This window comes from Monodelphis domestica, chromosome 8 (genome assembly GCF_027887165.1).
Source record: "Monodelphis domestica isolate mMonDom1 chromosome 8, mMonDom1.pri, whole genome shotgun sequence".
In the NCBI taxonomy this organism is placed as follows: domain Eukaryota; kingdom Metazoa; phylum Chordata; class Mammalia; order Didelphimorphia; family Didelphidae; genus Monodelphis; species Monodelphis domestica.
This window is the reverse complement of record NC_077234.1, coordinates 18,406,817-18,695,174: the sequence shown is the minus strand read 5'-3', so window position 1 is coordinate 18,695,174 and position 288,358 is coordinate 18,406,817. Positions and strand designations below refer to the sequence as shown.

Here is a 288,358-nt window from a genome sequence, read left to right as displayed (position 1 = left end):
TAAAGGCAATTTGCTCTTAACAACCGTGACTGCACCATTCCCCCTCAGGAGAGAATGGAAGAACTGAGGCAGAGAGAAGAGTTTTGGCCAAAGTCATCCAGCTAGTAAATGGTAAAGCTGAGATTTTGCAGAATCTCTTAAAGTCAGAATTAGAAATGGTTTTCAAAGTCCTTGAGGCCAACCTCCTTCACAGGTATGGAAATACAAACAGGGATATAAAGTGAGCTGCTCTCAAAGTAGAAGTACTAATAATTCGAACACTGATTTTCTGACTAAATTGAGCAATCTTTTCACAATATAAGCAAAATACAAAGCCCAGATAGAAAGAGGGGAAATGATTTACAGGACCCAAATAGGTAGTATAATTTTTTAGGGAGCACAAGAGATGGGGAGAGTAAAAAATGTAGCAATAACCACACCATTTCTCTTTCTTCTTCTCCCTTAATTTATTTTTGCGGGGGGGGGGGGGGGTAGGGGGAGAGGTTATCTGGAATTTGACTAGGAACCAGCTTGTTTAAATATGAGACACCAAAATCTCATTATTTACTGATGGCCTAAGGAATTCTGGACACCTCAAAAAAACGACTCAAAGGACATCAATGCAGATAAAACAATCCCATCTGAAGAGATCTTTCCAATCCTGTCCGCATAGATATCTTTGGTTCCTGACAGCTTAAAACGGTGTTCTGAGCCATCCTTAGTGATGCCCAGGAAAAAAAAAACCAACCAAACAAAAACCTTTAATCAGAAAATAAGCTTGAAATGCTATTTTTGCATTTGTTGATTTGCCAGCTCCCTCCTGCCACTGCCTGGAGTTTGAAAGCAATCGAGCCCATGTTATGGCCAAACTAAATTGTCTTTGGGCTCTGCACTGACCCTATATGCAGCAACACTCAAAATTAAGCCCATGTGTCTGTCACAAGATATTGCAACTAAATTTAGCTCACTACGGGAGGGTGCAGGCTATGGTGAGGAATGCCATCATCTCCCAGAGCTGCCCAGGACAGACTCCAGGGAGGAAGGTCAAAGGCAGGAGCCTCTCATAGGGCTTTCGGCTCATTTTGCCCTACATATTTTCTTTGGGGGTTTGAGATTAGTGTCAGAAGGGCATCTCCAGTTAGGGATTCATCACCTATTTTCAATATACTCTGCAGCTATTAGGCAGTTGTCCATTCTTTAGATCTTGGTGCTATCTTCTTTGTAAAAAGCAGAAAATGTTATGCATTTGATATGTAGAATTTCCCTCCTTACTCTCTTAAATTTAATTAGTTGGATAAGCCACTTAACCTCAGTGTCCCTCAGTTTCCTTATCTGTAGGATAGGTTTAAAGTGTTGTTCTGAGGATCAGATGGGATTAATTTATTATGGAAAGAATTTTGTAAACTTATAAGTGCTATATAAATACTATCTGGGATTATTGTTACCCTATATTTATTTTATTATTTATATATATGTGATAAGCCAGGAGGTGGAATGAATAGAGAGCTGACCTCTTCTTTCTCTTTTTCTTTAAAGAAAGCATGATATAAGGATTGATTCTCTAGAAATGGAAGAGTGCAGATTACAGAGAGAAATCTAGGTGATATATAAAACAAAAGCAATCAGAAATCTTTTTAAATGATTTGTTGCATTGGATTGAATTGAATTGAACTGGCCTGGGTTAAATTGGGTCAGAATGGGGGACTGGTTTGGATTGGACCAAGTTGGATTTGATGGGGATGGATTGTGTGGGGGCTGTCTGTCACTGGACTAATCACCAATCTTTCCCTATTTTGGCAGTGTAAGTAAAAGAGCAGGTTGGCATAATTTGAATGTCCAAGTTCAACTCTTGCCCTTTTAATTTTCTCAAAAGTAAGTAAAAACAGCTGACTTTTCTTCATTACCTAATATCACTAGTTCATTTTATTAATAGTTACTTCAGGCACAAGGAGTTGAGGATTGCACCCAGGTGGGACTGAGTGGGACAGGTGTCCGTGTGACATCAATTGTCCTTCCTGTGAAAGTGTAGTAAGGTGGGACATGCTGAGAAAGATTCATTGCCACCTCCTGCTCTCAAACTCCCCTTGATCCTAGTTTGTGAATTGGTTTCGAGACTCTCTTGAGCTGAAGGCTGTCTTTTTGTGGAACTGGAGACAAAGAGGGGCTCATTTACTAGTATAACTACTACCAATAATTAATAATAATAGTTAACATTTAGAAGTGCTTTGAGGTTTGAAGAGTGCTTTATATCATTTGAACCTCACAATAACTTTGTGTATTATTATTATTATTCCATTTTAATAGACAAGGGTATTGAAACTTGGATAGGTTAAGTGACATTCACAGGGTCATATATTGTCTAAGGCAGACTTTGAATTTTGTCCTTCCTTAATCCAAGTCCAGCACTTGTTATCCACCATAACTCTTAGTTGTCTCAATAACCACTTGGCATCAAAGGAACCACTGTTTCTGGAGTAATGCTTTAGGTTGAATATGACACATCCATGAAATAAAATGAAACTCTCAAAGTTCCTAATTTCTAGTTTTTAGCTAAAATTATCATTTATATTCATTTTCTAGACTACTTGCATACCTTAACTAGCCATGACTTTATCAAGACAGTAGTCACTCCACAGATTGTAGCCTTCTTTCCTTACTGCTTTGGTTGATGAATATAATGAGTTGTGGAGAAGAAAAAAATCACTACCATATGACCACGCTTTTAGCAATGGATTACTCTACCCAGATTGAATGGTCTCTGGGCCATTGATACAGCCTATCCTGAGTAGAATGTAATCTTCTGGAAGGCAGGAGATGTTTTTTTTTTTTTTAATGGCTTTGTATCTCCAACCCTTGCACATAGTAGATCTTTAATAAAGACTTCTTCAATTAAATCAAAATGTTTGTTAGACTCAGTCAAAGTTTTTTTAGGTTGGCCAAACCAGTCAGTGTTTGCAGTACTCTCATAGACTTTAAGAACCCAGAGTCATCTCCAAACCATGATATTTTACAACTAGAGCTCTGTCACTGGTACATTCACTGGTTGACCACTGTTCAAGGCTAATGACACTGTATTTTAAATTTGGGAGGTGGAGTTTAGTTTTGGGTTTTTACTTTTCTTCTCCTGGGTTTTAAAAAAATAATGTAACGGGAGACCCACAGATGCAGATAGTGGTAGATACACTCAGGGATCCTCCTAAATACTCAACTGGGTATTCTAACCTCCAGTTAGTGAGAGTGAAACTGAACTGCCTTCTCTCACTTGGCCAGTTGTGCAAAATCCATGGAGACAATTGATATTAAAACAGTATCTCTTTTATTTTAAGAGGGAATCAAGACTTCCGGTCAAGATGGCGGCTTAGAGAAAGCTAAAGTTCAGATCTCCGGAAATCCTTCCCTACCGAACTCAAACTATATGCTCCTAGGCTACTGAAATTCAAAACGATCAACAGCATAGACCCCGGGAATCCTCCTCCTGGACCTGGACCAAAAGGTATGCCCCTCCCCCAAAAGCCAGAACCCGAGATCACTGGGACCTAAGGGGTAGGCAGAAGGAAGGTCCCAGGACCCATCCCCCCCAACCCAGAGCTCTGAGTCCGAGGCAGCAGTGGAAACCTCAGAGCCTGCAAAAGGACCTCAGGGCCGGCTATTCTGAAGGCCGCATCCTGAAAACAACCTGACTCAGTCTCGGGGGCACCCAACACAGACAGCAGAGAAAACAGAGAGAGACGGGGGTGGGGGGGCTGTAACCCCCTGGCTGGATCCCTCCATCCCAGTCTCATGGAAGGTCCCTGCCTAAGGGCATACTCCATACTCAGTTCAACCCAGAGAAAGTTAATCTTATCAGGAGCCAAGCCACGGCCCCTCCCCCCTCAGAGGGCTGGCTCTCCTGGCAGGCTAAGGCACAGAAACAAACACCCCGGGGAAAGGGCCAAGCCAGGCTCAGAGCGTGGAAGTAAGGCAACAGAGAAGCATCGGGAGGGAACCAAGGAGGGCAGTAACAGGGAAACACCAGCAATTCCTGGCTTCCAAGGAGGGAGGGAACACAAAAAAAGGGAGAGAAGAAGAGGAGGGAGGGGGAGGGAACAAAAAGGGAGGGACTAAAAAGGGAAACATCAAGGGAGGGGACAAGGGGCACTGATTCAAAGTAAATCACTGGACTAAAAGGTAGAGCCGAAGAAGAAAAGGTTAGAATTAGGGAAGGATATCAAAATGTCAGGGAGTCCACAAATGACAATCATAACTTTGAACGTGAATGGGATGAACTCACCCATAAAACGTAGACGAATAGCAGAATGGATTAGAATCCAAAACCCTACCATATGTTGTCTTCAAGAAACACACATGAGGCGGGTTGACACCCACAAGGTCAGAATTAAAGGATGGAGTAAGACCTTCTGGGCCTCAACTGACAGAAAGAAGGCAGGAGTGGTAATCATGATATCTGATAAAGCCAAAGCAAAAATAGACCTGATCAAAAGGGATAGGGAAGGTAATTATATTTTGTTAAAAGGGACTCTAGACAATGAGGAAATATCATTAATCAACATGTATGCACCAAATAATATAGCACCCAAATTTTTAATGGAGAAACTAGGAGAATTGAAGGAAGAAATAGACAGTAAAACCATATTAGTGGGAGACTTAAACCAACCACTATCAAATTTAGATAAATCAAATTAAAAAATAAATAAGAAAGAGGTAAAAGAAGTGAATGAAATCTTAGAAAAATTAGAATTAATAGACATATGGAGAAAAATAAATAGGGATAAAAAGGAATACACCTTCTTCTCAGCACCACATGGCACATTCACAAAGATTGACCATACATTAGGTCACAGAAACATGGCACACAAATGCAGAAAAGCAGAAATAATAAATGCAGCCTTTTCAGATCACAAGGCAATAAAAATAACGATCAGTATGGGTACATGGAGAACCAAATAAAAAACTAATTGGAAATTAAACAATATGATACTCCAAAATCTTTTAGTTAGAGAAGAAATCATAGAAACAATTAATAATTTCATCGAGGAAAATTACAATGGTGAGACATCCTTTCAAACCTTTTGGGATGCAGCCAAAGCGGTAATCAGAGGTAAATTCATATCTCTGAGTGCATATATTAACAAACTAGGGAGAGCAGAGATCAATCAATTGGAAATGCAATAAAAAACTCAAAAGCGATCAAATTAAAAAACGCCAGCAGAAAACCAAACTAGAAATCCTAAAAATTAAGGGAGAAATTAATAAAATTGAAAGTGATAGAACTATTGATTTAATAAATAAGACAAGAAGCTGGTACTTTGAAAAAACAAACAAAATAGACAAAGTACTGGTCAATCTAATTAAAAAAAGGAAGGAAGAAAAGCAAATTAACAGCATCAAAGATGAAAAGGGGGACATCACCTCCAATGAAGAAGAAATTAAGGCAATCATTAAAAATTACTTTGCCCAATTATGTGGCAATAAATACACCAATTTAGGTGATATGGATGAATATATACAAAAATACAAACTGCCTAGACTAACAGAAGGAGAAATAGAATTCTTAAATAATCCCGTATCAGAAAATGAAATCCAACAAGCCATCAAAGAACTTCCTAAGAAAAAATCCCCAGGGCCTGATGGATTCACCAGTGAATTCTATCAAACATTCAGAGAACAGTCAATCCCAATACTATACAAACTATTTGACATAATAAGCAAAGAGGGAGTTCTACCAAACTCCTTTTACGACACAAACATGGTACTGATTCCAAAACCAGGCAGGTCAAAAACAGAGAAAGAAAACTATAGACCAATCTCCCTAATGAATATAGATGCAAAAATCTTAAATAGGATACTAGCAAAAAGACTCCAGCAAGTGATCAGAAGGGTCATCCACCATGATCAAGTAGGATTTATACCAGGGATGCAGGGCTGGTTCAATATTAGGAAAACCATCCACATAATTGACCACATCAACAAGCAAACCAACAAGAACCACATGATTATCTCAATAGATGCAGAAAAAGCCTTTGATAAAATATAACACCCATTCCTATTAAAAACACTAGAAAGCATAGGAATAGAAGGGTCGTTCATAAAAATAATAAACAGTATATATCTAAAACCATCAGCTAATATCATCTGCAATGGGGATAAACTAGATGCATTCCCAATAAGATCAGGAGTGAAACAAGGATGCCCATTATCACCTCTACTATTTGTCATTGTACTAGAAACACTAGCAGTAGCAATTAGAGAAGAAAAAAAAATTGAAGGCATCAAAATAGGCAAGGAGGAGGCCAAGTTATCACTCTTTGCAGATGACATGATGGTCTACTTAAAGAATCCTAGAGATTCAACCAAAAAGCTAATTGAAATAATCAACAACTTTAGCAAAGTTGCAGGATACAAAATAAACCCACATAAATCATCAACTTTTCTATATATCTCCAACACAGCTCAGCAGCAAGAACTAGAAAGAGAAATCCCATTCAAAATCACCTTAGACAAAATAAAATACCTAGGAATCTACCTCCCAAGACAAACACAGGAACTATATGAACACAACTACAAAACACTCGCCACACAACTAAAACTAGACTTGAACAAATGGAAAAACATTAACTGCTCATGGGTAGGACGAGCCAATATAATAAAAATGACCATCCTACCCAAACTTATTTATCTATTTAGTTCCATACCCATGGAACTCCCAAAAAATTTCTTTACTGATTTAGAAAAAAAGCATAACAAAGTTCATTTGGAAGAACAAAAGATCAAGGATATCCAGGGAAATAATGAAAAAAAAAACACATATGATGGGGGCCTTGCAGTCCCAGACCTTAAACTATATTACAAAGAAGCAGTCATCAAAACAATTTGGTACTGGCTAAGAAACAGAAAGGAGGATCAGTGGAATAGACTGGGGGCAAGTGACCTCAGCCAGACAGTATACGATAAACCCAAAGATCCCAGCTTTTGGGAGAAAAATCCACTATTCGATAAAAACTGCTGGGAAAATTGGAAGACAGTGTGGGAGAGACTAGGAATAGATCAACACCTCACACCCTACACCAAGATAAATTCAAAATGGGTGAATGACTTAAACATAAAGAAGGAAACGATAAGTAAATTGGGTAAACACAGAATAGTATACATGTCAGACCTTTGGGAGGGGAAAGACTTTAAAAACAAACAAGACATAGAAAGAATCACAAAATGTAAAATAAATAATTTTGACTACATCAAATTAAAAAGCTTTTGTACAAACAAAACCAATGTAACTAAAATCAGAAGGGAAACAACAAATTTGGAAAAAATCTTCATAGAAACCTCTGACAAAGGTTTAATTACTCAAATTTATAAAGAGCTAAATCAATTGTACAAAAAATCAAGCCATTCACCAATTGATAAATGGGCAAGGGACATGAACAGGCAGTTTTCAGCCAAAGAAATCAAAACTATTAATAAGCACATGAAAAAGTGCTCTACATCTCTTATAATCAGAGAGATGCAAATCAAAACAACTCTGAGGTATCACCTCACACCTAGCAGATTGGCTAACATGACAGTTATGGAAAGTAATGAATGCTGGAGGGGATGTGGCAAAGTGGGGACACTAATTCATTGCTGGTGGAGTTGTGAACTGATCCAACCATTCTGGAGGGCAATTTGGAACTATGCCAAAAGGGCGACAAAAGGGCGACCCTTTGATCCAGCCATAGCACTGCTGGGTCTGTACCCCAAAGAGATAATGGAGAAAAAGACTTGTACAAGAATATTCATAGCTGCCCTCTTTGTGGTGGCCAAAAATTGGAAAACAAGGGGATGCCCATCAATTTGGGAATGGCTGAACAAATTGTGGTATATGTTGGTGATGGAATACTATTGTGCAAAAAGGAATAATAAAGTGGAGGAATTCCATGGAGACTGGAACGACCTCCAGGAAGTGATGCAGAGCGAGAGGAGCAGAACCAGGAGAACATTGTACACAGAGACTGACACACTGTGGTATAATCGAACGTAATGGACTTCTCCATTAGTGGCAGTGTAATGTCCCTGAACAATCTGCAGGGATCTAGGAGAAAAAACACTATTCATAAGCAGAGGATAAACTGTGGGAGTAGAAACACCAAGGAAAAGCAATTGCCTGACTACGGAGGTTGAGAGGACATGACAGAGGAGAGACTCTAAATGAACACTCAAAAATGCAAATATTAACAACATGGCAATGGGTTCGAATCAAGAACACATGTGATACCCAGTGGAATCATGCGTCGGCTATGGGGGGTGGGTGGAAGGAAAAGAAAATGATCTTTGTCTTTAATGAATAATGCTTGGAAATGATCAAATAAAATATTATAAAATTTAAAAAAAAAGAAAAAAAAGAGGGAATCAAACTGAGGATCAGAACAAGAAGTCCCCAACTCTAAGGGATCTAGCTAATTTACCACAATCCTCTACATCGCTTGCAAGAGGGAGCCTTCTGGTCTTCCGGCTAACTTAACAGCTCCCTGTTTCTATCTAAGTGTCCCCAAAACTGACTAAGCTATCTAAGACCCTCGATAGTTGGTTTGATTTATTCCCCAAAAGCTGCTTCTAAAAACCATTATGAATGAATTCCAATGGCTAAGTTCACCCCAAGGGGTCTAACCCCTGTGGTAAAACCTCAAAGCCAATCTGAGGGGATTTTTTAGATAATACCTTCCGAAAAGCACAGCCTAACTATTTATTGGCTCTTTTTAATGATTCTTCATGGAACCTGCTCATGTGTGATTGTGGAGGAAGTCTCTGGAAGAGATATTTTCCTAATTCTCAGATAATGTAAATTGAAAGCAATGATTTTTTAGAGGTACATTCTGAATGGGTGATATAAAAATTCATAATGATCTTCACATTAAATATCTTTCATAAGAGACCAATACCGTTTATACAAGCAACTAAACCAAAAGTATTACACCAAGAAACTATTCTCCAATGCACAATTGGTCAAAGCATATAAACAAATAATTCTTGAAAGACAATTTGCAGACTATTATTAGACATACAAAAGATTGCTCCAAATCACTCCTGCTAATAGAAATGCAAATAAAAACACCTCTCAGGTTTTACCTCTTCACTCCCAAATTGGCAAAATTGATGACAAAAGATGGAAATGGTCTTGGACGAGTTGTAGAAAAAAAACACTAAATACACTGATGTTGGAGCTGTGAATTGATGCGACAATTCTAGAATACAAATTAGAATTATACTAGGAAAATGACAAAATGTTCAAACTATTTAACCCAGAGATTCAGTTGCTAAGCATCTATCTCAAAGAAGGCAAGGACAAAAATAAAGTCCTCATTTATATCAAAACATTTATGACATAACTCTTTTTCGTGTCCAAAAACTGCAAATAAATTTGTTGCTCTGCAGTTGGATAATGGCTAAACAGTGTTGGAATATTACCATGCTATAAGGAATGTCAAATAGGATAAACTTAGAGAATCCCATAGAGACTTAAGATGAACTGATGCAAAAAGAACAAGGAAAATGATGTGCACAATGACTATGATCATAAAAATGGAAAGAATAACAATAACAAAACACTGAAAATTGAATTAATATGGCCAAGCTTCTCCCCAAAGAAGAGATCTGAGAATGTCCCTCCCTCATTTCTTTGTGGAGCAATTGATGTGGATTAGTGCATATATAATCAAATTTGACTAATGAGTTTATTAGTTTTTCTGAACTGTATTTTTCCTTTTATTAATTGGAAAAATAAATCATGGTTCTTTCTGTGGGAACATAGAAAGGGAAATAAGGATGCTATAAAAACCAAAGATAATTAAATTAAAATTTAGTTTAAAATTAAAATATAATAAAATTAAGAGGAAAGAGCATTCATAGTAGTAAATAAAACTTCAATGGTTAAAAATGATGATTATTTTTTGGACAAATTCTATTTTACTTAAACTTTACTGAAACACTGAATTTCAGACTCACAAGACATATGATTGCAAACCTATGACACACATGTCAGCACTATAGCCATTTTTGATGACATGCAGCCTCATGTAGGCTTAGCAAGCTTCGAGCCCACATGGGGAATCACACCTGTAGCCATGCCCCAGCCTGGGGGGAGGGCTGCTCCACATAGGGGTAGGGGGGTTAAGCGGTGGGTGGTGCAGGCTAGGCGGCTGGGGCATGTGGGGCTCCCGTGGGGCTTGGGGAGGAGAAGCATGAGTGCAGAAGGAGCACAAGTGGACAGTCAGGCTGATGGGCAGCAGCCACTGATGCCTGGGGGGGAAGGGGTAGAGAGGGACCAGGTTTGTGGAAAAGTAGGTGGGGCTCTGGCCCAAGTGCAATGTAGGACTGCCTGGAACTGATTACCAGACACTTTTAGCACCCTGAAAAATATAGCAATGGCTTTACTCACAATTTTTCCCTCTATGTACTTTTATGAGACCTTATTCTCAGTGCTAAATAATATCAAAACCAACAAAGAAACAGATTGACAGATGAAGTTAGTCGCACTTGCTTGGGCCTGAAGTATACAAAATACCAACCTTCAATTGAAGATTTAGCCAATGAAATTCAGCCATAAAAAAAGTCATTAATAGGCAGGTTAGTTAAAGAATTCCCCCTCCCCCTCACTTATTTTAGTTCATGGCATCCCACACAAGTTAAATAATATCAAGACTAACAAAAGAAACCAACTGACAGATGAACAAAGTCACTAAGCAGGTAAGTTAAATAATTAGGTTTTGTTTTATTAAATACGGTTATATATTAAAATTATACATTTTTGTTATTTAAACTATAATTTTTTATAGTTTATATTTAAACTATAATATTTAAACTATAAAAGCAAAATTATGTTTTTTTTCTCAAAGTGACACACCACCTGAGTTCTGCTTGTTTTTTTGGTGAATTTTGACACAACAAACTCCAAAGGTTGCTGATCACTGCACTAAGATCTTTCTAGACTTGTAAGATCTTGTCTTACTTATACCTGAAAAATAATTTTCTTTACATCATACTCATGGAAGTGGGCATTATTTCTAATCTAGATAGGCATATTGCCAGCCTTGCCAGATAGTTTATTCACCTTAATGGTATTTCTGATTATTTAGTTTTACTTGATATTATCTCCAAGTGTTTTAATGAGTTTTTGCCTCATTCTCTCCTTCATCTTCACTTCCTAGCTTTCCCATTTTCAAGTCTCAGTTAAAGTCCTACCTTCTGAAAGAGACCTTCCATTGTCTTCCTTAACCAGTTTGCCTTCTCTCTGTTTATTATTTTTCTAAGTTATCCTCTCAGTAGGTTGTTGATATATATGCATCATCTACCCCATTAGACCCTGAGTTCCTTGAAAACAGGGATTTTTTCTTTTTTACCTTTCATGTATTCTTAGCACTTAGGACAGTGCCTGGAACACAGAAGGCAATTAATAAAGGTTTGTGGACTTATTGGCTATATTTGCTTCTTTGCAACTTCCACTCATTGCTCCTGGCTTTGACCTCTGAAGCCAAACAGAACAAATATGATCTCTCATTCACATGACATCTCTTAAAATGCTTAAATACAGCTATCATATCCCCCTTGAATTTTCTTTTCTCCAGGATAGACACCTCTAGTTCCTTCAATAAATCTTGCCTTTCAATTTGGAACTATGCCCAAAGGGCGCTAAAATTTACCCTTTGATCCAACCATAGCACTGCTGGGTTTATACTCCAAAGAAATAATAAAGAAAAAGACATATACAAAAATATTCATAGCTGCGCTCTTTGTGGTGGCAAAAAAAATGGAAAATGAGGTGATGCCCTTTGATTGATGGATGGCTGCACAAATTGTGGTATATGTTGGTGATGGAATACTATTGTGCTCAAAGGAATGATGAACTGGAGGAATTCCATGTGAACTGAAAGAATCTCCCTGGATTGATGCAGAGTGAAAGGAGCAGAGTCAGGAGAACATTATACCCAGAGACTGATACACTGTGGTACAATCAAATGTAATGGACTTCTCTACTAGCAGCAATGCAATGATCCAGAACAATTCAGAGAGACTTAAGAGAAAGAATGTATCCACATCCAGAGTAAGAACTGTGGGAGTAGAAACACAAAAGGAATACAACTGCTTGATCATATGGGTTGATGGAGATAGGATTGGGAATGTAGACTCTAACAATCAACCTAGTGCAGATATCAATAATACGGAAATAGGTCTTGATCAATGACGTGTAAAACCCAGTGGAATCACGTGTCAGCTATGGGAGGGGTTGGGAGGAGAGGAGGGAAAGAATATAAATGATGTAAGAAAAATATTCTAAATTAACTAATTAAATAAAATTTTCCCCAAAAAAATAATTGTTTAATTAATCTTGCCTTTATCTTGTACTTATAACTTTATCTCTATGATCTCTCCTTCATTAGAATGTAACTTCTTTGATGGCAGGGGTTATGTACCTTCAGCACTTAGAATAGTGCCTGGCATACAGTAAATGCTTCTGATTGATTGATTGATTGATTGATTGATGTGACATGAACTCAAGGCCCTTCACCATTCGGATTGCCCTCCTCTGAATGCTCATCAGTGTCTTCTCTAACATGCCCACTATTCTGATATGATTTGACCAGGATGGCATAAGGTGGAGCTATCACCTTCTTAATATTGGAAGCTATTAGTTTAAAGAAATACCTCATCTAAATGCTAATGACTTTGAAATAGGAAGCAGAAATCAGTTAATGATCTTGTATTTTCCCCTCTGATTCTTTAGGGTTTTTTTTGCTAGACAAACTGGGAGAATATAATTATAAATATAATCATGCAGAAGATGACAGTTGAAATCTAGGGAGAGAGTTTTTAAAGAGTAACCATCCACAAACGGAAAATTGTAATTCATTTTCATCAGATACATATAATGATGTGACTTTTCGAAGTTATTCTAGTAGTAAAAACAATCACAAAAACTTATTTTAAAAGATAGAATAAATCCTGCTTGTATACTCCATTTCCATTTCCTAATAAGCATCAGGGAACATATCCACTGACTTAGGAATAAAAGGTTCTCAGAGCCAGCCTGCTCCATTGTGAAGAGGTCATCCCTGGATCGCTTATTCCTCTTTCCCAAACAAATGCCTTTCTGTCAACTTAAGGTAGCAACTGAGACATTTTCCTTTTGTCTTCTTTTATATTTCATCTGTAGGGTATCTCAGGAGGTCGGAGAGTTTGACACAATCCTAGGAGGTGCTGCTCACAATTGCTGTTAAGGAGTCCCATAGTTTAGCTGTCCTGGTTTCTCTTTTCTAAACAATTTTCGGTTATTGGCTTTCTGGAAGGGTTGATGTTTGGCTATAAGAGTGACCAAAGCTAAGTGGCACAATTGAGTAATGGATTTAGTGTCAGGCAAGAACTGAGTTCAAATTCTGCCTCAGCTACTTCCCTTTATACTGTCCAGCCCAGTCAAACTGTCCTTTTTGCTGTTGCTTATATACAGTATCCCATCTCCCATATCCTTGCCTTTTCATTGGCAGCTTCCATGACTACCATTATCCTCTCCCACCTTTGACTCCCAGAATCATTGGTTTTCTTTAGAACTCTGGGTTCAAATTCTAACTTCCTACATGAAGCGTTTCCTGAACCTCCCCCTCCCAGGTATGAGCATTCCTTTAAATTACCTTTCTTTTATTTTGTGTATGGTAGTATATGCACATGTCAAAGACTCTCTTATTTATGTGTTTCCTTCCCCAAAACCTAGCACAGTGCTTCATACTTTGTAAGCCCTTAATCAGTGTTAAGACTTGACTGGCTAATTGATTGAGATCTATAAACACATGTTTCTGTATCTGTAATCTCATTGATGGGGCAATCCCCTCATTCCCTAGCTATGCCTTGCCCATGTATTCCCATAAATGTGTCATAGTGGATCTACCCAACATGCCGTGGGGGTGGGGGTGGTTTCCATTCTTGGTCTCTGTGTGTCTCTCTCCATATCTCTCTCTTGGAAGAGGGAGAAAGATAATGGAAGAGACTCTGAACTTCTACCACATATAACATTTTAGGGTTTATTAAACACACACATACATTCACATGTATAACATGTATAACACCGATAGAATTTTGATCATGAAATGTTAAATTAAATGAACAAAACCATTGGATAAGCTTCTTACAGAAGCTTGTGCTTTCTCCACCATTCATTTACAAAAATATGCCACCCGGGCTTCCATGAAAACCATCAGTACATCCTGCAAGAATGATTTCATTTGCTTTAATCTTTCAAATACTACAAATTTGTCATGAAGCATTTTGTTATCAAATGGGACAAAGACTCAAATCCACTCCTTGACCCTCCTCTCCACTCTAGGGATGAATCAGGGGCTCAGAGGCTTTCCTTCTCCACCATGGAGAAGAACAATGGAAGGCTTAATGGGGGAAATTAACTGAAGCAGTTTTCTAAAAAGCATAAATTTATCTCTAGCAGGCAATACAGCCATGTCTGCTGCTGTTAGAACGCAATTTTAATATGCTAAGTAGCCAGATATATTTAGGTCACTGAGCACCGATTAATTTTTATTGACTTCTTACATTGGTATAATTAGTCAATGGGAGGAGCCCGAGTTCTGCAATATTGAAAATTAATATTGTGCCAAATGTAATATTTAGAAATTGGTTTGGAAATATAATATTAGTTTTTTAAAAGGATTGTTGTGGTTGCCATTTATAAAATAATTAACCCTTAAGTCACAAGGATGATAGTAGCTTTTAACAATTTAATATTAATATGTAGTCTAAGAAAGAAATAAGGAGGGAAGGAAATAGAAAAATATCTCCTGGCCTTCCACTCTAATTTTACCAGCCCATGAGAGTGTCTTCTGCCACAGCCACCAACACTGAATGGCAGGAAGACCCCCAGCCAAGGACCTCCAGAGAAGAACCTGATCTCCTCTATGGTCTCATTTTTTATAGTCCTCTTTCTCCACCTCACTTCCTTTCCCTGTGCTCTGGTCTATCACATCTCAGTAACCAATCAAAGTCTCTCTGATTCAGACCATAACCCTTAGTTCCGGCTCATGATCCTAGGGCTCTTAACCTGTGACCTCTGGACAGTTCCAGCCATGCTAATGGGCTGGCTCCGACAAGCAGAAAGTTCATGACCCTGGGAGAAAGGGGTTCCCTTTACAAAGTTCTCATTTTCATTGCTTTTGATTGTCCATTTAAATTACTTTTCAATTGAATTCAATAAATGTTTAAAGGACTATTTGAATCCTTCTAGAGGAAGGCACTCTCTCCACTAGCACAGATTGTAACCTAAGATTTAGTACATTTTAAAGGGCTTATTGCTGGTCAGTTTTCAGTTGTGCCAGACTCCTCATGACTCTAGTTGAGGTTTTCTTGGCAAAGATACTGGTATGGTTGGCCATTTCCTTCTCTGACTCATTTTATAGAACTGGGTTAAATGACTTGCCCAGGGTCACACATCTAATAAGTGTCTAAGGTCATATGTGAACTAAGGTTTTCCTGACTTCAGATCCTGTCGTCTATCCACTATACCACCTACTTGCTCTTTTTGTTTCTTTATTTCTTTATTTTTAGAATCTTTTTCCATGGTTACATGATTCATGTTCTCCCCCTCTTTTCTTCCCTCCCCCCTCTCAGAGCTGACAAGCAATTCCACTGGTTTATACATATCTTATTTCTCAAAACCTATTTCCATATTACTCATATTTGTAATACAGTAATCTTTTAAAAACCACATCCCCAAATCCTCTACTCATATATCTAAGTGACAAATCACATGTTTTCCTTCTGCATTTGTACTTCCATAGTTTTTCTTTAGATGTGGATAGCATTCTTTTTATAAGTTCCACAGGATTGCTCTTGATCATTGCATTGCTATTAGCAGTAGACTTTATTACATTTGATCGTCCCACAATGCTTCAATTTCTGTGTACCATGTTCTCCTGGTTCTGCTCATTTCACTCTGCATCAGTTCATGGAGGGCTTTCCAGTTCATATAGAAATCAGGAAGTTCATCATTCCTTACAGCACTATAGTATTCCATCACCATCAGATACCATAATTTGTTCAGCCATTCCCCAGTTGAGGGACACCTCCTCTTTTTTCAGTTTTTTTTCCACCACAAAAAGCGCAGCTATAGATGTTTTTGTACACATTTTTTTATTTTTTTGGGGTGTAAACTCAGTATTAGTATAACTGGAACAAAGGGCATATAATCCTTTAAAGCCCTTTGGTTATAATTCCAAATTGCCTTCCAGAATGGTTGGATCCATTCACAACTTCACCAGCAATGCATTAAGGTCCTACTCCTTTTAAGAGTTTTTAAGCTCCTTTTAAGAGCATCTTCATATTAAAAATAAGGTATTGCTGTGATAGCCTGGTGGTGAACCTCTCCAACCTTAAGAGAATGCTGGTCGTTAGACAACAAATATCTTTGAGTCTGTCCTTGGAGCTTTCCCAGCCTAGTAGGACCAGACAAAGCTCAAATTTCTTTGGCATAACCATTGATAACCTATGGCCCCTCTGCATGATGAAGGAGCATCAGAGCCAGACTTTATTGGAAAATTTAAAAGGATAGGGCTTACTATAATTTTGTTGGTTTAGGAATAACTAGGTGGCACTGGAGCTAAAGAAGATTAAAGCTGATCCTCAGGGGATTCAGTCACAGGTGAGAATTGAGTGACAGGTGGATACCGAAGGGGGATGAGCAACCCTGAAAAGGGCTCAGCTAGCCCTCCCATCAGAGAAGCTGGTCCTCCCTGGGCTGTTAGGTAGCACCACAGGGCACAGAACACTGGACCTCACAGCAGAGGTGCTACTCCTCCATGAATACCCCTTATACCAAAAGTCATTCCCCAATCAATAAATGGTCAATGAATACTGAACAAACAGTTCTCAAAAGAATGAAAAACAATTGAACCACTACATGAAAGATTTCTCCAAATCCCTAAGAACAAGAGAAATTTGAATCAAAACAATTGAGTTTTCTCCTTGCATTCTGCAAGTTAACAAAGATGACAAGAGATGGAAATGGTCAATGTAGAAGAGGCTATGGAAGATAGGCACATTAGGGCACAGCGAGTGGGGCTCTGAAGCAGCACAACCACTTTGGAAAGCAATTTGGAATTATGCAAATAAAATGACGAGAGGGCCACTTTAAATAAATAGTGATTCATGAAAGTAATGGAATATTACTCCACCGTTAAAACAATATACACAATGACTATAAAAATGTAAATGGAAAAATATCCATAAAAGGGTTTAGAGGGGGGCACAAAGGCAAAGGGGACCAAGCATTTATTAAGCACCTAAAGCACTTTCCATATATTAGCTCACTTGATCTTCCCCACAACTCGGGGAGGCAGGTATTATTATTATCACCATTTTATACATGAGGAAACCAAGGCAGACAAGTTAAGAGGCTTATCCAGTCATATTGCTAGCAAGTGTCTAAGATTGGATTCCAACTTGGGTCTTACTGATTCTAGTCCCCGCGTTCTATTTACTATACCGCCATGATGCCTCACAGAACAATCGAAAGTGAATGTTGCAAAATTACAAAGAACAAGTGTGGCCCCAAAGGAGAGACCTCTTCCAACACCCACACCCACCCACACACACATACCCACACACACACCCTGCCCCATTCCTTTGAAGAGATGGGAAGTCTACCCATGTGACATAAGTCCTTGAATTGGCATTTTCAGACTTTTCCAATGTTTTAATAGGTCTTGATTATTTCTTTTCTTTTACAAAGAGTATAGGCATCCCTGGCACGTCGTGACTTTCCCCAGAGTGGTTTCAATAATCACAGGCCAGCATAAGAAATTAAATGGGAATTTGGGGGACATTTTGTAAAAGCCACAGATGACTTGTGAAACCCAGAAGATGACACAGAAAAGGTTTAGAAACTCAGAAATGCATTAACTATATGCACAGAATTGTATAATAGCAAATATATTTTATCTTTTAATACTCCAAATATATACAATTTATTTTTTAAATTAAAACAAAAAATTAAAATTTCTAAAAAGAAGACAAAAGCCAGAAGACAACACACAAAGACTGGAAATATAGAGATATCTTACTTAATATTGACCTCCACATAGCCTAAGACCAAATATTTAACCCAGATTTTACCATAAGTTACTCTAAAGCATCCCATTAAAGAAAAACAATTCAGACTTCTCTGCTGCAAAGGAAGGGCTAAAAAATTGTACAGGGATTTTCCAGATCATGGAGTGCTGTCCCCTTCACCATTGGGATGTGGAAGAGATGCCTGTATGAGATGACTTTTTGGGATGGAGAAAAGGAAGGTATACTGGAGAAATTCTGGTAACATAAAAACAACTATATATATATATATATATATATATATATATATTTTTTTTTTTTTAAAGAAAGAGAGACAGAGAAATCATTACCAACTCTTAGAGTACCTCTCCAGCTGTGATCTGGTTGGAAGCCAGACTAGAGAGGGTTTTTAATGTTAAGAAAAGAGGAAAGAGATTCCAATATGGCCCAGTACTAACCAAGGTCTCCAGAACTGATTTATCTGTCCCTTTCCATAGGAACGTAAAAATCGGCATGATGTAATGGAGACCCCAGAATTCGAAACCGGAAGCCCTGGGTTCAAATTTCAGCTCTCTTTCTTTCTCTCTTAGTGAACTTGAGGAAATCATTTCACTTCTCTGGGTCTTCTTTTCCTGCTTCGAAAGTCCTTTCCAGCTCTAAACTCTTTGAACTCCAAATAGAATGATAATAGCCTGGCTATGTGGAGTTTAACCTGAATTCTGAATCATAGAATGGCATTTCCACAGCTAAGGGTGTCCTTTCTTCTCTATTTTGGCTTCAAATATAATTGTCTTCCCTTCTCCGGAAGAATAATTCACCATTTGCTTGTTCATTGGACAGTAATCCAAGGCATTAAAACACAAAGAAAGGCAAGGACCAGAAGGGCAAGACAATTTAGGAGATTACTTGGGAGTTGCATTAGGACATCAACAGGAAAGATAGAAGATGACAGAAAGGAAAGATGCCATCACTCTGAATGGTCACTTGGAAATGTGCCATCCCGAAACATCTTTCAGGATCGTTCCATTTGGTGGATGCTTCCCTAGACTGACTTCTTACATTTTATGCTAATCAGCCTAAGCCGACATTCCTTTTACCTTTGAAATTAATAGGCAGCCTAATAGATGGAAGGTTAATGGAAGATCTTTTCCACCTTCGGTTTGTGACTTGGCATTCCTCCTCCGATCCCACTTTCGTCGGCACAGAGACAATTGTGTTTCCGAAGTTTCCTGAAATGGGTGTGATGTCTATTCCAATCAGCCAGTTTGTAAAAGCTTCCAACTGGTCATAATTTCATTGTCATTGCAGAAACTGGGCATGTCTTTGTAAGTTCTCTGAAGCCATCAGGTTTACTTCCCTCTTCGACCGAGCAAGGGAAAGATGTCTATGAGAATGCATCAAGTACCCACCCGGCCACCCCCTTCCTAAGCTGTTCCATCGTACACACTTAAATGCACACACACACACACGCACACACACGAGTATTGTATCAATTGGAGGTAGAGATGAAGTGAAGTTATATCACTTTTTTGAGTGCCTAAATCCATCTTGTTTGTGGTTCCAACATGGCCAAAGATGGTGTTTTACTCTTTTTTCCTCCCCCCCCCCAATATCCTAATTCTTCTATTGTGGACACAGAGACAGGGACCGTGTATTTTCTTGTATCATGAAGGACTCCATTTTAGAAACTAGCCTCCTTTCCTTGTAAAGTGAGGCAACAGGTTTTTCTTCATTTGGGGTCCCTGAAGCTCTCCCCACTTTTGTCCTTGTTGCTAGGCTGCTGAGACAGGGTCCTCTTTCTGGTAAATACTGATTAAATCTGCATCAAGGCTGAAGTTCAAGGCAGGCCATCTATAAGACTCAAGCTAATAGAAGACAGCTCCTGACCCAGAGGGTCCACAAGACTCCTTCAAGCCCTCAAAGGGAGCTGTAAAGGATTCTTCCTATGGCACTCTCTCTCTGTCTCTGTCTCTGTCTCTCTCTCTCTCTCTCTCTCTCTCTCTCTCTCTCTCTCTCTCTCTCTCTTCTCTCTCCCTCTCTCTCTGTGTCTCTCTCTGTGTGTGTCTCTCTCCCTCCCTCCCTCCTCCTCTCTCTCTCTCTCTCTCTCTCTCTCTCTCTCTCTCTCTCTCTCTCTCTCTCTCTCTCTCTCTCTCTCTCTCTCTCTTTCTCTTTTTCTCTCTCTTTCTCTCTCTCCCTCTTTCTCTGTATCTCTCTCTGTGTGTGTCTCTCTCTCTCCCTCCCTCTCTCTCTCTCTCTTTCTCTTTCTCTCTCTCTCTCTCTCTCTTTCTGTGTGTATGTGTGTGTGTGTGTGTGTGTGTGTGTGTGTGTTCAGAGTTCCAAAAATAAAGCTTCTACTGTCTTAGCTTTAAATTGCCAGATGTGGTGCTTTTCTGCCAAGAAAACCCTTTGCCCCTTACTTCTCTCATTGTATATTAGGGGTGAAATTATAGGACATACAAAGTGAACATCTGGGAAGATGGTGGCAGGGAATGAGACTTTAATTATGGGACCGCAGCTGAAGATAAAGGGATGATGGACTTGTGGTCATGGGTGGAGTACATCGAACAAGGAGCTGAAGAATGGAGACTCAACGGGAGGGGCTTTAGTTCAAAAGGAGAAAGGGAACAGAAAAAACTGCCCATATATGCAGATCAAGACTATATATGTAGGAAGAAGACTATATATCAAAGGACAGACTCAGTAATTACAAGGAAACAAAAATAAGGAAAAAGAACAGACTCAAAACCTCTTAGCTGCCTCAATCCAAATACATGAGGTATTGGCAATGAACTAGAGATACATTCATTCCCAGAGGTATCACCAGCCACAACAAAGATGGTGCAACTGGGCTTTGTATCAGGATACCAGATTCAGAGCATACTTTTTGCCATGCATCAGCATCCCAGAAATAAGTTCTAACAAGTTTTTGAGCTGAATCACCACGTGTTAAGTATGTCATATATTAGGCATTGTACTGGGGACAAAGAGAAAGGCCAAAGCCAAAACCTTGATATTCAGATGAGTGCTAGATAGGATAAATGGGAGATAGTCAAGAGAGAGAAGGCACTAGGTGTAATTAATTGACTGATTGATTGATTAATTAATCAAGCACTCTTTTCACCACATGCACAGGTTCCATGTTTTTCAGACTCTTTGTGACCTCATTTTGAGTTTTCTTGGCAGAGATATTGGAGGGGTTTGCCATTTCATTTTCTAGATCATTTTACAAATAAGGAAACTGAGGTAATCAGAGTTGCTATGGATAACTCTTACAGTTAGTAAACGTGTGAGGTTGGATTTGAACTCAGGTCTTCCTGATGCCAGGCCTGGCATTTTGTTCCATACACCACCTAGCTGCCTGCATCCACAAGCCATGTATTCAAATGTTGTCTCTACTACTCATTCATCCAGTGGTTCTAACAAATCACATTAACCTCAAGAGTAATTGGTTAAAATAGAAAGTTGCCAATGGTAGTCTAGGAGCAGCAACTCTCTCACCTCCTCCATTCTCCCCATTCAAGCAAGGGTAGATTTGGGACATTTGCCCAAAGAGACGTTTCCATTAATTGCTTCCTAATTTCCTAGTTAGAGCTGTAGATGGCACCCATCTTTGGTTAGAAGGAGTCTGAACAGTACCCTGGGCTAGGACAGGGCTACTATGTCTTTTGAAAAAGAAACAAATTAGAGGATCATAGAATTATGAGCTGAAAGAGAACTTAGAAATCTAGACCAACAGCTTCATTTTACAGGGAAGGAAACGGAATCCCCCCAATACCCTGATTTCCTGAGATCCCAGAGAGGGTACGAAGCCAAACCAGGACTTGGAGCCTGGACCTCTGCCCTCACGTCAAACACTCTTTTCACTAGAACACTTTGATGAAAGAGAACTTTCTGTAACTTATGAAGGAATACTCAGACTGGAATGGGAAAACATGGTGAGGAGCATTTAGGTAAGGATGGAGGAATGGAAAAACAGAAACAATGTGTTCCATTAGCAATAAGAACTAGATCTGTAAGTTCACTGGTATGAAGAACTTTTCATGAGGGAACTCCCTCCATCACTACATGTCCCACAACTTAGAATTTTAATCACTTATCTGGAGCACTGAGAGAAAGTAATTTTCCCACGGTCACATAGGGGCAGACTCGCACCCAGATCTTTATACATTATACTGCAGCCTTTCTTGATTACTATAGAAATAATAAATTATAATGATAAATTAGATAGTATGCTATAAATATATAAAATGTAAATAAAGGTAAATGAGGATACTAAAGACCACTGAGCCAAAAGGAGAAAATGGATGATGAATTAAGGAATCAAATCACAAATATGATATTGAAGTACTTCAACTATCCTAATATTTGTGGATTCTTCTTTTCCTCTGCTAATAGATCAACTGAAAACATCTTCATTTATCTTAAGAGGAACCTAATTCTTCATGACTTTTGTTTGCTGTAGAGTATAAGATCCTCTTTTGGGAGAGCCCACAATTCTATATCTGCTACTAGAGAACATTCTTGGGCTTAGAGCTACCAACATATTGCCATCCTAGAAAAATAGCCTCTTAATTTCTCTAGAGCTGCTTCTATTTTCCCTTTTGTAAAATGAAGAGCTGGACCTTCTAAGGAGTCCCTTATGGTTCTAAAATCTCTAAAATCAGATTCACCAACTAGCCCAATTACAATTCAAGATACAACCTTTTAAGGCTCCCCTCTTACCTACCAATATAGGAAATATACTAATGAGGAAATTCAATTTAAGTCAAACTGATACAAAGATGAAAAGCAATATTGCCTTCACGCATCTAAAAATCTATTAGGGAACTATGACGTGCAATTAAAAAAGATGAACTTAGTGAACCCCAAATACAATGAACATTTTTCATTGCAAAGTCAAAGAGAAGCGTAGATCAAATTGTAAATCTCAGATATATAGAGTTTGCTCTCCCTTTTAAATGTGTAAGGAATTCAAGATGTAATTTTCCAAGCTTTCCAGTTTATCTTCATTTCAGTGTGATCTTTCTTTGCTTCTCTTCTGGGTATTTAAAAAAATGCTTCAATGACTCCTTTCCTTCTTTTTCCTTTAGTTAATAGGAATAGGGAAGACTTCACGGAAGAGGTGGTATCTGAGCTGAGACCTGGCAGAGAAGATTTCAACTGAAAGGGATGAAAATAAAATTCCAGCATTCAAAGCTCAGGGCTTACAGAAATCATTCTGGTCAATGGATTCTTTATTTAATGATTCCTCCTATTCCCAGATTTCCTCTGGAAAAATCTCAAAATATAGACTCAAAATAGACTATATTTGCATCTTCTAAATGGGAGTAGAGTTACCAAATCCTGGACAAGTATTATAGTGAGAGCCATCACAAGCCAGCCTGTTATTTTACCCCCTAAAAAATGAGGAAAACTCACAAAGAACTTACATAATTCATAAACAATTGATTCCATTCCCCTTCTCTTTTCTGGCGAATTTTAACATTCCCCTATAGAGTAACACAACTTTGAACACTACCCCGTGGTTTAGTCTGTCCTTGGAAGGGAAATCAATTTGTGGTTGCTGGAGAGACTCATTCCAAACATTCTGGTGAGTCTCACATTCAGGGCTCTGCTGAATACAAGCCTCCAAGCTATTCTAAGAGCTTAGGCTGGAAGGAAAGCAAACTGGAATAGCTGAAATCACCCCCTGTCCCACCCAGTTGGAACTGTCCAAAGAGGTCATTGTAGTAATGGAGGGCAAAGTCTTTTGATCATCCTATTTGGAGTCAATCCCTTCCGCTCTCCTCACAGGTGCCATAGGTCTGAGTTTCTTCTCCAGAGGTTAGAACTGCTGATACTTCTCTCACTAGAAGGCTCCTTTCCAGGACCTTCTCTCCAAGAGGATGGCCCGTAGGAGATGGCAGGATGAGTTGGGGGAACAACTAGTCATTTGGCTCATCTGGAATGCAAAATGGAGAAGAGTAATTGAAAACAAGATGTGAAAGATAGGTTGGAACTACGCTGTGGGGAACCATAAATGCTGAGCTAAGGAGTTTGTATTTTATTCTATAAGCAATAGGGAATTACTGAAAAGTATTGAATAGGGGAGTAATATGGTCTGACTTGTGCATTAGGAAGATGATTTTCGCAGCTATTTGAAGGATATCCCGAAGAAGGGAGACAGGGAGATCAGATAATAATAGATTCTTACAATTAATATGGGGCTTTAATATTTACAAAGTGTTTTATATATCTCATTTGATCCTCACGACAACCCCAGGAGGTAGAAGCTATTATTCTCCCCAGTTTACAGATAAGAAAACCAAGGCAGATAGAGATTAAATAAATTGCTTGTCACATACCTGTTTGAGGCAGGATATGAACTCAGGTCTCCCCAGCTGCTAGTCAAGCACTTTAATCACTGTTCCTCCTGAGAGCCTCTGATATCAAGAGACTTGGACAATATTCTAAGCACGAAGTGAGTTAAGATGTTGAGATATGAGTAAGACAGATGAAGAAACTCATGCAAGTCTAGATTTGTTAAGAGAATATTTTGTAAGAAAAGGATTCAACAGATAAAAGTAAATCATGTATATGGGAAATGACAATTCCAAAGATATTACACTAAATTTTTAGGAGTGTATTTGGGTTAATTAAGTGATGTAGTAGATAAAGCATTGGGTAGACTCAAGAAGATCTGAGATCAAATCCAGCCTCAGCCATTAGCTGTGTGGCCCTGGGGAAATCACCTAACCCTATTTGCCTCAGTTTACTCATCTGCAAAATAAGCTGGAGAAGAAAAAGGCAAACCATTCCATGCCAAGAAAACTCTCAAGGGGGTCATAAAGAGTCAGAGATGACTGAAAAAAAATGAATAAACAACAGTAACAAAAGTGTAAATATTTCCCCCAACATTGCAGGGACACACTCCCCCTTCCCTACTGTAGTCTCCAATGAGAGTAGGCTCACTGTTAGAATAATGTCTGTATATCATTGTTCCCCTCAAGTTAACCAAATATGATAGCTGCCAAATAGTTCTTCTCCTGCTATGGGTGTACTGGTTCAATTTTTAGTCCTCAGGATGTTGACACTGAGATGGCTACAAAAACTGGACTCTAGGACACTACTCTCTTGACTTTGTGAAACTTACAAGATTGGGGGCAGAGCCAAGATGACAGAGTAGAAACAGGGATTCACCTAAGCCTGTGCTGGCAAACCTATGGCACATGTGCTAGAGGGGGCTGCTCTTTTCCCCCTCTCTACTGTGACTGAGGACATTTTTCACATCACCCATACCTTTGCCCAGCAGCCCAATGGGAGTGCTTCCTCCCCACTCTATCTGGGAAAGGGTAGGGGTAAGGGGCTCACATGCAGTGTGAAGTTTGCCGTTTGGGCACTTGGTCTCTAAAAGTTTCTCCATCATTGACTAAGCTCTCCAAAATTCCCCTCCAAACAATTTTAGAATAACACCTCAAAATGAATTTTGGAGTGGCAGAACCAACCAAAGGATTGTATGAAACAATTTCTCAAACCCAGGACAACTTAGAAGTTTGACAGGAAAGGTCACTAGGGTAAGAGTCGAATAGAGTTTAGCACAGGTCCCCACCCAGCAAGCCTGCTGGGGGCAAGTGACTCAGTGGTGATGATTTCCTGAGCTTTCAGCACACAGTAAAAGGACTAGACAATTGATCAGAAGGAAATGAAATGTGATCAGTCTTTATTCTAAAAGCAAGAGTTCTTAATCTTTTGGGGATCATGGAATCCTCTGGCAACCTAGTGAAAGCTTTGTCCCTCTTCTCAGCATAATATTTTTAAATGCATAAAATAAAATACATAAGTTTACAAAGGAAAGTAATTCCATCAAAATATAGTTAATGATTTAAAAAACAAAAAAAAAGAAACAAGGAGGCAGCTGGATGGCTCAGTAGATTGAAAGCCAGGCCTAGAGACAGGAGGTCCTACATTAAATCTCACCTCAGACACTTCCTAGCTGTGTGACCCTGGGCAAGTCACTTAACCCCCATTGCCTATCCCTTACCACTCTCCTGCCTTGGAGCCAAGATACAGTATTGATTCTAAAATGGAAGGTGAGGGCTTAAAAATGAAAAAAAAAAAAGAAAGAAAGAAAGAAAGAAAGAAAGAAAGAAAGAAAGAAAGAAAGAAAGAAAGAAAGAAAGAAAGAAAGAAAGAAAGAAAGAAAGAAAGAAAGAAAGAAAGAAAGAAAGAAAGAAAGAAAGAAAGAAAGAAAGAAAGAAAGAAAGAAAGAAAGAAAGAAAGAAGGAAGGAAGGAAGGAAGGAAGGAAGGAAGGAAGGAAGAAGAAAGAAAGAAAGAAAGAAAGAAAGAAAGAAAGAAAGAAAGAAAGAAAGAAAGAAAGAAAGAAAGAAAGAAAGAAAGAAAGAAAGAAAGAAAGAAAGAAAGAAAGAAAGAAAGAAAGAAAGAAAAGAAAGAAAGAAGTTCATCTGAAGCTCTCCTGCTCTAAAGGGCTTGGTCTGGGGGCAGTTGGGTAGCTCAGTGGATTGAGAGCCAGGCCCAGAGATGGGAGGTCCTGGATTCAAATCTAACATCAGACATTTCCTAGCTGTGTGACCCTGTGTAAGTCACTTGACCTCCATTGCCTAGCCCTTACCATTCTTCTGCCTTAGAACTGATATACAGTATTTATTCTAAGATGGAAGGAAAGGTTGTTTTTTTTTTAAATAAATAAATAAAAAATAAAGGGCTTGGTCTGACTGTCTACAGGTAGAATCAAGTGGACAAAGAATGCCTATTATTTAGATAATTGCAGACCATTACATACAAATGATTGATCACTTATACGTGTGTGTATTATGTCATATTTACAGCAGGCTACATATTACACACATGTATGAATGCATACGTGTGCATGCATATGCATATGTGCCTGCGGCTACGTGGATTGCCTTTGGGAACTTTCAAGGTTCTTCTAGTGACCCAAGCTTCTTGCTGAAAGGAAGAACCATATTTTCCTTACTGATGTTCTTCCAGTGTTGTGGCATGACAGCGAGCCCTAAAAATGGACTCTCTGAAGAACTGAAAATCAAGCCTACCCGTTTGGCTACGAATTGTGGTGGGCATCAGCGGCCACTGCAGCGTGCTTGGGAGGAGCAGCGTGGAGGATGGCTTTAATGAAAGAGATCATCGAGAAAGCGTTAGACTCTGCAAGACGTTAGACGACCTCAAGGAAAATCTCTAGCAATTTGGCTGAATCTTCTCACAGAAAATACATGAGAGACCCCGGCCGGGCCGGGCCGGGATGGGCTGGTATGGAGAGCCTATGCCTGGCATCACTGGCAAGTCTACAGACCCTGGGGCTTGGGGGATTTACGTTCTGTCCTCCCCAAGAGGCTCTGGAGTCCGGATGATCAACAGTAAGGCGTGTTTCAGCCAGGTTTTCGGATTATTCTGTAGATAAAATAAAAATAGCTCCTGTTTCTTGAATAAGAGTGATGCTCTATTTCCACTGTGAGCTCCAATCTCCCCTTTAATTGGTTCCATACAGCACAGCGTGGAGATGTGCTGGGGATGAATTGTAGCTGCGCCACTCCACCAAAGTTACATGGTTTCCTTGGCCATTGTTTCTCCTCGCCCCACTTCATGAAATAACAATAAAGTCTCTTCCTCTAACAGGATGGATACATTAAGACTCACTCCCTGGGCAAGAGCCATAAAGACATTTTGGTCGTGCTCTGCCCCCTTGTGGAACATGTGTGTAAGGACAGAGGAACAGAGCTGGAGACGAGGCTACTAAGGCTCAGGAGAGAGAACCAGAGAGACCCAGCGTCCTTGGTGGTGGGCACCATGAGCGAACAGCTTCCCTAGAGACATATATAGAAGGTTTGCCCATTGGTTTGGGTGGGAAGGGACAGATTACCAAATAAAGAAATGAATCCAACCTGAGAGGTAGGAAAATTCTGGGATCCATCCCATTGGCATTTGAAGTCAGATACCATAGAAAGAAGACTGAATTTGCCCTCAGAGTAATAACCTCAATGACTTAATGTTTGCAAAGTTATTTCATTTGATGTTCACAACAACCCTGGGAAGTAGTTACTATTATCATCCCCATTTTACAGTTGAGGAAACTGAAGCAAATAGAGATTTTTTTTTTAAATCACCTGCCCAGGGGTCACACAGTTAGTCAGTATTTGAGGCTGGATTTGAACTCGGGTTATCCTTATCCCAGGCTTGGCAGACAATCCACTGAAACACCTAGAAGACCTATTTGGAGGTTTCATGCTAACTATTTCCTTGCTTGGGCATGTCATTAAACCTTTTGAACCTACGTTGACTTTCTATACTATATTAAATATATAATATAGATGTATATATAATATATAATATAAATAATATAATAAAATATAATCTAAATATGACAATAAATATAATATATTTCATTTGAGCTTTACAACCCTATGAGACAGATATTGTGGCAGGGGGAGGTGTGGAGGAAGGGGATATTATAGGGGAAGGGGATTGGAATCTAGACATAGGATTTAATTCGATGATAGGAACTTTCCCTGAGAAAACTCCCTCCACTAAGGGCAACTCATCTGTAATTTATGGTCTTATGAAGTTTCCTGTGTCTTTAAGTCATTGCCCATGGTCATAAAGCTAGAATATATTAGAGGTTAGGATTTGATTCAGGTCTGCCTGTCTCCAGGTCAGGGATGTCATGGGGAAGAAGAATCCCATATAAATCACAATAAATGCCCATCTCTATCCAGCAAAGCCCTGCTGCTTCTCTGAGTCCAGGTTTTTCCCTCCCCAGAAATATTTAAGGAAAAGTGGGATGAAAACCTGTCAAGAATGCTGTAGAAAGGGTGTCCTTGTTCAGATACATGCCAGAACCCATGGTCTCCCAGGTCCCTTCCACCTCTGACACTCTGGGTCCATCTTTGTGCATTCGGTGCCACAAAACAGTGAGGATGGAAGGAGACAATATGGAGGCTCTTGTAATCCAAGAGCTCAACATAACTAGGAATTCCAACTCTTCCTAAAAGACATGGATGACCAAGTAAAATGTTGCTTTCGTTGGTAGATCTAAAGATTACTGGGCCTCTCTGCAGGCTGAGAGTAACAGTTATTGTATAACCAATAATTGTGAGCTGATTAAAGAACGTGGCAAGGTGAAACCAGTCAGGAAGAAAGGTCCAAAAATAGTTGGCTGCATGCCCAAGGCAGAGATTTGCTAACGTGTCCAAATAGGTCACAGCACCAGGAATGGGTTGCTCTCTCACAGGGTGTCATTAAGAGAACTTGTTGATTAACAGCCACATTAATTCATTTATTCATTCACTCACTTATTCATTTGATCGTTATTTCATTCATTAATTCTTCAGTCTATCAGGAACTAAAACTGTAAATGAATATTTGAACAAGTAACTAAAATATTATTTAGAATGAAGAGATCCTCAAAAGGATTATGGATCTCAAGCTAGATCAGACCTCAGAGATCACCAAGTTTAACTCTAGTCTTTTACAGATGAGGAAACTGAGGGTCAAGGAACTTACCATGCTCCAAATTACTAATAATTAGAGAAATGAAAATTAATTAATACAATTTTGAAGTTCCACCTTACACCCAACAGATGGACAAAGATGACCAAAAAAAAAAAACAAAAACAAACCAAGATAGAAAATGATAAATGCTGGAGTGGCTGTGGGAAAACAGGCACATTGATGCAGTGCTAAAGGATCCAAATGTTCTGGAAAGCAATTCGGAATTATGCATAAAATATTATTAAACAGTTTGTGTCCTCTGAACTGGTGATGGCACTGTTAGGCCTACGCCTCTGAAATATCAAAGAAAGAGGAAAAGGCCCTATATATATCATGTATCTGTAAATATACACCTGTATGTGTAGGAAAATATTTATAATGGCTCTTTTTGTTGTGACAGAAAACTAAAACTAAAACCAACCCTGGAAACAAAGGGTATATCTATCAATTTGGAAATAGCCGAACTAATTGTGATATATGAATATTTTCTATTCAGTCATTTTTCAGTCATGTCCAACTCTTCATGACTCTGTTTAAGATTTTCTTGACAAAGACCCTGGAGTGATTGTCATTTCTTCTCCAGTTCATTTTACAGATGAGGAAACTGAGCAAAAAGGGTGAAGTGAGTTATCCAGAGTCACACAGCTGGTAAGTGTCTGAGGCTGAATTTGAATTTAGGAAGATGAGTCTTCCTGGCTCTAGATCTAGTGCTCTATCCACTGTGCAACCCAGCTATATATGAATATACTAGAACTCTTCTCTATAAGAAATGAGAGAAAAGACAGTTTTAAAGAAGGAGGGAAAGAACTTTATGAACTGATGCAGAATGGCATAAGTAGAATCAGAAGACCAATTTATACTCTAACATTAATATTATTAAAAAGAACAATTTTGAAAGACTTGAGGACTTTGATCAACTAAATGATTACTCACAATTCCAGAGGATTAAAGATTCTCTCTGCCTCATGATGAATAGATGATGAAATAATATACAGAATAGGAAATATATTTTTGGTATGACCAACATGGAAATATGCCTTGCTTACTTGTGTTTATATGATATAAGGGTTCTGTATTTTCTTCTTTCCTTCCTTTTTTCCTTCCTTCTTTTTGTCCTTCCATTTTTCCTTCCTTCTTTCCTTCCTTCCTTTATTCTCTCCTTCCTTTCTTTTCAGTAGGTTGAGAGAGGTGGGAGGGAGAAAAATGTAAATGCTTGGGAATTTTAAAATAATGAAAAAATTTTAAAGGAATAAATGTGTATAAAATTAAAAAATAAATCTTTCCTCCTTTGGTTTTTCTGACACTGTCTATGAACTTCAAAAGGTCCTGTAGCAAGAAGGGTGGGGTGTTATGACTCGAAGTTATTCAGTGTCATGACCTAAGATTATTCTGGGAAAGTCAGCCTAAGAGTGATGGGGCAGTCTCTAAAATCTAAAATGAAATTCTGAAAACAAAGACAAAGAGCTCCAATAAAGAGGGAAGGGGTGAGATGCCTAAAGAGATCTATATGGATGTCTAGGGAACTCATTAGCTATCTTTGATTTTTAAAAGATATGTATAGAAGATGGAAACAAAGACAGATAACAGAGGATGAATACAAAAGTATAGCAAGACTAGTGTCAGTAGTGATATAGCTCAGAATGAACTGATGCTGGTGCTGAAAGGGAAGTTGGGACTGTTTTTACTAATAAAGAGGATGATCTATGGACTAGAAAGGACAAAACCAAATTGGTTAATAGAGAGCTGAAGCTAAGATAAAGGGAGAACACAAAATATCACCTATCCAACCTTGATGAGAACAAGTCATAGTATCCTGGGACTAGAGCTGCAAGGGATCTTAGAGGAATATTGCCTAAGTCCTTCATCTTGCATAAGGGGAAACTGAGGTGCAGAAAGATTCAGTAATATCCTCAGGTTCACAAAGCACAGTTTGGGAGTTACAGAACTGTGACTAGGACTGGTGGCTTCTAATCCCAAACCCATGGACCTTTCCACTGTACACATGGCCTCTCAAGTCACCAAACCTCAATGAAATGCATACTAAGATATTAAAGGAAATATCAAGTGTGATCGTTGAGTCACTGCTACTGATACCTGAAAGGGTAGCCAAGTTGTGGCATGATTGCGATAGAATACTACTGCACTGTAAGAAATTTGAGCAGTTTCATTTGGAAAAACATGGAAAGACTTACCTAAATTATGAAGAATTGGAAGCACCAAGAGAACATTATAAAGAAATATTGTTTGAAGAAAGGTTTGTGTATGTCCACCTCCAGAGAAAGAACTGATAAATAGAAAGAAGAAAGACATCGTTTTATACATACATATATCTTTTTGTCAAATGATGCCTTTTCTAATAGGGGAAAGGGGAAATGTTAACCTTAATATAACAAACAAATTAATTAATTTTTTTAAATGTAAGGTCCTTGAGAGAAGGAATAGTTTTAATTTTTTTCTTTCTTTGTATCTTCATCACTTATTGTGATTCTTGACACAGTGTAACACTTAATAAATACATTTTCATTGAGTAATTGGTTTGAGAAGGACAAATATCCCAATTTTCGAGAATGGGAATAGAGCAGAGTCTGCAAAGGACAGGACAGGGAACTTGACTTTGATTCCTGGCAAAAATTCTAGAATATATTATTAAAAGGATGGTTAATGAATATTTAGAAAAGGAAATAAAATCCCAAAGGACAAACATGGTTCAATAAGACCAGGTCATGCAAGACTAACCTTATTTCCTTTTCTGATTGCAGAAAAAAAAATAGGCAGATGAAGAAATGCTACGGTTTACCTTAATTCTCCCAATTTAAAAAAATTATGTTTTGTTAGCGTCCTTTGTTTTTGTTTTTTTTTTTTAAACCCTTACCTTCCGTCTTGGAGTCAATACTGTGTATTGGCTCCAAGGCAGAAGAGTGGTAAGGGTAGGCAATGGGGGTCAAGTGACTTGCCCAGGGTCACACAGCTAGGAAGTGGCTGAGGCCGGATTCAAACCTAGGACCTCCCGTCTCTAGGCCTGGCTCTCAATCCACTGAGCTACCCAGCTGCCCCCTGCGTCCTTTGTTTTTAACCCCAGCAAATTCCAGCATTCGCCCATCCTTCACTGATCTTTCATATAACAGTAGGTGTCTAATATATATCTGTTGATTTCCATTTTTCAATGTCAGGGTTCTGCGTCCTGTCCTATTCTTCCTAACAGTAAGTAGACATGACATGAAAGATTGTATCTCAGAATAAACTCTTTGAGATGACTAGTCTGCTAAACAACATTCACAGATATGCCAATTATGTACCGGGCACTGTGCTAGGCACTGAAGATACAATTTTTAAAAGGAATAGATGTTAAGATATAGAGGAGTTAAATGATTTTTCCAAAATCATATTCCTGCTACCCTAAATTGGTTCTATAGGCCCTAAAACCATTGTATCTTCCTATACTTTTAACTGCTTCTTCTCTATATCATTTATTCTCCTTTTCCATATCCTTCCCATAAAAAATGTGAACTTTATCACCTTCTCTATTCATATATTCAGATCTTCATCTTTTCTCACTTGGAATATTGCCAAAGTCCCTTAATTAGACACTCAGCTCTCACAGTATCCCCCTTCCCAGATATATTTTTTTAATTTTTAATTTAAATTTAAATTTAAATTTTTAATTTAATTTAAATTTAAAATTTTAATTTAATTTAAATTTAAATTTAAATTTTTAATTTTCACAAAGTACAGGTTTGACTATTAGAGCTCACTATTCAAGGAACTTCATGGTCTTGCCCCTACAATAAAATAGAAATGCCTAAATTTCAAGGCCTTCATAAACTATCTCCAATTAACCTCTTTAGCTTTTTTGTACAATAATCTCCTTTATATACTCTATATTTTGGTTATATTAGCCAACTTACTGTTCTTTGAATTTGGCATTCTATCTCCCTCACCCATGTGCCTTTTGATTGGCGTTCCTCCCTCACTCTTAACTCTTACAATCCATGGATTCATTGAGAGCTCAGCTTAGCCTTCTCCATGCCTGCCCCGTGAGGCCTTTGATGACTGGTGTCTCCTTATACTATACTGAAGAGGCTAGGGGGAACCTCAGAAGGCTATATCTCAACGAGGACTCTGAACTGGCCATTCTGGGAAATGACACTGGTCTACATGTCTATTTTGGGCCAGGTATAGCTCAAGTGCTGCCTTCTACAGTCAGCCTGCTGTGACCTACTGGGTCCAGCGCACTCTCCTTCCATGGAGATATGAATCAGTTTAAATGCTAGAATTGCCCCAGGAGAATAGAACTTCCTTGAGAGACAGGACTACTTTTCATTCTGTGCTCACATGACAAGTGGGTAGCATAATACCTTACATGTAGCAAGATTCTTAACAGAGAACTTTTTGGATTAGATAACGCTGGGTAATGCCCAAATCTCAATCCTTAGCCTTTGACTCTCCTGTCCAGCTGCTAATTCCTCCCTGGTAAATTGTTATTGTTTTTCAGTCATTTCAGTCCTGTCCAACCCTTTGGGATCATATTTGGGTTTTCCTCAGTAAAAAATACAGGAATGGTCCGCAATTTCCTTCTCCAGCTCATTTTACATTTGAGGAAACTGAGGCAGAGTTAAGTGACTTGTCTAGGGCCACACAATTAGTAAGTTTCTGAAGCCAGATTTAAGATGAGTTTTTTTCCAATTCCAGGCCAAGAGCTCTAATCATAGCCCCTTTTATTTTGCATATATTTTGTGTGGACTTGTATGTAGATATGTTTTATATGTTTTCCCTAGGGAATGTAAGATCCTTGAGGACAGACAATGTTTTACTTTTTTCCATTGTACTCTCAAAGCCTAGCACGGTTTTTGGCACAGGGCATATGCTTAATAAATGCATCCTAATAGAAAAATTTTTAAGTTTATTTGAAGGTACTTCACATGCCAAAAAGTGGATGAAGTTTCCGACATGGAGAAAAAACAATTCTAAAAAAAAAAGACACCTTAGCCTTGAAATGAAGGAAAATGTCATCATTTCCCACATCATAAAATTTATAATAGTGTTTCTTTTATCACCAAAGTTTTTCAACAACTACAACAATTAAGATGTGGAACTTCAGATATCTCTTAATTTCTCTTCACTGCTGGCTGTCTCTGGATCCAATTCCTGTGGCTAGTGTCATCTCTGGTACCTTCGCACAAAGTGAGTTTGAAATTACAACCCTGTATATATGAGAATGATTCAAAAATCATTATACAGCTAGTCTGTGGCAAAACCAGGAACTGGGCACTGGTCTCCGGACTTTCTAACTCAGGAAATGTTCTACTTATACCCCATTACAAATCCATTAACAAATATTTATTGAAAGTCTACTTGATTTCACAGGGTTGAAAGTTAACTCTCACAGAGCCCAGAGTAAGAGGCACAATCCATCCATTGACGGCCACATATTGATTATAACTTTGTATCTGAAATTCCATATCTTAATTATTGTAGTTATTGAAAAGCTTTGGGTTAAAGAGATAATAAGGGAAAAGCCTTGTACAAGAATATTTATAGCTGTGCTCTTGTGGTGGCAAAAAAAAGGAAAATGAGGGGCTGCCCTTCAATTGGGGAACAACTGAACACAGTGTGGTATATGTTGGTGATGGAATACTATTGTGCTGTAAGGAATAATAAAGTGGAGGAGTTCCATGTGAACTGGAACGACCTCCAGGAAGTGATGCAGAGTGAGAGGAGAAGAACCAGAAGAATTTTATACACAGAGATTATACACATTGTAGCACAATCAAATGTAATGGACTTCTCTACACACAGCAATGCAATGATCCAGGACAATTCGGAGGGACTTATGAGAAAGAATACTATCCACATCCCGAGAAAGAACTGTGGGAGCAGAAACACAGAAGAAAAACATATAATTACATGTGGTTCAATGGGGATGTGATTGGGGATATAGACTCTAAATGATCACCCCAGTGCAATTATCAATAATATGGAAATAGCTCTTCATCAATGACACACGTAAAACCCAGTGGAATTGCTCATTGGCTATAGGGCAGGAGAGGAGGGGAGGGGAACGAATAAGCTTTGAGTTTCTCTTGGGAGGGAATATGCCACGGAGAAAATAGGGCTGGATTTTCAGGCAGTGACCATTGGTTTGAATAATAGCTTTTCTGCTGATTTGCTAAACTGCCTAGGCAAGTAATTTAACCTCTCTGGGCCTCATATTTCTCCAATATTTCTCTCATTTCTACATATATGCTCCTAAGTACAGCTATGACTTCATATATACATTTATTTGCCTTTATTTCCCCTTTTTTATGAATACCTGCAAAGAAATACTTTTCCCCAGCTAATTTGGCATAGTTATGGTGAAACATGTTTATCTTTGGCCCAATGTGGACATGTTTATTTCCCCAGTGAGCACATCTCTTGGTCTGATGTAGTAAAACTGACATATGGCACTATGACCATGAACAGTTATTGTTGTTGTCATTGCTATGGGTCTTGCCCTACTCTTCATGACCCCATTTGGGGTGTTCCTGGCAAAGATACTGGAAGTTTACCATTTTCTTCTCCTGCTTGGTAGAGGCAAATCTAACTATCTCTCCTCCTTTGTATGTGACTGGGGGAGGAAGTATAATCCTTAGAGTGTAATTACGTTTGTATTGAGGTCTCTGTTCTTTTTGTTTTGATTTCTGCTTTGGATTTCTTAAACATTGTAATTTATGAGGTGAAAAGAATCCTTGAGGAACATTGACAGACATTCTGCACACTGAACGGTAGTCCAGAAGTAAGAAGTCAATAATGTCAGTCACCAGTTAGAGGTGATTGGTTGTGCTCTCTCTCACAGCTGAAATGTGTCTATTATTTATGTCTTTGCTTCATTGTTTATTGTACCTGTAACTTTGATGTTTAATTTAAGCCTAGGAGACTATGGATTTTGAAATATATACAAATATATTTATATAAACAGAAATATATAAATATGCACAACTGCTTATAAGAAGAGACATTTCTCTGGTTCATTGAATGTTTAATAAACTGGGTGAAAGCTCAGTGAATTAATTAATTAATGAAACAGATGTTGCAATTTTAATAATTAATAATAAAAAGTCTAACATATTCCCAGATTATCCTAGAATTTAGAATAATGAGAATGAATATACTAATAAATCAAGTACAAACTGCAGGGTAGCCATTCCCTGTAGGCTCCAAATAAGCATGGTCAACCCCAAATTCTGCTACATACACTTAAAAATTAAATCAATCCCCCAAAAAGATATTATCTTGGACATGCAAGGGGGCTTGGGGACAGTGCTGTTATAGGGGACCTTTCTGAAGCAAATACCACCCACTCCTTTTCCAAAAATGCTAAGCTATAATAGCTGTCTTGATACCACTGGGAAAAGCCTGCCATGTAGTTTTGACACATCCTATATGCAGGTCAAAGTTCAGGATAACTGTCTGGAAAGGTTTCAAGTCACACTGAAAAACTTCGACTTGTCAAAAAAAGGCGAAAGTCCAGCAATCTCTCTCGAAAACAGCTGGATCATGGAAGCTACACAGAATGGCAAGATTCAATATGCCAGAGATACCTTGACAAGACAATAAAAGAGGAGTATGAATATGAATGTATTACAATGGATTGTCATGGAGAATTGTGTGTGAAGAGGCACTTCATAGGAGAGCAGATTCTGTTGTGACCTAGTTACACTAGGGAACAATGGCAGAAGAGGTACACAGCCAGATTTCTAATGTAGACATTCATGAGCTGATAATTTGGCCTAGAGAGAAACAAAGATTTGACTGGGGGCATGAATTCTGTTCTCTTCCCTTGATCTTTACTTTATCTTGGCCAGGCAGTTGGCATTAGAGTTTGAGATATTGTCTGGAGAGAGAAGAATTTTCCACAGCAAAAATGGAGCTCCCTCATTCCTCCTAGGTCTGGGCACCATGGACAGAGACAGACAGTCACCAGTAAATGACAAAGATTCATCAAAACAGAAATTCTCTGCACAAAAAAAAGAGGATGGTAGGTAGGGCAGCAGACCCTGAAACTAAAGTTGGCCAAGTATCATCCTTCATTGGAACTCATAGAGTAGTGATCTATCAAGAGATTTTAATTTCAGAGAGAGAAAGTGGGGAAGTAGAGGAAATGGGACAGACATAGCAGACTAAAAAGAAGAAAATTCCTTTAAAAAATTATAAAGAGAATCATATTGGCAGATTCTGCCCTTTAAAGGTTTCATGATATCCAGTCTTGGTAATATTAAACACTAAGCTGAAGAGCTAGTATTTTTTACCAAAATGAATATCAATAATATATATCATATATGCTTGACAAAGCTAGTCATAACATTCAGTTGGCTTGCAGAGATGATAAGTGAGGATAGAGGAAGGAAGGAGTCAGATGAGCATCATTAACATTGTTAGGTATCATGGATGTGGTGGTTTGATATCATAGTTAATATGAATGTAATGATTTGATATCAGGTGTGATAATTAAAATTGGGTGGCCAAATGTAATAGTTAAAAATTTGGTTTGACAAAAATAATACTTAAAAAAAGAATTTTTGTGGTTGCCATTTGTAAAATTAATTCTTAAGTCACAAGGCTGATTAGTACCTTTATTATAAAGTAGATAGTAAAGGGGGAAATGTAGGAAGGAGGTAGAAAATATTGCCTAGCTAAATATTCTATAATTGCCAATACAAAGAAATCCAGTTCAACTCCAACAAAGGCTCCCTCAGGTCCTGATCTCCAACCAGGAGTTGAGATAATCTCTTCAGCAAGAGCAACCAACACAGAATGAAATCCAATGCAGAGACACTAATGCAGAAGTCCTCCTTCAGCAAGAGCTACCAAGACAGCACAATGAATCAGACTACCCTTGGCTGGCTTTTTTATAAGCAGTTTTCTCCACATCATTTCTTGTCTCTCTGGTTTCTCCTTCCTTTCACTGTGGGCTGGTCTATCACATCTCAGGAACCCATCACAGTCTTTCAATTTGCTTAGCACTGCCCAAGGGGGTCAGTGCTTGTGGCCTTTTAGGGTGTGAACTTTCTATCTTAGAGACCTATTAAGTATTAAGTAGGGGTACTTTAAGTTCTTGATTGATTAACTTAAAATAGACAAAGGAAATAAAAATTCTCTTTCATCATCCCCCCTGCGATTTTATTGGGAAACAAGCTTGCTGAAATCTCCCAGATTTACATGTCTAGTCTTCCCAGTGAATCATTTCAAATATTCAGTTTATACCTCTAAAGATCTTCTAGTTAATGGTACATACACTACTGCACTTTTTAAGGGGAAATTACAATAGTTGGAGATCAAAGGGAAATAAAAGAGGAAGAGAGCAAAACCAATGATTGGTAGGCTCATTAACAAAAAGCCAATTAGCGGGTAGGGGGAAGTGTCTTTGGGTCATTACATTGTCACTAATGGAGAAGTCTATTACATTCGATTGTACCACAGTGTATCAGTCTCTGTGTACAATGTTTTCCTGGTTCTGCTCCTCTCACTCTGCATCACTTCCTGGAGGTTGTTCCAGTCTCCATGGAACTTCTCCACTTTATTATTCCTTTTAGCACAATAGTATTCCATCACCAACATATACCACAATTTGTTCAGCCATTCCCCAATTGAAGGGCATCCCTTCATTTTCCAATTTTTGGCCACCACAAAGAGCGCAGCTATGAATATTCTTGTACAAGTCTTTTTCTCCATTATCTCTTTGGGGTACAAACTCAGCAGTGCTATGGCTGGATCAAAGGGTAGACTTTCTTTTATCACCCTTTGAGCACAGTTCCAAATTGCCCTCCAGAATGGTTGGATCAATTCACAACTCCACCAGCAATGAATTAGTGCCCCCACTTTGCTGCATCCCCTCCAGCATTCATTACTTTCCTTTGCTGTCGTGTTAGCCAATCTGCAAGGTGTGAGGTGATACTTCAGAGTTGTTTTGATTTGTGTCTCTCTTATTATAAGAGATGTAGAACACTTTTTCATGTGCTTATTAATAGTCTTGATTTCTTTGGCTGAGAACTGCCTGTTCATGTCCCTTGCCCATTTACCAATTGGAGAACGGCTTGATTTTTTGTACAACTGGTTTAGCTCTTTATAAATTTGAGTAATTAGACCTTTGTCAGAGGTTTTTGTAATGAAGATTGTTTCCCAATTAGGGGACAATCTCTTTGGCATGAGTTTACATTCAAAATAAATATGTTCAACCCCCTCCATTTTGATTCACTACATCCCAAAATTCATTCTTTCTGAATCATCTGATGCAGTATATGGTTTCCTCAGGCTTCTTTTTGGTGCCTTCTTTAAAAAAATTCATTTTCTTGATTCAAGGATTTTTAAATCTTAGATTTTGTGAAAATTATACACAGGGTTAGGTATCATGGATGCAGTAGCATGACATCATGATTATGATGAAATGGAGAGCAGGGTAAAGACCACAATGGAGGTCTGATACATATCCAAAACCCATTTTCTTGTCCACCTGACCCAGTCTCTGAGCTGGAGAATGCTAAACAGATGACTTCTATGAGAATAACTATAGAAAGTGCCCAGGAGAGAGTGGAAGACATGTAGAATTTCTACAGCTTGTTCTGGTAGACTAAACATGTGACAGAGGACAGACTCTGCATCTGACTTTGGAAGCATTTAAAATGTTTGTTCCATTAGCTGCTGGATGATTACAGTGTTTCCTTTGCTATTGTTGTCCAGTGAAGGGGGTTAGGCCTTTGACCTGGGGAATTGCAGAAAGTTAGGGGAGTGAGCCATTAGAATCTAGGAGACAGTCTAGATTAAGTATTTCTGCCAGCCTAGTTTATATTCTCCAAAAAGATTTTTGGAAGGCCTTCTGGTCCCTCCACTGAACAGAAGTTGAGCAAAGGATTTTTGAATGTGTATTTGGTAGGACCATTGTTATATAGAAAATTAGATAAGTTAATAGCCTATTCACCCAGACCATAGGGTAGAGGAGAATATGCCCCCAAAATATGTGGGAGAATATTTCTCGTTTCTTTATCGCTACATCTTTGAAGTAATTATCCATTTTGTATAAAAGTACATGATACTCAAAGATGAGACTACAAAAATCACCTCTACAAAGTATTTTCAAATTTTTTCCAATAACAGAAATCCTCCTACTTTCTCTCCTTTGTGCCACCCACCCCATCATTGAGAAAGAAAAAAAAGAAGAAAATTCCTTCTACAAAAGCATCAACAATGAATTTTATAGCAATGAAAAGGGGATTGAACTGTCTATACCAAACAAACTGAGTTAAAAATGATTTTTTTCCAAATAATGACATGCAACTTAACAGACAACCCATCAACTTTTTCATTAATATAGATATCTTAGCCAGATCCTACATGAGGATAATGAACTGAATACTGAACTGAGTTATAGAAGGAGCTTAGAATAGTCACATTTAGGAAATTCCACAGTGTTCTGTGTGATTCCTGATTGCCAATCACAACATAAATCTACCTATTTAGCTTTCATTTCCTCCTCATGGTGTTATATAGTGGGGAATCTTGGGACATGATAGCCTAAAAAGAAATAATTATTAGTAATCCAGAAAGCAAATGGTCATTGTTTTATAGGTCATAAAACAAATTTCAATGTATTTATAATGCTAACTTGTACATGAGAAGTCAAATATGAATGGATAGAAGGACACATGGATGTATGTATGGATGGATAGATGGATGGAAAGATGGGTGGGTGGATGGATGGGCAGATAGAAGAATGAAAAAGCTTTTATTCTATGTGTCAAGCAATATTTTAAATTCTAGAAATATATATAGAAAAATAAGATAGTTTTTGCTCTGAAAGGAATCACATTACAATTAGAGAATACAACCTATATAGGAGGATTCAGCAGCAAGGCTGATGGCAAGATCTAGAGGATGAAAGGAAAAGGAAAAGAAAACATATTATCAAGTATATATTTAACACAAAAGAGAGATGGACAGGGGATGGAGCAATGATAAAAGATGTCATGTAAACAGATTGAGTGATGGCTGTATAATAATAATAAATAGCTAAAACTTAAATAGTACTTACTATGTGACAGATATTGTGCTAAGTGCTTTACAATGATCACATTATTTAATCCTCACAGCAAACTTGGGAATTGTGTGTTATTATTATTATTCCTATTTTATACATGAGAAAATTGAAGCAGGCAGAGGGTAAGTGACTTGCTCAGATTCACACATTTAGGAAGTTTCTGAATCCAGATTTTATTTTATTTTATTTTATTTTAAACTCTTACCTTCTATCTTAGATTCAATACTATGGATTGGTTCCAAAGGAGAAGAGTGTAAAGGATACGCAATGGAGGTTAAGTGCCTTGCTTAGGGTCACACAGTTAGTAAATTTCTGAGGCCAGATTTGAATCCAAGATCTCCTGTTTCTGGCTCTCAATCAGCTGAGCCACCTTGCTTCTCCTTGAGTCTAGATTTTAACTCAGGTCTTCCTGACTCCATGCCAAGTGCTCTATCCACATATCACCTAGATGCCCAGTATAGCATGTGAGTTACTAAAAAAAGGGTGGAGCCTTCAGTAATTTTGGGAGGTGCTTTATGGATTATTTAAGAGAAAACATGCATGATAATCATGGAAGAAGGGGAGGTACATATGGGACTCTGATTTGCCTTGCTAGAAGGAGCACTTACAACAATCAAATCCTTGTTCCATCCAACAGAGCAAAAGGAATGACCATTGGGCATCTAACCTTAACTAGATGGAGTTTTGCTTCTGCATCCAAAGACTATAAATACCTGCTCAGGCAGCTTCTGACATTCAGCATAAATAATATTACTTATATAATAAGAAAAATCCATCATAAAATAATACAGTACTTAATTTTTTGACAACCAAGTCTCAGTAGTCTAGTACAGCTGTCACTATAGCCATTAGTAAGATTAAAAGTCGATAGGCAGAGGTCTCCAAGTAGAAACAGTTCTCCTGCTGTTAGTTCTTTTTTAAGGTATGAGGATTTGATTTCATGAGTAGCTTTAACATTTCAATGGATTTATGGCTCAATTCATGTGGGCATTACCTCTCACAGTAGAGACTGTGACCCATCCACCCTTGCTAATCACATGTGACTTTTGCCCATGTTATCCAGTGAAACTTCTACAAGAAAGAAGTCTGCCCAATATTAGATATCTTGACATAATCTGAGTATGAATATAGCAAGCAGACTGTCCACCAGCCATACCAGGATCTCATTAAACAATGAACCCGCTTCCTTTGTCAGTCATATATCTTGCCAATGATATTGTTTACCCAACTTCTTGTGATTGCTGTAATACAGATCTGAAATGTGTCCTGAAAATCTTAACTGGATGAGTTAGGAAAAAACCTCACTTAGCGTCAAAACTACTGCTTTGGGCAATACATCTTCTCCTTTCTTAGCTGGCGTATAAAGATAGCAGACATTTAAGCTTTCTGTGCACCGTGTAAATGGTTGAGTCAAGGTTGTTGTCTTAGATTCTGAATATCTAGAGTGCAGGGATCATGTCTATTTAACCCAGTTGGCATAGTGTTTAGAACTCTGCTAACCACACATATTGGATGGCAAAATGATATTACTGTAAAATGAGGTTCATGATATTTCATGTGACCCAGGTCGAATGGCTATGTAGAGACAGGGCATCCTCACCGGATAAAAGCCAACTAAACAATTCTTTTACCTATGGTACTTTAAGGTTTATAACCTATTTACTTTTTCTTTTTTCAATTTAATTATTTAGAATATTTTTTCCATGGTTACATGATTCTTGTTCTTTCCCTCCCTTCTTCCTTCTCCATCCCAGAGCTGACAAGCAATTCCACTGGGCTATATATGTATCATTGTTCAAAACCTATTTCCATGTTATATTCATATTTGCATTAACATCAAAACATCAATCAATCTTATCCCCACTGAAGCACATGATTGATAATTTTTTTTCTTCATTTCTGCTCCCACAGTTTTTTTTTTCCTCTGGATGTGGCTAGTGTTCTTCCTCCTAAATTCCTCTGGATTGTCCTGGGTCATTGCATTGCTGCTAGTAGAAAAATCTATTGCATTCAATTGTGCCACAATGTTTTAGTCTCTTTATACAATGTTCTCCTGGTTCTGCTCCTTTCTGCTCCTTTCACTATGCATTAATTCTTGGAGGTTCTTCCAGTTCATCATTCCTTCCATCACTATCAGATACCACAATTTGTTCAGCCATTCCCCAATCAATGGACACCCCCTCATTTTCCAATTTTTTGCTACTACAAAGAGCCTGGCTATAAATATATTTTTGCACAAATATTTACCTCATTATCTATTTGGGGTACAAACCCACTTTTCAAACAGGATAAGTTTAAGAAAAAATGAAATTATTGATGTTATGGCTAGATCAACGAGCAAGCCTTCTTTTAAAGCCCTGTGAATATAATTCCAAATTGCCCTCCAGAATGGTTGGATTAATTCACAACTCTGCAAGCAGTGTGTTGGTGTCCCAATTTTGCCACATCCCCTCCAATATTTATAATTTTCTTTTGCTGCCATATTGGCCAATATGTTGATGTGAGGTGGTACCTCAGCATTTCTTTGATTTGCATTTATCTAAACAAGAGAGATTTAGAATAATTTTTCATATAAATAGGAATATAGCTTGGTTTTTAGGGTTAGTTAAAAGAAGGGAATTTTGAGATAAGTCCTGGGAGAGGATTCTGGGTAGAAAAGGAATTGTGGGAGTCTGAACTGAAAATAACCAAACTTCACTCCCTTCTTGGATTTTCCTCTGAGCTGGAAGTAGGTTTTTAACTCTCTGTCTGAATTTTTATCAAGCTGAAGGAGGGGTTTTGCTCTAAGAAATTCTCCCTAGATAGTTAAGATTTCATGGAGAAATCTTTGATTTCTAGGTAGAGAATTTATTTGGAGGAAACCATTTCCCTGAGTCCAAAGATCATCTGCCAGTGGTCCATCTACCAGAATTCCTCTTTTTTGGATAAGGTAATCCAAAGCTTTCCATCTATAACTTTGGGTTACTTAGTACAGTAGCTAAACCCAGGCTATTTCCCTTTATTAATTACTGAGGGGAAGATTAGGATAAGTCAGATAGTGGAGGAAAGGGTTTTAGGTGGCATAGGGAGCCACAGGTAGGCCCAGAGAAGAAACAGAAGGCTCCCCTTAAGCAGGGGACTTAGAAGTTGGGTGGAGGTAGTTAGAAGAGTGCTAGCGTCCTATCTGCCAGTTTCCCTTATTCCCTTTATTAAAACAAACTTTGTTTCCATAAACCAAGGGTTTTGTGCTTAACTTGCCTTGGGGAGTTCCTAAGTGGGTTGTAACATCTAACATCACTCAAGGATACTTCCCCATTACATATGCTTATTGATAGTCTTGATTTCTTCATGTTAAAACTGCCTATTTGTATCCCTTGACCATTTGTTGATTTTTTTATAAATTTTACTTAGTTCCTTATATATTTGTGAAATTACAACTGTCACAGAGTTTTATTATAAAATTTTCCCCAGTTTGTTGTATTAGTTTTGTTTGTACAAAATCTTCTTAATTTGATATACAAAATCATTCATTTTATATTTTTTAATATTCTCTATCTCTTGCTTCCTTTCCCACAGATTTGGCCATTTTACTATTCTATGTTTGCCTAATTTATTTATGATTTCACTCTTTATATTTAAGTCATTTACCCATTTTGAATTTTCCTTGGCATAGGGTGTGAGATATTGATTTAAACTTGATTTTCCCCATATTTTCCAATTTTCCCAGCAGTTTTTGTCAAATAGTGAGTTCTTGTCCCAAAAGTTGGAATCTTTGGGTTTATTGAACACTAGCTTACTGAGGTAATTTACTCCTAGTCTATTCCACTAACCCATCCTTCTCTTAGCCAGTACCATATTTTTGGTGACCACTGCTTTATAGTCCAATTTAAGATCTGGTACTGCTAGGTCACACTCCTTCACATTTTTTTTCATTATTTCCCTTGATATTTTTTATCTTTTGTTCTTCCAGATGAACTTTTGTAAAAAATTTTATCATCAATAATTAAAATATGATATTAAAAAGATTTATTAATGATCATTAGAAGTAAAGGAATAAAAAGGTAACAAAATAAAACCACATGCCCATGGCTAATCAGCCTGTTCAAAATCCCTGCTTACTAACACAGTCACCGACAGGAAGCAAAGAGGCTAGGACCAGCATTCCCACTGCCTAATATCCCCTGTCTACAGGAAGTATGTAATGAAAGGAAGTCAGTGGGCTCCTGGGAAATGTAGTTTTTAGTGTAACAGATTTCTAATTCTATAAATTCTAATTCTATAAAAAAAGTTTTTTGGTAGTTTATTAGGTATGGCACTGAATAAGTAGATTAATTTGGGTAGGATTGTCATTTTTATTATATTAGCTTGTCCTACCTATGAGCAATTAATGTTTTTCCAATTATTTAGATCCAGCTCTTATTCTTTGAAAAGTGTTTTGTAGTTGTCTTCATATAATTCCTGTGTTTGTCTTGGCAGATAGATTCCTAACTATTTTATATTACCTAGGGTTATTTTAAATGGAGTTTCTTTTTCTAGCTCTTGCTGCTGAGTTTTGTTGGAAATATGTAGAAATACTGAAGATTTATGTGGGTTTATTTTGTACCCTGAAACTTTGCTAAAGTTGTTAATTAGCCTTTAGCTATTAAAAAAGCCATTAGCCTTTTAGTTGATTTTCTTGGATTCTTTAAGTAGACCATCATATCATCTGGTAAGAGTGGTAGTTTAATTTCTTCATTGCCTACTTTAATCCCTTCAATTTATTTTTCTTCTCTAATTGCTACCATTAATGTTTCTAATACAATATTAAGTAATAGAAATGATAACGGGCATCCTTGCTTCACTCCTGATTTTATTGGAAAGGCTTCTAACTTGTCCCCATTGCAGATTATACTTACTGATGGTTTTAAATATATACTGTTCACATTATTTTGAGGAATGGCCCTTCTATACCTATACTTTCTGGTATTTTCAATAAGAATGGGTGTTGTATTTTGTCAAAGGTTTACTCTGCATCTTTTGAGGTAATCATATGGTTTCTGTTGGTTTGCTTGTTGATATGGTCAATTATGTGGATGACTTTCCTAATATTAAACCATCCTTGCATTCCTGGTATAAATCCCACTTGATCATAGTGAATAATCCTCCTGATCATTGCTAGAATGTTTTTGGTGGAATTCTATTTAGGATTTTTGCATCTATGTTGATTAAGGAGATTGGTCTGTAATTTCCTTTCTCTGTTTTTGACCTGCCTGGCTTTGGCATCGGTACCATATTTGCATCATAAAAAGAATTTGGTAAGACTACTTCTTTGCCTATTTTGTCAAATAGGTTGTATAATATTGAGATTAATTGTTCTTTAAATATTTCATAGAATTTACTTGTGAATCCATCTGGCCCTGGGGATTTTTTCTTAGGAAGTTCCTTGATGATTTGTTCGATTTTTTTTTCTGATATGGGATTATTAAAGTATTCTATTTCCTCTTTTATTAATCTATGCAATTTATATTTTTGCAAATATTCACCCATTTCACCTAGTCATATTTATTGCCCTATAATTGGGCAAAATAGTTCTTAATAATTACCTTAATTTCCTCTTCATTAGAGGTCAGATTACCCTTCCATCTTTGATACTGTTAATTTGATTCTCTCACACACGCATACACAGTCATGCCTTGATAAGAAGTAATGAATAAGTAAAATTACAGGAAACTTGGGAAAATTCCCAAGAAATATATAGATCAAAATAAGAATGAAAACAATGCATGTGATGACTACAGTAAAGAAGAGAACTACAGTCATCAAGAAATTTCCCAATCTGATCTATGCATTGACCAATCCTGACTTCAGAGGACTAACAACAAAGTCTGCCTCCTCGCTATGCCAGAGAGGTTGGGGAGTCTACAGATGGAAACAGTTATCATAACCCACGTGTTAGCTTTGCCTAATTGTATTTCTTCATTATAATGGAGGGTTCCACTGAGGTTGGAGAGGGTCAATAGGAAGCAAGAGTGATATTCCTTAAAAAGAACATTAAGAGGGGCAGCTCGGTGGCATAGTATATGGAATGCTAGACCTGGAGTCAGGAAGTCCTAGGTTCAAATCTTGCCTCAGACATTTCCTAGCTACATGAACCTGGGCAAGTCACTTAACCCCGATTGCCTAGCCTAGGATGCTCTTCTACTTTAAAATTGATACTAAGCCAGAAAGTAAGGTTGTTTGGGTTTTTTAAAGACTATCAAGAAAAAACATTTTTTGAAATCTATTTTAAAAGAATGTCTTCAAAAGTTCAGATCAAGTAACTTCCAGTATACCCTAGGGGAAAGCTCTGGAAAGCATCCTTGACCTTTCCTATCTTTTCTCCATTAGAAAATTGATTGACAAATGCAGGGAAATGGCAGTGGGCAGAGAAGAGATAAGACAATGCATTTGTCAAGGTCCAGAAGTCACCCAAGCTTAGCAGGTTTCTGAATTTATTACTACAAGCTTTTTGAACTCAAGGTCCATTTGCTTTAGGTGACATAGGAATTTATAATTCAAACTTTAAAAGTCTCATTTAAATAACTGTTAACATCAAATGCATGTTACAAAAGGGAAAAGGACATTTGATACAACAAAATATTAGCAAAATGAGACACATTCAATTTCTCTTAAACTCCATATGGGAACAAAATGGACTTGACAAAATGTACTTAGCTTTTTGCCAAATGCAAACCTCCAACAGAAATATTCCCAAATCCCAGCATGCTTCTGACTTTGTCTACTGCTGATTTCATATTATTTTAATTGGAATGCTCACTGTTTCACTCTTTTCTTTTTTGTCTCCAGCACCCAGCACAGTACTTGGCATATGTTCCTTAATAAATATAGGACGATTGATTGGTTACACCAGAGAGAGATGGACCCCTTCTTATTTTTGCTATTAGAAATTATAATTGCTATTGTTGTTCAGTCATTTTCAGTCACATATGACTCTTGGCAAAAATACTGGAGTGGTTTGCCATTTCCTTCTCCAGGTCATTTTACAAATGAGGAAACTGAGGCAAATAGGGTAAAGTGCCTTGCCCAGGGTCACACAGTTGGTAAGTGTTTGAGGCTAGATTTGAAGATCCTGGTCCAGCATTCTATCCACTGCACCATCTCGCTATCCTATCTTTATAATATAATAACAATAAAATGTTATTTCATTGGCATCATAAACTGCTTTGGAGGACACCAATAAAGATCAACAATTGTTCTGCAACATTTAATAGAAAAAGTACAATATCAACAAAGAGGTCTTTCTCTCTCTCCTTTTCTCCATTTGTCTCTATCTCTCTCATATATAATATATAGATATAATATTTATATGTTTTAAAGCAGTGTGTCTTCAGAAGTTCAGATCAAGCAACTTCTAGCATGCTCTGGAAACTTGACCTTCCTGATCTATTCTCCAGTGTGAAGATTAAATTAAATCTCTCCTCTGAATGTGAAAATGAAATTAAATCCCCTGTCCATTTTTTTAGATTTAATCACCAAAAGTGTAAGTAAACATCCCACTTAGTCATGAAGTGAGGGAGGTCTATGACCCACGTGTGCAATAGTGGGTGACAAACCAGAATCGACTGAATTCCCCCTGGACAGTCCTAAAAAAAGCTTTAGAGTCTAAAGTTTAGACTATGATTTGTCCATATAAAAAGTGGAGGAAGGCACAGGAAGTGATGCAAAAGAAACTGTCTTTAAAAGGGAGTTACAACTTCCTGTGGAGGAGATTCATTGGAGATTTGTCTGAGATCTTCATCTGAGATCTTCAGAGAATTTCTGATTTCTTCTGGAGTTCTGAGTTTGAGTTGGAGGCTGATGAAGAATCTGCTGACTGGACCTGAGACTCTGTATGTGTTGAGACTGTCTTTGAATCTCTCCCCTTTGCAATGACATGTGGTGAGTGAAAAAGGCTGACTCTTTTCCTGGATTTTCTGAAGAGACTAGCCTCAGGAGAGACCTACGTCTTGAGAGAGGCTCCCTGCATCCCCAGGTCCTCGGCTACAAGGCCTTTTTGGTTAAGGACTAAACTCCCCTGCCTGTTTTTGAGCCTATCCTCTCTCTGATTTTCTAACTTCACTCTTTCTATATTTTGTAAATAAATTGTAAATAGAACTCTTTGGAATTAATTAAATTCCTGGTGACCCTATTCTTAAATAATCCAGTCCAACCTTTTTATAATTAACCCCTTTTTTCTTCCTACACCATTAGGTAACTGATTGACAAATGCAGGGAAATAATAGTGAGCAGGGTAGAGATGAGACAATGCAATTGGCATTGAGTGCATTATATTTAGTTTTGTGTATATATATATATATATATATATATATATATATATATATATATATAGAGAGAGAGAGAGAGAGAGAGAGAGACAGAGACAGAGACAGAGACAGAGAGAAAGTTATGTATAGTACTTACTATGATCAAATTGAATTTTAAGTAGGAATGTAGAAATGAGTTCAGTTTTAAGAAAACTATAAACATAATTGACCAAATCAATAATGAAAATAATAAAAATCCCTCAGTTTACTGAAAGAGAAACCAAAGGTATTTGACAAGACATAGAATTCCCCTACATTAAAATACTATAAAATATAGAAATAAACATACCTTCCATTCATATGATAAAAATCCATTTAAAAATTAATGCTAGCTCTGTTCATAATGAAGAAACACTTAAAACTTTACCAAGAAAATCAGAGAAAAAGCAAGAATATCCTTTGTCAGAATTGGTATTAGATATAGTAAGAGTTCAAGAAATTCTAATTATAGCAATTAAACTAAAGTTAAAAAGTTGATAGAATGGGCACAGCTATAATTATCTCTATTTGTAATTTATATGATGATTTAGGGAATCCGAGATTTTTTTTTAATTTTTAAAAAAAACCTTACCTTCCATCTTGAAATCAATACTGTGTATTGGTTCCAAGGCAGAAGAGTGGTAAGGGTGAGGCAATGAGGATTAAGTGACTTGCCCAGGGTCACACAACTGGGAAGTGTCTGAGGCCAGATTAGAACTCAGGACTTCCTATCTCTAGACCTGGCTTTCAATCCACTGAACTACTCAGCTGCCCCCAAATCCCAGATATTAACGAAAAAATTATTCAGGATATAAAATTAACCCACAAAAAAAATTTTTTTTTTCTGTGTTCCACTAATGAAATTCAGCTCTACACAGAAATTATAGTCAAAATAATTTTTAAGTGCATAAAGTATTTGGGAGTTGATCTACTAAAGCTTACTGAATACACATATAAAAGGGGGTGTTCTAGAGCCAGCAATAACTAGTTTGTGAGAGCCAACTGTTAAATTTTCAGTGAGAGTATATATATCAGAAATCAGCAAATACTACAAATAAGGGCTTGATTTATTGTTTTGTTGGTTGCCTATTCTTAAGAAAGTGCTAATCATGCAAATTAAACTTAAAAGTGTGTATGCATCATTTCATCTCCTCTCCAGCCTGGTTGTTAAGCATTTACCAGCACATCCCTGTATATGGCTATAGTTACAAACTACTCCTCAAAAATGTAGTCTTTACTAATTGAAGAGATATTCATGGTTGGACTATTCTAATATAATTAAAAAAAAGATGATATTACCTAAATTAATTGGCAGAAAGTGCCATACCAAACTACCAAGGGGTCACAATATAGAACTAGTCAAATAATAAAGAGAATCCATTTGGATAAACAAAAGGCAACTATTGGTGGAAGAAATAGAAATGAAGGGACACCACCAAACTGTACAGTCATCAGGAAGATTGTCTGGTGCTTGTTAAAAAATTTAGAAGTTGATCAGTGGAATAGGTTAGATAAGCAAGATTACAAAGCAACTGAGTATATAGTCTCTTAGGACACCAACTACTGGGATAAGGAAGAACTCCCTATTTGAAAAGAATGGCTGGTAAACTATAAAGCAGTTTGGCAGAAATCAGGTTGAGACCAATGACATTTTACACCTTAAGTAGATATGTGACCTGAATATAAATTGTCATGCAATTAAAAAAATAGAATATGGAAAGTAGTGCCTTGCATAACTATGGCTAAAGGGGAAATTCTTAGTCAAATGGAGGTGAGCATGAAAGTTAAAATAGATGTTTCCTGTACATCAAGTTAAAACCTTTTTCACAAACAAGACCAATGCCATTAGAGTGAGAAAATAAATGTAAATATTTTTAAAATCCATCTTTACAGCAAATATTGAATATAGATCTTATATCAAAGAGAAATGAGGAGAGAGGAAGGGAGGAAGGAAGGAAGGAAGAAAGAAAGAAAGAAAGAAAGAAAGAAAGAAAGAAAGAAAGAAAGAAAGAAAGAAAGAAAGAAAGAAAGAAAGAAAGAAAGAAAGAAAGAAAGAAAGAAAGAAAGAAAGAAAGAAAGAAAGAAAGAAAGAAAGAAAGAAAGAAAGAAAGAAAGAAAGAAAGAAAGAAAGAAAGAAGGAAGGAAGGAAGGAAGGAAGGAAGGAAGGAGGGAGGGAGGGAGGGAGACTGAGACTTGCAAGAATACTTCATATTGTCATGTTTCAATGCCAAGGTACCATTTGAGTTTCTCCTCTGCAGCACCATGGTGCTGTGGACAGGGCACAAGACAGGAAATTCAAGGATCTGTGCATTAATCCTTCCAGTTTTGTCATTTCAGTGTCACTATCATCAACATCTCAGCACTCATTGAAGGCTGGCAGAGAGCTTTCCTTATATTGCCTCATTTGATCCTCACAATAACCCTGGGAAGGAGGTGCCACTGTTATCCAAATTTTACAGAAGAAATTCAAGGAGAGAGTCTTGCACAGGGTCACACAGCTAGTAAGTGTCTGATTCCAGGTCCTGTGACCTGAGGGGATGTGGATCTGACTCCAGGTCAGAAGTGTTTTACATAAATGATTTTATTTGGTCCTCACAATAACCAAGGGGTTAAGTGACTTACTCAAGGACACCAAGATGGTTAAGTTGGAGAAAGGGTTTACTTCCAGGACTTCTGCAACTGCACCCTCCCTACTACAGCCACCTGGATGCTTGCCACCCATGTAACTTTAGGTGAAAAAGTCACTTAACTGTCCGGAACCTCAGGATACAATGAAGGCTTTGGATTAGATTGAGGTCTGGGAACCTTTAAAAATAACTATCTTTCCATATAATTGGCCTAATTACAATCCTATATTTTTGTATTCAGAAACACTATTCTGAGAAGGGGTCCATAGGCTTCCATCAATAAAATTATATATATATATATATATACATATATATATATATATGTATATATATATATATATATATAGTCAGGAACAGTGCTAAGAATTGGGAATATATATGGGCAAAAGACAGTCCATGCCCTCAGGGAGTTTATAATCTCATGGGGAAGACAACATCCAAACAAATACACAAAGCAAGCTCTACATACAGGATTAATAAGAAATCATTTAAAGAGAGAAGGCTTGGGAAGGCTTCCTTTAGAAAGAAGGATTTTAGTTGAGACTTACAGAGAAATCATTGGTCAGAGCAGAGGAAGGAGACCATTTCAGTCATGGGGGACAGCCAGAGAAATTTTCCAGAACTGAAAGGTGGGACAACCAGGAAGCCAGGGTCCCCGGATGAAGAAGATATTTTGGAGAGCAAGGTGTAAGAAGACTTGAAAAGAAGGAGGGGGCTCTTCCCCAGACTGCCTTGCTAGAGGGGTTGATTCAAAAAAAGATTAAGAATTCTTGAACTAGATCATTTCTATGATGCCATGGAGTTCTGAATTGGTAATCTGGGCATCTTATCTGCTTGGGATTCCAGATTTAGCAAGGAATCTCTATATCGCCAGACCCTTTACCATAAGGTCTATGAAGAAGACTCAGTTTTCTCATCTGTAAAATAGGGATGGTAGCATTCACATCTCACAGGGATGTGTGAAGAAAGTGCTGCTAAATCTTAATGTTTTACTTGATATTGCCAGTAGTGGCCGCAGCTATACGGTCAGCAAATCCGCGTTTCAGAAAGGCTGGAGAGATGAGGGAAAGCATTGGATAGCAAAGTGAAGAAGAGGGTAGACCTCTCCAGAAATGATTATCTCCATATGAATGGCAGAAACGTTAGTGTCTCCATTCACATTCTGCTTCCCTGTCTCAAGGGCCTTACTTACCCCCAGGGGATATTACCAGGGTGGATTTCCAAATTCTTATGGCTACACTCAGTGTCCCTCCCCGTCCTATAGACATACTAGCTTTTGCTCTCTTTTTTCACTCTTACTGTCAAAGCTCTGCTCCCCCCTCCCTTTCCTTTCCCAGCCTCCTTCCTCTGCCCCCCCCCCCCCCCCTTTGGCTTTATCCTCTGCCCTGAACTCTCCTATTCTCCCTTATCCTCTCCAGCCTCTCTGCCCCTCACCACGAAAACAGCTCAGCCTTTCCACTGATTTCTGATAAGAGTCCCCAATCTGATATTCACTGAAAACTTCCTTGATTCCTTAAAGTAGGTTATTCATTAACCGGGCTTAAACCACGGGTCGTTGGACAAATCGGACCCATTCAGCCCCGGAATCTGCTCCGAGAACTTTCCAGCAGGCTGGCTGCGGAGCAGAGGTTGGCCCCCGCAGCCGCGTTCTGATCCGAGGCTGGGGAACGTGGAGCCGAGACTTTGCTTTACTTGATTCTACCTGACAAGTCCGCGGTGAGTGAGCGCAGTGCCCAGCCCGGTGATCTGACAGGCACTGAGAGCGAGTCGGCCAGCTGCCTTCGCGTACAGAGGCAGGGGCCGGACTCTTCACCCTTCTGACGGGCTAAGACCAAGCGCGCATTGATTGCACTTTTTCCTTTTTTCCGAGATTCCTTCCCCTGCCTGACGGGCTGAGTTCCTGTCCATAAAGTCTTCCCTCAGCAAATGATCGCCCGCTAAATGAAGGCATCTGGGGCTGGCAGATTATGCAAATAGCTCCTTGGCGGCATTGTGGGCAGCCTCTGAGGCATGCATTTCAAGTATGACTTTTGTGCGTGACCCAGTGGCGGTAGACATGCTTCCGTGCCTCAGAATGAATAAGCTCTCCTTCTAGAGACAGCGTGTGCATTTTCCTTCGGTCCTCTCCCTGCCCTACCCCCGACCAAAAAAAAAAAAAAAATCCCTGTAACAATGTCTGGGTTTCTCCAGGAAACTTGATGAGCTAGAGAAGGACTTGACCTTGCCCCAGGGTTCTGGAAGAAAAATTAAAGGGCATCTCTGTAGCCATTTGGGGTGCTCCAGACCACAAAGGCTGATTTTGAAATTGCAGACTTCACTTTCTTTCCGTGGGAGTTTTCTAAATTACTGCTCAGGAGATCTCTTCCCCCCCCCCCCATAACCCCCACCCCACCCCCTTTTTACTTGGCTTCTGTGCTTAACCCACTCCCATGATCAGTTACACAATTTCATCTTCCTTCAAGAATCCCCCATTTAAGGTGGCTTGTAGAACTGTTTCATTTACTGACATGAGCACCCAAAGAAAGGTCTACTAAACTTGGAATTTCCTTTACACTGAAAAAAAAAGAAGGTTGGGCATCATTTCTGCGGAAATGAAAGCAACAGTATGTCAAGTCTTTTTTTTTTTTTAAGCAAGGATTCTTTTTTCCTCTCCCAAGGCCAATTTAATGGCAAAATCAATAATGGCAAGTGAAAATGTATGCCTGGTAGGTAGGAGATAAGCAAACTATGAATTCTTGGTTTTTCAATATTTATTGGCAATAAAAAAATAGAATGTTGTAGATACTTAATTCTCTTGGAGGAAAATGTTTTCCATTTGTCTGTATTTCAGTAAAGTTGTGGATGTGACTGGTTATATGGTAGTGGGGGAGTCCCCGAAATGTTATGACTAATTTGTATGTGATTATGAAAATTAGCCTGTAAAATAGAAACTGTATGAGTTAAAAAAAAAAATCAGGAGCCAACTGCCTGGTCCTTTCTGTTCAATTGAAATAGTCCAAAGGCTTTTAGTAGAAGTTCAGGGCAGAAACATGCCATGACAGGAGAAATGGAGAGGCATGCAGGGAACAATAGATGTCTTGTGGGAGGCTTGAAATGTATGCAGCCGATTCCCATGGGAACTCCTGGAGTCCATTCATGCTGTGTGAAAAAGATGCTCTTTCAAAATAATCTTTAATCCTTCCTTTCAAGGGAAAAAAAAATCTGTGAACTTCAGCAAAAGATTCTGCCGCCCAAATTATTCAATGGGCCACTTTTCAAACAGGATAAGTTTAAGAAAAAAATAAAATTATTGATGTTGTATTTGGGAGTCTCTGGGGGTCTTTGTACCTCTGGTAAATATTTCTATCAAAGAATGATGTTATTTGGAGGAAGAAAACTGGGCCTTTCCTAGTACTGAGGTGAGCACTTTCTTCATGACCAGTTGGCTTGCTGGGTTTATTCTATTCCTTCCAAACTTGCAGGAGGTGAAAGAGAGCTAATTGCTGGAAGGATAGCCAAAAAAGCAAGAAGATCCAAGTTTAGCTCTTACCCCCAAATCCACTGGTGATCTGACCCTAGATAAGTCACTTAACTTCTTGGTGCTATAGGTTTCTCTCTAAGATCAGAACATGCCAAATGGTATTGGTGGAGAGAATTTTCTGGTCCAGGAGTCCCACATGCCAATTCAGTCACAGGTCTAGTTCCTTTTCCTTGGGATAAAGTGTCCGGAATGCTGAATTTGGATTCAGAAGACCTGTCAAGTCTGACTTTTGTTACTTATTGCTCATGTGACCTTGGACAAGTCATTTAACTTGCTTGGGACCCTAATTTCCTTATTATTAAGTTTAGATGAGGTGATGTCCCAGGGGCAATCTAGCTTTCTACATTCTTGATCACACTAAACATTGTCTTCAGAAGTTCTAGTGGCTTTCTAAATCTTTCTTAAGCAAAGCCAATAGTACATGAGCTGAGGAAACAGAAGTATTTGTACCTGGGAACTTTCTATTTGATCAAAACAGAGACAATGAGAATTATAGATAGAAAGATGGGGAAGGAACTTAGAAATTGTTTTGTCCAGGAGGTCTTAATCTGGAGATCCAGGAAGTTGCATTATTGAATATTTTGATTACTCTAAATCACTACAATTGAGTTCCTTTGCTATCCTCGGTATTTTATTAGATACATTTAGAAACTTGATTCTAAGGAGTTCCTAGGTTTCTCCAGAATAACTGCCAAAGAGGGGTCTTAAAAAATTAAGAGTCTCCTCTGTCCCAATGCTGCATTTTACAGATAAGGACAACCGAGGCACACAGGAGTTAAGTGACTCCCCTAAAGTCACACATGAGTAGCCAACTCTGGATGGAACCCAGTTGCTCTCCTTTACTCCCAAACCCACACTCGTCTAGGCATACTGCCTCCTGGTTACTCTCAACCATAGCTTGTTGGAGAATTATACAGGCTTTAATAGATATGGCCACTAACCCTAAGCTTCTGAAACACCAGTAAAAAATTAGGAAAAGAATAAAAAGTTGGCATTTATGTAGCATTTTGTGACCAAACCAGCTTTGGGGGGGGAAGATAATTGGTGGAGCCAGTTCTAAGGAAGTAAAATATCTTCTATAGACAGACAACCTGGTGCTGGAGAGATTCCCATTGTCACCCCATATTTAATGGGTTTAACTTTTGCCTTTCTGGAATTAACGGCATGACCACAGGCAAATTAGTCATCTAACCAGTCAGTTTCTTTATCTGTAAAATGGAAATTTTATTTATTTCTTAATCTCAGAATCTGGAAGAACTGCTTTATCTTGACTGTGTGACTCTGGCCAAGTCACTTTACCTCTGGGTGGGCCCTGATAACTCTCTTAAGACAGGAGTGATGAAGGTGTTGTGTCTGTCAGAGGAATGGATTTCTACCTAGAGTTCCCTACCCTGATGAATCCATAATTTTTTCCTACTGTTATCTGGAGAAAAATAGCTAACTTTTGGTGTTGGGAAGGTCAAATGACTCCAGAAAGGCCCTACAGAAATGCCAGCTCTGGTCACTATTTTTTTCTTGTATTGCAGACCTTTCATCTGGGAAGGTTTGCTCCACAGGTCTTGGGGAAGCTCAAGGGTCAGGCTATCTCTCCAGCTGCTGGAGCCAGCCCAGGGGCAGAGGTGGAGGAGGGAGATAACATTGTCACAGACCCAGAAGGGACAAATTCTAGAGAGCTGCAAAGAGGTCAGCCTTTAAGGGGGAGAAAGCCTGACCAGATACAAGCGTGGCAGAGTCCAGTACTGAATAGAATATTCCCATAAACTCCCTGAGGGAAGGACAAGTCCAATCTGGGATGGAGCATCTCCCTTGCCCAGGGCATGATAGTGGGAGCTATTCATTCATTGATCAAGCATTTAAAATACATCTTTTGGGTGCTGGAGACACAAAGACAAAATGAAAGGGTTCTGAAGTCCCTCATTTCCAGGAACCGCCTAGTATAGCCTGGATGAAGCCTGTGTTTAGTTTAGGATTGCATTTTTCAAAGGCTAGCAAGCGGATTGATTCTAGTAAGAAGTAACATTCGTACAATTAAGGCTTATGAAGCATTTTATATTTATATATATAATATATATTTATATTTTATATTGATTATCTCATTTGATCCTCACAAAAACCCTGGAAGGCAAGTGTTATTGTTATTTCCATTTTACAGAGAAGGAAACTGAGGCTCAGAGTATCAGAAGCAGGATTTGAGCTCAGTTCTTTCTAACTCTGACTTCTGCTCTCTACCCACCTCACTGGAATATTAAAGAATGAAAACTAGGGAGCAGCTGGGTAGCTCAGTGGATTAAGATCCAGGCCCAGAGACCAGAGGTCTTGGGTTTAAATCTGGCCTCAGACACTTCCCAGCTGTGTGACCCTGGGCAAGTCACTTAACCCCCATTGCCTAGCCCTTACTGCTCTTCTGCCTTGGAACCAATACACAGTATGGATTCTAAGACAAAAGGTAAGGGTTTAAAAAAAAAGGATGAAAAATAATGAGAAAGGATGAATAAAGTGCTATTTGTTTCAATGAGTGACTAAAGGGTGACCATTATTGCATTCAAATGAGAAAACTTTTCTGATGGCCTTCTTTGACTAATTTTCTTGGTTTTGACATTTTGACTACTTTTCCATCTTGTTTTGGACTCTTAATGACTATATAACCTTGAACAGATTATTGAGTATTTCTGGACCCCAGTTTCTTCATCTGTAAAATGGGAATTATAATATCTGGACATCCTATCCCCATGGCATATTGAGAGAAAAGTACTTTATAAATGGGAGTTGTTATAATTCATGCTGATGATGCAACTTATTCTGGTTTCTGCTACAGGTTTTGGATTCTCCATCCCTGTGGGTGGGGAAGGACTTGAAGGTCCTAAGATCCTTCTGGAATGGATCTCAGACCATCCAGTCTAACGCCTGTCCTTTGTAGTTGAGGAAACTGAGGCCAAGGGATGCAAAGTCACAAAGATAGTAGTTGTCAGAGGTGGCAGGTTAAACAAATCCTCTAAACTCTAGAGGCAGAGCTCTTGTGGTGTTAGATGGTCTGCAAAGCAAGATCACACCACTTGCCACAGCAGCAGATTCCTACCTCGCCATGCAGCCTAGAGCTGGCCACACAGAGAATTCACTTGTGAGCTGTGAAATAGATAGAATCATCAGTCAAAGCCTCTATATGTCTGCCCAGCCAGCCTTACCCAAGACCCTTGAATGAAGGTGCTGGGTATCAGGGAGACAGGAATGTTTTATAGTTCAGCACATCTGTAAAACATGAATCCTTAACAGTTTAAATGAGATGCTCCCTAGAAGTTGTTTTTCTTAAACCAAGTGGTCATGAATTAAAAGATTTAATCTCCTGCTTAGAGAATTACTGAAAAGTATTCAGAGGTTACATAGTCTAACCTCCTCATTTTTCTGTTGAAGAAACTGAGGCTTAAGGAGGTCAGTGACCTGATAGGGAGTAAGCAACTAAGTCTCAGGAAAGTGGAATCTTAGTTATTTATACTCTGAAGTTTTCTTCTTCTTCTTCTTCTTCTTCTTCTTCTTCTTCTTCTTCTTCTTCTTCTTCTTCTTCTTCTTCTTCTTCTTCTTCTTCTTCTTCTTCTTCTTCTTCTTCTTCTTCTTCTTCTTCTTCTTCTTCTTCTTCTTCTTCTTCTTCTTCTTCTTCTTCTTCTTCTTCTTCTTCTTCTTCTTCTTCTTCTCTCTTCCTCCTCCTTCTTCTTCTCCTCCTTCTCCTCCTCCTATTTAATTCATTTAGAATATTTTTCCATGGTTACAAGATTCATGTTCTTTCCCTGCCCTTCCCCAACCCCCCTCCCATAGTTGATGTGCAATTCCATGAAGTTACTTCAAATACCGGATCTATCCTCTTTTACATCCTCCTCAGTTTAGATGAGGAAACTGAGTCCCAAAGAGGTTAAAGTTAAATCCCTGGTATAGGAGACAGGAAATATGCCCCAAATGTCGCCTCACTCTTCCCCAAACCCTTTCTGATTCTTTAATGCTGCAAATCTGTCTCATAAGGTCTACATACTTAAATTTTCCTCAAATATGACCCACCCATTTGGCCAAGTTTCTGTCTGATTACCTGAGGTTCTTTCTAGGTCAATTCCCCAGAGTTCCAGGTGATTTGGGTAAGTCCACAGAGGAGAGGAAGTGCCAATTAGCTCCTGGCTCTCTTGTTCTCCCTGGATTGAAGAAATGGCACACATGACTCTTTCATTCACCTGCCACAGCTGCCTTTGAACACGCTCTCTGTTCTTGGGTGGTTTTTTTTCCCCTCCCCAATCTTCCTGGAGAAAGGGTAGTTTTCCCGAACACAGAGAGTTTTGTGTTCTCTGCTTAAAAAAACACTGTAGCTGGCTACAGCAGGCTTTGTATTTCATCCCAGGAAACATAGCATTTCCCTGGGAGATAAGGTTGCCCCTGGTGGAGGCTCAGCCTGGCCACCTGACCAAGGCAGGCTCCCAGTGAAGGCTGAATTAGGCTGCATTCCTGGCATTCCAAAACCTTGGCATTGCAATGAACAACTGGCGCTTCCCTGGGCTCCCTGACTTCAGCTAGCTGTGCCCTGGGAGGCTGCCTGCTGGACCCCCAAGGCAAAGCCAGAAATCGCCCCTAACCTCCAAAGATGCAACTGGGTGGCAGAAGCAGCATCAAGAGACACTTTGGAGAGGAGCACAGGTAAATAGAGAGCCAGGGGCACTCTGGGCTGCTCAGGAGGATGGGACCCTGGGCCGAGGCACTGGGCTTCATTTCCCCCTCCATGTTGTTTTCTTAGGAGAGTCTGGGACTCCAACTCAGCCAGTGGGAGGCCACAGGCATCAGACCGGGAGTAACGTGAGCACTTTAAGCCCCAAACCACAGGGATTATGGGGAGGGAGAGGGTGGAGGCAGACAGGAATTTTATCTGCCCTGTCAATTAGCTCAGACCCACCGGCCAAAACGAAATCTGGAGTTGCTTAAGATTTCACAGACCATTCATAAAGGAGGAGGGGGTGGGGCTGGAGTGGGGGGCCGAGATACCATCCCGGGAAAGAGCTTTTGTAAACTTTCTGAATTGAAAGATTCCTGCTGCCTTTGAAGGGTCTAACCGAGGAAAGGGGCCATCTGGAGAAAGGAAGAGGGAGAAACTGGGGGAGGGGAACCACTGGCCACATTTAGGGGAGAGTGTCCGATTTGGAAGGAGGAGGAGAGCAGGAGAGCCGGGTTGGACTGGGCTTGTGGTTTCACTGGTGCCCCCAGGAAAGAAATTCCTCCTATAGACTGGTCCCTACTCAGGCTTCTAGAGCTGCCTGGAGGCTCCGAGGGTCAGATGATTGCTTAGAGTCACAGTCTGAGGGGTTAGAGAAAGAGAAAGGAATTGGACTTGAACTCAGCTCTTCCTCACTCTGAGGCCAAGGAGAAGCTAGGACTCTGCCCCTGAGGGCCATGAACTCACTTTAAATATGTGTTATGTGTATGTGTGTGCTTCTGTATGTGTGTACCTGAGTGTTGAGTATGAAATGCTCTTCCTCTTTCTCTCTCTCCCTCCTTTTCTCTCTGTCTCCTCTCTCTTCTTTCCTCCCTCTCCCTCTCCCTCTGTCTCTGTCTCTTTCTGTCTCCTCTCTGTCTGTCTGTCTGTCTCTGTCTGTCTATCTCTTCTCCTCTCTGCATCTCTGTCTGTCTCCTTTCTGTCTCTGTCTCTCTCCTCTGTCTCTCTGTCTCTGTCTCTGTCTGTCTCTCTTTGGAGGCTGGGCATGAATTTCTAACTTTCCTCTGGTGGTTCAGGAGGCAGCAAGGTGGAATCAAGAAGAGTCCAGTAAACCCTCACACACATCATGGACGCCAGGTGTCAGAAGCCCTCCTGATTTAGGCTCTTCTTGTATACACACACAGCATATATACACATAAAGGTGTCTGTATTATCTACACGTGTATTTTACACACATGTGTATATATGCACATGTATGCATATCTGTGTGTGTGCATGCAGGACTAGCCCAACTCAGTGGTGGTTCTTACCCTGAAGATTGTGAACTTGACTTTCAATATGTGCACAGTGTTATACAAAGGGGTGTGTGTGTGTGGTTTCATATACACATGTGTGTAGATTCACACATGCCTTTATGTATGTATACATAGTCACATATAATAACTAATTCAATAGAACTGGTCTCCTTGGGAATCCTCTGGGTTTTATTTTAGGATTTAAACAGCTTCTCTTGGGAAGGGATTCAGGGGCTTCACCAGCCTGGCCGCAGGGCCCATGACACAAGAATGATGGCAAAGCTCTGACTTTGGAGAATGGGTCCCTATACTATGCGGAGAAGGGCAGTCTGTCTGTCTGCCTAGGCGGAGGGAGGAGGCAGACATCCAGTGTGAGTGTTCAGGAAATCCTGACCAGTCTACGTGGATTGGGAGCGATGTATGTTAGAAGTATTAGAGAAGGGGCCAGTTAGTTGCCTCAGTGAATTGAGAGTCAGGTCCAGAGATGAGAAGTCCTAGGTTCCAATCTGGCCTCAGACGCTTCCTAGCTGTGTGACCCTGGACAAGTCACTTAGCCCCCATTGCCTAGTCCTCATTGCTCTTCTGCCTTGCAGCCAATACATAGTACTGATTCTAAGACACAAAGTAAGCATTTTTTAAAAAGTATTGTTGGTTCTAAAGATGGAACAGTAGTTTGGGGTTGCTTTGAATTCCACACTGAGGATCATGGGATCAAGTCTGTGAGGTGCAAGAAACATCCAAAGGCACTTAGCCCAAACACCTCCTTTTATAGCTAAGGACTCTAGCTAAGGCTAAGGAAGGTGAGGGGGTGACAGAGGTGATAAATCCCAAAGCAGATATTCACACTCAGGTCCCCTGACTCCAACTAGAGTAGTACCTTTTCTACTATACCCCAATTCCTCCAGGCTAAATTTCAGATTCATTCAGTAGGTCATGGGGAGCCATTGAAGACTTTGGAACAAGGTAGTGATGTAATAGAAAAGATAGGTGGCAGGATAGTACACAGAGTACAAGGCTGGAGTCAGAATAACTCCCCACATTGACTTAGACAACCACAAATTAACAATATTTATGTTGTATTGTAATTTTATTTATTTTGTCAAACGTTTCCCAGCTACATTTTAGTCTGACTTGGGCTGCCCTTGAAGGTTTTGCGGGTGTCTTGATACCTTTGTACTAGATGGTACTTTTTGTTTGGTCCCCCAAAGTAGCAGCTCTTCATGTTGGGGTCTCTGCCTCATCACCCACTCTTCCTCTCTGTCTATCTTCCTATATGTCTTTCTGACTGCCTACCTTTGACTCTATTTCCCCTGTGACATCTGGGGAGAGCTAGTCTCAGATGCCTTGACTGGTACCTAATAGAACTGTAGAATTCTTGGGACTCTCTGAGGTCATCTAGGTCAAAAAGAATCCCTCATCTAATACATGTGAGCAGAGACTCCCAAGGTACGACAGTTTTCTCACCTCTCCTCATCTATGCTCTAGTTTGGGGCCATCTCTCAGTAGTGAGGGTCACTAGAATAGAAAAGTCATTTATCATTCCAAGAAGAATTCTAGAATCACAGACTGAGAGCTGGAAGGAACCACAAAGGCAGAGATTTTAGAGGTCATAGAATCATCCATCTCATTTTACAGATAAGGAAACTGAGGCTGAAAGGGGCTCTCAGCTATATGTAGGATTAGATGATTTTCTAAGGTTGAACAAGACTAAGAAACAACTAAATGATGCCAGAAAGAAAGAAAGAAAGAAAGAAAGAAAGAAAGAAAGAAAGAAAGAAAGAAAGAAAGAAAGAAAGAAAGAAAGAAAGAAAGAAAGAAAGAAAGAAAGAAAGAAAGAAAGAAAGAAAGAAAGAAAGAAAGAAAGAAAGAAAGAAAGAAAGAAAGAAAGAAAGAAAGAAAGAAAGAAAGAGAGAGAGAGAGAGAGAACCCTTCTAGATTGAAAGGCTTGGATCCTATGATTTCTTCCATCTAATTGGTGGCTTTGGAACTAATTGAATAGCCATAGACATTAATGGCTAAAGAACAACTAAGGAGGTAGTCTCTAGATGTATGACACAGAGATCTGTGCTGGTTGACATTGTTGCCAATGGCTTGACTAATGAGAGAACTAGCACGTTTATCAGATTTTCACACAACACAAAGCTGGAAGGGAGAGTTGGGATAGACACCAGATGCTAGCCAGGACAAGTAAACATCTGGACCAGCTAGAATGTTGCCAAGTCTAATAAGATAATGTTTACTAGAGAGAAGGGTAAAGTCTTACACTTTGGTTCTAAATATACACTTTGCAATATAAAGTAGAGAAGGTGTGGCTGGCCAACAATTTGCCTGGACAAGGTCAGAGGGACCAAGAAGGGCTGTGAGCTCAATGGGAGCCAATATTTTGTTATGGTAGAAAAGTGTCCAGGATAAGATGGGTTAACTCTGGCCAAGCCAAGTGACATCTGCTATTGTCATGTCCAGTTCTAGGGCCACATTAATAATCTGGAGTATGTCCAAAAGGGGTAAAGGGGAGCAATGGAATGATGACTGGCTGAAGGACCTGGAGGGTTTAGCATGGATAAGATAAGACTTGTTGAGGGAATTATTAATACTTATTTTTTAAAATTTTATTTAATTAGATGATTTAGAATATTTTTCCATGGTTACAAGACTCATGTTATTTCCTTCCCCTCCCCCCACCCCTTTCCTGTATCTGATGCACTATTCCACTGGGGAATTACTATTATTTAGCATTTATAGAGCAGGGCAGCTAGTTAGTGCCATAGTATACAGAATGCCAGTCCTGGAGTCAGGAAGATTCATCTTCTTGAGTTCAAATCTGGTCTCAGATACTATATGGGTGACCCTGAATAAGTCACTTAAGTGTGTTTGCCTCAGTTTCCTCATCTGCAAAATGAGCTGGAGAAGAAAATGGCAAACTATTCCAGCATCTTTGCCAAGAAAACCCCAAATGGGGCCATGAAGTATTGGACATAAACAAATTATAGAGCTCTTTAAAACTTGTAAAATACATTACATATATTAACTCATCTGATCCTTACAATGTTGTGCTATTATTATTTTCATTTTAGAGGAAATTGAGGTAAGCAAATTAAATGACTTGCCCAAAGTCACACATCTAGTAAGAGACTGAGGCAGGATTTAAACTCAGGTCTTCCTGCCTCCAAGTCCATAGCTCTGTGTACTATGGTGCCATCTAGCTGTCTGAATTATTTTTAAACTATTAACTATTTTTTATATATTGTTATATTTAATAACTATTTTCAAATATTTGAAAAGGAATAAGACTTCTTGTTCCCCAAAGATCTAAAGAGGTTGAATGGGTGGAAATCACAAAGAGGTCCAAGCTGAGGAAAATATCCCCAACAAAGTCATCCAAAAAGTGAAATGGGCAGTAAACGGTCCCCTTCTCAAGGAGGGACAAACGCTGAATGATCACTCGTTGGGTTTGCTGTATATGGGATTCTTTTAGACTTAAATGATCTCAGAGACTCCCAATAATTCTTCAGTTTTATGATTCTGTCTGTCATTTAATAGTTGAGGAAACAGGGGCTTTGAGAATTAAAGTACGTTGACTATGATCATACAGCTAGTAAGCATGGGAGATCCAAGAGAGAAAGATAAGACAATTTGGCTATTTCAAATTCAAAAGCCAATATAGAGATAAAATTAATGAAAACAGAATTAGAATAGAAACTGCAGAATGGGAAAATGATTTTTATCACATAAAATGAGCTAATAATCTAATAATACTCATATAAAAAATATACAGCAAATTGGCACAAATAAGTTACAGAGAACCCCTCTCCAATACTTAAATTGTCAGAGGATATGATCTTCTTTTTGTTGTTGTTTGACTTACATTTTTTTCAGTGAACAAAAAATGGATATTCTCTCCTTCCCAGCCCATTTCCACCATTGCAAAAGAGAACTTTTGAGATAAATATGTAGTCAACCAAAAGAAATTCTTACATTGCTGTGTCATATATTATATGTGATATGTACTATATATACTACATATTACATAATATAAATTTATGTAAAAATTATGTTGTATTTTTGTTTATAGAATATAAACATTCTGTAATCTGACTCTACCACCCCTCTGTCAAGAGGAGAATAAATAGTCTGTTATCATAGATTTTCCTGGAATTATATTTAGTCATTGCTTTAGTCATAGTTCTTATAACTTTTAAAGTTGTTTGTCATTACAGTGTTCTGGTGATTATATAAACGTCCTCCTGGTTCTGCTCACATCACTCTGTATTAGATCAAACAAGTCTTCAAAGGTTTCACTGAAACGATCCTTTTCATCATTTCTTATAGCATAATAGTATTTCAACACATTTATATACCATAAATTGAAATGAACACTTTTCAATAACAAAACTACAAAGTATAAGTTACCAAATTGAAACTAATAATAAGAGAAAGGTAAATCAGAAAAACTTAGACTTTACACTATTCAAATTGTAAACCATGGTAAAAATATATATATATATATATATATATATATATATATAAATAGTTCATGCTCAAATATCTGGGAGAATGCAGGAACACTAATGTACTGTTGATGGAGCTTGTGAAGTGGATCAATCATTGAGGATATCAATTCAAAATTGCTTGAGAAGAGTGACTGAACCATCTATACATGCTCTTTGACTTCCTATTGGGCATATGTCTGATGGAAACAAAGGGTCAATATTTACTACTTTATTCATAGCAAAAGTTGTTTCCTGTATCCTAAAAAAGCCCAAACATCCTATTACTTGAGGTAAATCAGTGTATAGTATAAAAATTTGACCTCAAATACTTTCCAGCTGAGTGATCATGGGCAAGTCACTTAATCACAGTTGCCTTACCATTTTTTGGTTTTGGAACCAATACACAGTATTGATTCTAAAACAGATGGTAAAGGTGTTTTTTTTTTTTTTTGAGTACTATTAGATCTCTGAGAGCTGTCATCTTCTATTTCTTCCACCCTTGGTGGCTAACTCCATGAAAAGACTGTCTAAACAGAGGTACATTGGGTACCTCTTCTTCCCTCTTCTTAACCTCCTACAATTCAGCTTCTGACTTTTTTTCATGCCATTTAAACTATTCTCTCCAAATTAATTGGTTTCTTTATCACCAAATTCAATCATTTTTCTCAATCTTCCTTTTTTAAAATCTCTATGTTTAAGACTATAGTCTTAGAGACTATAGTCTTAAATATAGTCTTAAACACTGTCATTCACCCTTTTCTCCCTGCTATTTTCTTCTTTATGGGTTTTTGAGTCACTAATCTCTCCAGTTTCTTCTCCTACCTAACTAGCCTTTCCTCAGTCTTCTTTGCTAGATCCTCATGCAATATCCTGCTTTCTAATCATAGGCGTCTCATAGGGCTCTCTCTTGGATGTTCTTCTTTTCTCTTTCTGTACTATTTCACTCAATGATTTCATCAGTTCCCATGAATTTAATTCTCTGTGCTGATTCTCAAGTCTACCTACTCTGCCGCAACCTCTCTGCTGACATCCATTCTCACATCTTCAAACTACCTTTCAAATATCTCAATTGGATTTCATCAGACATTTTAAAACTCAAGATGTTAAAAAATGAACTTTTTTTCACCCCAAATTTTCTTCCCTTTCAAACTTCTCCATTACTGTTGAGGGTAAGTAACACCATCCTCCTAATCCCTCAGACTCATAAACTAAGATTCATCCTAGATTCCTCATTATCCCTCACCTCCCATATCCAAGATACTGCCAAGACCTCTGTTGATTTCACTTTTCCATCATCTCTTGTTGGTTTCACTTCTATAACATCTCTAGTTAATTTCACTTCTTCACCATCTCTTGTCAGTTTCATCTCTATACTACTTCTTGTGACTTTCACCTCTTCCATATTTCTTGTTGGTTTCACCTCTGGATCATCTCTTGTTGGTTTCACTTCTGTGCCATCTCTAGTCAACTTCATTTCTTCAGTATCTCTTGTCAGTTTCACCTCCTCAATATCTCTTGTTGATTTCACTTCTGCAACATCTGTCAATTTCACCTTTGAAACATCTTGATTTCCCATCTACACCATCTCTCCAATACAGCCCCCTTCTCTACCACATTAGATGGTGAGCTCCTTGAGGGCAGAGACTATCTTTTGCCACTTTTTGTATCCTCAGCATTTGTCAAAGTATCTGGCACACAGTAGGCTATTAATAAATATTTATTTACTGACTGACAAAGAACTGGAAACAAAATGGGTGCCCATTGATTGGGCAATATAAAAAAAAAAACAACCAGTGTTATCTGGTTGTATTATTCTGCATAAGAAAATGGCAAATGTGAAAGAATGAGAGAAACATAGGAAGGTTTATATGAACTGATGCAAAGTAAAATAAAAAATATCAAGAGAACAATATCCATAATGATTACAGCAATATAAAGGAACAGATCACTAAACTGGAAACTGAAATTTGAATGACTGAAAAATTAATCAGAGTCCTGGAGAACAGATAATAGTTCTTTCTGCAACACAACAGAAATTCAGGGGGCTTCTAGGGCAGACTATGGTATATGCTGTTAATTGTCAGCCCTCTATCAAATTATTTTATTTAAATACTTTCCTCATATGAAAGGGCTCAATATGGTATTATGGTAAAAATGTCTGTTATAAAGACAAAAAAAATGTCTTGGCTTTACATATATAAGAAGGAATCCAAATATAGATCTCTAACTTCAAGTTCACTGACTTTCTATTTAAATATTTACCTCTCATAGACCAGATTTTGTTTTAAATTGAAGACTTTCAATATTTTTTACCTAAACTATTTGTATAAAGGTAATGAAAATTTCAAATATTTGGCTCCTGGGTAGAAATGTATTGGCCATCTAATATAGCTGAAGCCTTCATAAGAAACTATGTTATGGGGTCCAGAAGTGGAATTAATTTTTTAGTAGTATTAATTTTTTATTGGAAAATGCTTTAAAATATAAGATTATTGATTAATCAAAGAAAAATGAATTGGTGTTAAAGTAAGTGTAAGTGACATCAAATAGGATTTTTCAGGAACCTCATGGTTTAGAGTAATTGTTGTTGAGGCTCAAATAATTAAAAGATAATGGATCCAGGACTTTGGCTATAAATGATATCATTCAGTGGTGTGATATGGCAGCCAGAAAACTGTAGCAATCCTTGAGGCTCCATTAAGAGGGTCATAGTGTCCAAAACTAGGGGAGTGAGAGTACTGATGTGTATACTCTGTCTTGGTCAGAACATGTGTTCATTTCTGGGTAGTACCTTTTAAGAGGCTATTGATAAGCAAGGGAGTATCCAGAGGACAACCAATATGTGGAAGGGTCACAAATTCAGATTATTGAAGATCAGTTGAAGCAACTGGGAATTTTTAATCTGCAGAAGAGATTGGGTGGGGAAGGAAGAGCTATCAAGTGGGAGATGGATGAGATTTATTCTTGAATCCAGAGGGTAGAACCAGAAGCAATATTTAGGAGCTGCTGAGAGGCAGAGTTTGACTCTATAGAAAGAAAACAATCAATAACAATCAGAGCAGTCCCTCATTGGAAATGGCTGGGGTGGGGGGAGTGTGGAGACAAGAAGAGGAGTGGGAAGGAGGAAGATGGGGGGCAAGGAGGAGAACAAGAAGAGAAACAGAGAGAGGGGGAGAGAAGAAGGAAGGGAGAAGAAGAGAGAAGAACGTCTGGCATTGTGTTAGGTATTGAGGATAAAATAAAAGGTTAAAACCCAACCCCTGCCTTCAAGGAGCTCACAGTCTAATGGAGGAGACAACATTCAAATAATTACACTCAAAGAAGATATATACCAGATAAAATGGAGATAATCTCACAGAAAAGGCACTAGCTTTAAGGAGGATTAAGAAATGGTTCTCATAGAATGTGAGACTTTAGCTGAGACTTGACAGAAGCCAGAGAAACCAGGAGATGAAGATAAGGTGGTAGAAAATGTTGAATGTGGGGAATGATCAGTAAAAATGCCAAGTCAGGAGATGATATTAATATAAGATATTAAAAATGCACTAGACAGATAGACAGACACAAACACAATTCCTAAGCATTTACTTTATCAGGCACTCTGCTAAGCAACTGGGGATACAAGACCACCACTGTTCTCAAGGAGTTTACAGGGGCTCCACCTCACTTCAGGTTTTCAAGTACAATCTAGAGGATTGGTCTAGGGACCAACTGGTCAGGGCAATTCTTATTCAGGAATGAGTTGAGTTCATTGGCCTCTGAGATCCCTTTTAACGCTGAAATTCTGAGACTCATTAAAAAAAAAACAACACTTTTTAAAAAGCATCTTTTTTCTATTGAGACTGCAAGTCCCCCTCTAAGCCTCCTGCTATTTTGCCAATTTCCATAATAAATCATGTGTTTCCCCTTTTCAGAGTGGATCAGAAGAAACCTTCAAGCCCAAAGAAAAAACTAGCTTTCTAGGAAAACGTCGCGCCTCCCTTGCTATGTCCTTCAATGCTAATAATCCTTTCAAAAGGAAGCCCGTGTATTTAGAAGTAGAGTTGATTCACACTGGGCACCGCCATGCATCATCTGTTCCGACTGGTTTTGGGACAAAAGGATCTTTCCCGTGCTGGGGACCTCTTCTCCTTGAATGACTCAGAGATTGAAGAAAGCCTGTCAGAAGCTTTGGAACAAATTAAAATAATTAGCTCATCTTCAGTAAGTAACACCGTTTCTTGGATGGGGTTCCTGATATTTTCTGTCATGTAGCCAAATCGTGAGGAAAATAAAATATAAGGAAGGTGAATGACACAGATCAAAGCTAGGAACCTTGGGGAAAGAACCTTCACTCTGTTCTGCTCAAGACATCTGCAGGGGATGGGGAAAAAGGACAGAGAGGAGTTTTAGATCTTGACTCCACTGGGCTGTTTTAGTCTGATTCTGTAGAAAGAATTAACAAGGTAGCCAGTGACTGATGTCTTGGTGCTCGACTGTGATTGCCAGACAGCCTTCTGTTCACTCTTGGAGAACAGGGCTTTGGGGATTACAGAACATATTTCAGATTTCCTGAGCCTTCTTGGCAAAGAGCTATTTCTGTTAAATGGAGAGAGAGAGAGAGCACAGAAATTCAGGATTTTTGTCCTTTGAAGACTAGCCTGCTCAAGTGGCCCAGTGAAATCAGCTCAACAAGAATGGATTTGGGCTGAGGTCTAAATATCGAATGGAGATAAAGGGACAAGAACAAAAGTCATATTAAAAAGAGAACAAAAGTAACTAGCATTTATCAGATCCCTGCTATGTGCCAGGCACTGTGCTAAGAGATGAGAATACCATGAAAGGGAAAAATCAAATCTCTGCTCTCAGGGGACTCACAGTCTACCAATTATGGTGTATGAACAAGATTCCATATATATATATGTAGATATCCTAAAGGAATCTTGTTCATAAATATATGAAATATATAATTGTATCAAATATGAAATATGTGAAATACTACATATATATAATTTTGTAGGTAATCTCAAAGAGAAAGGCATTAAGATTCAACAGGCCTTGGAAAGGCTAAAACTTTAGCTGGGACTTGAAGGAAATCAGGGAAGTCAGAAGGTGGAGGTGAGAAGGAAGAGGAATCCAGGCCTGGGAGTCAGTAGTGAAAATGCATGGGGTTGGGCAATGGCGTATTATGTTCTATGAACAGCAAGAAGGCCAATATTATTGGATCAAAGAGTTAGTCCAAGGAGGAGGGGAGGAAGGGATAAGAGGACTAAAATGGTATGGAGGGACCAGGTTATAAAAGACTTAAAGCTAAACAGAGAATGTTAATCCTGGATTTATGAGGGAGATACTGGACTTCATTGAATTAGGAAGAAGAGGTGGAATGTTGATATGGTTGTGTTTTAGGGAAATTATTTGACAGCTGAATGGAGGATGAATTGGAGTGTGGAGAGACTTGAGGCATGCAGACCTACCAGTAAACTTGCAGTTGTCTAGGCAAGAAGTAGGGGGGAAGAAAGAGTGAAGAGTTAAATAAAGGTAACCCCTAGGTTACAAGCTTGAGTGATTGGAAGAATGGAAGCAATAGTCAAGGTAGAAAGAGGGGAGGGGTTGGGAGGAAAGATATTGAAGTCTGTTTTGGACCTGAGTTTAAGATATGTATGGCACATCTAATAATCTTCCCATCAGCCAAAGTGGCAGCTACACACTGTGTTTAGGGACAGAGATTCTCTCCTTCACATTTTCTTCTGCCTTTCTGCTCAATCAATCAACAAAATTTTCTTGAACTCCTACTCTGCGCCAAACACTTTGTTGAGGCTATACAAAAAAAAGGGAAATTCCTTCAGGAAGCTTATAGTCTATCTGTCTTGTCTTATTGTCCTGATGCCTTCATTACTTTGTATAATTAGTCTTACATAGTAAGACAAGCCAATTTCTAAATATACTGAAATATATATCTAAATATACTGAAAATAATTACAAAAAGAATACATGGTCATTTGGGGCAAGAGGGCAAGAGGCAAGAGGCCACCAGTGGCTGGTTCATCCTTCCTTCCTTGTGCCCTTTTAATCTTGTTGAGTTCTCTCCTTCTCAGTACGACATTTCATTTACATATATATAAAATGATCTAAATTTATTCATCATCCTTCTTCCTCCTCTCCCCGTATGAACAAAATACATTTCAAAAGCACTTTCTAAAGAAAATGACTGACAATGTAAAGAGAAACACGATTTAAAGACAGCAGAATGCTGATTAATATAGTGACAAATTAGGACTTCAAAGGACAAATGGAGATGTCTACCTCCCTCCTCTTGACAGGGAAGTAGTGGACTCTAGTTGCTGGATGAGGCATGCATTATCAGGCATGTATTAGTTTGCTTTGCTGAATTTAATTTTACTTCAAAGATTTAGAGATCAAAGGAACTGAAATAAGTTATCTAGTTATGGAATCATAGAATTTAAACTTGGTTAGAATCATAAGAGATCAGCTGGTCCAGTGCTCTCATTTTGTGTGAGGGAACCAAGGCCAAGAGAAATGAAATGGGCCTTACCAATATCCCACAGGAAACGAGTGGCTGAGTGCGGTTTCAGCTCAGGTCCTCAGTCTTAAAATCCATTGTTCTTTTCATTGTTGAATGGTGCTTCCCAGTTTAATCCCCTTGTTTTCCAGATGAGGAAACAGAGACCCAAAGAGGTATAGAAAACTCACTCAGGAACAGGTAGGGAGATCCAAGATTTGAACCCAGCTCCCTGACTCCAAATCTAGCACTCTTTCCACTTGGTATAAGTGGATGGGAAAATGGGGAAGAAAGTATTGGAAAAGTAACAATGAGTATTTAAGGACATGGGAGAAATTTTTATTTAAAGAAAAGAAAAATGAAGTTGTTGCTGAGCTCCCATGATTGACATTGGCTTTTTAGTCATTCCTGCATCATCCCATCATTGTGCTTCAAAAGCTAGAATGCTCAAACCATCTAGTATCCAATTAGCTCAATGTTGTTTGCCCACAGTTGGCAGAAGTGCCAAATAGGCAAAGGACAGAAGGCAAAAGCAAACCATGATGCCCAGAATTAGCAAATGTGTATATTTTTCCAAGATAAGAGCTCTTGCTTAGGTTACAGTTAAGAGACCTTTCAAAGGGCTGTTGGCAGCCAACAATCCAAGCTCTCCATGTGCTCTCACTGGCTGCCATGAATACTCTGAATCACCAATTAAGGAATGGTCCAAATGCTCCCCTTTCCCAGGTAATGTCTTGACAGCAATTATTTTTCCACATTTCTTCCCACAACATTAATCAAGTTAATTTGTCTTGAGATGCCAGTTGTTTCTACTTTCTGAATATTGCTAGTTTTCTAGCCATTGCTTCCTTCCTGTTCCACTGGGAACAAGTTGGCTGAAGGAGCCCTTGATTTTCAGCTCTGTAAAGGATTAAGCTTTAAATCATGACATATCAACAAAATGGCGACTGAACATGGTGGAAGAAGGGAAGGTGGTTTGTTCGTTTTTCACATTGGAATTCCCTAGAGCCCAGTAGACTCACTAGAGGTCATTCATTTTCAGGACCTACTTACTATTCCTGAGCTGCTGGGTACATTTCAGAAGTGGGTGAGATCTTGATGGGGATAGGGAGAAAGCTGCTTTGTCATCTCCCTAAGGACCTGACCTGGACAGAAACAATGGCACCTCTTCATCCCCAGTGCTGACACCTTCTGTCATCACCCAGTGAGGTGAGCCCTGGAACAGAGCTTGGCATTTTCAACATAATTGAGCTCATTCTGTGCCATGTCTACATTCTACTTTCACCACAGTCCTAGAGACCTACTCTGTGTGGCCCCCTAAAAACTATTCCCAGTTCAAGATCCTCTCTGGGTCAGCATTTATGCAAATCCATAGCCCCCAAATGAATGTTCCCTAAAGCCAAGTTAGATGATTCATGAGTTCAGTGTGAAAAGTATATGATTAAACAGAATGACAAAGTAGTAATAAAGAAATAAAACAGGAAACCAAATCCTGGCACCCACATATGGGCAGCTACTTTCCACCCTGTCAAAGGACACTGTGAGTCAACTCCCATGAACATCCAAAAAGAGTCAGCAAAATCCTAGACATTAAAAGCAGGCATGGTTCAAGCACTGATCGATCCACTCTTAGGTCAGATACTGTTTTCATTTTTGTCTGTAATTCTCAGGCCAGCCATGGTGTTTGAGTACCTTTGTTGTCATTCCTTTGTGTCACTCTTTATCACTCCATTTGGGGTTTTGTTGGCAGAGATTTTGCAGTGGTTTGCCATTTCCTTCTCCAACTAATTTTATAGATTAGATAAGAAAACGAATGCCATCAAGGTGAAGTGACTTGCCCAGGGTCATCCAACTAGTAAGTGTATGAGCTCAGATTTGAACTCCACAAGACTCTTTCTTTCTTTTTTTTTTTTAAACCCTTACCTTCCGTCTTGGAGTCAATACTGTGTATTGGCTCCAAGGCAGAAGAGTGGTAAGGGCTAGGCAATGGGGGTCAAGTGACTTGCCCAGGGTCACACAGCTGGGAAGTGTCTGAGGCCAGATTTGAACCTAGGACCTCCCGTCTCTAGGGCTGGCTCTCAATCCACTGAGCTACCCAGCTGCCCCCCACAAGACTCTTTCTAACTCCAGGCCGAGCATGCCATGCAATATGGTACTACCTAGTTGCCCCAACTAGGTACATACCAGGTGCTTACTCTTATAAGTGCTTGTTGGATGCCATCTGGGCCTGGGTTTCTTGACTTCCCCCATTTTGGATCAACCACCACTCCCCTCAAAAAAGGGGTGAGGTGGACTAGAGACGTTTTCAGATCCTCCCTAATTTAAACCCTGGATTAAAAATAAAAGCATTTTTGGTCAAAAAAAAAAAGTGCTTGTTGGAGTCAGTTGTCTTGTTGAATCTAGCAACTAGTCCAACAATCCAAATCAGGAATCCCCAAGATTCCAGAGAGAAAGCTTACCTCTTGAGAGCATGTGTTTCCAGCAGCTAGGGAAGCCCTAGAAAGATCCCTGCCATGTGTCCTCTCAAACAGAGACTTCCATCCAACTAGACCAGTCCCCTTCATGCAAAATGGTTTAGACTGACCCTAGAGAGCCCATAGCTCTCATGTAGGCAGTTGTTTGAAGGTTCTTTGGTTAGTCATTGGCCAATTTCATTTTTCAGCAACGTCCAACTCTTCATGGTCCTATTTGTGGTTTTCTAGGCTAAGATACCAGGGTATTTTGACATTTCCTTCTCCAGCTCATCTTACAGATGAGAAAACAAAGGCATTTAAATAGGAGTTAAGTGATTTGCTCGAGGTTACTCAGTTAGCAAGAGACTGAGGTCAGACTTGAACTCAGGAGGCTGCGGCTTCTTGACTCCAGGACCAGCTCTCTATCCACTGTGCCACAAAACTAACTGCTTGGCACCCTGAGAGTTGCCAATCAGAGAGTTCTGCTGCCTGGGTGCTGACAGTCCCCTTTACTTGGCCGAGATTGGCCGGTAGGTCTACAGGGAGCTCCTCTGACCAGGTCCAGATAGCGGTCACTACTATAACTGGAAGCAACAGAGAGACCCTTTGTTCAGCCTGTCTTTCCAGATAGTGTTCTCAAAATCCCTGGCCTCCTGGGACTTGCAATTTCATTGATATAAGGAAGTTCCAATGAAGAAACTGCTATCAGTGGAGATAAGCAGCTGCTCTGTAACATATAATCTCAGAGAATTCCCAAGGGATGCTGAGAAGTTCACTGCCTTGCCCAGGGACTCACAGCCAGTGTGTGTCAAAGGTGGCATTTGTTCCTGGCTCTTGCAGAATACAAAGGCCAATTGTCTATCTGCTGTATCATATGGCCTCACCGTGTTGTATAGATCTCTTTCTTTATCTCTATTCATTAGGAGAGAGAGAGGGAGAGAGGGAGACAGATGATTTGTCTGCTCAAGTGCCCCCCCACCATTGCTTCATCTGGACTTGGAGACAACACTGGCTCTCCAAAGACTTTGAGAATGAAGCAGAAACTCTGGGTGGTCCTATTCTAGCAATATGGAAATGCCTGATAATGGATTCCATGTTTGTTTTCTGAAAAACAAATCTCTAGCCATGTGACATTCATCAGCAGAGGGCTGGCCATCAGAGGATGAATTATTTTTTCCCCAAACAGGTCATGAAGACCCTCTAAGATGCAGAGGTGGTCCAACCTGTATAATTGGAAAAACCCTACACACCTATGAAGTCATAGACCCTTGACGGATTGAATGAGGTTGATATGTGTATGGGATGTGCCAAATTACAATGCAAGCCACTCATGGGCATGTGTGTGTGTGTGAGCTATATAATAGTCTGTGTCTTACAAGTCCCACATGAAAGGTAAACAATAGCAGCCATACTGAGATCCTTTTCAAACTGAATTCATATTCCCTACCACAAAGGATTCTTGTTTGCTTCCTTGACCATCTCAAAGAAGGTTTTGAGGGCATCATAGCGCTTTGATTCTCAGGACTCATCCCTGCACACTACTTTGTTCTGCCTCAGATCATAACTATCCCCTCTGCCAGTGAACCCCTGGTAGTGACCCCTCTGCTCTCCAGGTAGCTGAGAAGATTAATTAAGGCTAAGGTAAGAAGTAGGGTCTCTGAGATGTGATGTCAGGGAATCCATGATCTCCCTCTACCCTTGAACACTACTTACCAGTGACTGGGGTTTATTCTTGATCCTATTTGACCATACCAACACCCATACTCTCATCTTGAAAAAAGAATTGCTCTCAACTTCATAGGTCACTGTAAACATGAAAATCTCTAACAATATTTAGTGAGTTTGACATTTCCCCAACTTAAAATGGCTATTGATTCTAATCTCCATGGATGCTGATCCAATGTTCATCTTTATTCATTAAAATCCCAACATCCAGATTCTTAATCTTGTGTGTGTGTGTATGTGTGTGTGTGTGTGTGTGTGTGTGTGTGTGAAAAACATGGATCCCTTTGGCAGCAGTCTGATGAAGCCTGTAGACCCCTTCTCAGAATCTTGTTTCTTGCCTCCATTTATAATTGAAAAGAATGTTAAATTGCACTTAGAGTGAAAATTTAAAAAATGTCATTTTTTTTCCTTCGTCCAAGTTCACAGTCTCTTTGAAATCTATCCATAGACTTAGGAGTCCACAAATCCCAGAAAAACCCCAAGAGTTGATTCTGTCTCTCGTTATCATTATATCATCTATATCTATATTGGTTTCTATGTCTCTGAAAGGCAGTCTGGCATATTTGATAGAAGTTGGTCTCAGAGGTTGGAAGACTTAATCCCTCTTGGCCTCAGTTTCCTTTCCTGTAAAATGAAGGGATAGGACTAAATATCCTCCACCATTTCCTCTACCCCTAGAATTATGATCATATGATCTCTCTCCTTCTTCTTTCTCTAGTTAGGGAGCGAGAACAGGGTGTGTCCTGGAATGTGAAATCTGGAAAGCCCTCATTGCAAGGTCAAGTGTTTGGCCAGTTTGGTCAACTCACTCCTAAGCCTTAACCTCCCCCCTGAGACTGTTAAACAGGGTTTCCCTTTCTCTTGTGTGATGAAGAGAGCAGCCACCCATTTGAAGTAGCACACATACATTTCCCTTTTTAACAAGCATCTCTGTTCACTGTGTTACATGGGGAACATTGTGTTGTCACTGAACAGAAATTCTCATAAAATTTGTGTTATTTGATTTAATGAGAATCCAAGTCAGAGCCAGGTTAGAATCTACATGATGTGATTTTGGAAGAAGCACCTCTTCATGTCAAGTGACTTACACAGGGAACAGTGATTATTTGTGGAAGGACAGCATTCCCTTCTCGGGGCTAGGGAAGGCTTCTTGGTGGAGGTAGCCCAGGAGCTGAAACTTTGAACGAAGCCAAGGGATGATAAAAGGAGGGGATGGGAATGGAGTAAACTCCAGGAGAGGCACGTTGGCAGGAGATGCAGAGCCAGCTCACATTTTGGTAGCATAAGTAGAATGGGCTGATGGTGATGTAAAGTGTAGGAAGGTCAGACTGGAGGCAGACTGAGGGGGGCTTTAAATATTGAGGTGGGGAATATGTATTTTATCCTAAAGTCAGTAGGGAATCCTGAAAGTTACCTGACCAGGAGAGGGACATAGTGAAACTTGCACCTTAGAAAAAAAGTGTAGTGACTTTGTGAGCGATGGATCGGAGAGTGGAGAGACTGGAAGTAATGAATCCTTCCAACTGGGTGTGAACCAGCATAATAGCCAAAGATGCCACACACACACACACACAGGCAGATCTATCAGACTATGGGATATTGTATCATTTGCCTATTAACTCAGTATTCCTGCCCCAGGGATCTTGAGAAAGAAGTTGAGGCAGTCCCTCCTATATACTGGGGATTCCCAAGCTACTATGGATGATTCACTTAAAACAGACAAGCCCTCATTGGAATGTCCCTTTCTTTATCCTGCTTTTGTCACTGAGAACTTTGGTTGTTGTTTGGTCCTTTCAGTTCCATCTGACTCTACATGAGCTCAGTTGGGGTTTTTCTGGTAAAGATACTGGAGTGGCTTTTCCTTTCCCAACTCATTTTACAGATGAGAAAACTGAGGCAAGTATGATTAAGTGCCTTGTCCAGAAAGACACAGCTAGTTAGTGTCTAAGTCTAGATTTGAACTCATAAAAGTGAGTCTTCCTAATTCCAGGCCTGACATTCCATCCACTGCAACACCTAGCTGCCCCGGGCAGCATTTGCCACAATGCTGTGTAACTATAACAACCAAGGTTGGCCTGCTGGAGGAGCTGACATAAATGCATCTCCTTCCCCTCTTTGCAGACCTAGGATTCGAGGAGGGTGGGTAGCCCATGTCCTGCTAAGACATCACTGATGCAATGGTTGCTTTGCCCCAGCTTTTTCCACCTTTGCTACTAGGGCTTTGCTGGGCAAGGTGAAGCTGGGTATACTTTTTAAACTCTTACCTTTTGTCTTAGAATCAACACTGTGTGTTGCTTCCAAGGCAGAAGAGCGCTAAGGGTTATGCTAAGTGATTTTTTCAGGATCACACAGCTAGGAAGTATCTGAAGCTAGATTTGAATCCAGGACCTCCCTTCTCTAGGCCTGGATATCAATCCACTGAGCCACCCAGCTGCCCCCTGAAGGGAGATGTATTACATGTCTACTCTTCTTATCATAGAAAGTAGGACTTTAACCAAGACTCCAAGGAAACATGGGAAGACACAAGAGACCTCAATGAGAAGGAAGAGAGTTCCATGGATAGGAAATAGAGAAAATGGCCAAAGTCAAGATATGGATTATAGTATATTCCCACGTAGGAGTTTTTAATTCTAAATCAAAAGCAATATCATCAACCTTACTCCAACACCATTGTATAGTTAGAGTCTAATGTTAGCCATTGGATAATTTTGTTTTGAATCACTGAGAAACTTGATATAAGGTAGACCCAAAGCCCAATGGTTTTGCTGGATATCTCTATGTAATAATAAAGGCATGCTTCTAGGAAACAGAAGAAAAAGACCTCCCCCAGCTTTGGTTTTGTCTCTGCTTCTCTACCTTTGGCCACTCACTGGAGAAGAGATAAAAACAGGATTGGAGCTAGGAATCTCAGGGAAGCCAAGAGAGTTTCTTTGGGAAGACAGTTGTTAGGGTGAAGGTTGCCCAGAATTTGTTAAAATCTAGCTGTGATCTCCATGACACTAAATCATGCTCACATCTCTGAAGTATTCTTGAGGAATTTGGGGAGGCATTCAATCAGGGCCCATTTTCCTGTTCTCCCCAGTGCTCTTGACTTGGATCTCAATCATTTCATCAGAGAGCACATACTTTGCAGAGCTAGGTGACCCCACACTGACAATGTGGCTAGAAATTCCAGGTGGTAAGCCCCAAGGGGCTCACAAAGCCCTTGAGTGTTCGGTAATGAGGGGGAAAATACGTTTGCTAGAAATAGTCCAAAGGCATGGTCTCCCTGTGGCTGGCAGCCAGTGGGATTAAGAGAACGATTTGCTCAATCCCTGCTCTCCTTCTAAATAGGACTATCAATCCAATGGCGATGACCAAGCCGTGGTTGAGATTTGTATCAGTCGCATTACAACAGCCATCAGGGAGACTGAGTCCATCGAGAAGCATGGCGAGGCCCTCGTGGCTCTCTGGGAGTCCTGCCTGGAGCACAACCTCAGACCATCAGGAAAAGATGAGGACACACCCCATGCGAAAATTGCTTCTGATATCATGAGCTGTATTTTGCAGGTACGTCGCTGCTTTCTCCCCTAGACATAGTTCTATCAAGGAATATCAAATGAAAAGCTTTCATGAAGCACCTCCTGTGTGCCAAGCACTGGGGGGGACAAAATGAGGCACAAGACAGTCCCTGTGTTCAGAGATCTTATGAGAGTTTGCCTTCATGACCTTTACTCCTTAGAAAAACTGGTCCTCTCTTGGTTCTTCACATGCAGCTCAGATCGCCATCTTCCCTCTTCCCTTTTCCTTCCCTCTGGCCATGGCCATAATGCATTCCTGCTTTACCATTGACTCATGGAGAGCTGCATTTCCTTCAAGCACGTTTCCCACAGGAAACCTTTCCTGATCTTCCCAAGTCCCTGTGCCCAGCCTCCATCACTATCTGAAATTTAAACATGGTGTAGAGATGGTGTCCCAAAAATCTTTGGGCACTTTTTTAGCTTTAATAAATCATTTTTTAAATAAATCAATTTTTAAATTTTTATTTTTAAAAATCATTTAAAATTTTTTTAATTTCAATTTTAAAAAATTTTTAATTATTTTTTTTTCATTTCAATTAAAAAAATCATTTTTGACAATATCAGAGGCATAACCGAGTTTTAATAGCTTAAAACTGCCCTAAATGTCCTTTTGGGATACCCTGTATACCTTCCCTTCATCCTATATATGGTGCTATGCATCTTCTCTGATCAGTTATAAGCCCACTAAAAGCAAGGGCTGTTTGATCTTTTGGGTTTTGAATCTCCACTGCTTGCCACAGTCCCTGACACATAGAAGGTGCTGTAAAAGTTCTTGTTGGCTCATGAAGACAAGCATGAGATTTTTTTTTTTTTTGTAAAACCCTTACCTTCCGTCTTGGAGTCAATACTGTATATTGGCTCCAAGGCAGAAGAGTGGTAAGGGCTAGGCAATGGGGGTCAAGTGACTTGCCCAGGGTCACACAGCTAGGAAGTGAAGCATGAGATTTTTAATTCAGCTTGCTTGTCAGAAGATTCAATTTTGGTTTGGATATTGCAAGAAAGTGCCTTCATGCCTTCAACAGCTGAGCAAAACAGTAATGAATATTTGGCCTGGATACCTTCAAAGACTCCAATTTCATTTCTTAGGGCGATCTCTCCGCTAACGCTGATCTCAGCCCCTCCTTTTCCTCCCACCCTGCAAGGGTATCAACGGCATTTTACTGTATGCCCTTCTCATCCCATTGGAGTCTTGAACGACTCCTCATAGATCATGGGATCAAATAATTCAAAACTTAATTGACTTTTGGGACTGCCTTGTCCAAACTGCTCATTTTAATAGAGGAGGAAACAGATCCACAGTTGGGCAAATGACTTGCCCAAGATCACACAGATGATGGGCAAGATTTGAACTTGGATTCCCTGACTTAAAATCGAGGACACTTCATTGATTTGCTGGATATAGATCTCAGAGATGCAATCAATACATGTGACTGATCAGGGAATAGACTGTGGTCTAATGGATGGGGGCCGGGGTGATTGGACAACAAAAACCCTGGACTTTTATTGAGTCCTTGAATTCTATTTGTGATTCTGTTAATTATTCCTTGTTTAAAACATTCATCTGAAAATGAAAAGATGAGACTGAATAACCTTTGGGGCCATCCTTTCTAGTTGTGAATTCTATCATAAAGCACGAGGCCAGGCACCATGGGATACTGTAAAGAAGCGTAATCAATGGTCCCTGCCTACAGTCTCATTGAGGTGAAGATGATTCGTGCCTGAAAATCTACCAATATAAGGCAACGTTTGTTGATAGAATAAGTACCAAATGAGTGACTCTGCAATATATACATGTAAAATGAATGCAGATTGAAACATTGCATTTTTCACTTGATTTCTTCCATGAATTTTTCTCTAGTATAAACAGTATATTTTATCTCATAATATGACAAACAAGGAGTTACGTATTATACGATTATATTTGTACAACCTATATAATATTACCTCTCTTCTTGGAGAGGGTGGGAAGGAGAGGAGAAAAGGATGAGAAAGATTTTGGGATATAGCTAATGTGATTTTTTTGTTTCTTTCGGATGAGCACATTTATTATGATTTATTACATAATGATAAACTACATGGGGACTGCCCCCTAATTGGTTTTTGTCAATGCGCCCAGCAAAACATTGGTTTGCTGTCTTTCTCTCCCTTCTATTTCCCCATATTTACAACTATTATAATTCTCCTCTTAGTGGGAAAAAATTTTTGTATACACTTACAGTTAGAAATTTTGGGGGTGCAGTATGCTTATGTTTAGTGATCAATTGGGGAGACTAGTCTCCCAGTCATCATCAGGGAGGATTGTGAATTTTAAAAGTCTCCATCTTGGTCTAGCACCCAAAAATTGTGCACACCCACACTACACAGGCATGCGCTAGTCAATGACAAATCAGAAATAACTAACTGCCCACCTGGGCTGTCCTAAGCCAAGCTAGAGCCAACCATTGGATTTTGTGAGACACAGGAAGTGAGGTAGGGAACAGCCTCTGAGATTCGCTCACTTCCTGTGGAGAGAGCTAGAGGCCAGTTGGTGTTAGGAGCTTGAACAGAGAGGACCCCCGCAGACAGCTTTCCTTCAGATCACTCACGTGAGTTAAGGACTGATTCTTTCCACCTGGGCCTTTGGGCCTAAAACTCCCTCTGCCTTGGTCAGAGGTTGAGTAGCCCCTTTCCCTTTTCTCTTCTCTCCTTCTCTCCCTATCCTTTTCCCTACTCCCAGTGTGATTAAACCTCCATAAACTTCATTCTGATGTGAGTGTTTAATTTTAGGAATTTCATAAGTAAATTCCTTGGCGGCCATTGTTCAATATTACATAAATCCTGTAGCCACATTTTTAACCATTACAGTGCTCATAACCTCTCCCAGAAGCCTAAAATTTCTACCATTACAATATTACATTATTGTTATGTTATATGTTATGCTATAGTGTGAAATTAGAATCTGTTACCCTAAAAAACTATGATTCCAGCAAGACTACAATCCCCAGAAAAACTACAATTCCCAGAACCCCACTCACTTCTTGTCATTACTATGTGTTGACAGAGACAGGATAAATTGGGAGGAGTTCTGTGTCTAGCTCTCTTTCCTTCCTGTTGGCGGTTTCAGTGGAGCAGGGATTTTTGAGCAGGTAGATTAACTTAGTCACGTGGCTCTATTTTATCAGATAATAAACTTTTATAAAAATAACACTTGAAGTATTGGACATTAATTTAACTAATTGGACATTAATTAATTAAATTAATTGGGCATTAATTTAATAGATGAATAAAAATAAGTAGTAACTCAAAAAAAAAAGGTTAATATGAGTAGAAAAGTCAAGGAAGGTTTCAGGGAGGAGGTGGAATTTGAGTTGATTTTGAGAGATGAACAGGATTCTGCCAGATGGGAAGGTATTTTGACTCCACAAGATATGACTGAATGTGATGCTCTTACATATGAATGACACCTACCTCTCTCTCTGTCTCTGTCTCTCTCTGTCTCTCTCTGTCTCTCTCTGTCTCTCTCTGTCTCTCTCTCTTTCTCTCTCTCTTTTTCTCTCTCTCTCTCCCTCCCTCCCTCCCTCGTGCTTTCTTGGTCTATGTGAAATCCATACCTGCTTCCATGTCAGCTGGTTCAACCTTTTCAGTTGTTGACCCACTTGTGCTAAATTCTTAGTGGTAAGCCAACCTCCGGCTTCCTGAGTGTTTACCTAGCCAGTTCTTAAGCTCTTCCTAGGAACACTTCAACAATGACTCACCTATCTTCTAGCACACCTGTTCCTCCTTCAAGAATGGGCAGACAAACAAAACCCAGGGTCCCTCACTTTAAATTAGTGAAGAGAAGGCTGCTGCTTTTGTTGAGATCCTAGTGAGTGGATAACTACTTTTTATTAACTATTTAATAACTAACATTGGTTAGACAGCTGGCCTCAAAACACAGAAAATGGCTTCAAATCTCACCTCTAATATGTACAGACTGTGAGACCCTGGGCAGGTCACTTAATTTCTCAGTGACTCTTAAAGACCATAAGTTGCAAAGAAATTGCATTTGTAGAGGCAATTTCCTTCTCTGAGATTTCCCAGGACCAATAAAATCACAGTGCAGTCCCTCTTCCCTTTTAATTCTTACCCTATGCTTTGCTTGATTTAACTCCATGATCATCATGCTCCCCCTGCCGACATCCCTACTCTCTAGCTGTAATGTCTTTCCTTTTTGGATTGTAAGCTTCTTGAGGCCAAGGATTGTCTCTATATTTCTTATTTGTATCCTCAACAGTTAGCATGGTGCCTGGCATATAGTAAACACTTAATAAATGTTTATTGTCTAAAAATAATAAGTATAGAGCTCCCATTAAAAACATTAAGACAAGGCATAAAACCAAGCAAGATAAATGATCTAGATGATCCTTACAAGTCACCAGAGTTTCCCAGACCCACCTTGGTGGCCACTGTCTTGATCTGATCCTTCAAGAAGAGCCTGAGGTTGTCTCTCTACCTAGATGCTAAGAGGAGGCAAGACGTAGAGGAGCCAACTTGAAAATGTGCATAGGATAATGGATTGCCTCTGAGGTGTGGTTTGAGATTTGCCTCAATCAAATCCCAATCATTTTTTCAGTGCATACTATGTGCCAGGCACTGTGCTAAGTGTTAAGGATGTAAAGACAAAGATGAAACAGGACCCACCCTCTAAGAGCTAATATTCCTTTCAAGATCATCTTACCCACTGACTTTTCAGAATGGTTGTACTCACTCTGGCGTATCACACCTAAGGATCACAGTTAGTAGCGTATGGTGGAAAAGACACAGTTCTGAGAGTCAGTCGGGTTAGGTTTGATTCTCAATCCTGCCATTTCCTAATTGTGTGACTTTGCCAAAGTCACTTGATATTTCTTGTGCTCTCTTGCCACACTGTAAATTGGGGGTAGTATTACCACAAACCATATAGAATTATGTAAGAGATATGCTGTGTGAGCTAGAATTTGGAGTGGATTGTGGTTTCATCTACGTGGACAAACCCACTCAAGCCATCCATTGGCCACTGTGGGCATCTCATCTATGTTGTGCCATAACTCCTCTACAGAGAAATTGCCCAACATCATAGAAGCTTTCTTCTAGGTCTTTTAGCATTGTGTGGATGCCATGTCCTGTGGGGAGACTGCTGGCAATCACCCTAACCTCAGGAATTTGTTTAGTATGAATGTCTGACCCAGCACAAGCATGGGGGTTTGAAAAGAAGAGATTTAGAGAAATGTAGAGTTGTCACATAAGAGGCAAGAGTCCTTGTTGATGGTTCTGACTTGGTGCTGATTCAGTTGAGCTGAGTTCCAAGGTCTTCCCTGGTCTTCCTTTTCCTCTTGAGTCATGATCCTCAGGGGGTGACAAATGGAGAAGCCACCAGTTCTGAAAAGGTGGCAGTCTGCCTTCATGTGGGTTTTTTGCAGGGTCAAGGGGGAACTAGATACCACATATCCAACGTAAAGCTTTCCATTAATACACAAAACAAAGAAATGATTGTTTTGGCTTCCTCTACTGAAAGACCTACTATCCACCAGTATTCTCCAATACCCAGTGCCCTGTATTCCTATCTGCCCTATAGCCTCGGCACTTCCTCTTTCAATACTGTCTACTCACCCATGTCTACTCTTTCCACTGAAAAGTGTGTCAGTCTGACCCTAGGTCCACATCAGGGCCACATTGGGCTGTCCATATACCATCTCTCATTTGTTGCAGTGAAGTAAATAGTCTTCATCATGAAATCAAAGACTCATTCCCCTACTTTTCTGATTATAGTCATCTTAACAGGGTTCTTTTTCTTGAACATAAGCCATTCTTGATTTCAAGAGGCTCTCTGCTCACTCCATGGCCCATTGAGTCACCCACCATTTTGATTCTTCTGAGATTTTGGTGTTCTGGTAGTGGTTGAAATTCCCCAAATGTAATTCAGATTGCTCTTGTCCTCCTAGTTAAAATCTACTGAATAGAGTGTTCCTCCAGAAAAGCAGAGCTGAAATTATTCCTATATCAAAAGGTAAATGTTCCTGGGAAAAAATAGGGTACATTAAGCTTTTAGTCATTAACAGCTAAGTATAAATTAGTTTTTGATCAGCATTTGACCTGAGCCTCAAAGACTAGCACATAGGATGGGAAAATGTGGATGGGGGAGAAGGGTGATAGAGATGACTGGGAGATGAGAGTTCTACTGGAGAAGGAAGGACCAGATGATCCCCTTCAAAGTGGGACTGCAGGTGGAAAAGGGACAGGGTAAGGGCACTGTCTTCCTAGAGGGGAGAAAGTAGGACCCCTCAGAAAAGTGGATAGGGGACTAGAAACAAGCCTTGCTGACTTTGCAGATTATTCTAGGGCCAGCCCAGAGCTTGTGGTCATGGTGAACTGGTGGAAATGACAGAAAGGTTCTTTGTAAGGGCAGCATTTATATTTAGTTCAACCTAAATTCCGATGGAGATTTATTGTCATTATTATTATTTTGCTGTGCCCTAAATACCAAGAAAGTGACTCTGTCCCACTTCTAATTTAAGTTGTGGGAAAGGAGGTTGGAAATACTACAAGACTCACCAAATGATTCATTCCTTTCAATTTTTCAATAAAACAAACCAACGAGTCAATTTTCAAGTGATACACTCAGCATTTTCTGTTTGTTTCAACAGGGGTGAGGGAAGGGAAATGACTTTCTTCCATAAACCATTCCCATGTATAAAATGTCTAAGTAGGCAAAGGTCAGAGTCTTCTTCCCCTGCCTTTGACCATTCTTCTGGGTTTGTTTCCTTTCCCATTTGGGAAAAAGGATGATAAGAAACAACATCTATGACAAAAGCAATTCCTTTTGATAGTGTTATCACCTTCAATAATAATAATAATTGGGCAATGGCTTCGACAGGCCAGCTAAACCTTGTGAGGGTAGCCATCGGGTCGTCGACCCCTGGTGAACCAGGGCTTTGCTCACCCAGCATGTGAAGACTGCTTTGGCTGAACAGACAGAAGAAACCAATAAGAAGTTTCAACGGCTGAGAGGGCAACGCAACAAAGCACTGTGGAGTGCTCAGGGAGTGATGGAGCACAAAAGACAACACGGCCATCCAATGCAGCTGAGGAAGTCTCCAGGTATAACGATTTTTCGTGCCACTGGACCCAGGCTTCCAATGCCGAGAGAGTGGGACTGTCTCTGTGCATCGACTCTTCCACTTAAATCTCCCTCATGCACAAGTGTCTTTGTGCACACTCATCTATACACCATAGATGAAAACGCACAAAGACAATCATCATCCTCGGTTACCAAGAGACTACTACTACTACTAATAATAATAATAACTATCATTTATATAGTGCTTACTATATACCAAGTGCTTTATAATTATTATCTCATTTGATCCTAACAACAACAATCCTGGAAGGTGCATGCTATTGTTATCCCTGTTTTCACAAATGAGGAAACTGATGTAAACAGAAGTTCAATGACTTGCCCAGGGTCATACAACTATTAAATGTCTGAGACCAGCTTTGAATTCAGGTCATCCTGACTCCAGACCCAATACTGTCTCCATTGGGTCACTTTGTTATTCCTTTCCTTCCCTTTGGAAACATCTGCATCAGTCACTTTGTCAATAAGCAATTATTAAGCTCTTACTATTTTCTAGGCATAGTGCTAACTTCTGAGACAGAAGGAAAGGCAAGCACAATCACTTTGGGAAACAGAGGAAATTCCTAAAATGTCAGTAGATTTCTAGACTAAGTCCTTCTTAAGGTCTCTAGGAAAATGGAAAAATAAGACTGTGCCCCTACAGGTCCCTAGTTGACTTCATATGTTAAGCCCAAACTTAGAGAGAACTAAGAACATAAATATATGAATGATCGCTTGTAAGTTTGCACCTATGGGTGACAGGAATTCTAGAATGAAATTCTAGAAAGACCATGACAAGCATTTCACGAAAACCAAGATCAAGAAAATTATTTAAACTCATCTGACATCTGAGCCATCAGCTTCAACCTCTCCCACCAAGGTTCTCCCCATGTTGGGAGTCAGATTATTTCTTCTTCCTAGTCCTTTGTCTATCTCTCCTGGTCTCTTTCTCCCTCATCTCTACATCTTTGCAGCCTTAAAAGGTTGAAGTGTTAAACCTTTTCCTAGAGCTGGAGCAACTGCATTGTAAGATGGTGAATTCCTAGTCACTGATCGTATTCAAGCAGAAGGTATAGGAGATGGTCCAGGAAAGTGGGAAGAGCGCTGAGCTTGGATTTAGGAGACACGATGCTCTTTGTGACATCAAGTAAATGACTTGACCTCTCTCTGAATTTCAAAACTTGTAGTGCCTGTATCATTGAGGGGTATGGTGAATGGAGCCCTGCCAACTGGAGCACTCACCTGTGAAATGTCCTGTTGTAGAGTTGGTCTCAACATGGAAGGAGAGCTTTGGCGAGATGACCTCCAAAGATCCTTTGGTAGCTAGTGTGTTACATAGGATTCTCTGGGACCATAAAGAGTAGGGGTGAGTGTCAATGGCCTGGGCCAGCAAGTCTCTTAATATGAAAACAAAGAGGAATATGTTCACAGAACTCTTAATACTCCCAACCAAATCCAGCAAACTGGCAGAACTCATTTTCTCAGAAGTGGCGATGAGTCAAAGCACCATCCAGTTCAAGATACGTTTCTGGATAATAGGAGAGAAGGAAGAGTTTGGGATGAAAGGCCCTGGGTTCAAAGCCTGCCTTTATTACCCGTGTGGCCTTGGGAAAGACACTTAGCACAGTACATGGCACAGAGTAGGAATTTTATGAATGTTTATTGATTTGACTTGATTGGATTTAGCCTCTTTGAACTTTAGTTTTCCTCACCTATAAAAATGGAAGAAGTCATTGACCTAGATTAGGTGGCACACAAAATAGAGCTCCGGGCCTAGAGTCAAAAGACCTGAGTTCAAATTCAGCCTCAGACATGGCTGACCCTGGGCAGGTTCACTTAACCCTGTTTGCCTCAGTTTCCTCATCTGCAAAATGATTTGGAAAAGGAAATGGTGAACCACTCTAGTAACTTTATTAAGAAAACCCCAAAAGGAGGTCACAAAGAGTCAAGTATGACTAAAAAACCTGAATAACAGCAACAGTTATTAGGGGTCCTCTCTACTTGTAAAACTTCAACAATCCTACAATTAGCTTAATGACTTGCTACGTATGATGTGGAGCAGCAATCACTTAATCCCTCTGGATCTCAGTTTCCTTGTCGATGAAATTAAAAGACTAGACTAGATAGAGTGTAAGGTCCATTCCAGCTCTGAGTGTGTCAGCTGTGTATATTTCCTCATCTCCTTTTCTACCTTTATTCTTTTGGGAAAAGTGGGAAGTAAGGAAGGCCCCAGCCACAAATTTGAAAAGCAGACCCTAAAGACTCCCAAATTATCTTTGGGTAACAAGGAAAAGGAAGCCATTATTCCCCTTACTCCCATCCACCATTTACCCCCCTTTTGTCTCTAATGAAAGCCACATGAGGCTTCCCATTCCATGTTCCTGGGGCTTCAGAGCCTTCTCACTGGCGGATCCTGGGGCCATATTGTGGACAGAACTGATCTGGGTTTTATGGGCTTATCTTCTTACAAGAAATCCTAGGGGCAGAAGGCCCCTAGTGGAGGTGTTGTAAGCCTGTGGTTTAATGGGCTATTAACTGAGCAGCAAGTCCATACAACTGTGTGTCACAGTCTCTTTATAATGGGCTCTAAATGTAGCAGGACAAATATACCCACCGTAAAAGTGAATGTGAAACACACTTATCTCTGCACGAGTCTTTGGGGTCCGAGTGGTTTCTGGGCTATAAACCAAACCAAAGGCTCCATCCAATGTCTTTAATTGGACTGGGGGAGCAAAAGCCCTCATGTTTGGAGCTGTGCTGTCTGCTTATCCTCCCAGGGTTCATTCAGGGAAACATGCCTTCTTGATGTAAGAAGTCATTTTGTAAAAGACTTTTCCCTTGATTTGAAGGAGACTCTTATTTTATTTGTGTTTCCTATGTCTTCTTGCTCTCCCTGGAGGCAGTGTGGCCAACCAGGAAGGGCGCTGGATTTAGAGTAGGCTGATGGAGCTTCAACACCTGCCTATTTCTTAACTACCTGGCTAGCAAGGCTTCAGTTTTTTCACCTGGAAAAGGAGAGGGTTGCATTCTGGAACACTTCAAGGCCCCAAAGGTCTCGAAATATTCTCTTGTTATTCTCTGCTAACTGCTGAATGTCTACTTCATTAGGACAGAGAGCAGCCCAGAGAATGAAGCCACTGAGAAAGCAGAATTCTTTGGCTTTGAGTGGGGAAGATGAAGAGGGGACTTGGGGGTCAAGAAGTCCTAAGTTCCAACCCAAGCCTCAGACACTTACTAGCTGTGTAACTCCAGGCAAGTCACTCAACCCTGTTTGCCTCAGTTTTCTCATTTGTCAAATGAGCTGGAAAAGGAAAGTATATTGGCCAAGAAAATCCCAAATCAGGGTCCTGTAGAATCAAAAATGACTGAAACAAATGACAACAATAAGAAGGACTTGAAAGCCTAGTTTCATACTAATTCCCCAGGTATATTTTGGTGGCTGCTAACTGGCCCTCCCCCAGCTCATCTTATTCCTTTTCTTGGTTCTGAACTTTTATCACCACCTTGTGTTGGCTCTTCCTGACCTGTTGCCTACCTCCATCCTGTCAACCATCAGCCAAACATGGAAAATCCTTTAGAAAGGCCTTTCTTGATGACTGTGACTTTGATGTATGTAGCTATGATCTTGCCATCATGGGTGCTCCTGCCCCTGTGAGGCTCATAGCCCCTCCAAACCTTCACATCTGTGTCTTGTCCATTTCTTACCAGAAATAATACTTAGAGGGTCTAGCCAATGTATGGAGACCAACACGTCAAAGCAAGGCAACCAACATTGATTGGGCATCTACTGTGCATAGGTATTGTCTGAGGCTCTGGGATTCAAAGAAAAGAGGAAGACAGAATTTTATTTAAAAATAAAAACAGCCTCTACTCTTAATGAGTTTACAGTCTGATGGAAAGCTCACATGCAAAGAACTATAGCTAAACAAGATATGGACAGGATAAATTGTAGATAATTACAGAGGGAAGGCACCACTAGCATTAAAAGAGATCTTTTGGGGGCAGCTGGGTAGCTCAGTGGATTGAGAGTCAGGCCTAGAGATGGGAGGTCCTAGGTTCAAATCTGGCCTCAGACACTTCCCAGCTGTGTGACCCTGGGCAAGTCACTTAACCCCCATTGCCTAGCCCTTACCACTCTTCTGCCCAAGAGTCAGTACACAGTATTGACTCCAAGATGGAAGGTAAGGGTTTAAAAAAAAAAGAACTCTTAAATAATAGATCAATTTTGTTCTGACAACACAATAGACACTTTCCAACAAATATCCAAATAAGAGGGAGAAGCACTATGATGTGGGGATGAGGTCCTGAACCTGGAATCAAGAGAATCCGGGTTTAGAACCTGTCTCAGACATTTCTCCCTCCTCCTGTCAGCAGCTGTGTCAAATCCCACTCATGGGGAGAGTGGGGAATAAAAGGAAGAAATGCCTAAAGGACCAAAGCTGGAATTCATTCCCAGGCAAGAGGCTCCCCTTCCCCTCAAACTTCTTGCCAATTCCCTCTTCTTTACCTTTCTTGGCCAGATACTCAACTCTCATCCATCCTTGTGCCAGAAAGAGCCCAGAATCCCTTTCACCTCAAGACCAACAGTCCCCTTCTCAAAGGGTATGGGCTGCTTCTGTGGGCCAGACACCCAGATGTGTCCTAGTCTTTACCTATAGGCTCATAGTTGTGCCCTTACTAACCTGTAGCTGAATTTTTCTACAGGTGTTATGTTCCCTAATTAGATGGTGAATACCTTGAGAACAGGGTTCTGCCTTATTTTTTATTTGTAGCCTTGTACATGTTAAGTGATTAAGAATTTAAGATTTATAGTTGTATGATCTTGGGCAAGTCTTTTAACTTCTCAGTTAACTTCCTCATTTGCAAAATGGCAGTGGGGTTGGAAGTGATGATCTCTAAGATTCCTTAAGGCTTTAAATGTATGGTCCTGTGATCCTAATCCCCATCCCAAGAACATATCCTGAAAGCAACACAACCTAAGAGAATGGTTATCACTGAAAGTTCGAATCCTGCTCTAGTCATGTAACTTACCACTTGTTGACAGAAAAAGTCATACGGTTTAACTCTAATAATTTGATGCCAATATTCTCCATTGAGCTTCACTGGAGTTTTGAATTTTGTTTATAAAGGCATTTTGGTCCAATAGTTAGAATACCTCAAATGCCTTGCTACAATCTAGATGGGCTCTCCACAATCTGTGCCATCACAGGATCACACATCCAGACTTGAAAGGGATCTAACAGGCAACTTAATACAAGTCTTTCATTTTAGAGATAAGGTGGCTTGCCCAAGATCATACAACTCACATGAAACAGAGTCAAGATTTGAACTTGAGCCCTCAGATTCTAAAGTCAACTTTCCTTCCCCTTTACCAATCTCTATTTATTCTTTTGGTCTACCAGCCTAATAAGCCACCTCATAAAAGGCACAAGATTAGCTGGGTATGTGCTATTCCTTGCTTTTATTTTTGTGTCTTTCATGTTCATTCTCTGGAGGTGGGCATTCACAGGTTATTCTTCAAATGTTAATTCTACAGTTGCATAAAATGTTCTTTTGCTTCTACTCATTTCACTCTTCAGGCACCAAGTTAATGATGCAAGTAGAAATTAGTGTGAACATTTATTCAGAAGCTGTCTTAAGAAATTTATCTAAATAATATTTTGAGGGGCAGTGAGATAATTCAGTGGATTGAAAGCTAGGCTTAGAGACAGGACATCCTGGGTTCAAATCTGACTTAAGATACTTTGTAGCTATGTGACCCTGGACAAGTCACTTAACCTTCATTGCCTAGTCATTGCCACTCTTCTACCTGGGAACAAATATGCAGTATTCATTCTAAGATGGAAGGTAAGGATAAAAAGTAATAAATAAGCAATATTTTTATTTGTCATAGCATGATAAGATATATATTAATTCTTTTTTTATAAATTATAAATTAGATAGAAAATTATCTATAAGATAAAAGTATACATTAGCCACCAAAAGAGAAAGTAGTTGCTTAAAAAATGTTTGTTGAGTTGAATTAACCAAAATGGTTGCTCAGAAGGGAGCAACAATAAAAGGGAAGACAGGTCTATTTTCAGTTGATTAATAAGCATCGCTAACATTTTAGAAAAGGGGAAAAATAAAATCTAAAGTATTCATGAAAGTTAGCCTTACTTCATATTTTTCTTCTTATTATTCTTGTGGCTATTGTAATAAATTCAACTTTTGCAATTAATACTAATGGACAAGTAAATCTACAAAGAAGTGCTAGATTAAAATTCTTTACATTTGGATGCTACAAGAATCAATATGACATATTAGCCTGAGAACAAGGCTTAGGATCAGGATAATGGCCATAAATCCACTTCCTATAACATAGAGCCATGGAATATGTGCAGGAAGGAGCTGCTCCCCTCCCCCTCTCCATGGGTGCCTGAGGACACTTTTCATTTCACCCACCCCTCTGCTCAGCATTCCAGTGGGAACGTTTCCTCCCCTGTCTGGGATAAGGTGGGGGGCTCACATGAAGCATGAGGGTTGCAGTTTGGGCACTTGGTCTCTAAAAGGTTTGCCATCACTGACATAGAGTAACCTAGGGTGGTTACTTAATTTCTTTACCCACAAATCTTTTTTAAACCCTTCCCTTTCATCTTGGAGTCAATACTGTGTATCAGTTCCAAGGCAGAAGAGTGGTAAGGACTAGGTGATGGGGGTGAAGTGACTTACCCAAAGTCACACCGCTGGGAAGTGTCTGAGGCCAGATTTGAACCTAGGACCTCCCATCTCTAGGCATGGCTCTCAATCCACTGAGCTACCCAGCTGCCCCTGTACCCACGAATTTCTTGAAGATTCTAAGGTAAGCAAGTTCCCAATATGAATTGTGGGAGCAATGCCCATGCTAGGAGTTCATCCACATATATGAATAAAGTCACAATTCTATAGCAAAAAACAAAACTATTATGATGAAAAAGAAAAAATCCAGTAACCTTTCCACATATTGAGAATTAATTTGCTGAGGGACTATGAAAGAACTCAGACTCCCTATTTATTAAGAACCAGTTTTGTTTTTGTTTCTTTCTCTAACACTCTTTTGCCATTTTATTTTCTGAAGTGGGTTAGATAACTGCCCTAAAAGATTAGACTTTGCAAATAATATGCCAAGGGAATGTTGATGGATGACTGCCCCTTCTTTTTATGGCCTTGTTCCTCAAGCTTATTCTGGATCTGAGATTTGGGGAAAATCTCTAGCTTAACTGGTCTTACTTGAAATTTTTCTTAAAGTGGAATAACAGTGGTCCATGCACATAGACTTCAAAGGAGGGGAATTCTCACTACTCCATTCAACTTCTCAGATAAGTTCCATCACCCAAAGCCATAGTACAGACTTGATACCTAAGGGCATCAAGTTAAGAGAGCCTTTGACCTCCTCCAGAAATGACTGATCTTGGAATCTCATTAGCAAGAATAAAAAAGATTTAAAGCAGGAAGTTACCAGAGGTCTTGTGTTGTTAATAACATCTGTCTGTGAGCAGTTATGGTAACCAATTCATGCATACATACAGCTGAAATGATCTCAATGACTTTTATTCTATTTCTACATCATGGATTACAAAGTTGATTTGAGGACTTTGGGCTCCTCGATGAATTGGGCAGTCCCAGCTCTGTCTCATCATTCCTGTCCTGTGCCTTTCTGACAGTACTTTTCATAGGACTAGTATCCTGTTTATCAGCCATTTTATGGCTACTTAAATGGGCAAAGAGCTTTAAGCTTTAAGCTGACTAATTGGAGTGATTCTGACCTGGAATGAGGAAATCTCCTTCTGAGGAGGAAATGGCCATTCTGGCCAAATCTGAGAAACAAAAAGTCTGAGATGTGGATTCAGTGACATCAGAAGACCTCTGTTCCAGTCCCATTCTGCCACTTGACATTTTATGAACTTGGACAAATCGCTTCCCATGCTGGGTCTCATTGACTTCTATGGACAATGAAGTGATTGGGCTTTAGGGTAAAATGGAGAATCCCAAGCTGGGTCCTGCTGGTCCCCTCAGTTGTCTCACCTTCATGTTTTTTCATCTATTTCCCTTTAGTTCCCATTACTTTTTTTTTTAACCCTTGCCTCCCATCTTAGATTAAATATTTATACTGGTTTCACGGCAGAGGAGCAGTAAGGACTTTGCAATGGGGGTGAAGTGACTTGCCCAGGGTCACACAGCTAGAAAGTATCTAAGACCACATTTGAACCCAGGACCTCTTATCTCTCAGCCTGGCTTTCTATGTACTGAATCACCTAGCCACTCCTACTACCATTACTTCTAATTATCATACTTATAGTATTGTCAAAGAACAACTTCTTGAATGGTCCTTTGCTTGCTCATCTGTCACATGCTTGTATTTCCTCAGAATTACAATCGACTTCCTGTGATGGCATTAGCAGTCCCTGTGGCAGTAAAATTCCTCCAGAGAGGGAACAAAGAGCTCTGCAGAAATATGTCCAGTTACTTGTCTCTGGCAGCAATCGCCAATGCGGACCTCCTGGCTGAGCACACGGATGCAATAATGAAGAGCATCCTTCAAGGTACCGTGGGAATCCTGAACCCCAGATCATCTTCTTTGGCCATTTTTCAGTAATTGAGTTCTCTTGTTTGATGTAATCTGGTTTTGATGGGCAAGTATTTCATAAAGAGAAGCTTTTTATGTAGATTAAATTTTGTCTGAATAGCAACAGAAGGTAGTAGAGAAAAGGCCAATTTGGCAGTCAGGAACTGCTAGGTTTGCATCGTGACATGGACACAGAGCAGTTGTGTTTGAGCAGCTATAGAGGGCACAATGGAGATAGCTTTAAACCTAGAGTCAGGAAGAGCTGAGTTCAAATCTATCCTCAGATACTTACTATCTGTGTGACCCTGGGCAAGTCACCTAAACTATACCTGCCTCAGTTTCTTCATCTGTAAAATGGGTATAATAATAATACTTGAAAATTTTTAGAAAAAAAAGAAAAAATAATAACACCTGCCTCTCAGAATTGTTGTGAAGATCAAACAAAATGGCATTTCTAAAGTGCTTTGCAAACTTTAAAGTACTCTGTAAATTCTAATTAATAATAATGATGATGATGATGTTTATAAGGATGGGGGGAATTTACCTTTTAGTTCTCTTATACAACTCTCTAAGGCTGTAAGTTACTAACATATGTTAGCAAAGGGCTCCTTTTCCTCCTAAAGATATTTTAGCAATACCAAGAAGTGTTCAGAACTGATAAAATCAGATTTAGACCCCTCCACACAACATGTCAATTGTTCTATGTATTCTTGAAGTTTTATTGAGTGAACATTTAATGTCCAAAGAAAGGGAAGAATCTGTTAGACTTGTAGAATCCAAATATGCTACGGAGAAGTTACTCACTCATCTTCAATTTTAGCATGTTTTCTGATTTGACCCTTTCCTAAAATCCTGATTCACACTTTCCTAAATACTTAATGCTAGTAATTTCCCCTGAGGTTATCTCCACTTTATTCTGCATCTATCCTATATGAAAATAGCTATTTGCATGTTTTCTGCCCCATTAGATAGTGAGCTCCTCTAGAGTAGCAAATGGTTTTTGCCTTTCTCTGTGCCTTAAGTCATCACATTGTCAGACACATAGTAGGTGCTTTATAAATGATTGTCGACTGACTGACTTCCATTTGAATTTAATTAATCATATTTCTGTTCACTGGCTTTGTCATTAAAATGTGAGGCAGCATGTACAGGGTCAAGAGGGCTTGGATTTGAATCCTGCCTGTCTATGACCATGAGAAAGTCACTTTACCTTTCCAGTCTCTAATTTCTTCAGGTATAAAGTGGGGAAACTGAAATTCCCATCTCACAGAACTGTTACATAGATCCCAGTGAGATAATATGTGTTAGGTACTTTGTAAGCTAAGGCAGTGATCCAATTGAAAATTCTTGGAGTCCAAGGTCTTGGATTTCAATCCTGGCTCTGAGACTTGTTATCCAGGTAAACTGGAGCAAATCCCTTCTCCTCTCTAGGTCTCAGTTTCCCCTGTAATCCTCATCTGTAAGATGAGATTGTAAACTCAATGATCTCTAGGATATGTAGCTCTAAGCACCTTAGAGTGCCAGTTAATTGTCACTCCTTATTAAAGTCTCCCGGCTGAATGAGAAATCAGAAGATAAAAAAGTTGTCTGTCTTTGTCAGTAAGCCAAGCTTCTAGATGTGGTCCAGTGGCAAGAAGACTTGACAGAGAGCTGACTCAAGGAGACATCACCGGACCTAAATTAAAATCTTTCCTCTGCAATTTTTGGGCAAACAACTTCACATGTTGATGTCATGTATCACATGTTCTTTCATATTATACTTATGTCTCTTTTCCTTAGCTATCTTCTCATCTTTTTATCTCCCCTGGTTTCTAGCACACCGTTCTGCGCACAGTAGGAACTTAATAAATGCTTTTTAAAAAATGGAGTATCAGAAACATGAGACCACTCAAATGCCACCCTTTGATGCCAACAGATATGCCTTAGACTTCTTTTGAATTCCCTGCAATGTCTAGCACAGTTTAAGATCACATAGTAGGTATTTCCAATATAGATTCTTGTTGAATGAATGAAGTAAATTTAGTTGAACTTAAGGAGCGTTTTTTAAATACTAAGACTGGTCATGTGGAAAGGGCAAAAGATAACATCCTAGGTACCCCACCAATACACCCTCAGTGTCAGGAGAAAGCAAGGAAGGATCTAGAATCTTGATTACTACCCAAGAGTTGAAGAGAGAACTGGGAAAAGAATCACACAGGATTCATAGGTATGATTGGGATGCATTCTGAGTTGTGGGAAGGAACATTCTAAATTTATGAGTTCAGAGATCCATTTGGAGTGTGGAATGTTACTGTAAGCCAGGATGTGGGTACATAAAGACAAAAATGTCACCACCTCTGCCCTCAAGGAATTTACTTCCACATCAAAATAAATAAAATGGAAAGAATAATCGGTTCAATAAAAGGCAGTTTTTAGGAGAGTGGGTTCTGAGGAGTTTTCTGTATTCCCTATCTATGTTCTTTCCAATATGGACTGTGATCTTCTTGTATTTTCCATGAGAAAGGTAATATGGGATAGTGGAAAGAGAGCTGGTCTTGGAGTATGGATAGTCTGATTTAAAGTCCCACCTCTGACAGGTAAAGAGATTTCCTGATAATGCTTGTTGTTCATCCTTTGTTTTCTAAGAGGACCAATGATAATGCATATTGACTGGTTGACTGCCTAAATGTGAAAAGGAAATCAGACCACTGGAATTCCTCAAAGTAATAAATCATAGAGTGGAACCCCCCCTTAGAAAGTATTTTAGTTTTAGTTATTGCTAATGATGTTTTTTAAGAGTATCAGACCCTTTAGAATTTGTATTGATGCTAAAAATGGTTTGTTTCCCCAAACCTTGCCACAGCCCACCTAACCAGGTAATGATCAATACATCTGTTGGTAAAAGGAATAATTTTCTGAATATGAACTGCCCTAATAGTTTGTTATTCTAAGTGCTTGACTGATATGCCATACCATGAAATAACTGGTCTATATAGGAACTAAGAGCCCATAATCTAATGATAGAAAATATCTCTATATATAAGGCAAGGCAAATGGGGCAGTGGATAAAGCGCTGGGCCTGGAATCAGGAAGACTCATCTTCCTGAAGACACTTCAACCTTAGACTCTTACTAGCTGTATGACCTTAGGCAAGTCATTTAACCCTGTTTGCCCCTGTTTTGCTGTAAAATGAGCTGGAGAAGGAAATTACAAATCACCCTAGTATCTTTGTGAAGAAAACCCCAAATGGGGTCATGAAAGAGTTTGAAACAACTCAACAAGAGTAAATGTCTGGGTCAGGCATGGGGAATCCTTTGGTGAAATTATTTTTAGGGACTTGAGACAAAAAGGCATGTAACAGCCAAGTACCTCAAGAATATCCCTATGATGCCCTCTTTCAGGTGACCAGGGAAAAACTGTACTCTCTGAAGCTCTAAGTATCCAAAATCTTTTCTGACTGTTCAACAGTGACAGTCAAATGTATATACGTAGTTCTGTGTGATAAATTTAGCTCCTTTCTTTTGCTATATAAGACAAAACTCTAAACCATTGAGGGAATCTCACCAGTTTTGGTATAGAGAAATATTTCTCTATTAAAGTAGTCCATTAATTCATTATCCAAAGAAGAATCAAAAGCTTAAGTCATCTTAGAGAAAAGGTGCTGCTAAAGAATGAAACAGGAAGTTAAGTCAATTATTTCAGTTCTTAAAATATTCAGCCAAAAGTGAAATTAGAGAAGGCAGAATGGGAGAGTGGAAAAAGCAATAATTTGGAGTCAATGGATCTGGGTTCAAACCTCAGCTTTACCCATTTTTACCGTCATAGACTCTAGCAAGTTGTTCACTCTCCTTGGGACTCAGTCACATCATCTGCAAAATGAAGATGTATTGGAAGGCTTCTAGGGTCCCTCCTCACTTTAAAGCTATGATTGTGTGTTATTATTCCAATGTACAAAAGTAAAAAATGACTCAAAACTTCATCCTGACAAACAGAAACTAGTTTTGAGACAGCCATGCTCCACCAAGAACTGGACAGTTCCCAAAGCTGGCTAAGAGCTGCACCATCTTCATTAGACCAGCAGATGTTGCTATAAAGTAGAACAAGGAGCTGGAAGCTTTGGAGAGAATTCATTCAGCCTTCCCCTGCATGCTTGTCAAAGGGACTGGCTCTTTTCCCCATTTGAGCTAATAAATGTCTGTGGAATTGATCTATTCATTTGTATTAGACTGGTTATTAGCTAGACACACTTTATTCATGACAGGCTTTTGCTCTGTATCTTTGTTTTTGTCCATGAAGAAAGATGCTTTAATGTGCAGCTAACAGCCGTGGTGGGAAATCTCTGTTATAAAAGTGGAGCCATTGAGTTCATTGCATTTGATTGGTTTGGGATTGACATGGCCAATTAGATGGACAGTTTTCCTAATAGTAAAATTCATCCCAAAGAACAGAAGACTAAGAATATGAGGGGAATTAATGGAAGGGAGGAAGGGTGGTGTAGTTATACTGCGTCTCAAGCAGTATTATAAAGGGGCAACCATCAGAATAATCTGATCCTGCCTAAGAAATAGATCAGTGAATCAATGGAATAGATGAAGCACCAACACACAGTAATAAATGACTATAGTAACCTATTGGTGGATAAACTCAAAGAGCCAAACTTTGGAGAGAATGACTCTTCAACAAAAAAACTACTGGAAAAACTGGAAAACAGTATGGCAGAAATTAGACCCAGAACATTTCCTGCCATATACCAAGACAAAGAGTTCACTGCATTCAGGCATACACGAGTGAATGAAGATATAAGGCTGTTATTTTAATCAACCAAATCCTGACTCCAAAAACTGTCGAAAATGAGTAAAAGAGAACAATGGAAGTATCTAGTCATCAGACCTTCCAGTCATTTTTTCAAATAGCATTTAATGGCAAATGAATGGAAATAAGATATACTTATCCTGTTAGTTTTAAAGCCTACTGCTAACATCAAGATCCTTAAGAAAGCAGCTTAGTTTAGTAAGGAAAAAATGGTATCATATGTCATGAAATTATTGAGCCTTAAGCAATATTGAAGAGGATAGTCTCAAAGACTTACTTATATGAACTGATGCAGAAGGAAGTGAGCAGAAGCACGAGAACACTGTATATGATGACAGCAACATTATAAAGACAAAACAACTCTGAAAAGCTTAAGAACTTTCATGTGATAGTGACCAGCCATGATTTGAGTGGATTGATGATGAAGCCCACCTTCCTATTAGATGAGGATTGATTCAGGATAGAGTCTAAGTCATATAATCTGGACATAGACAATATGGAAATATTTTTCTTTATGCTTGATTATGTATGCAGTTTGTTTCAAAGGTTTGGGATTTTTTTTTAATTTGTTGGGAGGAAGAGAAAATAAACGATTACTAATTGAAAATATTTTTATTTTCTAAAATAGCGTTCCTGGAATTTAAATACCAGGATTCAAGTCTCTGTTCTCACAGTTATCACTTGGTCAGTTGGGTTTTCTGAGCCTCGATTTCTTCATCTGTAATATGAGGCAAATAATACTTCTACTACTCCCTTTATAGCTTTTTTTTTTTTAACCAGACTTGTGATTTCACAAATGTGGAAAGCTTCATCTACTTAATCAGGCTAATGTGTTCTTTCCAACTTAGAAATTAGAGAATTATCTGGGGGCAATAAGAGGTGAAGCAACTTATACAGGATCATATAGACAGTATGGGACAAAGGTGATATAGAACTGAGATCTTCCAAATGTCAAGGCTAGTTTCTCCATCTACTGTGTCTTGCTGTATTTTACTCACTTGAGTATTAAATAAGATTTTAACGTCTAACTACAACTGTGTATACATATGATACAAGTATATATCGATTTCACAATCCATCTGAATTTTAATTTCTTTAATATCACTTAAGACCTCTCCATACATTCAATCATTACATGATATCTAGGCTTTATAGAGTAATGCACAATATCTTGGTGTTGAGAAGACTTGGGTTCATATCCCATCGCTGATACTTTCTAACTAGCTCAACTTGAACAAGTCTCTTAATGTCTATGCACCCCAGGCAACTCTCAAGATGGGGTTGAAATCTGCTCTGCCATTGATGGGGACAGTTCTCACACACAGCACTCTGGGCATTGATTAAATAAAATATTCTCCTTCTCTGCATCATAGTTGCACATGGAGTTAGGAAGACCTGAGTTCAAGTCCAGCCTCGAACATTAGCTTAATGATCCTGTCCAAGTCATTTCAATCCCTATTTATTTCAGTTTCCTCATCTGTAAAATAGGGATAATAGCAACACACCTATTCACAGGGTTGTGAAGATCAGAGATATTTGTAAAGCACTTAGCACTAGTGATTTATAAATGCTTATACCCTTTCCTCCCTCTTTCTCCATTTAATCTCAAGTAAATTATATTTATCTATAACATTTTATTTACAAATCACTTTACTTTTAACTTGACTTATATAAATGCAAATGTATATGTGGCAATGTTTACCCAGAGTCCCTTGAATAAGTCCAATTCATCCTAAGATGGATTCAAGCCCTTTTGCTAGAAATAGAACGTATTTTCCCTTATGTCCAGTGGCCATAGCCATTATTCCTGGCTCCATGCAATCATTATTCAAACAGAAATCTGAGCTCCATTTTACAGTTGGGAGTGACTTCAACACAGAAATATAGTATGGATGCAAGATTTTCCTGCAGACCTGACCAAGTGTCCATTGCTCTAACTCTATGTGTCTCCCAAGTAAAACGATCGCTTATCTGAGTCATGTCGTAATGTTCTAAGTGTCTCTGTGTCCTGACAACTGCTTAGAAGCACTGTGCCCATGTGTTCCCTAAGGCTCATGGGATAAAGATGGAGAGTAATCCAGGATATGTCAAAATGTGGCCACGTCCCAGCTGGGATTCCACCATTACTCTGGATTGCTCTGCAGAACATGCCACCTAATGGCTCCTTGGACCGCCTTGTTGGACAGCAGCTTCCTAGAATCCACAAAGAGTCTGAAGAACAGCCAGGAAGGAAACCTGCTGTCCCCAGTGTTAAGGGAGGGCGGCTCTCCCATTCGTGGGCTACAAGGTCAACAGGAGTCAGTGGGGTAAAATAGCAGCCAAGCTTGTTTGTCTGTAATGATAAAGCCATAGTGTCTGGGACAGGAAGACTATTAGAACCATCAGGCTCTGTTCTGGGCATATGATATCTGCACTGTTGAGTTTGATGTTGGTTATCAGCTAGAGACATGCAGAGGAGGGAGACCAGGAGGGAGAAGGACCTCACAGTCATGCCACGTAACAATGATTGAAGGAATTCAGGTCATTGAATGTGAGGAAGACTTCAGGGAATAGGAGAAATCGTCTTCCAGCATTTGGAAGGCTTTAGGGATGCCCACTGATTTTGTTTGCTCTCAGAGGGCAGGGATAGAAGCACTGGGCAGAAATTACATTGGCAGGTTCAGTTTGATTGAAGGGAAATGGCTTACTAGAGTTATCCGTACACAGAAGGGGCTTCCTCGGATTGCTGGATCCTGGTTCACGGTTCCAAAGCTGCAAAGCTGCAGAAAGAGGGGGAAAGAAAGAAAGGGGAAGCCACGCGCGTACTTTGTCTCTCTCATTGGAATGCAAGTTCCTTTTGAGCAGGAAGGATTGCATTGATTGAGCGTAAGGGCCACCTTTGCTTTTGGACTTGTTTTCTCTGAGCTTAGCACAGCAAGCACTTCATAAATCCTTTTCTATTAAGTTTTCCTTTATCTATTTTAGTGATGGGAATGCTTAGGATTGCGTTTTTGGGTTCCTGATTCCTCCATTGACAACTCTAAGTTAATACCTGATGGTTGTGCATTTTGTGATACTTTGCCCTGTGATCACAGAAAGAAGAAATGTACAATTATGTCCACATCATACAGCACAGCAAGTGTAGAAATGGAGCATTTAGAACCAGACTGGGATTTAGAGGCTATGGAGTGCACGGGTGTCAAATATGTGACTGACAAGCTGTATGCCCATAAGTACAGTCAGAACCAGATTAATGTAATGTAACTGGAAAGGGGGTAGTGCGGTGACTCAGTGGGAAGAGAACCAGGCCTAGAGATAGGAGGTTCTGGGTTCAGATCTGGCCTCAGACACTTTCTAATTACATGACCCTAGGCAAGTCACTTAACTCCAATTGCTTAATCCTTATCACTCTTCTGTCTTGTATTCAATACTTAGTATTGGTTTTAAGGGAGAAGATAAGGGGTTTTTTATTTAAAAATTGAAATAAAAAATTAAAAAATTTTAATAATTAAGACATATTTAACAAAATCAATTAAAAAAATACAGATTTCTGAGTCAGTATGCATCTAGAGATTCTTTTTTTTTTTTTAAACCCTCACCTTCCATCTTGGAATCAATACTGTGTATTGGCTCCAAAGCAGAAGAGTGGTAAGGGCTAGACTAGGCAATGGGGGTTAAGTGACTTGCCCAGGGTCACACAGCTGGGAAGTGTCTGAGGCCAGATTTGAACCCAGGACCTCCCATCTCTAGGCCTGCCTCTCAATCCACTGAGTCACCCAGCTGCCCCCCAGAGACTCTTATAGACAGAGTAGTGGTACCTATTTCTTTCGGACTTGGACAATACCGATCTGGTCCATTCTCCACACATTACCGACAAGGAAAAAGTGACGTGCCCAGGACTGTGACATACACAATTTGACCATAAATTTACAACTGCCAAGGTACCTAGAGATAATCTGGTATACTCCCTCTAAAAGTTGTAGGGAATCAAAGTGACTTATCCAGTGTCTCACAGTAAGTGAATGGCACAGCCAGAGTTCTGTCCCTGTCTTCTGACTTCAAACCTAGCACTTCTACTCTTGCCTCTTATTTCTTACTTAATGGAAAATTGGATATTAAAACAAATATATTACATCATTTGGCAAATAGCAAATGTGAATATTAAAGGGTAAGTTACAATCTAAAAATCCTTTACTTTTGCTGAAAGGCAAAAGTTTGAGTTGGCTTCCATAAATAATCTAAAATCTCACATTTAAAAATGACAAGTTAGGGAGTAGATGGGTAGCTCAGTGGACTAAGAGCCAGACCTAGAGATGGAAGGTCCTGGGTTCAAATCTAACCTCAGACACTTCCCAGCTGTGTGACCCCGGACAAGTCACTTAACCCCCATTGCCTAGCCCTTACCACTCTTCTGCCTTGGAACCAATATACAGTATTGATTCTAAGATGGAAGATAAGAGTTTTTAAAAAAAGAAATGACAAATTAGATTCCTTTTTTAAAATTTACATTAGAAATTTACAAAAATAGTTTTAATAAAATTATTACAAAATCAATTTACAATATAACTTATACAGCCTTCTCCTCAAAACACAACATTGGATTATAACAATTAAACTACATTTGTTTTTGTTAAGTCACATCATAGTATAAATAATGCTTCATCATATTTTTACGAGTGTACATACCAATAATGATGAATAATAAACAACACATGTTATTTTTATGACTCTTTCAATAAAAAAAAATCCATATCTGGCCAAAAGAAAGCCACTCATAGGAAAACAGAGAACATAGTTTTGTTTGCTTTTTTTCTGTTGAGTAAGAACCAGTCCCATTTAATTATGCTTGAGTTTACAGTATTCCATTTGAAAGCACCAAGTAAACACACACACACACACACACACACACACACATATGCTTCTCCATCTTCTTATTCCCTATTTTGCCAAGATAGTAGCTTAATCAAGGGCAAACTCCACCCCCCCCCCCCCCCCAGTCTCAGCTTTCCCCTATATTGGTCTCAGGCTTCTATCATGCTCTGAGATTGAATGTGAGAGCATCCTTCTTTGGCTTCCAATGGGGATATTTTGAAACTTAGATATACTGAGCTCCTCCATGTGGCTGAATCTCTGTAACTCCCCACCCAACAACATTGCCCCTGATATGACAGGAATCTTCTCCTCTTGTTTGTCTGATCTCATCACTGCTGAGAACTCTGTCCCAGAGGTTAAAGCCAGTGAGTCTTCCAGAGAAAGCCAATGTTTCATCGAAGCCCCCACCCACACAGCAGCCGTTCTTTTCTTGGCCAATTTGCAGAATCCCACCTTCTGGAATGATGTGACCAGTGGCCATCCCAGACCCAGTGGTTGCCAGTTCTCCATTGACCCACAGGGATGTGACCCCTTCCTCTGAGTTCCACGTGCTGCATAGATAGGTCCACGTTCTTGGGGGAACCACGGAGTTAGCAATAAGCTTGTTCTGGTCTCCACCAACCACAAGCACAGTGGACCAAGAATTGAGGTAGAGCTGGATTTCATAGGGATTCCTCTTTGTGCCATAGGAAAACAAAACAGTTTTATTTAACACATCAGTTGCTCTGACCCAGACGCAGGCAGTGAAGGAATGAAGCTTCATTTCAGCCATTGGGTGAACGCTGCCAAAGATCTTCTTGGAACGCATGGGGAATAAAAGTGCTGTTTCACAACCTGTAACAGAAGTGGGATAAAAGACAGACCCATGAGCAGCCATTTCAATTCATTCAGATTGTATCCTGGAAGTGGAGAAGGGTAACGATCAGAAACTAATTATCACATGTGAATAAGTTGTGTCAAGGCTCAGATTCTGTCCCTGCTCTGCTTGAGAACTTTTGGTTTTATACTCAAAGAAAAACATTTAAAACCATTCCTAATCCACCTCTAGTCAGCTTTTCTAGTTTCCCTTCCCATTACTGCTTTTCACACACTCTAGCTTTCAGACAAATTGGGGTGCCTGCTCTTCCAAACTTGGCATGGCATCTACCATCCCTAGAACCTTGTAAGGTTGTTCCCTTTGCCTACATGACTCTGGAGACCTCTAAGACTCCTTTGAGACTCAGCTCATATGTCACTTCCGATAAGAAGTTTTTCTGTGATCTTCCTTGATTTTTAGTGTCCTCTTCTCAGATGATTGTGGGTATATTTATGGCTCCAGTTCAACAAAGGTCCCTGAAATGTAGAGGTTGCCAACAAAGGAGGGATTCCCCACTGCCCCAGTGCAGGTCCTCATTTGGACAATTGTCTTAGCTTCACTCGTCATGTCTCCACTCCAGTCTATCCACTCATTTGTCAACATAATTTTCTTAATCCCCCCAAATCAAATTTTAGTGGTCCCCTATTACCTCCAAGATCAAATATAAAATGCTGAGTTGTAGCATTTAACGTTCTTCTCAACCTGGCCCCTTCCTACCTCCCCAGACTTCTACTTCAGTTCCTTCGATTTATTCTTCTGATCCAGCTACACTGTCCTTCTTGTTGTTTTTGACCACACTCCATCTTTAGATTCCTGGGGTTTTTTTTAATTAAATTAAAAAAATATTTTTCCATGTTTACATGATTCATTTTATTTCCAGCCTCTCTTCCCTCCCCCTCCTACAGCCAATAAGCAACTCCACTGGGTTGTACAAATGTAGATTCTGGGCTTTTTCAGTGGCTGACCTTTTTGCCTGGGATGCTCTCCCTCCTTGCCTCTGCCTTCTGGCTTCCTTCAAGTCTAAGTTCAAATATCATCTTCTTCAGGAGATCTTTCCTGGTCAGCTCCACTGCTAGTACCTTTCCTCTTTAAACTCCTTCCATTTCCTCTGTATGCATCTTTTAAAAAAATACTTGCCTTCCATCTTAGAATGAATACTATGTATTGGTTCTAAGGCAGATGAACAGTAAGGACTGAACAATGAGAGGTTAAGTGACTTGCTCAGGGTCACATAACTAGGAAATGTCTGAGGAAAGATTTGAACCCAGGACCTCCCATCTCCAGACATGTCTCTCTATCCACTGAGCTGCCTCACTGCCTCCTCCTCTGTCTACATTTTGAATGTACTGCCTCCTCTTTGACTGAAAAGATAATTCCATTTGCCTTTCTTTATAACACCAGCATTTAGCACAATGCCTGACACAACCAAAATTTGTTGACTTGACTTAACCTAAGACTCAAATTACTCCCCATGCATTTAAAGTAGGATTCAATCTGTACTCAATTTTCTAGGAGCACCTGTGCCATGTAAAGCGATATGTTCTTCCTAATGGGTCTCCCACTGGGAGAACAGAGTGACCTAGAAAGTGATTCTAAAGGTCATCATAATATGATGGGTTGAGAGTTGAAAGGGATGACGGAGGTCAGCCCATCAGCCCTTTTTCTATTATAAATCAGAATCAGAGACAGAGTTTAGTGAATTGACTCATCAATGGTCACTGAAGTAGTAAGAATCAAAGCCAGAATTTGAACCCAGGATCCTCTGTCTCTAGATTTGGCTCTCAATCCACTGAGCCACTAGCTTCCCTCTCAATCCATTTTTTAAAAATCCTTAGAAGAGTGGTAAGGGCTAGAAAATTAGGATTAAATGGTTTTCCCAGGGTAATATAGCTAGGAAGTGTCTGAATCCAAATTTGAACCCAAGACCTTTTGTCTCAAGGCCTGGTCCTCCATCTACTGTGTTCCTCTCAATCCATTTTTGATGAGACACTGATTTTTTAAAAAATTTGCTTTATCGCACGAACTTCTCCAAAGGATCACACTCAATTCAGTTCACTGAAGATTAAGGGAAAAAAAATCTTTGGACATGATACACATACTTTAGGTAAGTCACAGAATCTCAGTGAGTGAGAACTAAGTGGTACAGAGGGAATTGGAGTCAGGAAGACCTCAGTTCAAACCCTTCCAGAGACATTTACTAAATGTGTCACCCTAAGCAAGTCACTTAAATGCTTCCATGTTCAGTTTCCTCCTCTGTAAAATAGGACTGATTAATAATATCACCTCCTGCATGGAGCTATGGTGAGGCTGAAGTGAGATTGTCTATGTAAAATGTTTTGCCGGTCTTAAAATGTGACAGAAATGTTAGCTCTTGTTCTTGTCAATGTTGGAAGAAACCATCTATTTCATCCAAGCCAGGCTAGAAGAAGAATCTTCTTTATGACCCATCTAATTACTCATTATCCAACCTTTGCTTACCTGCAAGGGTAGCTGATGATCTCCTGAGCCAACTCAGTCTACTTCAAGATGACTAATTACTAGGGAAAGTGTTTTCCCCCTTTTAAATGAAGCTTATGTTAAGGCCATCGTGAAACCTATCAAATCTAGCAGCATTCTTATTAAATGGCTACTTAATTAATACATTTTTCTGGTTCTTTTATCCAAAGCCAGAGTAAATGAAAACCAGCTCTTCAGAAGTCTAATAACAGAATGATTAGGAAGTCCAGTAAGAGCTGGGCTGGCTATGGACCAAGATGTAAGAAATCAAAACCACTCGCTAAAAATGTTATTGTGAGCAGTGAGGAGAAGATTTTTAAAGCACTATCAAGCAGGACACTGAGGCACTTCTGAAACCAAAAGCAAACCTGCCCTCATTTTTCTAATTACACTTATTTATTTTAAAGATCAGAAGTGCATGTGTTTAGGCAATGGTCTCCAGGACACATAGAATCACAAGACCTAGAAAAGGAAGGGGCCCTGAAGATCATCTTGTTCTAGCTTCTCATTTTACAAATGAGGTAACTGAGACCTAAAGAGATTAAGAGCTTTTGATTCAAAGCCACATAACTAGTTAGGACAGTGCCTTGACTAGAAACCAGACCTCCTTACTACCAGTCTAGTGCCTTCTTCAATCAATATATGAACATCAAAATCCAAAATGATAGGTAGTTCTCCAAATACTATATAGAGTATTTTCTAACACTAAAACTAAAAATATAGAGTATTTTCTGATACTAAAACTAAGATAATTTCATTAAGTCTATAATATATTGGTTAGAAATATTATTCCATTAAGAAATCTGTCTTCATATAATTCTCCAGATATTATATAAAGTATTTTCTAATGCTAAAACTAAGATCATTTTTTTCTGTCTATAATATCCTGGTTCGAAATATTATTCCATTAAGGAATCTGTCTTCATACCCATTTGCCATTAATTTCTCTTTAATTTCACATCACTTGAAGGAAAGAGCATGATGTATTGGACAGAGTCCTGACCTTTGTAATGGGAAGATTTGGGTTCAAATATCATCTCTTAGCACTAGCTATGTGATCATTGGCAAGTCACCAAACTTCTATAAGCCTTGGTTTCCTTATCTGTAATATGTGAATAATACTATCTCTATGAATAGTATCTATCCACAGGGTTTGGGGAAGTTCAAATGGGATGATATATATAAAGCATTTTGGAAACTAAAATTCTAAAAATATCCCAGGGAAATTTTCATCTTATTAATTTTGGCAATTATTATTACTGATGTCCTGTTTCCTTCCCCTGTGGTACTATTAAACATTTCTCATTGTATGGCTCAAGGGAATATTTTGCCATTATAGGATATCTTTTTTATATACTACCCAAGCAGATTGAAGAAAGACTGGAAGGAATCTTCAAGGTGTGATGGAGATTCATGTTTCCGTGTTAACAATTTAATTATAAAATAAAGTCTCAATCTTGCTTGTATTTTCCTTCCTTCACTGGTTAAATGAATATCTATCTGATAGGGAAAGATTTCACTAAGTAAGAGGGATGGCCAAAGGAATCTACTTGGATCAGTAGAACCCTTAAAAATTAGGCAGATACAGAGTTTCTACTGATTTTCTGCTCAACAGGATAAAACAGGAGCATAGATTTAAAGCTAGTCTAACCCCTTTCTTTTACAAGCAAGTAAACTCAGGTTGGCAAGAGATTAAGTGACATGCCCAAGGTGAAAAAAAATGTAGTAAGCAGAATATAAACTCCTTGAGGGTAGGGACCATGTCATTTCTTTGTATACCCTATTATTAGTTCAATGTCAGAGTGGATCCAGATTTTGAACGTAAATCCCCTGCCTGCAAAGCCAGTACTATTTTCCTATTTGTGATGTCCTATTTAGTCTTTTAGAATGTGAGGCAATGTTGCATATTTGGCACCTAAAATAGCAGGGGAAGAACTGGAAAAGTTACATTTTCCTTAAAGTCTCCTGTTACATAGATACAAGAGTGCCCTGGAGCATGGCAAACTGACCCACAAGAGCTGATTGTTGAATTTTCAGTGTGAGCATTTATTTCTCAGAAATTGGCAACCACTACAGATTAAGACATCAATTAGAATTTTATTGATTATCTAAACTTAAGATAATGATGGAGAAAATGTCTATAATACAGATTCAACATAAAAGTGTGCAGTAGGTATATATTCCCCTGTCCTGATCTGGTGATTAAACAGATCTGGTTTTATCCTGTTTGCCCAAGTATAGGGTTTTGGCAAATTGTGACCCACATAAAGAATGATTTTATACACCAAATCAAAATATTTCCCACTGGTTTTCTTTTAAAAATTGGATTTAGAGACAGCTAGATGGCTCAGTGGATAGAGAAGTAGGTCTAGAGATGGGAGGTTCTGGTTTCAAATCTGGCCTTAGGTGCTTTTCTCTATCTTTATGTTTCTGTCTGTCTTCTGTCTCTCACCTCTCTCTCTCTCTCTCTCTCTCTCTCTCTCTCTCTCTCTCTCTCTCTCTCTCTCTCTCTCTCTCTCTCTCTCTCTCTCTTTCTGTGTGTGTGTGTGTGTGTGTGTGTGTGTGTGTGTGTGTGTGTGTGTGTTTCAATTCTGGTCAGCAAGTTTCTTTGAGAGGCAGTTTAATATACAGCAGAAACCTGGATTTGGAGTTGAAGGACCCAAGTTTAAATCTTATATCTACTATTTAGTAATATCTGTATCTACTTGGGCAAGTTAACTAACTTCTCCAGGTGCCAATATCTCTCAATCCCCCAGCCCTAAAAGGCGGGGCAGGATAGTCTCTAAACTCCCAGTCAGTAGAATCTATCTACATCTTTGATATTATGTTGAAATCCGTTATCCCATTTGACCCTCCCAAACCATCCCTGGGAAGTTATTATTTACCCATTGGATGGCTAAATGTTCTAAAGCTCACTGGACCTTAGTTCTCGGACCCGTATATCCAGGGGCTCATGAAGAAAAGTAGGCGGCCCCCTGAGGTCCCTTCCAGCCTTACGTCTATGATCCGGGGGTTCTAGAACCAATATCAAGACTCAAAGAGAGCTTTCTTCAAGAAAAACAAAATGATGGCTTGTGTGCCTGGGCTGGGGCACAGACCATGCTCCAAGCCTCTCTCTGCTATGGATTTACCCAGCCACCAAGCGGAAGCTCAGGGCCTCTGCAATCAGCTGATTGGGTGGAGGGAGGGAAGGGGAGGGGGGACTTTCTCTCTTTTACCTGCAGGCAGTGAGCGCTGTCCAGTCCACCTCCTCAGGGCTCGCAGCTCCTCTAGCACAGGCAGCAGCAGTGTGCTTGCTGTTGCTTCGGGCGCCCTCTGCCAGGCGCTCTCCAGCTTGGCCAGCCGGTGTGTCAGGCCCCGGCTGGCCAGCAGCAGTTCGTCCAGCATCTTGGCCAGCCGGATGGGCTCTGGGGCCGAGGCGCATGTGCGGGCCACGTCCGAGCGCAGGCCCTGAAGCTCTGCGGCCAACTGGCCCTCGGTCGCCTGCAGCAGCCTGTTCTCTCGCATCTGGGAGTTCTCCAGCATAATGAAGAGCTGGTCCCATGCAGTGCGCTCCCGGCGACAGTCACATGCTGAGCCTGAGTGAAGTGTAAGAGACTGGGGTCAAGGAATCAGGGAGAAGCCCCCGCCAGCTCTCCTCAGCAGTCCACTCTGCTTGGCGCAGAGTCTGCCGCCCTCCCGAGAGATGCTGGGAAAGTCTAGCAGAATGTTTCTGCTAGTCACACTTCCCAAGTCCCTTGCAAACCCGAAGAGTGCATGCAAGCCCCACAGGCTCTTCCTGGAATGCAAGAACTTTGTTATTTCTATAGTAAATCCCTTTTTCTTGGGGGAGGGAGGGAGGGAAGAATATAGACCCATCTGCAATTTACTCAGTCCAAGGAATGGGCCCACCCATGTGGAAAGCCCACAACTTTTCTGAATCCTCGGGTCTTGGACAGTTGATAACCTGTTGGGACTTACCCAGTTTCAGATTGTGAGTTTCAGAGGGCAGAATTCAAACCCTGGTTTTGGGGTCATGGGACCACAGATTTTGAATTAGAAGGTTCCTTAGGGGCACCTAGTACAATCTCCTCATTTTACAGATAGAACAGAGGCCCATGAAAGTTAAAGGACTTGCCCACAGTCTCACAGGGAAGTGCCAAAGATGCAATTTGAACCGTCTTCCTGACTCCCAACCCCATTGCCTCTCCGACCACTTCAACTCCCCCCTCCCTTTTTTGTACCTATATTAAGTTACTTTTTAAAGCTCTCTGCTCTAAGGAGCTCCCCCCCCCCCCCCCCCAAGGAAAGTCCTTAAACTATCTTATCCTTGCTCAGATACATACAGAGCAGGCTTTGAATAGTTGAGGATAGCAGATAAACAGTTAACAGGCACTTACTTTCGTCAGTGGGATGCATTCCATTCTCTATTTCATTATTCAAATTCAAGTACATGAGCTCATAGTCATCGCTGTCCTCTGCTGACAGAAAAGAGCAGAGGATGCAGAACAGAATTACTTGGAGATGTTGCATTTCTTCCCAGGAGAAGGAGAGAGAAGAGAAAGTACTTTTGCCGGATTTCTGCAGGAGTCTGCTAGGAGGGAGCTGACCTGGGATGGAAAAGAGAATGAGAGTGGGAGGCTGGGGAACCTCTTAATAAATGTTTGAGGTTGCCTGAAAGTGAATGAATGAGGAATGCTGGTGGCACGGGGGCTGGGGGCTGGAATAAGAATGCCTCTGATTATTGGAGGAAGGGAGGAGAAGGAGGGGGCATGGGCTAGCAGAGGCGGGGAAGTTAGGCAACACCAAACCCCCAAGGTTTGCTCTGTGGTCAGGTTAATTGAGGGAGGGGAAAGAAGGGGGGGAGGCGCTGAGGGCCTGGGTAAGTCTGTTCTTGCGAGACTTGCCCCTGGAGATTTAGATGTTGTAATGTGAATTGGTAACCCTGATGGAAGAAAGCTGCTGGTGGGGTAGGAGTAGAAATACATCAGAATGAGAAGGAAAAGAAGAAAAGAGAGATATTGGGCTGGGCAGGAGTGAAGATGGAGGAGAGGGGGATGTGGAAGTCGTGTTTTCACAGTTCTTTCAGTCCTCAAACTTTTTAGTTTTGATTTTTTTTACTCTTCATTCCCTATACCCTGATTTTACAAGCCTCAGTTGCCCAGAATTTTAGATGAATTCCAATATAAAAAAGGTAAAATCCAGTGTATAGAAATGCCTGATCTATTAGGAACTTATCCTGTTTTCATTCCAGCTATAGTTTAATCATATTTCCCAATACTCTTGCTAGGATATGTTTCAAAAGTTTTAAACAAAGTTTTGAGAGCTGGGAATGGGGAGGGCAAGGACAGGGGAGACCTGGAAAAGAATAATATACAAATCATAGAGATGTTTGTTTACTTCTCTCAATAATAAATCTCTGGCGGGGGGAGCTCTAAGGAAACTAGCTTACTCTATCGGGCTTGGAGATCAGGATCATATTTCAAGAGTGAATTTAGGTTGTGACTATTTGTGATTTCTGTGCTGAAGTATGTTTATGAATTTGTAGCTCAATTTGGTTCCCACTTTTATTGTTTCTTTTCTTACCTTTGTGGTCTCCAGTTCAACTGAAAAGTGAACAAATGCCCTCCCTCCATATACACATTAAATTTCTAACATTGGATAAGTCTTTTTATAATTACATATCAGTTTTATGCCTCCCTAAAAATTGGCACTTTGAGCAGCTGGATAGTATGACTCTGACTGACACTCTGACTGACAGAGTGACTCTTTTATTATAGTTTTTATTTCTGGAAGAGGTCGTGGAATTCAAAACAAGTGTTTATTCTCTCTGGACTGGCGACCAGTCGCCGGAATGTAAACTGTTGCCTGGCACTCACCATTGGGCCATTTACTTTCGAGATCTCTGGACAATTTCTCTAAGCTGTGAGAGATCAAGCTGTGCATTTGAACCAGCCGATTCTGAGATGCTTCTGCCTTACTGTAGTGTGCAGGTGCCTAACTTGAATCTGAAGGAGACTCTCAAGGAGATGAGTGCTGTGTGTTGGAAGGGAGGATGCAGAGTTGAAGCCCAGATTTTATCTGGAGAGATCAATAATCTCCCTGGGGAAAGTGATGGCCACATGTCTACTCAAGCTCTACCAAATCCGAGCTCCAAGTGAACAAACCAGGATCAGGAATGGATCTTCTTTGATAATTAGGAATCCAGTCTGAAGGTAGAGATAGATATAGGACCTTGATGCATCTCCCCAGACTCCTTGTTTTCTGAAACTTCATGAGCTCTGCCTTTAATAGCTAAAGCCCAAGATCCAAAAAACAGATTCAAGGCCTGTTACTTACTCCTGCTAGAATGGTTTTTGGCTGGCTTGCCTAGGAAGGTGTCAGACATGAGGAAAATATCCTGGGTGTGGTACTTAGTAGAAGGCAATAATCCATTAGACTGAGTTCCTTGAGAGCAGAGACTGTATTTTGCCTTTCTCTGACCTCCCTCATGCTTAGCAAGGTGCTTAATAATGCTAGTTGATTTGATTCCATTGACCCAAATAGAAGGAGTGTTACTTTCTGAGGAATCTGTACTGGCCCCAAAGGAAAGCATTGAGGTGGGAATCTCACCTATGTTTGAGTCTAGCACTTAGTTCTGTGAACTTTTACCTAGGAGAGATGGACAAACTTGGACTGTGCTCATGGGAATTTCTACAGATAGGGTAGTAGAGAACTAGAGGAATGCAACTTCCCAGGACTTCCAGGGAACAAACTAGAGATTATCCCTCTCATTTAGAATGGGGAAAGCACCATAAATCCTGAAGAAGGGAGACATTCCTATGGGAGAATCATTTGAAGAAAGATTCACAAGGGATGGTCCCCAGATAGTTGAGAAATATGGTGACAGATTTCACCCACAATACAATGATCCAGTTATAAAATGAGTTAAAGCAACTTATGTTTACTCACAAGAAAACCCACAATAAGGTCAGTTTAGGGTCCATCTCCTCCCCAAAGCCTTCCCTGAGCACCCTACTCAGTTCTTAGTGCTTTCTTGTCTTCTCAAATTACTTTGTATCATCTATGAAATTTCTATTCCAGGACTGCTAACACTACCATCACTCCCATGCTCTGCCCCAGAATAATATATTCTTCTTGAGATCCAGAATTGTTTCCAGATTCTCTGACCTGGTTCTCAAACATACTAGTGCCCAGAGTTCAGCATTGTTGATCTATTAAAGTGAAATTCTTATTGTAAAGACAATAGTAATGATGTCTCAATGTTTCCCAAGAGATTTTGATATTCTTAAGAAAGTATTGAGTTCTTCCAATGCCCTGTGTGTAGTGGGCACACAAAGAGGTTTATTGGTGTGAAGTCCAGAGACTTGTATCAGCCCTCTACTACTGAGAGATAGATAGTATGGTGCAGTAGAAAAGCTCTATGGCTTAGAGTAAGATCTGTGTTCAAATCCTAACTGTGTTTCTTAATATCTCTGTGACCTTAGATAAGTTTTTTAACTTCTGTGAGGTTAAATTTTTCTTTCTGAAAAATGAGTGGCCTGGGACTACTGATTTTAAAGTTCTCTTTGAGCTCTGACATCCCATGGTTCTGGGTGGTATAAGTAGAAAGTAGTAACTCATTTCCATTTTGGGAAAAGTCTTGCTTTTCAGTCTCACCTCATATGTTGCTGCTGCTGCTGAAAGGCACCATCAAGGATTTCTGGTTTCCTCTAGAGCCAAACTTTGATCATTCTGAGTTTTAGAACTTTCTGGACTTTACCAATGTTTTCTTAGCTCAGCTCTTAAAAATACTCTGCGTGGGAGTGAATACTCAAACACATGAATGCATGTGTACTTATGTTCAAGCCCTGATTTTTGGTTCATGAATGTATTTCTTCTATACACAAAACTCCATTTTAAAGTAGATAGGAGCATAATGGTCCCTGTTCAAGGCATCCCTGGAAATCAGCTGCTCTGAGGCTTATAAGTACTTGAGAGTATTCTGAGAGGAAAGATGGTTTCTATAGTGATAAACAGATCCTTCCCATGTGTTCTTTTCATGATGAATGGCTATAGTTTATGTAACATGCCTTCTTGATGCTCTGCAGTTTCAAAACTGCTTGTCCATGCGTGTCTTTGTGGTAAGTCATGAGTGACACATAAGTTATACCTTGGTGTCCCCTAAAAGGCTCTTAGAATTTCAAATTCTAATCATCTTTGTTCCTCCTTTATCATGAAAAGTAAAGCATTCGCTGCAATAGAGATGGAGAGATTCTCTGCCCAGTTTGTTGTCACACGAGTAGCGAAGAGATTCTGCTTAATGAACTCACTTCCTCAAAAGGAAATCATTGAAACTCAGAAGATTGGATAAAATTAGTTCTAAGTAAATTTCTTCGGATCCATTTCTGAATGTGAAAAAAAAAGTAATGCATGATTTCCATGTCGATTGTCTTCATCTGCAAAGGAGGACAGAAATGCATTCTGTTGCTTCCTTTTCTTTGTTTCATTTCCCCTCCTATTTATGATAGATTATGATTAAAGAGGACCCAGCACTTGTTTATCTGTCATCCTCTCTCTGCACTGATTCCTTCTTAAAGTATTGGTTCTGTTTCTGCCAAATTCTTCTGCTTGGCCCACATTGTTTCACTCAATCCAAACCATCATTAGGCAATCATGTTTCTCATCAATAGATACCCCACTCATGGAATAAGCTCTGATAGCAGTGTAGGACCAGGGATTTGAGGGAACTGGGATCACTGTTTGTTACTGCTAGGCTCAGGAAAGGAAAGGGTGATTTATCTGTATCCTTCAGTAAGTGCCCAAGTCCCATCGATCCTCGTTAGTTCAGTCCTAACATCATTAATGTCTCTCATGAGCTGAGAAAGTTGGGAAACTCAAGTGAATGAACTGACTTTATTATCCTTTTAACAGGCAACTCCATGTTGTTGCGTGTTTTGCCTTCAGTGTATGAAGCGCAACCCCAGCCAATTAATAGCCATGTGATGGAGCTGGTGGCCCTGATGTGTCAACTAGAGCCAACAGAACAATACCATCTTCTAAGGCTGTTGCAGATAATGGCAAGAAGAAAAGAGTCCATGGTAAAGACATATTTCATATGGTTGTGTGTGTTTATAAAAGTAATAAGAATACCAGATTCTTTATATAGTCTTTTTTTAAAAAGTCTTTTGTATATGAATATATTTTAAAAGTATTTTCTATGTGTGTGTATCCATGTATATACACATATATGCATGCACGCATGCATACATATATGTTGGGTGTGTTTCTATAAATCTCAGGTGAGCTGTACAACAAAGCTATGAGGTAAGTACTATAGACATCATCATCCCTGTTTTATGGATGAGGATACCAAGGCTTGGGGGATTAAGTGGCTTGCCCATAGTCACACAACTAGCACGTGCCTGAGATGAGAGGTGAGGACAAGATTTTCTGGCTCCAAGACCAGGACACTGTATACTATGCCACCCTGCCTCTCAAGGGCAGATGCCCTTGTGTGTGTGTGTGTGTGTGTGAGGCTACACTATGGACTTGGGAGAGAGGGAGTAAGCTGTATTTAGCACAAACTCACCTATCTTGAAATGAAATGAATCAGTCAATTACAGAGCATTCACTAAGGACCTCCTTGCTTGCTTCATGCCAGTCATCAGGCTAAATCCTAAGAATCCAGAGATGAAACTGAACCTTTCTCTTGCCCTCAAGGAGCTTACACTGTATTAGAAGATGTGCATCTATACTACAGAGTAAAACCAAACCACTCATCTGTTTTTCCTGGAACCAAGTAAATGAGGAGATAATAGGCAGAGGCTGGGACCAATAATTGGGAAGAATGAGTGAGTGACCCACAAATCTTTGGCCATTCTGTATGGAACTGTCTGAATGTCAATGGCAGTGCTTGAAGTGGCCCCCCAGAAGCTACAATTTCCCACATAGGTAGCTGAAGCAGTGAGAAAGAACCAGCACAAATGGCCTGAGTCAATGGAAAATCTACTTGTATTGTTATGGTTGTTGTCATTTTTCAGTCATGTGCAGTTCTTCATGACCTCATTTGGCGTTTTCCTGGCCGAGATCCTGGAGTGGTTTTCCATTTCCTTCTCCAGTTCATTCTGTAGATGAGGAAACTAAGGCAAACAAAATTAAGTGACTTGACCAAGGTCACACACAGCTAATAAGTGTCTGAGGCCAAATTTGAACTCAGATTTTCTTAACTCGGGGGCTAGCACTCTATCCACTGAACAGGGACCTATTTTCATGGTTTTGGTTTTTTTTTTGTCCTTTGGTCTAAGACATATGACTTCTTTCCATTACAGTTCTTGAAATGACAAATACTTGGCCACCATCTATTTGTCTGCTGAGTTTCCATACAACAATAAGAGCACACCTGGGCTCAGAAGCTTGCCTGGGTGCATCTGTGGTTAAATGACTGTCATCAGTGTGTCTCTGGCTTCCACTGAGCTAATTCCAGCTGCTTTCTGATTCTAGTGCCCTATTTATTGCCATACGTACATGTTAGTTCATGTTGAATGTCCTTGAAGCAAGTCCCAGCCATGCTTCATGCATGATTGCCCTCATGCAGTCATACAATGTTGTTGGACCCAATCCAATTGTAACTAATTGCTGAGTGTCAGAGACCTGGTTGCCCAGTTGCTGAGTGATTTCTATGCCTCCACCTTCTTTTACATAATGGCTTCTTCCCCATTAGTAAGTTAATTATAGTAGAGGGGAGGACAAGAAAAGAAAGTGAAATTCATCTCTCTCCATAAATCCATATTCTGTCTGATTGTATATAAAGCTAGTTAAAGGATTTCTTGAGAGAGGAAGTTGAAATAGGTTCTTATATAGTAACTTTTTTGAAGTGGCAAAGAACCAGGAACAATAATAATACCCATTGCCCAGGGAATGACTGAACAAAAGGGGCATAGGCATAGAATCAAAGGGAATGAACCTAGAGAGCTCCCATTATTCCTTTCTGGTTTTAGAACCAATGATTCCCATGATCTTTATATGTTAACTTCCCCTCTCTGATCCTCCTTCTTCCTTCAAATCAAACACTTTGAGTTGTTTGCTTGTTTGTTTTGTTTTGTTTTTCCAATAGGCTTCCATGCTCTCTTGCCTGGCATCTCCTTTTGATCAGTCTCATGCAAAGTTGAAGTAATTCTTTGGAGTTATCAATTCTCTTTGTAGTAACAGAGCAAATTTTCTGGATTCAAAGTAACTGACCTGGGCTCAAATACTCAAATTAATCTGAAGCTTTACTGATATAGGATCTTCTTTCAGTGATACTGATTGAAACCTAGCCATGCCTACTGATTTTGTATTATACTTTTCCATGTCTTTCCACATGTTCAACACACAGGGTCCCTCCAATATGGTGGTACTTTGCTTGCTTTTTCTTGACAGTATGGGAACTAATGAGACATACGTGTTGTTCATTAATTATTCATTGTTCTCATCCCATGTCCAGCTACTATTCCTTTTTGCTTAACTATTTCTTCAATTCAATTTCCACACCTAGTTCTCCTTTCTAATTTCTTATTTGTAATGTCTCACAATCTACTCACATTTCCCCATACATTTATTTGTTGACTTCTGTATGAAATCAATTTTCAATTCCTTGAAGTCATCCATGATGCAGAATTATGCCACAGCTGATGTAAATGAGAATCAAAGCTATATTCTTAGCTTTGATATAGTCCCACTCTAAACAATTGAGTTAACAGGACCATATAACTCATGTGAGTGTGAATGCTGTGTGATTACCCTCTCCCTAGGGCTTATGTTCTTAACATTTGACATCAAAAGAGATTCTGAGATATAGAAGAAAGGAAAAAGTACTATTTTCTTCTGGTAGGTATTTAGGCACAGGAAGCATTCTTTTTGTAATGTGAATGCTAATTTCTCAGACTCATTCTCCATCACTACAGCAAGGAACATCACTGGTACCATGGAAACTACTGGCTCAAGAATGATATTTTCTTGAATCCAATCCTGGTTCTTCCATTTATTCTCTGTATGCTCTTGAGTCAGTTACTTAAATTCTTTGGAATCTGGTTTCTCTTTTATAAAAAAGAGAGGTATGGTCTAGAAGAGATGATTTCTTCCACCTCAGAATCTGTAATTTATATCTAAACAGAAGGTAATAGTAGAGAATAGAAAGAAACATTACATTCAGAAGACCTGGGCTCTGATCTTGAGTGCATAACTTAGTAACTGTTTCACCATGACCATGGCACTCAACCTTATAGTTGTTATATATTTAGAGCTAATGGGGACATTAGAGGCCATCAAAACCAGCCCCTCCATTCTACAGATGAGGGAACTGAACCAGGAGAGGGTAAGTGACTTGCTCACACAATTAGTAACGATCTGAGACATGATTTGAACCCACTTCCTATCCATTGTACCATACAGTCTTCTAGACTTCAATTTCCTTCTCTCTAAAGAGGGAAATACAAACTATTTGAAGTACAAAATAAAAGGGTTCTTATCATTGATTAGCTTGGAGAAAAGTAATGTTCTATTGCTAATAATAATAACAGAAATGATTGTTCCACAGTGAGATATGTAAAATCCAGTGGAATTATTCTTTGGCTCTGGGAGGGGAGAGAGGGGAGGGAGGAGAGGAGAGAAAGAACATGAATCATGTAACCATGGAAAAATATTCTAAATTAGTTAATTGAATGAATTAATTAAAAAAAAAGAAATGACTGTTCCAGCTCTTATTTTGAGAAGAATTTACAGTTGGCATACCCTATTTGCACAGAGTCCTCATATCTATGAGAAATGCAGAAATGGTTATCTTTATTTTACAGATGAGAAAGCTGATGTTCAAAGGTGTTGATTGACCTGCCCAAGATCACAAAGCCAATAAGTAGTAGACCTAAAGCCCAGACCCAAATCTTCTGACATGTTGGCTTGTGCTTTTTTCATTAGCCAGAGACATACCATGACATGGTCTTAAATTGTGGTTTCCATTTTGCTTATATTAGTGATTACTCTTCTTCTTGCTCTTATCCCAGATTTACTTATCCTATCACAGGTTTCTCTTTTTTCCCTGGTAGACTATAAACTCTCTGAGGACAAGGGCTATTTCTTTTTTTGACTTTATATCACCATTGCCTGGCACAGTTAGTACCTGATGCATAGCAGTTGTATGAGAAATTATTTTTAACTGATTGATTACATTAGATGAATTGTTATGGGCAATTGTGACAAAGCTCATATATGTTTACTTAGGATCTATTCACCAATTTAAATAAGGAGAAGGAGCCACAAAAATTTAGAAGCACATGACAGAGGGAGTCTGGTGTTTACATGGATCACAGAAATAAAGAGCAAGGTCTATAAAATGGAATATTGAGGAAAGGGCCAGGAAATGTGCAAGCAGTTTCCCCTTTTGACAGCCTGGGGTTAAGTATGTTCACTTGACCTAAGCATCTGGCTGATATTTCCGCTATATGTTGCCAGGGACCTCTTTTGGCCTCCTGCTAGGACACAAAATCACTGTCCAACTCAAAGAGGCAGTATTTATAGTCCTGCTCATTCATATATTCCATTTTCCCAAACCCAACATTGAAAGGATCTTCCAGCAATCATACATGGCTACACATTTCAAGGGTTGTTGGTACAATGGTCTTAGCTATCGCAAACCTTCCTCTATCTAACTAAGCATGTCTGTGGTTATATAAATAGTCAATCATTATAAGGGTGATCAGTCAAACACTAATGCAATTAAATCATTTGCTTCACCATTACTATTTGCCTTCACTTAGGATGCACCAACATAAGTCCAGAAGGGTAGTGAGAGACAGAGTGGTATAGTAGCTAGAGAGCCAGGCTTGGAATGAGTAAGACTTGGTATGAACATTTGGTTCTGACAGATGTGTGGCTTAAGCAAGTCACTCAACCTGCAAATTCCCTGGCTTAAGCAACTAGCCAGGATTATAAGTCACAGAGAAGTGGCTCATTTACATTGGAAGAAGGGACTTTCCACACTAGGAGCTCCCTATGCTGATGCAATTATAGCAGAGGTTCAGATACCCCCCACATATAATCCCAAATTCAAAGTCAAAAAGGATTTTATTGAGTTACATAAACGACTTCTAAGTCACAAAGTGTTATGTTGGACAGCGCCCTAAATGAGGAAGTAGAAGATGTTTCCCAACTTTTCTAGCCTCTTTTGCTTTGTCTTTAAAACAAGTAGGAAAAGTTGTTGAACTAGGTGCCTTCAAAGCTCCCTTCCAGCTCTGATAAGAGAAGTCTCCCTGGAGAGTTACAGTCAGAAATAGAGATTGAGAGCTAGAAGAGAATTTGGAGATCATTTGCCCCAGCCTCATCACTTTCTAGAGAAGATGCCCCAAGAAGTGAAGTGACCTGCTAAGGTTAAACTAGTAAGTAAGCATGTAGGATCAGGGTCAGAAATAGAGTAGCATTTCTATAAACACATACACAGGCAGCTAAGTGGCACAGCAGATAGAGTGCCTAGTCTGGTGTCTGGGAAACCTGAGTTCAGATCCGGACTCAGATACTTACTGGCTGTGTGACCCTGGGCATGGCACTTAATGCTGTTTGCCTCAGTTTTCTCATCTGTAAAATGAAATGGATTAGGAAATGGCAAATCCCTCTAGCATCTTTGCCAAGAAAATCCCAAATGGCATCAGGAAAAGTCAGAAAGAACTGAAAAATGACTGAACAACAACACTGCATATACATATACTTATTGCATATATGTATACACATACACATTAAACATACATATATGCAACATACTTGTGCATGTACATATACATATACATGAGATCTTTGGGGATTTCAGCTCAGGTCATCCAACTCTGAACAGAGCAATAGGACCATTGTATTCTCGTGCCTCCCTACTCTGTTTCAAGAAGGATGGATGATTCTGCCATCTATGCTGCTCTGTTCTGTGATGAGGAGATGCCCCACTCCTTAGCTCTCTTGCTTTAGAGAGGAATAGATTTTGGTAACTAAGGAACTTGACAGAGACAAAATGAGTCAGTATTTCCTATCCAATGAATCGTACCTTTTTGTTCTCATATTTGGGGAATGCGAGGATAGTGTTGAATTAGATTGTTACTGAGGTTCCTTCCACCTCTAGATCTCTGGTTTGATTATCCTTATAGGCAGCTATCAAAATACACAGGGCATTGGGAAACCTCCTTGGCTTTTTTGAGTGGTCCATCATTTCCATGTCACATTTTCCCAATTTGAGGATTTTGGTTAAAGTACTCAAGAATCCAGCATTTTTAATATCTTCTATTTTCCTTTAAATTTTAATACTCTCCCCATTTTGGCTTAAAGGAATGCCAGTATTCCAGAGGAGCCTATAACTCATCAGAATTTTATTTACAAAGGATTAGTGGTAGCAGAGGCCTTTGTAAACATTCTTCTTTCTCTCTTTATGAGGAGAGTCCAGTCTTTTCAAAATCAAGTAAACTGGAGCCATCAACAATTTTATTTTGATTTGAAATTCCAAACTTGTGAGGTTTGAATGGGTTCCAGATATGGCAATGTGTATTTTCCTCATCTCTATCTACTAAGTGTGTTTCTTAGCTCTCATCATTAGCAGGGACTTGTAGGGGGATTAATTAAAAAAAATAGATCAGTTTCAGAAAAATGATAAAGTAATTACTTGCCTCCAGCACTGTTGGCTTCATGAGAGCGCCTCAATATGGGCCCGCTTGTGTGATTAATTTTACTTTTTCAAAAGGCAGCTGGATTGTATTGGAAGGGCCGGTCATATTCTCTCTGTTAGCTATAGATTCTTCTTCTATAAACTAAGTTCAATAATGATTGTCTTGCCCAAGGATTTGTTGGGGGAAAGGGCTTTGAAAAGTGATAAGGGCCACAGAAATATAAGTAATTCCAATGATTCCTTTCTTTCTCCCACTTAATTTCTAGGTACTTCAGGATTGCATTCCTTTCTTAATTGGCCATTTAAAGGATCCTACTCACAGTGATATTGTTCTAAATATACTCACAGAAATATCCAGCTATGAACCAGCAGCTTTGAGTAATTTTCTCCCAACACTGAAGGAGATTGGTACAAGTTTTCCAAGCCTGATGGGACAAATGGCAAGAATCTATGGAGCTGTTGGGCGTCTGAATGAAGTAAGTATTTGCATTTTTAACCCATAAGTTCTGTTGTTGATTACATCATTCTCTAAACCACTCTCATCTAAGAAACCAGAAAATGAGGCTTTGCAAAGCTATGGCAGATGTTGATTCTGATAGAAAAGAGAAATAATAGGGAAATAACTTATACTAAGGGGAATGGTAGTTTGGCTGGGTAAAGGAGAGGACTTTGTAAATACAATTACCTTGATCAGAATGGAAGGACAGTTGATTTGTGGAAAAGGAAGGTAGCTTTGAAGGAATAACTCTCTCCTTCCTTTCCTCCTTGCCCTTATTCTCCTTCTTCCTCTCCTATCTACCTCTATATTTCTTCCTCTCCCATTCCTCTAACTTTCCCTCTCCCCCCTCTTCCTCTCTTCTCTTTCCCTCTCCATCTCTCTCTTTCTCTTTAACTATCTCTTGCTGCCTCTGTTTCTATGTTTATTCCTCTCTCTGTTTCTTCCTTTCCTCTCTCTCCCCTCCCTTATTTATTTATCTTCCTCTCTTTCACCCTCTTTCTTCCCCCTCCGCCAGCATGCTTGGTGCCAAACTATAAAAGCAGAGCTGTCACTTCTAGGCTTGTTGTTCCAAGCCAGACCTTATGCTATGGAGCTGAACTCTTTTTTCAAGAAGGAAAATAATCAGTTTTGTGTGAAGGAATCATTGGAGATTCAAAGGAAGGTAAAATAGCTCCTGTCCTCAAGGAGGCTGTAGTTGAATGAGGGAGTCCATGTGTACATTAGTAGGCATATATAAGATAGTCAGAACAGAAGAAAGGTCACCTTAGAAGGAAGGTAAGGCACCAGCAGCTATTGGAAGAATGGAGGGGTTAGTGGGAATGGAGCAATAAAGACCTCCAAAGGAAGGTTGGATTTGAAATGTACTCTGTAAAAAGCCCAAGAATCTAAGAAACAGGGAGGAGGAAGAACACTCCTGCCATGGGGAAGAGCCAGGAGAAAGCCATGGTGAAAAGGTGGGAGATGAATTACTTATTTGACCAGTGAGCCAGCAGAACAATATGGCCAGCCTGAAGAGCACATGAAGGCTCAACCTTTTCACTGCCTCTCATGCTCACTTCCTTGGCTTCCATCAAGGCTTAGCTCAAATCCTACCATCAGTAGAGTTATTTCTTGTCCATCCTCCATCCCTGACTGCCCCTTGGGGGATCATCTTTCGTATACACACACATATATATACCTGTGTGCATATACATATAGATATATTTATGTACACATATCTATATGTTACACATATGGTTATTACATATCATCTCCCTATTACAATTTGAACTCCTTGGGCAGATAACACATTGTTCTTTCTCTTCATCCCCAGTGGATGGTACAGTGGCTGGCACATAGTAGGTGCTTATTAAATGATTATTTGAATAAAACGAAGTATAAAACTAGAAAGGTGCCAAGTTGTGAAGGACTTTGAATGCCAAATAATTTTATATTTGACCATTGGGATACCAGGAGCTACTAGAGTTGGTTATGTAAAAGATTAGCATGGGCAGATCTGCCCTCAGGAAAATCTCTTTGGAAGCTATGTGGAGGTTGGTTTGGGATGCAGAGAGCCTTGTGCCAGAGATCAAACAGAAGGACTATTGCCATCCAGCAGGTTAAAAGGGAAAGAATGAGAGTGAGACAGAGCACAGGAGGGGAGGTACTTGTGGCCATCCTGAGTATATTCTTTGTTTGCTCCGCCATTCTCATTTTGTGTGTGTTCTTTGGGCTGCTCTATTCCCCAGTGGAGGTCAGAAAGAGCAACAGGAAGCCCCAGCAACAATGACATCCTTGTGTTCGTTTTCTAAGCCCATCCTTATTCTCTCAGGTGTCAATGTACCCGATGTTAAGGGATCGTAACAGTTCATCTGTCCCAGGCTCAGGAAAACTCAGACATAGCCATGAAAGAAAATATTTTATCTCACTTTTCCCTCAGTTCAGGCTAAGCCAAAGGGGCTTCAGATAGCTGAGACTTGGCCCAATAGTGCCCATTAACATTGTCATCAGTCCACTAAAAGTCTTCAGAGTTTTATTTATACTTTGCAAAAATTGTTTTCCCTCCAGAGGATGTTACTTTCAGAATGAAGTAAATAATCACTAGTATTTAAAGATACTAAACTGAATATTTGTCCTGTCTTACATAATGGAACTTTTTGACAATGACAGCAACATCCCCAAGAATACATGGGCAGATAAATGGCTCTGTGGACTGAGAGCCAGGAGGTCCCGAGTTCAAATATGGCCCCAGACCTTTCCTAGCTGTATGACCCTGAGCAGCCCTCAACCCCAACTGCCTAGTTCTTATCTCTTTTCAGCCTTGGAACGGATACTTAGTATTGATTCCAAGACAGGAGGTAAGGGTCTAATAAAAGAGAGAATACGTAGGAGAAGAGGGGAATATCACAGCTTAGCTATTTAAATAACAGGAGAACTCATTTTTGAGTTGAGGCATCTGAGCCAGAGAGAGGTTTCATAATTTGATGAAGAGCCCCCAGCTCGCTAAGTGGCCAGGTAGCACTGAACAACTGAGGATCCAGCCAGGTACCCTCAGCTTTGACTTAAAGTTTGTATTATATTATGAAAACTTGGAACTTGTTTTTTATGTGAGGTGGGAGAAGACAAGGAATCTCTTTTCTGTAGCTTTCTAGAAACTTACATTTCTGAGTATGCCTTCATTTAGAGAACCAAGGCATAAAGTAGCAGTAGGCTCTTTTTTTCTTTCCCAATAGAAGGTGTTTAGTAGGGCATAATTCTCAATCCCATCTCCCCAGACTTACCAGAAAGGATAAGACAAGGGGAAGGCTTAAGGGATGGACATATATGTGGGCACGTGAAATCATGGTGAAGCTCTCTCTGGACTTCAAGGTGAAATCATCAGCTTGGGAAATTTTGCCTAGTTGCTGAGAAGTTCCAACTGTCTGAAGATATATCCTCTCAGAAGCCTATTTACTGTTGCCTGGTACCCCAACAACAAAGATGAATTTTTTCCTTCCTTTGAGTTAAGGAATAAGAAGATGCAAATATCATTGAATTAATAATTGTTTAGAGATTAACTCAACCAAGTTTATGAAATCGATTCTTTGACATTGTTTGTTCTCTTGGTCTCTTGTTAGTGTTACCATCAGTGCTTTGCTTCTTTTCTTTCCCATCATTCTGTGTAGAGGCCAGCACTCTTATCGGCTCTTGTATAGTTCCAAAGACCAATGATCTCACCAATTAGAACAGCAGTTCCCAACTTTTTTGTTCTTCCAATACCTTTCAACAACACCCAAAATAATAATAATATTCAATCATTTAAATTTAACATGCTATGCCTTAAATTTCATTCATTAAGTGATTATAATAACTAAAATTATAATCTTTTACCAAAAGTTCCAAATTAAAATTTACATTGTATAAGCCAATTTTAAAATATAAAAATTTGTTGTACCTCTAATTATGAAAACTCAAATTAAAAATAATTACAAATATTTTGTGGAACCTTTGGTAAGAAATAAAAGAAGCAATCCAGCAAGATATCATATATTTAATATTATCTGCAAGATTTCATATTAAAATTATTTTAAAATTTTTTGTTGAATGCAAACAATATTTTTAGTGAAATAAGTTTCAACTTGTACATTTAACATGCTCAAATAAAAATGTCAGACTTCTATTTAAGCAAAAATTTGCATTATTTGACGCAAAGCTAACCAAATATAGTCCTAAATCTGATACTGAATTGAGTTTCTGTATTTCATTTTAAAACAAGAATAAAACTAAAGTAACTTGCTTACACAAACAAGGTAGAAAATGGTAGGAAAAATTTACCAGCTCTCCTGCTGAGATAGAGAAATAGTTTTTATTTTAGTGACCTAACCAATCATGAAAAGTGAATCATTAATTGTAATATAAAATGTTGATTTCTCTATTGGTTAATAAGTACTATTTTAAATGACAAACATACTTAAGGTTTAATTGCATGTAATACTTCATATTTAAACAATGTTTATATACAGGATGTTCTTGTATATAGAGTCTTAGTTTAATTTTAATCAATTAAAGCTTTAAACTGTACTAAAACTTTGGAGTATCCTTTCAGATTTGCATTTTTCATGTTGTGTATATCCTTTTGGAGAGTCCTTTGGGCTGGTTTGTTTGCTGTTGGAGTAGAACATTCAACAGGAAGCTAAGGTCTCAGATATCAATGACTTAACTAATCTTTGTAAGGAAAGAATCTTTTCAGATATGACTTTCTTCCCTTCTCTCCTTGGCATACTGTCTATACTTTCAGAAAATTGACTGAACAACTTACCAATGTTGCTAAACAGTTCATTAGGAAATCTGTAAAACTGAAGACTAGCAAGAAAAGCAAATACATTTTAATTGGAGAATAGTCTTAATAGTTTAATGAGTAGTATAAAGCTCGTTTCTGTAGAGCATTTGTAATTGTCAGTGATGATTTCAAGGTGACTTATAATGTGTGTGATTGAAATTTGCACTGAAAGAATGCAAACATTTGTAACATTTTGATCATGCAGTTGATAAATTAAGATTAGAGGGTAATAGAATGAGGGAGTTACTCTATTGCAGTATATAGGAAGCAAATAAAATTATGCACATGAGTCTGACCATCATTTGGGAATCAGGTTGTGTTCCAGTGTTGATCCCTGAGGGGGAGATGTTTGGAAACAATTTGATGACCAGTTGAGAAACTGCAAGAACACATTATGCTTAAATAGGAGTGGTCAGAATTTGAGTAATCTCTTCACAAACACTAAAATCATTGTTGCCATGATTTTAAGTTGCTGCAGAAATAAATCAATAATACTTTATACAGATCCATACCTTTTATTACAGAAGGAAAAGTAGATTTGTAATATAATTGGGGAAACATTTATAACAATTAATGCTTAAAGTGTCATTTAAAATTGTTGGTGTGAACTCCTTGAACCATTGTCATTCGTGGATTACTAAATTGGAACCACTGAATTCATGTTTTGCATTCAAAGATGCCCATCACAATGCTCCCTTTCTTGCCTATCCTGTGTAAGTTACATCCATGTTCTACCACACCCATGGCTAGATTAATGCGAAGTCAAGTAGTATTTATTAAGTATTTACTCTATGCCATGTTTTACTATGTTCAGTCCTTTAATCTCAAGGAACTCGCAGTTGAATAAGGAAACAACGTGCAAACAACTATGAACAAACCAAATATATATAATATAAATGGAAGCAATCTCAGAAGGAAGGCAGTAGGGAGAAGATTAGGGAGGTGTTAGTAAGGAATTCTTGGAGAAGGGAAATTTGACTTGAACTTTGAAAGAACTGAGGAAGCCAGGAGACAGACTTGAGAAAGCATTCTCGGTGTGGAAGTTGGCCAGTAAAAAGATATACAATCAGGAAATAGAGTGTTTTTCAGAAGCAATAGCAAAAAAAGGCTAGTGTCATTGTATCATAGACTATAGTAAGAGGCAGGGGAAGAAATAAAGTTTAAGAAATGTGGAAAGGAGTCACGTTATGGAGGATTTCAAAAGCCAAATATGATTTTACATTGAATCCTGGAAGTAATAGGAAGCCACTGGAATTTACTAAGTAGGGGAGTTATAAAGCCAGATCTAGGTTTTAGGAACCTCACTTTGGGAGCTGAATGGAAGTTAAACTGTAATGGGGAAAGATTTGTGGCAGGTATACCCAACAGAAGGCTATTTTGCAGCAATCCAGGAATGAGGTAATGAGAGCCTATTCTAAGGGTTTTACAACTTCCTGTCTTTTATTTTCAACAGATTGGATAGAAAACTAGGTTTGGAATGAAGAAGATCTTGGTGACTCTGGGCAAGTCATTTAACCTCTACTTGTCTCTATTTTTTCAACTATAGAATGGGCATAGTAACAGCACCTATTTCTCCAGGTTGTGGTGAGGATAAAATGAAATAATATTTGTAAAACACTTAGCATACAGTGTCTGGCATATAGCAGGCAATACATAAATGCTCATTCTCTTCTCCCTTTCTTCTGCTTCTCTGCTCTCATCACTGCAGAGCCAGAAGGGATCCCTCACGAATTTTGTAAATTTATTTATTTTATGGGTTGCCATGAACAAAGATTTCATTATAAATGGACCAGGATATCGGCAATGAGCCTCTCTATGGGGAAATAAACCAGTCCTTGGATATTTGACATCTTGGTGGTTGGGACCATACTGGAAACCTTTCTAATGCTATGGCACCTGCCAGAAGTTATGTTCCATTGGCTGAGCTTTGTGGAGGGCCAACTCCAGGTCAGATGAGATAGAGCGGAGCTTTGTCAAGGTGCTGTGCACTCAAGTATAAATAATTCATCTTTGGTGAAGGTCAATGCAGGGATCTGCCAACCTTGCTGATCTCTAGCACCAAGAAATACAAGTCCCAATGGGACAGAAACCAGAAACTAACTGAGCAGAAACAATTTGGTCCCCCCCTCTCTACCCCTTAAGGACCTTTCTAAAGTGAGCACATTAATGATCCATTCATTTGCATAATAACTGGTCTGTGCTGCATTGAATAAATGCTTTTCAGTTCATTCATGATTTGTGGTCATGAAGGTTTTATTTTTTTTTAAGCTGAATATATTCTACTTTGGGAAAAATGTTAATATATAAAAATACCTCTACATAAAAGTATTTTAGGATATAACTATCAGAGGCAGAAACAAGCAAAGAGAAAAAACCCATTGTGTGTTAAAAAAAAAAAAGGTTTGTCTTCCACATTCTTCCCCTCTCTTTAGGGACCTTTCTTTTCCTAAACCCAGTCCCCTGGGGCTTGATCTTCTGGACACCATGCTGAGCACACACACAGCTGCCTCATTGACATAGACTTGTCCTGTATTTCATCCTGGACAGTCTGGCAAGCAGCCAGATGAGGCAGCTGCCTACATGGTTTGATCTAGAGGATCCCATAAAGGTCCCCTGACTCAAGATACTGCCTCCTCCAGCCTGTGGGGTAAGGTCTAAGTTTCTACTATTAGACATACATTCCTTTGGATTAAGGAATGCAACAATTCCCAGAATAAAAAGCTATTAACATTTTAATGAATTTTAAGTGACTCAAATCCATTCCAAGAAAAACTCTCTGAAGGATGAAAGTGAGCAGTTCTGGGGGGTTGGGGGGCTTTGCTGAACCAAAGCAGGACTGAGCAAAGGGGTGGCCTAGGATCAGCTATCAGGCAGCATGAGGTCACTGGACATCTATAGAAAGTATCGTTTTTTTTTTCCTTCTTGGATTTCAACATTGGCATGGCTACAGTCTCAGGACCTATGAGAGATATGTGAAGCCAGCCTCATGTGAGGTCAGTTCAGCCAATATTTATTAAACATCCCACTGTCTGGAAGGTAAGAGGGAGTTGGACATAGTTGATAGAGGGTCAGCTTCAAAGGTGGAATGACATGGGTTCAAATCCTGTCTTTTACACATACTGGCTGTGTGGCCCCAAGCAAGTTACCCAAATTCTCAATATTCAAGGTAGCTCTCTAAGAGGATAAATTGCAAAATGCCTGCCAATTTTTTGATGAAGAAATCAAGCTAGTTCTGCTGGGTCTCAGAGGAGAGAACTAGGACAGAAGATAAATGGGATCAGATTTGGATCTGGTGCTAATAAAATCTTTCTAAATATGAACAAATTGTGTCAATATGAACACATTTTATTAATATGAACAAAATGTGAAAGGAACTTCATTGAGAATTGAATTGCTCATTATTTGTGGTATCCAAGAGAAAACTGGGTAGCCCCTTGTTACTGATGTTGTAGAGGGGATTATTGATCAGGTAACAGCTTGAAATAGATAGCCTTGTAGGTCCCTTCCAACATGACACCATTACTCTCTTGGTTCTCCGCCTACATCTCTGACTGTTCCTTCTTATTTTACTTTGCTAGACCTTCCCCTATCTCCTGGGTCTCCTAAATGGGTTTTTCTCTGACCATTGCTCTTTTCTTTCCTATCACTATTCTTTCCTTTGGTTAGTTCATCTGTCCCCAAGTGTTCAGGTATCACCTCTCTGCAGATGATGCCTGAAGCTTCTTCTGTTGAGCTTCAGCTCTAACTCATTGAAGCTGGATATCCTGCTGACCCTACAGCCTCAACATGCCCAAGACTGAACTCACCATTTTCCTCCCCCAAAACTTGCCATTTGCCCAACTTCTCTTTGTGTGGAGGGCTCCATCATTTTCCAGAGTGACTTTTCACTCTGACTTTGTCGTTTCCCCTTATATCCAATTAGTTCCTAAGGCCAATTTTTGAACCTGCTTCCTTCACAATAACCATTAAGGGGAGGCTCCCCCAATTTCAGGGGAAATTATATTTTTTATCGATTAATAATTGTGGTCTCATTTGTTCAACTTCCCCCACCTGCTTCAGACTACTTGGATCTACTGTAGCAGACTCTTAATTTCTCCTTCTGCCTCTAGATTTCCAATAATCTGGTCTCAAGACACTTACTAACTGCATGATGCTGGGCAAGTCACTTGACCTTGATTGCCTCAGTTCTTCATTTTTTAATGAGTTGGAGAAGGATATGGAAAACTACTCTAGTATTTTTGCCAAGAAAACCCCAAATGGCTTCATGAAAATTCAGATATAACTGAAAACAACTGAATGACAACAACAAATTCTATTTGCTATTTAAAAAATCTTCAATGGACCTTTAGTGTCACTAGAATAAAACACAAACTCTTTATCCTAGCATTCAAGGCCCTTCATACTGAGGTACCAATTTATCTTTTCCACATCATTTACATTCATCTCCGTCATGCTCTGTAAACTATATTAGGACCTGGGGATCTCAAGACAGAAATGAAATTGTCCCTGGCCTCAAGCAACTTGCATTCCAATTGTGGTGGGTAATATATCTTTATATCCCAAGTGTTGGCCAATATTACTTTTCAATTTTGTCCAGACATACAATTTCATCCATGTGGTGAATCCCATTATAGAATCCCCTCCACTGATGAACATTGGCAACTCACGTGAAAGATATAGTCTAAGGAATTAACTAATTGTTCTGAGAAGTTAAGCAACTTGACTATATTCACACAATCAATGTGTATTAGTGTCAGAATGTGAACCCAGACCTTCCTTGACTCCAAGGACAGCCCTTTAAATCCCCCTCAATCTCAAATGCCGGGACCAAAAGCTACATTTAAAATTTTTATTACAAGATTGAAATAAGGAAGTCCCAGACAAAGAGGGAGAAGAAGTCCACAGAATACATGGATAGTCATTTTCTTGAGTCTACTAGAGCACTGAGTCTGTCAAGTGGACAAATCAGGGAAAAGGAGAAGCCAAGGGGGTTGACTCACCTTGTCCCTGAGCTATCTCATTGCAGAGCTCAGCTGTTCAAGCAAAGCAGAGCTGGACGGATCCATGAAACAGGAAGAATTGATGTTGTTTTGTTCAGAGTGCTGTGTAGAAGATCTTTTTTTACTATCATAGCCACTGAGGCACCAAGCAAGCTGACCCTCAGGTCCACCTATGGCAGAATTTCCTAAGTTTAAGTATAATGGTCCAGCTTTCTTTACATGTGAGAAATGGCAATGACAGAAGGCTAATAAAGAGTTCTCCAAACTCTAAAAACAGCTCAAATCACTTCACTCTCTCCTTTTTTTTAATACTTATTTGCTGAGTGTATAATGGTTTAAATTAAACCAAAGCAGGATTGATTTTGTTGTCCTTGGAGGACTCTAATGAGATTCTCAAAGATTTATTTTTGGTGATGATTGTTTTCATTCAAGAGAATCTTCCAGACCTCCCTACAGCACACAGGATAAGGCTGGATTTTGCCATCTGTGGCATCTTTTCTAGGTGTGCTGGGACCATTAAACATGTCTTCCTTGTATCCATGCTTAACATCGATTAGAGACAAAAGGGAGCATTTCTCACGAATTCTTTGGCCTTCCTCTGAGAAGTTGACTTGAATTGATTTGTCTTTTTACCTCCACATTAAAGGAGACCAAAGCCATTGCATTTTAACAGTCTTAATTCCCATCAGGATATGGTCTCATTTGTAGTGTCATCAGGGCAGCTCTGGAAGAGGTTTTGTTTTGTTTTTTTCCCATTTAGTAGATTTTCTGGGCAGCCATTCTAGAGTGAACTAAGAAAAAAAAACAAAAAATGGAATTGTTCTGTGCTAACCCTTAGTACTTTCTCGAGACGGTCACTGCCATGAGGGTCTATGTGACCCCTAACAAATGTCCATATTGTACCTATAAGGATTAGGGCAGCCCTTCTTGTCACTAATCATCACATGTGACAGGTTTCTGCCCTTGAAACTTCACAAGGCATTTTGTCAACATGATCTCATTTGGCTCTTTGGCATCTAATCATTTGGCATTTCTTACTAGTATTTCTGCTGTCAGGGAGGAAATGGGTGTTAGATCCTGTGCTCTTGGTCTTGTTTTCCTAACTGGCCAGAATATGCCAGCTAAGCAGCCAGAGGATTTCTGTCCTCACTGCTCTCAGGGGCATGGATACTCCTCATTCAGAGAAATGGCCAGCATTTGGCCAGGTTTGGTTTCAGGGATGTCCGGAAGACCTTTCACTAACTCAGGAGGAAGAGGAAAATCAGAGCAAAAGCAGCTGAGGACCGTACCTATTATGCTCAGCTGACTTTTGGGAATCTTCCTGAGCAATGGAGAAACAAAGCAAGAGACTGTGGAATGGGATGGTACAGGAAACACCAATTTGGGTTGAGTTGGCTACTCCTTTCACTTATTAAACCATGATGAACTGGGATCATTGAATTAGAATTCCCATTTTCACAAGGATTATGACTGTAGGCAAAACTGAGAGAGAGAGACAGAGACAGAGAGAGAGAGAGACAGAGAGAAAGGGAGGGGGAGAGAGAGAGACAGAGAGGGAGAAGAGGGAGAGGGAGAAGAGAAGGGAGGGGAAGAGAGAGAGGGGGGGAGAAGAGGGAGAGGGAGGGAGAGAGAGGAGAGAGAGAGAGGGAGGGAGGGGAAAGGAGGGAGGAGGAGGAGAGACAGAGAGAGATAGAGACAGAGAGAGACAGAAACAGAGAGAGAGAGACAGAGAGAAAGGGAGGGGGAGAGAGAGACAGAGGGAGAAGAGGGAGAGGGAGAAGAGAAGGGAGGGGGAGAGAGAGACAGAGACAGAGAGGGAGAAGAGGGAGAGGGAGGGAGAGGGAGAGACAGAGGGAGAAGAGAAGGGAGGGGGAGAGAGAGACAGAGACAGAGAGGGAGAAGAGGGAAAGAGAGGGAGGGGGGGGAAGGGAGAGAGAGAGAGACAGAGACAGAGAGACAGAGAGAGAGAGAGGTATACACAGTATACTCCTATTTATATGTACTGAATGTCAATATATGACAGCATTCCTCTTTCCTCCACCCTTCCCTCCTACTCTGAAGCTGGTGGAACTGATATATTCACTTCCTGTTTTCTTTCTGTCCTTCTCCCATTCAACCAGCTGCCAATGCCTACCTGATGGCAGGACAGGATTTCCTCTTGGGGAGAATACATCATTCATCCCCTTCTTTCAATGATCCGTAGGAATGTTCCCCTGGAGGGACAGACACACAAGTGGGGTACTCTGCTCCTGAGAATTCCCTGAGAGACTTTAAAAGTGTACATTTGAGAAAAAGAAGTCCATGAAAAAAATGATTCACATAAAGCAACTCTTCACAAGAGTACAAAATCTATCAACAAATGTTCAATGTTCTGCCATTTCTTAACAAACATATTTAAGTCAATCATTTTAGTCCAGGAATCTCAACTAAGCAATGCAATTCACATAGTTCCACCTTTTCCTATACAGGAACTTCCTGATTTCCAGATTTCACTCAGAGACTTCTAGTTGGGGGCAACCTAATACCTCCAAGGCAGTCCGTTTCACTTTGGTTGAACTCGAATTGTTAAAACATTTTCCCTTACATCAAACTCAACTGGTTTCTTTGCAACTCCTACCTTTGGCTTCTAATTCTTTCCTGTAGGATAACAGCAATGCCAAGAACAACTCGCATTTTCATGGTGCTTTAATATTTGTAAAGTACTTTAAAAATGTTATTTTATCCTCACAACCACAGCCAATTAGGTGCTATTATCCTCATTTTATAGATGAGGAAACTGAGGCATTAATGGACTTGCCCAGAGTGACATGGCTAGTCAGTGTCTGAGACGAGTCTGGAACTTGGATCTTAAATATTCTATACACTGCACCATGTACCTAGTTATCTTTCTTTTCCATAAAAGCCCTTCAAATTCTTGAGAACAGCTAGGATGTCTTGCCTAAGTCTTATTTTTCCAAGTTAAAGGTCCCTCATTTCTTCATCCAATATTCATATGAAATGGCCTCCATTCTAGTCACCCTTCTCTGTCATTTCTCCAGCTGCCATAGTCTGCTGAAATGGAAAGCCCAGGCTGCCCACAATATAGTCCATATGGAATCTAGATAAGACAAGGCACAGTGGAAGCATTATCTCCCCCATCTGTTAATGCAGTCTAAGACCAGTGCCTGGGACATTTCACTCTATACCTCTCTCCAAGGAGATTTTACATTTCACTGCTCTTTGGATTAGGTCATGAAGCTACTTCCAAATACTCTCAAATGCTCTTCTTTCTAGCCCTTTCTTAGCTCTGTCTTGTACACAAGAATAAAAGGAAATTGTCCTTTGTTTTTTTGAAATCCACATATGTGCAGGCTTCCATAGACCTCAGAGTCTAATAAGCTGGCATGACTTGCTCCTGATGAAATTAGGCAAGCTCCAAGTGATCAACTCTTTCTTTTCTAAATACTTAGCTCTCTCTAATAATATTTTAGATGGAGAACAGCTAGGTGGCTCAATAGATTGAGAGCCAAGTCTAGAGCCAAGAGGTCATGGATTCAAATGTGGCTGCAGACACTTCCTAGCTGTGTGACCCTGGGCAAGTCACTTAACCCTCATGGCCTAGCCCTTACCACTTTTCTGCCTTGGAACCAATACAGTATTGATTCTAAGTTAGAAGGCAAGAGTTGTTTTTTTTTTTAATAATAAAAATTTTATATTCTCATCCTCCACCCCAGGAATCAAAGTGAGATTCACTGGCTTATAGTTCTAACTCTTCTTATTATTTGAAAATCATTGTTCTTATTTTCCCTTCTCCTGTCCTGCTGTCTCTATCTCATTCTCTGTGATTCCCCAGGGGTCCCTGATGAAGGCTCAGCAACCATATGGGCCATCTCTTTCTCAGTGCCCCAGAAGGTGGTTCATATAAGCCTGATGGATTACATCCAGGGAAGACAGCTCAGCATCTTCTTCTTCTCTCCTTACTGAAACTGGGATCCAATTTCCTGTCAAACATTTTTGGTCTATCCTTTCTAGTCCAAAGATACTCTTCTTAGAAGAAAAAAAGAATCAAGGGAAAAAGTGAGGCTTCTTTCCATTGTTCAGGAGCATCAGTGCACCAACTCTGAGGAATTATCCATATTCAAGCCATTGTATTTTAGGATGAGCATTCAGAGATGAGAGTGATGGTTATTGTCTTCAAGGACTTTCAGTTCTACTTGTGTAAATCTAAGAGAGTGAGCAACATATCAGAGGGAAGAGAGTGATGGGACAAGGAAGAGAGCTCAAGAATGAGCTCAAGGAATTATTTTCAGAGGGAAGGAAGCTTCCATCTAGGTGTTTCAAGAAAGGAAGTGCTTCTAGATTCCAATTATTTTTTGTCATCCTGTCATATCCAATTCTTTGTGACCCATTTGCCATTTTCTTCACAAGGATGCTGAAGCAGTTTGTCATTTCCTTCTCTAGTGTATTAAATGAAACAGAGGTTAAATGATTTCCCCAGGGTTACACAGTGAGTATCTGAGGCTAGATTTGAACTCAGGTTTTCTTGACTCCAGACCCAGAACTCTATCCACCTTGCTGCTTCTTCTAAACTCCAAAGCAATGCATAAATGTTATAAAATAAAATAAAAGTTATTTCTGTTTCTCCAGTTGTGCCCAGCAAAGAGATTCTTAGAGTAACCATATATTCTTATATATGTATATAAATAACATATTCATATATAATGTATATCTGTATATTGTGTGACTGTATGTGTTTTTCTGGGCTTCACCAGACTGCCAAAGGGTCTGGAACAAAAACTCTGGAGCCTGAGTCTGGGCTGAGCATCTAGAGTATGATAAAGTGTGTAAACCATGTAGCATTTGTTGTCGCCATCAAATCCCACCCAATAGTCCAGGACTGTATGTGGGGCAGAGTTAAAGCTCCAAGGCAGGTTTTCTGGTGCCCGTGTTTTCCCGTGTCTCCTCCGAACAACATGGTTTGGAGGCAGGACTGACATTCATGAAGCAATTAGAGAACTACACAATTACTTTTCTCTGGTGTAAGCACTATGTGTCTTCTTTCACAACATGATGAGCATGACAATAGATATTGTAGGAAAACACAAGCACACCTCATAGCGTATTGCCTGCCCTCTTGGGGAGGGAGAGAGAGAGAACATGGATCACAAAATGTCAGAAAACGATTACTAGAAATCACACCAATATGGAATCTGGACAAAAATATGTTTTTTAAAAGCAGAACTTGATAAATTGTGCAGTGTAGAGCCTAAGTTCTATGGCAGCTCAGTGAGGGGAAGGAGCTCTCTGGCTGGACCAGGGATTGGAGGAAGAGGAAGACAGAGAGAGATTATGAGATTCAGTCAACAAAACCTTGCTGGTGGTATATTTTGGCTTGAAACCCTCCTTGTGCCTGCCTGGGCTTGACGGGAACATAGTTATCTCTCCAAGGTACCCCCCAGGTGAGACTCTCATCACTTTTCCTTGGGATTGCACAAACCCCACAAATGACTCTGTTGCTTCCAGTCTCTCTTGGCTGATCCGTTCTCCACAAGGCTGGGAAAGTCATCTCTCTATGGGTACAGATTGGACAGCAGGACTTCTCTACTCAACAGCCTTTGGCGGTTCCTTAGTATCTTCATTGGGGGAAACAGAAACATCCGAGATAGTCATTCAAGCTCTCCATGATCTGAATTCAATCACCTTTTCACTCATTTCTCATTAGAACTCTTCATGTTCTCAATGGTCCAACCAAACTGGACTTACAATGAGCCATTCTTCGACACAGCTATGTGATCACCCACATTCAAGGAGGTCCAATTCTATCTCTTGGAAACTCTTTCCTCATCACTGAGCTTTAGAATCATTTTCTTCAAATCTTGCCTCAGATACTTAATAGCTGTGTGACCCTGGGCAAGTCATTTCCTCAACTATAAAATGGGAATAATAATAGCACCTACCTTTCAGGGGGGTCATGAGGATCAAATGACATAATGTTTGTAAATTTCTTTCCAAATTTCAAAGCACTCTATAGATGTTATTGATTATTTTTGTCCTCCTTCTTTGGGGAAGTGAAGGGGGTGCAGTGGACAGATCACCAGGTCCGGTATCAGGAAGTCTCCTCTTTCTGAATTCAAATCCAGCCTCAGACATTTACTAACTGTGTGACTTTGGGTAACTTACTTAGCTGTTTTTACCTCAGTTTCCTCCTCTAGAAAAAGAAATGGTGTCTAATTGTCATAGGGATGGTATAATTGCCATCAAACTAAAAAAAATCTTTTGAGAAAGAAACATTTCAGGAAAGAGGGCTCCATAACTCTTGGACTCTAGAAAATAGATTGTTTCTGGATAGACAAACAGAGTAGAGAATTCTCTTTCACAATGGCAAACCATGCCAATATCTTTACCAAGAAAACCCCAAGTGGGAAAACAAAGTCACACACAATTGAACAACAAATTCTCTTCCTTCAAGGCTCAGTTTAGGGAGCACCTATAAGAAAAAGAGTTCAGTGGAATAAATCTGGAAAGGTAGACTTGAACTCAACTCTGAGAGGCTTTGAATGTCACAGAAATGAGTGTGTGTTATTCTAAAAAGCAACTGGGAACCACTGATGTGTTGAGCTCATTATTTAATGTCAGAATATAACCATCTGGTTTTATGTTATTCCTTAAAAAGCAACAACCTCCACACTCTGCTTCGTTTTCAATGATATGTTCGAGTTATTAAGCTTAATTAAATTGCCAGGTCCCTGAGGTGAAACCCTGTTAGAGGAGTGCTTTGCTCCCATCAGATACTTTCTCAATGTTTAATTATTGAATGAATGAACAAACAAAAGCCACTTAGTCTAGGTAGCTTTGATGTTTGTTCGCTTGTGGTTTTAGGATCGGCTATATTCCATTTTGTTTATAAAGATATGAAAAGCAAGCCCTTCGCAGTTGGTTCTTGGTCAGGCATCTGACACAGAAGTGACTTGAGAAATGACTCTAAAAAGCTTTGTTCCCATCTCATTATTGGAAAGACAAAAAAGGGAAGAGAGAAGATGATGTGAGCAGTATGAGCATTTCATTTTATTTTATTTTATTTATTTTAAACCCTCACCTTCTGTCTTGGAATCAATACCATGTATTGGTTCCAAGGCAGAAGAGGGGTAAGGGCTAGGCAATGGGGGTCAAGTGACTTGCCCAGGGTCATACAGCTACAAGTGTCTGAGGCTAGATTTGAACCTAGGACCTCCCACCTCTAGGTCTGGTTTCTCAATCCACTGAGCCACCCAGTTGCCCCCTCTATGAACATTTTAGCAGCAGCTCTGTGACCTGTGAGTATTATGTTTTCTTGTTCTGAACCAACATTTAGGGTTCAATCTTTTCTCCTTGTGTATGGATGAAATTAAAGAGAGATTAGCATTTTCAGGATCCAAATCAGGGGCTTGGGTCCTGGTTAATTTAGAGCAAATGAAAAACCCAAAGAGAATGATGCTATTTAGTCCGTTAGCTTAACTTCTCACAATAATTTCACTTTATTCCACTAACCAGTATGACTGCTAGTATTTATGTAGGTAAACCATCAGTGGTCAGAAATTCCAGTGATCCATAATGCTTTCAACATCAGTTAATTTCCTGCTAAGTAATACATGAAAGGAAAATAAATAGAGAAACATCTGGTGTTCCTCAAATAGATTTGAAGCGATTAGAGAAAAAGAATTCGTAGGCTTTGGAACCCATGTTGATGGCCATGCTGGCAATGAGTTCTGAGACATTTGAGCAGTAGGTACGTATGTATGCCTCGGTTTTTCATTTTCTAATTGCCAAGGACTTTTACTAGTGGGGACAAGCAGCCACTGGCTCTCCTTATAGGGAGAGTGGCCCCGCTTAGAAGAGATTTGTCCTTGCCAAGCTCTTGTAGAAGCAGATAATAGCAATAAACAGGGAGCTAGAGAGTAAGAACCAGGAGGGAGCTCTCAGATGAGGCGGTGAGTCCTGGAGAGGAGACATGACTGCAACACCTGCCTTGCATATATGCTGATCCCCAACATGGCATTTGTGTGTGGATGTGGGGTGGGAGCTGAGCTAGAAGCAGAATGAAGGGTCTGAGCATCTTGGCTCTTCCTGAGGCTCCTGGGTTGAACTGCCGTCAGTAGCAGTGGGTGGTGATGGTGGCAGGAATAGGGGCTTCCCATCCATTCCCTTCCATAATGTCTGTGGGGATGGGCTGGCAGCAGGGTCAGTATCTGATGGGCTCTTGGGCTCAGGATCCTAAACTGCCTTGACTGAGGCTGAGTGAATGGGAGGCAGTGGTTTGACTCTCCTGCCACGTATCCCCCTTGTCTCCATTTCGCTCTCCTTCATATTTCATCCAGAGTGCTTTGCCTATATCATCTGTGGCAGCGAGAGTTGATGGTGGCAGGAATGTCAAGTCCTATCCCCATAGGGCTGGCTCCCCTCTAGGATGGCTTCCAGGGCTGGGGAACATGGTCTAAACCCTCTCTGGAAGTCCCTATGCCTGTACCAGCTCGTATTAAATCCCCTCTTTGCAGTCTATCTTCTCTAAGAAGCGTAAGTCCATTCTGCTGGAAGGAATGATCCCTCCTTCATCCATGAGCATCATCCCTGACCCACATCAATAACAAGACAAATACAGCTTTAAAAGCCCAGTTAAGTTGTACAAAGATTCTATGGAAAGAGAACATTCCATTCCAGGTTCTCCATATTTAGGAAGCCTACTGCAGATGTTTAGAAGCCAAGGCTCTTCTCTGTGTTCCTGTGGAGTATAAGGTCCCTGAGGTCAGTGGCTGTTTCACTGATGTCTTTGTGTTGTTGGGGCCGGTATCACCAGGGTGACTAGGTGCTACCATGGTGTATAGAGCAATGGACATGGAATCAGGAAGACTCATCTTCCCAGGTTCAAATCCAGCCTCAATCACTTACTACACTAGGGGACCCTGGGCAATACCTTAGCCCTATTGCCCCAAGTTTCCTCATCTGTAAAATAGTTGGAGAAGGAAATGGCAAACCATTCTAGTATCTTTGTCAAGAAAACCCCAAATGGGGTCTGACAAAGAGTCAGGCAGGACTGAAAATAACTGAACAACAACAACATTAGAGGGTGATTAATAAATACTTTTTGATTAAGTGATCAATGACTTCTCCTTCAACTGTTTACCACAAGAATGAACTCAGATGGATGGGAGGGAAAACACTTTTGGGAAAGAGAAAGTTGCATCTTACATGAGGCCTATGCTCAGTAATATGTATACAACTTTACTCCTTCACACAAAATGGCAGAAGGGAGATCCAAGAGAACATTCTATTGCCTCATGATTGGCCTGAAACTCATAAAAATGCATTTTTCTTCTTCATCCTCCCCTGTAAACAACAAAATGATGCCTACTGAGAACAGGACATCCTATTTAGCATGTTGGAGATGATGTCATTGTAGTGAATAATAACAGATTCTTTATTTTTTTAATTGTCTTTTTGTAGCAAAAAAACAAAAAACAAAAAACCCTCACCTCCTGTCTTGGAATCAATACCATGTATTGGTTCCAAGGCAGAAGAGGGGTAAGGGCTAGGCAATGGGGGTCAAGTGACTTGCCCAGGGTCACACAGCTGAGAAGTGTCTGAGACCAGATTTGAACCTAGGACCTCCCATCTCTAGGCCTGGATCTCAATCCATTGAGCTACCCAGCTTCCCACAGGCAGTTGTTTTTCTTCTGTGTCTCTGCTCCCACAGTTCTTCCTCTGAATGTATATAGCGTTCTTTCTCATAAGTCCCTCAAAATTGCAGACATTTTTTTTTAAAAGTAGAGTCAGCCCTAGTTCAGCTATTCCTCGGAGCAGGTCTTATCCCTACATACACCCCACTCCCAGTAATAAACAGCTACTTCATCAGTGACTCCAGAAGAGTCTTGATAACAGGTTCCAGAACTCCTCCAATTTTCTAACATTTTCACTCTGTGATCACTCCACATTCCACAGAGATATTCCATATCATGACTGAATTCTTCAAGTTATTGAGATTTTTTTCAACCCTAAAGTCCCTTCTGGGTTGAACTGAATCAATCAATCAATGAACATTTATTAGACACCTACTGTATCTTTCATTCACGGAGGCTTAAAAGCTAAAGTTAGGACAGTCCCAAGAAACACACATTCTTTGACATCTAGTTAATGTTCATTGTCAAGAAAACCCCAAATGGGGTCACAAAGAATCAGACAAGACAAAAACTGCTGAACAACAACAACATTGTGCAACTACCATTGTTGATTATTGTGTACAATGAGAGGGGCTATATATGTGGGATGGGAACTAGAGTTTGGCTCAATACAATAAACTCAGAGTACTGAAAGGAAACATAAGGTTTCCCTTGCCCATACAAAAGATCTTTCTCTTTTGAAACCAAAGTGCCCAGTTGTTCTAGTCAATTGGTAGCTTTTAACATTTTGGGATGCCTAAAACATTGTAGAAGTATTTAAATATTTAAATTGAAATTAAAAATATTTTCCTATTAAATATTTAAATTGGAGTCAATATTCCAAAATCTAGATTGACACTTCATGAAGTAAAAGCCAGAAAAAATGAGCTTGGAGCACTGATGGAGGAAAGGAATTTGGGTTTCCTCTTTTCAATCCCCAAAGTACTAGTGATACCCATTTAGAAGAAGAATAGGTTTTGAGTTTTAGAAAGTTTTAAAATAATCATGAGCTTTCTATTGCTTGAAATGTTAAAAAAGACAAAATATTTTTTAGATGTGGTCATTCTGGTATTATCAAAGTGTGGTGAATGGGAAATTTCCCTCTGAAATCTCGGGAATTTCATTTCTCATCCTACATCTATTCTTGAACCTTCCCATCTTCCTAAATTGGCTGTGTTGAGCCCATCATTGAAAAGAACTCGTGCCACATGTCTGAACACAAACGTCTCCCCTCCCTTCTGCATAAGGGTGGATTTTAATGACATCATTCTTGGCTGAGTCTCTAGAGCTGACCAGAATCCCATGTAGCCTTAATATCTGCCATGTTCTCCAATTTGGACTTGAATCAAAGCAAAGGATACATCTGCTTTCATCAGCTGGTGTGCTTTTAAAACTTCTATTGCTATCCAAATATATGGGATGCAAATAATAAGAAAAGAGTGAAAGTTGTTCTTTTCTTCTAATTAGTTATTTGGGGATGATTGAATCTTCCATTTGATTTTAACCGAGTTCTCTATTCACCAAGTGGGAAACTGTCTTCACCTAGCCTTTTGCACCTATACCAACAAACCGAGGCTTCATCAAAGAGAGAGGAGAATAAGGAATGTAATTTTGGAGCCCAATGCCATTCTAAAAACTATTTTGTATTCAAAAACAAAAAACAATATGATCTTCAAAATTGATCCTTTCCATGGCACAGTGAAGAAGATCTGATTAAGTTCATCTGATCTATCTAAGATGAGGGACAGCATAGAACAGTGACTAGAAAGCTGCCCCCAGAATCAAGGAGAACTGGGTTCAAATCCCACTTCAGATACAGAGTGGTTAGATGAGCCTGGGCAGTCACTGAATCTCTCAGAGTCCTCAGCCAACTCTCTAAAACTGTGAATTACTGATCAGTAACAGCCAAGGGAGTTCTCAAACAATGAAATTTTGGGTGTAATTTTTTTTTTTAAACTGAGAAAAAGACCATAGACACGGCATGTCCCAAAAGTCCTAATGCAATGTTAAACTAAAAGGTTTAAAGTTTATTAAATCTGTTAAAGATGAAAAGCACATGAAGATTTTGGATAATTCAGTATTTTGAGGAAGGGAATTTTCATGTGGGGAGTGACCTTCCATGATGAAATGACAAGTCTAGACACTCCCATATACATGCATATGCACTCGAGAAATATAAGATCACGAACAGAACAGAAGGCATGTAATTCAGTGCCTTATTTTTGTAAATGAGGAGATTGAAGCACAGTGTGACTTTTTTTAAAGTCTATTTTGTTTGGAAACTCTGTCTCATTTTGCAGAAGGGCATAGACAATTTTTAAAAGTTAATTAAATACTAATGAAAATAATTTAAATTACTCATTAAATTATTTTCATAAATTAAATATTTATGAATATATTAATTAAATTAACTAAATTAATATTAAACATTTATTTATGATTATGTTAATATGTTCTCTATATTCTCTAACATTATTACATACTATAATTATAGGAAGTATATATGTATATATATATAATTATATAAAGTATAAAAATAAATAAGGGGTTATCCCAGAGCAAGATAAGTGTCACTTAATTCTGAGTAGCCTCCTTGCCCACTTCAGTAAGGTCTGTAGGTTTTACTTGATAAATGGCATATACTTGAGGTTGCTATAAATTCTATAGGTATCTGTACATATAAATATATAATACTTACTTCAATCAATGTCAAAGTCCAAAAGAAACTAAAAAATATTTAGACGTAGGGGAGTGACAGAAAAATGGAAGGAAAAATCAAAAGGGAATAGTAGATGACAAACTAAATTTCAGTACTTAAAGGGTCACAGACCATAGCTAAAAGGGGTTGTGTCTGGAAATTCTATCATAACATGTTAACAATGATAATCGTCATAACAATAACAATTTCCTTGGTCACTATGATGACTCACATTTTCTATAGCACTTAAAGATTTTCAGAGTTTTCTTCACAGCACTCTTATGAAGTCAATAGTGTAAGTAGTATACCCATTTTGTAGATGAGGAAACTGAAACTGTGACAGGTTCAGTGAATTGAATAGAACTACACAATTAGTAAATATTGGAGATCTCCAACCTGATTTCCTGACTCCAAGGCTATGATGACTCTCATGTCATCATAAAGAAATGGTTTACCAGCTAAGCCTTTATCATAATAAATGGAGTCATGGGTAAGTTTGACATTCTATTCTTCTATAGTTTCTTGTCCATAATTATGTTCTCAGAGTCCTTTGTAACTCACATATGTACCCCACATCAAATGACTGCTGCTTTTTTAAAAAATGCCACAGACGTTGCTTGACATGGGAGATACAGAAGCAGCCTTGGAGTTAGGAAGACATCGGTTGAAGTCTGACACTTCCTGACTCTGGACAAGTCAACTTTTGGTAACTTTGGCAACTTTCTAAGACTTTATATTGCAGAATGGTGTAATCAGCATTGGGAAATTCTCTACTCAAGTGAAATCACAGGTTCAGATCCTCCCCCACCCCAAAATATTCAATTATATGTTTTCAAAGAAAGTTGATGCTATTTTCCTCAAAAGGTTTGCTCTTGTACCTCCTCATGGCATGGGATGATTCTGAGTCCTGGAGATAGAAGCCAGGAAGTTCTATTAAAGCTGCCAATGCACCACTGATGGGCAGACTATCTCTGCTGGTGGAAGACCAGCCTGCCTGGGTCCAGAGGCTCATCATCTTTGCATCAGTTGGTGAAATTGGGGCCATTGCAAGCATGAAGCAAACAAAGTACCAAATGACTCTGTCCTCACCTCCTTCCTTCCCTTGGGGAATGTCTGGAGACAGAGGTACAAAAAAGGGTGGGGACAGAGGAGCTCAGAATGACTCCACTTTTAAAATCATCTGTAGTCATTAATTTAACTGTTGGCATTCAGAATATGAGTTTCCTGTCCAATAACTGATGAAATAATATATTATTGGAGGAACTGCCTCATATCCTACTTGACAGACTTGCTACAAATGAAATCAGAAGATCAAAAGAAATTGCAGAGACACTATGGTGTAGTGGTTCCACTGGATTTGGAATCAAGAAGCCCTGGGCTTGAATCCTAACTCATACATAACCAGCTGCATGACTCAAGTCAAAGGACTCATTGTCCTTCACTTTCTTCATCTGAGGAATGAGGAGAGTGGACCTTTCCAGTCTCTTTCTGAGTTAAAGCAGTGATCCTTTGAAGTTGTGAGAAAATATTTGTAAAGTATTTGACTAATAATAACTACCATTTATATAGCAGCTACTAGGTGCCAAGCACTGTGCTAAGGGTTTTACAATTACTATTTCAATTAATAATCACAACACCCTTGTATCTTGGTAGATCCTATCATTATCCTCATTTTATGAATAAGAAAACTGAGGCAGACAGAGGTTAAGTGACTTGCCCAGGATCACACAGCTAGTAAGTGTCTGGGGACAAATTTAAACTCAGGTCTTTCTGACTCCAGGTCAAGCACTCCATCCACAGCACAGTGCTTGGCACATGGTAAGTACTTACTAAATGTACATTCATTTCCCCCATCTCCCAACTACAACAATGGCCCATACATTCTTCTTCTATTCTAAATTCTATTCTATTCTAAAAAAATTCTATCCTTAAAAAAATAAATATTCTATTAAATTCTATTCAAAGAATTTAGTAAAAAAATTGGTTGAGTTGTTTTCATTTTGTGCCCAAAGATAACTGAAATTAGCAGTTCATGGGATAATTGGTCATCTCTTCTTGCAATATTCATAATGAATGTAACTGCCTTTCCCTTTATCCCTTCCCCCAAACAAAAAAGTTAATAGCTGTGTATTCACTAATATTAATCAGGGAGGATAAGAATATTAAAAGAGAAGTTCTAGGAGACTTCTGGGTACACATGGCAGCATTGTAGATCCAGGACTCTTCCTCTCCTCACCACCTACTGATATAGACTACTTCAAAAGACCAAAAAAAAACAAAACAAATTCATATGACTGAAGGGACTCAATAGTAGGGCACAGCATTGAAGGTATGTGGGATTTGGGCATTTCCACACTATAAGGACGTGAAATAGCTTCCACCAAAACTCAGGCAGATCAACCCTCCCCACCCCACCTTTGGAGCTAGAGTCAGAGCCAGTGTACTAGAACCAGTAAGTGAGGGGCACCTATAGAGGGAGTGAGGAGTGCCTCCAGGTCCTTGGCAGCTGAATAAGACCACCAAAGACCTACCCCTGAGAGCAGCTAGACTTGAGACCCCTATAGGCTGAAGAGTGCATACCTTGGGTGCCTGCACAGAGATAGTGAAGAGAAGGGCAATAAATAGTAGATGCTGCAGAGACTCAAGAGGTGACCTCAGGCAAAAACCTCACTCCTTAGCTCCATCCACAGAGAGCCTGCCCTTAAAACTCAGACTTCTGACTGGAAAGGGAAGGAAAAACCACCATAGTGATGGCAAACAACACCCAGGAAAAACAACTTCCCAACACCAAGAAAAACAAGAAGAAGGCATTGGCCCTTGATAATTTTTATGGAGGAAAAATCCAGACTACAGAGGAAATAGCAGATGAGGACATACGAATACCAAGAAACTTTACTTATTTAGTGCCATACCCATCAAACTACAAAGAATCTTTTTTACTGAATTAGAAAAAACCATAACAAAGTTCATTTGGAAGAACAAAAAATCAAGGATATCCAGGGAAATCATGGGGGGAGGAGGGGAATAAAGGAAGGAAGCCTAGCAATACCAGATCTCAAACTACTGTAAAGCAGTGGTCATAAATGGGCAAGGGACATGAATAGGCAATTTTAATATGAAGAAATTAAAACCATTAATAAGCACATGAAAAAGTGTCCTAAATCTCCTATAATCAGCGAAATGTGAATCAAAATAACTCTGATGTACCACCTCACACCCAGCAGATTGGCTGACATGACAGCAAAAGAAAGTAATGAATGCTGGAGGGGATGTGGCAAAGTTGGGACATTAATGCACTGCTGGTGGAGCTGTGAATTGATCCAACCATTCTGGAGGGCAATTTGGAACTATGCCCAAAGGGCGCTAAAAGTCTGTCTGCCCTTTGATCCAGCCATAGCACTGCTGGCCATAGTCTGAAACACTTAGATTACATGAGGATATCATCTCTCCTTTCTCATTTTTTTGTAGACATTTATTTATACCTTCCTTCTTCAATGATCATTTTCTGATGTGGTAATTGTTTGTGGGGTAATATTGTTTTCCTAGCTATATTGTAAGCACACTAAAGGTACCAGGTCTCATTTATCTTGACTCTGAACCCTCCCTTGCCACAATGATTTTCAAGCAACAAAATCGCTTTATAAAGTACTATAGAAATTTAACTTTTATTACTACTACTAAGGTTATTTGTGAAATTAAGATATCCTGACAGCTGCATTGTAGGTATAATGTGGTATCAAGAACAGGGAAGCATGGCCATTAACCATTCAATTATTACCAATTAAGGATATAAGGAATGGGGGTGGGAAAGTCAGTGTCTCTATGGATCAATGCCAGCTTTGGCTATGGGACATCCTGGGTTCAAGTCTAGCTTCAGACATTTCCTACCTGTGTGACCCTGGGAAAGTCTCTTAACCCTCCATTTCCTAGCCCTATACTTGTATCCATTCTTAGGCAGAAGTTAAGGGTTTAAAATAAACAAATTTATGAAAGGATAGATAGATAGACAGGCAGATTGATAGATGGATGGATAGATGAACAAATAAACAAAGAAATGGGAGGAAAGACAAAATCCTATCTGCTTGCACCATTGAGTTGCATAGTTATGATCCAATGTCTCCAAACAGCTGATGTGAAATTTGTTTGACTTCCTATTCCAGAGTAACTGTATTCTTTCTTCTTCCTTTTCTCTGGTTAATATTGCTTAATGGGTGCTTTAAACTGGTTAAGTTGGGTTGCCAAAGATGCTTCCTGAATTTGGTGGTTTTTAGTGACTCCCTTTTGTTCAATGCCTGCAAATAATTTCCATTTTTAATAAAAGCATTTTACAAACTAAACTTTGATAATTAGCAGAATAGTCCACAAAATCATGGAAACTATGTACCTAAGTAATCCTACTTCATAAGAAACATTTGTAGAATTGGTGGCAATAGAACTGACCTAATGAGTTATTGATTCAGATGGGGAAATTATTCTACAATCTGATGTTCACCTTGACTTATAAGGCAGAACACATATAAACTTGTTTCTACTAATGTTAATACTTAAAACCCAACTGAGATGTCTCATCCCTCACTTTTATTCCCTTGTACAGGCTGTTCTTTATTCCTGGAATATTCTGTCTCTTTACTTCTACCTCTGGGAATCTCTCACTCCTTTCAAGCCTCACTTCCTACATAAAGCCTTTCCTGATGCTCCCAATTGGTCATGGGGTGGTTTCCTCCACCCCAAATGACTTTGTGCTTACCAACATAGTTTTATTTACTTCTATACATTTGTGGTGTTTCACCTCAGTAAAATGTAATCTCATTAAAAGCAAGAATTGTTTACTTTGTATATCCAGTGCCTAAGGAGGCAAGGGCAAATATTGGTGCTTAAATGTTTGTTTGAATTGAATTGAACAATAGTAAATAATAATACCAATAATAATAGCTGAAATTTGCATCAAACTTTAAGATTTCCAAAGTTTGCTAGGTTAATTATCTCATTTTTAATCTCTGTGAAATAGGCAATTCCAGTATTGACTAAAGGGATGTTTCAGTAAAGTCATTAATATAATTTTTCATAAATCAAATCATGTTTCAGGTGTGTTAGGGAAGTTCTCTAGGGAAGTTCGGGTGTCCTAGAGTAAATCACCATTTAAAGATTCCCTTTGTGACTGACTGCCCTCGAATTTTCCCATTTTGTACCTTTAGATTTTTATATGATGGATTCTCTTCAGTGAATGAATCAGTTAGAGATGTTTGTTGAATACCTATCAGTGTCTGGCATTGTTATATGTATTTTTAAAGTATAAAATAAGAAAAACAATTTCTCTTGTCTCTAACTGCTAAGACCTTCCCATCAAGTTAGAAAAGCAAACTTCAAACTGTCAGTTGGAAGGCCAGGGTGCGTAATCAAGTCCTCAGTTGTGTGAAATCTCATAAATATGCCATGCAAAAATAAAGAGTTGGAACTGGGGCTATTTATTCAAAAAAAGGGAAGACTCAAAGGGAATATATAGTAACTGCCTTCAAACGTTTGAAGGGCATCATGTCATAGAGAGATTAGACTTGCTTTGCTTGGACTCCAAGAGTAGAAGGAGCAATCGGTCCAAAAACATATATGCATTCATTCATTCCATAAGAAGTCATTTTGATCACGGCTTAAAGAAAAACATCACAGTATGGCTATCTTAAAGTGGAATGTCCTGCCTCAAGAGGTGGTCAGTTCTCTCCCATACCTGAATCTTAAAGCAATGAGGAAATGACCACTTATTCATCTGATTGTGGAAGGAACTCTTATTTAGGATAGTTTGTACCTGACAGTCTCCAAAATTTTTTCCAAATCTTAGCTTCTGTGATTCTATAATGGGCATTCAGAAAAAAGATGGCTAACTGGGGAAGGTTTCCTTTACTTTACTTGGGCTATGGAAAAAGAATTGCATTTAAAGAGGGGGAAAGAGGGGAGAAGAAATGGAATTGGGGGTCAATATGGGCAAAGATATGAAGGTGGGAGTTAATTTGATGGTTAGACACTGAGGGTATGCATGTATGTGAGAGGGAAGTGCCATTTTAACAGAAAAGATTAAATGTTTGTATACATATGCATACATATGTATATAGTATATAATATATTGTGTGTGTATATATATATATATATATATATATATATATATATATGTAGTTGGGGAGAATCAGATCCAAAATGTCTAAAAATCTAGACAAGAAGGATTTTGATTTTATATGAAATAGAAAATGGAGAACTTATTTATGGAGGTAGACATGACCCATCAATGAATCAATAAGCATTTATTAAATTCTCACTATGTCCTTAGTTCAGAACTGGTTTTAAAGAAAATTTTAAAAATATATGATGAAAGTATTGTTTTATTTGAATAAAATTGTATTGATATATTTTATTTTTCCATCACCTTATTCTCCTTACATACCTCTCCCTTCTCTTCCTGCCCACCAGAGAGCTATTCCTTATTTCAAATAATTTAAAATGTTGCTTTACAAAAATGTCTGACTGTGGTGTACAGGATAGTTTGGAGAGAGGTGGAGGGAGAAATTGGAGACAGAAAGGTCAGGGAACAAACAATATGAGATGACCTTATTTTAAAATGATGACGTAGCCACCTCTTTTGACCTCATTGCTAAGTTCATGTTGACCTAATACCTACAAGGACTGTGTTCTATGTTGACTCTGGGACTCTGAATGAACAAAATATGGATTTCTCTCTGTTGTCCTTGGCAGGAGAGTGCGAGGACCTGCCTGACTTACCTGGTGGACCAACTAGCCAACATGGAACATGCCTTCCACCATCTTCTTCTGCTGGAGATAAAGAATCTCACTGATACCTTCCCTACCATCCTGGGTACTCAAAGTAGAGACATCTACCGGATGAGTAACAGTTTCACAGCCATTGCTAAGCTTCTCATTCGACACCTGGACAAGGACAATACCCAAAGAAGGAGGTAAATGGATGTTGTGTGCCATTCTTGGTTCTAGACCATGGCCACATTTGCCTTTGAATGGGGGATGAGCCCAACATAAATGCCTCATTTATGCAGCCATACTTTGCAATAAAACTTCTTCCAGAAAATGTAGTACAATATGCCTTGTGTCACAAAATGGCAACTTCTGTCCAGGATTACATAGGCTAAAATAAAGTCTTGCAGTGTCCACTTCCATATTGCCTTGTGAGGTAGATAATATGAGCATCTCTTCCCCCTCCCAAACTTTATCTTTGATGGGAGGATGATGGCAGCTGCTCCTTTTCTTTGTTCACTATTGTCTCAGTGGAGCATGTGAAGATTTAGAAAATTATTGTATTCTTCCTGTAAGTGTGTAGGAAGAAAATTTAGGTCATTCATTCTAAAATCTTCATGATCTGGCTAGGGATATCTTCAGGGGGATGACCTCCCAGGGATGCAAGATTAACTTTGGGGTGGGGGGATCGATCCTTCGAGCACGTGCTCTTGGGAAGTCAAGTATACTCCCTAAGCTTTACACAGTTTCCAAGATGCTGCTTTCAGAGGGCTGGTTCAGAACTCACAATGCAGCCTCCCTTGGGATTGTGAGAGGGCCCATTATTGGGAAGGTCATTTGGCATTCTGAGCACAGCCTATAGGCTGATTGCACCCTCCTGGTGACTGGCATGTGCACCAGAGAAGAAAGATTAGGCTTCATTCATGCTTAGGTCCAATTCTCTCAGCTTCCTCTGCTTAAGCCTTACAGTCAGGAGGCTAAAGGACAGGGTTTATTTTGACCAAGTTTGTGAGATATTGCATGGGAAAATGCTTTGAAAAAGTATTCAGGGTTATACAAACTTGCCCTATTACTGTTAGCTGAGAAAAGTGCCACTAAATCTTTACATCCCCCAATTGTATCAGGGGTATTTTGATAGCAGATGAACTTCTTCCCACTAAAGAGATCCCTGGGTCAATGATTTTAACTGAAATATTACACAGGCAAATTCTGAGGGAAAGAAATAATAAATGACTTAATAGAACACTTTATATTAATTATCTCGTTTGGGTTTCACAAACATCTTTGCTTTAAGCCACAGGAGCCTTTCCTGAGCCTTCAACTTTACCTCCTTTTCCCCCACCCAAATTAACCATTTGAAGCAGATGCTTCTAATATTTCCACATTGAGGCTCAGAGAGATTAAGTGACTTGTCCATAGTTAGGCACTAGTAAGTGGTATTTGAGTTAGCCACTAATAATTGGTCTATGTGCCTGCCCAATCAAAGTGAAGGAAGGAAGGAAGGAAGGAAGGAAGGAAGGAAGGAAGGAAGGAAGGAAGGAAGGAAGGAAGGAAGGAAGGAAGGAAGGAAGGAAGGAAGGAAGGAAGGAAGGAAGGAAGGAAGGAAAAAGAAAAGAAAATTTCACCAATAAGACTACACAGATGAGAAAAGGTCTGAGTTTTTGTTCCCATTGCCAAACTGCCATTCATGTAATGTAAAGAAAGGCAAGCAAAAGGAAGAGGAAAAATACTGAGAACACAGATGCCTGAGCCCTCTTTCCCTCTCCATAAGTGATTTTAGTTAGCTCAGTCTTTTCTCCTTCCTCTTATTGTTCTTCTGAACCATTGAGACTGTGGTGGGAACTCCCAGATATTGGTGCAGGCAGACAGGCAGCAGTGAGTTTCTCTTATTAACAGCTCATCATTATCTGTATTCGTTGCTATGGTTCCCACAGCAGCATCTTCTCTCTGAATGGCCATCATTGTTAACTTTTGGCTTCTCTAATTTCTCTGTCCCCCAAACTAAGAATTCTCTAGGTTATTGTCTGAAACATGCAGCAAGAGGTCAGAGCTTCACAATTAAAGTGGAAATTAATAAGTGAAGAGGGCATGAGAGAAAATGAAAGATGATCAAACTCGAAACAGATGTCACCCAATTTACAGATCGAACACACAGCTCAGCAGGCAAGATTTTAGACTAGAGGCCAAAACTCCAAGTGTATTGAAAGAAAAAATAATTAGCATCTGAGAGAGAATGAAAAACTAAAGCAGACAGGAGCCCCAGTGTGCCAAATCATTATGAGTAATTTGGACAGTTTTTATTAAATGCATCCAAAGAACGATCTTGTATTTTGTTCTCTTCAATTTTGGAATCATTTAAAAAATTCAGACAATAAATGAGCAAAGACTAAATATTAGCAAAGTCTAACAAAGTGTATTAGATTTTGACATCTATTTGGGAGGAGCTAAAGGGCCATAACTGCCATTATAGATTAAAACAAGTGAACATGCCAGGGATTGAGAAAAACCATCCATATAGTATGGTACTCTGGTCATGAATACTCTTCTATTCATCCACTAATAATTGGTCTATTTGTCTGTCCAATCAAAGCTGGGGAAAGAACAGGCTAAAACTCTGGCAACCACTCAGGTTGGCTGAGCAGACAAAGGGAGGATATCAAAAGCATCTTTGCCAAGTCCATCATGGTGTCAAGAAGGTTGACATGAATGCGTCCATATGGAACAGTTAATCATGAAGCAGTATTTGTGGTAAGATGTACCAGGTCCTTATCAGAATATTGGCCAATGAACTCACAAAGAAAAACAAGCAAGAAGGAAGTAAATAGAAGAAAGAAGAAAGAAAAAAGGCAGAGGAGGAGCATAGCTTATGTATTTAGGTCTCTTGTCTCTAAGCCATAAGTACCCTCCCTGAGCCTTCACGTTTGCATCCTACTCTTCACCCCACCAAGAAAAAATGGAATCCATTCCTTTTAGTTATAGCCCCAAAGTCTTGAACAGAAGCTTTCAAATGGTAAAAAAGAGAGTTCATTAGGGATGAGGATGAATAAATATTTAATAGTCAACTTAAAAGCAAATAAAATGAGTGAGGGGAGACTATTTAAACCCTCGTCTGGCTTGAATTGTTTTTAAGATCCAACCCTGAAAGAATAGAAAGTCAAATCAGAGTTGTAGGTTTAAAAAGTAAGAAGTTCATTTGAAGCGAAATGAATGGAGACAGTATAGTTATTGATGTTAATTGATTCATTTGTGTCCGACCCTTAGTTACCCCATGGACCATAGCATCCTCGGCCATTCTATCTTCCACTATACCCGAAAGTCTGTTCAAACTCATATTTATTGCTTTCATGACATTATCCATCTATCTCAACCCCTACCATCCCCCCTTTTTTGCCTTCAATCCTTCCCAACCTCTGAGTCTTTTCTAATGAGTAGAGTCCTGTCTTCTCATTACGTGTCCCACATTTTCAAGTTTCAGTTTCATTGTTTGTCTTTCCAATGACCTATATAATACTGTCTAGAGAGACAACATAATTATATGAGGTATTAGTAAAGTATGGGCAGGGCAGGGATGGAAATAACAGAATATGAATCTTTTTTTCTTAAACCCTTACCTTCTATCTTAGAGTTGATACTAAGTATTAGTTCCAAGGCAGAAAAGTGGTAAGGACTGGGTAGTTGGAGTGGACACAGCTAGAAAGGTCTGAAGCAAGATTTGAACCAAGAATCTCCCATCTCTAGGTGTGGCTCTCAATCTGCTGAACTATCTATCTGTCCAATAATGTGAATCTTGAAATTTTGGGGATCTACTTTCTCTAAAGTCTGTGAACTCAAGGGATCTCCTGAATTTGGAGGAGTCTCCCTGCCCCAATAGCTTTGGAGTGACCTTAGACATTTAACCAAAAGATCCAAGGGTATTGGGTCACTTCTGGGTCTAATCTACATATGGATCCATCTTAGAATAGAGACAGGGAGCAGATTTCATCTACAACTTTTGAGTGTCCCTTTGAAGCAGTTATGCAATTCTTCAAACTCATGATTTGTCCTTTCCCTTCCTTTACATATACTTGAATCTTCTTCTTCAAAGCCTTGATAGTACTTCTTTGCAATAACTATTCAGTGCTTATCTACCATGGCATAGAAATGATATATGAAAAGTGTTGTGGAGTGATCACTCGTTCTTCTGGGAACAGTGTGTTTATACAAAGAAAATCAACTCTTTTAGAATAACTGTTGGTGTAAGAAACTTTACATGAGCTTACTCAGAATTATAATGGAAAACATGTGTTTTCCCCCTCCTTTGGCAGACTACTCTCCTACCAAGGTGATGCTTAAGAATAAAACCAAAGTTTTAAGGAGAAAGAAGTAATCTTTATTTTTAATCTGGATGGGTCTAATATGGTCACTTTTATAAGAAGGCAGTTAGGAAGCTGAATTGTTACTCCTTTTTGTGGTTGGAGCTATGGGCATTGTTCATCATCCATGCACAGGGTCAGAATGGAATCATGGTGCTTTGTTTCTTTCTCTCCTGAAGAGGTTGTCTGACATGTGGCACCATTTATGTTCCATCTGTTTTTCATTTACTCAACTATTTTTTTTCTCCTTTTAAGCAATGTTTATGATGATCTGAAGAGCTATAAAGGTATCTCAGGAATTCATTTAGCAGCAAGGGATGGAAGAGTGAGACACTATGACCAGTCAGGAAAACAACCAGATCCCACCATGATCAATGACCCAAATGTGCCATTTTTCCTCCATATTGAACCACAGCAAAATTGGAACACCAACATGAAGTATGAGCAAAGTAATTATCGCATTGTCAGGGTCTTTGGGTGGTGATTTGTCCTATGACATAAAAAAGCATTCTGATCATTCAAAGCTATGTTACATAAGAAAAATAACATTTACTTTAGTGTCTTCAGTTTTGATCTAAATTATAGGGCAAGACCAATGGTTGCACAGTATTCCAGCATCTTGGTGGCCATTATGTCTAAGCAGTAGCTGACCAAGGTTCCATTCTACTGTTTGCCTAATAGGTGGTCATTCAGTCTTTGCTCCAGTGGGGAAAAGCCTACTACCTCTTAACTTAGCTCATTCAACTTGGAAACCCTCCCATTGTTTAGAAGTTCTTTCCTTATAACAAGATGAAATTTGCCTTTTTGCTTCTTTTATTTCTTGCTTCTAATTTTGCCCTCTGAAATGAAGCAGACCCAAGTCTAACTGACACCCTTTCAAATACTTGAAGAAAGCTATGGTGTCTTAATAATAGTTATAAAGCACTTAGTATATATAGTGCCTGGCTCATAGTATGTGCTATATCAATGTTTATTCCTTTCGCTTCCCACCAACACCAGTCTTCTTCTTTCTTAGCTAAATATCTCCGGTTCTTTCTTTCAATATTCATACTTTGTGGCATATACTCAAGTCCCTTTGCAATTCTAGTTTCCCTCTGCTGAGCTCTGCAAATTATTAATATCCTTCTTGACTTTTGATGCCCAGAAATGAACACAATAAATGCAATGTAATCAGGGGATCATAGAGAGCCATGATGCTATCTGAGAAGGTAAGACTTTATGGCCTCCAAGGTCCTTTGCAGTGCTAGTAATCTATAATTCCATGAATATGTTTTCAAAATCCATAGAGTATGTTACATAAATTGCTAATTAGTCATGAATCAACAAGCATTTTTATGTATCTACTATGTGCCAGAAATTGTGCTAATGACTGGGGATACAAAGAAAGACCAAAAAAAAAAAAGTTCCTGCCCTCAAGGAGCTTATATGCTAATGGGGGTTCTAACATGTACATAAGGAGGCACATATATGATATAAAGAAAATTGGAAATAACCTTCAAGAAGAAACTTTCAGTGATTAGAAGAGAAATCTAGTGATTAGAAAAGACTCCCTAAATAAGGCAGCATGTGAACTGAGTCTTAAAGGGAACCAGGAATTCTAAAAAACTAAACAAAACAGAGCTTAATAAGTAAATAAACTATGAAGCCCTGAGCTAAGTGGCAAGGATAACAGACAAGTAAAGCCAGTCCCTCTTTTTTTTTTTAGGCACATTATCTTAACCTTTTCTTTTTTAAAAAACTTTATTTAATTGATTAATTTAGAGTATTTTTTCAGGATTACAAAAATCATGTTCTTTTCCTCTCCTCCTCCCAACCCCCTCCCTTAGCCAACGCACAATTCCACTGGGTTTTACATGTGTCATTAAGCCAGTCCCTCTTAAGAATTCCCATTTTAAAGGGGGAAGGGAGGGAGCAACACATGGGAAGACTTCAAATGGAAGTCATGTGGTCCTTAGGGTACAGGGGCAAATGAGATGGTAATGCTACTGCTGCTGCTTCTAAATCCTTTCCATTATAAAATCATAGCTGTTTCTGATATTGAACCATTTGACAATGTCAGACTTTGATAGGGGGAACTTTCATTAGTAGCTATGCTTATAGGAAATGGAAGGAAGGAAGGGAGGAGAGGGAAGAAAGGGAGAGGGGAGAGAAGGAAGGCAGGAAGGAAGGCAGGAAGGAAGGCAGGAAGGAAGGAAGGAAGGAAGGAAGGAAGGAAGGAAGGAAGGAAGGAAGGAAGGAAGGAAGGAAGGAAGGAAGGAAGGAAGGAAGGATGGATTTATTAAATACCTACTATATACCACCTAGACTGTGCTATACTTCACAAGTATCTCTTTTAATACAACAATCCCAAGAAGCAAATGCTATTATTCCCATTTTATAGATGAGGCAACTGAATTAGAACTTAAGTGATTTGCCCAGGATTATATAGATAGTAAATAACTTGGGCTGGATTTGAACTAATGTCTTCCTGATATAGGTTGTGGTGCTCTATCTACTTCTCCACTTCACTGCATTTTGTAGCAATTATCAAGCTTAATATCAAGCTCCATAGGGGTGGCTTACCAAAATGATGGCTGAAGAACTTGGACTGGAAACATTGCTGTTCCCAAAGATCTTGAATTGTCTCCATCAGAATCTAAGGAGCAATGTTGGTCAAGGTAGTTGCTGTATTTGCCCTGTCTAGCCCACACTGCCTTCTGTCTCTCCCACAAAGTCAACTAAGCTGACTTTCCTTCCCTGCAAGAAGCAATTGGTTGGCAGTTGGTGAGGACGGCCAGCACCTTCTCCATTGGAGAATGCCTCCTCAGATGATTACTATGAGGACTGGAAGCAGGATGACCACTGATCTGGGGGCATTACTCTTTCCAAGTCTCTTGGGTTCAGGGTCCAGAACTGTCTTCGGGAAGAGAACATTCCTGAAAGATGGACCACAATTGAAAAGGCATGGACAGATGATTGAATGTCAGGTGCAAGGAATAGTAGATATGGGCAAGTATGGCTATTACATAAAGTGCATGAAGGGAAGCATCAGTTTGTGAAGGGTTTTAAATGCCAAATGGCTTTATTTTTGAAGCCAGGATGACAGAAAAGAAGGAGTAAAATTAATGTAAATTATGTTTTGATCTTTTACTTCATTTGTAGTATTTGCTTATTTGTCTCATTAAATGTTCTGAAAGACAGAGATAAAGATAGGGAGAGGCAGAAATAGAGATAGAGAAGAGAGAAGAGCAGAGGAGAGGAGAGGAGAAAAGAAGGGATAAATGGAGGGAGGGAGAGGGAGTTTATAATGTGTCAAGTACTGTGCACAACATTGGGAATACAAATACAAGCAAGCATTACATCCGTTGCCTTCAAGGAGATTACAGGGTTTGAGGCATAATAAATTTCATAGAATGCTAAATTCCTGGAAGTTGGGTTGTAAGAGACCTCAAGATTAATCTAATCTATCCCCTACCTATATTATGAATTCTACTTATGTCATTTCCAATAAATTGTCATCCATCTATGGAACTCATTTGTAGCCATCCCATCCTAGGCTTGGGCACATCTAATGGTTATAAAGATTATATTAATATTAAACTCAAATCTACCTCTCTGTGACCTCTATTGGTGGAAATCCAAGTACAACCTATCCCCTCTTCTATATGACAACTCTTCAAATATCTGAACATGGTTCTCATCTTTCCTGAATCTTCTCTTTGGAAAATGAAATGCCTATAATTCCTTCAATGGATACTCAGAAGGCTCAGTTTGTGGTCCCCCTACCATTTTGATCACCTAGCCCTGAAATACTCCAATAATCAATGTCCCTTCTCAAATATGGAATCCTCTAAAGTAGCCAGTGCTCCAGAAGCAGTCAGCCTAGGAGTGAATCTAATAATAGTTTAATCTTCCATTCTCTAGACAACATATTTTTTATCAGACACAATGTCTTCATCAGCCTAAGAGAAAAGTGGCATTTTTTGACCCACATAACCCTCCTAACCCCTGTGGAGCTCATAATCTACTAAAGATCCCCTTCTCTTCCATATAAATCACATTCCCACCATACCTCTCATATTTTCTTCCAATACAGTTGATTTTTGGAGCATAAGGGCAGAATTTGACCTTTGCTCCCATTCAATTTAATATTTTGGTTTCAATTTCCTCTCCTCAATCCCTGCTCCAGTGCTTCATCATACTGTGGCAGTGACCCTGAGTCCTCAAAAATTTTGCCAGTACAGTCAAGCTCTGGTGGGTCCTGGAAGCCTGGAAACATTGTTGAAGATGGACCCACAAGTGGACAAAAAGTCCATGTCGGAGAAAGAAATGGATCACAATATATTTGAGGCTTGTCAGCAAATTAGCCTCAGGGGGCTTAAATTTTTAGCCATGGTGTCTGTTAAAAATTTTCCACTCAACCAGAGATGCTGGGATCTGTATCTTAGGAGACAGTACCCACAGTGATAAAATCACAGGTTCTTTTTTATTATTTTATTTAATTGATTAATTTAGAGCATTTTTTCCAGGATTACAAAAACCATGTTCTTTCCCTCCTCTTCCCCAACTCCCTCCCATATCTGATGCACAATTCCACTGGGTTTTACATGTGTCTTTGTTCAAGACCTGTTTTCATATTATTTATATTTGCACTAGGGTGATTATTTAGGGTTTATAGCCCCAATCATATCCCCAGTGACCCATGTAAAATCACAGATTCTTGAAATATCAATGTAAGCTGCAGCCCATTGCCCTAGTCTGTTGACCTTCATTTCTTTTGCTCTCATTTATCAGAGCAAAGCTATTAATTATCCTTTCCAGCTTCATAGCATGCACAACTATGGTGAGCATTTATTTATGCACTTCCCTGTAAATTTTGAAAAGACTCATGGCATTCTACTAGATACCATCTTCTGGGCTTATCTACAATAGTAGATCAATACCCTATAGTCAATCAGTCAGATCTTTAAAACAATAAAAAAGTCATCTACTATCATCTAGTCTGGAAGTTCTAAAACCTTTTGATTTCAAACCTCCTTTATAAAATTATTGAGAATCCTGCAAAGATCTTTTGTTTATGTGGATTAAATCTATCAATATTGACCATAGCAGATATTCAAATTGCTTATTCTTGTGAAATTGTTTTAATCTTGTGAGTCCCTAAAGAATCTGCTGTGAGTCCCAGCAGTCCTGAGACCACATTTTGGGAATTGTTGATCTAGTCCATAGTTCCTCATTTTGAGTCCGAGAATACTGCAAGACTTTCTTAAATGCCTTGATAAATTTTAGATCTTCAGTATCTATGGAATTCCAGTACCTACTAGTCTAGCAACCCGATAAAAAGGTATGAATGAGATTTACTTTCCATGATTTGCCCTTAAAGAATTCAATCCAATTTTCCCTTTTTAAGGTGCACAATAATTGGTCTTGCTTTTTGTCTCCTGGTTCTGAGCACTTTAGAGCTTTGTCTTTGGTCATATTCTGTCCAACATTCATTCATCCATTCAACATTAAATTCCTACTATTTTCATAGAAGATTTGTATCAGTCCTTCAATTATTTGAGTTAAGAGGTGGTAGCTTATAAGATCTGCAGATTATACAAATTTGGGAGCCATTCACCAAGGGTAGTTAAAGCTAAGGGAATGCATTAGATTGAGTATTGAGCAGCAGTATATATGAACACCCTTTGTGAATTGGAAAGGACTTCCCAAATATAAGACATTATGTTTTTCTAAAAGTTTACCCGTGTAAGAAAACACGTTCTGGATAGTACCTTGAGCCAGTTTCCGAACGCTAACTAATGTTGTTTTTCTTTGACTTGAGGATCCTTTAAGATAGTCTGCCAATTTTCTGACCCCCTACAAGGTTTACAGTCTCATCTTCCTTACATAGTGAAATTTGCTTCTTGCCAATAGGACAATTTGTTATTAAGGGGAGCTTAGGCTTACCCAAGTGGGAGGTAATGAAGCCTCCCCCTGGGCATCCCAAGAGATGTTTTTAAAAACTTGCCTTTGGCAGCTGAGACCAAAAAACATCCAGCCTGGAAATCATATGAGCCTCCCCTAATGTGGCTTGCTGAGTTGGGGCCAAGTTAATATTTAGGGGATTACGGAATACTGGCAAACAACTCTATAAAGTTACCTCTGGACTTAAATCTGACAAATGGAAAAGAAGTAACAACACCCAACATCCTTCAACTTCATCTCCTTCCTTTCCATGCTTCCCCCAAATGCTTCATTTTAAGAAATATTTCCTTTTGGTAGGAGGGGGAAATAGGGTTGTCTTTACTCTTGGAGAAGCTTATTTCAAAAGATGCTGCCATTTCCCAGACCCACATTTTTATTTTCAAAGAGAACAAAGAAGCCAAGAGGAAATAGAGTGATGGTTATAATTAGGACCAGCCTACATTTTCCTCTTATCCTTTCCAGTTCCCCAGACTGAATGGCAGTTTCTCCCTATCTTCCATCCAGAGATGGAACCTCTGTTCTCCTACAAGACCAGGTGGAAGGAAGCAGAGTTGGAGAGGTGGTGACAAACAAAGCCACATCTGTGCATTTCTCTTGGGCTAGCCTCAGATCCCAGGCTTTATATTTTGCTTGTTCCAGGGACTGATCCCCAATCACTGAGTGCTTCCATGTTTTACCTGTCACTGAGCCTTTGGGACAAGAGTAAGAGTGTCAGTGATATAATGCAAACCAGCAACATTAAAATAACTCCAGTAGTACTTCTTCTGGTGAGAAAGCTTATGTAGGAAATAACACTTATTTGCATTACCGTTAAGTGTAAAAGTTAACTGAGAAGAGTGTCTATTTTTAAATGGGAAGAATCTTATCTTTCTATACTATTTCTAGCAGCTTTATTTTCAAATGTTTTAGTGATTACAGGATGCTCATAACCCTGGGTTCTTGGAGGCTATGCACTTGATTCTATGGGTCTTAGAAGGTCCTTGCTTGGTTTTGTTCTAATTGATATTCATTCATTCATTATAAAATAAATATTTATTATATTTCTGCTATTTGACAAGAACTACATACAGAGAAAATGTTATCAGATAATCAGTGACTTAAATAAGTTTGTAGATGGTAGCTGCCAACCTGTTGGAAAGTCTTAACAACAGATTGAACCTATTTTCCAAGGAACAACCTCTTTCAAGGTATGGAATGTCTCATCACCACCACATTGGTGACTTAGCAATTACTTCTTATAACATGATGGTTCATGAAACAAAGAAAAATATTAAATGGTCTTCTCTGTGGACTCTGTGGAACCTCAGTTCTTGGTGGCTCCCTTTGCCTTTGATCGTGATAGCAGCAGAGAGGTGTAAAAGGGAATAGAGAGTGCTACAAATCACAATTTTCAGATCATCTCTAAAACTGAACTTGGAAGTCAGCACTTTTAAGTGTGAAATCCAAGAGTGGACTACTTATAAGGAGAGGGACTGGTATTCATATCCATGTTAACATTTTGTTTTAAAGAAAGGGGAAAGAAGACAGGGTGCAGCTAAATGGAAATGTGGCTCACAGTTTTCTTTGGTTTGTTTGTTTGTTTGAAACCCTTATCTTCTGTCTTAGAACTGATATCAGTTCCAAGGAAGAAGACCCTTAAGGGCTCAACAACTGGAGTTAAGTGACATGCCTAAGATCACATAGCTAGGAATTGTCTAAGGCCAGACATGAACCTAGGATCTTTCATCTCCAGACCTGGCTTTTTAGCCACTGAGTCACAAAGCTGCTCCTACAGGCTCTCTTTGGAAAAGCAAAGAAAGAAATCAACAGTTAGTTTTATCATATGTCCAGAGTCAACAAAATACATGATTCATGGGACATTTTATCATCTTGTACTGTAAAAGTATTAAAAATATTTGCAAAAAGACTATTATGAAAGTATTTACAACATTGATGTCAGAAGAAGTGGAAATGAAATTTTTATGATGACTTTGATGAGAGCCCCAAATTAAATCAAAATGTTCCTTGATGCTTATTAAAATTAAATGTAAAAGGGGAAAGAAGTGAAGATAGTAAGAAATAAATTATTACGAAGCTTGTTAGTACTTTAAGGAATAAGAATTCAAACACTTATAAATTACACCAAGCTTCATTTGTTCATACCATGAATACTTTCTTCAAGAAAGGGTTAGTAGGTACTAATGGCATGATGGGCACCAAACACTATCATAAAAAATTAAATTGATCATATTTTTTAACAAATAGAAAAAAATCATTGATACATATTCCCTGAATCAATCTGTGGATAATCAGATCATGAACTTGATAGAATAAAAACTAGAACTACCTTAAGGCTAGAAAGAGAAATAATGATAGACTATAGGGCATGCAATTGAAATTACTCAGTCTGACCTATTTAAACAAGTTGTTGATAATGAAAAATAAAGAGTGATAGACAATAGAAATGACTACTAATTTTATAAACAGAAGTTTAAAAAATGTGAAGTCTTTATATATGGAGCAAGGAAACCAAAAGAGCTTAATAATAACCTTAGCCAGCAAAGACTTGGTTTACTTGGCAAGCAGAGAGGAAGAAATTTGACCACTATCAACATAAATTTATAATATAAACTTATTTGTAAAATCTTGGGGAGGAGGAATGATGAATTGATTACAAGAAGTATTACTTTATAATGCTGAAAGGAGCAATGGAAATTGAAACCAAGTAAGTTTGGCAAAAGACCTGCTTGGGGAATTATTCTGATAACAGATGAAAAATGGAATATGAAAAGATTTTTATAGTAATTTTTTTTCACCATCAAGAGCAAGACAGCCACCATACTTGGTCTCTAAACATCAGAATTCCTGTTGTGCTGATAGAGGAGATAGAAATAGACCTAAAGAGAATAAAAAATGGGAATAATCAGGTTATATTACAGGTACATGGAGGAGATTCATTTCATGATGGAAGTGAGATAATTTGTTGAGGAATTAGTATCTGATGGAGGGGAAGATCCCAAAGACATGAAAAAAAACAACTTTTAAAAGTTATAAACACAAGGTAAATGACCTTAGCAATATAGTGTTTGGTAAACCCAAAGACCTCAAAGAACTTGCTATTTGACAGAAACTACTGGGAATACTGGAAAACAGCATAGCAGAAACTAGGTTTAGACCAATATCTCACACCCTATTCCAAGATAAGATCAAAATGGGCATATGATTTAAATATAAAGGATGATACCATATATAAATGAGGAGAACATAGAACAGTTTACCTGTCAGATCTATGGAGAAGGGAAGGATTTATGACTGACCAAGAGATAGAGAACATAACAAGATATAAAATGAATAATTTTGATTATATTAAATTTAAAAGGCTTTGTTCAAACAAAACCACTGTAACCAAGATCAGAGAGGAACAACAAGCTGGAGAAAAACATTTATAGCAAATTAGAGAACTAAGACAATTTTATAAGACTATAAATAATTCCCCAATTGATAAATGATCAAAGAATATGAGCAAGCAATTTTCAGATGAATAAATCAAAACTATCAATAATCACAAGAAAAAAATGTTCTAAATCACTCTTGGTAAGAGAAATGCAAGTTAAACCAACTCTGAGGTATCACCTCACACCTATCAGATTGGCCAATATGAGAGTAAAGGAAAATGATAAATGTCAGAGGAAATGGGGCAAAATTGGAATGCTAATGCATTGTTGGTGGAGTTGTGGACTGATCCAACTATTCTGGAGAACAATTTGGAAATATGCCCAAAGGGCTACAAAACTGCATACCCTTTGATCCTATAATATTGCTACTAGTTCTGTATCCCAAAGATATCATAAAGAAGGAGAAAGGATCCACTAGTACAAATATATTTATAGCAGTTCTTTTTTCAGTGGCAAAAAATGGAAAATGAGGGAATGGCCATCATTTGGGGAATGACAGAACAAATTGTGTTATGTTATGTAAATGGAATACTATTGTGCTATCTTTTAAAAGTTATAAATAAAAAAATTATTACAAATACCTAAAAATGTTACTGGGACCATCAACAAATAATTATCTTTATGCCAACTTTTATTAAGGTAAAGTACATATGTATTCAAGACACTTATGATGAGATTAGAAGGAAACAGTCCAAACTTCTTGTCATGGCAACTAAATGACATGATAAAATGTTCTCCATCTCTGATTCTAAGTCTTTGTCTCTATTATCTCCCTATCTGTCCATCTACCTACTGTCTATCTATTTTTCTAGCCTATCATCCAGCTAGCACATCTACTGTCAACCTACCTATTATTTGCTGGCTAGTTAGCTATTATCTTTTTTTTTAATTTTTCCAAATTACGTGTCTAATTTTTCATTATTCTTTTCTGGCATTTTGTAATCCATGTTCTCTCCCTCTCTCCTACTCCTTCACCTCCCAAGACTACAGGTATTATGATATAGGGCATACTGGAGTCATCATATAATACATATTTCCATGTTCATTGTGTTGTGAAAGAAGACACATACCATTTACATTAAAGAAAAACTCGGAGGAAATAAAATTAAGAATGACATACTTCAATCTTTATTAAGGTTGCATCAGTTTTTTGACATATTGGGCAGATCAGAGTTGTTTTAATTTGCATTTTTCTAATAGTGATTTGGAACATATTTCCATATGGCTAAAAATAGTTTTTAATTACATCAACTGAGAATTGCCTTTCATATCCTTTGATGACTTGTCAATTGGGGAATGCTTTGTATTTTGACTATGTTCTCTTTATAACTGAGAAATGAAGCTTTTGTCTCCCAGTTTGTTGTTTGTCTTCTATTCTTGGTTGCATTGGTTCTGTTGTGCAAAATCTTTTTAATTTAATGTAGTCAGTTATAATGTTTTCTCTGTCATTTTTTATCACAAATGTTTTTATTTGTCCATAGGAAGGTATTTTATGCTCCCCTAATTTGTTTATGGTATCCCCCTTTATGTCTAAATCATGAACCCATATTGACTTTACTTTGGCATATGATGTGAGGTATTGATTTGTGCCTCATTTTTGTCATACTATTTCCCAGTTCTCCCAGTAGTTTTCACTGAATAGTGAATTCTTGCAAAAGCATTGTTCTTTGGGTTTGTCATTTACTACTGTGTATTGAATGCCTGATCTCTTCTATGATCCATTACTCTTTTTCTTAGTCAGTACCAAAATGTTTTGATAGTTGGCACTTTATAATACAATTTGAGGTCTGGTATAGCTAAGCTACTTTTTTCATATTTTTTTCCCATGAATTTCCTGATTTTCTTGGCTTTTCATTCTTCGGGATGAATTTTATTATGTTTATAGCTCTACAAATGACCTTAGCAATATAGTGTGGTGGAGTGGCCTCTGAAGTTGGCACCCACTCCAGCAAGTGACTTGTGAACTCTCATACTTAGTGGCTGGTAAGGTACTAAGTAGGGGTACTTAAGTTTTTGATTGATTAACTTAAAAGTTGCTGATTGATAGATAAAGAGAATTTGATTCACACTTTATATAACTTATTGCATCTTCTACCCAAATAGGACTCTCTTTTGCACCAGTGGAATCCACCACCTCCCAAGACTCCTAAGTCACTTTTCATAATAACTGAATAAGAAGTGTAGCAATGAATGAAGTTCTAGACATCTCTCTTGTCTTCTCTTGCTGGAACTGCATCAATGTTGGCTGTGCTGGTCTCCTTTTCACTAGTGTGAGCTATTTCCTGGTGAAACCAGGGTGTCCCAAGAAAGGGGATTGGAAAGATTTTCTTTTGCTCAAGATATGCTTCATTTTGCATTCTCATGGAGGAGTGAGGGAGCTTGGGAAGCTTGAGTCTGTGTCTCTCTGCAGTTTCTTCTCAATTCCCACAATATATAGGATAGGTGAAGCTTTTTAAAACCAATCTTTGAGACATGATAAATGTAAATATTATGAATGAGAAATAGTCGAGACTAAGCATCATCTAAAACATGGATTAACAATTGTATGCTAGAAATGAATTTAGTAGCTTGAAATTTTGTGGAAGAAAAATGTTTTCTTCAGCTTGAACATTTCTATCATAATTATTATAGCCTGGAGCTTGAGGAAAAAAATCAATAAATTTAAAGTACCAATTACAAGAAGAACTTCTTGTTCTGACTTACACCTCATATATTGGAAGAATTAAAACTTCCCATAATACATAACATCTGACATGTAGGCAGGGGAGAGGGGTGAGGTTGTACATTATTTTTTTTTTTACATTTTTAAAGTTGAAACATTCTAGCTGTAGTAATTTAATGAACAGCTTTTAATAACAAGGTTGTCATTGACTGTTGAGTTGTCCCAAGATTTAATTAAGGCCATAAATGAAAGCCTGTGATCACTTCTGAGTGCCAGATTTTAAGAGAGAGCCAGCATAGTGTAATGGAAGGAAAGCCAGCTTTGGAGCCAGAAAGAGTGTCCTCTCTCTGGAACATATTGACTGTGGGACTGACCCTTACTTCCTGAGCACTTCAGGCAGCTCTCAAACTATAAATCACAAAGAAAGTATTTATCTACACTCTTACAGGGAGTTTTATCATTGGGAGCTCTCCTTATTTAATGAGATCAAAGTTCTAATCCTATCCCATGAATCAATTAGGATATATCTAAGGTAGCATCCCATGAGGAACCATTGAAAGGATGTGGTGTTTGCTCTGGAGAAGAGAAGATTTCATGAAAGTCCTCAAAATAAAGATGGTGGGTAAAATTTAAAAACATCCCCTGGAGTAGTGAGGAAGCAGCTAAGTAGCTCAGTCCATAGAACACTGGACCTGGAGTCAAGAACTGAATTCAAATTTGACCTCAGACACTTCCTAGCTGTGTGACCCTAAGCAAGTCACTTAATTTCTGACTCTCTCCCAAAAAGAAGGTACTGGAAAAGAATTTCACTAGTGTGGAAAACCAGTCCATTCTCCTTGCCAAGGAAGCCTCATGGACAGCTATAGCCCTTGGGGTCACAAAGAGTTGGCCATGACTCAATGATTGAACAACAACAGACTAGAGAGACTACAAGAAAACATGGAGGCCGTATATTTATTACTACTGCTGCTACTGCTGTATCCAGACCATCAGGATTACCCATGAGATTCATCACAAGTGGGAGTTCAGTTCTTTCTGGGCTGTTCCCTCTAGAGGAGGAGGATACTTTTCATTACTACTGTAGTTTGGATATATTTAATTCTCTCTTTGTTGTGCCCGTCCAGCTGATCATGAGCTCCTTGAGGGCAGGTCCTGCTTTGAATTTTGTCTTTGAAGGTCTGTATTGCTTATCCTAAAGCCTAGCCCACAATGCTCAGCCATGCAAAATCCCATGAAGTAGCCCAAAGGAAAATGTTTATTTCATCACTGAGCTATTCACCATCCTCTGTTTCCAAACCCTCCCAAAGCTCATGGTTTCAAGAAAGTGCCTGCTAGCCTCCAGAGAGAGGATCGACTCTCCACTCTGGGAGGACATTCTGCCCGAAGGTGGCCTTTAGCCCGCTTACTGCTGGCCATGAACATTTATGTTTTTGTCACTTTTGCAGGAAAATATATCAGCACTGCAGGCAGCCTGGCCAAACAGGAAACAGCTTTCAGAATGTTGGGCTGGCGGGAGAAAGTGCTTTGCTAGACAATCCATGCTCTGTGGAGGCTACAGGTGTCTTGTGAAACTTTAAAGACCTCTTGACACCTAGCCCAGAGCCTTGCATTGGCAGACACAAAATCAATAATGGAGAAATAAATTGATGAACCGATAATCAAATGGTCCAATCCACACTTGGAATTGACTTGCTTTGACCCTAATGATATTTAATACAGCAACAGTTAAGTCAGGCAGTGGATAAATTCTAAGGCATAGTCAAGAACTTTCTGTGTGACCCTGGACAAGTCATTCAAGTTCTCTGTATATCAGATTTCTTCTTGGTAAAAAGGGGATTGCAATAGCGCCTGCGTTATGGGGCTATTGTGAGCTTCGAACAAGTTAATGTACGTGCTTTGTAAACCCTCAGGCACTATAGAAATGCCCAGTGACTAGTTTTTCATTTGATAATATTTCAGAAAGCTAGCTTGCTTTTACCATATCATCTCTCATTTCATCTCTCATCTCCACCTCACTGAATCCCCATCTGCTTTTTCCAAACAGAGATGCTTTCATTCTTTGTCCCTGTCTCCCTGGCGCCCTTGATGGTGTCCAGGGTGAATAGATGCTTCATAAATACTTGCTGATTGATTTCTTCAAAGCCCGATTTAGCTGGATCTCTTCCTTGAATTCCATTTTATTACCTTGTAAATAATTTCTTAGAGTCACTTTTATACATGCTTTGTCCTACTCCTAGAGGGCAGTGATAGGTTTGTTTTTGTCTTTGTATCACTGGCGTTTTGCACAATATCTGACACCGAGATGGCACTTAATAAATGTTTTTTTAAATTGAATTATCTTTTAAAAATTATTTCACTAGGCAAAGTTTATCATTCCAATTGAAAGGCAGTTAAAGAGACAATGACAGTACTCCCAAAGGATAGAATGGCAGCTTTTAACTCAATCATTTGTGTTCCTATAGGAGGGAAAGTGAGCCTGAAAAGGAACCTTCAGAACCATTAGAAGACCTCAAATCTGCTGCAGTTAATGGAAATGAAGAGGATGAAAAGCTTCAAGTTAAGATTCAGGCTTTTGAAGAAAAAATAAATGGAGAAAACAGCCCTCCTGGTTCTGTTCGAAGACATAGCCTCAGTCAAGTCCCAAAGGAAGAAAGAAAAGATATGAGATTTAACAGGTAGGAAGCCTGTGAATTTCAGGTTCGCCATCAGTTTTGTTATGAAGATTTATTTCAGTGCTACGGGGATGATTTAAGTATCTAATATGTGTAGCTCTCAGGAATTTAATTCTTGAATTATTTGGCGTCTTTTTTGATGATGATGGTAATAGGTAACTGTTGTGGTTTAGTCATTTTGAGTCATGTCCCACTATTTGTGACCCCATTTGGAATTTTCTTGGCAAGGATAGTGGAATGGTCGGCCATTTCCTTCTCCAGCTCATTTTACAGATGAGAAAACTTGAAGCACGCAGGGTGAAGTGATTTGCCCAGGGTCACACAGCTACCAAGTATCTGAGGCCAGGTTTGAACTCACGAAGATGAATCTTCCTAACTCCAGACCTAGCACTCTCCACCAAGCTACCTAGCTGCCATAACTACTACTGGCGTCTAGGGTTTGCAAAGAGTACTCAGAATTCATTGTTTCTTTGGAAGGAAAAGAAGAAAAGACAAATTCAATTTGCTATTCATCTTTAAAATGAGGAGGTTGAACTAGATGGTCTCTGGGGTCTCTTTTTGCTCTAGGTCTTTGACCCTGCGATCAATAAACATTTATTAAGATCTTTCTGTGCTCTGTGAGGAAGGCACTTTCTAAATCTTTTTAAAATATGAAGAATGGAGATGCCCATTCTTTTTCAGGGGTGAAAGAATGGGAATGAACTTGGGGATCTGTTGATTCCTTTTGTTTAAGAATTATTGTTTTCTTCTCATTTTTCTTCTTTATTTTTAAGAGATTACTCTGTGGAAGAGGAAGACTCATAGTGTGCTGAAATTTCAATCAAAATTATTATTTTAAATCGATTAGCAGTATTGGCAGTCAAAGTTCAAATGTCTCAGTAGATTATCTTTGAAATGAAAACCCCAAGTTATACATGCATGTATATATATATATGTGTGTGTGTGTGTGTGTGTGTGTGTGTGTGTGTGTGTGTGTTTATTTATGTGTATAGCCAGCTAGAAGTCTCAGTGGATAAAGTGCCAGGCTTGGAGTCAGGAAGATTCCTCTCTCTGAGTTCAAATTTAGCCTGAGACACCTACTAGCTATGTGATCCTAGACAAATAGCTTAACCTTCTTTGCCTCAGTTTCCTCATCTGTAAAATGAACTGGAGAAGGAAATAATAAATCACTCCAGCATCTTTGCCAAGAAAATTCCAAATGAATTCAAAGAGTCAGACACAACTGAAAAATGACTATATATACATACATACATATAATATCTATATAATGTTCTTTGTTCCTCCTCCATTATTTTATTATAGTGTAAAGGTGATCCCATGTTAGTGAAAGCTACACCATCAGAAAATGAGCTCCCAGAGGGCTCACCAAAGTAGATAGCTTAGAGAATGGAGCCAGTAATGGGCTTTTGCCTGCTGACCAGCCTTAGCTAAGTTAAGGGCGTCTCATCACCAGCCTGGTTGTTAAGGGAATGAATTTCATGGCTCCAGCAAATCTTGAAGCTCAAATGAGTTACCAAAAGGCTATGAGCCAGAGCTGAGGAGGGAGCACTCACACTGATAAAATTACACATCCTGGAAATGTGGAAATATTTTAGGGTTCTTCTTGCCAATGCAAGTTCATTTTAACTCTGAATTCTTGGATCCTTGACTTAGAATATACTCCGATGCTGTTAATGACCTGAATCTTCACAAATCAGTTCATCTCGTTGGGTTCTTTTCTTATGCTTCACTTGGAGACATCATTGAGATGGTCAGTAAATCCTTTGAAGGCAGCCTTTCGGCCAGTCTGGGAATCAGGGCTGACTCTGGAAGCTGCCTTCTTGTTACCTTTCTCTCGTTTGAAATCCACTCATCTTTTTTTTTTTAATCATGTTAATTTTTCTTTTGTTTCCATTGTAGGTCAAAAAGTTTAGCTTTGCATGCAGCCCACCTAAGCCATACAAATTCAGATGATGAGCAAGGTGTTGAGAATGGAGATGTAATGACCAGCATCTCTTTTTCAGAAATAGATGTGCTTAGCCAAGAAAATTACAATTCAGCCTTTAAGACAGATGCTGAAGAATCACAGCTGGAAGTGTCTTCAATTTCACACCCAAGTAGTAAATGGGCAGAATCTGAGAACTTGCCAGAAACAATTAAAGAGAATGGCCATGAAGAAACACCAGAGGCTCCACACAGTCATGTGGAATACCAGGATAAGCTCTATTTGCACTTAAAGGAAAATCTCAGCAAAGTGAAAGCATATGTCATGGAAATTGGGAAGAGCATTCCAGTCCCAGATCAGTGCACCATTGAAGGTAAGTCCTTGGAACTTTTCAAATTGGCAGAATTTTACAGAACATTGGGATCAAAATACTGCCATCATCAAATAAATGCTCATCTTGTCTCTTTTCAAGTATTTCGATATGGTATGTTGAAAGTATTCCTTTATCATTTTGGTAACCTTTGCTGAGGCTTATTCTCTCTGATTCGTCTTCCATTATCCTCGATTAATGGTGATAAGACCACAATGATCTGATTTTTACCCAACTTCACAGTTATGCTTTTATTGTTCACTCAGCAAATGCCATAGTCATGTTCTGCTCATCAGGCAGGAATGCTAATTATATGCTATTGAATATATAGAAGAATAACTCCCCAACATAATCAGAATAATAAGAGGTGATTGGGGGATCTTAAGTAGATTATATAAAAGATATCTTTAAATGAACTTTTTAAAAGAGAAAGTCAGTCCAAGGATTAGAGATCTCATGACCCTATCCCTTGGGTGTGAGATAGGGACTCTGGAACCCTAGATCCCAAGCTATAGCTGGGCAGACTCTAGAAGAACTCACTCAAGCTAGTCTACCAAGGAAAAGAAATGCTTCCACCAAGTAGCTTCTTATTTTGATTAGTAGTTTGTACTAACTAATTCCTAACCTCAGCTATTTCAGTGCTGCTGAAAATGGTACCCTTTAAATTTTGGTACTGTGGGTCAGAGCTCATGATTCTAGCTAGAAGAATGGATGTCCTTAACTCTATATATTCTTGAGATCTGTCCTTTTCCATAGTCTATTACCCTGTCGTCATCCTATGTTAACAAGGTTTTTCCTAGTCAGAGCTCCACAAGGTCATAGCTGTCACACAGCTGAAATCTTGCATTCTAGGGTCATGTTGGTGTACCTAAGGCATGTATGCCGAAGGGGGCTGCTCCTCTCCTCCTCTCCACTGTGCCTGAGGACCTTTCTCACTTTACCTCCCCTTCTGACTAGCTTCCCAATGAGAGTGCTTCCTCCATTCCCTATCTGGGGTAAGTGGGTGGCTCACAAGCAGCATGAGGGTGGAGTTTGGGCACTCAGACACTAAAAGGTTCACCATCACTGCTCTAGGGTGATAGATCACGGTCCCTTTTCCTCATCTCTGACCATGATCTCTTTCCAAGATTAGCACCCAGCCCTCCTGTTTTATCATTTATCTATGGCCAGTTAGAACAAGAAAGAATACATCTGTACGCTGGCTTGTTCCTGAACTCATGATGAGAACCAAAGATGTTCTTGAGAATTCTACAATAATATACATTATTGTTTAGCTTGCCTTAGTAGAACATTATATTTCCTAATATTTCTATGCCAAATTATTATAACTATTAAGGTTGGGGGGAACAAAAGCAGCATTGCTTACTTTTTTAAGGGACTTTTGAAATCATTTAGCCTATCAGCTTTAGGAAATAGCTGACATAACCAACTTTGATATAAAGCATACTTTTTAGTGACTCCTTATTTTCTCAACAACCCATATGTTTCATGCATAGATAAAGATACAAAGCTAAAGATGTTAAGTGAATTACTTAGCACTACACCAAGTGAGAAAACCATTATGGGACACAGATCCAGCTAAATCAGGACTTCTTAACCTTTTGGGGACCAGAGACTTCTTTGGTAGTCACTCTAAGGAAATTTGTGGACCTCTCCTCAGTATTGTTTTTAAATATATAAAACAAGATAACTCTTAGATTGTAAAATAAAATAAATAGGATTATGGAGGAAATTGAATATTTCAAATATACAGATGCATATACATCTTGTGTGGAGGGGGGGGAGAGAGAATTCATGAACCATAGATGAAGAAATCCTCCTTGAAATAAGTGTAAATTCACAAAAGATCTGTAAGATCATTAGCATGATGAATTTCCCATATGGGAACTCCTTCTACCAATGGAAATAGTAACTCATCTATGATATGTCTTAAGAAGTTTCCCGAGTTTCAGAAGACTGAAATGACTTCCCCAAGGATACATGGCTAAAGTAGGATTTGAATTCAGTTCTTCCTGAATCATTGATCTATGCACCACACCACATGGCTTCTGATTTTTAAAAATATTTTACCTTAAGCCTGTTATTTCATTCCTGATGAGGAAACTCCCTCTACCAACACAGACCAGCCTACTTTTCTATTTGTTGTCTTAAAGAGTCACCCAGGGTACCGAAAAATCAAATGATATGTGTAAGGTCATAAAACCAGAATATCTATGTACCACTGGCAGACTTTAAGGTCAAGTCTTCTTGACTTTAAACTAGATTTTCTATCCACTGTGGCCCTATATGTGTATGTAAATATGTAAATATTTATAGATATGTTGATTTTTTCATTTAAAAAATTTAGGTCCAAAGAATCAAAAACATGTCTGCTGAGCAGTAAGAGTTCCTTCTTCTGGGAATTTGAGAAAAGTCCTGAAAAGCTGTTTCTAACACCTAGTTGTCAAAACAGATGATATTTCTTTCCATTTCTGTGAATTATGTTGGGAGTTAGAGAGTAAACTGGATGTCTGGGGGGATGGCCTGAAATATTGAATGAATCCATCATCTTTTTTCCTTTACCAAAAAAAAAAAACATAGCATTTTCTTTTGATACAAAATATTTCCTGTCAAACAAAAACTGAAAACTTAGCAAGTATTTTTTAGCTATCACTTCAGAATTCATTCATACTATTGTAATTTCCTGGAAATTTCTTTTCTTAAATAAGTCATTGGGAAATTCCTTGAGCAGGGACTTATGCAGGGGAAAGGAGATTGATGTGACTCGTAAATCTATCTACAGAAAGAGAACTCGTGCTGACTGCACAAGGGACAAGCTGTTAATATTTTATATATTACACAAACTCCTCTATCCAAAAGCCAGTGAGTGGTCTTTTGACAGCTACAGTTCTTTGTATGATTATGTGATTACTCAAAAGTTTCACTTCATTCCTTCACAAGGAATTGAGACTCAAAAGAATTTTAAAAATGATTAAGAAAAGATAACAATTGAGAAATTCAGTCTTGTTTAATTTGATGCTAGTCAAGTGGAAACTGAGTTTATTTGTTTTCTATGACCGATCACACAAAGCCATCCAGAAACAGAGGTTACAACCACAAGGATGATGATTGGTCCAAATCACCAGTAACAAGAGAAATGCAAATTACATTTAATAAAATCAAATAAATTAGAAAATGGAAAGTGGAAAAAGATGTTGCCAACAAAAAGGCATATCACAAATAAGCCACCACATGTATGAATTTATTTAAATAAAAACATCTTTATGGTTTCACCTCACACTATGAAACTTGTCAAAGGGAATAGTTGATGTTGGAGTGGTTGTGCAAAGAATGACAGACAAATACACTGTTGGTGGAGCTGTAAATTGGTCCTACCATTCTGTAAGCAATTTAGAATCTTGAAGAAAATTGAGGGAGATCTACTGGGAGGATTAGTACATATATTAGCACTTTCATGGTAGCAAAAAACTGGAAATGAGTGAATATCCATTGATTGAACACAAAGGCAAAGGAATTGTGGTACAATTGGATAATGGAATATCACTGCTCAGTAAGAAATTGGGACAAAGATGACTCAAAACAACAGAGGAAGATATATACATTTAAATAAGAACCAAGATGTATGCACAATAACTACAACAATGTAAGCAGAATAATAAATTAAAACTTGAAGTTGTACAATGATTATCACATACACCAAAATAGCAAAAACAAAAATAAACCCAAAGGGGATATGTCTAAAGCACAACTAAAGCATTAGGAAGAAATAGCCTATAGAAGTTGTCCCAAAAATCTTGATACAGATTTAGGTTCCTAAATAGCTTTACACCTCATGGAAAATTTTAGGATACTTCATATTAAAAAGTATTGGAACAGAAGCCAGGTAGCTCAGTATGTGGAGAGCCAGACCTGGAGAGAAGAGGTCCTGGATTCAAATCTGGCCTGAGACACTTCCTAGCTATGTGACCCTGGGCAAGTCACTTAACTCCCACTGCCCAGCATTGCCACTTTTCTGCCTTGAAACCAAAATACAGCATTGATTCTAAGATGGAAGGAAAGGGTTCTTTAAAAATAGTATTAGGTTGTTGCTTTTTTTTTAATGTTACAGATTTACTAGAACCTTGCTTTGATAGTGGCTTCATTATCTACATGGGAAGTTTATTATTTTTTACAGAGTAATTTCACATAAGACATGATCTTCTCATCTCCCAGCAAAGGGAGTTTTAATTGGAAACATTTCCAAATGAGCTTGGTAGCCTTGGCCAAATCAATTAATGGCATTGTTTTCTCTTCTCTCATAAATTAATCTTTCCATGAAATTGGAATGAGCTACTGGATCTATTTAGCTAATGTTTCTATCTCTGGTTTCACCCAGAGGGTGTTTTTATAACATGGATCTCAGAACTCTTTTGATTGAGGTGAGTCCTTGAGCTTGAGGTTGAAGTTAAGTTTGCCACTGTTCTGTTTGGGCAGATCTGTGCTCAGTTCTATGCATTAGATGTACCTGGGTTCCTCGATCTCAGAAACCATCCTTTCCAACCCCTTCATTTAACAGGTGGGGAGGATCAGAGAACTTGGTTGATGTGTCTGTGGTCACATAATTAGTAGAGGCCAAGGTGGGTTCAAAGAAGATGCTGATAAATGTCATATCAACTGATGAAACAGTTCTCCCTCCTCTACATATATGGTGGGAGTAGGTTATGGTTGCCAGATGTTTCATACACTAAAAGATGCAGTGTCTTTCCTTTGGTTTTATTTAACTATTTTTCTTTGTAGGAGGGAGGATGTTGGATGAGGGAATATTACAGGAAGTTATTGGCAAAAAAAGTAAATAAAAGGCATAAATTTTTTAAAAAAGGTTGACAAAAGCAAATTGTAGCACTATTAGATTCAAAGAATAACAAGCAAGGTGGCTTGGGAACCATGACACAGTGCCTGGAATATGGGTTGGCCAAGCAATGCCAGAGGAAGACTTCTGATGCAGTGTTGCTTAGCTCCTCACCACAACAGATGGGTATATCTTTTATGCAGATACTTTTGGGATATCTGAGCCCATACACACAAGGCCAACATTATCACAGCAGTGCTCTCTCTGCTGTATTTGCAGCAATGTTTTGGTAACATCTTTTTCTACTTGACATTTTCAACTTTCTCCTGTAAATGTTATGGGGACACTTTAGACCCAGGATCCTAGGACAGGCTCATAATGCTTAGATCTTCCAACCCCAATCATTTTACAGATAAATAAGAGATGCAGAAAGGACAGAGACCTTGGGATAATAATACCCTAGAGTTAGAGCCACAGGTGTAATAATTAGAATAGTTGTCTGCCATAAACTGTGGCAGTTAAAAGAGCTGGAATGGTTGAGGGTCATAAACTGTAGTGAGTAAAATAGTGGAAGATATAAATTATAGTAGATATAAGAGTGGGTGAGTAAATTGTGACCGCAGAAAATATGTTTCACTACAGTGTCTTGGTTTTAAATCAAGTATAAGGTGGTTGCCAGGGAAATATTCCCAATTATGAATATACCCAAGTCAACTGGGTTTTATAGAGAATTTAATTAATAATACAATGAGGAATTGAAGAAAAGAGAGAAAGAGAGAAAAAGGAAATAAGTATGAAGGGCCTTAAGCCAACATGGCCTAGACCTGAGTCTTAAGAGAGAAAGATCAGTCAGTCAGTCTTTTATCACTCACCACAAAGTCTGTCTAAGCAAGGATTCTAGTGACAGTCTCCTCAGAGAGAGTTCCAGCCAGAGTCCTCCTCAAAGAGCCTTCCAGCCAGAGACTGTCCCAAAGGGCCTCTCTCCAGAGCCTCCAGAGGGACAGAGTCCCCTCAGAGGAGCTCCAGCGAGACCTCCTTAGAGATTGTCCTCCAAGAGCTTCCCTTCTCCAGAGAATCTTCAAAAGGATCTCCAAAAGGATTTTTTTCAAGCAATCTTCATAAGAGCTTCTTCCTCAAAAGGATTGATTTTCAATTTTTTTCAATTTTCAAATTTCAAATTTCAATTAAAAATTTTTCAATTGATTTCTGCTTTTTCTTATATAGGGGGTTTTCTCCTATGTCACCTCCCCAAGTTCTTCCATCTACCAATCACAGTAGACGTTTTCCAAGGGACAGCCCATTCTGAATTCACTGCTGGGTCAACTAATCCCTTTAGTAAGTTTGAACCAGAAAAACTTCTGAATAAGTTTTCACCTCTTTTCTCCTAGCAAGTTTACAAGTTGCCTAACCTTTAATAGGTACTTAGCATCCTTCTGTATTACTTCTAAAAATAGGCATGGCTTAAAGAACTTTTTGCCTCACTATAAGTATGGGTCTAAGTACTTTCATTGTTTAGCAAGGAGTTCTCTCCCCCAAAGCAGTCCCAAGTACGGGTGGAGCAGAGGTCCTCCCATTTCTGATCCAAGTAGAGTTCTCACTGTCAAAATGTGGAATGTTCCCAGTAGGGAATTGTTCCAATTGAGAATTCCCCAAAGTGAAAATTTTTAACATTCACAAGTCTGAGAAATTTCAAGATTTACACAGGGAAATTTTAGGTCACCTCATCCCACACCTCACTAGTTCATGGAAGAGGAAACTGAGACCCAGAGACATCCAATGACTTTCCAAGAGGTACACAACTCGGTCAATGAGTTAAATAGCATTTATTAATCACCTATAATGTGCCAGGCACTGTGCTAAGTGCTGAGAATACAAAGAAAGAAAGCGCAGTCCCTACTTTCAGGAATTTATCCTCTAGTGGGGGAAACAGCAGGCAAACAACTATGGGGAAAGAGAGTGATAATAAATTGGAGATAATAAAGAAAAGGCTTATTGTAAAAGGTGGGACTTGACTTGGACTTGAAAGTAATCAGGGAAGCCAAGAAGCAGGGATGAGGAGGGAGAAACTTCCAGGCATGGGAACAGGGAATAAAAATGTCCAGCAAGAGAGAGTCATGTATGAACAATAGCAAGGAGGTCAGTGTTAGAAAATCTCAGAGTACATGGAAGGGAGTAAGTTGTACAAAGACTGGAAAGGTAGAGAGGGATTAGGTTACAAAGGCCTATAATTGATGAACAGAGAATTTTATATTTGGTCCTAGAGGCAATGGGAGCCAATAGAGTTTCCTAAGTAGTAGAATAACATAGCTAGACTCGCACTTTAGGGAGATAAGCTCTGGCAGGTGAGTGGAGGATGGATTAGAATGAGAAGAGATTTGAGGCAAGGCTACCCAGTAGAATATTGCAATCATCTATGCTTACACCATGGTGGTCACAGTTTCAGAGGAGAAAAGGGATGTTATGTGATAGAAACAACAAAACTTGATAACTGGTTGTATGTGTGTGTGAGAGAGAGAAAGAGAGAGACAGAGGGATCGCTCTGGCTTCCTCTGAGCCAGGTAGGAATTTAAATGCCCCAGCCAGGAGAAAGGAGTCACAAGACAATGAGCCTTTACTCCAGAAAGGTCAAGGAAAGGAAGTCAGCCTTTATACTCACCACATGTCAGTTCAATTAGCAGATGCTTTATCAGCCTCAACTCCAGTAGAACTGCTTCTTATTGGAGGTTCCACTCCACGTGTGTCTTCACTCCAAGTGTGTCTCTATTTCTACTTTTTTTTTACTTTAAACATTATTTTATTTGGTCATTTCCAAACATTATTCATTGGAAACAAAGATCATTTTCTTTTCCTCCCTCCCAACCCTCTTCCCACCACCTCTCCCATAGCCGACGCACGATTCCACTGGGTATCACATATGTTCTTGGTTCGAACCCATTTCCATGTTGTTGGTATTTGCATTAGAGTGTTCTCTATTTCTACTTTTAAAGACCTTTTTCTCTTGTGTCACCTCCCCTAAATTTTTATGCTACCAATAACAGCCGATGATCCACTCCAGGACTGCCCACTCTTTCACATGTGGGTCACAGACCTCCCACTCAATGTATGAAATGGGTGTTCACACCTTTTTGTTGTTAAAATCTCAAATGGGTAGATCTCCATACTCAACTTTAAGTACCATGCTTACATTGGGGGGCTTAAAATCTAAAAACAGACAGGGGATTACAATTTAATCTTCACAATCAAAGAAGAGCTAAGTACCATCATTGTTACAATCAGGAGAGAGCCAAATCCAATCTTCACAAGGTCTTCTGATCATGGTCCATGGACCAAGATCCATACTAGGTATTGCCCTTACTGCTCTTATAGCTTAAAACCAGTACATGGTATTGGTTCTAAAATGGAAGGTAAGGATTTTAAGAATAAAGATGAAAATTTTAGATCAAGATTCTTTACATGTTCTGAAAGAAAAGTTTCTGCCTTCAGTAAAATGTGATAAGTCCCTGAAATGGTGTTCCGCTCATGACTTTCCTCTACTCCTTTCCAGAAAAAACTCAGAGAGGCAGAGTCACTTAATTGGACATTTCTTGGGAACTTTGTCATCATTAAATTGAGAGAAGTGGAGCCCCTAGCTCTATGCACTCTGCCCAGAATAGATCTGGCAGGAGTTTTTCATAATACCAAGGTTTTCCTAACTGTCATGTGATTTTTCTACATCACCCCTCTCATAGTTGGGTGTTTTGGTTTTTTTACCTCCTCCAAAGGACTAGCCCATAATAGTTTTTTTTAAACTTTTGTCCCATTTTCCATATATAGGAACTTTCTCCTAATTTCTTCAGGGAAATAAGAAATAGAAGAGCTCTAGACTGATCTAGAAAGGAGCTAGAAATTCTCTAGTTTAACCCTCTTGTTTTAGAAGTGACAAAATGGAGAGAGAGAGAGAGGTTAAATCCTTACCCAAAGTTACCCAGATAGTAAATGTCAGAAGTGATTCAGGATTCTATGTTCCAGTCACCTACTCCAGTTACCACATCATCATGTGGGGACACAAATACCAACAAGGTGAATTAAAATCTTAATTCAGGGAAGGAAATTTGACTTTATAGGTGACACAGAGAATAGGCAGGATCTCATTCATGATTGAAATATGACTCTGGAAAGGCTACACATAATTCAAAAAGACAAGACTCGATAAGAGGAGCAGTAATTATACTGATATGTATTTATATATTAAGAAAATATATTCATGTCAAGAATTGAAGAACTTGAAATAGAAAGTCTGATGAAGGCAGTTAGTGGAAGAATCAGTGAAGGGAGAAAGAGAAGCAATATTACCATCAGGCCATGTGGAAAGAAGTTGGGGGAGGAAAAGAAAAAAACATTTGGCCACTAGATCACAAACCTGGAACAGAGGGATGATATTTTAGAAATAGGAGACTTCAAATAACCAAGCATCTTTGGAGTTACCTCTTTGCCAAAAGCAGAACAGCTAGTAAATGCTTGACTTACCTTAATGTTCGTTTGTGTTAAAGTAAGACATTGCCAAGCTAGAGTTTATCCAAAGAAAAGTGTCTAGAATGGCGGTGAGAGAACTGAAGACCATGCCAGGAAGGGTCCACTCATAGGAACTAGGGAGGTTTTTGACTCAAGAACAGAAGGTTCATTAAGGGAAGACAGGATTGCTTCTGCAAATAGTTAATAATGGCTTGTACTTGAAAGGCAATCATATGGAAAAGAGACTAAATTTGCTCTACCCAGGCCCCAGAATGCAGACCAAAGAGCAGGAATTGCAAGGTACAAACAAGCTCATCTTAATTTGATGCGGGAAAAACTTGCTAACAATCTGAGCCATGCACATGCGGAATGAATTCCTTCAAGAAGCAGAGGGTCCCTGTTTGTTAGAGTTATTAAAGCAGAGAGCGGATGAATAGACAGTTAGATGGCATCACATGAGAGAGAGAGCTGGACCTGAAGTGAGGAACTCCTGAGTTCAAACTTAGCCTCAGACATTTACTGTGTGACCTTGAATAGATCACTTCACCAAGGCTTGCCTCAATTTTCTCATCTGTAAAATGAGTTGGAAAAGGTTATGAAAATCTATTCAAGTAACTTTGCCAAGAAAACCCCCAACCAATCACAAAGAGTTGAACATGACTGAAAACAACTGAAAAATGAGACTAATAAGGTCACCTACCTCTCTGAATTGTTTTGAGAATGAAATAATGTTAAGTATTTTATAAACCTTAAAGCGTTATATAAATATGAACTATGGTTATTGTTATTATTAGTTGTTAGGGATATCAAAAAGGTAATTCTTGTTTGAGTTGGTCTAGAAACTCTTGGAAATTCCTATGAGCTCTGATATTTTGTTGCTGCAAATATTATTGGTTGTGAAATGTGATAAGTGGTTTATATGATGCTACACAAACTCTGCAACCCTACAAGAGGGGGATAAATGAATAAAACCCTATTTATTAAGTGTTTACTATGTGTGGGGCACTGTGCTGACTCCTAGAGATAGTAGTACAAAAGAAAGACATTCCTTTCATAAAGACAGTCCTTTCTCAAAGAGCTTATATGCTAATGGGGGAAAGAGCACATATGAAGAAAGGTTTGCAGGGAGACAGAGAAGGGCAAAGTCCCAGGAGTGGTCATTTTCCAAGGACATTGGGTTGATTTGATATGTGTTTCCAGGAAGGAGAGGAAAGGGGGCCATTGCAAGGGTAGACAGGCAGTAGTAACATGGTGGGAAGCTGGTTTGTTCAGGTGTCTAGGAGTGAGCTCCCTCCTAGTAGCAAGACCTCAGGACTGAATATAGAGTATCAATGGGGAGGCTGCTTCAGGGGTGGCATGGCAAGAAGATGGATGCAAAAAGAAAGACCTGGATATAAACATTGGGTCACTGAGGAACCCTGCCAGGCAATGGTACAATCATGTCCTGCCAAAGTTTGGGTCCTAAAAGAGTACAGAGGACCCTGCCAGGCTCAGTTCCCCCCTCTATGCTCCATGATCTCTACCTAGAAATGATTGGAATGGATTGTCAATGAGAGATTAGGGAAATGACGTGGATCTTGTTCCCTTCCTCTCTTACAAGCTCTCTTCTTTCTCCAAGTTTCTAGAAAATCACCATGTGATCAAGTAGCTCTGAAGAGGATGTTAATGAAACCAATGCATTTTAAGAGGAAAACCAAAAGTTTCCCTTTATTGATGCATATTTTACCATATCTGGGCTTAGTAGCTGAGGTCTAGGGAGGTGTCTAAAGCCAACAAGAGGCTAAGTAATGAACTACAGTCGGAGAGCCAGGTGATGTCCAGTGTAGTTCCCCTCCTATTGGGCCAATACTATATATCCTTTCAAGGTTAAGGTAATTGTCATTTCTTTGGCATAAACTCAACCCTCATAAGGGGAGGTTTGGGGGTTTGTCTATATTTCTCTGGCAGCCACTGGCTAATATAGGACCAAAACATTGCCAGACCACATGCAAAATTCCAATACAATTACCAGAACATCTTTGGTTTTGTTAATCAAAGAAACACTGGCTACTTAGTATTTCCAGAATACTTACAAAGACGCAGTTGCATTTCTTGGGTAGATTCATACACGTCAAAGAATCAGAGCAAATTCTTCATGGAAGCTCGTGAAGAAAGGTCAACATGGCCACGTTGAAAATGAGCTTGACTGCAACTCCGGCTAACTGACATTATCTACACATGGGACAAATTTTCACCCAATCAGGAAATACTTCCAAGAAAGGCAAAGTAACATAGACAGGTATTTGGAAGTGTTTGCATTATCCTTTGTAGAGCTCTACTTATGCATCCTAAATCCCTGAGCTGACTTCTACTTAGTTTTTCCTTTCCTTATCTTAAACATGGCTTTGGTCTACATTCATGAAAATAAGGTATGAATCTGAACAGTTAGAAATGAAAGAAACCCGATAATCCAGTTACTTTTTTTTTTCAGTTTAACCCTCCCCCCCCCCAGTATTTGACAGTGTTTTTCTCTTAGTCTAACAATCTAATTACTTTTCTTATTATGTATAAGTACAATTAGGTGGTATTATTAAGCCATCATTCACATTTGCCAATAAATTGCTTTCATCAGTTTAGAAGTGTTACAAAGCCAACAAATCTGTCTCTTGATCTCTCTCTGTCCATCTCTCTCTGTCTCTGTCTCTCACTTTGTCTCTCTGTCTGGGTCTGTCTCTTTATGTCTGTCTGTCTGTCTGTCTTTCTCACACACACACAAACACACTATTTAACTGCCCCCAGAGAAAAAGTCATCTGTAAGATCACAGATCCTGGGTTAGATGGTCCCTGGAGACTGTCCAGTCCATCCCCCTTGCTTTGTTCACAAGAATTAGGCACAGGGGAGAAAACAGACCCAGAGATTTTAGGTGATTGCCAAGGTTCCACAGCTGGGAAGAGTTGTACCTGAATTATGATCCCAGGTCCTCTGATTCCAGAGCCTGGGCTCTTCCCATCTGACCACACTTCCTCCTCCGGGGTTAGAGGAAGCCACTAATCCATAGGTTGAGAATGTCCTATTCCTCTCTTTTCTACTTAGCAATGATACCACTTATCTACACTCAACAGTGTATCCCCACCCTGTCAGTCAACAAACATTTATTAAGCACCTACTAGGTGTCTATTTGTGTGACCTTGGGCCAATCTTTTAACTTCTCCAGGTCTTAGTCTTATCTCTAAAATAAAAGGATGATGGTGGTAGCAGTGATGGTGCTAATGGTGTGATGGTGATGATATTAATAGTAATAACAATAATAATAACTAGCATGTATATAATGCTTTAAGGCTTTATGTATTCTCAGTTAACACTCACAACAACTCTGAGAGGTAAATGCTATAATTATCCATATTCTACTCAATAGTTGAGTGCCAAAGAGGGTAAGTGACTTGCCCAGGGTCACTCAGGTGATGATATTAATAGTAATAACAATAATAATAACTAGCATGTATATAATGCTTTAAGGCTTTATGTATTCTCAGTTAACACTCACAACAACTCTGAGAGGTAAATGTTATAATTATCCATATTCTACTCAATAGTTGAGTGCCAAAGAGGGTAAGTGACTTACTTGCCCAGGGTCATTCAGCTAGAAAATACTTAAGGTGATATTTGTGCTCAAATCTTCCTTACTTCAAGTCCAGCTCTCTTAGATAACTTCTATAGTTTCTTTAAAAAAAAAAAACCCTTACCTTCTGTCTTGGAGTCAATACTGGGTATTGATTCTAAGGCAGAAGAGTGGCCAGGGCTAGGCAATGGGGGTTAGTTGGTTTGCCCAGGGTCACACAGCTAGTATGTGTTTGAGACCAGATTTGAACTCTGGTTCTGAATGAATCTTCCAGACCCTAGACCTGGCACTCCTTTCACTGCACCTGGCCTGTTTTGGGATATTTATGTCTATTAAAAAATCCATTTTTGGTCTGTATTTTGACTCTATTAAAATAGAAATTGTGCTTTTGTTGTGTGTTAGTATTTTATTATTATTATTAATTTAAGCCCTTACTTTCTGTCTTAGAATCAATACTGTGTATTGGTTCCAAGGCAGAAGAGTGGTAAGGGCTAGGAAATGGGGGTCAAGTGACTTGCCCAGGGTCACACAGCTGGGAAGTGTCTGAGGCTAGACTTGAACCTAGGACTTCCCATCTTTTGACCTAGCTCTCAATCCACTGAGCCACTTCCATAGTTTCTTCCAGCTCTAAATCTATAGTTTCATGATCCTTTGTACTTTACAGTTCCAATGAGACCCTGTATCCCCAAGACAGAAGACTGGGTTTTCTCATCCTCATACTAAGAGAAATCTTTCTCAGTTTTGGGGTCCCAAGATAATTGCCCATAAACCACAGATACATTGTATTTCTATTCCAGGCCCTGGTTCTGAGTTCCAGGGATGACATCTTATTACTTTCTCTAATCTGGTGTTCCCTTAAGTGGATATCTAACAGTAGAAACAAAGGAGCCCTTTTGATGTTTCTATAAGTATTTTCTGCATGTTTAACTTTGTACTGGAAAAATTCATCATCATTATTTCATAGAATCCTAGAATCTGAGCTGGATGGAATCTCTAAGACATCCTCTCCAATTCCTGCCATGAGCAAAAATTCCTTCTTACAATATCACTGGAGAGTGGTCAATCATCCTCTCACTAAAGAGCTCTAGTGACAAGGAATTCACTAATTCTCAAGGTGGGCCATTCCATAGCCTACCATGATGGGATCCAAACTGTCAAAAAGTGTGACAAGTTGTCCGATAGAAAGTAATTTCGAAAGCAAGAACTGCCTTCATTTTTGTCTTTGTGTCTTCAGTGTCTAATGCACTCTGTGGTATAGAGTAGACACGTAGTAAGGGCATTTAACTTAGCAACTTCTATCTTTTTTTTTTAATTTTTACATTTTTCCCATGGTTCCATGATTCATGTTTTCTCCCTCCTCTTATCCCTCCCCCTTCCTGGAACTGACAAGCACTTCCACTGGATTATACATGTAAATATTATCACTCGAACACATTTCCATATTATTCATTTTTATAAAAGAGCAATCCTGTAAGACCAAAGCCCCAAATCACATACGCATATAAGCAAGTGATAAATCATTTTTTCCTCTGGATTTCTGCTCCCACAGTTCTTCCTCAGGATGTGGACAGCGTTCTTTCTCATAAGACCCACAGAATTATCCTAGACCATTGCATTGCTATTTGTAGTTTGAAATTTAAAATGGTTGAGGTCTTAAACTGTAGTGATTAAAATAGTGGAAGATATAAATTGTGATAGATATAAGAGAGGGTGAGTAAATTTGACCGCAGAAATATGTTTCACTACAGTGTCTTGGGTTTTAAAATCAAATATAAGGTGGTCGCCAGGGAAATATTCCCAATTATTCAAATACCCAAGTCAATTGGGTTTTATAGAGATTTTAATTAACAATACAATGAGTAATCAAAGAAAGAGAGAGTAAGAAAGGAATAAGTATGAAGGGCCTCAAGCCAATATGGCCTAGACCTGAGTCTTAAAAGAGAAATCAGTCAGTTTTTTAACACTCACCACAAGGTCTGATTAAACAAAGATTCTAGTAACACCAGGCCAGCGTCCTTCCTCAAAGAGTCTTCCAGCCAGAGATTGTTTCAAAGGGCCTCTCTCAAGAGCCTCCAGAGCTCCTACCCCAGAGGAACAGAGCCCCTCAGAGGAGCTCCTCAAGGAGCTCTCCTTCAGAATGAGAGTCAGAAATCGAGATCCTCAGAATGAGTCTTCTCAAAATGAGCTCCCTCAGAATCAGATCCAGCTCTTCTCTGAGCTCTTATTTTTAAGGGCAAAATCTCCTATGTCACCTCCCCTAAGTCCTTACATCTACCAATCACTGTAGATGTTTCTAAAGGACCGCCCATTTTGAATTCACAGCTGAGTAGTTTTAATCTCTTTAGTAAGAGAGAAAAAAATGCTGCTGTGTTGACTAATTTCATTAAGAGAAAACCTCTGAGTAAGTTTTCACCTTTTAGGTCTAAGTAGTTTACAAGTTGCCCCACCTTTATAGGTACTTAGTATCCCATTGTATCAATTATAAAACAGTCATGACTCAAAGAACTTCCTGTCCCTTCCATAAGCATGGATCAAAGTACTTTTCATTGTTCTCAAGGAGCTCTCTGTCCTAAAGCAGTCCTAAGTAGGGTGGAGTAGGGATATTCCCAAGGCAAGGAGCCCTCACATTCAAATAGAATTCTCACTATCTGCTAGGGAATTTTTTTAAGTAGAAGATTCCCCAATGGGGGAAACCCCTAACATTCATAAGTCTGAGAAATTTTGAGGTTTACAGTAGCAAATTCCATTACATTTGATTGCTCCACAATGTTACAGTCTCTGTATATAATTTGGCAACATCTATCTTAACAGAAGGTATATTGAGCAGATAAAAATGCTATTCAGGATTTTTTCTTAAATCCTTACCTTCTGGCTTAGAATCAATAATATTATGTATTGATTCCAAGGCAGAATTGCAGTAAGGGCTAAGTATTGAGGGTTAAATGACTTGTCCAGGGTCACAGAGCAAGAAAGCATCTGGGGTCAGATTTGGACCAGGACCTCTCATCTCCAGACTTGGCTCTCAATTCTGATCTACCTAGCTGCCCAATGGTGATTTCTTGGGGACTTGCCGATCTAATCTTATTCTGTTTAGCTCATATCTGCTCCATTTCTGATGTGAGTCACTTTGACCTTTAGGCAATTGCTATCCCCTCCCTCCCAGTGCTGAATTTAGAGCAGACATCCCACAGCTCAGCCCCCTGAGCTCAAGATCCACCCATCTCAGTTTCCCAGGTAGTGGAACTTCCACATGAACAAGGCCATGACTGTCCTTCCAGGGATGTTTTTAAGAGCGAGCTTTGGGAGAGAGATTCTTGTGTTGGCTTTTGCAGGAGAAATCATTCCCTTGAATTTATAATGATGATTGTTTATTGCTATTTAGAAACTACACGGAGTCATCTAGGCACAGTTTAAATCAAAGGTTGGGCTTAAACTTCCTAGAGAGCCCATCATTTACATTATCTATGCCATTCTGCCCTGATAATACTTTCCTTCCCAGAATAAAGTTAGAGTTGGACCAGGTAGCTCCAGAGATTCCTCCCATCTCTGGGATTCTGTGATGATACATTCCAACAAACTTCCCTTACGTGAGTTATTTTTGCCATGGACTTCTGTTATTCTGGCTGAATGCCTTATGGTCATGATAAAATAACAATCGAGAACACTAAAAAGCTAAACTGCTGGCTAGCAGAGGGGATAGAGCAGCAAACTTAGAGTCTGAACAACCTGAGTTCTAATCCAGTCTCAGAACCTTACTAGTTGAGTGACCCTGGGCAAGTCACTTCATCTTAGTTTCCTTATAATAGCTAATGTTAATATAGTGCTACTTCTGTGAGAGGCACTGTGCCAAGTGCTTTTTAATCCTCACTATAACCATGGGACATAGGTGTTATTGTCATTTCCAAATCATAAATGGAGAAAATGAGGCAAACAGATTGTGGCCAATATAAAAAATGGCTCTGAGTTCAACAGAGCCCAGGGTCCCCAATCAGTCGTCTTTTGATAGACTTCTGGGCAAAGGATGGTTGTGAACCAACTGAGCATGAACTTCAAGAAGCTTAAGGCAAGCTAAGTGGCTCAGTGGATAAAGAGACAGGTCTGGAGACAAGGAGGTCCTAGGGTCAAATATGGCCTCAGTCACTTCCTAAATGTGTGACCCTGGGCAAGTCACTTATCCCCCACTGCCTAGTCCTTACCCCTTTTCTGCCTTAGAATCATCTAAGTTGGAAGGTAAGTGCTTTAAAAAATGTGCAAGTTTTAAGGAGACTTAGAATATAGTAGAGACTAATAGAGTCTGCTCCTTGAAGGAAATTTAGAACATTCCATGTGTGATCTTTTGACCTTCATGAAACATGACTTTGAATTTTTCTTGGAAAAAAAAAATTTAAAGGCTCAAAATGCCTCTTGGACATCAAATGTGTCTTCAATAATCCTTTCCTGAGTGGTGTAAATGAATTAGAAACATATGGATTACATTTCTCTTCAAGTATGTGGAGAGTTAGAAATTAGGTGAAATTCTGTCCAAGGCAAAGTGCTTTGCTGAATCTCAGCCATTGGAAATGTGGTTTGAGACAATTAAGGAAACTCAGACCTGTATATTAATTTAGCTATCACCGATTCATCGAACTTAATCCAATTTGACCCTTCTTTCCTTTTGGTCGAGTCAACTGATATCACTGTCCTCCTGGGCTTTCTTTCCTCCACTAAAGCTAAATACTGAATTCTAGCCTTTGTAAAAGTTACCTGCATTTATAAAGAAATAATCAAGGATTCTAAAGTCTTTCACTTTGGAAGCTATAATTGAATCAATATTTAAGTAGAAACATTTGATTATGTTTGGATTGGACACTTTAGGTAGTCCCAGATTCCTCAACATCTTTCCACTGCTTTCTTTTTTCATATTCATACGAGTTCCTAAATTCAAGACTCATGCCTATGTTTTTATAGGCTTCCCTTGGATGCCCCCATGGTGGATGGATGCCTGCAGTGGGGTTCATGCTAATGGAAGTGCAGACAACCATAAACATATTTCATTTTTCTTGTAACTTGGAAGCAGAGAATTTTATCATCATGCTCTTTCTGCCATCCAAACCCCCAAATGTCCATTGGTATATTTCCAAAGCTATATGTTGCACAGTGTGACTCAGTGAAGAAGCACTGAATTGAGAAAGCAATGGTCACTTCATTTCTGTGAGCCTCAGTTCCTTCATTTGTAAAAATGAGGGTATTGATTTGAGTAGCCATTATGGTACCTTCTATTGTCAAATCTATGATCCTATAATTTCAATAAATTTTTCCAGTCACTTCTAAGTTTATATTCAGCAATCTGATCTCAAAAAATCATAGATTTTGAGTTGGAATGGACCTCGGAGTTCACTTAGTCGAACCCACTCCTTTGTTTTCTTCTTTTGTTTGCTTTTATAGTCATTTTTCTTAACATTTGATAATAGTGAAATCTCCATATTTAACCTTGAACACTTATATACCCACAGTATCATAAGAGGAAGAATGCATGGTACTTTAAAAGATACATAATCAGGGAAAACATCTAGATCTGACCAAGAAGAAAACAAGACATAGAAGAAGTCTGCGTTGGAGGTGACATAGTTTCAAAGATGCTCAGAGGATTCATGTTATTTTTTTCTATTTTTCTTTGATTCTTCTTTTGAAAATGTTTATTTTTACAAGCATGTATTATCTTTCCCTCCCAGCAATCCCCTAATTGAACATTTTTGAAAAAGAGAAAGCTCATCATAATTATGCATGGTCCATAAACTAATTCCCACCCTGGTCGTGTCCAAAAATGTACCTAAATGCCTCATCCTTGTAAATAAGGAATCTAAAGTCCAGAGAGTTTTAGTGGCTTGTCCACTGTGGCCCAGATCACAAATAGGGCTGGGTGGCTCCTCTAACTCCAAATTCAGTGCCTTTTCCACTATACTGCAATACCTCCCACATCACAGTATTTTGACTTTATGCTTCACAGTGGAGACTCATTTGACTTCAGCCTTCAGCGCAACAGCTCCACTAAGGTCATGCATTAAGTCAAGAATGGAGTAACATAAGCATTAGGGAGTTTCCCAGGCTGCCTCATACCACCTGCCTTGTGTGTATAAAAATCCTCTAATTAGTATGTCTGAAGTAAATCACCACATCATAATGTTGAGAGAGGGAGAACCCATTTTGAATTCTGCTAGCAAACTGCCTTTCAAACATTCATGGCTAAAGAAATTCCCAAGTGCTATAAGGCAAACATTGCTTCCTTTCCCTTTTGAACCTAAACACGCTTTAAGATCCACTTAATCCATATGTTTCCAATCCATTTCTACTTAATTCATCGAAATCGGTCTTTGGAAGATCGGGAGCAGCTCAGATATGATGTATTTTGAAGTGACTATTTGAAAGGGTCCTTCATTAATATCTTCCCTTGATGCTTCACTACGGGATGGAGGGTTACCCTGAGTTGATGATGGCCATGTGGAATATCCACTCTGGCATATCATTCTAAAAGATCATTTCAAGTCTTTTGCTTCTTGTCTGGGGATGGACTAGGAGCCCAGAACCAGTCCAGCTAAATACTGAGAGACCCATCACAAGTACTGGATCATCCATTTTTTGTGAGACAGTAAAGTACTTGCTATCAACTCAGGTGCCCAGGAGTCACCATCTTTGGGACTAAAAGAAACTCATATTCTGATGAAAACTTGAATCACTGAAGGACTGCTCGGGGTCCTTGGAAGGTTCTCATCAAGAAAATGCTCTCTTGGGGGCAGCTGGGTGGCTCAGTGGATTGAGAGTCAGGCCTTGAGACAGGAGGTCCTAGGTTCAAATCTGGCCTCATACACTTCCTAGTTGCGTGACCCTGGGCAAGTCACTTAACCCCCATTGCCTAGCCCTTACCACTCTTCTGCCTTAGAGCCAATACATAGTATTTTCTCCAAGACAGAAGGTAAGGGTTTTTATTTTTTAAAAAAAGGAAAGAAAAGAAAATGCTCTCTTAAAATAGAAAACAAAATCCAAACATTGACTTCCATGTCACTCTGGAAGGTAGGGGTTTTGAACCTTTTCTGTGTCATAAACAGTTTGATGAAGCCTATGGACTCCTTCCCAGAATTATGTTTTTTAATACATAAAATGCAGAAAACCAAAACCAGTGCCTTCCCTCAAGGAACTTCCATTCTAACGGGGAAGGCAAGATATAAATACAAAATGCATACTAAGTAGAAAGAACATAGTCTTAGAGAGAAAGATGTGACTACAACTCTGCACAAGATCAGTGAAACTCTGGAGTTATATTTGTGCTCAGTAGAAATGACCAAGCGCCAGTTAGGTGGCATCATAATAATGTAGTGTTCCAGACCTAGGGTCAAGAAGACTCAGTTTCCACAGCTCAAATCTGACCTCAGACACTTACTAGCTGTGTGACCTTTGGACAAGTCACTGTTTGCCTCAATTTCCTCATCTATAAAAAGAACTGGAGAAGGAATGGCAAACTAGTCCAGTGTCTTTGCCAGGAAAACCCCATGAAGAGTTGGACATGGTGGAAAACAACTAAGGAACAATAAGAGGTCACTTGTGTATATGTTAGTTATTCACTTCACAAACATCTGCAAACAAGACTGGACTTGGCCTGTCTGAAAAGGCAGTAGAGCAAGTAGTTAGGATGAAGCATCACTTAAGATCCAGCGAAGGATTATTTGAAATCTCTCAAATCTTCCCCCTGCTCAGCCTCTTACTAAAACTTGAGATTCTTTTAGCCAGTGTTCCTTTATGCTAATCTTTGCCTTTCTCCCCATCACCCTCTTAAAAAGGAAAACTTTCCTGGGTGGAGGCAACCCCTAGAGTCACCAGTTCTTCAGTGAGGAGTGGAATATTTCTATTCCTTTTCTCTTGGCAGGATACAATTAAGCAGAAGAAAACACCTGGGGGGTGGGAGGTGCTAAGAAGGAAAAAAAGGACATAAAATAGGGATTTAGGATGTGATAGATTCCTCCTTTCTTTTCTATAAAAATACTCTTTTCTATATTTTGTCATATTTGGGACTTTTCTTCATGTTCCCAATTTTCTTCCTTCTAACCCCCAACTCAAGAAAGAGATACTCAATTTATATCAGTCCGCAGAATTCAACTGGTATTCCCATGACTAAGATAGTGGATATGATGCTGGAAAAGAAGGAGTCTGGGTTTTCTTCCCCAATTTATCTCTTCCTACTTTTCTTCTCTGTGCTGTCACAAAAAGCTCAATGATAAAAGCAAGATAGCTTAGGTGGGAATTCTCAGCGACGCCTAGAACCGCATTGGTGTTCTTGGTGCCCTGGTCTTTTGGAGCTGAGGGAGAAGAAATGGAAAGATTCAGGTTCAAAAGCTGGTGTTCCATTGAGGGTGTCTCTTTACCTTCTTCCCTCAGCCTCTTAACAAGGCCCAAGAGAAGCAGTAGTCCATCCATGTTGGAGGAGTCCTGGGAATAAGTCAATCAATCAATAAGCACTAAGTGCCTACTGTGTGCCAAGCACTGGGCATTCAAAGACAAAAGTGAAGCCATATCTCAGGATCTCAAGGAGCTCACATTGTGTTGAGTGGAGGTTCTTTTCACTTTCCCAAGTTTATAACAACAGCATTATTAATATATGATCATTATAATTTTAATATATTGGGTTAATTATTAATGTATCAATAGTAATGTGTTACTATCTATACTAGTAACAGTGAAGTGTTACTAATATATAATATATATCATATATTAGCTTCAACTCCTCTGTCTCCTCATTCTACTTATCCAACTTGCCATTTCTACCTCCATAACTTCTCTCACATTCACTCACACACAGATACTACTTAAGCTCAGATTCTCATCACCTTTTGTCCAGATGGTTGGACAGAATGGTAACCCCTTTTCGTTAGCCCAGCCTCACTATCCCCAATATGATCCTTCCTCCACATAGCTGCCAAAGGGGTTTTCCTTATGCACAGCTCTGACTATGTTAGTCTTCTACTCAAACAATTCTAGTCATTCTCTATTCCCATTAGATCAAGTCTTTAACAATATGGCCCCAGTCTAGCTTTCCAATTCCAATATGCACTTTTCTCCTCCCATTTTATAGGCCAGTCAAAACTACCCTTCATTCTGTTTTGTTGTTGTTGTTGTTATTTTGTTGTTGCTCAGTCCTTAAAGTCATTTCTGATTATTTATGACCCCATTTGGGGTTTCTTGACAAAGAAAATGAAGCAGCTTGACAATTCCTTCTCCAGCTCATCTTACAGAAGGGGAAACTGAGATGAACAGGGTGAACTGACTTGTTCAGAGTCACACAGCTCATGTCTGAGGCCAGATTTGAACTCAAGAAGACAAGTCTCTGTTCTTTGTACAAAGCACCATATCTCCCATCTGTGCCCCTTTGTGCTGCCTATCTTCCATGCCTTGAATATGCTCCCTACTCACACCCACCTCATAGAATTCATATCTTCCAAGAAGATGAAGTTCAAGCATCACTTTCTTCCTCATGGAACCTTTCCTGAACCCTGTATCAACTGCTAGTACCCTCCCTCCCAATCTTGTATTTTGTCCCTTTGTAGTTTTCACATTTATTCTCTATGGAGTAGTATATGTATTTCTGATCCTTTCCGTTCAATTGCAAGCTCTCTTTGAAGATGTTTCATTTTTTCTACTTGTATACCCAACACTTTTCACAGCACCTGGCACAAAGTAGGTGCTCAACAAATCTTTGATTGATCAGTTTATTGATAGATACTTTCATAAAAGTATAAGGCATATACAAAAACAATCTTGGTGAGGAAGGCATTGAGCTGGAATGGGGAGAGAGGTACAGTGGTATGGCGAGGCTACAGACCATAGAAAATAGAATACACAGTCACATTTTCTAGAATATGCATTTTGCATTTCTATCACAATATCACATCCTGAGAGATTTATGTCTCATACACCAGAAGTATCAAACTCTTTGCCAGCAAAACTCTTAGTGTTTCAGTGCCCGATTCAAATGTAATTAAGAAAATGCTGAACAAAATAAGTAAAAATACAATATGACATAGGTGATGTGAATCTGTGGTGTTCTGAGTTGATTTGAAGCCCTTTAGGGCACCTGTTGCTATTTGCGATGGCCACCACTGGGGTTGATTCTGCCCATGCCCCAACATTCCACAACATTCATCAGAGCAGAGAGGGTAGAGTGCTGGAATGTGCAAATTTTATGGAGCGTGCTCATCTGTGACAGATGTGAGCCTCAAGGGGTCAGAAGAGTTATATATAAAAGGCTTCCCAGACTCTGAGCCAATTATACTGGTCTCTTTCATTCCCTGGTGCCATATTTGTTGGATTCCTGAGATGCAGAAAATGTATAAAGCAGACATAAATTTATGGAGGAGAGCAATATAGAAGACCACTTGCTCTCAATCAGGGCAGGAATTGAGTTCCTTGAGTTCTTAGGATTCTTATTATAAAATTTATTATTCATCTGCATTTCCCCTGCCTTCTCTTATCTTTCTATTCATTCATTCATTCATTCATTCAGAAGAAAAATAAGAAACAGTAGTATCTTATGTCTCTCATTCAGGTAACTTTTAACCTGTAATAGAACCCTTTTTATGTATTTTAGCCTTTTCTTATTAGATTTGGGGACAAAGAGACTGTCTTCTTTGATTTTATAAGCAAAGCACCTGAGGGATAGCTAGTTGGCTCAGTGGAACTGAGAGGGCAGGAGGTCCTAGATTCAAATCTGGCCTCAGACACTTCCTAGCTGTGTGACTGGACAAGTTACTTATCCCCCTTTGCCTATCCCTTACCTCTCTTCTGCCTTGGAACCAATACTTCATATCGATTCCAAGACCAGAAGATAAGGAGTTTGTTGTTGGGGTTTTTTAAGTAAACACTGAATGAATGTAATCTAGCCATCATTTACCTATTTGTCCTTTTTTATGTGCCAGATAGTGTCTGAGGTGCTAGAAATTCCAAGACAAAAAGCAAATAGCCTATGCCCTCAAGGATATTACATTCAATGTGGAAGGACATATAACCTGAATTTATACAAATTCAAGTCATAGTCATGACTAGGGTGCCTCCTGCTATGCTTTGAAGGACATCTTCCTATTCTCCTAGCCTCTTCAGAGTTTGCTCTCTTAGTTTATTGTGCTTCCATGTTCATAGACCACTCAAACTCTTTGTGGCCTTTGGTTTGGTCTTCTCCCTGGGACACACGTTTAAATGTGCTCTCTCTCTCTCTCACACACTCATACAGACACGGAGGTATGGCTTCAGTTATTCTGGACTTACCCTCAGCTGTAAATCTATAAAGGTGGTGAGGGAGTTACTGACTGGTGGTCTTGTGGGAAAGATTAAAATTAAAATTAAATTAAACTTATGGATTGCAACCCCACAATGCACTGAATTAAGCCAGGAGTAAAATTTTAGGAACCTAACCCCCCCTAAGGCCTAAATCAACTCCACCCTGACCATAAAGAATCACTACTGCTGGAATTCAGCTGAGAAGTATGCTGGTTCTTGGTTACATCTGGTTTTCTGACCCAGTGGATTTTGGGTAATTTAGATACGGAAACCTCCTGGATATGCAGGTCAGTGTGGAAGGCCACCTGCAAACAATGCACAATTTCTTCCTCTAGGCTCCCTTCCTTATGGAACTGTACTGTGTTTACAGAAATGCTCATTCTGTGGGAGTAGAAGAAGGACAGAGCATGGAGATTCAGGACACTATCCCTGAGTCAGGAAATCTTCCCTAGAGTTGTAGACCAGAATTTGTTCACCTGAAACTTCAAACAATTAGAGGGAGAGTAGATACATCACAGAAAATGGTTCACACAGAAAATGGTTCAGTTTATGGGTATAAGGGGCAGCCTATCTCCCAGAGACTCCACTTAAGAAAGGGGTAACAAGACAGGCTTAGACAAAGAGGGACACATGGGGATTAGGGGGCCTGAGTAAAAGCAAACCACTGGTTTAAAAGGATAAAGTGAAAGAAGAAAGGGCAGAAGTAGGAGAGGATATCAAAATGTTGGGGATACACAAGTGGCAATCATAACTTTGAATATGAATGGAATGAACTCATATATAAAATGAAAGTAAATAGCACAGTGGATTGAAAACGAAAATCCTACCAAAAATTGTCTACAAGAAACATACATGAGGCAGGTAGATACCCACAGGGTAAAAATTAAAGACTGGACCAAAATCTATTGGGCCTCAACTGAGAAAAAGAAGGCAGTAGTTTTAGTCATGATATCAGACAAAGCCAAAATAAAAATAGATATAGTTAAAAGAGATAGGGAAGGTAATTACATCCTGAGAAAAGGCAGTGTAGACAATGAGGAAATATCAGTACTCAATATGTATGTACCAAATGGTATAGCATCCAAATTTCTAAAGGAGAAACTAGTGTAGTTGAAGGAGGAAATAGATAGTAAAACTATACTAATAGGAGAACTAAAACCTTCTCTATCAAATCTAGATAAATCAAACCAAAAAATAAATTAGAAAGAGGTAAATGAAGTGATTGAAATATTAGAAAAATTAGAATTAATAGATATGTGGAGAAAAATAAATAAAAAGAAAAAGGAATACACCTTCTTTTCAGTAGCAAATAGTACATTCACAAAGATTGACAATGTACCAGGGCATAAAAACATGGCAAACAAGTGCAAAAGAGCAGAAATAATAAATGCAACCTTTTCAGATCATAATGCAATAAAAACAATAATTATTAAGGTTACATGGAGAGTCAAAACAAAAATTAATTCGAAATTGAATAATATGATTCTCCAAAATCAGTTAAAGAACAAATCATAGAAACAATTAATAATTTCATTGAAGAAAATGAAAATGATGAGACATTCTTTCAAAATCTATGGGATGCAGCCAAAGCAGTACTCAAGGGGAAATGTACATCCTTGAGTTCATATATTAAAAATTAGGGAGGGCAGAGGTCAACGAATTGGACAGGCAAATCAAAAAACTTGAAAGTGAACAAATTTAAAATCCACGGATGAAAACTAAATTAGAGATCCTAAAAAATAAAGGAGAAATTAATAAAAATCAAAAGTGAAAGAACTATTGAATTAATAAATAGGCCTAGAAGCTGGTATTTTGGAAAAAAAAACAAATAAAATAGACAAAGTACTGGTCAGTCTAATAAAAAAAAGGAAAGAAGGAAACCAAATTAACGATATCGAAGATGAAAAGGGAGACCTCATCTCTAATGAAGAGGAAATTAAGGCAATAATTAAAAACTATTTTGCCCAATTATATGGCAACAAATATGGAAATCTAGATGATATGGATGAATATTTACAAAAATATAAATTGCCTAGATTAACAGAAGAAGAAATAGAATACTTCAATAACCCCATATCAGAAAAAGAAATTGAACAAGCCATCAAAAAACTCCCTAAGAAAAAATCCCCATGACCAGATGGATTCACAAATGAATTCTATCAAACATTCAAAGAATAACTAATCCCCATACTATACAAACTATTTGAATGAATAAGCAAAGAAGGAGTTCTACCAAATTCCTTTTATGACATAAATATGGTACTGATTCCAAAGCCAGGCAGGTCAAAATCAGAGAAAGAAAACTATAGACCAATCTCCTTAATGAACATAGATGCAAAAATTCTAAATAGAATATTTACAAAAAGACTCCAGCAAGTGATCATGAGGATTATTCCATATCATCAGGTGGGATTTATACCAGGAATGCAAGAATGGTTCAATATTAGGAAAACCAGCCACATGATTGACCATATCAACAAGCAAACCAACAAAAATCACATGATTTTTACAATAGATGCAGAAAAAGCATTTGACAAAATACAATACTCATTCCTATTGAAAACACTAGAAAGTATAGGAATAGAAGAGCCTTTCCTAAAAATAGTAAACAGTATTTATCTAAAACCATTAGCAAATATCATCTGCAATGGGGATAAATTAGAAGCATTCCCAATAAGATCAAGAGTTAAACAAGGATGCTCATTATCACCTCTCTTATTTAACATTGTACTAGAAACACTAGCTGTAGCAATCAGAGAAGAAAAAGAAATTGAAGGTATTAAAATTGGCAATGAGGAGACCAAGCTATCACTCTTTGCAGATGATATGATCTAAATAAAGAATCCTAGAGAATCAACTAAAAAGCTAGTGGAAATAATCAACACCTTTAGCAGAGTTGTAGGATATGAAATAAACCCACATGAATCATCAACATTTCTATATATTTCCAGCACAGCTCAGCAGCAAGAATTAGAAAGAGAAATTCCATTTAAAATCACCCTAGACAATATGAAATACTTAGGAATCTATCTGCCGAGACAAACACAAGAACTATATGAACACAACTACAAAACACTCTCCACAGAAATAAAACTAGATCTAAATAATTGGAAAAACATTAATTGCTCATGGGTAGGAAATGACCATCCTACCCAACCTTATTTACTTGTTTAGTGTCATACTCATCAAACTACCAAAAATCTTTTTTATTGAATTAGAAAAAAAAAACATAACAAAGTTCATTTGGAAAAACAAAAGATCAAAGATATCCAGGGAAATAATGAAAAAAAAATGTTAAGGAAGGTGGCCTAACAGTCCCAGATCTCAAACTCTATTATAAAGCAGTGGTCATCAAAACAATATGGTACTGGCTAAGAGACAGAAGGGAGGATCAGTAGAATACACTTGGGGCAAGTGACCTCAGCAAGACAGTCTATTATAAACCCAAAGATCCCAGCTTTGGGGACAAAAATCCACTATTTGATAAAACCTGCTGGGAAAATTGTAAGACAGTGTGGAAGAGACTACGTTTGGATCAACACCTCACACCCTACACCAAGATAAACTCAGAATGGGTGAATGACTTGAATATAAAGAAGAAAACTATAAGTAAATTAGGTGAATACAGAATGGTATACTTGTCAGATCTTTGGGAAAAGAAAGATTTTAAAACCAAGCAAGAGTTAGAAAAAATTACAAAATGTAAAATAAATAATTTTGATTACATTAAGTTAAAAAAAAAATTTGTACAACTAAAACCAGTGCAACCAAAATAAGGAGGGAAGCAAAAAATTGGGCGAAAAATCTTCATAATAAAAACGTCTGACAAAGGTCTAATTACTCAAATTTACAAAGAGCTAAATCAATTGTACAAAAAATCAAGCCATTCTCCAATTGATAAATGGGCAAGGGACATGAACAGGCAATTCTCAGCCAAAGAAATCAAAACTATTAATAAGCACACGAAAAAGTGTTCTAAATCTCTTATAATCAGAGAGATGCAAATCAAAACAACTCTGAGGTATCACCTCACACCAAGCAGATTGGCTAACATGACAGCAAAGGAAAGTAATGAATGCTGGAGGGGATGTGGCAAAGTCGGGACATTAATGCATTACTGGTGGAGTTGTGAATTGATCCAACCATTCTGGAGGGCAATTTGGAACTGTGCTCAAAGGGCGCTAAAAGACTGTCTGCCCTTTGATCCAGCTATAGCACTGCTGGGTTTGTACCCCAAAGAGATGATAAGGAAAAAGACATGTACAAGAATATTCATAGCTGTGCAGTTTGTGGTGGCAGAAAATTAGAAAATGAGGGGATGCCCTTCAATTGGGGAATGGCTGAACAAATTGTGGTATATGTTGGTGATGGAATACTATTGTGCTAAAAGGAATAATAAAGGGGAGGAGTTCCATGGAGACTGGAACAACCTCCAGGAAGTGATGCAGAGCGAGAGGAGCAGAACCAGGAGAACATTGTACACAGAGACTGATACACTGTGGTACAATCGAATGTAATGGACTTCTCCATTAGTGGCAATGCAGTGATCCAGGACAATTTGGCAAGATTTATGAGAAAGAACACTATCCACATTCAGAGGAAAAACTCTGGGAGCAGAAACACAGAAGAAAAACAACTGCTTGACCACATGGATTGAGGGGACATGTCTTGGGATGTAGACTCTAAATGATCACCCTAGAGCAAATGTTAAGAATATGGAAACAGGTTTCGATCAAGGGCACATGTAAAACCCAGTGGAATTGTGTGCTGGCTACAGAAGGGGGGGAGGGGAGGGAAAAAACATGACCAGGGAAAAATATTCTACGTTGACTAATTAATTAAAATTTTCAAAAGAAGAAGAAGAAGAGGGCCACAGCTATGGGGTTTGGGGGTAACAGATTTAGAGAGTTGCATTGTACATTGGTGGGAACCAGCAGATACAATGTGAACACCAGTGGCTGTGAGGAGGAAGCATGTTCCCATTGGAAGGAAGGGGAGCACACTTCCTCCCCAGGGCAACAGGCGTCTCATGCTAGTTTTAGCTCACATTTATACCTATGGCTATCATTACTGTCCCTCTTAACAACCCATGCCTTGTGCCTAGGTAACCATAGGCTCCCTTTCATCCCCACTCATCATTCTCCAATGGATTAGCAATATCTCCGCTTCTACCTGATTCCAATAAGTCGTCCTGGAAGACTAGCTCACCTAAACACTCAATACAAGTGCTAGTTTTCTATCCATTCTGTTTCCTTCCCATTTCCATCTTCCAAAATGGTCTGTACCAACCCACCCTGAAGCTACTTCTCAATGCTCTTCAAGAGGACCACAAATGTAGGACGCTGTGAGTCCCCAGCATACAACTCCTTTGCCTCTCCTTCCCCAACTGGTTCCATCTTGCCCTTAACACTTAACCTAAATAATAGAGTGTCCAGACATGGGATTGAAATGCACTAGTTAGTGCTGTGAAACTTAAACAAATGAAATTGTCCCTATTCCTTCTAGTCAATTCAATAGCCACTCGCTCTGTTGCATTAATATTATCATGAAATTTCCTAGGAATTCATGGCTGTAATTTCATTTTCCTTTTTGGGAGGCTGATCCCTTTAAAGGTACATGTAGGGGGCAGCTAGGTGGCTCAGTGGATAGAAATCCAGGCCTAGAGATGGGAAGTCTTGGATTCAAATGTGACCTCAGACACTTTATAGCTGTGTGACCCTGGACATGTCATTTAAACCCCATTGCCTAGCCCTTGCCTCTCCACTGCCTTAGAACAATACTTCATTTTGCTTCTAAGATGAAGGGAAGGTGGTTTTGTTTTTTTTTTTAAGAAGGTACATATAGTTTGTGGGCCTTTTATAAATCATTTTTATAGTTATCTGGGCAAGTCCCTTCAAATTAGAAACAGATTTAGATGTTCCATTGATACACACAGAGTATTTCAGGATTGAAAAGGACTTTCATGGTTAGATAATCATAGATTCAGACTCATCAAGTACAATCTCCCATTTTAAAAATGAGGACATCAAGAATGAGAGAAGCGAACTGACTGGCTCAGGGCTACCTGGCTGGTCAATGAGGTCTTCCTGCCTCCAAACCTAGCATGCTAGCTGCCAGAGCTGCCCAGAGCTACCCAGAGCTGCCCCTGTTCTTGGATTTTAAGTGCTGAAGTCAGTGCTGGGGCAAGTCCCATTACACTCTAAGGACAGCAAAATGGAAAGTGGGCAATTTCCATTCATCAGTTGGTCAAAACCTTGGTGAGTGTCAGATCTATGCAACTAACTCCTTTGGATCATTGTTTATCTATTGTAAAGAAAAGTCAGCACATCTTCTGGGTGCTCAGAGCCCATGAGAGTGACTGAGCTGGAAAGTAGGGGGGAGGAGAGAGAGAAAGAGAAGAGAGAGAGAGAGAGAGAGAGAGAGAGAGAGAGAGAGAGAGAGAGAGAGAGAGAGAGAGAGAGAGAGAGAGAGAGAGAGAGAGAGAGAGAGGGAGAGAGGGAGGGGGAGAGACAGAGACAGAGACAGAGAGAGACAGAGAGAGAGAGAGAGAGAGAGAGAGAGAGAGAGAGAGAGAGAGAGAGAGGAGTTTCTCTGTGTGTTTTCTTTTAGTATGGAGTCACCATGATGTACTACAGTACAATGCTTAGAGGTCAGGTAAGATTCATATTCAAATCCAACCTCTGGCTACTCCAGCCATGACTCCTGAGCAAGCTTCTACGTGCCTCAAACAATTCCCTAAAGATTATATTAGTTTATGGGCTGCAATCTATCTCGGTGAAGAGGGAACTCCACAATGGGAGTTGCCTGGCCAGGCAAAATAACAGATCCTCCACATGGGGATTGCCAGCTACCTTTGTGTGGGATTGAATAGACTGCCCCACAGCCATCCATGTGTCCTCAGTTCTGTGAATACGGCTCCTGTTTGTGAGGCTTGGCACTGCTGGGATTCTGCCTGATGACTTCGCCAGGAAAGTTGTTGTCTGATTGTCACAGCCTAGTGGAGGCTGCTTGCAGCTGTGATTTTCCTGAAGAACGAATTCAGCCGTGTCACTTCTTTTGAAATTGTCCTTCATTGTGTCTTTATAAGGATGGATTCAGCCCACCCACATCCACAGACCACAGGTCAGCCCCCTAAGCAGCAGCTGTTGGGGCAGTCTCTTGTCAACCATTTTTCCTAGATGTCTGGGCCAGTGTATTTCTGTTATTTACATCAGGCGTTGCTCGGAGATTGGCCCCTTTCCAGAACCTTGTTGTTCATGATATTCTAAGGCCATGAAATGCCATATATAGCCACTGGGTGATATGGAGGAAACCGCCTGAGATGAATTAGATTCTACTGGGCAATTGTGTTAGCATCTGAGATGATCTCCTCACTTCCAGTCTCTCCCTTCTGCTTCGTCATCCAGACAGCTGCCAAATTTAGATCACTAAAACAGAGATCTCCCAAGTCACTACTGTAACTGAAAGTCTTCACTGGCTTCCCTGTATCTTCCAAGATCAAACCTGAAATCCTTCAGCTGTCATTTAAAGCCCTTCACAATATGGCTTCTAACTACCTCTTCTGATTTATTTCAACTATTTCAGTCAAACTGGTCTTCTAGCTATTCCCATCATGAACATTTCATCTTGTGTCTTGACATCCTCTGAGTCACAGAATCTAGAACTTCCTTCCAAACACAGCTCAGATGGCCGTCCCACATGGCACCTTTTACCCCCATGCGTTAGGGCTCTTTCCCTCCTAAAATTATCTTGTATTCCCTAGTGGAGGCTTTATTTGCTTGTATGTGCGCGGGTTGGATTCTTTCATTAGAATGTAAGATCCTTGAGATTCGAGAATGCTTTTATTTATTTATTAAATGCTTTTATTCATTCATTTAATTATCCCTATTCTCTGAATGAGGAAATCAGGTCCATTGGGGTAATGTTCAAAGGTTGTCAGATATAGAAACACAAGGGAACTTAGAGGACTTTTACTCCAGTGCCCTCATTCCACAGATGAGGCAACTGAATGCCAGAGAGATTTTGACTTGTCCATTACCATACATTAGATTCAGTTTCTCCACCTCTAAGACCAAGATTCTTCCCACTAAATCCTGTTGCTTCCAGAGAAAGGGGCTTTGTATACCAGTAAACTCACTAGAGTTAGCAATTATTTCAGATCCATTCTTCAGATGGACTTGGGAGTTTGGGAAGGTTGGTGGCTTCACTGGGAGAGTTGTGCCACCTCCTCCAGTTCTTTTCTACCTGCATCTGAAGCAAACACAAGACCAGCATCATCTGTCACATTCTCTTAGTGCCTATCATGCATAAAGACTTGTCCAGAAAGTCCTGGGTTTTCTATTGAGGGAGATCAAGGAGATGCTGTGTGATAGACTAATGAGATGCTAGACAGACCAAGAGTCTTCATTCCTTCATTGGAAGAAATGCAAACAAAGTGCATCTTGGTGGCATCAGATAAAATTTCCTTAAGTTTTTCCTCAAGTTTTCATTGCCCTGTCTCTGCTGCTAGTTTTTGCAGAAGTGTGGAGTAATTGGTAGCATATGGAATGGCACATGAAGGGGAACACAACCTTCTTGCCGGGTCTGGGCTACCTCACAACTTTTGATAAATTTCAGCTTGCTTTGAGGCATAGGATTATTTATAACATATGGGCTTTTGCTAATCTGGTATGACCAAAAAGTGTCTCATGGAAAAATTGTCAGAAGCCAATGAAAGAAAGGAAGAAAGGAAGGAAGGAAGGAAGGAAGGAAGGAAGGAAGGAAGGAAGGAAGGAAGGAAGGAAGGAAGGAAGGAAGGAAGGAAGGAAGAAGGAAGGAAAGAAAGAAAGAAAGAAAGAAAGAAAGAAGAAAGAAGAAAGAAAGGAAGAAAGGAAGGAAGGAAGGAAGGAAGGAAGAAAGAAGAAGAAAGAAAGAAAGAAAGAAGAAGAAAGAAAGAAAGAAAAGAAAGAAAAGAAAGAAAGAAAGAAAGAAGAAAGAAAGAAGAAAGAAAGAAAGAAAGAAGAAAGAAAGAAAGAAGAAGGAAGGAGGAAGAAGGAAGGAGGAAGGAAGGAAGGAAGGAAGGAGGAAGGAGGAAGGAAGGAAGGAAGGAAGGAAGGAAGGAAGGAAGAAGGAAGGAAGGAAGGAAGGAAGGAAGGAAGGAAGGAAGGAAGGAGGAAGGAAGGAAGGAAGGAAGGAAGGAAGGAAGGAAGGAAGGAAGGAAGGAAGGAGCCTCTGATTATGGATTCCTAAGGAAATTCACAAACTACTTTCATATCTCAAGGTTGAACTAGCACCTTGGAACACATCTCAAGTTCATTTCTGAACTTATTGCTTTGATTCTTTTATAGCGATCTAGCTTACTTCTCTTTGGCAAGGTTTAGGGATCATGTCTATAAAGAGAAAGACATCTTCCAAATAGGTAAAGCCTTAGTGGGCTGGACCACAGGATTCCTTGACTGCTTCAAGTTATCCTGAAACTTTGTGAGACCCATTACTGTACTTGGGTAGCAATTACTTTTAGTAGTATCGCCAAATTATATTGTTATAATTAATTGTGGTTGGGACTCTTAATATATTTTAGGTGGTTGCCAGGGATTGAATTTCTAAATCCTGAAATTAATTACTAAGTACATGGAATTTATGGTAGCTTATTTACAATATTTACAACAGAAGGAAGATATTAGAGAGAGAGAGAGAGAGAGAAAGAGAGAGAGAGAGAGAGAGAGAGGAGAGAAAGAGAGAGAGAGAGAGAGAGAGAGAGAGAGAGAGAGAGAGAGAGAGAGAGAGAGAGAGAGAGAGAGAGAGAGAGAGAGAGAGAGAAACTCTGGCTTCTTCTTATACCAGTTAGAATTTCTAAGTCCCAGCTAGGGGAAGAGAGTCTCAATAAGATGGGCCTTACCTGGAGGCTTCACGTCTCCAGAAAGGTGGGGTCACTAAATCAGCTTTTCACCCACCAACGGTGACAGTCTTAAAGAAGTCTGCATGTCTACCTTCTACAGTCACTTCTCCAAGTCAGTGCCTGAATGTCCCGAACGAATCTCTGAATGTCCATCTTCCCTTCAGCTCCGAGCGACTGATCCTTCACTCCAAGCCTGGGTGACTGACTATCCTCTTCAGTCTTTGTTTCCTCTATTTAAAGACCTTTTTCTCTTGTGTCACCTCCTCTAAATTTCATGTCTACCAATCACAGCAGATGCTCCTCTCCAGGACTGCCCACTCTTTAGTTCTCACCTTCTCTGGTTAGATTATATCTTTTTGGGGTTACTTAACACCTTTTTGTAGTTAATTCACCTTTTGTAGTTACTTAACACTTTTTTGTAGTTAAAACCTAAAAGTAGATTGTAGCTTACAATTCTAGCTTCACTATAAAGGAAAAGCTAAGTACCTTCATTGTTACAATCAGGAGAGAGCTAAATTCAATCTTCACAGTAGAAAGGATAGGAGGAAACCACTGGAGCAGTAAGAGTAATTAAGTCATTCTCCAAAGAGAGATATCACTTTAGTGATTTTGGGAGCAATATTGGACTGGATGTTGATGGCCATTCTAACTCTAGCCCATTCCAAATAGTTTAGCTTTCACCTTATATTGCCTAGAACTAAGCCAGTGCACTATTTCCTGAATAGCACGTGCTTTCTAATTCCCCTAGATGTGTTGACCTACCTTATTAAAATAAAAGCTTAGTGCTGGAGGGGTGAGGGGGAGGCATTTGGGTGGCTTAGTGGATTGAGAGCCAGGCCTAGAGATGGGAGGTCCTGGGTTCAAATGTGGCCTCAGACATTTCCTAGCTGTGTGACCCTGGGCAAGTCACTTAACTTTCATTGCATAGCCCTTTACTGCTCTTCTGCTTTGGAACCATCACTTAGTATTGATCCTAAGACAGGAGGTAAAGGTTTAAAAGAAAGAAAGGTTTGCACTGAACCTAGAACATAAGTGCTGATTGGACATTTTTTGTTCATTCATTCGACTTAGTGGAGAGGTCTTAAATTGTCTTCGACTAAGAGCATGATCACATAACATCAAAGGCAGGAATGGAACCCAAGGTTCCTGATTCCCTAGGCAACACCCTATGCAGGATGCTGGCACCTACTCCATAGAATCATTAAGTTCAAAGTTGATTTACAAAAGACCTAGGGAGCTTCAATACTGAAGCTTGCCTTCTGGATCTCATTTTAATTTAGGGATTTCAGGGGACTTCAACCCTTAAGAAAACTCAAAACTTCTGCAGTCTTTGCCCTTGCTATTTAGATAGTTACAAACTTGGATACATAGATTTGTAGTGATAGATACATGTAGATATAAACACAAACATATAATAATGTAGATATCTATCTGTAGATTGACAAATAGATTGATGGATATCTGTATCTATATAGAGATATTGGCTCCATACATGGCCGTTATTTTTGTCACGCAAGCTCCCATTTGACTTCCTACAATATGACTAGGCTACAATAAGTTGCTTTTTATGGCTTTTCTGAGGCATTCATATTCTTCAGGTATTATAATAAGCCAGAGGATTATGAGCCGGAAGGACCTTTGGGCTGAAGTGGTCTGCAGTTTTATTGCCCAGCATGTTTTTTTAAACAAATAGTGGGGTTCCCACTAAGTGTCAGGTTTTGGCAAAGCCTTGCTGTTCTACAATGATCGTGCATATCTTTGATTTGGAAGGGCCAACATTCTCTGGACTTTGGGGCATATTCTTGGGTCATTACAACAATCCCTTTTTTCCCTTTTGATTCACAAAGCTCACCTACTTTCCATTCTGCTTTGGAAATGGCTAGAAATTGTAACAGTTAAATTAGTTTCTCTACTAAAAGTATTATATTTTATGAGGTTTATTAAGATTATTAGAAATCAAGGAAATAAGAAAATACAAAATAAGAAAGGCATGTGCCTAGGGCTGAATAGCCCATTCACAGACACTTACATCTTTCATGCCAGGTAGAGAGATGCGTGTACTTAGAAGTGGAAGAAGAGAGGCTGAAGTAGGCATTGCAGCCAGTTTAAATACAATTTGTGTTCTCTCCCAGGTGGGGGCCCAGGTGAGATTATAGGGAATTCTGGGAAGTACCAGGGACATCTGGGGATTGAAGTCTGGGGTTCAAATCACCATTTTTATATGCCCCCTTTGATCGTTATTGGGAAACCAGTTTCTCCAAAAGGATCATGAAAACATAATCAACTTAAAGATTACAATAATTTGAGGATAAGAGGAAAAAAGAACAAAACCAATAATTGCTAGACTCATTGACAAAATTAGAGTTTAGTTAGAGTTAGAGGGCAGTTCCCTTTGGCATTAAAGTATACATACAAAAAAATGTTCAATCAACCACACCCAAAGTTCATTCTTGATCTTCTCGTGCAGCTTCTGGTCTGGAGGCATCATCATGGTGTCTTCTCCAGACAGTTCAGTTTCTGGATTCAGAGAGGTAGCATGTTTCTTAACCTAAAATTTCTCTCTCAAGGAATTTAAACTTTGCAATTTAAAATAATAATTTTTACATTTCCCCCCTTGAAGAGGGTGATTGAAAAACACAGGGATCATTTAGGGATGCATGGCTGAGTTATGAGGTATATGAATCAATTGGCAAGAGAAATTAAAAAGACATCAGAAAAATCCAAATAAAAAAAGATAATTTCTGGATGAAATATAAACTTTTAAAGTCTTATTGGTAAAAATTCTAAGTAAAGGAAAAATAAATCTATAAAATATCCTTGAATCAGGGCCCAATTAAAATGATAAACAAATAAGCAAGTAAGCATTTACCCAGTCAGTAGCCAGGACTACAGAAAGTTGCCACACTAGAAAAGGGACTAGATTATAAGAGCCAGGTAGGAGCCAAGTTAAGGATAGTCATCTGTAAGTAGTTTCAGAGTGTGGCTACAAGGAAGGCCTACGTCTTAATGTATGTTAAGTGTCGCAACTTCAAGTCCACATTAATATATCCTGTGTGCTCTTTTTGGCACTAATCAGGTTTAGCTTTGTGCTTCTTTGGCCCTGTGCAATGGCTCTTTTGTATACCTTGTCCTGGAATCAGACAGAATCATTAATCAAAGTCCCATAATTTTTTTTAAACAATTAGTGGCATCATTTTTATAGTCTCAAGCTTTTGGGGCATGCATTGAATTATAGAAAATGTATTTTAAACTTATATTACTGCTAAATAAAAAAAAATTAAAGAAAATCTTAATACTGGTGACGTGCTTCATATATAAAAAAGAGAAAAAATAAAAAACTGAAATAGTGTATTGCACATGCAAGAAAAATATGATAACAAAAGTTTTAAAATTCAAAAATATAGCTTATAATCATGGACACACTGTCTCAACTAACAAAATATAGAATACAAGGCTTTCTCACCAAAAATGAAATCCATTTCCTCTTCATATCTGGCCATGATCCACTGTGAGTACAAGCAAATGAATTTTACAAGGTAACAGCTTTTTTTAAAATAAAGAACAGTAGTACAAATATATAGGTATCAATATCCCCAAATTTCTCAATAGTCCAATTAATTACAATAGCAAACAAACCCACTATCATATTTCATATCAGTTGTTCTATGGCATTTTTAAAAGCCTATGAACTGATGGATATGTGTCACAATTTTTACAAACGTAGCAAATCTTTCAACCTTGGTAAACATATTTAAACAAAGTAAAACTCCTTTGGGTCTAGAACATCATCAAGAAATCTATATATCATTACAAAAAATGTGGCAGAGGAGTCTAGGAAAAACTCAAACCTCTATACTGTTGACATTGGGTAAAGTGATCTGAAGAGTTATAAATGAGAGATGCTCCAGGGGTACTATATGCCCTGGGATTAACTTCCCAGCTCCTTGGTATGAGACTGTGATGGCTCATCCATTCACAGTGTTATAAATGTGGGAGGTGGGGATTAAAATTGTATTTCACTTCAGCTACTAAAATGGACCTTACCTCCTGTTAGTGGCAGGCAAAATGACCAGAGTTCTTAGGAAAAAAATATAAAAATCATGTCTAAAAGACCCCTTAAAATCAATTTGAGATATTTAGCTCATTAAATTTTCCATAGGTTGTTATACAATTGTAACCAGTTCTGATGGAGTTCATCTATCCTCTGTGTAATAATTTACAAAGTCAAAACAGAAAATGCTGTTTTTATATATGGGCTTACTCAATAATATTTGTTCAGCATAGTAATAAGGGAAGAACCAACAGAATATAACAGTATTTAAAACTCAGTACATTAAAATGATTCAGTGTAACAGAATAGTATTGAAAGCATTAATATATGAATTTAAACCCAACAAAATTAAATCTTAAACAAAACAATCAGCAAAATGCAATGAAATAGAGATTTTTTATAAAATGTTAGAATCTGAAAAATCCCAAAAATATAACCTCCAGTCTCTTTAAAGTTCATTGTTTTTTTTAATTACCCATTTAGATGCCTATTATCAGAAGGCAGAAGATTGGTAAGGGGTAGGCAATGGGGGTTAAGTGGCTTGCCCAGGATCACATAGCCCGGAAGTGTCTGAGGCCAGATTTTAACCCAGGACCTCCCATCTCTAGGTCTGGCTCTCAATCCACTGAGCCCCTGAGCTGATCTCCCATAGTAAGGGTGGATTTTAGGAATCTCAAATTTGGCTAAAGAGTTGCAGGGAGCTGAATTTTTCCTCTGAATCTCAGTTGATATAAATAACAGAATCAATGCACTCAGAAGATATCCTCTTAAATAAACCATGCTTGTAATTTCCTGTTTGGAAAAGTCTCTTCCTTCTCCTCTTTCTCCCCCCTCTGTGGTCCCCTGTCCCCGACCCCCCTGCCACATGGAGGCTAATTGTAGCCTAAAGAAAGAACACCCCCATTTTTTACCAGCTGGTTTTTGATCCTGAAGAAATTGGGGCAGCTACCAGCAAGGCCTGGGGAGATCTGTCTCAGAGGCTGGAGATCAGCTGGGCTGGATCTGGGAGGGTCAGGATCAGGAGAGCTATCTGGGTTCAAATTGCAGGAGTGCAGAAGCAGGCAGCAGGAGGAGCTGGGCCGGGTGGGGCTGGGACCAGGTAAGTGATCTGAAGGTCCGGAGAGGCAATCGGGGAAAGCAGAAAGCAAGAGCAGTCAGCAAGAGCAGAGCTGATCAAGAGGCTTTTCTGAAAAACCTTGGAGGAACGTGGCTTAAAAGAAATTTATCTAGGCTATCTTTTCTTAAAAATAAATTTAAGAAGTTCTCATCCCTTAGTGGTTGCCACTAACTATAACAGTTAAATTACTTTCTTTACTAAAAGTATTATTTTTATGAGATTTATTAAGATTTTAAGATTTTTATTTATTTTATTAAGATTATTAGAAATCAAGGAAATAAGAAAATACAAAATAAGAAAGGCACATGCCATGGGCTGAATAACGTGTGTGCTTAGAAACAGAAGAAGATAGGCCTAAGTAGTTCTTGCAGCCAGTTTAAATACAATTTGTGTTCTCTCCCAGGTGGGGACCCAGGTGAGATTATAGGGAATTCTTGGAAGTACCAAGGACTTCTGTGGATTGAAGTCTGAGTTACAAATCTCCATTTTTACAAAAGTCTTTTTTTTAATGATTCTTACTTATGTGTATTTTTTAAACATTTTTTATTTGGTCAATTTCAAACATTATTCTTTGGTTACAAAAATCATTTTCTATTCCTCCCTCCCCTCCCCCCGCACCTCCCATAGCCAACGCACAATTCCACTGAGTATTACTTGTGTTCTTGACCAGACCCATTTCCATGTTGTTGGTGTTTGCACTAGGATGTTCATTCAGAGTCTACATTCCCAACCATATCCCTTTGATTCATTTATTCAAGCAGTTGTTTTTCTTCGGTGTTTTTACTCCCACTGTGTTTCCTCTGAATATGGAGAGTGTTCATTCTCATAGATCCCTCCAGGTTTTTCAGGATCACTGCATTTCCACTAATGGAGAAGTCCGTTACATTCGATTGTAACACAGTGTATCAGTCTCCATGTACAATGTTCTCCTATTTTGCTCCTCTCACTCTGCATCAATTCCTGGAGGTTGTTCCAGTCTCCATGGAATTCCTCCACTTTATTATTCCTTTGAGCACAATAACATTCCATCACCAACATATACCACAATTTGTTCAGCCATTCCCCACTTGAAGGGTATCCTCTCATTTTCCAACTTTTTGCCACCACAAAGAGCACAGCTATGAATATTCTTGTACATGTCTTTTTCTTTTTTTCTTTATTATCTCTCTGGGGTACTCACCCAGCAGTGCTGTGGCTGGATCAAAGGGCAGACAGTCTTTTAATGCCCTTTGGGCATAGTTCCAAATTGCCCTCCAGAATGGTTGAATCAATTCACAGCTCCACCAGAATTGCATTAATGTCTCTACTTTGCCACATCCCCTCCAGCATTCATTAAGTTTCTTTGCTATCATGGTAGTCAATCTGCTAGGTGTGAGGTGATACCTCAGAGTTGTTTTGATTTGCATCTCTCTGATTATAAGAGATTTAGAACACTTTTTCATGTGTTTATTAATGGTTTTGATTTCTTTGACTGAAAATTGCCTATTCATGCCGTTGCCCATTTATCAATTAGAGAATGACTTGATTTTTTGTACAATTGATTTAGCTCCTTGTAAATTTGAGTAATTAGACCTTTGTCAGAGGTTTTATTTATGAAGATTTTTTCCCCAATTTGTGGCTTCCCTTCTGATTTTGGTTACATTGGTTTTGTTTGTACAAAAACTTTTTAATTTGATGTAGTCAAAATTATTTATTTTACATTTACATTTTCTAAGTCTTGCTTGGTTTTTAAATCTTTCCCTTCCCAAAGGTCTGACATGTATATTGCTCAGTGTTTACATAATTTACTTATAGTTTCCTTCATTATGTTCACGTCATTCACGCATTCTGAGTTTATCTTGGTGTAGGGTGTAACGTGTTGATCCAAGCCTAATCTCTCCCACACTGTCTTCCAATTATTTTTTGGTCTTCCAATTTTCCCAGCAGTTTTTGTCAAATAGTGGATTTTGTACCCCAAAGCTGAGACCTTTGGGCTTATCATAGACTGTATTGCTGAGGTCATTTACCCCAAGTATATTCTACTGATCCTCCTTTTTTGTCTCTTAGCCAGTACCATATTGTTTTGATGACCACTGCTTTATAGTATAGTTTAAGATCTGGTACCACAAGCCCACCTTCCTTCACTTTTTTTTTCATTATTTCCCTGGTTATCCTTGATCTTTGTTCTTCCAAATGAACTTTGTTATAGTTTTTTTTCTAATTCAGTAAAAATGTTTTTTGGAAGTTCAATGGATATGACACTAAATAAATAGATAATTTTGGATAGCATAGTCATTTTTATTATGTGAGCTCATCCTACCCATGAGTAGTTCATGTTTTTCCAATTGCTCAGATCTAGTTTTAGTTGTGTAAAAAGTGTTTTGTAGTTGTTGATGGTTTTAGATAAATACTGTTTACTATTTTTAGGAAAGGCTCTTCTATTCCTATACTTTCTAGTGTTTTCAATAGGAATGAGTATTGTATTTTGTCAAATGCTTTTTCTGCATCTATTGTAAAAATCATGTGATTTTTGTTGGTTTGCTTGTTGATATGGTCAATCATGTGGCTGGTTTTCCTAATATTGAACCATTCTTGCATTCCTGGTATAAATCCCACCTGATGATATGGAATAATCCTCGTGATCACTTGCTGGAGTCTTTTTGTAAGTATTCTATTTAGAATTTTTGCATCTATGTTCATTAAGGAGATTGGTCTATAGTTTTCTTTCTCCATTTTTGACCTGCCTGACTTTGGAATCAGTACCATATTTGTGTTATAAAAGGAATTTGGTAGAACTCTCTCCACTTATTATGTCAAATAGTTTGTATAGTATTGGGATTAGCTGTTCTTTGATCGTTTGATAGAATTCACTTGTGAATCCATCAGGCCCTGGGGATTTTTTCTTAAGGAGTTCTTTGATGGCCTGTTCAATTTCTTTTTCTGATATGGGGTTGTTTAGGTAGTCTATTTCTTCCTCTGTTAGTCTAGGCAATTTATATTTTTGTAAATATTCATCCATATCACCTAGATTGCCATATTTATTGCCATATAGTTGGGCAAAAGAATTTTTAATGATTGCCTTAATTTCCTCTTCATTGGAGGTGAGTTCTCCCTTTTCATCTATGATCTTGTTAATTTGGTTTTCTTCTTTCCTTTTTTTTTATTGGATTGACCAGTACTTTGTCTATTTTGTTTGTTTTTTTTTTTTCAAAATACCAGCTTCTAGTCTTATTTATTAGTTCAATAGTTCTATCACTTTCAATTTTATTAATTTCTTGCTTAATTTTTAGGATCTCTAATTTGGTTTTCTTTTGTGCTTTTTTCGTTTGTTTGCTTTCGAATTTTTTGATTTGCATGTCCAATTCACTGACCTCTGCCCTCCCTAATTTGTTAATATATGAACTCAAGGATATAAATTTTCCCCTGAGTACTGCTTTGGCTGCATCCATAGAGTTTGAAAGGATGTCTCATCATTGTCATTTTCTTCAATGAAATTAATTGTTGCTATGATTGTTCTCTAACTAACAGATTTTGGAGAATCATATTATATAATTTTCAATTAACTTTTGATTGAGATCTCCATGTACCCTTACGGATCATTATTTTTATTGCCTTATGATCTGAAAAAGTTAGATTTATTATTTCTGCTTTTCTGCAGTTGTATGCCATGTTTTTATGACCTAGAATATGGTCAATCTTTGTGAATATACCATGTGCTGCTGAAAAGAAGGTGTATTCCTTTTTGTCCCTATTTGTTTTTTCTCCACATATCTATTAACTCTAATTTTTCTAAGATTTCATTCACATCTTTTTCCTCTTTCTTATTTATTTTTTTATTTGATTTATCTAAATTTGTTAATGGTAGGTTCAGGGTTCAGGTCTCCCAGTAGTATAGTTTTACTATCTATTTCCTCCTTTAATTCTATTAGTTTCTCCTTTAGAAATTGGATGCTATAGCAGTTGGTATACATGTGGATTAGTGATATTTCCTTATTGTCTATACTCCCTTTTATAAGGATGTATTTACCTTCCCTATCCCTTTTAATCAGGTCTATTTTTACTTTGGCTTTGTCAGATATCATGATTGCTACTCCTGCCTTCTTTCTATCAGTTGAGACCCAATAGGTCTTGCTCTAACCTTTAATTCTGACCTTGTGAGTATCTACCCACCTCAGGTGTATTTCTTATAGACAACATATGGTAGGATTTTGGATTCTAATCCACTCTCCTATTTGTCTACATTTTATGGGTGAGTTCATCCCATTCACGTTCTACGTTATGATTGTCACTTGTGAATTCTCTAGCATTTTGATATCCTCTCCTAGTTCTGTCCTTTCTTCTTTTTCTATGTCCTTTAAAACCAGTGGTTTACTGTTAATCAATCCCCTTAATCCCCTCCCTTGATATGCTTCCATTTCTGTTCCCTCCCTTTTTGTTCCCTTCTTAGTTTTTTTTTTAGGGTCTATTAAGTTCCCTCCCCCTTCTTCTTCCCTCCCTTTTTGTACCCTTTAGTTTTCCCTTCTCACTTACCCTGTAGGATAAGATAGAATTCAAAATCCCAATGGATCTAGATGTTCTTCCCTCTAAGAATTGATTTCACTGAGAGTAAGGTTTAAGTATTACCTATTAGCAGTCTTTTTCCCTCCTTCTTATAAGAGTATTCTTCCCCTCCCCTTCCCATGTGTATCTTTGGGTGAAAAAGATTATTCTATTTATTTTATTTCTTCAAGAATCTCTTAGTACCATCTTCAATCCCCCCCCAGCCTTTTTCTTCTTTTGCATATCATCTTATAGCCCTTAATGCCCCAATCTCTTCCTGTAATTCTTCTAATTACCATAATAGCGAATACAGTTTTTGAGAGTTACAAATAACATTTTCCCATATATTAATATATATAATTTGATCTAATTGTAGCCCTTACATATGAGAGTTTGAATAAAAAAAACCACATTTCCCCCCCTTTCTCTCTCTTTCTTATTTACCTTTTCATGTTTCTCTTGATCTTTGTGTTTGGATATCAAACTTTCCACTTAGTTCTGGTCTTTTCTTTACAAATAATTGAAAATCTTCTATTTTATTGAATGCCCATACTTTCCCCTGGAAGTTTATAGTCAATTTTGATGGATAGGTGATTCTTGATTGAAGACCCAGTTCTCTTGCCTTTCTGAATATCATGTTCCAGACCTTTTGGTCCTTTAGTGTGGAAGCTGCCAGGTCTTGTGTGATACTGATTGGTGATCCTTGGTATCTGAATTGTCTTTTTGGCTTCTTATAGAATGTTCTCCTTAGCTTGAAAGCTCTGGAATTTGGCAATTACATTCCTGGGAGTTGTCTTTTGGGGATTGAGTGTAGAGGATGTTCTGTGAACTCTTTCAATGTCTATTTTGCCTCCTTGTTTAAGAACATCAGGGCAGTTTTCTTGGATGATTTCTTGTAGTATGATGTCAAGATTTCTGTTTATTTCTGGCTTTTTGGGTAGACCAATGATTCTCAAATCATCTCTCCTTCCTCTGTTTTCCTGATATGTCACCTTGTCAGTGAGATATTTTATGTTTTCTTCTATTTTGTCAGTCTTTTGACTTTGCTTTATTAATTCTTGCTGTTTTGCCAGATCATTGGTTTCCAGTTGCTCAATTCTGGTCCTTAAGGCCTGGTTTTTCTGCTTTAATTTTTTTATTTTCTGCTATAATTTTTTTTTATTTTCTCTTTGAACCATTTCCCACTTCTTTTGCCAGAAGGCTTCCATCTTTTTGATAAGCTGCAATTTAAATTCTTCCAGAGCTTGTGGACAATTTCCATTTTTTTTAGAAGGTTTTGTCTGTGTTTGAATTTCCTCCTGCATTTCCTCTGTAGCCTGGGTTTTTCCTCCATAAAAAAATTTTGAGGGTCACTGCCTTTTTTTGTTTTTCTTGGAGAGTGTTTGTTGGTACTGTGAGCAATTTGCCATCATGGTGGAGGTTTTACCTTCCCTCCTTAGTCAGAAATCTGAGTGAGCTGGGCAGGTTCTCTGTGTATGGAGTTAAGGAGCAAGGATTTTGCCTGAGGCAAGCTCTCAAATCTCCACAACCTCTGTTGTTCTCAGCCTCAGCTATTCGGGTCTCTTCTCTGCACTACCTTCTTGGGAACACCCATGGTCTACACTCCCCCGCCCACTGGGGTTTCAGGTGTAGCTCCATTCCAGGCTAGGTCTTTGGTGGTATTAGTCTGCTCCCAAGGACCTAGGATTCCCCTTGCTCACTCTAGAGGTGCCCCTTGCTCACTCACTGATTCTGGCCTGCACTGGCTCTTATTCTGGCTCTGTATGTGGGGTGGGGAGGGTATATCTGCTCACATTTGTCTGGGAGCTTTTTCACTCCCTTATAGTGTGGAAATGCCCAAATCTCATATACCTTCAATGCTGTGCCCTACTATAGAGTTCCTCCGTTCTTATGAGAATGTTTTTTTTTTTTTGATCTTTTGAGGTAGTCTATATCGGTGTGTGCTGGGGAGAAGAAGTGTTCCATGTCTAGACTGCTGCCATGCTTACCCGGAAGTTCCTAGATGGAAATTCTCTTGTGAAAAAGAAGTGAATGAGTCTTGCTTTCCATTCGATGAAGATTGTATATATGTGAATGAATGATCAAATGAATGAATTATTGAATGAATGAAAAACATTTATTAAAGCCTTTACTATATGTGTGTAAATACTGTTATGAGAAAAAGATGAGGTTTTTTCCAGCTTAACTTCCCTTTCCAAGATTCCGGAATTCTCTCTTCTGCTAGTCTCATGCCACTGTGTTCTTCAAACTGTATTAGGGGATTATTTTAAGAGGGAGATGATAATTTCAAGATCAGATCTGCCAATCTCCTCCCTCCTCCCTCTTTCCTCCCTTCCCCCCTTAGTTGATTCTTCTGTTGGAAGCACCGAAGTCAGCTCAAAGTGAATATCTTGGTATATCAAACAAAGCACTCTCTCTTTTCTAAGTTTAAGTAAGCGGGTTTATTTAGGAGAAGGGGAAAGGTAAAGAAGTTGAGGGGAGAGAAGGTTTGGTGTTTCCCTAATCCTAAAACAATTCCTAAATTGGAGAATGGTAGAATAGAGTTCAGATTTGGGAAAATCACCAGCAGGTTTGAAGATTCAGTCACTGTGGTATTGTAGGGAAAAACCAGAGAGCAGGACTTTTCTGTGCTTCCTCCTTTCTGTCCCAAGGGCAAGAGACCGAGACCAAGTTTTTCAGTTTGCCTCTTTTTCTTCAACTGTTCTGCCCCAGTCTTCATTCCAAATGGAATGTCCATCTTGATTGACAGTTCTGTAGTCCTTGCTTCTCCAGCATTTGCTGCAGACTTTTTTCCATCTCTCCTCCACAACATTAAAAAACCTAACAAATCTTTTCCTTACAACAATATACATATATACACACATATATACAAAGTTTCTGACAGAATGCTATATAAGTACTAGTTGTTACATATATGTGTACAGATACATAGTAGCTAATACTTAACATCATACTTTAAGATTTGTAAAGCACTTAATATATCTTCACAACAACCTTGAAGAATAGATGCTATCATTATATCCATTTTACAGATGAAGAAACTAAGACTGAGCAAGTTGCCCCAGGTTACATAGTAAGCATATGAGGCAGAATTTTAACTCGGGTCTTCTAGACTAACAACCTCCTAACTGTATCAGACTTGTGATTTTATCCATAAAGGGAATATGCATAAAGTGTTGTCTTTCTGACAAATCTCCTCTACAGATCATCTTAGAGCATTGCCTGTGGTACAAGGTCACCCATATGTCAGAATCATGACTTGAACTCAGGACAGTAAGTCTTGCTGATGTTGGGCCCAATACTCTAACCTCTATACCATCTAGCTGCCCAATTTATTCATGTACATTTTATATGACTGACTGGCAGACAGCCCACATCTCCATAAAAGTTATTTTCTTTGTGTATTTTAACCCCACTGCTATTTCCCTTTAACTCCTCTCCCTACCCCAGAAAACACCCCATACATATAATATGTGTGTATATGTTATATATGTTTTAAATAAAACCAACAGACACAAAATCCATGACTGGTAACAGATCATGTCCATAATGATGATAAATTTCTTCTCCAGTAATATCATGAGGAACAGTTTGGCAGTCATGGATAGAGCAGCCAGGATAGACCTGCGGGCAAGTCCAGACACTCTGATTCTTAGAAAGTCACTGAACCTTCTGGTGCTCTCTAGGCAAGTCTCTAATAGTAGATGGCAGAGAAGGTGCCTACCTGGATTGGCAGAGGGAGCTTCGTCATCTGAGAGTTCCCTAAATCAGTGAGATCACAAGTGTACTCTTCAGCCCTACTAACTGCATCTTGAAGTTAACAAGAGACTGTCCAGTTTTCTACATCACCCTCATTCCCCCGTTCAGTCATTTTGTCAGTGCTCTCCTTGCTCCTTGTTCTGTTTAGACCAAATAACAAATCCCTTGGTTGTTTCTGAGGCAGATGTTCCATTTATGTTCTGAATGTTTTTTTCACCCATCAGACTGAAAGATGGTTAGGGTCTAGAGGCAGAGGAATGCTCCCCCTCACCCATTCTCGTGCCATCATCTTTCTGGTTCCTAGGCTTCACAAATTTTCTTAATTTATGTATGACTTGGATCAGATGAAGTATGAGGTTGAATCTACAATAAAAATATTATTTTGAGTCCTACGGAATTGAATCACATGGTTGTCATCTTCCACTTCTCCTTATTCTTCCTTCTCTCAATCCCCAGCAGAGTGTGACTGTCCTGAGTGAATTGTATATTTTCCAAAAATATCATTTATGACCGACTTTTTGAAACATTCTTTATTTTATTTCATTCATCAAACAAAAAATCCAGCACTACTTTTTCTCCCTTATTTCTAATTTAAACCACTTGTCCAATTAAATAACACAATTCTTTATCCATCCCTTGACTATATTTTGAATTCCATTTTTAAGTCACACCAAAAAGAGAATCAAAAAATTGGCTTAAGCATCGGAGACATGTCCACTCTATTAAGTGTCAAGAAGTTGAAGGAAAGCTATGGCTTTTTACCTTTTGATCTGACCATGTAATTTCATTAATGTAATCAACTCCCAGTGAAGAAACTCCTTCTGGCAATGGAGATCCATAACTATTCTGCAGTTTGTAGACTTGGAGAGTCACTGAGAGGTAATGCAGCCAGTATTGCCAGTGATGACTTGAAAGTGAGTCTTCTTGGCTGGCTCCATGCACTGCTTCCTGATGCCAAGAATCAGCAAATTGTGGAATTATTTACCTGAATGAGACCTTGGAGATAATTTGCTCCAACCACCTCATTTAAGAGCATAAAAACCCAGTGATTAAGTGATTTGACCTGAGTCACATAGCCGGTTAGTGGTAGAGCTGGGACAAGAGTTTAAGCCTCTAGAATCCCCCTTTCAGGATTTTGTTCATTTGTTCTTTTGTCTCTCAGAGCTAAGTGCATGTAGTCTTTTTTGTCATTAGAAATGGTTCTCTCCGTATCTCTATAATAGTTGTTTTCATGTGTAACTTTTGCCTATTTTATGTCTACAAATGTTAGTGAAGGATAATCCTGTACACAGCAATAGACTTGGGCCTCCACTTATGGGGGTTATAATTCCATTGGGAAATCTCAGTTTGGCTTGTTAGAGTGTTTATTAGGCAAGCAGAAGCTTTCAGAGGAGAGCTGATCTAAGTTCACTTTGTTTGAAGATGAATTTAATTCTTTTTCTGAAGATGAAATGAATTTCTTGTTTCTTCTCTGACCGTGTAGTCATATCAAATAAGAAACACTCTCCATTTTCATGTTTAAAAGTCCCAGAAATATTTCCCATCTCCAAATAGTCCATCAATCCATCAAGAAGCATTTGTTAAGATCTCTCGAATTCAGGCAGTGTGCTAGGCAAAGAATGAAAGAATGACCCATTGGTAATTAGCTTACATTCTAATGAGGAAGAAGATGGCTACATCTATAAGCAAAAACATAGCTATAGAGTCAATGGATACAAGAAATACAAAGCGGTGGAATGCATACATGGTAGCTAGTGAGGGCAGGAGCATGCGGAGAGAAATGAGAAAGGCTTCATGCTGAAGGTGGCCCTTGAACTACATCTCAGACTAAGAGAGAGACTTCATGAGGCTAAGTTGAGGAAGGAGGACATTCCAGACAGGACGAGTGGTCATCCTAAAGGTATATCAATGATCTTTGCGCCTTATGTCACCCTTCATCTCATTCCACAAATTCCCCAGCATCTTCCCTAGATGCCCAATCTGGATCAGAAGCCTGGTTCTTCCCTTTGGGGATAAATTTTCCCCAACTACACACCCCTTAGTGTGAAGAAAGGAAAAAGCCCTTCAATGTGACGTTTTTATGTGGATGAAGAAGAGGGACACATTTTGCAGAGACTCCTGCATTAAGCTATTAGTTTCTCCGTTTATATCTACAAAATATCTGCCTACATGCCTTGGAATCCTGTGAATGATGGAGTCGTGATACACTCACTCCATTGATCCAAAGATCAGATATTTCTGAGCATAGGTCACAGCAAAAAAGTCAAATCTCTTTGGGAAATGTTTATGGAGTATGAGAGGAGGAGCATGGAATGCCGATTCTTTAACTGCCTTTCGCATAAACTATAGCTACTCTTTCCATACATTTAAGAATGATCTTGCACTGAAACATTTTAGCTTCCATTCAGCAAAGTGTGTGTGCATGAAAAAAATGGTTCATTGGTCATTTTGGAAAGACAAGAGATGGCTAAAGAGAAATAAGAGGGAAAGGACTGCAAGGACTTATTCCTGAGAGAATTGGGTTTAATCCTTCTCTTGGGCTGATGAGATCATCAAGCAAGATAATAAAGAGAGAGGAGAGATCACAGGGCAGAGTCCTACGAGGACAGTGACTGTTAGTGGCATGACATGAATCCAGATCTATCAAGAGAGACTTGTAATGACAGATAGATGACTTAGTGAATAGAGTGCCAGGCCTGGAGATGAGAGGTTCTGGGTTCAAATGTGGCCTCAGATGCTTCCTAGTTGTATGACCCTGGGTAAGTCACTTAACCCCCATTGCCTAGCCTTTACTGCTCTTTTGCCTTGGAACTGATATTTGGCATCAATTCTAATGCAGAACAAGAGATTTAGAAGAGAGAGAGACTTAGCTGTATAAAAAACCCAGGGAGGAGTGGACATCTAGGAGAAGAAGGCAATCAAAGTGTTGCATGCTTCAGAGAGATCAATAAGGATGAGGACTAGGAATAGTCATTAGATTTGATTATTTGGAAATTATATTCTCCTGCCATCATCACCCAGTGTTTGTTTAGGCTCCAAACTCCATCTCTCATCAGGCCATTCAGCTAACAGCTCCCTTGGCTTCTGATTAGTGAATCTGTACCATCTTGACTCTGACACGTATCCCTCCCTGTAGATCCCCAGCCCTCTCCACCCCACACCATGCTGCTATTCCTTTCTACTCCTAGTTCTGAGAACAACAATCGATCGTTTAATTCATTTGATTCAATAATCAATTGATTCAAATCAATACTAGCATGGAAAAGGCATCCCGTTCAATTACTCTATTCCTCACTTCTCTTGCTTGTGATTTCCTTCATCAAAACACCTTGCTTTGAAAATGTATTTTAATTTGGGGGTGGCAGCTGGGTAACTCAGTGAATGGAGATCCAGGCCTAGAGACAGGAAGTCATGGGTTCAAATCTGACCTCAGATACTTCCTAGCTGTGTGACCCTGGACAAGTCACTTAATCCCCATTGCCTAGCCCTTACTGCTCTTCTGCCTTAGAACTGATATGTGGTATTGATTCCAAGATGGAAGATGAAGGTTTAAAAAAATTAAATGTATTTAATTTTAAAGCTAATTTAAAACAAAAATAATGACGTGATGAAAAGTGAAGTGAGCAGAGCCAGAAGACCATTATACACAGAAAGAGAAATAATGAACAACAATCAGCTGTGAATAGCTTAAATATTATTAGCAATGTAAGAATCCAAGAAGACTCGCTAAAAAAACAAAAATTATCCATTACTACTACCATAAAAGGAATCCATGGAGTGTGAATGTAGATTGAAGCATAGCATTGTTCACTTTATCTCCTTCATGAGTTTTTTTCTTGTAGAAGTGAAATTTTTGCTTTCCCAACATAACAAATATGGATACATATATTACATGATAACACATATCTAACCTGTATTAGTTTATGTGCCATATCAGAGATGGGGGAAATGAGGGAGGGAAGGAGATAGCAGGGATTGCAAAAGTAAAAAGAAAATGTTAAAAAATATATTGACATGAATAGCAATATGATGATCCAGAACCATTCTGAGGGACTGATTAAAAAGAATGCTTTCCCCCTCCAAAGAAGTGTGGGAGTAAGAATGCAGATGGAAGCCTATGATTTACTACTTGTGTATTTGGGTATATGTTTTAGGGATTTGGTTTTATAAGATTCTTCACTTACAAAAATGCATAATATGGAAACATGTTTTGCGTGATAATAGATATATAGCCCAGATGAAATTTCCTGCCAGCTCTGGAAGGGGGGAGAGAAGAAGGGAGAGAGACCATTTGGATTATATAACTTAGGAAAACTCATGTGGTCATTTGTTATTAAAATTTTTTAAATCTTTTTAAAAATTGAGACAAGAAGAGGAGCAAAACAATTCTTAAAGGAAATAATTCGGGGAGAATAAAGTTATTGAAAAATAAAAAATAAATTTAAAAATATCTTGACAAGTAAAAAATTAAATTAAAAAATCTTTTTTTAAAAATAATGAAAAAACAACCGTTCCTTAGACACCGTTCCTATATGGGTGTCTTGACTTCACCCAAACTGTCTTTCTACTTTTTGCTCTGTGCCTGGTAGATAATATTAGTATTCGTTTCTTTATTACGTGAGGAGATGGCTGTGAGCATCAGGCTTATGAGTTATGGTAGGCTCATACTCTTGTATAAGAAAAGAAATTGCTTGATTCTTTGTGAAGCATGCCCCGTGGACTTTGATACTGGGGAAGTGAGCACTGCCTGTACCTTCATAGAGTGTCAGACAGCTAAACCCTGGGGAGAGTCTGTCAGATCCAAGGTAGGACCCAATTAGTTGGTGAGTGGGAAGCCACCAAAGCTGGGATAAATGGCAAAGTGGCACCCCTACAGGAAGGGAAGGGAAGGGAAGGGAAGGGAAGGGAAGGGAAGGGAAGGGAAGGGAAGGGAAGGGAAGGGAAGGGAAGGGAAGGGAAGGGAAGGGAAGGGAAGGTTTGCTCTCCTTTTCTTCTGTGGTATATAATAGCAGTCATTTGCTCAGAGGGAGAAACCTCAGTCAACAGCTTGATGGTTCATTGGTTCCAGAGAGATCAAGGGAGCAAAGACATCCCCTGCAAACAGGAATGCACACACAAAGGGAGTCATTTGTGGGTAGAAGCAATTCTCTGGACCAGAAACCCAGCTGGTTGAGGAGAGGGATTGCCATGGGCTCCAAAGAGAGCTGGCCCTGGTCATTGAGAACTGAGCTACAAAAGGGGGCCGACCGTGCCAACCTAGCCATGCCACCTGCCCAGCAAAAAGGCTGCATCCCAAGAGAGACTCTAAAAAGGGAGGAAAGACTGCCGAGCCCACAGCTTTGGCCACATGTGGTACCTGTATGGGGGGCCTCATTACTCATTCTCTGCTCTACCCATAGACAATCTGTGTGTTTGTGGGATAGTGCACCCTAGGTTTCTGCACATGTGTGTGCTGGGGAAAGGACCATGTTTTACAGTTACTGAAATCTTTGTCAATACTAATCTCAGTTAAGAGATAACAATTTCTCCTGAGTGATTATTAATATAATGATATTCTATAATAAACATATAATAATAAAATGAATAAATATATAAATGTAAAGATTAATGTAAAATATTATTAAAATATGAAGTGAAAAATAATTAAAATATAATATAAAATAATAAAAAAGTTGGATGGGGCAGCTAGGTAGCTCAGTGGATAGAGAGCTAGGCCTAGAAACCAGGAGTCTTGAGTTCAAATGTGGCCTCAGACATGTCTAACTGTGTGACCCTGGCTAAGTCACTTAACCCCAATTATCTAGCATTCACCCCTCTTTTGCCTTGGAACCAATACTCACTATCAATTCTAAATCAGAAGATAAGGGTTTTAAAAATAAATAAATAAAATATTAAGTTTAAAAATAAATAAAAGAAAATAGAAAATAGGAATGAGCCCTGGTGGGGCTCATTAACTATAGCCGAATCTCAAATCTACAGAATAGACCCTTGAATCATAAGAGTAGTAACTACCCTCTGGAGACCCAACATAAGAGTATGAGTATAAGCCAAGAGAGTAACACAGAGGTGGTATTACATATGCAAAGGGCTCTGCAAATATGAGAATTCTTACTAATTTAGGACTAAATTCTGATGTTGGAATAATGACCTGGGTTCAGTTGATACTTATTGTTCCTAAAAGTTCCCATTCCCAAGCCCTTGGTCTATAGGAAGAAAAATCAGAGTAAAATGCCCCCCTCTGCTGAAAGCAGCAGTGTTAGCCCTCATGGTTCCCAGTGGTAACAGATGGTTTTATTTTTATCCTGAAGTTCTATAGAACTGAATGGAGGTTAATGAATGCTCTCTGTTACAGAAAGAGAGAAGCAAGGATTTCCTTATTAATCAGTTTGCTGATTATCGCAGACTATTGAAAGAGTATTTCAAACAGGCCAGGGTCAAATGTATACATTATAGTAGAGGCTGCCCTGCAATAATAAGAAATATTCGAACAAGAATAAGTCAGCATATGTTCCCAGTTCCCAGCCTGACATCCTAGCTTCAGGGCATTGTTAAGAAGATATTGGTTCTGTTTTCCACTCCGGATACTTCTCAAATGAACATTGGTTGTGTTTATTTTACTCAGCCTTATCCCCCTGACTTTCTCTAAAAAAGCAGATTCTCTATAGATCACCAAAAATTGGGAAACTGGTAGGAGACAGAGAGACAGAGAGAGAGAGACAGACAGACAGACAGACAGACAGAGAGAGACAGAGAGAGAGAAAAAGAGAGAGAGAGACTGACTCTATGCACCATGGGGCAGCTAGGTGACCAAGTGGTTGGACTGCCAAGCCTGAAATCAGGAAGACCCATCATCTGAATTCAAATCAGATCTCAAATTCTAGTTGTGTGACCCTGGGCAAGTCACTTAACCATGTTTGCCTTAGTTTCCTGTAAAGTGAGCTAGAGAAGGAAACAGTAAACCACTCCAGTATCTTTGCCAAGAAAACCCCAAATGGAGCCATGAAGAGTCAAACATGATTGAGGCAACTGAATGATAGCAACATGCTAGGCATGGTTAATCACTGAATTAAGTTAGCCCTGGGTTAAACACTGAGTTTCCAAATATGAGCAAGCAAGGCAATCCCTTCAAGAAGCTAATAAAGGAAGACAACATGTAAAGAGGCACCCTGGTAGGGGGTCACAAGTACAGCAACAGCATGCTGGGAGGTCTGGTTCTGGTGGGAAGGACATGAGGACAATAGCTGAAGGGTAGGCAGCATGGTGTGGAGAGAGCTGGAATTTGGTACTTCAGTTGATTTTTTGGAATATCTTAGCTATTTGGATCCATACCATAATAAATCAAGCAGGTTAGTTCTACTTTAAACTTGAAAAAAATAATTATTTAATTAATCCCAGACTTAAGCCTAATCTATGCATGCAATTCCTTAATAGAGTATATCCCGAAAGGGAAAGGATAATGGTGACCATCCCAGTTCTCTCCATGCCCAGTAGGTTTGTGCTATAACATAAGCACCACAACAAATCACCTTTCAATATAATGGGCAATAGGAGAGAGAACTCAAACTCCCCTTCCCTTACACCTCCTCTTGGGCAAACATTTGCCATCCCCAGCAAATAAAGCAAGGCACTTTTTGATAAAATCTGTGTGGCACAGTTCACTTACAATCAGGAAATTAATGAATATTCTGATATGAGGATGTCTTGTTTTTCTCTCTCCCATCCACCACTGAACACTGATGTGCCCAGAGAGAGGGACCACATTCAGCAGTTTGTCCTTTGAAGACCACTTGAGACACAGCTGACCAGAGACATATGTTCCAGATAGATGTGGGTGCAGTGATAGCCACTTGAGTCTCCAGGCAAGTTTAGAACCCCTACCTGGCAATAGAGGAATGAGACAAGTATGGAATCAAAAATAAAGATGGCCCTGACAAATGAGAACTGAATTGTGGGAAAGGGCAGACCCCCAAGACCTCTGCCAAGCCCCCTACCCAGCAGAGACACTGCACCCCAGGATCAATAAAAAGAAAGTGCAACTTTAAAGCCTCATCAATATAGTGTGATGATCGTGGAAATAATGAGGAGGAGGAAGACAATGATGTTGACGTTGGTGGTGGGGGGGATGGTGATGATAATAAAAGGCATTTCCTGGCCCTATAGTACCAAGAGTAGTCCTGGCCACATAAGTTTCCCCCATTGCCACTGGATTCTAAGTTAGTGCTCCTTCTTCCCATTGGACTTTTATGTATTTGCAGGATAGATTTATATAGAGGGAATATTGTATAGCTACTATTTTTACTTTGACATCTGAGTAAGTACCTTTACTAAGAGCTAATCATGTCTACTGGCTGATTGTTTTTATTTTTGTTTTATTTAATTAATTAATTTAGAATGCTTTTCCATGGTTACATGATTCATGTTCTTTCCCTCCCCTTCTCCCACCCCTTCCTGTAGCTGACATGCACTTCCTTTGGGTTTTACATGTGTCCTTGATCAAGACCTATTTCCATATTACTTGCATTAGGGTGTTCATTTAGAGTCTACATCCCCAATAATATCCCCATTGAACCACATGAGCAATCCAGTTTTTCTTCTTGCTTTTCCGCTCCCACAGTTCTTCCTCTGGATGTGGATAGAGTTCTTTCTCCTAAGTCCCTCAGAACTGTCCTGGATCATTGCATTGCTGCTTCTACTGGCTGATTGTTAAAGGGAAATATTCTAGGGCTGATTTGTTAAGTATCACCTTAGGAGTGCTGACCCAAACTAGAGAGTAACTGTCTTCTGGACATCCAATGTCTGAATATAATTGCAAGTTTGCAAATGACCCAAAGAGGGAGCTACACAAGTAAAGTCCTTTGCAACCTTGAATGTATTCTATAAAGTTAAGTGATCGGGCCCTACTCCCAGTAGGATGTAAAAACCCTAAAAACAAAGACATACTTTGTCTTTGTATCCCCAGCACCTGACTAAGGATCTGGCACAAAGCAGGAACTAGTAAACACTTATTGAGTGACTACTAAATGAGATTATGTTCAACGTTCTCAAGATAATGTAAGCTTTGAGGGCAGCAACAGCTTCATTTTGGTCCATATTGACAGTGACTTGTGCAAGAAGTTACTTAATTTACTTACTGTTATTTTTTGCCATATTTTTATGCCATCATCAGACCTGGCTGAGAGGGGGTCCGACTCAAGGCAAATGAGACAGAGAGTTGAGTTATGCAGCACGGTTTTATTGTGGGAAAAGAAGGGGTGAGGGAGGAGGAAGGAGCAAGAGGGGAGCCCGCAACCTGGTAGATGGCTAGGGGTCTCCACCTGGGTAGAGAAGGGGGAAATCTTTTATAGGGTGGTGGTCTGGGATGAGGTAGCCTGGACTGGCCCTATTGATCAAAGTAGGGTATTTGTGTCCAGATGATTAGACAGCCCTAAGGGGGTTGGGAATTTCTGTCTCTGGAGGTGGAAAGTTCTCAGGCTTGACAGTCAGTGATGCGGGAAGGTCATTTGTCTAGGTCTGACAGGGAAATCCTAATGTTCTGCCAAGTTTTACTGGGCTTTGTCTCAAGATTTGGACAATGCTGGGGTGGTGGGGGTGGGGGTGCTATTGATCTCAATAGGGAAAGGGGAAAGGGGAAAAGGGGTTTGGGTCTTAGGATCTATCAACCATTAACAAGTCTAATGGTTAGGAAATTTTCCCTTAAAGGTAAGCTTTCTGTCAATTATAAAATCTAATGGAAAGTGTAAAAAGTTCTCTTTTTCTTTCTTCCTCCCTCCTCTTTCTCCCTTTTTTCTTTCTTCTTTTCCTTTCTCTTTGCTTCCTTTTCTTTCTTTCTCTTTTTCTTTTAATTTCTTTCTTTCCTTTTTTCTTTCTTTCCTTCCTTCTTTTTCTTTCTTTCTTCCTCCCTCCCATCCTCTCCCTCCCTCTTTCCTTCCTTCCCTCCCTCCCTCTCTCTCTCCCTTCCTTCCCTCCTTCCCTCCTTCCCTCCTTCCTTCCCTCCTTCCCTCCTTCCTTCTTTCCTTCCTTCCTTCCTTCCTTCTTTCCTTCCTTCCTTCCTTCCTTCCTTCCTTGACTTATTAAAACAGCTCTGTTTAAAACCAGATGAAACTGAATGAGATCAGCATCTTTCTGAAGTCATTCAAGAGTCGATGTAAGAAGTTGTTCCACAAGAAAGGAGCTTCTCTTTAATGCTATGTGTTTTTGTTTCTAGATTCTACAGTTAGAAGCTGTGTAGCAAAACTGACCTTCAGCTGCACCTTGAAGGGTCATTACTGCCTGTATAGTAAGTCCAGTTTTACCCTCATCAGCCACCAGCCTCAACTATGGATTCATATCATGTTTCTCTTTCAGCAGGTGTGTGCCATGTTCATGAATAGCAGCACCTTAACAAATGACCATATTTGGGGATTGTGGGGCAGAGAAGAGGGATCTAGGTGATACAGTGACTAGAGTGCTAGGCTTAGAGTCAGGAAGGTGTGGGTTTGAATTTTGCCTCAGATACTTACTAGCTATGAAACCCTGAGCAAGTCATCTAAACATTTTAAACTTGTTTTCTCATCTGCAAAACAAAGGAGTTGGGCCTGATAAACACTAAGATCTCTTTCAGCTCTGAAGCTCTGATCATGTAACTCTAAAACCTGTCAACATATTGATGATTTCAGCAAGTCACCAGTCAGTGTTCATATGGAGGTATCAACCAACAAATTAATTGACTAATACATATGAATGAATAAATGAATGGATGGATAGATGAGTGGGTGGGTGGATGGATGGATGGATGGATGGATGGATGGATAGATGGACAAGTGAACACTCATGTGCAAAACACTAGACTTTATGTACATCTATTTGGGCACAAATATAAATACATATGTATATGTTCATATTTGTATACATTGATATATAGATATATATCCTTAAAAACATGGGCATTAGTTTCAACAAAGTGTTCTTTAAAATAATCCTTCAAAGGTAGGCTTTCTACCCTATTAAGCACCATCTTCTACACAAAAGTCTCTTGGGTAATTACCAATGAGTCAACTTTGGCTTAACATTAGAGAACAAAGGAAGGAGGGAAGAAATAATTTAGAATGAAATGGAATAGGAAAAACATTAAGTGAATACTATCTGCCATGTGCTATGCTAAATGCTAGGGGTACAAGTAGAAAACCATGGCAGCTCCTAGTTTCCAGAAGCTTACATTATAATTGAAGGAGACAACGCATAAAAGAGAACTCGTGTTTATGAAATATGGAAAAGGCAAGTATTACTTAGATAGAGAAGGTAGCAAGGCTCAGAGGACCTTAGGACACAATGTCAGGGAAGATGGGCCCCCAAAAGAGTGTAGTGTGTTTAAGGGTTAGAGGAGAGTGGGGCTCTACTCTATTTCTGCAGAGTTAGGGATCTGAGGGTCAGCATCCATCTGGCACTGGGTATCCTGCATCTGGTGGAAACTGGGCAGTGGGGCAAACAACAGAACATAAAGCAAGCTTCCTTCATGCAGAAATGCCTTGTTTCCTTTTGAGTTTTCTCAGAGCAGTTTTAATATCACAATATTCTTTGGTTTGGGGGTATGTACATATATACATACATACATACATACATATATATATATATATATATAGAGAGAGAGAGAGAGAGAGAGAGAGAGAGAGAGATGCCATATCTTCCTAAATCATATCTATCTGGGGCAAAATTTTATGAAAGAAATGACCAACCCAACAATGAAAGATATTGACAAACTGCTCACCCTTTTCTGTAAGGTCCTCATAAACAAAGACGATTTCAATTTGTTCTTGTCTCATCAGCATCTAGTATGGAGCCTAGCACATGGCTTGGCTCAGAGCAGGTACCTAATAAATGCTTATTTTTGACTGATTGTAGAATGTCCTGGAGATTTTTTCAGAAAAAAAAAATGTGGCCAAGGAAGAACCCTAGTGCTCTGAATTCAATAGTGGATTAATCATTTGATGAATGAACAAATGAATGGATGGATGAAATATTTACTGATTGAATTGTGGAAAAAAATCCAGAAAAAAATTCTTAACTAGAAAGCAAGTCAAAAAACTGTATATCATTCTAAAATAGGGCATTTCTTAGCTTCTAGCTAGATCATATCAAGGTTGACCAAATCAGATACTCAATTAAAATTTTCCACTAAAGTTCCAATTGCTAAGATAGAGTTAAATTTCCCAGTTTCTGGATCATAGTCTTAAGGTTGAAGGGGAGTAATTCAGAGAAGGAACTCTGTAGAGAGCCCTGAGCACCATGTTGTTTTTTCATAGAGCATTTCATCAAATAATAAAATGAGGTTGTGATAAGCACAACTATTACATGTTGGTATGATAGGTAAGGATGCTTTGCTGTGGACCTGGGATTTCACCATAATAGTTCTGGAATTCCCAGTGTTGCAATTCCATCCTTTAATAAAGATCAGCCACTCCTCTGTAATTTCATTTTAGAAAGTTCCTGGGGAACATTGGGGGAATGTTTAAGACACTTGCCTATGATCACCCAGCTAGTATGTGTCCAAGGCAGGACTTGAACACAGATCTCCCTGAATCCAAGGCCCCCCCTTCTATAATAGACTTCATCTTGAGTTAAGTTTATACCTAATGGACTGTCAGGGGAAAATACAAGAGTATTGATTTCTATCTCTCACTTGCAATAATACTCCATGTTCCTCTATTTAACTGATGGTGCTTTTAAACTTAATGTCCATCAGTATTTTTTTTTGCTTCATCTCTTTCTTTATTCTGTACATTTTTCAGTTTTCTAAAATGAGCAAGAAAAATCCATTTTGATACCTTTCAGCAATGGTTCATTGAGTTGCTCTGTGGGTTTTTTTTTTTCCCTCCTTGGATCCCAGATAAAAGAGAGCAGTGATGGAGGCTACTTTTCCACTTTTTTCATTCCACTATAGATTCTTCATCCGATTCATTACCTTTGGGCTCTTCTTGTTTTTCCAAACAAGCTCTGTTTTTGATGGAAACCCAAATCTGAGCTTTGATTTCTCTATCCTGAGCTCTTTAAATATCCTCATAGCAGGATCCAAGTCTTCTTTCCCTTCTGGCTCCACACCATGGCTTGGCCTCAATGAGGGCACTTTCCAAATGCACCCACCCTCTAGACTTTGAGTGTCAGCAAATTCTTCATCACCCACAACAGTCAGATCCTCTTTGTGTTGTCTTGCATGTAGCTGACACTTCAATATTGCCAACTGAGTTGACTTTGTGGGTTTTTAGGGTTTTTTTCTAATGCTGATGTTTGCTATACCAAATCACAACCCAGTAAAGATATCTAAAACCATGCATTTGGCACCACTCTTTAACCCAAGTTTAAAGTTCAAACTTGTCTCTAGCCATGGTTCCCTGATTTTTCTGACCTGAGCTTCATTTCGTGGAACCATGTATCCTAGAGATTCATTCTCATTTGCTATGGCAAAAGGAGAAAAGTGGTTGTGTCTTTGATGAAGCTCCAAGCAATCAATACTGGGTTTTTGTTACATGACATAAATAAGTCATTGATTTATTCTACAGAAACAAGTAGAGCTATTGCAATATTATCATCAGAAATGCTCTGAGTCACACATCAACCACCAAGAAATTTACCCACTCTCTGTTAGCTTTTTTTTAATTTAAAAACTCTTATGTGCCATCTTAGAGTCAATATTGTATATTGGTTCTAAGGCAGAATAGTGGTAACAGCTAGGCAATGGGGGTTAAGTGACTTGTCCAGGGTCTGTGAACAAGGGGATGACCAGGAGCAAAGAGAAATCTGAAGCCTGAAGAGATGCTGAGAAAAGGAGCAAATGGGGGGGGGGGGATGGGATTGAATGCCACCCAGGCTCAAAATCAGTTGGAGCCAAAGACCCAAAGTTCTTCTTATCTGGGACTGTGTGGAGCTGGGTGGAAGAAGTACCCATCTCAAAACCCTTTTGTTTGAACTGAATGAAGATCTCAATGCCCAACTGAAGCCAACCTTTGGGACAGAGACTCTCTTTTTCCCTTAGGGGAACCCAGAGCATATTCCCTGAAGAGATTTCCTTGGTCAAGCCCTCAAGAGTTATTTAGGAAAGAAAATCTCAGGGACTTCCCCTTCCCTCTGCCTTTCTTTTTCCTCAGTCTTTCAACAACTCTATACCTGAATAAATTAGACACCTTGAGTTATACCAGAAAATTGATTGTCTGTGTAGTAGGAAGGGAATTTCAATCTATCAGTTAAGCAGGAAGCAGTGGGTAACAGACTTACCCTTTAGTCTCAACTGATTGACTCCATTAGTAACTGCTCAACTCAGTGAAAGAAAGAGGAAGTGCCACATAGCATGCAGTCCCCAAATAGCTGTTCAGTGGTTCCTTCCCTTTCTAAGTCCCCTTCACTATTACAGGTCACACAGCTAAGAAGTATCTAAGATCAAATTTGAACCCAGGACCTCCTTTCTCCAAGCCTGGATTTCTATCCACTGAGCCACCTAGCAGCCCCTTATCAGCTTTTGATCTAAAAAAAAAAACATAAATGTAAACTGAGGAAGTGAATTCCAAAGTCACACCCCTCTCATCATTCTCATAATTTTACATTTGTATTTCATGCACCAAAACAAAATCTAAAGAAGATGTATATTAACTCACTCACTAACCTCTGCTTTAATTCATAGTTTAGATTCTTTAAAGTTGATGTCTTTACTTTATCAATCCATTGACTATTCATTTAAGTATTTATGGTGTGCCTGGCTCTGTTTGAGAGTGGGTATAGTTTTGTATGTACTTACAAATAATAATAGCCAGATTTATATAGGATGTTGAGATTTATAAGGGGTTTTACAAATATTGCCATATCGATCCTGAGCAACCCTACAAGATTGGGGCTATTACAACCCCCACCCCATTTTGCTGCTGAGAAATGTTAGAGCTGAGAGAACTTAAGTGACTTGCTTACATTCTCACAGCTAGTCAATATCTGAGGAAGGATTTCAATTCAAGTTTTCCTGATTCTGGGTCCAGTCATTGTGCCAATTGGCTTCCTCGCACATAAACTCGATCATGGACTTGCCTGGAGTGGACCTGTCCAGTCTTTTCAGGAAGCTTCCAAACTTGTGAGCAAGACTGGAAATCATTCCCTCATTTTGCAGTTGAGAAAAGATATCTCAGAGGGTGAAATTCACCCAGGATGGGTGTCACCAAGACCAAACAAGGAGCTGAGGATCCTGAATAAATAAGGACCAGTTAAGTAACAGTGAAAGCCAGTATAAGACATGTAGTTTGAGAGCATGGATTGCTAAGTTATCTATGTTGTTGTTGAGTTGTTTCAGTCATATCTGACCCTTTGTGACTTTGTTTGGGATTTTCTCTAAAAAATGGATTGATCTGCCATTTTTTACTCCAGGTCATTTTACAAATGAGGAAACTGAGACAAACAAGGCTACTATGACTTGACCATGATCACACAGTTACTAAGTGTCTGAAGCCAGATTTGAACTCAGGAAAATGAGTTTGGCACTCTATCAACTACACCTAAGCTATCAATATAGCATTTAATTTTTTAAAAAAAGAAAAAGAAAAAAGAATGGTTTCAAAGAAGGTAGGCTAGTCATTTTGCAAGAATGAGATGACAGTATAACTCAGTGGAAGTGTTTATTGCATCCAGGAGGGGGAAGGGAAAGAAATATGGAAACCTGGGAAAATATTTTTGAAATAAAAAAAGAAAGAAAGATGACGGATGAAAAACCTGAGTACTCCACAGGTAGAGAATATTAAGAAGCATAGAGGAAGTCTCTATCCCATTGGGTAGCAGATTTACATGGGCAGAGTTAGTGTAAAATGAAGAGGCATGGAAGGCTTGTAAACTGGGCATTGAAGGATGCATCCATATCAAGGATTCACTGAAAATTCTGGAGTTTTTGAATGAAAAGAAGCAAAAGTTTAGGTCTGGAAAGGAAGTTAGGGTCCGTACTCGAAGGCAGATTCTGCCTTCAACTGTTAGAGACTTATTTCATGCATATTTGTTGATTGAATGGCATGTCAAAATGGATCAACAGCCATCTGAGGATCTCAGTTCTCATTTATCATCTAAGAACTTCTGTAGCACCAGTATGACACAATGGGAATAGCTTAGATTTGGATTCAAAGTCCCTGAATTCAAATCCCAGCTCTGCCACTTATGCCACTTAGGACAAGTGGAGAGTAGTAAGGAAAAGAAAAGATTGAAGGGAATAAGCATATAAAGCTCCTAATAAATGCCAGGCCCACTTTTTACAAATATCTTAAACGATCCTCACAACAACAACCCTTAGGAGGTAGGCGCTATTATTATTCTCATTTTACAGTTGAGGAAATTAAGGCAGACAGAGGTTAAGAGACCTGTCCAGGGTCACCCAGCTAATAGTGTCTGAGAATGGATTAAAACTCAGATCTTCCTTACTCCCAGTTTAGTGCTTTAACCATTGCTCCACCAGCTGCTTCATTTAACCATTCTGGTAAACCTGCCCCAAATCCTTTAACTTCTGGGCCTCAAATTTCCTCATCTATAGAATGAAGTGGCTGGACTAGATGGATTCTGTGATCTGCAACCCCAATCTCCTTATCCTTTTTGAAAGCACATGATCCAAAGACATGGTGTTTTTCACTCCTAATCTCCATGTGGGAATAATTATACTAAAGCATTAAATTATTTAACCTGGTTTGCTTGAGTTATGGCCATCCTCTCTATAAGACCAGTTAATACTCATCACTGCGTCTCTTAGTTTTCCATCTAATGCCCAGGTCTTTGATGAAAGAAATTGAAATATTCTTTATACAATGCTAATTCTTTATAAGACATCTGCTTGGAAAATGAATTGAGTGAAGAAGACGAGTCCAAGGTCAGAGATGTTTATGTGGATTACTCCTAGTTGTGCTAAAACATTCTTTTAAAGGGATTCGACATTATTTTCTTAGTTTAAAAAAGAAAAGGAAAGCATTGAACGTAAACTGTGTTTGACCTCCGCTGTTGGTGCCTTTATTTTGTTTAAATCACGTTTAATCTGACACTCCCCGAGGTCGAGAACCAATTGAATGCCATTACTATCACGTCAAGAGATGATTTTTACAATAATATGGTCTTGGTGAAACAATTTCATTTTTTATCATTCATTTCCTCTTCAGGGCTCATTTCTGGAGCCTCTGTCCACACAAAGCCTTTCGGTACAAGCTCTCCGGTCCTTGTGGGAGAAGACACAGATAAAAGGGACTCACAGTTTTGAGACTGCAATGATACAATCCACATTTCCCCAGAAGAAGGTAAGCTATTTCCCAGAAAACACAATTGGAGTCCTGGATATTTTGTCAAATTGGGTTTCATATTTATCTTTTCCCTTTCTTTGTATCACCTGCACCTTGCACAATGCCTGGCACATTTTTATTGCGGTAAAATTATTTTCAGTCATGTCTGACTCTTCATGAGCCCATTGGGGCTCCCTTGGCGAAGATACTAGAGTGGTTTGCCATTTCCTTCTCCAGCTCATTTTACAGATGAAAAAACTGAGGCAAACAGGGTAAAGTGACTTGTCCAGGTTCACACAGCTAGTAAGGGTCTGAAGCCAGGTTTGAACTCAGGAAGATGAAGCCCAGGGCTCTATCCACTATACCACGATACCTAATAAGCACTTATTAAATCTATCTTAACTGATTGAATGACTGGCTCATTGAATCATCCTTTGTTCTCTTCCATTCATAGCCACAATTAGCACAGGGATACAGGAACTGCCTAGGATGCCCAACTTAGATGGTCCTGCATTTTTTTGCAGCAAAAAAGAGCAAAGCCCTTATTTAGAATGAATAATTAGATCAAACAGAAGCCTACCAGGTGGCAGGTTGCCTCTCCCTCTGTGGCAACACTCTGATGTGACCCATCCCTCTGCTCACCCCTCAGTCACTGCCAGGTCCAAAATTCCTGCTACTTCTCTTTTTGCATTGTGCTAAATACCTGCTTGCAAGAGTTACAATAATGGACTGGACATTGTTAGATAGAAGGATAATCGGTTGGGAGTCAAAAGGAACCTTCGAGCCCATTTTGTCCAACCCTTCCGGTTTCCAAGTGAGGAAAGGAAGACTGAGAGAAAGTAAATGATTTCTGCAAGATCACATAGCTAGGTGGTACTGGAGACTGAGCCCTGCAAGTGATAAGGACCTGAGTTCAAATCCTTCCTCAGACTTGACCAGCTGTGGGTCCCTGGGCTAGACTCCACCTCTGACTGCCTCTGGTTCCTTTTTGTAATGAGTGGGTCATAATAGCACATCTATCTCCCAGAGTGGTTGTGAGGATCAAATGTAAAGCTCCGAGCATAGTGACTGGCATACAGTAATCACGATATAAATGTTAATGAGGAGTAGCAGCAGCAGTAATAGTAGTAGTAGTAGTAGTAGTAGTAGTAGTAGTAGTAGTAGTAGTAGTAGTAGTAGTAGTAGTAGTAGTAGTAGTAGTAGTAGTAGTAGTAGTAGTAGTAGTAGTAGTGGTAGTGGTGGTGGTGGTAGTGGTGGTGGTAGCAGTAGTAGAGTAAGTAGTAAGCAGATCCCTTATTGTCGGGCAACACAACAAACCTTTATTGTGGGAGCTGTTTCTAGGTGCCAGGTACGGTACCCGGTGCTATGAAGCACAGTAAGTAGGAGCAAATGAGAGGCACAATGCCATAGTGGATAGAGAACTGGTCTCGGAGTCCCGAAGATGCAGATTCGAGTCTTCCCTTCACACGTCCTGCTGCTCGGCACTGCGTCTGTCCGTCCAGTGACTTCTCAGTGTCCCAAGCAACCCACTAAGACTCCCGGATGCCGAGAGGCTGTGCCCTGGCCCAGTAAAGAGTGTTTCCTCTCTGGGGAGCCGCCCCAGGTCCAGGCCCTTTCCCTAACATTAACATCTGAGAGGCGGTCTGGCATCGTGATCAGAGTTATAGCCAGAGGAGTGCCGAGCTGGGTCCAGCACTGCTTCTGACTCGGCCTGCCGGAGGCCAGTGGCTGTCCCGCAAGCTCTCCGTGCCCTGGGTGGCTCTTTAGGACCAGACGGGGCAGAACCATCTCCCGTGGCCATCAGTAGACGTTCTCCCGCCTAGAAGTCTCTAAAACGTTGAAATCTCTGCTCTGGTCCAAAATGAGAAAAAAGAAATGGCAGCTCTGCTCCCTCCCCAGGGAGCCTGCGGAGGAACACGCCCCTACCTGGACCCACATGACTTGGCTGCCACCTGAGGCTCTGCGGGAGCAGGAGAGCCAGTGGGGGCTCGGGGCCATTAGCGCCCATTTTCCTTCCTGAACATCTGTGGCGGCTGGCTGCTCTGAAAAGATAGCGGAGCTTTATGGCTCTCCTCCACCCAGGACGCGTGATCCACGTAGAGGAAGTCAGCGCCAAGCCAGGCTTCTCCACCTGCCTTTAGCTGCATCAGGCAACCTGTGAGAGGCAGGATGTGGTTTTATCTCTGTTTTCTAACAGACCTCCCTGAACCCCATCAGCAATCCGAGCCCCGATGGGCCCAGCACTGTTCTGGGACTTCAGACACAGACAGGGACCAGTCCCTGAAGACAGAGTGGCTGTAAAGCGTGAGCCCCTTGAGAGCAGGGGCGTCTTTGCCTTTCTGGGCGGCCCCAGTGCTTAGCACAGTGCCCGGCACATAGTAGGTGCTTAACCAATGCTGGTTGACTGACTTTGCAAAGCTTAAAACCTTAAATAAATGCTTTTATTTATCATTTTTGATTGAATATTTTCTATAACTACCATCACCCTACTAATTAGAGAGGCAGCAGAGCACAAGGCTTGGAGCCAACAGTAACAATAAAGTGTATTTCTAGAACTCTCTAATATTGGCCAAGAATGCTATCTCATTTGAACCTCACAAAAACTCTAGGAAATGGGAAGGAAGGAATGAGCATTTAAGTAGCCTCTACTGTGTGCCAGGTACTATGCCAAATATTTTTTATAAATATTATTTAATCCTCATTTATAACCCTGATTCCCATTTTACCATTGGGGAAACTGAGGCAAATAGCGGCTATAACATTCCCAGGATTGCATAGCTAGTATCCCTATGAGGAACCTGAAGCAGAGAAGTTTTCTGTTTTTGCTATGGGGCATACAAACAGTAAGCACAAGAGTCAGAATTTGAACTCCCATCTGCTTGCCTCTGACTCCTCTAGCATTTCACCCACTATGCCACTTAGATTCCTAGAATCCAGGAAAACCAGGTCTGAGTCCCTCCTGTCTGGCCATCAGGGCTCTAGCCCTCTCTCTAAGACCTTGAGTTGCCTAGAGAGTTTTCTTACCTGGAAGTTCTGTGAGCCAATGGGAGCATCAGACCCATTCACTTCCCACTGTGCCACTCCACCTGTCCTAACAAAGACCCCACGGGCCCCTTTGTAGCTATAGCTTGATTCTCGCTCTATTGATCATGCTGGCCATCTAGACGGCTGGAAGAGAGGGAGACCTGATGGGCTGCCGGCTCCTTCCCCCTTTCTCCTTGGGGCCGGAACACCATCTTTACTCCAACCATCAATGTGCTAACACTTCTCAGGCATTGCCTGAGTTCCTCTATTCCCTGAAGCACAGTAAAGATTGTTTAGTGTCTGTCCTTAAGCTCCCTCCAGGCTGCAAATTTCTCTTTTATGACTATCAGCTTCTGTCCTTCAGCTTCCTTCTCCCACATTCTTTTAGAGTCGCCCTTTCTTTAATTTTTAAATGTCTTTTCTTAAGCAGAACATTCCTTCTAATTTTTCAGTTCAGATCTGAAACTTGGTCTATAACTTATATTATTTGTCTTTGCAATGTTGAATCCTAAAAATAATAGACTAAAACTGTATCGGAGCTACCCAGCCTGCCTTCCTCTGGTGTTGGGGATTCTATACTTGGAGGTTCGTGGACTTATTTTTTTAAATACTTTGACAATTAAATTGCGATATATTTGGCTTCCTATGTAATGCTATGAATTTTATTTTAGGCATTTAAAATTAGGATTATTAGAAAGGATCCATAGATTTTACCTATTACGACTCTACTATTAGTAGAAGTTAGTATCATTCTACTATTAGTAGAAATATTCTTTTTATAAATATCATTTCTACTATTATTTTAGAACTAATATAAGAAATATTATTTTTACTATTAGTAGATATTAGTATTATTCTACTATTAATAGAATATTTTTAGAAATATAATTTTATGATTATTTTAGAATTATTCTTAGAAATATTTTACTATTATATATTCTACTATTAATAGAATATAATTTTAAGAAATATTATTTTGCTCTTATTTTAGAATTATTATTATAAATACTATTTTTAATATTAGTACATACTCTGTTATTGATAAAATATAATTTTAGAAATATTTTACTATTATTTTAGAATTATTATAAGTGCTATTTTAATAGTAGTAGATATTCTATTAATAGAATATAATTTTTATAAATATAATTTTGCTATTCTTTTAAAATTATTATTAGAAATACTATTTTAATGTTACTCCATATTCTACTATTAATAGAATATAATCTTTAGAAATATTATATTAGAATTTATTATTAATACTGTTTTTAATATTGGTAAATATTCTATCGATAGAATATAATTTTTAGAAATACTTTTTTAATGTTAGTAGATATTCTATTAATAGAATATACTTTTTAGAAGTATTATTTTACTATTTTTAGAATTATCATTAGAAATACTATTTCAATGTTACTCCATATTCTACTACTAATATAAGATAATATTAATTAGAATATATTCTATTCTATTATATATTGTATTATTTAATCATAGTTATATAATATAATAATTATATTTTATATTATATTATATTCATAGAATAGAATAATAGAATATAATCATTAGAAATATTATTTTAGAATGTATTATTAATACTGTTTTTAATATTGGCAAATAGTCTATTAATAGAATATAATTTTTAGAAATATTCTTTTACTATTCTTTTAGAATTATTATTAGAAATACTATTTTAATATTAGTCAATATTCTACTATTAATAGAATATACTTTTTATAAATATTATTTTAGAATTATTATTAGAAATGCTATTTTTACTCTTAGTGGATATTAGTATATTCTACTATTAGTATATACATTTATTATTTTTAATACTATTATATTTCTACTATAGTAGAAGGGTTCTTGTTTATATGCAAGAAGTATGAAGCACCACTCTTCTAATGGAAGATGTTAGAATTGCCTTCTAATTTTTTTCTGTTTTTTGATAGGGTTCTAAATAGGCCCCCATCAGTGAAATCTCATATTCTCTTTGGGAAAGGGAGGGAATGTGTGTTTTGAAAAACATTTTCAAAATGTTTAGTAAGGGAGAAGGTCAAGATGGGGCAGTGATCAACGGACAGAGTAGAAGTAGCAAAGGAGAGCTTTATCATCTTGGTTAAAGTTGAGTGTTCCTAAAGAGACTGAAGCTTACAAGTGGAGAGAGAGATATAAAAATGGCTAGATGCTCCCTGGCTTCACTGGATTCTTGAGTTATTTTATGGTCTAGTTGGGGGTAAGGCACAAACATGCATAAAATCAAGTAGGAACAAGGAACTTTTTGAATGTTCAAACTGTTGCCCGGAGCAGTAGCCAAGCCCAAGAGCTCTGGGGAGGGAACATGGCGGTCTGATTCACCACTGCTGGCCATATGAAGGTGAAATCCATACCTCATTGCTTTTGGGATTTGGCTTTTGTTTGTAAATGCTGACAAACCAGAAGTGTTAAAAAATGAAGCAAAACTCCTCGGCTGAGTCATTGTGGAGTATAACACTTGGCCCACTTTCCTTCTGGATTTAAACTGCCAAAGTCCCAGTTAAAGACAGCCTCAAATATTCCAGAGAGTCTTCCGCAGTTGTGAAATCTGTTTGCTCCTAGTAAAAACTGAAGGGAACATTTTTTTCTGCATACTCACGGCTATATTTATGAGCACCCATTTTTCCTCACATTTCTCAACCAATGATTGTTTTACTTCAAGGAAGTTGAGCCACAAATTCAGTTTTTGAAATGCCTTCCAAGTCAGCTCTTTAGAGTACACGGGTCACCATGGCTTAAGAATTCAGCAGCAGCATTCTCCGTCTGACTGACGTGTAGTTACATGTTCCCATCCAGAGGTCTCTGGCCCTACAGCTTCAGTAGCTCTCAAAGACTTTCCATGCTGTGGCAAACCGTAAAACAGAGATCTTCGTACTGAGAAGGAAACGAGCTTCTCGATATTCGATATTCGCAAAGTTATGGTCCAGATTTTTCCTTTTTTTTTTTTTATTAAGAAGTCATGCTCGATGGAATTATATAAAGTGTATTATATAATGGCCAGTGCTTCTTTAAAAGTCACCAGAAAACAGTGGCTTTTGTTGTGATTATTTGCCTAATATTTCCCTTCTGTCAATAATCATTCAATCAATATACATTTATTAATCACCTACTATGTGTCAGACAGACATATATTCCCTAATATATGACAAAATAATATAGCATAGTATAGTATAGAATTATAATATAATGTAATGTAATATGATATGATATAATATAATATAACATAATATAACATAACATATATAATATACTATACTATACTATACTATACTATACTATACTCTAATATAATATAATATAATATAATATAATATAATATAATATAATATAATATAATATAATATAATATAATATAATATAATATAATACTATAATGCAAAAACACTCTCAACCCTCAAGAAGTTTATAATCTAACAGGGGAGACAATGTGTAAACACATATATACAAAGCAAGCTCTATGCAGGATAAATAGGGAATAATTAACAGAAGGAAGACAGCAGAATGAAGGGGAATTTAGGAAGACTCCCAATAAAAAATGGGATTTTAATTGGGACTTAAAGGATGTTGGGGAGGTCAATAGGCGAAGAAGAGGAGAAAGAATATTCCAGGCATTGGGAAGAGACAAAGAAGATATGCAGAGCCAAGAGATGGAGATTCTTATAGATGGAAAAGCCAAGAGGCATAAACTAGTAAAGTGTAAGAAGACTGGAAAGGCAGGAGGCAGCTAGACTGAGAAGAGCTTTGAATAGCAAATAGAGCTTAGTATTTGATTGAATAACTTCATTCAAAGCCTAATATGAGGTGGTCAAACTAGGTAACTTCCTACAAAGGGCCAATGTTTACTATTTCTTTGTTATAAATGAACATTTTACGGTCAGAGTTATTCCACTGCCCATATCATGTATTTATTTTTTCATAAGTCAAGTTGTATGTGTGAAGGCTCAGTTCTTGGTGATAATAATAGCACACCAAAAAATGCAACTTTTAAATTCAGTTTTCTGCCTTTTTCAACCTTTCTGGGGACACACAGATGCTTTCCCCTAGTTTTAATCTCCATCTTTGAGGAAAACCAAAAACCGACGTTACCCAAATACTCAAATGGCTCTAAATCGAGGATGTTCCTTCTGATATTCTCCCTTCATGCCTCCACGAGGTCCTGCTTTGCTGGGTACTCATAGAGAGGAGGCGACCAGGGTTCTCAAAGACTATGGCATCTAGGCACAAGCTTTGGCAAATCCTAGCAGGCTAGAGAGACTTTGAGGGCAGCCCTAGACTGAATATACTTTCCTAAGACCAGCCTATCCAACTGAGAAGAGGTTCATCATTAGGAATGACCACAAAAAGAATACATGAAATGTATAGAATACTTTAAAACCGACAAAGTATTTTAAATATATTGTCACATTTAAGCCTCATAATATTTGGGAGAAAAGAAACAATTCCACCCCACTGCTTGACACAAAAACCCAGGCTTGCAATGCCGATATTCTCCCAGTGATTCTATATAACTGCATGAAGTGCAAAATCACAATCTTGAAGGATATTTATATTTGAAATAACTCAGATTAATGTAAAGATGCATAGTAATACTTGTGACCTGTTGTTTTTGCTGCTGTTGGGTTGTTTTCAATAGTGTCTAACCCTTGGTGACCCCATTTGGGGTTTTCTTGGCAAAGATACTGGAGTGGTTTGCCATTTCCTTCTCCAACATATCTGAAAGATGAGTAAACTGAGGCAAACAGTGTCAAGTGACTTCCCCAGGATCACACAGCTAGTAAATGTCTAAAACTACTTTTATATTAGTCTTCCTGTCTTCAGGCCTGGCACTTTGTCCACTACACCACATAGATGCCCCATATGACCTGTAGCTTAAGGCCAACAATGATTTATGTGCAAAAAGTGGGATAAGGGAAAACACACACACACACACACACACACACACACACACACACACCTCTTCAGGAAATGAATGCTAAGGAAAAGAGATGAACTAGACAGACAAAAAGCAAAAGTAAAGGATGTCAATTAGGTTCTTCAAGAGCTTTTCTTATACACATGAAATATTAAACTTAGATCTCCAGCACATTGGGCAAATCTTCTCTGGGCAAGAATTTCCAAGGATGAGAAGTAATGAACAATCCTTGACCTGCAGTGTTGGAGACAAAGCCCATATTGTTAAGACCATGAAACCACTAAAGTATTAAAGAATATAAGATTGGGGATTTGTACTAAGCAGTCTCCATTCTCAGTGGGGCATAGATTGTTTCCACACAGATTCATTATTCAATTCTACACATTTATCGGTAGTGAATCATGTTAGTAGTCATTACTAGTATACTTAGAGTAGGTTACATTATTAGATTACTAACATACTAGTATTAAATGAGTGATTACCTCCGCAAATGCCTTCCTTTGATGGCTGATCATGTTGTCAGAGTGGCCTTGGCTTCCCAAAGACCGGGCCACAAGAGAACAAACTTGAATACAATCTGCCATGTTGGAAAGACTTCAGGAACAACCCCAACAACAGAATACCGCCCAAACATGAGTTTAGCTAAATGCAAAGTTCCTCAGTAGAAAGGTTGGCCAATAAGTAACGAATTATTCAAATTATGAAATCTGCTAAGGCGACCTGAAAGGCTTACAATCGTCACTGGCAGAACCAGTAACCACATCAATGAAATCAGATTTTTTAATGTATTGACCTGTATTGAGTAGGACTATGGAGGTATTAAAACAAAGAATCTACTCTGTCCAACTTCAAGCTTAATGGCTTGACAGATCATATTTGGAAAGGTGGAGGAAAAGAAGGAATAGATTCTATGCAGAGATAATAGGCTGAAGAGAGGTAGGGAAGAGCATGGAATGTTCATTAGATGAACAACTCATGCTAAACTGGTCTAGAGGGTATGTATTTGAGAAGAATAGAAGATAGGGTTTGTTATGAAGGGTAGAGCCAGACTATAGAAGGTCTCGAAATCCATACTGATGAGTTTATATTTTGTCCCGCATATTGGAATGAGATATTTTGGGGAGGAAAAAGAAATAGAAAGGAAGAAACCAAAGGAAAAAGTGACTCCTTGGATGTGAAAGGCAGCTGAAAGATCCATGTCTATTCTAAGACTATGAGCCTATGAAAATGGTGGGACCATTGATGGAATCAAAGAAGTTGAAGGAATGACTGATTTGGGGGAGGGGGGGGAGAAATGTTTGGTTGAAGATACATGTTGAGTTTGAACTGACTGTAGGATACCCAAGTGGGAATATTAAGTAGACAGCTGGAAGCAAGTATGGACTAGAGATAAAAAACTGGCCCTGTGCAGACACTAAATACATGACCTGAATCTCATCAGTGCCATGCTCTCGTGATAAGACATGGAATTCTAGAAAGCATTAGGAATGTTCGGGGTTTCCATTATCTAAACACAGGATTATTTTATCATTGTTTACATACTATCAAAAATCTGGTTAATGTATTGAAGTTTTATCATCTGGGCTTGATTTAGGAAGAGAGATTGAAGACTGTACGAGTCCCTCAGAGAATAGACTTAAGCTTGATTTTCCTGCCCAAATGCTCAAACCCTCTAGTGACTTTTTGGATTTGATAGCATCACTAAGCTTGGAATTTCAGTCTATATCTAATTCCCTATGTCCTGTTAGTAGTTTCGTTTGGATTTACTGTTTCTGTTTCTTTTTCTGAATGGCTTCAAACCAATAACTGTCCATTGTACGTGACTGTTTAACCTCATATAATTTATTGAGTTCACATGATTTGGGAAGTATTCTGGACCCTAAGAACAAGATTCACTTCTCATATTATAGAGACCCCTTGGTTTATAGTCATGATTCTTAGATTCACATTTGGGAAATGAAAAAAAAAATGATTTTACATGCAACGAAAAGGCATTTGGTACTAATATATTCTAGCACTTTATAAATATAGCATTTTTCAGAAATGATACGACTGACTTGATCCCACAAGTACTGTATGGACTACATGCAAGGCACTGGGTTAGCCAATGGGAAAAACAAAGACAAAGGAAAAAAGCAATCATTGCCCTCAAGAAGCTTAAATTAGACTGGGGCATATGAGCAGGAAATTTTTTTTAATTTTTTTTCAAACTTTGTATATCAAAATAAATTACATTTTTCTAAATGTCTCTCAAGTCAGGCCATTCTGCAATAAAGCATATCTATGTTACTATAATTCCGTACATTCTACCATGGCCATCCAGATGTTATACATCAGCATGATTCAGGAAAACACATTGATTCTGTAGTTTCAGAAAATAGTTGAAATTACTCTGTTCCATAGAGGATGAAGGAATGAAATCACTCTGAAATGTTGTGGGGGGTGGGGTTTCCCCTTAATCTGATAATCATTTGGGATCTGTTTTGTAAATAATAAATCATTGATATGTATATTAAACAAAAATTTTTGACCTTTCTATCATGATTGTAATAATGATAGTTAACATTTATATAACATCTTAGGGTTTGCTAATTATTCTCCCTATATGTTATCTCTCTGGATCCTCACTATAACCCCATGAAGAAGGTGCTATTATTATCCCCATTTTACAGATGAGACAATTAAGGCTGAGAGGGCTTAAATGATCTGCTTGGGATCACAGAAGTAGTCTGGGGCAGGAATGGGAGGCAGGCATTTTTTACACTCTCAGACTAGTGATCCATCCTCTGCACCTCACTAAGAGAGGCAGGTTTAGCTCTGACATTAGCTTCAAAGTCTTAAACATACCTTTCTTCCTTGCCTATCTCACAGTAGAAGAAATATTATAGGTATAAGCTCTTTGAAAGTTGTAAAGTGCTTTATCAATGAATAATTATTAATTTTATTTATACATATAATATAATTATAAATTATAAATTTCAAGCAGTTGCTTTGAGAGGATGGACATTCATTCCAGTGAGGGATGCCTTTTTCACAGCATTTGGAGGAATGGAGTCTAGAGAAAGAATTCCCTTTGCCACTATAATCAGAACAAATTTCTGAGCTCTGCAAAAAGGCAGCCTGACTATTTCAGTGTCCCAGATCCCAAGACACCCCAAATGGCTTTATTATTCAGCTTGATCAGTCACCCCATTCACCAGTCTGGCTGGAAATGATTTTGAGTTATTTTCCAAAAATGAAGTCTCCCCCCTTTTCAAAGGATGAATCTTTTCTGCCACAGATGCTCTTCAGAACAATGGGTCCCAGTTTCTAAAAGCAATTCCCTAAAGAGTTCCAATAATGGTTCAGAGCAGGGAAATCTCATTGGAATAATGTGTAGCTTCCAAGGTGACTCCTTTGAGTGGACGGTCCTACTAGGTCTGATTAAAAATTGCTCTTTCAGTCACATAATTTTTGAAAGCTGTTTTTGATGTCTGATATTCTATAGTTTTGTGCCTCTTTAGACTAAGATCTCATCTATCTTCCCAACCTGTTGGGGGAAGACTAAATTGATCAATGATGGTATAGACTGTGAGCAATTTAAAGTCAGAAACTGCCATTTGCCTTTCCTTAGAGTTTTAGCACAACGATCATCACTTAGTAGGTGCTTAATAAATGCTCTTAGACTAGGCTTGGCTTTTCCTTGTGGAAGCTACAAGCTGTGTGTTATTCTGCATGCCTTCTATTAAGGATAGTGTTTGTCTTCTTCATATTAAAAAGTAAAGGTTGAGTCAGTCAGGTGAATCAGTGGATAGAGAGCTGGATCTGGAAAGGAGAGGTCCTGGGTTCAGATCTGGTCTCAGATCCTTCCTAGTTATGGAACCCTGGGTATGTCCCTTAATCCCAATTGGCTGGCCCTTACTGTTCTGCCTTGGAACAATGCTTAGAATCAATACTAAGACAGAAGGTATGGATTTAAAAAAAGAAGTAAAAAGTAAAGGTCGTTTATAGAACATCTTCTTCCACTGACTTGCCTTTCCAGGCCACAATTCTATCCACCAGCATGATGTTTCCTCTAACATCAGGGCAGTTTTTAAAACCTAGTATAATGCATCCTACTTTTCACACCCCTCTAGAGACGATGCCGTAAATTCATTGAATAACCCAATCCACCATCTAGCAACTGGGTTTTATTTTATTTTTTCTTCTTGTGTCTGCCCTAAATCCCTCATGCTCCATTTTAAGTTCATTTATTCTTATGATTTTCTCAAAGGTGATAGAAAACATCTGGTCACCATCCCCTAGCAAGCCATGCCTCCTGTACTCCAGAGTTGTGTCGAAGAACCCTCCAAGTTTTCTCCTTCCAAGCTAAATAATCCTAGCTCGTTTAGGTTTTCTTTGTAAATTGTATTCCCTAACCCTTTAATCATTTTTGTGCCTCTGCTCTATATCAACTCGAATTATCCCCACATCCTTCTTAGAGCCAGAACTGGAGGGAAAAGGCTGTTTATGCCTCTCATTACATACACCCCCTTCCCTTTTGTGCAGCTCATTATTCCTTAAATCTGTGCATGTCATTTTACACCCTTTAATTTAGGCATCTCATTACAGCCTTCCATTCTCCATCTCATTATTTCCATCTTTTTATTTCTCTTTTCCCCATTCCTTCCTTCTGTTCTCACGTCTTCTGAAGTCGATGTCTTTATTCAGAGCATTCAGCCCTTGCCTTTATGCATCTCATTACTTCCTTCCTTCTGCACAGGTCATTACGCCCTCCCATATGGGGGCTTCGTTCCCCCCTCCCCGCTCTCCTCTCTTTGCCGAGTCTCTTTCTATACCAAATGTGCATTTCACGGCCTCATCCATTCTCCCACAACGCGGCATCCTTTCTCCCTGCTTCTTATCGCTCCCTGCCCTTCGCCCCGCTCGTTCCCTGCTTCCATTTCCAAATCACGTCCCATCACGCCCCATTGCACACGTCCAACTCTACACCCACCCCATTAGGAAGCCCCGTTTGCCTGTCCACGTACATCTTGTCCCATTTGTTCCTCTCCTGATGGGCCTGTCCAGCTCCACGCGGATTACTATGCCGCCTGTGTTCTCCTGTCGTGGCAGACTCCCGCGGATCTCATTGCATCTTTTCAAAAACTTGGAGGTTTGGCAACAAATTAGCAAGTTCCCAAGGGCAGAACACATCCTCCTGCGCCTTTCTGAAGCTACCTACAGGCCCCCCATCTTCTCTGAGCAGTGTCCCAAGAGCCCCTGATTCACTTTTCAGGGACGCTGAGAAGAGATGGAGCTAGTTAAGGGAGCAAAAGGATTGGCTTCAGGCACAGAGAAATGGCCTTGCTTTAGGCTCGATGGGGAAACCAGTGGGAAGGGGGGAAAACAGCCACTTTCTCCCTAGGATTACCTCTCGGGTTGTGTAACTGCCTCGACCCTTGAGGAAGTTGTTGTCCCATTTGATATCGGCAACTTTTTATCATATGCTTATTAAATATCATCAAAACAAATGTATGGGCATAGGAGTCACATCCAGTGCGCTCTCTCCTGATGGGAAAGTCTTTAATTTGATACTTTAATTTGAAGCCTTAAGACAAGAGTTTATCTAACTCAATAGGCTGAGGGAAAATAAGCATTTATTAAGCACCCAATGGATGCCCACCTCTGTGATAAGTGCTTTACAAATATTTTATTTTATCTTCACAACCATCCTAGGACATAAGTACTATTGTGATCCCCATTTTCCAGGAAAGGAAATAAAGCCAGACAGAGAATGATTTGTCCAGGGTCACACAGGAAGAATCTGAGGCCAGATTTTAACTCAGCTGTCATTTGTACCACTTAGTTTCCCAATAATTCCAACCCTTATTCTGGGCTTATTTTATAACTCTGATCTTAGAGACCAACTTTGCACACAGATGCAATAAAAATTCAATGAGATTTTAAGTGTCAAGAAATTTAAAAATAAAAAAAATTTAACTCCTCACCTTCCATCTTGGAATCAATACTGTGTATTGGTTCCAAGGCAGAAGAGTGGTAAGGGCTAGGCAATGGGGGTCAAGTGACTTGCCCAGGGTCATACCGCTAGGAGATATCTGAGACCAGATTTGAATCCTGGATCTCTCATCTCTAGGCCTGGCTCTGAATCCACTGAACCATCTAGCCATTAAATTTTTTTAAGTGTAACCATCACTCCATTACTTCCCCACCAAAAAACCCATTTCCTCATTGATACTTAAAATCCCACCATTAAAGATTCAGCTTTGTTTGCTTTTAACATGGTGCCTTTCTGCAATCTCTGTACAGTCACCTCATTTGCCACTATGGTTACCAAAAATTAACTTTAGACCTGAGGATGATTATACACTGGAATCTGACAGATTCATTAATAATATTGATCGTAGAACCAAAGATTTAGAGCTAGAGGGGACCTTAGAGGCTGATGAGTCCAACTCTTTCATTTTTGAAACTGAGCCACAAAAAGGTCAAATGATGTGCTCAGGGCCACAAAACTCTTGTCCACTGATGACCTCTTCTTCCCATGGCAAGGAAGTGAGTCTTGTTTCCTGTAAAGTCAGCAGAGCAGGAGTTCACACAAATTGGTGGCTCTTCTCCCAGGATTTTAGTCCTACTATCCTCTTCTGGTTTGTCTCCAATCTCTCTGACATTTTCTTGGTCTATTTGTTGAATCATAATCAATGTCCCAACACCTATGAATGGTGTCCAACATCTCCAGAACTCTGTCCTGGACTACCTTCTCTTTTTTCTCGTTAGTGCTTCTTGAAGGCTTCACCAGCTCTTATGAGTTTAATTATTGTCCCATATCTATATAGCCAGCTCTAACTTCTCTTGTAAGCACCAGTCATTCCTCACTAGCTTCCTATTGGTGATTCAATGGATAGAGCACTGAGTTTGGAATCAAGACTCATCTTCAAGAGTTCAAATACAGCCTCAGGCACTTACTGGCTGTGTAACCCTGGGCACATCACTTAATGCTGTTTGCCTCAGTTTCATCATCCATAAAATGATCCAGAGAAGGAAAATGGCAAACCACTCCATTATCTCTGCCAAAAAATAAATAAATAAGAGATGAAGATACAAAGAGTTGGCCCAAACTGAAATGACAACTTTGAACCTTACAAACTCATTGTTAACATATCTAAAACAGAGCTCCATATCTTTTTCCACACACCAGCCTCTCTTCCTATTTCTGTTGAACATCAGCATTATCTGAATCATACCGATCCAGAACTCAGTTTTATCCTCACATCTCCATTCTCCCTTACCCCTTCTACATCAAAGTAGTTGCTATCTTTCTTAATTCTACCCACGCAACATCTGTTTACTTCTGTGTATTTCTTTCCACTCACACAACTATCGTAGTTAAGATTCTCATCACTTAACACCTAGATTGTGCAGAAGTCTCCTAATAAGGTTCTAAACAGTTTTCTTGTGATGAACCACTTTGGCCATCTGAAGAAAGCTGTGGATGCCATTCTCAGAAACATGTTTGTAATACATAAAATAAAATAAATATGATTACAAAGAAAAATAAGTATATTTAAATCCAGTTATCCATTTTAAAAAAATAAAGTTTACATACCCCAGATTAGGACTCATACTCTAGCCTCTCCCCTCTCCAATCTATTCCCCCTACCAACTTTCAAATGGATATTTATAATGCTTATATCATTCACCTGATCTGCTCAAAAACCTTCACTGGCTCTCTAGGGCCTTTGGCACAATATATAAAAATCCTTTGCTGATCATTCAAAGCCTTTCACAATCATTTTTCAACATGGATTTCTTTTTTCTTTTAACCCTCACTTTTGGTCTTCGTAGGAACTTTAAGACAGAGGGGCAAGAGGTAGGCAAATGGGACTAAGTGACTTGCCCAGCATGATACAGTTAGGAAGTATCTGAGGGCATATTTGAACCCATTTTTTGGACCATTTTGTCCTATGAGATTGAGTTGAAATTTAAAATGATGACTTTCTCTGAAGCTCAGTTCTTAAGGAAACCATGGTCCCACCCCACCAGACGTTAGCATCTGCACCCTTCTCCAACTGGCAAGTATATACTTATTTGTTGCTGAGTTGTATTCCCCCAGTAGAATGTAAGCCTCTTGAGGTCAGGGCTGAGTTTTCCATTCTGTCTTTGTATATTTAGCCCCTAGAACAGTAGCTTGTGCATATTAGGTGTTTGCTAAATGCTTGTCACATAGGATCAGTACCAATCTCTTCTAGTGCCAACTCAAAGGAAGTTCTAGATTTTCCTGATACTGACCCTTCAGGGTCATTTTGTCCTTGGCACAGATGCAAATGACGGCTCGACATAATGGGTTCTGACTTAGAGGAAACTGACTTGCAAAAAAAAAAATCAAACATTATTTGGAGTTCTTGTTCTCTATATCTTACACTCGTGATGTTTGGTTTTTGAACCTCCCCCTCCTCTCTTCTCTCCTTTTCTTTTTACTGATTCCATATGCTTGCAAGTTTGTTCTTTAATAGACTGCCATAGTTAAACTCTCTCAATTTTTACTGCCAACTTTCCACATTCTGTTATTTTTTTCCTTTTTATTGTTATTAGGTGAGTAAGAAAAATGAGCTTTTCAAACTAAATCAAACATTTTAGCACGTTCATCAAGTCATACTTGAAAGAATAATGGGGTCCTTATTTCTAAGATGAAACAAAATAGAGGGCTAAGTTTTGAGGCTCTAGGTACATACCAAGGGACTCCTCAATTCTCGAGGCCACACTTCACCAAGCGTAGGAATGAATCCCTTTGAGACACATGGCTAAAATCAGCACCCAGTCAAGGAGAAGGAAATGGCTTGAATTAATGAAGTTCTTTTCTCCAAAACATTGAGATATTAAAGAGAGGAAGAAAACAGTCTACCCAAGCATACCTAGTTCTCTCGCTTCAGGTGTGACAGAAAAATGGAAGTAATTACTTATAACACATATGAAATGTGGGATTCTAATCACTAAGGCAGTGAGGCACCAAGGAAAGAAAACTGACTTTAGTCAGAAGACTTGGGTTTGAATCTTGCCATTGTTACTTTTGTGTGACCTTGGACAACTCTCTGAAACTCTCTGGGACTGAGTTTTCTCATCTGTAAAATGAGAGGATTATACTAAATGGTCTCTCCCAATTCATAGTCTTACAGTTAATTATAGTCTTTGTTTTTTAGACTTCATCTCCTTTCTTTGACGAATTCAATTCAGTGAACATTTACTGAGAGCCTCTTATACACAAAGCACATAGCCAGGGACCCAGTGCTCCTGTCCTTGAGGCACTTATAGTCTTGTAGGAGCATAAGAAAAATACACAAAAACTATAGCAAGAGATGCTGGGTATGGGAGACCTATGCTGATGATGTCCCCAGTTTCTAGTGTCACCTCAAATGGGTCTTTATTCTATGTGTATGTGTTTACCTCACCCTTCTCCCATAGAATATCAGTTCCTTTTTCATTTTTGCCTCTATGACCAAGGTCTAGTCTACTATCTGGCACTGATGGGGTACTTAATGAGTATTTATTGAATAAGTGAACAAACACACAAACAAAATGCTATATGAGGTCCACAGTGGAGGGAGTCAAGGAAGACGAGGCAGCATTTGAGTTGGACCTTAAAGAATTTATAGGAATTCAACAAAGAGGAGAGAATAGTAGCCGGCTTAGCACATTAAATTAACCTAAATCTCTTCCCCTCTTTCCTTTCTAAGTCTCATCCCCACCCTTTGATTGGGATGGGAACTCGAGTCCTGACAGTATAGGTATAAGGAGAAGCCTCTAGCTCTGGAGCATCTCAGAAGATGCTTGCCTCCAGTCCTACATGACTCCCTAATCCTAGCATTAGTGAACAGTTTAAATGAAGACTCACAGACAGGAAAGTAAAGGGTAAAGCAAATGGTGGTTGGTTGGTGGTTGGGTGGTTGGTTGGTTGGTTGGTTGGTTGGTTGGTTGGTTGGTTGTTTGGTTGGTCCTTCATATACATAGAGGGCCAAAGGACATCATTAAGTCAGGGTCAATGTATGGTATGTCCAACTTTGGCTGATTAGATCAATAGGAGTTCAGAAGGTTCTACCAGTCAGGCACAAAAAAAGGTTCCAGTATAGATGGCACAATGCTGTCTTCTAATAAGCCATATCTGTAAGTCCAGAGAACCCTTTTTTAGGATATTGACATTTTATAAACACACGCATATGCACATACATGCTCAAAAATTATAAATAGGGACAGCTAGGAGGCTCAATGGATAAAGAGTCAGGCCTAGAGATAAGAGGTCCTGGGTTCAAATATGAACTTAGACACTTCCTAGCTGGGTGACCCTGGGCAAGTCACTTAACCCCAGTTGCCTAGCCCTTACCTTTCTTCTGCCTTAAAACCAATACAGCATGTTGATTCTAAAACAGAAATTAAAATTTTTATTTTTTAAAACTATAATAATAATAATAGCACAATTATACAGTATTTTAAAATTTACAAATTGCTTCAAATATATGATTTTTTTTGGTCTTTGCAAAAGCACTGAGTCTGGAATATGCTATTATGAAACCATTTTACTGATGAGGAAACCAATGTTCATGGAAAAGGCTTAAACAGTTAGTACCTGTAGCAGGATTCAAATCCAGGTCTCTCCTGATGGCTAGTCCAGCAGTCCAACCAAAGAACCACCCACCTTTCAGTAGCCACAGGCTATGTAGTCATAGTTCTTGATGAATTACTCCTATGGATTCAGAGGTTAATTATGCTATTACTAATTTTTACACATTCACTAAAAAACAATTAAAGCACAACAGATATTAAGAGAATAAAACTAAAAGGAATTTTTTTTAAAGACCACATGGTCATTCTTTTCATCAAACATAAAATGAGAACTAAGAATATAGTCATAGACATGGAGTAAAAAAGAGTATTGACTCTTGAGGAAAAGGACTTGGGATCTAATCCCACCTTTGACATTCTTTGAATGACCCTGGTCATATCACTTCACCTGCTAGGCCTCTGTTTTCTCCTCTATTAAATGAGGGATTGGACCTCTTTTTTCTTTCTTTTTATTGTTATTAGTTGAGTAAGAAAAATGAACTTTTCAAACAAAATCAAATATTTTAGCACATTCATCAAATCATACTTGAAAGAATAACTGAGTAAGAAGAAACAAAATAGAGGACTTCCTTTTGAGACTCTAGGTGCACCCCAAGGTCCTCCTTAGTTCTCCAGGCCAGACTCTGTTTTCTCCTCTATTAAGTGAGAGAATTGGAACTCAAGACTTTTGTGTATTTTTTTTCCCAGTTGTAGATCTGAAAGGGATCACACTTAGATCTCATTCCAATCATCCATATCTGTAAACATGGTCTCAAAATTCCTATGTACCTTAGCCAGCAAGGATTTATTAAGCACCTACTGAGTTCCAAACACCCTATGAGGCATTATGGGAAAAATCAAAAAGATATTTCCCACCACAAAGAAGCTACAGCCCACTGGAGGAGCAAAACATTCTCGATTTGAATGACAGTTACATGAAAATGATGAAGCTGACAAATGACGGCCAGTGCAAGTGTGTTCCCATTGACCCAATGGATGATGCACGTAAATCACTTTGAAAATCTATAAAAACTGAGTTATTGCTATTTTTGTTACTATTATTTTCTGAGAGAACCTCTGAGAACCCAGTGAGTTACTTTCTCCATTATTTTGCTTTTCTTTCATTTCCATGGTAACATGTTTCAGAAGTCTGAAGACCAAAACGTTTTGGAACCAAGCGATAGACAGTTTTGAAATGTACTTTCCTTTTGCATCCATCCATGGTGCTGAGCCTTCATGTCCCATAGAAGAGGAATTCAGTCCCATGTTAATGACTATGGAAACATTGAGTTCTTACTCCTATGTGAGTAAATTGAGGACTAAATAAATAAAGGGGAAAACCCTCTCTTGTTTGTGTTACTCAGACCAGCCCGGAAATATGTGCCTGCATCGATTGAGCTCAATGCAGGCACTCACAGCACATTAGCCAATCCTAGAGTGTACCTCGACTCACAAATCACTTTGGAACAGAATTTAAATCCGCCAGAACTTAAAGTCCTTCCAGATGTACGCCACTCTCATTGATTTCTGGAAAATTGCTTCACAGTTCCCTTTCAGCAGACACTGATGATGTTATAAGAACCAGAGACTCTTTCCCCTCCTCTTCAGGCTCCATTGTGTTGACTCATGCTGTCATTTGTCAGCAAAATAACACTTGTAAGTATCTTCTCCCCTTTCTCGGCTGCCCGGATTGTTGGGTTTTTTTTGTTTTTTTTTTTAATGAGGCGTAGCTAGACGATTATTCTATATTTCCCAATTCCTTTGTCTATTAATATTCTTTTGTGAAAGGAGGGGAAAATTCTCATTTAGTCATATATTCAGAAAATATTTTTTTTACTCTCCCCAGGACATTATTCACCTTTTTAGTTGAGTCCTTGTCTTTATATAAAATAATAGTTTTCGCCTATGAGGGGACTTTTTTATTTTTTACTTCTTTTTCATAGAGTTCATTTGTTTTGAGATCGGATTATGTTATTTCATTGGTATAAGGGACTCCCAGTAAGGGAACTCTCTCCACCCAGGATGATCAGCAACTGCTGCGTTGTGGAGAGAGCCTAGAGCAATATGGGTGAACGTTTTCAAGTACAGAATGCCCAAACTGCAACTTCAAGCTGCTTTTGAGCCCCTTGCATTACCCCAGAGAGAGGAGGGAGGAAGTGCTCACTTTGAAAGACTGGACAGAGGGCAAAAAATGTCTCCTGCTGCTGAGAAAAGGGAACCAAGCAGCTCCCCGAGTGCCAATACTTTGCCAATGCTGGCCTAGAGATATCGAAAAGTTAAGTGGTTTCCCACTTCCACAGGGTCATGCTTTCAAAACTCAACTCAGGGGTCTGCTAGATGTCTCTGTGGATTGAGAGCTGGACTTAGAGCCTAGAGTTCCTGGAATCCAACTTGGCCTCAGATATTTCCTAGCTGTGTGACCTTGGACAAGTCACTTCAGCCCATTGCCTCGCTCTTCTTGCTCTTCTCCTGTATTGATTCTCAGATGGAAGATATGAGTTGTTGTTGTTGTTTAATCAGCTCCAATCCCACCTTCTGCAAGAGATTTCCCCTACTCTACCTCAGAAGCTAGCGCCTTCCTTCTCATGTTGCCTACCTCCCCCTGGCTGTATGTCTCCAACATGTGTATAGCTATCACTATGTGAGCATTAGAATGTGCACCCTTTAAAGGCAGAGCATACCTTTGCCCTTTTTCCTGTCCTCAGTATTTCTTCCTCTCTAGGAGGGGGGACTCAAACCCAGGACCTTCTGATTCTAGGAGCATTTCTCTTTCCACACACTCCACCATGCTGCCTCTTTAGGGGACTGAAGCCTGGTTTGGAAGGAAATCAGCTGGTTGTCTTCTCTCTCAGAGAGTTGGCTCGTGCCCTGTAGATGGCCCATCAAAGCCACCTTCTTCTCTTGCTCATTATAGGATACACATTCCAGCCTCTGAGACATACTAGCTGTGTGACCCGAAGCAAAGCACTCAACTTTCAGGACTCCAGACAGAGTCACCAACTCCTCCTTCATACAAGTTCCTGAGCAATCGTTAGGAACAAGGCTTTGTAGGATGATACCCAGCTTTAGGGAGCAGTTCTTGTCTTACTTGTCTTCTACACCTAGAGATGACTCAATCTTAGCACCTTGTTAGCAATAATAAAGTAGAGAAATCAGGAGGCGGCTCAATAGCTTCTCACCGTCCATGAGCAACAACCTGGCCAAGACCCAGACGTTGCCCAGGTTTATGCCTATACAGGAGTTTCTTCTTCCATAGAAACTTGTCTCCCAGCCCCAATTAAATGTCTTAAAAAGCCAATATCCCAATCTGGAATTTTGCCGAGAGAGTTATCAAACTGTGCCTACCCTTAGATCCAGCAATACCACTTGTTGGGTCTATTTCCCAAGGAGATCAGAGGAAAAGGAAATGAACCTCTATGTTCCCAAATATTTAGAGCAGCTCTTTTTGTGGTGGCAAAGAACTGGAAATCGAGGTGATGCCCATCAGCTGGGGATTGGCTAAGTTGTGGCGTATGATGATGATGGAATACTACTGTGCCATAAAAAATAAAACAGGAACTGGTTGTTTTTTTTTTTTAACCTGGAAAGACACATGAAATTATAAGTGAAATTGGTAGAACTGAAAGAACATTCTATACAGCTTTTATTAATTAAAGTAATGTTTGAAGACTAGCCTGTGAATATCTGCTCTAGAGAGAGAACTGATAAGTAGAAACATAAAAGAATAATTTATATACACCTTTTTTTTTTTGAGAAGTGATGCCTTCTCTAGTGCAGGGAGGAGAAGGAGGGAGAGAGATACCTGGGAATTTTAATATAACCAACAAACAAAATAATTTTTTTTACATTTTGAGTCAATATAAGGACCCCTTTCTTATCACTCCAGTCCTGAACTCCTAATGATGGCTTGGAAGATTCTATCCTTTAAACCTCTCATAACCAGTTTTAAAAAAGATTCTAAGTTTTCAACATCTGGAAATCTCTAGAAAGAAATCTCTTTCAAATTCTAGAACTATTTTCAGAATTTCCAAAATTACTGTTGGTTAACTGAATGAGGCAGTATGAATACAAGGTATAGTAGATATGGATGCAGAGAAACTAGGTTTAAACCATCTGAGTGAGTAACCTTGAACAATTGACTTAACCTCTAAATTTAGTTTTCTCATCTCTAAAAACATTGGAATTGAACTCAGAAGTGTCAAACTTGGGACTTCCAAGAGTGCTGCCCTAGCCAGATTAAAATGAAATTGAGAAATGTTTAACAAAAGACATAAAAATACAATACAACATAAATAATATTAATTTGTGGTTTTCTAAGACAATCTGTGCAAATCTGGCCAGAGACCCTTTCTAGCAAGTCACTTAACTCCATTTGCTTTGTTTTTACCCTTCTGTCTTAGAGTTGTTACTAAGACAGAAAATAAGGGGTTAAAAAGATAATATGTGACCCCAGGGACCCATTTCTATTTGAGTATAACACCACTGATCCTACATCTATAATTCTAAAATTGAGGAATTTAATTGTGGTCTATTTAGAGAATGCCATGAAGTTTGCACATCTGTAGAAGGAAAGAAAAATAGGAAATAAGAGCTCCTGAATGCTAATTCAGGCTCGATCCACCTTTGATCAAAGACACAAAGATTAGTACTCCAAGCCTTTGTATTTCTTCCTTCATAAAAACAGGGAAACAGTGCTTGTCTCCCTACGAAAGATATGGCTTATCATATGTTTAGCAATACTGAGAAAACTGAGATTGCAGAACCTCCCAGGGTCATGTTCCATTGGCACAGCCTTGGAGAATTTTGAGTCGGACATCCATGCAGACACCTCGTTTCTATTCTACAATTTGGAGATGACCACAGAGCGTCGGTCAGAGTCTCTGATCCAGCAGGCACTTGGCATCTATTTACCAAGTGGTCCTATGAATGAGTGACCGTTTCCATTTTCTAAGTCATCCCATGGCATGGAGCAACCAGAGTAGTTTTCATTGTTTGTGTTTCTCGTTACTGAACTAGGACCTGGACCAGGTGCAGCAACATCTGGAGGAAGTGAGATTCTTTGATTTGTTTGGCTTTAGTGAAGAAGCCGGCGCGTGGCAATGTTTCATGTGCAATAATCCCGAAAAAGCGACAGGTAAGAGTTCTGTTGATTTCTTGAAACCAATTTGTGGTGCAGCTCACTTGTGAATCTGCAGATGTTCTCGGTTACCTGACATCATACATGAGTCATTGTGAGCTGCAGAGGCAGGCTTGTGGCCAGCTCCGACTCCCCAAGGTTTTAGATAAACAATTTTGTGTTCTGTAAAATGAAGCCAGTAATGGCACCTACCCTCCCGAGTTGTCATAAGAATCCAATGAGAAAGCACATGTACAGCTCCTCCCAAACCTTAAAGCCCTGTGGAAATACTGGGTACCATTATTCATGGCGCTCTTCTTCCAACTGACAGCAATAATAACCTGGAGGATGGAGGGGAGAAAAATGCACAAAATACTGGAAAGAAAAGATGGGTCCGTTTGAAAAAGAAAAGCCCTTATCTTACAATCTGCTCATGATTCCTTTTTATTTGCTATATATACTTATATATATGTATATATATATATTGGATGGATAGTAGATAGATGGATGGGTGGATGGATGGATGGATGGATGGATGGATGGATGGATGGATAGATGGATGGATAGACAGGTAAGTAGGTAGGCAGATATGCAGATACATACATTCATACATACATATGCTTTATAGAGAAATACCCATTTTAGATATTTGTATATATCTACACACATATATAATATTTACTCAACTTTTTCAAGTTGTTTCCTCACAGTAGAATTCCAGCCCCACAAGAACAGAGACAGCTTCATTTCTTCGCCTTGCTACCAATTCCCCAACCAGCACAAAGGCAGTGAATAAAGCATGGCACCCGGAGTCAGGAAGTTCTGAGTTCAAATCTACCTTCAAATACTTACTAGTTGTATAACAAGTCCCTTAACCTCTGTTCCTCAGTAACAGGGAATAATAATATTTGGTCCTTGAAGAACACTTATTGAATAAAATACCTGGCAATTCCCATGGAGAAAGATAATGATTTAGGGGCAGCTGGGTGGCTCAGTGGAATGAGAGTCAGACCTAGGTTCTGAGAGGGAAGTCCTAGGTTCAAATCTGGCCTCAGACACTTCCCAGCTGTGTGACCCTGGGCAAGTCACTTAACCCTCATTGCCTAGTTCTTACCACTCTTCTGCCTTGGAACTAATATACAGTATTGACTCTAAGTCAGAAGGTAAGGGTTTAAAAAAAGAAGAAGAAAATAATGCTCTAATATTTTGAGGTATTGATCATTTCAGTGCAAATACTTATAATTAGTTAAGTTCTTTTTTTTTTTTTTTGAGCAGACTCGTGATCTCATACATACAGGGAACTCCCGGTGAAGAAGCTCTTTTCACCAATGTAGGTCTTTGCAACCCCTGGTTTACAGTATAAAGAATCTTTTTTAAAAAACACCTTTTTGTTTTTTTGTACTTTTTTGTGTGTGAAAAAAACCTTCCTTCTCAGAATCAATACTATGTATTAGTTCTAAGAAAGAAGAACATTAAGAGCTAGCCGTAGTGGGTTAAGTAATTTGTCCAGGGTCACATAGTGACTGAGTGTCTGAGGCTAGATTCAAACCCAGCACAAAAGTCTCTAGACATGGCTCTCTATCCACTGAGCCACCTTGCTATCCCCAAACTATATTCTTTGTTTTGTTTTTTTTAAACCCTTACCTTCTGCCTTAGAATCAATACTATGTATTAGTTCCAAGGCAGAAGAGTGGTAAAGGCTAGGCAATGGGGGTTAAGTGACTTGCCCAGGATCACACATTTGGGAAATGTCTGAGGCCAGATTTGAACCTAAGACTTCCATCTCTAGGCTTGACTCTCAATCCACTGAGCCATCCAGCTGTGCCACCCCACCCAATCTATCTTCTTAAGAAGGTCAAGAATTAAAGAAATTCTTCAAAGATCATACTGAATAATCAGACATCTCTTGGCTTTATATGTAGAACTATACATTTTATTTCTTTAATCATTTGAAAAGTCTTTAAATGCTAAAAGAAAATGGTCGGTGGCTATTGAAAAAAAATTATGAAATAGAAATATATAAGCCTTATTTGAGTTTCAAGTGACTAAAACAATTGTATCAATGATGATCGTGATCCTTCTCAGGTTAAAGAATTGTTCAAGTCACTAACTGAAATCTCTACTTCCTTTCTTCTCACTCTCTTCTGAACTCGAAAGCCAGCCTCCCAACCTCATCCTTCCACCAAAACTGCTGTCCCCAAAGTTACCACTGCATTTCTCAATCCTCATTCTTCTTGATCTCTGCAGCCTTTGACATTGTCCACTATCCCTTTCCTACCTGATATTCTATTCTCTGTAAGTTTTCATGAATCTCCTCTCTCCTGGTTCTCCTCCCACCTCTCTGACCGCTACTCCTCAATCTCCTTTGCTAGATCTTCATCCAGGTCATGCCTACTAACCATCATTGGTGCCCATCCTTGAGTGTTCACAGGGCTCTCTCCTAGGCCATCTTCTCTTCTCTATATAAAATATCCTCATCAGCTCCCATGGATTCAATTATGATCTCTATGCTGATGGCCTATCCCCATCCAAAAAACTCTGCCTCTTCTTGGTCTTACCCCACACTCCTATGCACCCTCTGCCCCCAGTGGTAGGAAGAGTCTACGATGACTATTTCACCAAGATCGTCCAACAATAATCCCATGCCCTGAAAGTTTCACGCATCTTGAAAACAGAAAAACTCCTTCTAAGAGATCTCTGGGACTTTGAGCTCCTTGTAATCAGACATTATTTTTTGGTAATGACTGTGGGTAAAATAGATGATGGAAAGTGAACACAGACCCACAGATAGTCCATGTGCCACCTTCTGCGATACATACCATTGATGGAGCCACCTGCATTCACTTCATTCTAACAGTATTATTAATATTTTTGCATCTTAAAGATTATCCATTTTGACACTAGGTCATAGTGTTCCTTGCCAAGATGTTGAGAATGAATTGGAAAAGTTTGTTTATTTCACCAGATGGAGCCAAAATGAGTGACTAAAGAAAAGGAGCCCATTAAAATGCATTACCCTATAGAGAAGAGAGCTGTCTTATGAAGGAGCAATTAAGAGCCCAAGCCCTTAAGTTGAGCACAGATTGCTGGCTGATTAAGAAATCTGAATTGACCCAAGATTAAGTAGAGGGGAAGGGGGAAGGAAAAGGAGAGTATTTTAAACATAATTCAAACAAACAAGAAGTTGAAGAAGAAAGTGGCCTCCATTACAAAACTTTTTAATTAGTCATTATTTCGCCAACCAAGAAAGAAAAAGGCATAAAAGAAAATTGATGCAAGAGTGACAGGAAAGCTAAGTGCTTATCTTGGGGAATTCTGGGAGGCCCTCAAGAGTGAACTTTCCCAATTTAGTTCTTAGAGTCTTTAGCTTGTATGCATATTTAACTGAAGCTGTCTGAGGATGTCCTTAGAAATTGCCTGCAGAGCGAGCGAAGTCCTCAGAGTTCCTATTAGAGCAGTCCTTTCTGAATGCATTGCCCAGCTCTTCCAGACCCCATTTAACATGTCCAGGCTGTCCTATTTTCATTCCTTCCCTTTGAGCTAAATATAGCCTGAGAACATACATCAGGCTACAAGTGCCAACTGAGGCCAAGGACTTGGAAAGAAAACATAAGGAAACGGAAGGTTTGGCGCCCAAAATGTGGCTGGGTTTCAATTTCTCTCCTCATTTTCTGATCTCTTGTGAATAATCTATTCAGACAATAGACAGAATCCATGTTTTAACTGATATTATCAGCCCTCAACTTTCCAAAAAGTTTGCATTAACAATTATTTAGCACTTTACATAATTGTGTAAATTCTATCAACAACATTTATTGAAAATGGACCCATTACTGTGACACTCACTAGATATGTTGCCTTAATGTACATTCCATTGTAGGCTCCAAATTTAAAGTGCAATGGAAGAGTTTGAGGAACTATCTAGCTATTAGGCATTCATGGTTCACATGTGTGTCTTATGGTTTCTATAGAATCAGACAGATATAAAATAGAACATTCAAACAAATACAGTTTTGTTTTCTTCAGCATGATACCAGGAGTCTAGTTAATCAACACTTATTGAGTATTGTTGGGCACCAGGATAGGGTAGGTAGGCTGCTCAGTGGATAGAGCTCTGAGTCAGGAAGACTCATCTTTGGGAGTTCAAATCTGGCCTCAGATACTCACTAGCTGTGTGACCCTGGGAAAGTCCCTTAACTATTGGCCTCAGTTTCCTCATCTGTCAAGTGAGCTGGAAAAGGAAATGGCAAACCACTCCAGTGTCTTTACCAAGAAAACCCCCAAGAAAATGTTACAAAGAATTGGACCCAATTGTAAAATAACTAAACAGCAACAAGGCACCAGGCACTGTGCAAATGCTAACAGTATAAAGAAAATCCAGTCCCCATTCTTTAGCAGTGAACATTCTTATGAAATGTTATTTAGCCGTTTAGGATAATAATAATTACAGGGTTGTCCTCCCTCTGTGATTTCATTGGTGTGGGGAGTTGCTGGGGTGCAAACTCCTTTCACTGACATAGAACCTATTCCTAATTATCTTAGAGACTTGCCTGGGGCACCCAGAGGTGAAATGATTGTCCCAGGTATCATAGATTTTCTTCAAAGTGGTAGTAATGGGAGCAGCTAGGCGACTTAGTGGAAAGAGAGCCAGGGCTAGACACAGGAGGTCCTGAATTCAAATCTGACCTCAGACACGTCCCAGCTAAGTGACCTTGAGCAAGTCACTTAACCCCCATTGCCTCTCCCTTTCCACTCTTCTGCCTTGGAACCAGTACACCATATTGTTTCTAAGATGGAAAGTGCTATTTTTAAAGTGGTAGTAGGGCCTATGACGATAGAATCAGAAGAAAAACAATGCTATCATTAATATGATGAGAAACATTCGTGATAAACCATCCCACAATTCACAGAGTGCTTTTCTCATAACCCCTGTGGTCATTTAGGCTTCTGTTCATTGGGATGAGCATTTACCATGGTTGGAAGTTTTACATGGAACCACAGGAAAAAGCCCCAGAAGCCAACTAGTCCAATGTCACATTTTTCAAATAAGGAAGCTGAGACCCAGGAAAGGGAAGTGACTTGTCCAAGGCCACACAGATAAAAGGCAAACTAGGCAGGATTCAAGCAAGGACGTCTGACTCCAAAGCCACTGCTATGACTTAAACTTCTGCCAACATCCAGATGCATCTTGGTAAAATCCTTTGTTACAGCTGCTGAAAGGCATCTGTGTGTTTCTGTCCTCATAAAAATGAAAGGGATAAAACAGTACCATCATTATGACTTGGAAAGTGATATAAGTGTTAAATTGTTCCAACCTCTGCCCCAGAGCCTTTGCAGGGCTGATCTACAGACCAAAAGGCACTTCTTCCATCCAGCTTCGTGTTCTCTCCTCTGGAAATTCCTTTGTAAATAATCCAAGTAGAAGAGATTTACAACATTCAGAGGGTTGCCTGAGACACTGAATGGTGAAGTGACACCCAGAGCTACATTCAGGAGGTGTCAAAGGCAGGATTGGAAGCCTGCCAGGCCCTCCTGATTCCAAGGCCAGTCTGCTGCCTCTCCTGAGGGAAATTTGTTTTTATGGTTGTTTTTATGCAGCCACTCTTTGTGGCCCCATTTGGGGTTTTCTTGGCCAAGACACTGGAGTAGTTCATCATTTCCTTCTCCAGCTCACCTTACAGATGAAGAAACTGAGGCAAATAGGATTAAGTGACTTGCCCACAGTCACACCACTAATGAGTGTCAAGTGTGGGAGGCTGGATTTGAACTCAGGTCTTCCTAAGTCCAGGCCCCTGGCACTCTATTCACTTAGCCACCGAGTCACCCTCATGAAGTAAAGAGCATATTTCTACATCCGTGTTGCAAACAATCCCAGTTGTTACTTGTCTGGTATGATGGATCACTCGAAGCCTGAAGTTTCATATAAACAATTACTTTAATGATAATAATAATAATAATAATAATAATAATAATAATAATAATAATAATATACATATTCAAGTACACCCCCCCCCAGGAAAATCAGCTGCTATAAACCTGTCACTGAAACTCAGCTGGGTCCTCCCCATTGCACAGTAATCCTTTCACTCCTCCATGATTATTTCCATATCACTCCGTCAACAACCACTCTAAACCTCCTCTCTCTTTAAACCAAGGGAGTAATCTCCCTTTCCCTAAACCTTTTAGCAGACATATTTGTCCCATACTTAACTAAGAAAACTGAAAGAATTCATTGTGAGCTACCACTTCTCCCATGATTTGGGGAGAAGAGGAAGACCACTATTGTACATAGTAGAGAAGGAAGTTCAAAAAGTCAGGACCTTGGGGAAAGAATAACTGGTCTGATCATCTTCCTTAAAATAAGAGTTAGGACAGCTAGGTAGCACTGTGGATTGAGTGCCCAGGGCTTGGAGACAGGAAGACATGAGTTCAAATATGGCCTCAGACACTTATTATATGACCCTGGGCAAGTCACTTAACTTTGTTGACCTTAGTCTCTTCATCCATAAAATGTACTTAAGAAGGAAATAGCAAACCACTTCAATATCTTTGCCAAGTAAACCCCAAATGGGGTCACAAAGAGTCAGAAATGGCCAAAATGGATGAACAAAAAAAGAAAACTTGACTAAAAAGAGGAAGCTATTGGTGGGGAGTGATCTTCCAGAGTGAGGAGGCTGCTGGATTTTGGTGGAGAAAGAACTGACGAGAACCAGGGACAGCCATAGTGGAATACTAGACTGCATATAGGGTGGGCTAAACCTTGTCCTCTGGTGCTATAATCTTTGCAAATTCGAGGGGGACTATTGAAAATGCATCCTCTCTTAGTAGCAGGGAGCTAAGGAAAATGATCATGTTGAGACAATGGAATTTACAGAGGGTTATATGATACAGTCTAAAGAAACTAGAGAGTGGCAAGGGGCTGGAGGTAACATAGAATATTTGCTTTGTTCGTGTATCAGGAAAAATCATATATCATAAGATGATATAATTTTAGAATTGTTTTACCAAAGAGGAAACGGAGCCTCAGAGACATTAAGTCACTTGGGCCCAGGGTCACAAAGTTAATAGATGACCGGGGATGAAATTTAACTCAAGTCTTCTGACAAAATCTAGGACCAATTCTATTTCCCTATATCACATCCTACAAAATCAGAGGTGATAGAAGCATCATCTCCAACTATTTAAACCTGATTTTATCCAAAGCCTCCATAGAGAAGAAATCTCCATAAAGAAGAAATTAACATTTCATTCAAAAAGATTCCAAATCAACAAGAATTTACTTGAAACCCAAAGACCTGTTACTAGGTGGCAGCAGGATCCCTAAGAAAGTCAGAAAACCCAAGTTCAAATCCCCCCTCTGCCAATTACTATGCGTATGACCTTGGACAATCACTTAATCTTCTTGGGCCCCAGATTCCTCCTTTTTTCAAGGAAGAGTTTGAGTTTGCTGCCCTCTGAGATCCTTTTCTAGATGTAATCCTTATGATACTACAAACATTGCATGCTTTAAGCAACTAGGGAGCCATAAGAAAACAATCTATGTTCTTGAATCTTCAGGTTCATTCCTTAGAGGCAGGGAACTGAGCCAGTTGAGCTCTTGAAGTCCCTTTCAGAATTAGTCTCATGTGAATCTTTGAAATCAAGGTCTCATTTGTTTCCCCACCAAATGAAAGTCCCCCCAAGGCTTTAACATGTAGCTTTCTCTAGGCTTCTGTCACTTCATTCTTACCCAACTGAATTGAGATAAAGGCAGAGGAAACGTACAGCTAGAAAGAGTTGGTTAGGGCTCCACCATGATGGATAGATGAGAAAACTGAAAGAGATGACACTGAGTCTGTTGAAACCTTACCTTAATAGGTAACACTGGAAATTCCAAAGATAATGACTCCCTCCAGCTACAATATATTGGAGAGTCACAAAGAAGAAAGTCGAGATTTCTCGAAATGTCCTCCCTCTCCCCAGTGATTTATGCTGCCCAGATAACCGTAGATTCTTTTCTCATATAACATGTGGGAAATGATTACAGTAGAAGTTATTTCAATCTTTCCAAATGCTGATTCATTTTCCTTTAATCACTTTTTAACATACAGTGTGGAGGATCGGAGTAGCCATCAAATAAGCCAAGGCCCCCCGGAGATTAGGCTGGGCTGAGAGCATTTCTTACTGACAGGGTTAGTCCACAAGGATGAGGACATAGTGATTACACAATTGGACTGCAGAACTGAGATTCTTTCTGAAGAACAAGGCCAATCTCTTCTATTCATGGCTCCTGCATCTTGGAAATGTGAGTGTCCACACCCTAGAGGATTAGTCAGCTGAATAGTCTTGGAATGTGACTACTTTCTAGTTAGTTACTTTCAAAAAACTGAAGAGTCGGGGCTTTCCCTCTTTTTACCTCAAGTTACCTACCCTCTTACCCTCACCTAAGATATAATAGAGGAGGGAATCAGGCTTCCATCCCCTTCACTGACATAGGAGAGATTCAGCAAGGTGGACTTTATTCTCTTGGTCCCTAGGAAATCGTAATGAAAAGATTTTCAGGAAGAGGCTTTTAGGATTCTAAGTTCTGGTCTCCTGGAGTCCTGAGTTCCTTGCAAGGTTTAGCTTGTGTGCCACTCCCTGTATGAAGCCTTCCCCTGCTCTCCTCCCCAAGTTAGTGCCCCAGCTCACACACAATCACTCCGGAAAACTATTTCGCAGTAACTTTGCCTCTATTTTAGATTTAATCATCTCTACACACATATCCTCCTCCAGAAGAATATAAGTTCATTAAGGGGGACTGTTTTGGCAGGCAGCATTTCAGTGTACAGCATCTCAATGACTACCCTCCCTAGCCTATGTCCAGGAAAGAATACTCAGTACAAAACACCAAACAGGAAGTCAAGCAGTCTTTGATTCAGTGAAGGAGGAACAACTGCCTCCTGGAACTCTTCATTTTACTTTTGGGGAGGACTAATTGTTGAGAAGTTTTTGTTTTGTTTTCTATTTTTCCTAACCTCAAGCTTAAAATGGCCTCTTTGCATTTTCCATTCATTACTCCTGGTCCTACCTCTTGTACTTGGAACATTTGTTGTTGTTCAGTCATTTTTCAGTCACGTCTGATTCTTCATGGCCCTTTCTTGAGCAAGACACTAGAGTCATTTGCCATTTTCTTCTCCAGTTCATTTTATAGATAAGGAAACTAAGGTAAACAGAGTTAAGTGACTGACCCAAGATCATACAGCAAGGAACTGTCTGAGTACATACTTGAACTCAAGGAGATGAATCGTCTTAACTCTAGGTCCAGCATTCTGTACGCTATGGTACCTCCTAGCTTCCCATCTGGAGCATCATAGACAAGAAATGTTTACTAACTTACTGAATCTGACAAACTTTCTATAATTTCATCATAATTTAAATGTTGTTTTTGCCTATATAGATCAGTCTCTAGACTTGATTTAAAATAGTTAAAGGAGGGAGGGAGCTAGGTGGCTCAGTGGATAGAGAGCCAGAACTGGAGATGGGAGATCCTGAGTTCGAATCGGGCCTCAGACACTTCCTAAATATATCACCCTGGGCAAGTCCTTAACCTTCATTGCCTAGCCCTTATTGTTCTTCTGCATAGTATTGATTCTAAGAAAGAAGGTATGGGTTAAGGAAAAAAGAAATAGTTAAAAGAAAAAGTCCATGTGCTCCACTGTTATAAATAAGAGACATGTAGAAGGCATGCTCCCCAGAACACTGGTTGGACCTCTTATGGTGAATTTCAGGACATACATGGGCAGGATTCACACAGGATGGGCACACTTGGATGACTTGCCATCTGCTTTATTGGAGGGAGTCCCCACATTGGGAAGGTCTTACATCCACCAACGTCTCAAAAAGGATATGCTATGTATGTGAATATCTGGGGATACCTTGGCCAAAAGAAAGTCTTGTGTTCAATACATGGTACTTTTAAATGTCTTTCTTTGGGCAGGTAAATGGCACAACGGACAAAGTACCAGGCCTGGAGTCTGAAGGGCCTGGGTTCAAATCTGGCTTCAGACACTTTAGGCAAGTCACTTACACCAATTTGCCTAGCCCTTGCTCTTCTGTCTTTAAGTTTTTACTAAAACAGAAATTAAGGGTTTAAAAAAATATATAATGTCTTTCTTCCTCATGCCACTATGGTGTCTGGACATATTTAATAAAAGTCACTCATATTACAGCATGTGTCAGCATGTAACCGAATATACAGGGGGAATCTGGATGGCTCAGTGGATTGAGAGCCTAGAGACAGGAGGTCCTGGGTTCAAATCTGACCTCAGCCACTTGCCAGCTGTGTGACCCTGAGTAAGTCACTTGGCCCCCATTGCCTAGCCCTTACCTCTCTTTTGCCTTGGAACCAACACACAGTATTGATTCTAAGACAGAAGGTAACAGTTTAAAAAAAGAAGAAGAAGAGTATATGGAAGCTATTAGATCAAGAAGTAGTACCTCCATTCACTGGGTTATAGATTTTTAGTTTACTCCTGGGACTTGAATGTTTATTATTCAATTCTCCTTTGCTAAAAAGCTGAGCTTTTTAGGTTGATTCCAAAGTAAGACGGCTTTACTAGTTTAAAACCGCACTGCGCTTTGGGGAAGATACTTTCTTTGTGGGCACTGTGGTGAAATTCAGCCAATGACCAACATGGATGGTGGTTTCCCAGGCTCTGATCTCAGAATCCACAGACTTGGAATTAACGGGATAATCAGAGGCAGTTATGGGGGAGAAGGCAGAAATGGACTCATTTGAGAATGGAAGCATGATTTGACTTTTCCCAAGACCAAGTTTTCTTGGGGGAAAGCTTTGTTTTATGGCTGTATTTGTTATAAGCTGAGGAGCTTCAACACTTTATGAAAAGAAAGAAGATTTGTGAGGATCATACTAACATTTCACTGGATATACAGAACAAGCATTGGAATGATGACCTTGAGATCCCCTGATTTATGAGCCTTAGTGAAAATCGAGCTAAATTCGGTGACCCAAAGCCCCTCAGTGTTACCTTTCATTTTCCTTTAGGGATCAGTTTCCAGTCCTTGCATATTTCTCTATTGGGCCACATGGTTTAAAGTTAAAAAAAAAAATTCCTGACAGATGCATGAGTTGAAGCCCAGCAATGCTGAGGTTATCCACAAAGGAACTCATAAAAATGTGTTTTAAATATTGAACATATTCCGCATGAAGAACACGCTAAATCATCCATCCGTATATTTGAGGGGAGAAGCATTCATCTTTACGATGTTGAGCCAAAATGAATAAATCAAAGTCCAATTATCCCTGTGCAGGTGTAAGAAGTGATAGCTGCAATCAAGGGATAGTGACTAGATAAGGGAGATCACAGATAGGAAACCCCCAATGTCAGGCAGCTCTTACAGAGTTGCTTAGACAATGAAGTTAAATGACTTGCCCAAGGTCACATAGCTAGTATGAATCAGAGGCAGATTGTAAACATGAGCTTTTTTGACTTTGAAGACAATCCTCTAAAGACTTTCCATTGTCTCTTACTTTATGAGCCAGGAGTTAGGAAATCCCAATTCAAAGAAAATCAAATTCCGCAGATTTGGGGAATGTGATAGATGGAATTTGGGTAGTTAAATGTTTGTTAAGCAAAGCATTTGACAAATATTATTCTTGTTATTCATGGTGTTCTTGTGGACAAGATGGAAAAGTGCTAAAGTTCAGCTAAGTGGGTTTGGAACTGATTAAATGGCCAGACCCAGAGACAAGTCAATAATGGTCCAATGTCAACCTGAAAATTGTCAACTTGGTGGTAACTGCCTTGGAAATCAGTGCTTGATCTCATACCTTTTAACATTTTCATCAATGACTTGGGGAAAAAGGCATGGATAGGGGCAGTTAGGTAGCACAGGAGATTAGAGTGCCATGCTTGGAGTTGGGATCTGGATTCAAATTTGGTCTTAGACACATCCTACCTATATGTTCCTGGGCAAGTCACTTAACCCCAACTGCCTAGCCCTTGCTGCTCCTGTGTCTTAGAATTGATTCTAAAACAGAGTAAGAGTTGTTTTTTTTTTTTTAATGTATACATAGGAGGCCACTGGGTGGCTTAGTAGAGTAAGAGCCAGGCCCAGAGACAGAAGATCCTGGGTTCAAATTTGGCCTCAGATATTTCCTAGTTGTGTGACCCTGGGAAAGTCACTTGACCCCCATTGCCTAGCCCTTACCTTTTTGGAACATAATATTAATTCTAAGACAGAAAGTGAGGGTTTTTTAAAAAAGGAATATGTAGCACATTTGTCATATTTTCAGAGTGACCCAAAATTAGAAAAAATAAAAGAATTAGGATTCAAAAAGACACCAAGCTAAAGAATTGGGCTAGATCTAATAAGAGCAGATTCTATAGCGATAACTGTGTAACATGTCTTAATCAGCTTCACAAATGCCAGATGGCAGAGGCATAGCTTACAACGAATTTGTTTTTAAAAACTAAGTTCTTAAGGGTCCGAGAGCTCTATATGGTGCCAGCTACATGAAATACTTGCATCTTTAGTATCTATTGGAGCTCTTTGCACACAGTAGGGACTTCATAAATGCTTATTGTATCAAGTATCAACTTCTTCACTAAGGGGTTGTCCTTGGTACTTCGGAGCATTTACAAATATACTGTAATGATTGGTGTTTTAAAGAAGAGATGCTTTTCCAGATTGGATAGAAATGAATTAGAAAAATAGAGGTATTTTCAGATCAGTTGACAAGTTAGTCTTTGCTTAGGAATCAGGTATGTTTTAGATAGAAGCCCAGAATTTTCAGACCTACAAAAATGTAAAGGAGAACCCTGTATGTTGTTCTTTCAAATGAATATGGTAATCCTTAGCGAAAATTAGATCCTGCTTTGTAAATGAAGTGACTGTGACATCACGAGGGAATGATTGCTCATAAGAAAATAGTCATTTTCAGAACGACCGTGTACTGCACACATCTGGACAACTTAATTGCAAAGGAAACATGGGAAAGAGACAGGAAAAACATTTCAAGTCATGCCTCACTTTTGTCCTTTACAAATTATTTTCAAATGAATCCCACCAACACAAAGATCCTGGCTTTTCCCAAATAGGTTGAGGTCAGTCCCGTTGTTAGGTCCCAGGGCAAGAGTCCAGCTACTCTGAAGATATGCTGGCATTTCCCCTCCAGACTTGGGTTTTTTCTCCAGCTTCTTTCTCCCGTTATCTTGTTCTTCATTCGTTTCTCATTTCATGCCAGATAAGTTTTGGTCAGTGGTGAAAATTCTTGGTTTCACTGCAACTCGCTGGAGGTCTCCATTCCCTAGACCTTTGTCAAGGCTTCATTATGTTGTCTGAGGCTTCTTATTCTGGGTGCTTTCAGAGTGGAGACCCTCTCTCTCTCTCTCTCTCTCTCTCTCTCTCTCTCTCTCTCTCTCTCTCTCTCTCTCTCTCTCTCTCTCTCTCTCTCTCTCTCTCTCCCTCTCTCTTTCTCTCTCTCCCCCCCCTCTCTCTCCCTCCTCTCCCTCTCTGTCTCTCTCTCTCTGTTTCTGTCTCTCTCCATCTCTCTCTGTCTCTCTCCCTCCCTCTCTCTGTCTCTCTCTGTCTCTCTGTCTCTCTCTCTCTCTCTGTCTCTCTCTCTCTGTCTCTCTCTCTCTCTCTCTCTCTCTCTCTCTCTCTCTCTCTCTCTCTCTCTCTCTCTCTCTCTCCCCCTCTCTCTCTCCCTCTGTCTGTGTGTGTGTCTGTCTATCTGTCTCTCTCTCTCCCCCTCTATCTCTCTCTCTCCCTCTGTCTGTGTGTGTGTGTCTGTCTGTCTCTCCCCCGCCTCTCCACAGCATGTCTCTCCCATTTCCTTGAGCAATTTCCTATCAGCTCTTCCTTTGAGACTCTGTGATACATTCTGTGAATGAATTGCTTAGTCTGCTCTAGCCAAAGACTTGTTTAATGCCTAATTGTCTCTAGAATACTCAGAAATGATTCTTGTAAAAGAAAAAAGGCCCCGAATCAGTCATGATTTCAAAAGATTTCAAAGATTTCAAAAAGATCTCAGATTCCATTTATTTACATTTTGGATATCTTTTAAGGATAAATCTGGGACGATCGAGTTAATAAGTGCACCATTGTTATATGGCATCAACAAGAAGTTCAGAAATTAAAACTATTATCTAGAAAGCAGAGTGATTGCATTCCTGCAAGTGCAATGGGGGTCTGGTACACATTTGTGCATGTGTATTTCCACCTTAAAATTGAAAATCTCAGCCATAAAACTGCTTTGATGTTTGCCAAACATCAAAGCTGACATACATCATGAGGTCCTAAGATCAAGGGATTTTGAACCTGAAAGGACTTATTTTTTTAAACCCCTCACCTTCTGTCTTGGAATCAATTGGTTCTAAGGCAGAAGAGTGGTAAGGGCTAGGCATTATGGGGGTTAAGTGACTTACCCAGGGTAACCCAGGTGAGACGTGTCTGAAACCAGATTTGAACCCAGGACCTCCCATCTCTAGGTCTGACTCTCAATCCACTGAGCCACCTGGCTGCCCCTGCCTGAAAGGACTTTTCATGAAAAGTTCTACACGAGACGAACACTTGTTATAGAAACGCCATCCCTGTATTCATTCAAGAGGCTTGCGTCATGTTATTCTGTGTGAGTTGATGGGGACACCAAAGAAGAAATAAAAACAGCCCTTGCCCTCAAATAGCTTATACTTTGCCAATGGAAACAGTAAACACACACACACACACACACACACACACACACACACACACACACACACACACACACTAATAATAATATAAAATGCAGTTGAAAATTGCTCCTCTTTTTCTTTCATCTTATCATGACCTTACTTAGTAACTTGGGGGATAATTGTCAGTGATCACTCTCGTCCCACCACATGCCACTACCCCTCAAACCATGTCCCCATGGCCTGGCCCTTGCTGTTCTTCTGCTTTAGAGCCAATACATGGTATTGATTCTAAGACGGAAGATGAGGGTTTAACAAAAATAAATGAATGAATAACCATGAAGGAATGAAGTGCAATATTTAACATTACATGAACACAGAGCCCTGGATTAGAGCTTCAAACCTCCACACATTATTTATCTCACTGAATCAGACGACATTCCTTCCTCTCAAGCAATTAAAAAAAATAGTGCTCAAATAATGACTGATACAATGGCTGCTTGTTTCTTTAACTGGCTGCAAAAGAGAGGGATTTGGTTTCCGCAAGGCCTTTGGTGCCCAGAGAAATGCTGGTAGAAAGAATGACAGGTAAATTAAATCTATCTTTGAGTCCGTAACCCCGGCAACAGGAAACCAAGGGGTGCTAAAGGGTATCCACTTTGGGAAGAAGATTGATTTGGGGAAATCTACCCTCTTTTCCAGCTTTCAAAAAGATTGTGGGGGGAAGGAGAAAGGGGAAAAGCAGAAATTAAGCTTTCTAAGTATTTCAATTAAGTCTGTCCTTTGGGCCACTTTTTTCTGCCATTAGGTTTTCATTTGTCCTAAAAATGCCAAATAGCGATTGTTCCAGAAATCAAAAACAGTGCCCTTGTTGAATGGAAAAGGATGAAAGTCAACCATGAGAGAGTATCTTCACATAGCGTGGGGCCCTCTCATAATCCTGGTGTGGGAGGAGAGAGATAACTCATAACACCCCTGCTGCGATGGAGGCAAAAAGAAGACCCACATGCTTTAGTCTGAGCTATAATCGAATTTGTGAATTCTGGAAAAGTTGCCGACATTTTCATTTTTTGCATAGGTTGTTCTTACATTAGGGGAGACTGAGGGGTATAGAGGATTCAGGGCAGGATGCTTAGTCAGAATGAACTAGATTCAAATCTGCCCTTTAGGAGTCATTGCTGTGGAACCATGGGAGAATCTTGGACCTCGAACCACAAGGTAAAAGTCGACAATAATACAAGCTTCCCTGATGTGATGAGGAGCAATTCCTTGAGTACATTTTGTACTTACGTGGATGTGTGTATGTATGTGTGTGTGTTGAAAGTGTCTGGAGGGCATTTCTGTTTGGGGATGCCCATCACGGAGCCTCGTCTGGTTAAACCCAAGCCCTTGGAATGAATAAATACCATATAGGTAAGGTATTTCTATATTAAGCAAAGGTTTCATTTTTTCCTCCATTTGAGTAACTTTATTGCAAAATAATCTCCTCCCTTTACGACCACTCCAAACTACAATGTAATCTCTATTCAAAGTTGAATGGGTTTGATTCAGTAGCTTTGGGGGGAAGGATTACTTTGTGATTCCCTACTGATCATTGCTGCAAATGTTCATTCCTAAGTTATGACTGTGTCCCAAATCACGGGCAGACATCGCCTCTCCAATTGGTGACTAACAGCACAGTGTCGGTAACTTGGACTTAGGGGGGCACAGAATAGCCTTGAGAAGGCTTTTAACTCTTTTCAAAGTCGGTGTTATCCTACAGGAAAGAAAAGCGAACTGGAAAACAGCTAATGGATGCCTGGAAAATTAGCCGCCTCTCTGGGCATCGAACCCAAAACTCATAACTCCTCTGGTGTCATTTGAGACTTATACTGTTTTAGGGCTATAAAATCGCAATGCCAATGACGGGCTTTCAACGATTTCTTGTAATCGTTTCTGAATTGGGAGGTTTGGGGAAGAAACTTAATTGGTCTCATAATTTATGGGGCAAGTCTGTTTTATTGAGTTTCAGGCTCACTGTACAGTGCTAAGACATTTGATTTCCTGCCAAAATAAATGAAGGGAAATGAATGTCTTGATAATCTTTTTTGTTTTCACCTTCCCCAGTTGTAAATCAAGATGGCCAACCTCTCATGGAAGGAAAACTGAAAGAGAAACAAGTCAGATGGAAGTTCATTAAAAGGTGGAAAACACGTTATTTTACCCTGGCTGGTAATCAACTTCTGTTTAGGAAAGGAAAGTCTGTAAGTTTCTCAGCCTTTTATTATTTCTACATGCATATACTGATGCTCTTTAAAAAAATAAAACAACCTTACCTTCCATTTTATAATCCATACTATGTATTGGTTCTAAGGCAGAAGAGTAGTAAAGGCTAGGTAATGAGGGTTAAATGACTTGCCCAGGATCACACAGCTTAGAAGTGTCTGAGACCAGATTTGAACTCAGTATCTCCCATATCCAGACCTGAGTCTTTATCTACTGACCAGCCAGCTGCCCCATGTAGTGATACTCTTAATACTATTGGCCAGCAAAGCATTTTGTCTAGTGCTGAATCAAAACTGACACTTGTATCTTGCCTATTAAATACTTTAGTAAATGCCCTTTTCTTTATAGGTGCCATCATGAAGCTCCTCTCTGGGACTTGGGTGGGATAGTAGACTGACTTCCTTCTCCTATCCTGACTCAGTCAACAAACATTTCTGAAGTTTCTGCTCTTTGTAGCCTATCTTTATAACCACTGTGCCTTGAGAAGTCACCCTGAGGATCACAATCCTTCACCTAAGTGGATGGATGGGCTTTAACAACTTAGGTGGTGAAGAAAAATTCACCACTTTATGGCAAAGTTTCTACTTGCCTCAGTTTCCTCAATTGTAAAATGGGGGGGGGGAATAACAGCACCTACTAAAGTATTTCATGTCTGATTAATCACAAATTCTGAACTTAAATAGTTTAATAATGCATAGCAATTTTAACATTTTAAAGGGAAGAAGTTACCTGTGAGGCTTGTTCTAAACTCTTCAATTTTCAGCCTTCTGTGTTAGAAGCATTTGTGTCATCCTTGTTTAGTTATTTCAGGAGTAGCCAACTCTTTGGGACCCCCTCGGGGGTTTCCTTGGCAGAGATACTGTAGTGGGTTGTCATTTCCTTCTCCATCTCATTTTACAGATGAGGAAACTGAGGCAAACAGAGTTAAGTGACTTGCCCAGGGCCATAGAGATAGGAAGTCTCTCCGATCACATTTGAACTCAGTAAGATGGGTTTTCCTGACTCTAGGCTTGGTGTTTAATACACTGTGCCACCTAGATGCCCCTTAGAAATCCTCCATGAGATTATATTTGGGTCCCTATTCTTATGGCCTGAAGGTCCCTTTGCAGAGAATCTATGGTGGCAGCTTGATTGGGTTATTAAGAGTTATTGTAAAGACTTGAATTCATTTTTTTAAACAGAAAAAAATCTATTCACTAAACACTTTATAAAAGACTTCTAAAATGGTAATCTAAAAAATATGAAGCATCCAGAAAATCAAGGAAGGAAACAAGCATTTATATAGCACCTACTATATGCCAAGCACTAGGCTAAGCACTTTAAAAATATCATTTCATTTGATCCTCACAACAACCATGAATGTAAAGTCAATTTTCATCCCATTTTATAGATGGGGAAAATGAGGCAGACATAGGTTAGGTGACTTGCCCAGGGTCCCACAGCTAGTAAGTATATGAGGTCAAATTTGAATTCAAGTCTTCCTAATGCCAAGCTGACCGCTATATGCACTGTGGTGCCCCCTTGTGAACTGTAACCATAGAAAGACTTTTATGACTTGATGTGAAGTAAACAAAATGGGGAACACATGCCCAAAGACTATAGCAATGTAAATGGACAAACTAATAATAATTGCAATATAAACTCTGGCACCGGATAATTATGATGATCAAACCTGGCCCCCCCCAAATGTGGGAAAATTCACCTTCCTCTCTCCCTCCTTTGCCAAGAGGGGAGCCATTCTATCTGCTGTCAGTCTCCATAAATGTGCTGGCTAGCTGTACTGAAGCGCCTTTTTTTTTTGCTTTCTTTTTGATTCTTTGATAAAGCAGATGTGTTGGAGTAGGGACGGGGAACACTACAGACCTAGCTGAGGAAACAGAAAAACAAAAGCGTTAGTTTAAAAAAATACTAAAAGCAAATGGCTGTATCCAAAGAGTTATAAAACTGTGTATACCCTTAGACCCACCATTGCTGGGTCTTTCTCCCAAGGAGAACATGGAAAAAGGAAAAGAATTCATATGTTCCAAAATATATATGGCAGCCCTCTTTGTGGAGGTAGAGAACTGGAAACTGACGGGACGCCCATCGACTGGGGAATGGCTGAACAACTCGTGGTACATAATTGTGATGGAATACTACTGCATCATAAGAAATGACGAGCAGGCTAACTTTTTTTAAAACTTGGAAAGAACCACATGGGATAATGAACAGCGAAATGAGTAGAACCAATAGAATAGTATATGCAGCTACAGATTTAATATTTGAAGAATTACTTGTGCATGTCACCTCCAGAGAATGAGCTGAAAAATGGGAACATGGAAGATATAATCTATATATACATATCTGTCTCCTGGATGATGTCTTCTATGATGCCGGGAGGGGAGAGGGGGGCTTAGACCCTTGTAAATAAGTTTTATTAATTAAAAAAGAAAAGGGAAGGAAATGGGCATCTGCCCACAAAAATGAAGTCAAATGCTATGCATCTACAATGATTAATCATTGCTTTAGAAAAGGGAGAAATCAGCTCTCTCCTCTCCTTGGAGCAGTGGGGGACCACCAGTGCAGAATGTTATATTCCTCCGCAGACATGGCTGCTGTGTCAGTTGGTTTGATTTAGGTGTATTTGCTTTCTTTTGTTACCAGAGCTCCAAACATTGGTGGATAATGATGAAGGATCAGAGCAGTGTTTTATTCAGAAATGACTATGATATAAAAGAAAAAGGAATCAATACAATTTTGTTTTTCTTTCTTTTTGGGGGGGCAATATTTTGCAGACTTGTATTTTTCTATGAACAAATTTTAGATTTGACAAGATTAAGGGGGTATCATTTAAGATAACCATATATTTAGCAACACTAAGTAGAGCTAGTTAACTGCATGCTAGACCAAAATAAGATAGCATATATTTTGAACTTATGTCTGCCATCAGCAATGTTCATTGCAAGTTGGCATCAAGGCCTGGTTTTCTAGATTTACAGCATGTTTACATTTTTTTTTCGATTTTGTTTTTCAAAGTAAATTGACCTCTGAAATCCTTATTTGGCTGAAGGAATTGCTTATGAAACTGGGATTCCTTATAGCTGTATGGAAAAACAAAACCAATTCATAAAAGTAATTTTCCTAATCTCAAACAAAGTCTTAGAAAATTCTTTTTTTAAAGAGATCTTCTATTGCCATTTTGCAGATAATATCTTATAATTGGCTAATTAATTTTAATCTTATCATGAAATAATGGTTTAACATTGCAATAATCTAATAAAACATATGGCTGATACTTTAGAAAACAATACTGGGTTACATAAGGACCACAGCAAAATACCTCTACTCTCAAGTGACCCACTAATCTACGAGCAATCAGTGGACCCACACTGGTTTTATTAGCAATACGAAAGAACCTCTCTCCCGTGTGGGAAAGAACATACGTGTTTGACAGAAAGTCAAAACTGGGGACCAAAACAGTTATCTGACCATGGGGCTCAGTGATTCTGACTAACCCTCTCTTTAAAAACTACAGCCAGAATTTAGGTCAATTCTTGCATTGTCTCTCTTTCCCTCCCTTTGCCCTCCTTTCTCTTTCAACTTTCTCTCTGAATTAGCAAAAAACCAAATCAAAATCCGAGGGCATTTTTCAAGAAATGCGGTTTGTTCCTTTTTTGGACCACAGTGAGACTGATACATTAAAAGTGTGGCCCAGCAGAGACCCTTCAAGGGATTGTTTTACTGAACAGATAAGAATGACCTTATCCTTGATAGATCTGTTATTGAAACAAATGATGCCAACTTCTTTTGAGTCTTAAAAACAGCTTCTTCTTCAAATTTCTCCCTGTGTATATTAACATTTTCAGTAACATCCTTTTCTCACAGATGGTGCAAAATAAAAAGCTTCAGCCTGGCCTCGTGTAGTTTATGACATATTCTCAAGTTTAGAATCTGGAATGATGAGATTTTATTGTACTGGGTTACACTGGTGACATTGTGATGATGAATTTAAAAATATTAGAGAGAGCATAGTGGAGTGACCCAGGCAAGCACTTAAGTCTGTGCTCCTAAATAACTCTCTAAGACTCAACTGTAGAGGAGACTCCCGTCTACAGGGATCAAGGGAGTTCTCTCAGCCAACAACACAAGTCCAGTCTTTATCCCTACTAATGTCATATAGAAGTTAACAAGAGACAGCTTCTTTCTTCCTCTAACAGCTCTCCTACTCCTTCACTCAAAGTCCCCCATCCCTCAGCTTTATAAATGCATCCCCTGTCCTACTATTATAAAAAACTAAGACCAAAGAATCAGAGAGCTGAAGTAAAATCTGTTCTCCCAAATAGCACTATAAAATAATTATCAAAAGTTGTTTATTTTATTGATATGACATTTACCCTTTAGGGTACCAATATGGATAATTTCATATCCTTGTTGACCAGCTGCCTATACCTTGCCTTGATAGGACACTGGGATAGAAGTCAGTGTGGTACAGAGGAGAGACAGATTTGGAGTCAGGGAGCCTGGATAAGAACTTCAATTCTGCCACCAATGCCTATGTGACCTTGGGCAAGTAACTAACTTCTCTGGGCATGAGATTTCTCCTCTGTAAAATGAGATGGTTGGAATGACCTCCAAGGTCCTTGCAGCAAGAAAGCTATGATCCCATACCACCAACCTTTCCCTTATTTGTGACAACCACAGGGAAAGAAGGAAATGTCAGCACACCTGACTCTCCTCAAAAATTCATCCACATCCTAGAATCTCTGTTTCTTTGGAAATTGCCTCACATTCTTCCCACCTGTGTATTTCAGAAAGACGAGACGGATGACTGCCCCATTGAACTGAGCAAAGTCCAGAGCGTCAAGATTGTGGCCAAGAAACGCAGGGACCGGAGCCTTCCCCGGGCCTTCGAAATTTTTACAGACAACAAGACCTATGTCTTCAAGGCCAAAGACGAAAAGAATGCCGAAGAGTGGCTTCAGTGCATCCACGTGGCGGTGGCTCAAGCCAAAGAAAGGGAGAGCAGAGAAGCAACCACATACCTGTAGCCAACATTGAATGGGACAGTTCATCACATTTTCTCTCAAATGACCTGAAAAGGACAGACACACTCATCCTTTGTAGTTCATTGCTAACTACTGGAAAGGAGATTGTTTCTAAGAAGCAGGTCACCAAATGGGGGCTTGGAACCTTTGACCAAGGCTGTTCTGTGGCCACAAGGAAAAGGCGGTTTTGAAATAAACTTCTGATTGGTGTAGGGTCACGGAAAGGCAGGGAGAAGTGATCCAAGGAACTTTTGGAGAATGCTGAAGTCTTAAGAAAATATACCTCCAGTGGCTTTTAGTCAATTATCATCAATTTAACTCAGCAAACATGTATTAAGACCTACAGTGTGCAAGACACTCTTCTATGTCCTGAGGATGATAAGGATGAGAAACAACTTAGTTAGAGCCCTCAATAAATTTACAGTTGGGAAAGGGGGGTATGGAAGGCAACTGAGCATGCATATAAGTATAGTACAGTTGGAATCTTTAGTGTTCTTCAGTTCTTAAGCACCCCTTCCTATGAAAGGTCCTTTGTAAACTCTCCTGTTGTTCAATATTTTCTCCAATGTCCCTTCCCTGAAATTATTTTGTATACACTTTCTTGTTAGTCTATGTAATTTATATTTACTTATCTATCTATATGGTGCCCCCCCATTAGAATAGAATATCCTTGAAGACAGAGATTATTCTGTTTTTTAATTTGATTTCCCAGTGCCTGGAAGAGTGCTGGCACATCTATTTTTTGAATGGAGTTGTTGAATACAAGGTAGACCATAATGGGAGCAAAGGAAAACTCTAAGCATACTGCTCAAGGAAAATTTGAAAGAGGAAGAGATCACTTTCAGTTGGACATAATTTAATTAGTTCTGGTTATAGCTCCCCTGTCCCAGGGAAGAACTACTAAAGACCACCTTTCGTATCAACTATTCAAGAGAATAATCTTAAGAAACAGAAATTATAGACACTAGCAGAGAAGCCACCCCCTTCAAATGTTATTTCTGAGTTTCTTCATGTCCCTCCTCCCTTTGTGCCAATACAGCTTGCATACTATTAAATAGTCATCCAGAACTAAGCCAGTTGTATAATTAAACATTCATCACAGAGATTTTTCTCCAGTTACTTTAAATCTATGCAACATAGGCAATAACTAATGGGTTTGATTCTATTTTCTTGATTAAAGCAACAATTCAACTCAACAGGGATTTTTCTCCTGCCTCAGTGGATGGGGATGCAGCCCAAGGACCTAAGTTCAAGTCCCTGATCTCACATCCTGGCTGTGTGATGCTGGACAAGTCATGGGACTTCTCAGGGCTCTAGGCAGATCTAAAGTGATAAATTGCTGAGATTGCTGACATGTATTAACAGAGGGAGCTTCCTCATCTGGGCATTCTCTGTGCTTCAGACATACTAGCTCTGATTCCACTCCATACTCTCTTCCACAGTTGAGTCCTTTTGCCCCTTCTATCACCACACCCCAGTCTTGGATTACTTTGCCAACACTGTCTTCTCTCCTATTCTCATTGAACTAAATAAAGGTGGAGAGAATCGTGAAATCTGGCTAAGTACAAATGTATGCTGAATAATCATAATTGGGTCCTCACTGCTGCAAGGAAATCCTTTTGTAGCTCCATAATTGATTCACTGTACCAGTGACTACAGAAGTTTTTGCAAACCTTTTCATTTCTCCTCAAGCCTCCCAACACACCCCTTCCTCTCTACTCTCTCACCTGATAACTTTATCTCATCATTCACTGAATACAAATGGGGGGGGGGATGGGATCATTTGCTGCAAGCTCCATTTTTCCCTTCTTCTTTGATTCAGGAAGCATTTGTTAAGTGCCTACTATGTGCTGGGCATTGCGCTGAGCACCTCTTCCCAGAGGATCTTCTCAGGTAGCATCAAATTCCTCCCCCCTACCCTTTACATTCTTTTATCCTTGTCTTTCATGAAGAGATGGTCCTTTTCTTTGCCCAAGCAAACTCTTCCTCTTGAACAAGTGATCTCATCCCATCTCATCTCCTTCAGTAGATTGCCCCTTCTAGTATCTTATCTCTTACCTCTTATCTCCAGACTCTCCCTACACACCAGCTATTTCCCTGCTACCTACAAGCATGCCCATGTCTACTCTATCCTTAAAAAATCATCACTTAAACCCATCAGCCCCACTAATTATTGCCCTATATTTCTCCTCCCTTCCTCCTCTCCTTCTGAATTTGGGGAAGTCTGTCTTCTGGCCTCATCATTCAGCTGCAGCTGCTCTCATCAAAGTGGCCAGCGAGCTCCCCATTGTTCCTAATAATGGTCTTTCCCCAATCCTCAGCTTTCTTGACCTTTCAACAATCTTTGACAGACAATCAATCCCCTTCTTCTGGACACTTTCTCCTCTCTAGCCTTGCAGATTGCTTTTCTACCTGTCAGAGGGTTTCCTCTTGGTCTCTTTTATTGGATCTTCATCTAGGTCACAATCATTCTTTGGAGGTGGTGCCTCAAGGCTCTATCCTGGCCCACTTTTAGTCCTCGTCTCTGTCTCTGTCTCTGTCTCTGTCTCTCTCTGTCTCTCTGTCTCTGTCTCTCTCTCTCTCTCTGTCCCTGTCTCTCTCT

At 39.2% G+C, this 288,358-nt stretch overlaps 2 protein-coding genes across 6 annotated transcripts; one reads left to right on the top strand and one right to left on the bottom strand.

Moving 5' to 3' along the window:
* The first annotated feature begins 54,048 nt into the window (after positions 1-54,048).
* Positions 54,049-286,828, top strand: VEPH1 (ventricular zone expressed PH domain containing 1). Of its 5 annotated transcripts, XM_007502315.3 has the most exons (15): positions 59,948-60,739; positions 60,837-60,895; positions 70,449-70,737; positions 80,545-80,760; positions 96,269-96,443; positions 118,353-118,519; positions 125,358-125,567; positions 153,992-154,212; positions 172,863-173,075; positions 174,972-175,369; positions 233,109-233,251; positions 240,037-240,171; positions 263,714-263,831; positions 280,574-280,710; positions 285,523-286,828. In XM_007502315.3, the coding sequence occupies exons 3-15, from the start codon at positions 70,600-70,602 to the stop codon at positions 285,757-285,759; spliced, it is 2,508 nt and encodes an 835-aa protein (XP_007502377.2). In that variant the 5' UTR covers positions 59,948-60,739; positions 60,837-60,895; positions 70,449-70,599; the 3' UTR covers positions 285,760-286,828. The 5 variants fall into 5 exon arrangements, with proteins under 5 accessions (XP_007502378.2, XP_007502377.2, XP_001363324.2 ...); XM_007502316.3 differs by lacking the exons at positions 59,948-60,739; positions 60,837-60,895 and adding an exon at positions 54,049-54,267; XM_001363287.4 differs by lacking the exon at positions 60,837-60,895.
* Positions 105,725-206,775, bottom strand: PTX3 (pentraxin 3). The gene is made up of 5 exons (XM_007502314.3): positions 206,434-206,775; positions 186,758-186,896; positions 113,840-114,049; positions 112,679-113,038; positions 105,725-106,942 (listed from the first exon to the last, which is right to left on the bottom strand). Exons 2-5 carry the CDS (start codon positions 186,771-186,773, stop codon positions 106,332-106,334), a joined length of 1,197 nt encoding a protein of 398 aa, XP_007502376.2. The 5' UTR covers positions 186,774-186,896; positions 206,434-206,775; the 3' UTR covers positions 105,725-106,331.
* Positions 286,829-288,358: the final 1,530 nt, after the last annotated feature.

Bases quoted from the DNA above. Each gene is read 5' to 3' on its own strand.
- VEPH1 (XM_007502316.3), top strand. From the start codon at position 70,600: ATGCATCATCTGTTCCGACTGGTTTTGGGACAAAAGGATCTTTCCCGT. The intron at 80,761-96,268 runs GTACGTCGCTGC...GTATTTCCTCAG, and splicing joins TCATGAGCTGTATTTTGCAG to AATTACAATCGACTTCCTGT. The intron at 175,370-233,108 runs GTAAGTCCTTGG...TTTTGTTTCTAG, and splicing joins AGATCAGTGCACCATTGAAG to ATTCTACAGTTAGAAGCTGT.
- PTX3 (XM_007502314.3), bottom strand. The intron at 113,039-113,839 runs GTAAGTGCCTGT...CACTTCACTCAG, and splicing joins AATGCATCCCACTGACGAAA to GCTCAGCATGTGACTGTCGC. The intron at 106,943-112,678 runs GTAAAAGAGAGA...CTTCTGTTACAG, and splicing joins ACAGCGCTCACTGCCTGCAG to GTTGTGAAACAGCACTTTTA.